This window comes from Rhamphochromis sp. 'chilingali' (genome assembly GCF_963969265.1).
Source record: "Rhamphochromis sp. 'chilingali' genome assembly, chromosome: 14".
NCBI classification, from domain to species: domain Eukaryota; kingdom Metazoa; phylum Chordata; class Actinopteri; order Cichliformes; family Cichlidae; genus Rhamphochromis; species Rhamphochromis sp. 'chilingali'.
Genome location: NC_137941.1, coordinates 15,917,222 through 16,166,421, shown reverse-complemented (window position 1 = coordinate 16,166,421; position 249,200 = coordinate 15,917,222). Strand labels below are relative to the sequence as shown.

Genomic DNA, 249,200 nt, shown 5'->3' with positions numbered 1-249,200 from the left:
AAGGCTAATCTTAAAGTCTTACCAATTGTATTATTATTATTTGTGTATTATAAACTATAATTGTTCAGCTCATGCTAAAATTTCTCACCCATTAGCACATTTTTACTAAGTTTACTCTCTGCAATAAAAACACGCACATGCACACAGTGATAATTGGTGGCCCAGTGTTATGCAACACTATTCATCAGCTGTATGTAAGTATGCAGTGTTGAATCCACGGCAGGAGCATGGGTGCAACTGTTCCAAGAGAGACCTTTCCATGCCTTGTCAGATACTGTTTAGCACTGACTCTGGCACATAATCATTACTCTCTACAGCACACATCAATGGTAGAGTAAATCAGGTTGGTATTGAGCTCTGTGCATGTGCAGCAATGGGAAATGTCTGTGTAGTGCACCACACAGTTTTATTCACAGAGATTATTTAACACAAATGCTAAACAATTTTACCAAGAATTTAGCATCTATTGTTATTAATAGTACCTTTTGTTATTGTATAAATCCAAACAAAGCATATAGAATTGATAGTAATATTGTAATTGCACTTACATGGTAGAAAGTTGAGGTGTTGTACTTAGCAAAGAGCAATAAATACTGCACGTGTTGTTGCACATCCAGAGAATGCATCTAAAAACCTATTAGTGAAAGACGACGGAATATGGACCCCCTGGGATATGCTGCTATAGCATTCTAATGGCTGTATCCATTGTGGTTTGTACAGACCATTATTGATCAAAGCACCATGCCCACTAATACAAGCAGCTCACTTGCTAATGAGCCCTTTATTTCTTTTTCCACAAGTGTTAAGAAAAAAAGTTGCCTGAAATTTGATGATTGCTTTGCACTTATATGCATGCACTCTTTCCACCGCTTGAGTTATAGAACTCTGGCCTACAGATTGTATTTTATGTTCTGTTATGTTTCTTGAGGTAGCAGTCTGATTGAGGGTAGTGGTGACGTCAACACGGTGCTTCCCAGTATATTTTAAAGGCAATAAAATATTTTTAGACCTGAATACGTTTAATGCAATTGTTGTTTGGAGCAACATTGTACAAATGTATATGAAAATGTATATGAAAATGTTTCAACAATACTAAAAAAATAACAGTCTGAGAAATGTTATTGGTATTCTCATTATATAGACATTAACTAGCAGAAGGCGTTGTTTGATCCTTTTACTTTAGATACTATATCATGCGTACTAAAAATATAGGAATTGCTTTTGAAAATATTAACATATATCCCACAAATGTCAAAATTTCAAAATCCTGAAGATCAGTCTAATTTGAGCAGGAAGGCATAGCTCAGTTGTTTTGTGGTTGACATATTGTAGAAAACGAAATAAATTATTGATATTGAAGCCTGCTTTGAGTGGCCATCAAAGGTTAGTGTGGGTGATCTCTGCCTATACAGCTTACTAGGGCTACCTGTTCTAATGGTCATCCAAACACGTCCTTATTGATATACACGACCAGTCAAAAGTTTGGACACCCCTTCTCATTATATCTTTTTTTTTTTTCATTTTTACTACTTTCTCCATTTTAGATACATACTGAAGACATTAAATGAAGCAAGATATATGGAATTATGTAGCAAAGAAAAAATGATAAATAACTCTAAATATGTTTTATATTTGAGATTCCTGAAAATAGCCACCCTTTGCTTGGTTGGCAGTGCTGCAAACCCTTGGCCTTCTGTCAATGAGCTTCATGATGTAGTCATCTGAAATCATTTTCACTTCATGGGTGTGCCTTATCAGGGTTCATTTGTGGACTTTCTTGCCTTCTCAATGGGGCTGGGACAATCAGTTGTGTTGTGCAGAAGTTGGGTTGGTACACAGCTGACAGCCCTATTTGACAATTGTTAGAATTCATATTATGGCAAGAACCAATCAGCTAAGTAAAAAGAAACAACAGTCCATCATTACTTTAAGAACTGAATGTCAGTCACTCTTGAAAATTGCTAAAACTTTGAATGTGTCCCCAAGTGCAGTCACCAAACCATCGAGCGCTATGACGAAACTCACATGAGGACCGCCCCAGAAAAGGAAGACAAAGAGTAAGCTCTGCTGCTGAGGATAAATTTGTCTGAGTCACCAGCCTCAGAAATTGCAAATTAACAGCACCTCAGATTAGAGCCCAGATAAACGCCACACAGAGTTTCAGTAGCAGACACATCTCTACATCAACTATTCAGAGGAGACTGAATCAGGCCTTCATGATCAAATAGCTGCTAAGAAACCACTACTAAGGCAAAGCAACAAGCAGAAGAGATCTGAGAATGGAATCTACAATATGTCATGGAACGTAAGAAAAACCATTAAATGAGAAGGTGTGTCCGAACTTTTGACTGGTAGTGTATATTAAGGTGTCAGAACCTATCATTAAGAATACAGGGGACCTTGTAAAATGTCATCTTTAAGAATCCAGCATAAATATTGCTTTAAAAACCCTTAATATAGACCCAGAATCCAAGTATATTGTAAACACGTGGTCGTAGTTGGCATCTTCACCTGTGTGGGCACTACTGAAGAAGTATGGCATTTACTTAAAGTAGAGCAGGAAGTGTAGTGACAAGACTCCAGAGAAACCCAGAGAGAGAGAGTCCATATGTGGTGAACAGACATTGCGAAAGTGATTCAGCCTGGGTTTGACATCAAGCTTGTTCTTTCTTTGATGAATAAAGAAAATGTGGCAGGATTTTGGACATTATGTTCAAAGAACAAAATTTGTCATTCACCATCTTGTCAGCTATAGTATGAAGCACTGTCTTGTATTACGCTGCTCTGTCTAGGAGCCAGGCCAAAATGTTTGGAAGTATCTTTCGCCTGGCCCAACTTTGGCTGGGAAACTCTTAAGGTTCTTTGTTATTTGAAAACTTTAAGTGGGTGCATAAAAAGTATGTTCTGGCATGCTCTTCTTTAAGTTTTGTTTCAGAAGTAAGAGGGACTTAATAGTGTGTCTAGAGATGCTTCCATGTGTCTAATTGCTTTTAAAATCTGCCAACTCCTGCAAAGGTGAGATGCTTGGTGGACAAACTAAGAGTCTTCCTGTCTTCAGTTGGACTAGTTCCTTGGGTGAGTAATGAACATTTCCTGAAGGTTACTTTTAGACTGCTGAATAGCTTGCACAGGACCAGTTGGAAAGTTCTGAATAAACATTTGGGTTGATCTTTTACTTTTCCATTGACCATAGGATGTAGAGCAAATGGTGCTTTGGTACAATCTCTTAGAGCTGATCATACCTTATAGCAGTAGCGCAAAGATTATGTGAGGTGCCTTTGAGATAAGCGTACAAGTTTTGTGCTTATCTCATGGACTCTCATGGACATTAGTGAGCTGAGGTTCTTAGAAAATGTTGCATTAACCACTGTATTCCAATATTTAATAGTAGCTTGATAACTGTACCAGTAGGCAGCACGGTGGCACGGTGGTTAGCACTGTTGCCGCACAGCAAGAAGGTCCTGAGTTCAATTCCACCATCAGGCCGGGGTCTTTCTGTGTGGACTTTGCATGTTCTCCCCGTGTTTGCGTGGGTTCCCTCCGGGTACTCCGGCTTCCTCCCACCGTCCAAAGACATGCAGTTTGTGGGGATAGGTTAATTGGAAAATCCAAATTGTCACTAGGTGTGAATGTGAGTATGAATGATTGTCTGTCCTTTTGTGTTAGCCCTGTGACAGACTGGCGACCTGTCCAGGGTATACCCCGCCTCTCGCCCTACGACAGCTGGGATTGGCTCCAGCGCACCCCGCGACCCTGAAAAGGAAAAGCGGTAGCGAATGGATGGATGGATAACTGTACCAATTTCTGTGTTTATGTAACCACATACAGGGAGTGCAGAATTATTAGGCAAATGAGTATTTTGTCCACATCATCCTCTTCATGCATGTTGTCTTACTCCAAGCTGTATAGGCTCGAAAGCCTACTACCAATTAAGCATATTAAAGAAGGGCATCAAAAAAGCCAAACACCATTACAAAAAGAAGGTAGAAGAACACTTCTCCAACTCCAACCCCCGACGCATGTGGCAAGGACTCCAGACCATTACAGACTACAGGACCACCAAACCCTCCCCCGCATCCTCTGAGGAGCCTCCGTACTAAGACCACCAGGTACCGGAACAGCTTCTTCCCCACAGCTGTCAGACTCCTGAACTCTGCCTCCTGACATCTGACCCACGTTAAACTCATGGACTGAACATACACACACCCACAATGGACAACTGTACCCTCAAACACACAATAATAACATGGACTGAACCACCACTCACAACCACTAGCACTTTATATAGCCTCTGTAGAAACTATCTACACCCTCACTTATCTTAACTGCACTACTGTATAGCTCTGTGTAAATAATCATTCTGTACATTCGATAATCTTTAATCCTACAACTGTTTACAACTTGCACAGTTCCCATTTCTGTATAGCTGTGTATCTCAGATTCTGTAAAGTTATTTATTTCATATTCTGTATAGTTTTTCATATTTATATCCTGTTCATAGCCTGTACATAGCTTGTACTCACTACAGCCTGTACATACTTATAGTTATAGAATATTCACAACATACTTCATACCGTGTACATTATAACATACCATAATAGACCCATTTCTGTAATATACTCACATATCTATATTATTGCTAATATATATTGTAATATATCTATATCACTAAAGCATTTCTGGATGGATGCAAACTGCATTTCGTTGCCCTGTACCTGTGCTTGTGCAATGACAATAAAGTTGAATTCTATTCTATTCTATTCTATTCTATTCTATTAGGTGATGTGCATCTCTGTAATGAGAAGGGGTGTGGTCTAATGACATCAACACCCTATATCAGGTGTGCATAATTATTAGGCAGCGTCCTTTCCTTTGGCAAAATGGGTCAAAAGAAGGACTTGACAGGCTCAGAAAAGTCATAAATAGTGAGATATCTTGCAGAGGGATGCAGCAGTCTCAAAATTGCAAAGCTTCTGAAGCGTGATCATCGAACAATCAAGCGTTTCATTCAAAATAGTCAACAGGGTCGCAAGAAGCGTGTGGAAAAACCAAGGCGCAAAATAACTGCCCATGAACTGAGAAAAGTCAAGCAGCTGCCAAGATGCCACTTGCCACCAGTTTGGCCATATTTCAGAGCTGCAACATCACTGGAGTGCCCAAAAGCACAAGGTGTGCAATACTCAGAGACATGGCCAAGGTAAGAAAGGCTGAAAGACGACCACCACTGAACAAGACACACAAGCTGAAATGTCAAGACTGGGCCAAGAAACATCTCAAGACTGGTTTTTCTAAGGTTTTATGGACTGATGAAATGAGAGTGAGTCTTGATGGGCCAGATGGATGGGCCCGTGGCTGGATTGGTAAAGGGCAGAGAGCTCCAGTCCGACTCAGACGCCAGCAAGGTGGAGGTGGAGTACTGGTTTGGGCTGGTATCATCAAAGATGAGCTTGTGGGGCCTTTTCGGGTTGAGGATGGAGTCAAGCTCAACTCCCAGTCCTACTGCCAGTTTCTGGACAACACCTTCTTCAAGCAGTGGTACAGGAAGAGGTCTGCATCCTTCAAGAAAAATATGATTTTCATGCAGGACAATGCTCCATCACACGCGTCCAAGTACTCCACAGCGTGGCTGGCAAGAAAGGGTATAAAAGAAGAAAAACTAATGACATGGCCACCTTGTTCACCTGATCTGAACCCCATTGAGAACCTGTGGTCCATCATCAAATGTGAGATTTACAAGGAGAGAAAACAGTACACCTCTCTGAACAGTGTCTGGGAGGCTGTGGTTGCTGCTGCACGCAATGTTGATGGTGAGCAGATCAAAACAGTGACAGAATCCATGGATGGCAGGCTTTTGAGTGTCCTTGCAAAGAAAGGTGGCTATATTGGTCGCTGATTTGTTTTTGAATGTCAGAAATGTATATTTGCGAATGTGGAGATGTTATATTGGTTTCACTGGTAAAAATAAATAATTGAAATGGGTATATATTTGTTTTTTGTTAAGTTGCCTAATAATTATGCACAGTAATAGTCACCTGCACACACAGATATCCCCCTAAAATAGCTAAAACTAAAAACAAACTAAAAACTACTTCCAAAAACATTCAGCTTTGATATTAATGAGTTTTTTGGGTTCATTGAGAACATGGTTGTTGTTCAATAATAAAATTATTCCTCAAAAATACAACTTGCCTAATAATTCTGCACTCCCTGTATACACCTTCAGGTAGAGTGCTGACTGGCGAAACAGGTGATAAATAGAAATGGAGCCTTACATTTATTTTACATGTGTGTGTATATAGGCCTATATTAACCAAACAGTACATTAGGTATATCTGTTCTACTACTAATTAATGTAAATATCTTATAAATATCTTATAAATGTACCAAAATCTCAGAGGGGTGTTGCCATCACCTTGTTGAATCGACACCATAAAGAATTAAGGCTGTTCTAGAGCCAAAAAGAGGTCCAACCCAGTGCTAGCAACATCTTCCCAATAAAGTGTCCAGTGAGTCAACATTTGCAGTAATTTTGTTCTTGTAATAATTAAAAAGGAAATGAAGGAGGAAATGGTGCACACTTTGTCTGTAAACTGTGATAGTTGTTATTCTGAGTTGGGAGTGATTCACTGGAAACAAAGTGTGTGTCTGTGTGTGCATATAGGTGTGTGCGATTTAGAGGTTGAGATAAACAGTGAGTGTCCGTGTGTGGTTGCCTGTCTGTGTGTCGTTCTATTAGTGCAGTGGGAAGGTGGAGGGAGGGGAAGGGGAACTCACCACTATATAATCTAATAGGATTTTCTTCCCATCTATCCACAGAAAATACAATTACAAAGCTGTAATGGGTAGCATTCTCAAATTTCTCTCGCAAATGATTTTTTTTCTTTTACTACTCTCCTCTGTGCATACCAGTGGCGAAATATTAAGCCCAATACATCCTTTCACGTAAAACATGCCCATGTGTTATAGCCCATCTTGTGAGACTCCAGGGGTGGGGCACCAGATCGACTTCCGACCTTCCACCATAATATGGTTTAACAAAGGAGGCTGATGTCATGTTGCTTGGCAACCAGCAAGGAGAATCTGCAGAATCACTCTTGATTTACTGGTCATTAAAACAGGCAAACTGAAGGCCTAACTCCACTTGTTGCTGTGAGTGAAGATGCCAATTTCAACCTTTGGCTACATTTCATATTAAGCTGGCATTTTCTAATAAAATACATTTCATATTAAGTTAAATGTTTGTTTGTTTTTTAAAGAAAAGGAATCTTGACATTTGCCATTTACAGTTAAAAAAATTGTGATGTTCTGAGAGCAACGTTAGGAATAATTTATTTATAAACAGCTATTAAGAACTAAACAATTATTTTGAGTGTAAAAGGAACCAAATCTTTACCATAGTGTAGTTACTGGGTGTGGCCCAAAGTAATAATCACATAATCATTATTAGACAGAATGGCAGGAATAATCAGCACTTTGCCATCAGCCTCTTGTTTACTTCCCACAGGGTTAGGCAGCCACAGTAGGCAAAATCAATGTTGGACTATAATGAATATTTGGACTGTCATTAATAATTAATAAAATGTTCCACACACTTAAGATGCTAATAGTTTCCGGCAGAAGCCACAAAGCACTCTCAAAAAGCAGATTCTAGTTTCTTTCATTGATGTTTTCTGAAACTGCATTTAAATGAAAATATCATCAACTTGTAGTGTACATATTTTAAGTTGTGAAGCTTACTTCTTGGCAACAACGGGCTAAAAAACTTTAAAAAAAAAAGCTTTGCAAGCCACTCGATCGCTCAAGATTGTTTTCTGATATTCATAAATCCACAATTGCTTTCAATATTCCAATAAATACAAAACATTAAGATGTCCAATTTACAGTTAGAGTTCTTATTACATCTTGCATTTGCGAGAGATCATGATAGCTTCACCATTTTACCGGTCCTCAAGTAACATAGATGTTGATCGTGGTTCAGTAATTGTCAGCACTGTTAATGTTCTACAGCCTGTTACTGTAAAAGCTGATGCTTAATGCCTTTGAATCATCATTGCACTTTAGAGCGGTTTTTCAAGATGAAATACTCTCATGCAACTGAAAAGTACTCATCAGCTTCATTCAACTGGCAAGCCTGATGACAGTGACAACAGTAAATAAATACAAATAAAATTAAACCAAAATAGGCAACTGGCTTTCATAAATTTCAACATTAAAGATTTTGTTAACTCAATTTTGATAGGTAAGCACTCACTGTAGGTGTGGTTTGACTTTCTCACTTTGCAACTTTCAGATGTTTACATAAAATATAGCCCAACAATACAAATTTAAAACTTATTTAAACAAGATCTCTTTGAGATATAGTATGATTAATCTGCCTTGTACCACCAGACATGTAAAAAAAAGCCTCTCACAGACAGTATTGTTTTCAGCTAGATTATTTAAGTGCCTCAGTTCACTAGCACAAATGGTTTCCTCTCATAATGAGAGGAAACCATTTGTGTCATGAGATTGGTGAACTGGTTACGTTTGAACGAGACATGTTAATATGCATTAATGTGTCGATCAGTCAACAAGTAAAAGGTTTAATCCATGACCAACCTTGCATGCCCCCCTCCTTATTTGCATATTGAAGGACAAGAAATGAATACAGAAGTACATAAATAAATGCAATCAAAAATGATTCCTCACCCTCAATAAACACGAAGCAATAATTCTGAGTAAAATGCAACAGAAATATACAAAATCGACATTTTATTTATTCAAATAATTAATCATGGAAATTAATAATGAAAGAAAATGTGCCTAAAATAAACTGAATGTATAAACTTAATGTATACCAGTCAATTTATGGAAAATTGACATGCAATTAAATTAGTTAAAGTCAGCGTTTTAAGCTGAACTTTTGTTTTGTTTTGTTTTTTGAGTTGTGGAAACATGCACTATTAAATTACAAAGAAAGAAAATAAAGACAGAAAATAATACAAATGTAAATATAGCTGGATGCAAAAAATAAGAACACAGAAATTTTGGGGGAATAGTGAATAAATAAATAGAGGAATGAACACAAATGGATACAGAACCAAAATAAATGATAAATATCAATTTATATCACATTATATAAAATAATTATTACATACAAATAGTTTTAATATTACTTTTGCTACATAATACAAGGAATTTGATATATTTTTTAAGTCATTTATTTCTTTTTCATTCTGACAGTTTTATTCCCCCATAAAACAAACAAAGTGTATGTTCTCTGCTCATAAGATAAACATGCATCTTGTTGTGGTCATTGCTGTTCTTACTGGTCATTTTATTTAGGAATTGCTATATATGGCTCAGCCATATTGTCCCCCCCCCCTCCAATTTTAGAGTACAACGAAAAAGTCATTCTAGAATCTCAAAAATATAAGGGCTGTAGATGGGTAAACAAAGCATATTACGCATAACAAAAATAAATAAAGATGGAAGTAGTTCTTAACAAACACATTTGAATGGACAAAAGGCAGAAAGTAGTACACTGCTATTCCAGGAAATACTGTGAATGATAAGAAGACAAATGTTATAATCTAATGCAATCAAATCGTCTCACTGAATAGCTTTTCCCATAATCCCCTTCCAGTTCCACCCTCACACTCCACTTAAGCAGTCATGAATTAAATAATGCCGCTCATACTTTACTTTCCGTGATAAAATAAATGAATGTTGTAGGCATACTTGACTTAAATGTAATCTTTATTCCTTTAGCTTTTCAGTGAAATAGGTTATAGCATTGTCTTGCATGCAGGTAATTTATACACTACAAGCATTATGCATATAAATGATGGGAGTTGTTAAAGTCTTTGTAATCAAAACATTCTTGCATTATGCATACAGTATACCTTTATGTTGAACGTTTTAATTACATGCAGAATGTAATTACATGAATGGATTTATACTTTTATAACACAGAACGAGAAAAGTTTATGAAACAGTTTAGGATGGATGTGATTGGATGTGTGAATAACTGAAAAAATGAACACAATATAAAATGTAAACAGAAGTAGGAAATAGCTTAGGACATGTGAGATGTGAAAAGCCATATCCTTGAGGTCATTCAGAATATTGTGAGCCATATTTCACTTGGCTTAGACAAAAAACATAAAAAGATTTAATGGTGCACTCTGAGAAAACTTTTTACATAAAATAAAACAACACCCCACCCCTTTTACAGTTATAATTTACAAAATGTCCATTGAAGATTATGTAAAAACAGCTTAACAGAAGGGACATATAATGACAACAGTATCCATGTGTCTCAGAAATAAGAATTTCCAACCATATTTAAGTTTTTTATAAACAATTGCAATTTTCACCTTATAGCTCCTATTGGATGCATCAAACCCCTGTTGGCCAAATACAACAACATATGGAGAATGATTTGAAAAATGATTTAACAGTGTACAAAGTATTTTTCAAGGGTTACTGATCTGACACTGATAATCAAATATAATCAGCAAACTTCTTTGTGATTTGTTTCGATTGAAGGGTAAGTTTCTGTATTGTAATAAAAAAGCAGCCTTACCAAGGCTTCTTTGCATCTGGTGGACAAATCATGGCGCACACTCTAGCATGTATAATCACTGACAATGTCTCTAGGATTTGAAGTACTATTAGTGACAAGCAAAAATAACCTTAAAGCAGTGCATTTCTGTGTAAAGTCTATACCTGAAGATACAACCCTTTCTGAAGAGTAAAAAAATGTATAAAAAGACAATTAATTAACCAAACTATGATTTTTTTTTTCAGCAATAGCATATAACTCTCCTTTTTTCCTGCTTGAAAAATTAAGTTGAGTAATACACCAATCAGTGATATAACAACAATTCAAGACACTGGGTAGCAGAACTAGCTGCAATACAAGTAAAGCAGTAACTAATATGCCTTTCAGAACACTAAGTAATGTCGTCTCACCTCACAAGCAGACATAATGGATCTTTGCTCTTCAATTCATCCAAGTGAGTCATACAGTCATACTGTCATACTGTAGCCTGAATGGCTCTTTTCTATTTTAGAAACTCTCCTCTAGACTCAAGCAAGCACAGTCAGTTTGGCATAGTAGATATCCATACTATAGAAGAGAATCCACTGGATGTCTTAGTCACTGTGGAAGGTTGTAAACATTTTGCATTCACTACATTGTCCTTGGTGTAGCACAGATTTCCTTTACATATCTTGTTCTTTGACATCTTTGCTCACAACCTCCTTTTCACTTTTGTCTTTTTTATATTTGTTTTTTCCATTTGTTGTCACACTGTTACATGAAGGTTGAGAGGCAGCAGAAGGTGTCAGTTTGCTTTTATTGGCACTAGACGTGTTTTTAAGTTTGTCTGTGTCATGCTTTCCCTTGTTAATGAGCTTTTTATCCTTTTGATTGTTAATATTGGATGTGTCATGGGACCTTCTGTCTTTTCCTGGACACTTCCTTGTATAATGCCTGAATGCTCTCTGGATGACAGCAGCTGAAACCTCCTCCTGTTTGCGACGGAGGGTGGTAGTGATGGGTTCGTAGGACAACTTGGAAGGATTTGAGGCCATGAAACGCTCTTCCATTTGCTCCTTTAGAATGTCCATTTCTCCACCCTCACCTAGAACACGCTTTGTGAATGCAAACAGGATGTCTAGGCAGTGAATGCGGTCACCACTCACCATCGGTAAGTCCATAGAGATCAGGTCAAACTTGTTAGGCTTGGCTATGCGCAATGGTGGTTCCAGATTATCTGCAAATTCTGAAAGCATTTTATACTCAATGAACTGTGTTGCATGAGGATCAAACCTTTCCCAGACCTCATAAAACGTTTCAAAATCATCCTCACTCAGTGGGTCAGCACTCTCTTCAGTAGCTACACCAAAGTTTTCCAGGATGACTGCAATGTACATATTCACCACAATAAGGAAACAGATGATGATATAGCTCACAAAGAAAGTAATTCCCAGTGTAGGATTTCCACAGTTTCCTTTAAAATTACTACCAGGATTCTCCATCTCAGGGTCACAGTCATCTTCATTTTTGTTGAGAATGGGATATAGTAGGGTATCCCATCCACCTGAGGTGGTGATTTGGAACAGACAGATCATGCTGTTTGCAAAAGTCTCAAAATTGAAAAGATCGTCAATACCTCTTTCCTTCTTGACATATGCAAAGTTTGACATGGCAAAGATCGCATAGATGAACATCACCAAGAACAGCAAGAGACCAATGTTGAACAAGGCGGGAAGTGACATCATCAAGGCAAACAAGAGTGTGCGTATTCCTTTGGCACTTTTAATAAGGCGGAGGACGCGGCCAATCCGTGCCAGTCGGATGACTCTGAACAAGGTTGGTGAAAGAAAGTATTTTTCTATTATTTCGGAGAGAAACAAACCTAAAGAAAGAAATGGAAAGATTAAACACTGGATGACAGATTACTGCAATATTAAAAATGTATCAGAGAGAAACTGTAAATGGAGGTGAGTCATACCGATGATTGACAGAATAACAACGATGAAATCAAATATATTCCAGCCATTCATGAAAAAGTAGTGCCGGAGTGAGAGCATCTTTAATATGCACTCTCCAGTGAAGACGACAATGAATATCACATTTACATAGTAGAGGACGTTTTTCTTGTAGTCTGATTGTTCATCAGTTTCCACCATCATAGTGACCATATTAAGCGATATTAGAACCATGATCACAATATCAAATGATTGCTTGGTGGTAAAATCGAAGATGTATCCTTGAATCTTGTTCTAAAACAGACATGCATAGGAAAAATAAACAACAATAAATTTTGGATTAAATAAAAGTGAGGGTTTTAATTCATACTGAATGCAGTCAAGGCTTGAGTTACATACCGATGGTCTAGGGATCGGTTTTTGTGGTTTTTTTGACCCCAGTTTTTTCATGGCATTGTAGTATTTCTTTTGTTCTTCAGTCATAAAGATGTCTTGACCTCCGAAGTAAAGAAAGCATGATAGGCATGTTGAATCACAACAACATGTTGGAAGCCAAAATACCACAAATTTGTTTAAAAAGCAGATTTGATACTTATCTTTTTCTTTTGCTGATTGAAGTTGTCTATAATGACACCAATGAAGAGATTGAGTGTGAAAAATGCTCCAAATATGATGAAAACAACAAAATAACAGTACATATATAGGTTGATCTCATAGTCTGGTTGTTCTTCTGGCTACATAGATGACAGAAAAAACGAGACATTAAAACAGAGTCATCCTTTGAATTTCTGTACTGGTTGAGTTCATGTGTGCCTCATGAGGAGTGGCCCTACTTGTGTGGCATTTAGATTACCGTAAAGCCCGCCCCCCAAAATAATTTTGTTCAAATAAAAAGGACTTCAAAGCCTGATGCAGTTTGTCACCTTCAAACTTTGAACTAACAGCTAACTGGACTATTTTATCTTTACCAAGATTCTGATCTGTAAATACATTTTAAGCATTTTGATCATGATTAAGCAGCAACAGCAGGAAATGTTTGGTATGCATCAGGTGTAGTGTTCCACAGCTTTAACGTGGCCAAACAAAATAGGATAATCTAAAATTAATTTAACAGTGTTATATGTTTTTCGTGAACAACGTGTCATCTCCACAAAAAAGAAGGTGTAATATGATTTAATTAAACATTGATATTTTATAGGAGTTCAAGCATTTCAACACTGAAATACTAAAAAAATCACCACCTTGCTTTGAGAATCAACAGCAGCATACATGATGTCCATCCAACCCTTAAATGTAGCCTGTAGAAAAGAATACAGCAAGTGGCATTAAAAACACATATTGTTGTATTACAAAACTGGCACAAAATGTGACACTAATTATGAAACACAATACTGAGTTACTTACCACTTCCAACAGTGCAAGGTAACCCATGCCAACATTATCAAAGTTGACCTTGACGTTCTTCACCTTAGAATCCGTGAAATTACAGTCTTTCATATGTTTCACTTCTGATGCAGTAAACGGCTCATCTGTGGTTGTGTTGACACAATAGTAGAACTTTCCCGCAAATAAGTTGACTCCCATGATGCTGAAAATGAGCCAGAAGATGAGGCATACCAGCAGCACATTGAAGATAGAGGGAATGGCTCCCAATAGGGCATTGACAACCACCTGCACACACAAATCATGACATATCTGTAAAGCTGACAGGGATCACAGAATCTTAAAGTGATGTACCACACTGTATACTCTGGCAATGGGGAAAAACAAATGTGTGCCAACATGCATATTGACATCACACCTCATCACAGCTATGACTAACGCCAAAGATCCAACACAACTACATGGTAAAGGTGGAAACAGAATCAGGAGAGGAGTCAGCAGATGAGTTTTAAATTTTAGATAAACATTGAAATGAACACCTGGTAGAGAAAGGAGGATGCCGCAAAATTTGATTACTGTAAAAAGAAAAATACATAAAACATAAAGAAAATCATGTTACATACGCAACAAACAATATCAAAACAGTGATACTGGCATGGAAGCTATTATGGCACTACTGACGCACATGAGAATTTGTGCATGCAAATCAGGGAATACTCTGGCTACCACGTGAGGAAAGATGATCACTGTAGCAGTGCTGTAAATCTAGACCACCACAATATGAAGGCAACTAATCAATACCTGCCTTATTGATTTCAGCAGCCAACAAAGCTGTCTCTTCAGTTACATAAGTTATCAACCTGATAAGACCATGCTTGCATAGCACGGCAAAAAACTCTAATGCCGTTAGATATCACAAGAGAAAAGTGATATAAGAATAATTTGATATTTTGGTATTTATTTATTTTTTGTTTCTTAAGAGTTAGAGTAGCACTTTATTTGACTTTATTTATTTCACAGCTGTTGTTTTTATTTATTTAAGTTCTTTGTACCTTCGAGTTACAGGATTTTATTTTTTGTGTTGTATTACTTTTGATTTTGAATTGATTTATTTTCATTATTAGATGTTGTGTATTAGCTCTGTAAAAAACAAACACATTTCTTGAGTCAATGAAAACAAATTTACAATATTAAAAACAGCATTTTTTTTTTACTTATGAAAAGCACTATATAATGGGGTTGTATTCTCAGCAAGAAATTCCCGCAATGTCAAACTATTCCTTTTATCAAAATTCTGCATCACTGGTGTATATTTGAGGAAAAAAGTGATTTTTTTTCAACTTGTAGAACAAAATACTTAAGCTTACCAGGATGACAAATGAAGGCAGGAGAAAGGGAATTGGGAGAAGACAGGAATGGTTGCATGCAACAAATTGTATTTTTTATTGTTGAATCTGTGCTACAATAATTAAGCAATTTCTGATGGCAAAAAGGTGGCCCATCTAGAGCTAACAAGCTGTACCTAATGAAGTGGAAGTGTTCTGCACTAGTATATTGAGCTAGTGCTAGACAGCATGACTCTGAATGGATAAGTACTTTCAACAACTCTTACCCTCATGCCCTCAAAGCGTGACAGGGCTCTCAGTGGCCTCAGAGCTCTTAGAGTTCTCAGAGACTTGATGGCACCAAGTTCATTAGCACCTAATGCGTTGGCTACCAGACTGACCAGTGAGACCTAGAACACATGCAACACATGTCATGAGCAAAGAAGAAATATTACACACATTAATCAAAGACAGTGCAGTTTCATTCTACGTCTCAACACAACAAAGAACAGATTCAGCACTGTGTAAGCAGAGTTTCAACCTACATCAACAATTAGGAAGTCCAACCAGCACCAGGCATTTGTAAAATACTTGGCAAATCCATATGCCACCCACTTCAGTAACATCTCCAGAATAAAGATGTAAGTGAAAATTTTGTCTGCATACTCCAAAACTGTTTTAATAGTCTTCCTTTGCTCAATGTAGATATCCTCAAATGCCTAAATGTGTGGAAAAAGACAACCTTTAGTAATGCCAAACGTGCACATAATGAAATTTCCGTTTGAGAATCTATTGCTTGATGAGAGATCCTAGATAAAATATCTCACATAAATCCACAAAAGAAACCAAATTAGTCATCCAAATGCAACATTTGCTTTCTTCATGTAAATACTTACAAGGGCCCCACTGCTAAGCAGGATCATGAAGATAATAAAGCTCTCAAACCAGTTGTGCTCCACTATCCGATAACAGGTTTTTCGTAGTGTCCACCATGTCTTCCACCAGCCCACATCTACATTTACTTGACAACAACGGAATGTCTGCACACAGGCTGAAAAAAGACAATGGGCAGATGGGGTTTTAGTCATAGAAAATGCAGATTCAAATTACATTTAAGGTTAGGTAGGTGGTGAATTCACCAGCAGGGAAACAAGGATCGGGCTCCATAGTGTCTTCTAATTCAAAGTCTACGGAAATTGCTCCCTCTCCAGCTGGAAGACCATCCACTGTGCTTCCCTCTGAAGAGCTGAACTGTCCATCATCATCATCTTCAACGATCTGTTTATGAGAGAATGTGGATGAAAAAGAAGTGTTGGGTGAACAAATACAACAGAGCTATTGAGCAGCACTATTTTCACACAGAAATAGTTATAACATATGATCGTTAAATTAAAGCAGATATATGATCACACACAAACACATGCAAAACTTTAGCCAAAACAACAAACTATTAGTGCGTTGACTCCAAAGAACAGTTGAGTGGTTCTCAAGAGCAAAGGCACCAAGAAGTCTGCATTTCCTGCTCAGTTCCATATTACTGGAGGAAGAGCACAGACAGACAGACAGACAGACAGACAGACAGATAGACAGATAGATAGATAGATAGATAGATAGATAGATAGATAGATAGATAGATAGATAGATAGATAGATAGATAGATAGATAGATAGATAGATAGATAGATAGATAGATAGATAGATAGATAGTGAGAGAGACTGGTAAATTTAAAGCCTGGCAATGCTTTGCAGTAGCCATAAGTTCACTCCTTTAGCCTGTTGTTGTATAGCTATCTGCAGGGCGTGTCTCCTAATAGCTAGTATGAAAACAGCTTGAATGTCTTCCTGGAGAATGCAGAAGCACTTGGCTGCCCTGGGACCAGCTAATGCAGAACAGGGAATAATGTAAGCATGTTACTCTGATACATTGTATGCCCTACTGTTAATATAATGATGCTTTGTACATCCATTCTACAACTGTAAATCTGAAAAGGGGAGCTTAATGTTACATTTATGGAAAACAAAGAGTCACAAATCAACACAATATGGCTGATTTTAAAATACAAACTATTTTGAATAATCAACAGTATTATAGCAAAGCTAACTCATTGTGTGCTGAAATCCAGAAATAATGGCTAATTACCACTGTGTTTTACTAACCCTGAAAAATCATAGGCACCATATTAACACCTTACAGGATATTTATCATTAAAAATATCCTTTATGTTTAGTGGTACACTGGGCTATAGTCTATCAGTACAGTCACTGTAAAAAGAAAGTACACCTTTTAGGTGATGTGTATCAGGACATAATAACACATTAATTAATACAACCTCAGATGAACTACAAAACGTTATATATTACACACTTCCGGGTGTGAGCACATCTATAAAAGCAGACGTTTTGGCAGTTTGCTGGTCTGAGCACTCAGGTATGTGTTAACACAATGCCAAGGAGGAAAGGCATCAGCAGTGAAGTTAGAGAAGCATTCTTTACTTCCCATACATCTGGGAAGGATTATAAGAGCATTTTGAACAAGTATGAAGTCCATCATTCTACAGTCAGAAAGTTTAACCACAAGTGGAAATCATTTTAAACCATCCACTCCTGGCTGAGCTTGCCAGGAGTGGACATCTCAGCAAATTCACCCCAAAGTCAGGCCATGCAATGCTCAGGGAAACTACAAAAAACTCAAGAGGTTTGACAGTACGAAAGTACAATTAAATAAAGACTAAACAATTATGACGTGTTTGGAAGGATTGCCATGAGAAAGCCTCTGGTCTTTAAAAATAACGTGCCAGCATGGCTTGAAAAACTCGTGAAAAACTGAATTTTAACAAACTACATGTTTGCTCATAATTCACAGTGCCACGTTTGGTGAAAAGCAAACACATCATACCAACTGCCAAAGAGTCATAGAGTCCAACATAAACTACTTTTTATAAGTATTCTGCAGTCAAATGTGAGTGCATCTGTCCAAAAGCTAAAACGTGGCCCAAATAGGAAAATTGTCCCAACCACATCAACAGATCTACAACATAATGGCTATAAAAATGTGTTCATAAATGAAGGCCTTCAAAGCAATGTTGTAAACACGTGGGCTAAAATTTCTCAAGTCATACAGAAAACAGTTACTTCAAGTTATTGCTGCTAAAAGTGGTTCAGTAAGTTACTGAATCATGGGGTGTACATGTCACATGCTAATTCTATATATATATTTTGACTTACTTTTTGTTAAATAAATAATTGTTTAATCATTAACATACACGAGGGAGGGGGAAACATATTAGAAAAAACAAATCAAGTGAGTGAATTAAAGTCATCAAAGAATTATAACCCTTTAATCTCTGTTAAAGGGTTATTTGATTCTTCTCATAAGCAGGGCACTCTTTGATGAGTCTGATGTATTGTAAGGAGTTCTTACAGCATCTGTATCAAGCAACAACAAGTAAGCAGAAACAATACAACCCTTCCTTTAAAATACTGCCAAGAAATATTATTTTTTTCTGTTACCCATCCAAATAATAAATACATTCACGGACAGCAGCAATAACAATGCAACAGTAATATTATAGAGACTCAATATATTCCTTTCCTACAACACAAAACACCGTCCTCTTAGTAGGAGGATTAAGCTCCCTAGCACTCAGACTTAAATGGCTCATAATGTAATGTGCACACTGGTATTTTCCCGTCTATATGGTCTCTTCTTGTTAGAAGGCTATGGTATATGTGCAGTTAGGGAAAGTATCATGATACATGTCATTGCCATGACTGTAGATTGTAGGCTAAGTCCTTCACTTCACTTCACTTCACTTCTTCTATTTGCATACAATACAAGAATGGAAAAACCCCCAAATGACCAGTGTCACTATAATGAGTGCCCTGAAAAACTGACCTTTTTTTATTGAGCCATACTATAAACCTCTGCTGTGCAATAAGGTGCTTGAGCTTTTTTCATGTTCAAAGCTTGTAAAATTCAATTAAACCTGAAAGTTATCTTCCAATTTACACACAGTATGAAAACCTCAGGTAGGGCTTGAGCCATCACTTGAGACAGCATCTTACCAAAAACAAAATAAATGAGTTTAGACAAAAGAGTTTAGAGAAAAGCAATTGTTCATGCTCAGGAGATGGATATACAAAGTGATCACTGCATTTCCAAGTGTCAGGAAGGGAAGAAATTTCATCAAGAAATTCAAAGAGAGCCACACAGTACAGAACAAGCTTGGCAGATGTAGCAAGAGAAGAATTTCAAATACTCTGGAATTTTGAACCTGGTATTTTTAAGTTTTTGTGAAATAATTTTGTTTCTGTGTGCAAAGTAAAATAATGTAAGAATAAAAAAAAAAAACTAGGATGTTTGGAAATGAACACTAGGATGTGTTAAAATTCCTTTCTCTGTTAAACAGGACTTGGAAAAATTTGTGAAAAGTTATAGACGACTAACAATTCTGTCCTTTGCTGTATGGTAATGAATATCTAATTTACCTCACCAACAGTGTTCTTTTAAACCAAAGTCCTATGTGATTGCATTACATGTCATAAACATTTAACTTGCAATGTCATTTAAAAAATGTGCTCTAAAACAGAAATCAGGAATCTAGAGAGAGCAGTTTGACCAACAGGATCCTTACCGCAGGGCATCCTACTGCATCTGATGATGCACTGCTGAAGTCCTCAGTGTTAAGATTTTCAAAGTCAGACTCTCCGATAGCAATAGGAACAGTGACAGTCACACTAGGGTTGTTGATGAACGACATTATGGAATCATCACTCCTGCTGCTGACTATGTATTTGTCCCCAGTTTTGTCCACGCCAATCACCTCTCCATTGCCATGATTGGAGATTCCGTTTGACCCTAAAGGTTTGTGGAGTTCATCCAGAGATTTTTCCTCATCCTTCTTTTGTTTCTTATCTCTGAGGCAGGCGCTGCTGCAGGTGCTTCGAAGCACCGACTTTGTGAAGGCAATGCCTTTGTGTATGCGTGCCATGGCAATTTGCAAATTGTTTGACTCAGGGTCATCTTCTTGCTTTGCCAGGTTGTCAGCACTGAATGAACTCAGCAAAAGAGCCAAGAAGAGGTTCAATACCTATAAGGTAATGATATACAAGATAAGATTTGTAACTGATAATAACAAAAGAGCACATATTACTGTAAAACTGAATAATGAACAGGTTACTAAATTGGGAATTACATTTTTAAACAGATTAATGAATTAATGAATTGACCATAAAATGTAATGTACCACAAGGTTTCCTATAAACATGACCATCATGTAGAGAGTGAGACACTTGGGAATCCCAGCCACTTCCATACAGTCCCACATGGTTTCTATCCACTCTCCACAAAGCACCCGGAAAACAATGAGGAATGAATGGAAGAAGTCATTCATGTGCCAACGAGGAAGTGTGCAGTCCTCAGAAATTTTACACACACAGTCCTTGTATTTTTTTCCAAATAGCTGCATGCCCACCACAGCAAAGATGAAGACGATAATGGCCAAGACCAGTGTCAGGTTGCCCAAAGCCCCCACTGAATTACCAATTATTTTGATCAGTTTATTTAGAGTGGGCCAGGATTTAGCCAACTTGAATACTCTAAGCTGTAAAACAAGAGGAAACAGAAGTTATTTCCTAACTCAAAATACAACACAACATACATGCTATTGCATTTGTTACAAATAGAAGCATATAAATCCTTAGGAACTATGTAGATCCAAGTTTTGTCTTTCCTTTTTTTTTTTTTTAAGTGCTTAACCAGAGATAGTGACAGTAAACCAGCCTCAAATTATAATGCTCCCTCACAGCTAAAATTATTTTTATTATCAAATGTTTTTATAGTGGTATACATTGGGATTTTTACATTGTATGCTGTGCTGCATGTTCTTTCTGTCAGCATGTCAGGGGTGTGAAATCTAATGGCTGAGTCACACTAGAGTAAAAATAGGATGACAACCTCTGGCTGAGAGTGGGAAAAAAAATCTGTGGTTGCCCAGTAATTGCATAGAACTAACCATTTCAAAGGCAATGAGTAAGTTCATTGCACTTATTTGCAATAATTTCCATCATGCCACAGTCTCCGACCACTATTTTCATAGTCTGATTATAGCATTAGGTAACAAAGCCAAAGCTAACCAAATAAACAGCAGGGTGCTGAGTGGATGAGTGGATCTTGTAACATATTGTTTGATTATTTATTTAATTATAGCAGAGTAAACCTGCTCTTCAGGTTTGGTATTTCCTAACCAACTCAGATCTTTTGGTATTATTTGCTAAGTGACTGCAAGTTTGAATATACTGAACACAGGCAAACACTGTAATAAATGTATACAAAGATACAGATAATTCCAAAGGTTTCGCTTGCTTCTTGATGCAAGTTTAAATTATATTTAGACTTACCAATCGGAATGATCTCAAAACAGACATGTTCTTCAAACTTTCCAAACAAAGCTCTATCAAGCTTAAACTGACAATGATCCCATCAAAGATATTCCATCTCTCCTGAAAGTAATAGTATGGATCCAGTGCAATCACCTTGAAGACCATTTCAGCCGTGAAGATGCCGGTGAATATCTATACACACACACACACACACACACACACACACACACACACACACACACACACACACACACACACACACACACACACACACACACACACACAGACGCATACAAAGAAAAACCCCAGTGAAGATTAATAAAATCAATAGATATTTATATTTAAAAAATATTCTCTAAATTGAACTAACCTTATTGCCAACAGCAAGCATGCTTTGGAACCCATCACTCATTGGATAATGTTCCATGGCCATAAACAATGTGTTTAGTGCAATGCAGATGGTGATGAATAGATCCATAAATGGGTCCATCACGATTAGTTTGACAATTTTTTTTAATTTCAGCCATCCTGGACAACACTCCCAGATTAGGAAGGTGTGGGCAAAATCATACCAGCAAGGAGGACACTTCTGCCGTGACTCTTCAAGTTCTGATTGCAAAACATATTTTGTGTGAAAGTACAATTTAACTTTTTTAACACCACAGATATAGTCAGGATTGGCTATTCATGCCATGGTGAAAAACACCTACCCTCCATTGTGGTGGTTATGACACTAGCAATACTATGAGCTCTCTGTCTGGCCTCTGGGCTCTGAAGGTAGTCCATATATCCCTGGTTTATTCCTCCAATGCTCTGTCTATATTCTGTGTCAGTGGTGTCAGCCTAGGGATAGAAACAAATTTTACACATAAAATGTAACCATACAAAAATATGTTGCATTTTACAGTACAAGCATAAATATTTATCATCGCATAACATTTACTAAATAAATGAAAAAAAAAAAAGCAGAGGAAACTGTTCCACTGAAAGCTGCATATCTTTAAACTATCCAAAAAGAATATCTTACAGTAAAGCTCTGGAATAACTGACATAGTATTGGTACATTGATCATATAGTTAGAAGCTACAGCTCTGCCTATCATTGTCCAAAAGCACAAAGCAGCAGTATAAATCAAAAGCACTTGAGCCATTTCAATAACCAAGAGTCCATTATTGTATCATTGATAGACTCAGGAAGAGTTTAAGTTTAAGTTAAAATTCCAAGGTTCATTTGAGTTTAGAAAAGTTGTGACTTATATTTTCTGACATGCTAAGCTGCATAGCTTGCTAAAATAACTGAGAAATAAACAAAACAAAAAACTGACAAGCATAGTTTGTGACATATGTGTGTAATAAATGTGTGTGTATAAGAGCCAGAAAGATGAAAAGGCCAAAATAAACAAACAAAAACAGAGCAATACAGTAAGCAAGTTATTGGGCTGTCTGGGCTACAGAACCCTTTCTTACATTGTCTCCAGTGGAGGCCATATCTAACGTCACTTTAGGTGGAAGGAGCCCCCCGGGTGATGAAGGGAGTGCATTCCTACCCACCAGAGACACAACGCCATTGCAGTCTACAGAGCTGTGCCTGATCTCACGGGGCTGAAATCTGCGATGTGAAAAGAAGCTGCACTGGCTCATACTGCTGCTGCGTCGATCACACCTTTGGGGAAGAAAAAAAGAGCCCCTCCGACTCAGGGTGTCCTCAAAAATGCTGTTCTCATCATCAGCAAATTCATTTTCTGAGCCCACATCCTGGGCTTGACTTTGGAAACTGAAAAGGCTGGTCTTGCTATTCCTTCTGGGTGAGAAGAGGGGTCCATGAAAACTCAGAAAAGACTAGGAGAGAAAGATAGTCTCCGATGGATGTGATATATGACAATCAAAAAGAGGACAGAAGAGAGAGACAACGATCTTCATATGTACAAATGAAGAAAAAAAGGAACGATTTCTTTGGTGAGAAAAACTTCACGATGATGATGATTTCAATAAAAATGCAAAATTAAAACTGTTAATGAGAACAGTAAAGATCATGATAATGATCATGATAGTGGAGAAGGAAAGCATGATGATTATGGGGATGATGACGATGATCATGATGAATTGTTGCAAGAAGGAAATTGCTCATAAAAAATATATCCTGATGATGGCATATGATAGGAACTAAAGAATTTGATGAAGACAGAAGATGATGATGAAAGTGATGAAACCGATGGCAATAAAAGTGTGATGGCAGTAAAGAAAAGGTTGCATTTAGATTAATGACATGAGATAAAAGAAATCAAAACAATTTGTTAGCAGCTCATGAATGTTTAGAAAAGTTAGTAAATCCATATTAAATATCCTAAAAAATTATAATACATACACATACAACCTAAAAAATCAAATGGCTGCAATGTGTAAGTTTAAATTTGGTAGCCACATTGTCAGTCCATTTGCTTCTCCTGCCTTTCAGTCATTTTGAGCCCTGCAAGAGTTTGACAAAAGTCAGTCAATCTTCTCGCTGACAAGGCTTACAAAGAGCTTTCTGAATATATATCTGCCATTCAAATTAAAGAGAGTGATCACAGACTGTCATTTTGAGTCGTCTTTTAATAAATTACTGAAACTGGAGTGAATTTAAAACTGGTACTGTCAGTACTTTTTACATGATTTTGAAATAAAGTTATATTGAAAAATGTCAACAATGAATATTTCACCATATTGAACACTGCATTAAATGCCACTATAATTTGGCAATTTAAATAAATAAAAAAAGATTAATTTAAATTATGAAAAAAATGGATTTGTACAAGCCGAGTTGGAACAAATGTAACTTATAATAGAATACACTAATTTGCAAAGCACATAAACCCAAATTGTATTCACAGTAGAAGATCGAAAACATAACAAAAGTCTGATCTGGAAAAGCGCCATTTAAGAAATATAATGGCTAAATCGGAAATTCAATGCCAGCAATATATCGAAAAACAAGTAGGACAGGTTCAGGTTTAAGTTTTTGTTGCCTCCAGTTTTGAAACATGTTGCTGCCATCAAAATGAGACAGTAATTTTCATTAAATAGTAAAATGCCTCAGTTTAAACAGATGATATGTTTCCTGTGTTCTATTGTGAATAAAATGTGAGATTTGTAAAAATTGCATTCTGTATTTATTTGCATTTTGTATAGGGTCCCAACTGTTTAGGATTGTTTCATTCTAGAGTAATTTACAATAAGTGTAGTAAAGCTACAGTAATAAAGTACCGTATAGTAATAAAATATAATACACCATGAAGATGTGAAAGGAGCTTTAGAACCGAAAAGATAATATCGCTTTCATGGCATAGAAAAATACCTGATGTGCAGATGAGCATTTCATGTCATATTTGAGCAGGTTTGCATCCACAGAGAAGCGACTGCGAGCCCTCTGTATACTGTCCTGTGACTCAGATTTGGGAAGTTTTCCCTCGGTCTCTTTTCCTTCTTCCTCCTTTTTTTTCTTTCGCCTGTTGCGTCTCTCCTTTGCACTTTTGGAGCTCAGCTTAGAGGCATCAGAGGAACTCTCTGTGCCACCAACTTTATCACCGGCCTCTCCACCCACTGCTGCTGCAGCAGCTAGTGCTGCCTAGAAGAGGGAAGATAAGACACTGATGGTAAACAGGCTGATAAATGTCTGATTCTTGATGTGAACCTCCTGGAGAGTTAGGCCCATTCTGCATGTGTGCATTCTGCCAGTCTGCCTGTGCAAGCTTCCTCCAGGTAATCCAATTGCCTCCAAATGTTATTGGTTGAGATTTAAAATGTGCTGTAGGTGTAAATAGTTGTGTTGTTGATAGTGATAGATTTGCAACCCCCATAGACCTCCCAAGAGAGAGGCAAGTCTTAAATAAAACAGGAGCCCAAATCCAGAGACCTTAGCTGAATAAATGATCATGAGAATGTGTGGATGGATTTCTCTACTGGTAAAATATAAACATAGAAAGGAAAAAAAGTGTCCTAAATAAAAAAGGGAAAAGCCCTCGAATGACTATATAGGTAATAAATCACACTTACCACTTAAACGTGTAGATATTATATAAAATTACTACACAACCAGTATACAGTTATATAAAATACAAAATTGCAAAACTGATTGCTACTGCTACATCCTAGATGCAAGAAGGAGCGTTTCCGCAGGTCCTTCGTCCCTGCAGCTGTCAGACTGTACAATCAAAAATGCTCCCAACAATCATAGATGTTTACATCTGCTCTGTAACTGCAATAATTTAATCAACCGATTTGCACTACAACCTGGCTTTGCCTCTTATCTGTAGTTAATTTTATTTTATTTAATAACTGTACAGTACTCTGTTTATAGTAACATTTGTCCTGGATATAAATATGTATGAAAAAAATTGTGTATGTTTCTTTCCCCTTGTGGGACAGTTAAATGATTATTCTATTCTATTCTATTCTATTCTATTCTATTCTATTCTATTCTATTCTGATTGAATTTACAGTACTTCAAAGAAGATGCATTTTGACTTAACTAAAATTATATCTTGAGAGAAATTTAAGGACTCAATCAATGTACCTGAGCTTCCTCTTGTTGTTGTCTCAGCTGCTCAACCATGGCCTTAAACTCCTCTTCCTTCTCCTGAGCTTCCTTTGCAGCGGCCTGGTTCTGCTCCTCATAGGCCATGGCTACAACCGCCAAAATCAGGTTGATCAGGTAGAAGGAACCAAGGAATATGATGAGCAAAAAAAAAATCATGTAGGGCTTCCCAGATACACGCAAAGTCTGCAACGAAAAAACAAACAAGATTTTGCACTTTTTCAAATAAAGTATTTATACTTAACATAAAACACTAGGTTCCCGTATTTCTTTTTTTATTCTAACTTTTTACAATTTTTCACAATATTTTTATATACCTGCCTTTGGCTGACATGACTACACTGTGCTAAAGTGTGGAGACATGCAAAAATCCACCCTAATACAGTGGATATTTTAAAAGTTAGAGGGCCTTCAAATAGAGGTGTATCTAAAGATTGCACATGTTAACTTATATTTCTAGAATTTCTCAACTCAGAAGTAAAGATGATAAAATTGAATTTTCTAGGTATGAAAGAAAATCACAGTAGAGCTTGGTAAAACCTCAAACAAATCACTTTCATTACCGTTTCAAATTTCAAAATCTAAAGTCGATGTCTTTCATTGATCTTCACATTGATTTTCTTTCATTCATCATTGTTATAGAGTAATAGTAACAACAAAACGAAGATTAATAACTTGTCAGCTAATTTACTACAAATCCCGCCTGTCCATTTAACTCCTCTAAACTCCATGTTTTCATATTCAGCGTGTGTAAAAACCTTAAACTTTGAATTCCACATTTTGCATTTATGTTATTTCTTGCTCTAAAACTGAAATAGCCACTCTACCATCTATATAATTATGCTGTAGCAACAAAACATAATTGCTCTTATATTCATTTGCCTGAGACCAAAACTATATCAGCCAAATTATCTGGTAGTACATGTAAAAAAAAAAAAAAAATACAAAAGTTATGACATAAATACACTGCAAAATTAGTTACAGTGACACACTGGACTCTAGTGTTTAGTGTTATAAATCATCCATGATGCTATTGTCACATGTCTCATGGAGAGAAGGGGAATATGACAAAAGTTTAATAGAGTTGCATATTACCTACATTTTTTTTCTTCAGTAATATATATTAAGTACTTTTTTATTTGATGGATTGTCAAATCTGTATGTGTATATGGATAAATGTTAATATGACTTTACATATAACTATCAAACAAAGAAAACCGTTTCTGTTCCATTTCACATTCAAGAAATGCGATCATTTGATGGCTTATTATTAGTCAAAGTTAGTGCAGAGTGCTTAAAAGACCTGCTTATGGGAGTCTTATTGTATTACTGTTTGCTTTTCTTGATAGTACAATGTAGGCAGTAGCCTATTTGCAGTACACCCACATGTTTTTTTGCAGCCATTGAAACTATGTTTGCCTATGTTTGCCTCAGTAGGACTCTTGTTTTCCTTTGACCAAGATGCACCTGCACGGCATTTAGATGTTTGTTTAAACAGAAAGCTCTGAATACTCTCTATAATACTGTGGTAGGAGAATGCTTTTCCCATAAACAGCAGGCACTGCCATTTCATGTCCTCAGAGAAGAAAATATGGAACAATCTGAACCACGTGAGGTTAAAAGTGTTTTTAAAAACAACCAAAGATGTTTTCATAGAAACAAAGTTAACTAAACGCAATTTCTGGAGAAACTGCAGTGGCATTGTTGATTGTAGTTTGCTTCTGGTGCAGCCAAAAAATTGAAAGTAAAGAGGTTGGAATATTTCTGAAATAGTCTAAAATTTCAAAAATCTTAATAGAAGCACCGAGAGCACAATCAAGCTTGTCTTTTGATGTATGAACAGTCTGTCTACAACAAATGCTATCAGACTAGTTGGCCAGTGAAGAAGAACAAGGATCACCGACAACAATAACATTTTTAATGTACCTGCTGGTAAAGGTTTTCCCAATAATCCTGGGTCATCAGTCTGAACAGTGACAGGAAGGCCCAACCAAATGAGTCAAAACTGGTGTAACCATAGTCTGGGTTCTTTCCCGCTTTGTAGCATATGTACCCCTCTGGACAATGCCTGCAAGAAATCGACTCTGTTAAGCTCTAAAGGAACTGGCACCACAACGCATTATATTCAAAATGAGCCAGAATTTTTCTTAAAATGGCACATTTTCTCATTTTAAAGCTGAGATGTGTTTTCTGTTAACCATGTTGATAAAATTTGGTTATATGAGGAAATTGTTACATTCTGTTATTAGTTATATTTTACACATGGTCTCAACTTTTTTGGCATTGGGGTTGTGTTTAATATGGACTTTATTCAGTACTCTGGTAACTGGAGAGGAAGCTTGCTTACCCAGCTCCACTGCTGTTTCCACAAAGCAGTGGATCTTTGCTATTCGAAGGAAGGTAATAATAAAGACCTGTTTGGAACAGAGAGAAAATAGTAGTATTTAATAGCAGTGGTTTGTTGGAGGTCAATCACAAATACTGATGTAAGTATCAACAGTAGAAATGGGATACAGCTCTGCAATGTACAGCAGTGATTGAGTAAATTATCTCGACTAGCTGTGACTTCTGTGTTGCAATATACACTTTTCATTTAAATTTTTAATTGTTATGTGTTAATTTGAGATTTGAGTGTTAATTTTTAAATTTCTTTTTTTTTTCTGGGATCAAATACTTACTTTTATTTTCAAAGTCCACAGTCACATTTGTGTTATTCCAATAGCTTTGTACAAATTCTTCTAGTATGCACTTATTTTTCAGATTGCCCATAAACAGTTGTAAACCTATTAGGGCAAAGACACTCAGGCAGAAAACTGTGAGAATCATCACATCAGCAAGCTTCTTCACTGACTGGAACAATGCAGCAACAATGGTCTTTAGGCCTGTAAACACAAAATCACTTGCAGTCAGTCGAGAGACAGTAAATATACAAAGGGATACCAGTGAGCTTTTCCTTTAGTGGTAATCCACTTAGAACGCATCCATGTTTTTTTTAGTATATTTTTTTGTTTGTTTGTTTGTCTAAACCCAGTGCCACCACTATTTAATCCATCTTGTTGATCTTTTGGAAATAAGTTAGAATAAGAGCAGATTCTCTCTCTCTTTTTTCATTACCATCTACAGAACCACCTATAAGATGACATACATTTTATAGGTTGGGATTGTTAAGAATTGTTCATTTTCATACTGGTGAAACAACTCTGGGAAATAGGTGTGATAATATAAATTTGGCACTGGTGGGTCCATAGCTGCTCAAGGGTGGGCAATTGGATGAGCGTACTGTTAAACTATGAAAGAACAAAACAAATATGGTAACTGCTTACCTGGAATGACAGAAATTGCTTTGAAAGCTCTTAATACTCTGAATGTCCGAAGGACTGAAACATTGCCCAGGGATACAAACTCTGTTACATACCTGCAAGAAAAATTATAATTATTTTAGAATTCAGAGGGGCTGACGGCACGATATGGCAGCCTCGCCCTGTCAGTCTGCCCCAGGGCAGCTGTGGCTACAACTGTAGTTTGCCTCCACCAGTGTGTGAATGTGAGAGTGAATGAATAGTGGAATTGTAAAGCGCTTTGAGGGTCTTGAAAAGCGCTATATAAATGCAATCCATTATTATTATTATTTACAGAGATGACAATAGGTGTAACATAGAGTCATGCAAAACAGCAATAATGAAGCTACAGTCAGTACCAAAAAATTAACGCCAACAAGCAACGTCTCTGTTTATGAAAGCCTGATTATTTTTTTCTTTGGTGAGTCTTTTCCAAATGTGTGACAAAAACTACAAAAATAATGAAAAAGCCCTGTACTTACGCCATGACAATGACAGAGAAATCCAGCCAATTCCAGGGATCTCTTAGAAATGTGAACTTTCCTATACAGAACCCCCGAGCTAAAATTTTAACGAGGGATTCAAAGGTGTAAATCGCTGTAAATGTGTACCTGTTAGAAAAAGGAACACCAGTTACTCTTCACAGTATCTACACTGTGTGTATGTTATGTATGTTTGTAGAACACTTACTCCACGTTCTTTGCCCACTCAGGTGGTTGGTTCAGTGTCATAAATGCACAGTTAGTGAGAATAGTGCACATGATCACCACGTTGAACAATTTACACACAGTTGTCAAGGAAGTAACAGATTTTGTTGTGAAAGTAAAATAATTTTTTCATGTAAATAAAGGAACAAAGTGAACATGTAATCCTGGGCTTAGGTCAGCTCAACATCAACATTATTCATGCATATCAGATTCATATCTTAATGAAAGGATATGAGTGTACCAGAATCTGAATTGATAGCCTTCGTAGAGGGTTGAAGGCACTCAGGAGGTACAAGGCTGGACTGGCATTGAAGCGAAAAATGACCTTTCCTTTGTTTAATACAATGAAAGTCTGGGAGAGAAAAGACAGACAGACATTTATACATCTTTATACTCTTATGTGGATACTCTTTGACTGTCTTGCATTATAGTTTACAAAAGTATACAACATCATACAACACTGTGCAAAAGTCTTGGGCCACTCCTCATTTCTTTATTTTTAAAGCATTTTAAACATAAAGAAATTAAGGGTGGTTCGAGAATTTTGCTAACAACTTTATATACTGCTGACAAATTTCATATGAATCATTTTTATTGACTTCTCATTTAAGATTTAAAACCAACAGTGGAATTTTAATAGCTGCGTGCAATTTCATAAATAATGAATTAATGTAAACTCGAACACTACAGAGAAAAGATCTAAACTTGGAGCTTAGTGTTCAAGTTTAAATTTAAGCAAACCTACCTTCTGATTACTGTAGGTGGGATCCAGGTCCTCCAGTGGTATCGACACCAGTCCTTGAGGAATGTCTCCATATACAAGGGGGAGTGGTTTGCCTGCCTCCAGGTCACGGTTTGGTCTGAGCTTAATTTCATTTTTGCGCTTTTTCTTCTCTCCCTTGGGTTTCTTGGCATTCTCTTCAGTAATCCGTTTTTCGATGGCTTTAAGTGACTCATGGGTAAAGGGACGGAAGCTGTCTGGACCTGGTGGTACAAGCAGCTGTTCCATCTTTTCATGCTGCACCTTCAGAGTGAGCAGCTAGCCTCGAGCAACAGAAAGGCCTCTGGCATTAGAAAGACACAATATAGGGAGCAGTTTAAATAGCAGAGTTATATTTTTCTTACATCCAACATTATTTGGCTAAAAAAATGCAACTTAAAATTCATTTTGTTATGACCTGCCTCTCATTAATAACTTTTAATCGAGAAGAAAGAACAGTGTGTTTGTTTCTGCTCTTAGGTCAGAGGAAAAAGGAAGCTATAATGAGCCTAGAGTTGGCTGTCATACATATAAATTCCTTTCAGCTATGGTAAAATTAGATCTAATTACCTGCTCGTCAGTAGATAAAATTAAGATTTTACATGACAATGATCAATTCCAGGTGAGACTCAACTCCTCTTCCATCCCTCAAAATGGAAAAAGTCTGCTTTTCCCTCACTGAGACAGAGCAGTGAGAGGAAAAGATCCATCTTACTAATAGGCCTGACTAATGTGATGTGTTACAAAGACCTATGCACTATTAAATATGAATGCCTCATAGACTGTGCCATATCTCTCTCTGGGTTCCCTGCCAGAGAGTTTCAGAATGATCCAAATGCAACAGTGTCAAAGACAACTTCGACATGTTGTGCAGTGATCAAACACATGCAAGAAATCAATCCCTAAATCAGTGGTCAATCAGCTGTTCCTATCATCGAGTTATACATGTGTGATGTAATTATAATAATCAAGAGAGAACTTTTTACTTTTACTCCCTACATTTTAAATGTCTCTTGTCTCTACTTCGTAAAATAATCAAATGAGAAATTTGAGGAACATTATTATTTCCCTTCACTGCACACTTTCAAACATTAAACTGATTTGAACCTAAATGGAGGAAAAAGTAAAATATACATGAAAACCCTATTAGTATATCCATTCCTGGTGCTTATTGCACATAAAGAAAAAGGTTAAAAAATTAATGTATCACAATTGCAGTATGTTCAGGGTTAAAGTTGGCTGGAATGATCCAGAACAGTGTTTTGGGGCCAATGCCAATAAGTTGCAGTCATGTTACTTAAGCATCTCTCTAGTGTCACAGTAGAAGATAAAACCGAGTAATGTTTCTTTAAGTGGCAGGAAATTTCAAATGAAACATTCAAACAGCGCAGCAAACATCAACAAACACACAAGCTGTTTCTGTGCAGCATGTCATAGAGTGTGTCTGCTAGCTAAAGATACACTGCTTTATTTCTCAGGAAATCTTTGTGAAACAAGCAAAAGACTCCTGCTTCATTACTGGAAGGAGACACAGGAAAGTTGGTGTAAAAATCTTCTAAATCAAACATACAAGCAAACCCCTTGTGAACAAGGGGCAGTAGCTTGTCTGATATAATGAAGTTGTAAAAATGACTAGACCAGGAGAGGAAGAAATGTGATTATTTTTAAAGGTAAGGACTGCTCAGTGACATTTGATGAATTGGAAATGTAAAGCTTGTAATTTCCTCAATCATTTTAAATACTCGATCTGTACACAGTGTGTTGCTGAAGTTTCAGTATGTTTTCTCCACATTGGGAAACTTCCTGCAAAGGAAACTAAAGTACACTCAACAAAAATATAAACGCAACACCTTTGTTACTGCTCCCATTCCCCATGGGATGGACGTAGAGACCTAAAATTCATTCCAGATACACAATATAACCATCCCTCCCAAACAGTGGTCACAAATCAGTCCAAATGTGTGGTAGTGGGCACATCTGCCATATTGAGATAATCCATCCCACCTCACAGGTGTGCCACATCAGGATGCTGATCTGACATCATGAGTAGTGCACAGGTGTACCTCAGACTGCCCACAACAAAAGGCCACCCTGGAATGTGCAGTTTTTTGCGCTATTGGGGGTCTGGGGACCCAGAACCGGTCAGTATCTGGTGTGACCACCATTTGCCTCATGCAGTGCAACACATCGTCGCATGGAGTCTATCAGATTGTCAATTGTGGCCTGTGGAATGTTGGTCCGCTCCACTTCAATGGCTGTGCGAGGTTGTTGGATATTCGTGGGAACTGGTACACGCTGTCGTATACGCCGGTCAAGCACATCCCGAACATGCTCAATGGGTGACATGTCCGGTGAGTATGCTGGCCATGCAAGAACTGGGACATTCTCAGCTGCCATCTGCCCTGAACAATGTGAACCATGATTCATCCGTGAAGCGCACACCTCTCCAATGTGCCAGACGCCATCGAATGTGAGCATTTGCCCACACAAATCTGTTACGGCGACGAGCTGGAGTCAGGTCAAGACCCCGATGAGGACGACGGGCATGCAGTTGAGCGTCCCTGAGACGGTTTCTGACAGTTTTTGCAGAAATTGTTTGGTTGTGCAAACCAATTGTTCCAGCAGCTGTCTGGGTGGCTGGTCTCAGACGATCTTGGAGGTGAACCTGCTGGATGTGGAGGTCCTGGGCTGGTGTGGTTACACGAGGTCTGCGGTTGTGAGGCCGGTTGGATGTGCTGCCATATTCTCTGAAACGCCTGTGGAGACGGCTTATGGTTGAGAAATGAACATTCAATGCACGGGCGACAGATCTGGTTGACATTCCTGCTGTCAGCATGCCAGTTGCACGCTCCCTCATTGCTTGTGGCATCTGTGGCATTTTGCTGTGAGACAAAACTGCACATTCCAGGGTGGCCTTTTGTTGTGGGCAGTCTGAGGTACACCTGTGCACTACTCATGATGTCAGATCAGCATCCTGATGTGGCACACCTGTGAGGTGGGATGGATTATCTCAATATGGCAGATGTGCCCACTACCACACATTTGGACTGATTTGTGACCACTGTTTGGGAGGGATGGTTATATTGTGTATCTGGAATGAATTTTAGGTCTCTACGTCCATCCCATGGGGAATGGGAGCAAAAACAAAAGTGTTGCGTTTATATTTTTGTTGAGTGTATATTAACTTTCTGTTATTCAAAGGTTGAATAAAATATACTATGGGATTTAATGCAGGCTATGCTGGTTAGTTTGCATCTCTGTTGTTAATTTTACAGTAATGCATTATGTTGAACTGGTGTAGAGCAGCTGTAGTGTTCATGGTCAGTGTTAGGTCACATCAAGGGTACCAGACATCAAATTAAATTTAAGATGATGCTAATCAGATTCACTCACTGAATTCCACCTTGGCTTTATACTTTCAAGGAAATCAGCTAGACAGGTCATAGAGTAGAAGATAACTCATGTAACATCTGCCTATATGTGGGCAAGAGTAGATACAACATTTTAAATGTGTTTTTCTCTACTCTTGTACTAAATAACAGATGTTCATCAGAATTAGAATTCAGGTTGAACTAAAGTTCATCTGTGGTTTTCATCTGTCAGCTCAAAATCCAAATTCAACATAAAAGAAATTTAGGCCAGAGTTTCCAAAATAAAACCATCAGGCCAGTGGCAACTCTCTGCTACTGTCTTTTATATGGTGAAGATAAGTTCCTTCTTGAAGAGGAAATGTTTAGCACAAAACAAGACCCAAAGAGCACTTCTCTTATGTTCTGGCCATCACACTAAGCTAAACCTTCCTAATATTTATAAATACTGTATAGGTGATGCTGAAATCTAACAACAACCTCACTATTCCTTAAATAACTACAGTCATTAGACACTCATTTGATTTTGGCATAAACAACACAAAATCATTGATCCATCCTGCTTCGTATTAACGTTTATGGCTGCAGATGGTGATGCAATGGTATTTCTTAATATTGGGCCAAATGTGCATGGTTTTATAGGCTACGGGCTACCTGACCATTGATGATGACCCATGTCCATCCATTTGTGACCACAGTAGACCCATCTTCTGTTGCCTACTTTCAGCAGGGTAATGCAGTGTCAGAAAGCTCAAATAACCTCAAACTAGTCACTTGAACAAGACAATCAGTTCACTGCACTCAAATGACCTCCACAGTCACCACCTCTCAATCCAACAGAGAACCTTTAGGATGTGGCGAAATGGGAGATTTGCATCCTGGATGAGCAGCTGACAAATCTGCAACAACTGTGTGACACTATGATGTCAAAACTATGGAAGCCCATTTCCGCCACTAAAAAACAACAGAAAAAAAGTTTCCATCTTTCTTTCGTGAATGACATAATTTCCTTGTTACCCAGAAGCTGAAGCCCACAGCTACAAATGCTACAGCTAAGCTACCGGTATTACAGCCACTCATGAATGCACAAATTGCTGATTATTTTCAGCGTGGCTTCACGAATGATGAAATCCTTGTGGTATTAGCTGAATCACATGGCGTTACTATCAGCAAACGTACTCTCAAAAGCACCAATTTGTGATCTGGTTTTGAGTGTGCATTCCACGTAGATTACGGATTGGCAGAGCTAAATCGAAATTTCGAGTTACTTCTCTCAAAATTTCGAGTTAATAAATCAAAATTTCAAGTTAATAAGCCGAAATTTAAAAAAACTAAGTCAAATTTCGAGAAAGATAACTCATAATTTTACATGGCATATATATATATATATATATATATATATATATATATATATATATATATATATATATATATATATATATATGCCATGTAAAATTAAGGCAGTTCTGAATGCAAAGTGGATTTCAAACCTGTACTAGTAAGATACATAAGAAAGGGATGAAAATAAAGATATTTTTTTGTTTATTGTATCCATGTAGCCCTACCATATTCTAGCTCCCTAAGTTATTATTAAGCTATTAAGCCTTTGACAGCTCATAGACTATAGCATTGAGACATGTTCTTTCACAATATAAAAGTAAATCACTCAGTACCAGTACCATACATTTTTTAGTTATTTGACACAAACTAAAAAACAGCTGCAACAGTAAGACAAACTTTCCAAAAGTCTCATGATTATCTGCAAACACAAAATAAACCTTGATTTCCTGTACCTCAGCCTGCAGTGAGTAACCTCTAAAGAGGCATGCATCATTGTGTCAGTCTGTTCCCAACTCATTATACATAACTTGAGATATGAGCCACTACCACTTCAAAGCTTCAGTGTGCCCACTTAAGTTTATCAGTAACCAGTCTGCATTACAGGCGTTTGCGTACTGACCTAAGACAGAGAAATTTGTTCCCCTAACAGAACAGAATGCCAAAAAAATGTATTTGGAGTTGATTAGTCGCCAAACATTAGACTGACTCGTGGTAATAAGTTTCAATAGATGACTGACCTAGCCTATTAAACACAGTGTCAAACAGAAGCTTTAATATTTTATGTACATTACTGCAACTTAATTTGTATGACCTCAAAGTGCATCTTAGTACTTAGATGAGATAAGAGGTGGTTTGTGACACACTCACATTTCTAGCTCACAACTAATGGCTGCTGCTGTCTCCAACGGGGTACGGAGTCAAGATTCAGTCTGGCATATCCAGGGCGTTGGCAGAATAGCTGTTAACAACCTCTGAAATAAAGGCTTTTATGAACAACCTGTCAGACTACCATACGGTGCGGATAGGACTGAACAGAACACTCTCATCTCTAATTGACAACAATCTAATAAAGATGTTTACAGTAGGGGAAACAGGAAGTCATCTAAAATGGAGTGTGGGTTAATAATTGCTGCCATGGCCATTAACGTTTGTAATATATTGTAAACCGCAATCTGTTGTCTTGTCTTGTCTTGTCTTGAGAGCTCAATCATGTTTTTCCTACACAGGGCTTCCATAAAAACTGATATCAGTAACATTTATGTAGCTACAAAGACTATGCCATACTTCCAAGGTTGAAAAATATTGTGCAGATATATGGATAACCTTCAATTTAGATAAAGGCAACAAGATAGATAGATAGATAGATAGATAGATAGATAGATAGATAGATAGATAGATAGATAGATAGATAGATAGATAGATAGATAGATAGATAGATAGATAGATAGATAGATAGATAGATAGATAGATAGTCTCTTAAATGTAACACTGTAAGACTTCTCAATCACCACCATCTCTATATGATTAACCAAAATAAAATAACTTTTAAAACAATTCTCATAATTAGGACCACTTAAAGAAAAACAATAACAAAAACAAAAAAAAAACACTTTTTCTTCTTCTTCTTCTTCTTTTTTTTTTTTTAGGAAATTTAGGATAAAAAGTTGCTGTGTTTACCACTCACCATTAGCTTTCCATCCTTGCCAGGTGGAGATTTCTCTGGAGAATATTTTGAAAAAATGAAACTTTTTAGAATGATTTAAAATACGGCTGTCAATCCGATTATGGTGTTTGACGCTTCTCCCGACGCAGACCTGGTCATTTCCACGATTCCGGTAGGAAAACCCTGAGAGAGAGAGAGAGAGAGAGAGAGAGAGAGAGAGGGAGAGAGAGAGAGAGAGAGAGCGAGACCGTGTCCGCCCCTCCGCGCAGGAGGGAGTACTGTAGTAAAGCGATTCCGGGGAGCTTCCATAATACCGAGTAAGGGCAGACCACCAGATATTATTATGGTGAAAATCACTGCGTGTAATTGTCCAGAATAAGATTCTGGAGTTCAGTCAGAAAGTAACAACTTAAGCCACAGTAATAGATCTGATTGTGTTCTACAACTCTCTTTGTGCCCAAGAGGCGTGATGTCATTGGTGGCAGGTTTGTTCTGTCCGAAATGCTGTAATCGCTGAAAAAACACACAAAAAAGCTGTTTTTATCGCTTCATGGTAGCACAGCAGGAGACTATATATGCACCATCGTCGTTTTCCTTGTAAGAATCTATTGTATAAAGTTGGGTGGATGAGTGAGTCAGGATAAGAGTCAGTATGTCAGTCTGATACCCTCTGCTGGATACATATAGTGGTATAGTATGGGGTGTTTCTAATGGCTGAATTGTGGTTAAAACGTGGACCTACACAAAACAAAGGAGAAATAAATGTTTAAATACAAAAAATTGTTACTCGAAATTTGACACCTGCTTTTTTCATCAGACTTTCAACAATATTAAACTCGTTATTCCTGTTTAATCTTGGAAATAAGTAATTAAATAAATAAATAAATACGGGTACCAGTTATCGTTACTAGCACATTTTCCTTTACGTCTGATTCTGCTGTGGTAGCCTCAGTATCGTTTGGGGGGGGTAGTTTAGCATATAAGAGAAATAAAGCGCCTGATCTCATATTTACAACCCACAACGTGAGACAAACACGTACTGTACAGTATATCTTTTTTTTCTCAACAACGGGAGCTTTAACAGAGCCTTTAATCCTTTAATAAATCCTTTAATTCGCAATTTCCTTGCATGCGTCCAAACATATTTCGGCACAAGTGTCAAAGTGCAAACTACTCCTCCCCTAAGAACTGAGTTACCGTAGGTTTGGCTCATTGACAAAATTAATATAACTGAATCCCCCCCCTATTCTGCATCACTGCATTTACGCTTAATTTGCAGCGTATTCCAACGACCGACCCAGGGCGCTGTTGAGTTATTTTCGTTTTTGCTTTGAATCGAGTAACTGAAACAGAGGGGCGTTTTTACAAACTTCACCCACAAATATGTGAGAGTTAACATCTAAACAGACAGAAGCGAGAATGAGACGACTGACAACAACAGGTGTTCAAAAATGGCTCAGCAGGTATGTCTAAAATGATGCTTGCAGGATTTTAATAGCAGACTAAAGTCTTTCTTATTAACTGATTTTCTCTTCTTCTTCTTTTTCTTCATTTAAAAATTCATTTCAGTTAAACTCTGAAGAAGGGACCACATTAATTCCTCTACAAAAAGATGCCAGAAAGTCGCGAAGTTCAATGATATCTGCATCTTTTAATTTTATCAATTCTATTATAGGATCTGGAATAATAGGTAAATATTTAATTGGGTTGCCTTTAGCTTTTATCACACTAACTAAATTATATGCAAACAGTTACTTGGATGATAACCTTTGAAAGACTTCAAACTGTTATTTCTGTAAAAATATTGTTGAATAATCAGTTAGTTTTGCTCATTTCAGTGTAACAAGGAGAAGCTTTCATACTGTTCAAGCCCCACAGCTGTATCATATGACAAGCGCCTGTTGCCCTCTTTCATAAATTTAACTCTTTGTTATGCTTACCCCATTAAAATAAGTAATAAAAAGACTGAAATGTGTTTGTTAAGAACTAGTGCAGATGTTGTGCTGCTTCTGTACTCTGCAGTTTTTGCTTTCTGGAGATTGTAAATTTAAATTATACACATTATCAGCTGCAGCAGTACATTTTCCTATTTATTTATTTATTTAACCAGGTTTACCATACGCATTGAACCAGGCAGGGCTTCCCTTTGGCCTTCTTCTTTTGATAGTTGTTGGATTCATCACAGGTAAGCCTACTAAAGATGTATTTTATTTTTTATCTTTATGGGGGAAAAACACACGAAACATGAGTCAAAACAAAAGCAACCAATACAAATAACATATTTTTTTACTTTGTCTTTCATGGAAGATTACTCAATCATTCTACTTATAAAAGGAGGAAACCTGTCAGGGACAAACAGTTATCAGTCACTTGTACACAGCACATTTGGTTTCCCTGGATTTGTAATTTTATCTGGACTGCAGTTTCTTTATCCTTTCATTGGTAAGTTCAGTATTAAATCAAGCCTTTTAGCATGTTCTGGCTAATGCTCTGAAAGTATTTGTTTAGTGCAGTATTCCTGTTACTGTTCATCTATTGACTTTTGGTTAACAAAAATGAATTGCAATAATAAAATGAACTTTTCTCCTTCAGCGATGATCAGCTACAACATCACAATCGGTGACACACTGACCAAAGTCTTTCAAAGAATTCCTGGAGGTGTAGTGAAACGTGAAATCTCTGCCTATAAATAAGAAAACGTGCAATAAATAAACACTGACATTTATTGTATTCACATTTATTATGTTACAGTTGGCCCAGATCACATACTCGCGGAGCGTCACTTTGTGATCATATTATCAACTGTTGTTTTCACGTTCCCCCTCTCGCTTTATCGAAACATAGAGCGACTTGGGAAGGTAAGTCTGGTTTTTCTATAGCATCCAGCGCATTGTGGTGATGTTAAAGCAGCTTATAAAATATTCACATGTGTTACCAGGTGTCCTTCCTGTCAATGGTGCTGACAGTTATCATCCTCATCATTGTAATCATCAGAGCAGCTACCTTTGGACCCCAAATGTATGAATGAATACTCTAGTTTGCTAATCCACGTAGATTTTTGCTTTATTGCACTTGTGTGTGAAACATGGGGTTCTTTTTAAAATCACCTATTTATCAATTTTACAGACAAACTGATGTATGTTTGTGTTCTTTGATGACTGAATATATAAATGTACCCTCTAGCCTCCCCACAGATGATGCATGGGCATTTGCAAAGTGGAATGCGATTCAGGCAGTAGGTGTAATGTCTTTTGGTGAGTTTGTGTGCATTGAGCTTCTACTGATATTGTACATCTCTAGAACACTTTTAGTAGTACTGTATGTTACCACAAGACAAGAAAAGAAAATAGTACAATAAAAGCACAGCATGCACACCAGCCTTATGACATCAGGAATTTCATGAAAGAGTGTGTCATTTGCTTAACACCAACATGAGTTTGATTGGTGGTTGAGACTTTTTTCAGGAAGTGTTAGAGACCAAACAAGTTAAGGCTTATAGATAATGGACTAATTATGAAACCGGAAACATGATGGCTTATTGCTGACTATCTTCTTGCAACATTTTTTTTTCCTTTTGTAAAATTGTTGGTCATTAGACCATTACATTACATGGCAATAACACTAAGTGAGCCTCATGTATGTCCATGTTTTCCTGATCAAAAGGGACCAAAATGTATTAACTAAGCCATTACTGCTTATTCATCAGTATCCAAGTGCTAAGGCTCAGAATTTCAAAATCCATCATAGCTCTGACCTGCAACCCAGCTTTACTGTAAGAAGATCAAGCCTATTATTTTGAGACACTCAGCCACAAAAGAAAAAAAAAATGCTGTTACTGGAAAGCTGCATTCTTGTCAGCCTCTTTTGATGTTTTTTTTTTAATATGCTGGAAAGCTAGGACAAGTAAAAGTGTAACATAAATAATATGCTCAGTTTACCATTAATACCACATGTGTGAAACACCTCAAACTGTTCTTCAGCGTGGTTTTTTGTCAGCTGAACTTCAATATTCTGCTCTGTTTTTGTCCTTAGCCTTCATATGCCACCACAACAGCTTTCTTATCTATGGCTCACTGGAGCAGCCCACTCTTGCTAACTGGTCTCAAGTCACTCACATCTCCGTAGGCTCAGCACTAATAATCAGTGCTGGATTTGCCGTTGCTGGCTACACAACTTTCACTGGCTACACACAAGGTACCATGTAGTACATAATGTATAGCAGGTGTCTGTGCAATTTAAATGCCACAAAAACATGTTTAATTATATCAGAATTTATGCTTTTTAGGAGACATATTTGAGAACTACTGTAGAAATGATAACCTGGCAACATTTGGTCGCTTCTGTTTTGGCATCAGTATAATAACAACATTCCCACTGGAGTGCTTTGTGACACGAGAAGTAAGTAATACTATTTGACAGGCCAATCAGAAAAAAATAACTGTTAAATGATTACATATGTGGGGGAGTGATATTCTAACGGTTTTAGACTTTGCACTCAAATGCTCCAGCAAAACTTCTCAAATAAAAAGACTACAGCAACGTCTTTTAAATACTTCAGCAGCTTCCTGAGTGTAATTTTGTTTTAGTTTTTAAAAATCTTTTAACAGCTGTAGAAAATGCATATATATTTAAATATATTCATTTTCTCACAAATGTCTTTTTCAGGTAGTATCTAATGTCATTTGCAGCCGAGATCTTTCAAAAACTAAACATGCAGCCATAACCATGCTCATAGTTGCAGTCTGCACATCAGTATCTTTGGCCTATGACTGTCTAGGAGTTGTTTTGGAACTGAATGTAAGTCTGCACTGACATAAAATTATTTATTTAGGTATGCTAATTCATTCTTCTCTTTATCTTACTGATATTATCTTCTTCCATCCAGGGTGCTCTGAGTGCCACACCTCTGATCTTCATCATCCCATCTGCCTGCTTCCTTAAGCTTTCCTCTGGCCGCTGGTTCGATGGTGAAAACGTGATACCCGCGGTGTTAATAATAATCGGCTTGTTCATCATGATCACTGGTTTGATCATGACTGGCATCTACCCACAAGGCTGTTCACATGGAGTGGAGATGTTCTACTGTGCAGATGCCAATGCCTCTAGCACTGTACCACCTGTATGAAAATAATGTGTCAAATATTTAGATGTCTTAAAAAAACCCAACTTTTTTGTTTTCCTAATGTATACGGACACACTTTCCTCACTTCTGTTATATGTTTATTGGCTGCTAGGTTATTGGTGCTTTGCCTTATATTTCAGACTGTAGGGTGGAAGAGGAAGGGCCCTCCATTAACATGAATTTACATTTTAGTGAAAAATCAGGTTATATAGTTTTTTCAAACTTTTGTCATAAAAAGAAAAAAAAACTTTAAGGGAGAATTTTTAATGGTGGCCACAACCTAGGTGGCCGACTGTTGTTCTTGGGAATACTCATCATGGATGAGTGTGATATTAAGGTATTCAAATCCTTTTAGTTTTACTTTATTCTAATAAATTAATTTAAGTTATCATTATTATTGTGATTCTTTTAGACTACAGACTTTTCTTGGTACTTGTGTTTATTATATACATGGAAGGGAAATTGTTGGCTTCCGCATATTCCCGCATGATGTCGCTGTAGACAAATAAAGCGTTTATTCAAAGGAAGTAAAAAAAAACAACAACAAGGCTTCTTGTGTCTTTTGGCGGACTGCGCTTTATTTCACTAAATGGACACAGTCGCTTGTGGATTTTATTTATAAGTGGTTGAGCTAAGTTGTTACTTTACGTGGTAATGTCAAGTTGTCAGTTTACTCGAATACGCTAGCGTTATATTCTGAAAGCCACATTAGTACTAGGGAGCAAATGAGAGAAACGCCCCGTTTTTGCGCTTCAGTGTTGCGATGCAGCGTCAGAGATGTACGCAGAAAAGTTGGCGGAGTTGTGCACTGTATCAATAGACACACATATATGACTGCATGTAGTTCATAGGGAGGGAGGGGGGAGGATAAACTACTCTAGGATGGACTGCAAAACGGAGTTATGGATCATTTATCGAGACAGTAGGACTCCACAACCAAGGTTAACTTTTTTTTTTTAATACTGATGGAAGTTTGAAGCTGCTTAGAAAACCAGCAAGGCGTGATCAGTAAAACGTTTAATTACAGTGCATCTCTTTGTTGCTGTTTTTGCAAATGGTGCATGGATTAAGTTTGTTGATTTGATATTCTGTAATACAAATGTTTTTTTTTTCTGTCCAAATTGCAGTTAAAGATGCTGTTAAGACATTATAGGACAAAATTTCATATCAGCTTTTGGTTTATAGCCTTGGAGATGGCGTCAGCTGCTTGTAATCCAGTGGTTGGAATCATAAAAATTAGCTTTTTATAGTTGGTCTTTATATTCTTGGCATTCAGAGGCCATCTCATGAGATTTTCAGATTGAAATTCGAAGTGAGATGGAGAATTTGAGTATATGACAGTTTCCAATTCAGTCTTCCACAATAGCTGTACAAAGTTTCAAGTCCTGACTTCAAGTCCCGCTGTGATTTCTCCATTTGTTAAAATAGCATTCAGGCACATTATAATTCTCAAAAAAAAACAAAAAAACAAAAAAACAAACAAGACAAAATACACCAAAACAAAACACAGCTCTCTCAGTCTGAATTTTATTCATATTCCATAAGTATTGTGTCATCTGAGATCACAGCCACACTCCTTGACAATAGAGAGTAGCAGACTACCTATATCTTTCTGTGGTTTGAGTATTATTTGGAAAAATAAATTAAATTACTTTATAACCTGCTGGGGTGTGGATGAAGATGTGTTTCTTTTTTCTGGCTTTTTATATTTGGGGAGACTTAAGCGACTGCCTCTCACTTTTTCAAACTCAGTCATATGTGAAGATTTATGTAACCCTGAGAACTGTGTTATTTGTTATCGAAATCCTAACTATGCCAGAATGATCAGGCTGACTGTTTTCAAGCACAGTTGTTGCTAACACATACACGTATACTATTTAACGATAGGCATAATTTTTTTCTTGCTTCAGTCTTCTATAAGCAATTAAATAACGCATTTAAGAAAAAAAAGTATTTCTAACTGTAACCATCACTATTCTGTCATTGAATGATACTGCTAACTGTCCAGAAATGTCATGCTGCTATCAGAAATCCCACACAGATTCTCTGTGCTCAAAAGGCAAAATTTTGGGTATTATTTAACAATATCCACCAAGCAGATGCAATACAGGATAAGAAAAATGAGCATTAAGGCCTAGCAAGCTGTTACTGATAGTGAGCTATGGTGTGTTTTAATACTGGGCTGTATGTTTTGAGACTGAAGAAGCTAAACTAGAGAAAATGGTCTTCAATTCAACTAAATTCAGTTTTATTCATGTAAAGCACTTTCATTAAGAAAATTTTGAGAAAGCATGGTTGTGTGGTGATTAGCACTGTTGCCTCACAGCAAGAAGGTTGATCCCACCACTCAGCTATATCAAATTTGTGGTTGATCCCACCACCTAGCCTAGCCCCCACAACCCTGACAAGGATGGACTTTCATAAAGGCATCTAGTTTACTGAAATGTATCCCCCCACTGCTGTAATCCATTATTGTAAATGTAAATGTTATTAAGACATGATCAGATGGTTTTTAGGGAACACTATTAAATGTTCAGTTTCTGTACTATATAACAGAAGAAGATCCAGAGTGTGATTAAAGTTTAGGTGGAGTTTTTTTTTTTAGAAAAGTTAATTGAGTCCAATAATAGATTAAATGCTGCTATGAGGATGTTACTTTCAGCATCTATATGGGTTAAAATCATCTTCAATTATTATTTTATCTGAAATCAGAAATCAGATGGATTTTGAGTTTTCCAATTAGGGTGGACAAGACTAAGAGTTAGTCTTTCAAATCAATTAAAACTCTGTTTGAGTCTATGGTTGATTAATTGTTGAGGTTGTGGGTCTTCATCCTCATCATTGAAAGAGTGTCCACGTTACATCCAAGATGAACAGAATCAATTTTTTGGGATTTCCTTACCTGGATGATTGAGCGTGCATCAAGACCTTTGAGCTCAGAGGTTGTAGTAATTGCTCAATTTTTTTTCTGGAGTATCAGTTTTTCCTTGTCTTCCCTCCACTATCTCCACCATTTCTGTCTCCTGTCATGTCCCAATATCGGTCTGGTGTCTGTGTGTCCTGTTGGTGTTGCTGTTAGTGTCGCTATCTGGTTTCCCTGTTATTTGTGTCAAATTTATATCTATTAGTTACTTTCTGTTTTATTTTAATAGTCCCTTATCTCGTGTGCGTTACTCCTCCGCCTGTGCTTCAAGGATTCTGGTAATTTGCATGACTTGGGGGTGTTGACTTATTGATTTATTCTATGAAGAATAAATTGATTTATTCTATTTATTCTAATAATTGATTTATTCTATGAAGCAGAATAAATCATTTAACCGAATAATAAATAATGGATTAACAGGGACTTAGAGGAGAGAGACCTCATTTTTAATAATACACATTTAGTTATTTTATTCTTTGGGAAACCTGAGGATGCTATATTGTATATTTACATTGTGTTTTTGTGATTTGTATTTTCTTGAATATTTTTTGATATGTTTAAATTGTTTTTTTGCTTATTTTTGGTTTGTTTTTTTGGTGGTCTGGGAGCAGAGGGATAACAGGAAGAGAAAAGCTGAAGAGAGGCATCCCTGGTTCATCCAGGAAACAGAAGAATGACTTGTCTTTGTTACCAGACTGATTCCAATGCAATAACTGTATGTACCAGTGAAACCTTTCAGTAAATATTCATGTATGTTTTTTTTTTGTCCTTAAACACCTCATGATCGTCTATTTATACAACACTGAAGTTCAAACTAGCCTGTTTAACTTTTACAGTAGTGTGTAGATCCTGCCTGTATATTGGCTATCCTGTCGTTAAGTCTGACGTCACTAGCCGTGTCTGGGCCTAAACTACGCTGCAGGTCCATATATCAAACAATCACTATTGCATTACTGAGAGTTGAAAAACTGTCTAAAGTCTTTCATCTTTAATAAAATGATCAGTGTTCTGCTCTACCAGGTGTAACAATTGAGTTTAACATCCAGGCATCCATGAAAACGGAGTTTATGACATTTAACGGAGTTAGAAGTTAGCAGGAAGTTAGCTCGCTAGCTTCTATCTAAATACAATATAGCATGTCCTGACTGCGGGGTTTTGGAAACAATATTAAAACGTACAGCTCTGTTATCACTTCCAACATAAATGAAGACAGAAAACTAAACAGCAGTGACGTTTGTAGGGTTACTGAAGTTTGGCTAGCTGGTATATAATGATGTGCTACGTGAGCGACACAGCTATGTTAGCATAATATAAACAAGCTAACTTTTTTTCCACTCGATAAAAGTTAACGTGAGTGTTCTCGGTAGTCAGGAACAAATGTAATTACATGGCAGGATGCTGTAAAAGGACCAAACTTCAGCCAGGAGAACAACTGAGATAATCCATCCACAATACGAGGTTAGTCATTGCATGGGCTGGGCTGTAGTTACATCCTAAGGTTTTAAAAACTGAGCTTAAATAAATGATTAGCGGTAATAAAAGCCGAGGGAGGTCAACAGTGATCACTGACTGTTTTAGGAGCTTTTTGAGATTAAATAGAAGAAAATACATAACATTAAACATGTTAACAACACAAAAGCCATATTAAACGCAGACTACTTTAGGCCCGGAAGTAGTATTCGTCACGTCATCACCTAACTACCGGATAGCGCTTCTTTGTGTCTGTTATACTACAGTTAGACCACTCCCACTCTCAGCCTGTGTAACATTAAAAATGAACTTGTATGAATTAGGCCTTTGTGCATTCTTAATAGAAACTTTTACAAGTTTTCCATCAACATTCAGACATTTTATGTAACAGAAAAATGGACTGCCTTGATTTATGTTTCCTGCATTATCAGTCTTGTTTTATGAGATACAGAAAATCCCAACAAATCCCAACAAGCATGAGTTTAGTTTAATAAGCTGCTTACACAGTTATTTGCCAGTGACAGACTTAAACTGGTACTAGGACAACAAAAAGCAGGTATAAAATGGGAAAGTTGCATACCTTGTCAAATTACTCTAGAGTGCACTATTACTATGCATATGTTTGTCATGTACCCATGCGTACTCCTATTGAAGCACCGGTTCCTGTGTTTCATTTTGTCTAATGTCAGATTGCTAGAGTGAACTAATATTGTAGTAAAGCTTATCATCTTCTAACATACATTGTACCAACTTACTGAACCACAACATGACACAAACAAGCATGTAAACAGTTTCAGTGAGGGCATTCACACTGGCCAGAATGTTGACATTTTATGTGGTTCTTCCAGCTGCAGTGAATGCTTTTGTAAAAACTGCAGTTAAACACATTTACTTCATATTGTATGGAACCTTTAATGGTAAAATGTATACATGTTTAGCAATAGTCTAAATTTTAGATAGCTGGAACACAGGAATGTCAACAATTTAAAAAATGATCTAACAATTTGCAAAGTATTTTTCTAGGGTTTCTGCTCTGACACTGATAATCAAAGATAATCAACAAATTCGGCTTGGATTTGTTTTTTTACTACAAGGAAAGTTTCTGTAACGTGTAAAAAAAACAGCCTCCTCATGACATTTTTGCACCTGATGGACTGGGACAAATCATGGCACGCACTCTGCCATGCATAATCATACTGTGCCATTAGTTTTCTTTTAAAGTAGTGATTTTTGGTGGAAAGCCTATACCTGAAGATAGAACCATTTTGAAAGAGTAAAAAAAAGAAAAATAAATATAGAAAGAAAATTAACCAAATCATGATTTTTATTTAGTGATAACATACAACCTTTTTTCCCTGCTTGAGTAATATAACAGTCAGTGGTATAACAACAATTGGAGAAAATTATTTAGAATTTCAGGAGCAGAGTCACACCTGAAATACGCCCTTTCTGGTTCTTTGGCTATATATGACCCTCCTGTACTACAAGCTGTTTATTCTCATTTTTGTTTGATATGTGGAGCACCTTCACATCCTGCTTTACCTTATATCATCCCAGTCCAAAATAGCTCACAGCTCATAAGCTGCACATCTGGTCACACCTTAGCTCCTTAGCTCCAGCCGCTCCTCCAAAAATTCAAACCCACACAATCTCTTGCGAGCATTCATTTGCCACCTGGCATAGATAGTAAGGGTAGACTCGTCATTCAACTAGGAGACTGCACAGTTTGCAATTATTTCAATAACTTCACAAGTTCTATGTCTGTGCCGCTACCTGGACTCCTGCTCATTCTACAGACACCGTCATTCCTGCCCAGCATGCCCACACAACCCCACTGACCCTCAACATCGTCTGGTTCCAGGTTTCTCTGGCCATGGGAAAACCCAGTGGCATTAATTTCCTCCTTGAGTGGTTTGAGCATTTTCTTGCTCCTCTTGTAAACAAATAGCTACCCCCCCCCCCCCTTTTTTTTAGGACACCAATATCTGCTAGCCATATCAATTGGCATCATTTTCTTATATGATTATCAGCTTTCCCACTTGACGACATTTAGCTCTACCCCTTCTCCTACTTCTCTGGGTTATCATAGATGTTATCATGGGGTTGTCATGGAAGGTGGTTCTCCAGTAATTGTTCTTCCAAATTCAACCAGTGTTTACAAAACTGCTTATTGTCACCTTGATTATTTTACGAAATCTACACAGTAGTCATCAGTGCCTAATGCAAAATGAAGTAAACTACCCAGCCAGGTAATCCCGATTTCATATTCTATTTCAAGATAGACTCACCCCTAAGGATTTACTAGCCTTTGATCCATTACTTTCAACTTTAAGTTCTCTCATCATCGGGATTACTTCGGATCTCTTCTCCAGTTATTCTTTCTGCATTTCTGCCATTAGATCCACTTCAGTCAGTGAAATCACAAATCACCAGTTTGAGGTCATGAGGTCAATCTACCAATCATATATTTGCAACCATCTTTGACATTTGCAACACACATTTTCATCACTGCTTCCTGGAAATTCCTTCTTTGGGGATCTGCCTAGCCCAGGAGCTGCAGCCAGTCTCTTCTGGGGCCTTCCCCAAGCAGCAGCCTCAATTGATTTCCACTAGAAATGCTGTCATATCTAAATGAGGATGCAGTCCCAGCTAGTGAATTGGAGATAATTTATCTGCATTTTGAAGTGGGGACAAACACTCCCCTTCTAGTTCTCTGTATACGACTATATATGCCCTGCACTACAAGCTGTTTGTAGTGCATCATCATCATCATTCGTCTCTCATTATTACATTGGGAAATGCCTGGCTGGAAAGCCACCATTCTTCTCTGAAGCCTTCCCCAAACCTTAGCCTTAACTGTTGCTCTGCCATCTGCAATTATCTATTGGGAATGCTGTCAGACCTAAGTCAGGATCCATTTAGGTTAGTCAGGTCACAGCTAGTGAATTAAAGACACCAGGTAGCAAAATTAGCTTCAATACAAGTTAAAGGATTAACTTATATGCGTTTCATAACACTTTAAGTAATGATGCCCATCTTTAGCAGACGTAAGGGGTCCTTGCTCCTTAATCCTTCCAAGTGAGTCATACTATAGCCTAAATGACACTTGTCTATTCTCTAAGATAAAAAAAAATTACAGTCAGTTTGAAATAGCAGATATCCATATTAAAAAAGAGACTCCAGTGGATATCATGATCACTGTGAAAGGTTGTAAACATTTTGCATTCACTACAGTGTCTTTGGTGTAGCACAGATTTCCTTTTATATATCTTGTTCTTTGACATCTTTGTTCACAAATTCTTTTTCACTTTTGTCTTTTTCCTATTTGTTTTTTCTATTTGTTATTTCTATTTTCTATTTTTATTTCTACATGAATGCTGAGAGGCCGCAGAAAGTGTCAGTTTGCTTGTATCGGCACTGGAAGTTTTTCTTAAAGTTTGTCTGTGTCATCCTTTTCCATGTTAATGAGCTTTTCATCCTTTTGATTGTTATTACTTGATGTCTCATGGAGTCTTGTGTCTTTTCTTAGACTTTCCCGTACATACTTCCGAAATGCTCTCTGGATCACAACAACTGAAACAGCCTCCTGTTTGCGCCGGATGGTGGTACTGATGGGTTCGTAGGACACCTTTGAAAGATTCGAAGCCATGAAACGCTCTTCCATTTGCTCCTTTAGAATGTCCATTTCTCCACCCTCACCTAGAACACGCTTTGTGAATGCAAACAGGATGTCTAGGCAGTGAATGCGGTCACCACTCACCATCGGTAAGTCCATAGAGATCAGGTCAAACTTGTTAGGCTTGGCTATGCGCAATGGTGGTTCCAGATTATCTGCAAATTCTGAAAGCATTTTATACTCAATGAACTGTGTTGCATGAGGATCAAACCTTTCCCAGACCTCATAAAACATTTCAAAATCATCCTCACTCAGTGGGTCAGCGCTCTCTTCAGTAGCTACACCAAAGTTTTCCAGGATGACTGCAATGTACATATTCACCACAATAAGGAAAGAGATGATGATATAGCTCACAAAGAAAGTAATTCCCACTGTAGGATTTCCACAGTTTCCTTTAAAAGTACTACCAGGATTCTCCATCTCAGGGTCACAGTCATCTCCATTTTTGTTGAGAATGGGATATAGTAGGGTATCCCATCCAGCTGAGGTGGTGATTTGGAACAGACAGATCATGCTGTTTGCAAAAGTCTCAAAATTGAAAAGATCATCAATACCTCTTTCCTTCTTGACATATGCAAAGTTTGACATGCCAATGATGGCATAGATGAACATCACCAAGAACAGCAAGAGACCAATGTTGAACAAGGCAGGAAGTGACATCATCAAGGCAAACAAGAGTGTGCGGATTCTTTTGGCTTTTTTAACAAGGCGGAGGATGCGGCCAATCCGTGCCAGTCGGATGACTCTGAACAAGGTTGGTGAAAGAAAGTATTTTTCTATTATCTCAGTAAGAAACAAACCTAAAGAAAGAAATGAAATGATTAAACACTGGATGACAGATTACTGCAATATTAAAAACTTGTCAGAGAGAAACTGTAAATGAAGGTGAGTCATACCGATGATTGACAGAATAACAACGATGAAATCAAATATATTCCAGCCATTCATGAAAAAGTAGTGCCGGAGCGAGACCATCTTCAATAAGCACTCTCCAGTGAAGACGACAATGAATACCACATTTATATAGTAGAGAACCTTTTTCTTGTAGTCTGATTGTTCAGCAGTTTCCATCATCATAGCAATCATATTAAGTGATATTAGAACCATAATCACAATGTCAAAAGATTTCTTGGTTGTAAAATCAAAAATATATCCTAGAATCTTGTTCTGAAACAGATAGACATGGGTAAAATAAACAAGAATATATTTTAGAAGAAAAACAATAAAATTTTAAATTCATATTGAATCCAGTCAAAGTTTGACTCGCATACTGATGGTCTAGGGATCGGTTTTTGTGGTTTCTTTGATGCCAGTTTCTTCATGGCATTGTAGTATTTCTTTTGTTCTTCAGTCATAAAGATGTCTTGACCTCCTAAGTAAAGAAAACATGATAGGCACATTAAATCACTTAAATCAAAAAAGAGAAAATACCAATTCTTCTTTTTACAAAGAGGTTTGATACTTATCTTTTTCCTTTGCTGATTGAAGTTGTCAATAACAACACCAGTGAAAAGATTGAGTGTGAAAAATGCTCCAAATATGATGAAAACAACAAAATAACAGTACATATATAGGTTGATCTCATAGTCTGGTTGTTCTTCTGGCTACAATGATAACAAAAAAACAAGACATTAAAAAAGAGACATCCTTTAGATTACTGTTCTGGCCAAGCGGATGTGTGCCTTAAGTGATTTAATTTTACAGAAAACTCTGCCTTGGTGGTATTTGTTTACTTAGCACTGTGTGTACAGTGCATAAAATATTCTGTCTTCCTAGTCCCTGTCAGTATCTGTCAAAAACTTGAGCTGCAGCATTTTGAATCAACTAAAGGCTTTTCAGGGAGTTTTTAGAACATCCTAATGATAATAAATTACAGTGGTACATCCTAGAGGTAATGACTGCATAAACTGGTTTTGGATGTTTCTAATTTTTAGAGATATTGCGCAAATGAAAGAAAGCAGTCCTACATATTTGTTTAATATGTGCATTACCTGGCCAAAAATGACTTCAAGATTCCTCACAATGTTATTGGAGGCCACCGTAATGCCATCCAGAGTTAACATTTGGTTAGACACCATATTTCTAAGATTATTAGGGCCGTAGAATAACCTGTTTTATCTGAATTTAGAAGTAGGAAATTACAGTAGAGGTCATCCAGATCTTTAAGATAAAGCTAACTCTTGCTCATGTTAGACCAACCCTTCACTTCAAAAAATATATTTTACATTGTTACAAATTTTTCATCAGAAATGTGTCACTGCCTCAGCAAAAGAAAGTGTAATATGATTTTAATAAAACATTGACATTTTACAGGGGTTAAAGCATTTATATGGTGAGATATAAAAATAACCACCTTGGTTTGAGAATCAACAGCGGCATACATGATGTCCATCCAACCCTTAAATGTAGCCTATAGAAAAAAATACAGCAAGTGACAACGGTAGAAAAACATGTTCTTCTATTACAAAATTTGCAACAAAATACTTACTACTTGCAACAGTGCAAGGTAACCCATGCCAACATTATCAAAGTTGACCTTAAGATTCATCACTCGAGCGCTTCCATTTTCCATTTGCCGACAGTCTGTCATATTTTTCACTTCTGATACCAGGAAATTTTTATTTGTGGTTGTGTTGACACAATAGTAGAACTTTCCCGCAAATAAGTTGACTCCAATGATACTGAAGATCAGCCAGAAGATGAGGCATACCAGCAGCACATTGAAGATGGAGGGAATGGCTGCCATTAGGGAATTGACAACCACCTGCACATCAATACACAAATCACATAACATATCTGTACAGCAGACAGAGATCACAGAAATCTAAACTGATGCATGATATTGTACACTGTGGTAATGGTTAAAAATAAATTAATAAATAAAAAAGGAAGAAAAAACACATTTTTAAGTGCCATTGCGTTGGGTTGCAACTAAAGTTTATTTTGGTAGTTGACAAATCTGCCAATTTTTCTTAGATTGGTCGAATAGTTAACGATTACTTTAATAACTCCTGTCTCCACTTTCTGTGAGCTAACCTCTTGTTGTAGGCTCCAGTACCTCACCTGCTCACGTCTGACAACCTGTGAATATTACCCTGCTGTCTTGTCCATTTATGTGGTATTGGTATATGACAAGTCAACAATAAAATTCCATGTAGATGAATTTTATTGTCGACATCATTGATGACGTGGGGCTGCACGGCATCAATGGGTTAGTGCGGTTAGCTAGTTAATGCATTGATGCCGTGCAGTCCCATGCACGGGGCAATCCGCGGTAACTCGATAAGGGAGATTTGTGATTACTCATCTTCATATGATAAGAACCACAAAGTGCTTCACAATAATATAAAACACATGTACATAAAACAACACAATCGAGTCTGCAGCACAACTCTAGTAGAAAGCCAGTCTGAGGTTTTGAGCTTTTAGCTGCTGTTTGAAAGAATAAATAAAATCAAGGCAACTTTAAGATGGAGGCAAAGCAATCCACAACCTGGGGGCTGCTGTTCTAAAAGATCAATCTCCTCTGGTCTTAAAACTACTAACAGCCTTTGATGATCTCAGGCTGCAAGGGAGAGCATGGGGTTCTATAAGATCCAAGATGTAGGCAGGATTGACTGAGAGCTTTAAAAGTCAGTACTAAAATTTTGAGGTGAATTCTAAAATATATTGGAAGCCAGTGTAATGGGAATAAAACCGGTGTAATGTGCTCTCTATTTTTGTGTCTTTGTTAAGAGCTTTGCAGCGGAATTCTGGACTGATTGGAGACGGTTAGGATTCTTTTTGCTCAAACAAAGACAAAAGGCTGTTACAATAATCTAAGTGAGATGAAATAAAAGCATGAATCAGTATTTCCAATTCAGATTTAGACATCAATGTAGTCCTTGTAATCCTTAGTTGAAAAAGGCAGTTACTAATTAGCTGCTTGAGAGTGTTGCTCTAGCAACATCGCAGAATCAAAAATAACATCGAGGTACCTGAGGCTTGGCTGAACAGAGGAGCCAAGAGAACCAAGATGCTGCTTGATTACAGATATTTGGCTGTCGGGAGCAATAATTACCGTTTCTGACTTCTCTGAGTGCAGCCGCAAGTAGTTGTCACAAAGCCATTGTTCAATGGAAGCTAAACATTTTATTAAAGAGAACAACTTTTGGACTTCCATTGGCTTAAAAGAGCAGCAGAGCTGAATGTCATCAGTCTAGAAGTGATAAGACACATCAGGGAACTGCCTAATTATAAGTCCTAGAGGTAACATGCACAGGAGCAAAAGAATAGGTCCCAGAACTGAACCCTGCGGTACTCCACACGTCAGATGTGACATAAACTGATTTGCACAAAAGTTAAAAGATCTATTGGAGAGGTATGACTGAAACCACTCCAGAGCCACAATTTTAGCTTAGAGATAAGCCTGTAATTCTTAAGCTGTGTTAGATTTGAACTGCTGTTTTTTAATATTGGCTCAACAACAGCATACTTACAGAACCTAGGCACCACACCTGTTAAAAGAGAGGTGTTGCATATCTCTACAACAGAGGGGCCAATGGCAGAGAGAACATTTTGAAAACAGTCCAGCAGGTAGAATGTCATATGGACAAGTGGTGATTTTCATTTTATCCAGCAGAAGTGAAAGATCATGTATGGTCATTGGGTTAAACACCAACAGTGAATGAGGGGGAGGTGGACCAGAGACACAAACAGATGGTATTGAAGGACAAACGCTCATTTGGACATTATTAACTTTATCCACAAACAAATTTAGAAAGTCATTACTGTCAGATACAGAAGACATGGCTACTGGGGGGACCATGGGGGAAACAACAGAGTTTATGGTTTCGAACAGTATCTTGGGATTTCTCTTGTTTGATGAGATTAGCTGAGAAAAAAATTCAGAAATTGATGACCTTACAGCCATTGCTAGGATTCATAAGAGAAAAAATAGAGATAATGTTTTGAAAAAGAGAAAATATCCAGTGAGCCGAAGTTCTCTGGATAATGATGCCTTTTTGATGCTAAAGGTCAGAGACTGCTTAGTTTACAGGTTAGCAATAGTAACTCAAATGACCAGTTTTTGTAAACAAGGTGAACAGAAGAGCATATTTTAACACACAACACATCCAACCTTGAAGCAGATGGGCTATAGAAGCTGAAGATTATATCAGATGCCACTACTTCAGTTAAACAAAGAAAACTGAGCAAGAATTCAAATTGGTTTACCAAAATTGGACTAAAGAAGACTGGATAAAGCTGCTGCGATTAGTCTTGATTTTTGTTGTGACATTTGGATGATAGGACAAGAAGTTGAAAGCCTAGATTCATTCTTCCTTATACCAGTAGTTCAGTCTGGTGGTCGTAGTGCAAGGGTGTGGTGCATAGATCATTCCGCTCTCGTCTATTTCCCGTCACCTCTGGTGTACCCCAAGGCTCAGTTTTAGGCCCTCTTCTCTTTATAATATATATCCTCCCTCTAGGTACCATCTTCCGCAAATTTGATCTTCAGTTTCACTGTTTTGCTGATGACACCCAGTTATATCTCTCTTGCAAACCTGATTCCTCCTTCCCACCTTCTTCCCTTACAGAATGTCTATCCGAGTTAAAATCCTGGTTTACCTCTAATTTTCTAAAGCTCAATGAGGATAAAACTGAGATCCTCCTTATTGGCACCAAATCCAACCTTTTGAAGGCAAACCATTTCTCACTCACCATCGATAACTCCACAGTTCTCCCTTCTCCTCAGGTTAAGAGCCTTGGTGTCATCCTAGACAGCACACTTTCTTATAAATCACACATCAATAACCTCACCCGTTCTGCCTACTTCCATCTACGTAACATTAACAGATTGCTTCCTTCTCTTTCCACCCAGTCTACGTCCATTCTTGTACATAGTCTTGTTACCTCCCGTATTGACTACTGCAATTCTCTTCTGCATGGTCTCCCCCAAAAATCCCTCCATAAGCTTCAACTGGTTCAGAATTCTGCTGCTCGCATTATCACCAGAACCCCCTCCTACCAGCACATCACCCCTGTTCTTCAGGAACTTCACTGGCTCCCTGTGAAATTCCGGATAATTTTCAAACTTCTTCTGCTCACCTTCAAGGCCCTTCATAACCTCGCTCCTTCTTACCTTTCTGACCTGTTAACCACCACTTGTTCTGCCCGTTCACTTCGTTCTTCTTCTTCTGTCCAGCTTACTGTACCTTCCTTCCGCCTCACCACCATGGGAAGCAGAGCTTTCAGCTGCTCTGCTCCCAGGCTGTGGAATTCTCTGCCCCCTGAAATAAGAAATATTGGTTCTCTCCCCCAGTTTAAATCCCAACTCAAAACTCATCTGTTCAAATCTGCATATTCACTGTGAATACACTGTTTGTTCATTTTATCTTGTGCTTTATTTTATTGTTCTTATTCTGCCATTGTTTTACTAATTGTTTTATCCTATTGTAAAGTGTCCTTGGGTGACTTGAAAGGCGCTCATAAATAAATTTATTATTATTATTATTATATTTTCTCGACAGACTTTAGGCTTCTCAGTACTGATTAATCGATCCATCCAATTAAGTATTGCCTAAATGCCGCAGCACACTTGAGTATTATAAGCAACCATGACCATTCCTTTATGTCCACACTGTATTCATCTTCTTGTGGCTGCTTCCAACAAGATAATGTCCCACAAACCTCAAATAATCTCAGACTGATCTACACAGTCACCATATCTAAATCCAACAGAGCAAGTTTTGGATGTGTTTGAACCATAGATTTGTATTCTGGATACGCAGCTAATAAATCTGCAGCAACCGTGTGATTTTATCGTATCAGTATGGACCCAAAGTCTCAGCACCTTGTTTAATCTATGACAAAGTGAATAAAGGCAGTTCTGAAGGCTAAAGAAGGCCCACCCAGAACTAACAAAGTGTACCTAAGAGATTTAGGTTGTAGTCTAGTGTACTGGATTAGTGGTAGATAGTTCAACGTGACTCTGAATGGATAGGTGGTTCCAACAGCTCTTACCCTTATGCCCTCAAAGCGTGACAGGGCTCTTAGTGGCCTTAGAGCTCGTAGGGTTCTCAAAGACTTCATGGGACCGAAATTATTAGCATCTAATGTGTTGGCTACTAGATCGGCAAGTGAGATCTGGAAAAAATACAATTACAAATACGTTATAAGCGGCAAAGATATATTAAACTGTGTGTTTCTGTCTAAGCAGCATTTCGATGTACATTAGCAATTAGGAAGTCCAACCAGCACCAGGCATTTGAGAAATATTTAGCAAATCCATATGCCATCCACTTCACTAACATCTCCAGAATAAAAATGCAAGTGAAAATTTTGTCTGCAAACTCCAAAACTGTTTTAATAGTCTTCCTCTGCTCATTGTAGATATCTTCAAATGCCTAAATGTGAGGAAAAAGACAGGTAAGTGTAAATACAAATGGAAAGTGTATTAATGCCAAACATGCACATAATGAAATTTCCATTAAAAATATCAATAGTACTTTGCAGACAATATCTTAGGATTTGCTCCAAAACAGACGTGAGAACAGATCACCGAAAGAGACTGATTTAGTAATATTAAATGAAAAACGTTTTAAAAATGAACAGTTAAGAACTGCCTGATCCTGATTAGATGCCAGATGTTTTTATGTAAATACTTACAAGGGCCCCACTGCTAAGCAGGATCATGAAGATGATAAAGCTCTCAAACCAGTTGTGCTCCACTATCTGATAACAGGTTTTTCGTAGTGCCCACCATATTTTACCCCAGCCCACATCTACATTTACTTGACAGCAATGGAACGCCTGCACACAGACTGAAAAGAGACAATGGTTAGGATGGTTAGAAATGGTTAGAATGGTGTTTTAGACATGGAAAATGCAGATTCAAATTAAAACTAAAGTTATAGCAGGTGTTAGTTTCACCAGCAGAGAAACAAGCATTAGGATCTATATCATCTTCTAATTCAAAGTCTGCAGAATTTCCTCTCTTTCCAGCTGGTACATCATCCACTGTGCTTGCATCTGAGCAGCTGAACTGTCCATCATCAATGATAATCTGTGGATGAAATCAATAGTGTAGATGAAAATCTTGGATGAGCTGATATAACAAAGCCATTGAGTAAGACTAGTTTCACAAAATGACAGATTGTTCTGTCATTTTAGTAGTAATTTTAAATAGTTGTACAAAAAACACCTGAGGCACTGGCTGCATTTTTAGGTAATTATTTGTATATGACTTTGCTATTTTCACAATTTGTGAATAAGTGTTTAAAATTTACAATTTATATTTGCATTTCAAATTATGAAAGTGGTTTGATAAACATGTTAGTGGTTTTTACAGTAAAAATTTTTTTTTTCCTAATTGGATTTTATGTTTTTTGGTTGATTTTGAATCAAGTGTGTATGATACATGTCATTGCCATGACTAGATTTTAGGCTGATCCCTTCACCTTTACTAATGAAATACCTAACTTACGCCAACAACAGTGTTCTCTTACACTATGTGGTTGCATTGCGTGTCATAAATAACTTTTGTAAGGCTTGGTTTAAAACAAAAATCAGGCATCTGTAGAGATTTTTGAGACCAAGAACATCCTTACCGCAGGACATCCTGCTACATCTGATGAAGCACTGTTGAAGTCCTCAGTATCGGGTTCTTTCATAATCATAGAGATGGTGACAGTCACACTAGGGTTGTTGATGAAAGATGTTAGGGAATCATTGCTTTTGGTGCTGACCATGTATTTGTCCCCAGTTTTTTCTACGCCGATCACCTCCCCATTGCCATGGTTTAGGATACTGTTCGGCCCTAAAGGTTTGTGGAGTTCATCCAGAGATTTTTCCTCATCCTTCTTTTGTTTCTTCTCTCTAAGGCAGGCGCTGCTGCAGCTAGTGCTGAAGGAAATGCTTTCGTATATACGTGTAATGGCAATTTGCAAATTGTTTGTTTCTTTGTCATCCATTGCCCATGCTAGATTGTCAGTACTGAATGAACTCAGCAGCAGGGCCAAGAAGAGGTTCAGGACCTGCCAGGTAATGACATGGACAGGTAAAATTTATATTGAAACTATTATAAACTGATTACAACAAAACACATATTACTGTAAAACTGCACTATGTACAATTACTTAAATAAGAATTACATTTTTAATCAGTTTAATGAGTTTAAATTAATGAATTGACCATTGAAAGTTTTACCACAAGGTTTCCTATAATCAGGATCATCATGTAGAAAGTGATGCACATGTGTTCATTAACCACTGTCATACAGTCCCACATGGTTTCTATCCACTCTCCACAAAGCACCCGGAAAACAATGAGGAATGAATGGAAGAAGTCATTCATGTGCCAACGAGGAAGAGTGCAGTCCTCAGAAATTTTACACACACAGTCCTTGTATTTTTTTCCAAATAGCTGCATGCCCACCACAGCAAAGATGAAGACGATAATGGCCAAGACCAGTGTCAAGTTGCCCAAAGCCCCCACTGAATTACCAATTATTTTGATCAATTTATTTAGAGTGGGCCAGGATTTCGCCAACTTGAATACTCTAAGCTGTAAACAAAAACAAAAAAAGTCATTACCTAACTCACAAAACACCAGAACATACAGACCATGATGTATAGTGGCAAGAAGAAGCAGGTGAGTCCTTTGGAACTATGTTTAAAAAGTTGGGAAACAACCTTTACCCCAACAATTGCAGTTTCATGGTCCCTCTGTCCTTACGTTTTCATCTGTCTCTCCCTCTTATGCTTTCTACCTCTCCTCTATCCCTGTTTGTGTGTGTATTGGTGTCTTGGTTTTTGTGTAGTGGAGGGACTCAGCTCAGGTTCCTGCCTTCTGGACATCCGCTGGTAAGCTGTCTTTGATGAACTCGATGGAGTCACTACTTAAGGGAGTGGCTCAGTGGCAGAATCAGAGAGACTGTATTCATCCCACAGCGAAATTGAGTTGTGATAAACAATTAACATAGCTTGGCTCCTACCTTTGTGATTGTGCTACTTGCCTTTATATAGAAAAGCTTTTCTATCATTTCTGCAGAATCTGTGTGCAGATTCTGTTACAGAGAAGCTTGCTGGAAATAGGTGACCTGTTTAGTGTTCTTGAGAAGCTTTGTATCTGTGTGGATTCCTGGGGTCATATTATTTTTTAAACTTTACCAGTGCATTCAACACCATCAGGCCACTCTTTCTGGGTGGACTCTCTAAAGGTGGTGTCACTGAGGTAAATGTTGTCCAAGATAAAGGAAATACTGGATAATGCCTCCCGCCCTCTCCATGTCCTGCTTGCCACTCACAGGAGCACATTCAGTAATGCTGGGCATACACTGTGTGATTTTTGGCCCATTTTGAGCCAATTTTTCAGTCGTGCGACTGTTTTGGTGATCGGCCTGAGTTTCGGCTTCATCGTGTGTCGTGCATCATGTAGTATACATGGTGTAACGAGAAGCGATTAACACCTCACGACCAGATCCCGATCATCAATCGTTTGGTCGTAAGAAAATCAAACCTGTTTGAAATCCTATCAGCTGTCTTGAGGTGGTCAACGCATCCTCTCACACTGCACACGCGCAAACACAGAAATGAAAGTGAAAAGACGGAGCAGCACGGCAGTGCAGCGTGTGATCTGGACACAAGCAATGAAAGCACAACTTGTAGAACTTTGGCAAGCTCATCTAAGCCGTTTTGATTTGGCCTGACAAAATTAGTTGGATGAGTGAAAGACAGTTAGGGAGAGAGAGAGAGCGAGTGACAGATTTTGTGTTATAACCTTCATGTTAGGGACGCACAGTGTGAGCACTCAGGTCGCATCAGAGCATTGGCCCGTATAGTGTGAGACCCTGCATCGTGACCTACGAACTTTTAACCCCTGCGAGTCAATCGTACAGTTTGAGCAGGAGCTGAATAACGTGACTGAAAAAAATCGTACAGTGTATGCCTAGCTTGAGAGATTTAGCTTGCCCAAATGCACCACAGAATGCCATAGCCACAGGCAGAAATAATTTTAATCAAGTACACACTGCAATAGGTGAACACCCTCAATATCACATCCTCAACAAAGAAAAATTACAAAGTCAATATGATTAGAAGGGAACCTCAATCTCAACTATATATATTTAATTTTAGGCAATATACTGGGATATTTATAATTAGAGGTATTTGTATTAAAATCTATTTTGTTATATTTTGCAACTTTGTAATACATTGTATTATTTAATTTTGTTTGGTTACTTCTCTTAGTGTCTTGGATCAGTTGTGACCACATAATTTTCTTTGGGATTAGTAGAGTATTCTCGTTCTGAATTTGATCGCCATGAGATTACAAATTCATTACACCCAGTTGCAATAATTTTGTTCATGTCTCCAACGACTATTTTCCGTAGTCTAACTGTAGCATTAGGTAACATGACCAAAGCCAACTACATAATTGACATGTTGCTGAGTGGATGAAAACCAATCAAAAACTGTCACAGGATCCAGGGAGGCTGGCCAGGTGCTCCCAGTTGTGCTGATTTATGAAAAATTTATACATAGATGCTAACAATTCCAAAGGTTTCACTTACTACTGCTTGTTATCGTAGATGTGCATTTATAGACTTACCAATCGGAATGATCTCAAGATAGTCATATTCTTCATTTTTTCCAAACAAAGCTCTATCAAGCTTAAACTAACAATGATCGCATCAAAGATATTACATTTCTTCTGAAAGTAATAGAATGGGTCCAGTGCAATAACCTTGAAGACCATTTCAGCTGTGAAGATGCCGGTGAATATCTTTATGCACACACACACACACACACACACACACACACACACACACACACACACACACACACACACACACACAAATAATGAACACTGATAAAATTTATATTTGATTTATATTTGATTAAAAATAATCAGCTCTTAATTTGACTTACCTTATTACCGATATTAAGCATGCTTTGGAACCCATCACTCATTGGATAATGCTCCATGGCCATAAACAATGTGTTGAGTGCAATGCAAATAGTAATGAATAGGTCCATAAATGGGTCCATCACAATTAGATGAATGATTTTCTTGAATTTCAGCCACCCTGGGCACCACTCCCAGATGAGGAAAGTGTAGGCAAAATCGTACCACCAAGTAGGACATTTCTGCCTTGACTCTTCAAGTTCTGATGGCAAAGTGATGAAAATTTTTTGTGTGAAGCTACAATGACATTGTAGATGTAGTCAAGACAAGAATGGCAATTCATGCAATTGTAAAAAAACACCTACCCTCTATTGTGTCCGTAATTACACTAGTGAGACTTTGAGGTCTCTGTCTGGCCTCTCGGCTCTTAAGAAAGTCCATATATTCCTGGCTTATTCCTCCATTACTTTGCCTGTAGTCTGTGTCAGTAGTGTCAGCCTGGGGATAGATTGTTATATATGAAATGTAACCATACAAAAAATGTGTTGTATTTTGCCATTGATAAACAACAGCACTAACATAAATCACTGTCAGTGTCCCACTCATTCAAGTGACTACTTCAGTCTCAGCTGACTGCAGGTTTCCCCAACCGTATAAACAGTACATTTGCACAATAAATGAAAATAGCCCACTCTCATCGGCCTGCCTCCCTGTCTCACCACTGGAACCTTTCTGGAGTGGATCATTCACATACTCACCAAGACTTTTATGACCTTGCCTCCCCCTCTCACAGACCTCCATCTGCAGACAATGTAAGCCATGAAATATCCTCAAATGGATCTACCTCTTCAGTCTTTTCCTTACTCTTTTCTAACTCACCTCTCCTGTTGTTGCAGTGACTGATCACTGGTCCTCCCACTCACATTCCTGACCCTATATTCCCTTTGACATCTCATCTAACTCTAGGACCCCGCTGACTTGCTCATGTCCACCCCAGTTACTCACAGTATTTATCTTGCATCTCGGTTATCAGTGTCTAGTTCCTGTTCTTGTAGATAGCATCGTTTCTGTATATGGCATAGTTGTAGTATTTTTGCCCATGTCATAGCTCTGGCTCTAGCTCATGTTCCTGTGTATAGTCTTCATAGTTATAGCATTTTATGATCGTCACAGCTCAGGGTTTGTCACTGTTCTTAGTAGTATTTTGCTCTTGCCCCTGTATATAGTACCTGCCCCTGCACTAGTGTTGACCTACATATTTAATACCATAATAGTGTCACTTAACCTTGTATATAGTCGCTGTTTATGTTCACAAGCACTGCCGCTGTTCAAGTCTTGTGAGTAAAAGTCATGTCACGTATCTTGAGCATCTCTGTTGAATCTGTCTTTTGGGTCCAATCTATGTCTGATGGCTCGCGCTGTGGCAAGAAGTCACTTTCATTTCTCCCACTGAAAATGCTACGTCCAGATGAACAGAATCAACCTTTTGGGACTAATGAATGAAATTCTGCTTATCATGCATATAAAAAAAGAACATTCTACAACTACACCTTTGGCTCACATAACTGATGACTTAATAAGTGATATTGAAGGAATTAATTATGATGAAGGAAATGACCTCCTAGCCCATTGTTCCTTCAGTGGGCTGGTTTCAGTCATTATGCAAATGTACTGTTTATAAGATTGGGGAAACCTGCAGTCAGCTGAGACTGAAGAGGTCACTTGGCTGAGTGACAAAATGTTTCTCCCACTGAAAACACTACGTCCAGATGAACAGAATCGACTTTTTGGAGAAGCGATATTGAAGATAAAACGATTGTTGGAACAGTGTTGCTAGATCTGAGCGCAGCGTTTGATGCAGTTGATCATGAAATCTTATTGGATAAATTAAATTGTTTTGGTTTTGAAAGGTCTGCTGTTCAGTGGATTAAGAGTTATTTAACCAATAGGCAATTTGCTGTAACATTTAGTAGGGGTAACTCTGTGTTACATCCTGTGAGGCTATGGGAGTGTGGGGGTTGGGTGTTTGCCCGCTCTCTCCACCTCCTCCTCTCTTGCCACTCCTACCCCCTCTGTCTCTCTCACTCTCCTCTCTCCCCAGGACACAGCTGCTTTTGATTAGCCTCGTTTGCCACTTGGGCCCAGTCAGCAATCACCTCTGAGGCTATATAAGCAGGGGATGAACTGTGAGTGAGGTGGTTTTTCCCCTCTGTGGCTCTACACTTTTTTCTGCTAGGTTTTGTACAGACAGCCTCCTTCGACTAGTGAGTAGACAGGCTTGTGGGCCCTGAGAGTGTCTCCCCGCGGCGAGGAGTAAAGTAGGAAGTGTGGAAAGTGCGTCCCTTATTTGTTAGGTAGTTTTTTCTTTTGTTGCTGTGATTGTTTCCTTTGTTTCTTTGGCATTATTGGTAGAATGGCGTTGCTGGCTCTTTAAGTTAAGGTTATTTGTAATAAAACTATATTATTTGTAATAAAACTATATTATTATAGAGCAACTCTGTCTGTTTTCCTTTTTATTCTATTTCCGGACCCATTTGTTACTGGTCCCCACACTCACATCCCTAGACCTCTTTGTGGGGATGTAACAATGTGGGGGCTTGTCTGGGAAATGAATGGAAGGAACAGCGACTAAGTTTTGGTGTGTTGTTTGCCGGTCACTTGTTTAGTTGTATCATATCTACTACGTTCTCTCTCCAGTTAGCACAGGGGAGTGTCTAGCTGAGTGTAACCTACTCCTTCAGGCACTCATTTTTTTATTTTGCCTTTTTTATTTTTGGAGTAATCCCGGGTGGGGATTAGTTCCCTGTCGGGGGTAGGCTTGTCAGTGCTTTGTGCGCCTGGTGCACTCCAGAAGCTAAGTAGGCTAAGATTTTAGTAGGCAGGTCTGGGGAGAGGGTCGGTGGTATTTTTATTTATTGGTTAACCCTGTGGCCACACACATTTTGCACCCGTCTTTGATTTGTGTGTTGGAGGTGGTTCTCATTTGTTATTATTGTTAGCCTGGGGTAGTTTTTTTGTTGTTGTGGTTTTTAACCCTTTAGAACCGGTAGGAGCGGACACGCTTCATTTTGCGTAACTATTTTTAAATCCCGGTAGCACTGCAACCACGTGAGCTAGCGCTATAATTTTTTTTGCATATGAAACCGGAGTAATTGTACTTACATCTTATGCCATCAGCTTGTCCTCGGTCACAGTTTCCTTCCACATATAGCTTTGCAAAAACTGCATAAAAAGCGCTTGTAGCAACAAAAACATAATATTCCAGAAACACGCTTTGCCGATCCGATCAGCTGTTTGTAACACTTCCTACGTCCATCAGCGCGAACTATCACATGACCGCCATGACCTGCCCGAAACCGGAAGTGACGTCATTTTGCGGAAATGTAGTTTTTTTTTTTACCATCGTGGCCTCATGAGCTTATACTTGTGTTTTTAAAAGTTATGTTTGACTTCATGACTTTCTGTGTCGTTTCTGGGATGCTTAGGACTCATATTTCACTGCTGGAAATAGTTTATTTTGATGCATATGCTGTTATTTTGCAAATTTGCACTATAATATATTTTTTCGTTTTTCCTGTAGTATATGAAAATTGGTGTATCTCAAAAATAAAACTATGAAAACACTCAAAATAAATTTCCTTTGGTGGGAAACTAGTTTGTGCAACTTTTTTGTATTTACAGTTTTGAGGGATAAACCTCTTAAATTTCTCTAACTAGAAATATATGTTAAAAAAGCAAAAATGATTTTCAATTTTTTTGTAGTTTATTGCACTTTTTTGCAATTTATGTAATTACTATGCACTTAATGCATACATATTATAAGAATTTGGACTATAATGATTGTATTGATGTATAGCAACTTGAAATGCTCCCAAAAATTGCACTACAGCATGTAAAATATAATATAAGCTCTGGCGGAGTTCGTCCTATGGTAGGTCTTAAAGGGTTAAGAAAGAGTGTTTTAAAATATTAGATGGAATCACCCAGGTTGCTGTAATGAAAAATATTTAGATATTTAAAGAAAATTATTTATTCATTATTTATAATAATTTATTTATTTATTATTAACTTATAATTAGAGTACCATCAGGCAACTCAAGAATTATATTCTACTTCAATTAGACTGACTACTTATTTTTCTCGTACAACTTGTATTTGCTCAGTCCACTATGAAAGTTGATTGAAAATATCATTTTCTTCATTTTGGTGACTAGCCCCTCCGACTCAGTTTGTCCTCAAAACTGCTGCTATTATTAGCCCACATCCTAGGCTTCACCATGGAAATTATTAATATGCTGCAGGTGGTGATGATGATCATTGTGATGAATTATTGGATGAACATGCTGATGATGGCATATACAATTATAAAAAACTTAAAAATTTTCATAAACAAAGAAGATGATAAGGGCAATGAGAAAAAAATTTAAAAGTTATCTCAAATGGCTACACATAATTCAGAACTGGATAGTCAGATTATCAATCCAATTGCTTTTCCTGCCTGTCAGGAGCCCAGCAAGAGGTGACAAAAGCCAGAGAATCTTCTTGTTGACAAGGGTTATAAAGGCTTTCTGATTAAAAACTCATCACAGAGTAAGGGAATTTGTGTTTGGTAATTTACTTTTTTGTTGTAACAATGCTTCCAGACAATAAACCTGACAGTAGATGAAACAGGAAATTCCTAATTTTCAACATTAAAGTGTCAAAGTCATTGTAAAATATCTCTGTTTAACCATCTGGTATGTTTTCTGTTTTCTTTTGTGACTAAAAATATTGGTTCATGAGATTTACATTCATTGAATTCTATTTTTATTTACATTTTAAATGGTGTCCAAACTTTTTGGTATTAGGTCATATTGTAATTTACAATGCATGTAGTGAAGATGCAGTAATGAATACCAGTAACAAAGTGCAATAAAGTAACCAATGAAGAAGTGAAAGGGACTTTAGAACTGAAAAGATCACTTATATAACACTTTCATATCACATCATACCACATAGGAAATTACCTGATGTGTAGATGACCTCCTGCAAGCCGTCTGTATATTGTCTTTTGACTCAGATTTAGGAGGCTTACTCTCAGCCACTTTCTCTTCTTCCTTTCTTTGTTTTCGCCTGCTGCGTCTCTCCTTTGCCCTTTTGGAGCTCATCTTGAAGGTCTTAGAGAAACTCTCTTTGCCACCAACTTTATCACTGGTCTCGGTAGCTCCTTCTTCAGCAGCAGCTATTGCTGCCTAGAAGTGGGAAGATAAGACAATGATAGTACACGGGGGGGGGGGGGTGCGCAACGATACTCGTATCGATATTGAACCGTTCGATACAGTGCTTTCGATTCGGTACGCATATGTATCGAACAATACAAAATTTTTAATTTATTTTATCTTTCTTTAAACTTTCCTTCTGACGATGCTGTCTGTGTTGAGCGCTCAGTGGATCTGCGTTCGACAGTGCAGCCTAGGCGGAGTAGTCGAACGCAGATTCACTGAGCGCAGGGCAAGCTAGCGAGACAGAAGTTAAGCTCTCCTTGCAACATGGCAAATTGAACCTCCCCCACCCTCATTCAGATGTGGCGTTTGGAACTATTTTGGTGTTCATGTGACATATGACCCTGAAGGTAAGCGTGTCATGGACTAAAGTAAAACAGTATGTTGGATGTGCCACACAACGCTCAGTTACATGGGTGGGAACTAGTGTGTTAGCGCAGTTAGCTCATTAACGTGTTGACGCCGTCCAGCCCCATGCACGGGGCGATCCGCGGTAGCTCGTTAACGGAGATTTGCAGTGTTGTGGCTTTAACGTCATTTCAACGAGATTAACGCTGACAGCAATAGTGGGAACACAACGAATATGACTGCACATTTACTCCGACAGCATCCTAGTGCAAAGACAAGTGGAAGCAGACAAAAACAACAAGCACGCATGCTACAAACTTTACCCGAGTCATTTAGACAGCCGTTAGCACATGATTCTCCTTATGGGGACCTGATATGTTTAATATGCTGCTGAGAATATAACCCAGAAGAAGCTTATAGTATAGCTTTTATTTTGGAAAGAGACATTTCTCTGTAATAAACTCTTTTCCAAAGATGAGTGATTTCTCGATCAGATAGATTTATTTTTTTTATTACTTTGTTGTTTCAGCAACATTAAATGTAAAAACTGTACGTTTGAGTTAAAATATATATTTATAATTTTAATAAATGACAAATTAAAAAGGCATGAACATTTTTTTGTATCGAAAAAATATAGAACCGTGACACCAAAGTATCGAACCGAACCGTGAATTTTGTGTATCGTTGCACCCCTAATATATATATATACATATAACATATATATTACATAATATATAAATATTCAGCACTTGTAGGTTGCTTTGCTTTCACTCTTGTGTCTAGTTCTTCCCAAACCAGCTCGATGGGTTTCAAGGCTGGAGACTGTGGTGGCCACTGCATGTTTTCAAGCTTATCGTTTTGTTCGGTATTTCTGGCATAACTTGGATTTGCATAATTGTATAATTCACACTTAGGCGCATATCAGAGGGTATTGAATGGCGCTGCAGAGTGCTGTGGTAGCCGTTTTGGTTCAGGGTGCCTCTCACTCTGTACAAGTCACTGGCCCTGGATTCAGGAAAACAGCCCAGACCTTCGCAGTTATTCCTCCATTTTTGACAGTTGATGCCACATACTGTGGAATCATCCTTTCGCCTACTCGATGGCATACAATGATTCTGTGTGATGAATCTGAGATTTCAAATTGTGATTCCTCAGTCCATAATACCTTTTTCCATCCTTCAGTAGTCCAATGTCATGGCCCAGGCAAGCCTCTTTGTCTTATTCTGATGTCTTAGCAATGGCTTTCTTGCTGCCACACGTCCTGTCAAACATACAGCTCGAAGTGGTCTGCTCTGAGAGCCGCTAGTCACTAAGCGTCACAGTTGCAGACAAGAAAGATTCTTTAGTATGAAGAATTGGATAGCACCAGGCCCTGACATGATTCACACCTACTGGCTGAAGAATCTGACTGCACACCATGAACATCTTCCAACACAAATGAACCAGCTACTAGTCACAGGCAGACACCCAGAATGGATAACTGAAGGCTGGACAGTTCTGACCCCCATGGACCCCCAGATGGGAACAGTCCCATCAACTACCAGCCAGTAACCTGCCTTAGTACTGTATGGAAGCTCCTGTCAGGCTCCTGTTCATCATAGTGGCTAAGATGAACAGGCACATGGCTCAAAACATGAGCAAGGCACAGAAAGGTATTTGCTATCTACCAGTAGCTAGTTTTAAACTGCTTTGGTATCTCAGTGCCTCAGTTACCCCCCTTAATCGTGGCAGCCACCTGCCCTCCTCCTCCTTCTCCACCTCCACCCATGCGTGAGCACACCTTACCTGTGCCTGAAAAATTTTCAGGGGATTTAGATAAGTGCAGAGGCTTCTTAACCCAGTGCGACTTGAGTTTTCGCCAACAGACTCAAGCCTATGCTACCGACGGTGCCAAAATTGCTCTTATGGTACAACTCATGACTGGGAGAGCACTGAAGTGGGCTCAGGCAGTGCTGTGTTCCAACCCCAATGTTTCTTATCCTGACTTTCGGACCAAATTCCGCTGTGTTTTTGATAAAGGTTCTAATCCGGATGCAGCTGCTCACCGTTTGTTTTCATTAAAACAGGGCAAAAAGAGTGTGGCGGATTTCTCTGTGGATTTTTGGATCTTGGCTGTGGAGACTGGCTGGGAAGAAAAAGCACTTCGGGGGCATTTCTCAATAGCCTCAATGAAGGACTCAGACTTGAGTTGGCCACCAAAGAATTACCCAAATCTTTGGATGCTTTGATTAATATGTGTGTCAGCCTTGATGACCACATGCGAGAATACGGAGGGCGGTCTGAGGAAGCCCGCAGGGCAATAGGAAGCCCAGGTGGTTGGCTGAGCGCTTCTTCCGATGGGGGAGGAGAAGGGTAGCATGAGCTTGAGGAGACGGAGGAGGAGCCAATGCAGCTAGGGCGAGCTAGATTCAGCAAGCCGGGGTGGAGGAAGAAACGCCAGATGGGTGAGTGCTTTGCATGCGGAAAGAAGGGGCACTTTGCAGACTCTTGCCCATCCCGGCTGAAAGATTCGGCCCGTCAGTAGCGGCGGGGTTACTAATGGGTGCGACCGGAGATGTGTTACCCCACCTCAGCTGCCCCACCAAACTTATCTTTCGGTCCATAACTCATTCCTGTAATGCACTAGTGGATTTAGGGGCGGAACAAAGCTTTATGAATGAAACTTTAGCCAGGAAATTGGGGGTCCCGCTTGTTTCCCTGCATGTTCCTTTACATGTGTCTGCCCTCAATGGGGAAGTGCTGGCCAAAGTCATGCATCGCACTCATGAAATCACGCTGGTTCTTTCTGGTAATCTTGTTGAAAAGATAAGTTTGTTTCTGTTTAAGGCGCCTGATACTCCATTGGTGTTAGGTTACCCGTGACTTCAACGTCATAACCCTCAGATAGATTGGGCACAGGGTAGTGTGGGGGGATGAAGTGAGTGGTGTCTCAAGCAGTGCTTACGGTCAGCTGTTCCCAATCTGACGCCGACAACGGCGAAGGACTCTGTCTGTGCTCCTCATCTCTCTGTTGTTCTGGCTGAGTATCATGGTCTAGCTAAAGTGTTCAGCAAGAGTTTGGCCTTGTCGCTTCCGCCTCACCGACCTTATGATTGTGGCATTGATTTGCTTCCAGGAGCTACACTGCCCACCAGCTGCCGGTACAGCCTGTCCAAGCCTTAGCGCCACTCCATGGAGCGCTATATTACGGACTCACTCTCGGCAGGCATAATTCGACCGTCCACTTCCCCGCTTGGGGCAGGATTCTTTTTCGTCGAAAAGAAAGACAAATCCCTTTGCCCCTGCATTGACTTCCGTGGTCTCAACAAAATAACCATCAAGAACAAATATCCTCTCCCTCTGCTAGCATCCGCATTCGAGTTGCTCCAGGGAGGCACCATTTTTACTAAGCTGGACCTTCGCAATGCCTATTATTTGGTTCGTATTCGAGAAGGGGACGAGTGGAAGACCGCATTCAACACGCACTTGGGCCATTTCGAATATTTGGTCATGCTTTTTGGTCTAATCAATGCTCCAGCAGTGTTTCAGGCTATGGTGAATGACGTGCTTTGGGATTTCATTAACCACTTTGCTTTTGTGTACTTGGATTATATTCTCATTTTTTCCAAGACTTGTAAGGAGCATGTTGAACACGTCCGACTGCTTCTTCAACGGCTTTTGGAGAATCACCTGTTCGTCAAAGGTGAGAAATGTGAATTTCAAGTCCCAACAGTGTCTTTTCTGGGGTTTGTGATTGACCGGGGACAGTTGAGAGCAGATCCTGCTAAGGTCAAGGCAGTGGTGGAGTGGCTGGAGCCTAAGACCCGGAAGGCACTCCAGAAATTCTTGGGCTTTGCTAACTTCTACCGTAAGTTCATTTGTAACTTGAGTACTGTGGTGTTGCCGTTGACTACTCTCACGTCTCCTAAACAGCAATTTGTGTGGTCACCCCAGGCCCAACAGACTTTTGTGCAACTGAAACTGTTATTCTCGTTAACCCCCATTCTCATTCAAGCAGATTTATCTTGACCCTTCACTGTGGAAGTGGACGCGTCGGATTCTGTTGTGGGAGCAGTCCTTTCCCAACGAGCAGAAGGTAAACTTCATCCCTGTGCCTTCTTCTCCCGTCGTCTTTCCCAGGCAGAGCGTAATTATGATGTCGGGGATAGGGAGCTGCTGGCGATCAAGTTGGCCTTGGAAGAATGGCACCACTGGCTGGAGGGGAGTGTGCATCTGGTGCTGGTCTGGATGGACGACAAGAATCTGTCGTACCTGCAGACAGCCAAACGCCTCAATGCCCGGCAAGCCAGGTGGGCCTTGTTTTTTACTCACTTTGATCTTGTCATCACTTACAAGCCAGGGTCACGTAACACAAAGCCAGATGCCCTCTCGCGCCAGTTTGCTCCCAGTGGGGAGGAGGAGGAGAGGACTATCATCCCGGCCAGCTGTGTGGTGGGTGCGGTGACGTGGGAGATTGAGAAGTTGATCAGGGAGGCTCTGCAACTGGAACCTGATCCCGGTTCACCCCAGTGGGCTGACAGTATGTTCCCACGGCTGTCCGTGGCAAGGTCATTCATTGGGCACACACAGCTAAGTTCTCCTGCCACCCGGGTAAGAAACGTACCATCAAGTTCTTAAGACTCTTGTTCTGGTGGTCTGCTCTGGCGAAAGACGTCCAGGAGTATGTCGCTGCATGTACCATCTGTGCTCAGAACAAAGTTCCTAGCTCTCCACCCTTGGAGGATGGCGGAACGGAACAAGAGCTTGGCAGACCGTCGCCGCACCCCGGCACCCGCTTACCAGGTTGGCCAGAAGGTATGGCTCTCAACCAGGTACATTCCCCTTCGGACTGAGTCCAAAAAGCTGGGTCCCCGCTTCATTGGGCCTTTCCCCGTTCATTCGGTCCTCAATCTTGTGACGTTGAAGTTGTCTCTGCCCCACAATATGCGGATTCATAATGTGTTTCATGTTTCTCAGGTGAAACCAGTCCAGACCAGCCCGTTGTGCCCACCTGCTGGTTCCCCACCACCTGCCCGGATTATGGACGCTAGGCGGCGCGGTAGGGGCTTCCAATATTTGATGGACTGGGAGGGGTATGGTCTGGAACAGCGTTGCTGGGTGCCGCAATCCGCTATTCTCGATGACGATATGAATTCCGCAGGCAGCACCCGGACAAGTTTGGTCAGTCGCCGGGAGGCTCCCGTTAAAGGAGGGGTACTGTCATGATCCGACAGCCCTCGCCAGGCTGCCTCCATGTGTGTTATTGTGTGTGCGTGTGTGTATTGCTCCCTCCCCCTCTCTCCCTCTCTGTCTCTCTCGTAACGGGATTGTTTACCTCCGAGCGATCTATGCTTTTATTAAACATTTGAACATAATACAACACAAACTCTCGTAGAGGATATAAAGTCAGAGAGATACATTTTTTGAAACGACCAGGACCAGGCTAGTACATGTGGAGTGGCTGTAAGAAAACGACATGCAAGCAGAGCGTAGCAGCCAGCACAACAAATTTGGATCCTTTGCTCTTAGTTAGCGGTGAGTGCAGCGCATGTTGCATCCAAACGAAAGGGCCTTTATGCTGTGCAGCGTGAGCAATGGTCCTGGGTCAGCCCGGGCTTTGTGTTAAACGGTGTTGGGAAGGTTACTTTTATTCCACTACAGATTACAGAATACATGCCCCAAAATGAATTTTGTAACGTATTCCGTTATGTTTCTAAATGAGAGTAGCATATTCTGAATACTTTCGATTACTTAATATACTTTCATGCTTTCTACAACTACATGAATGTACTATTGCTGTATGATTTATTACTATTACTGAAGGCTACTTGCCAAATTATATCTTGGGAAAAATAAAGGAGTTAGTCAGTGTACCTGAGCTTCCTTATATTGCTCTCTCAGCTGTTCAAGCATGGCCTGAAACTCCTCCTCCTTCTCCTGAGCTTCCTTTTTGACAATCTGGTTCTCCTCGTCATAGGCCATAGCTACAACACCCAGGATCAGGTTGATCAAGTAGAAGGAACCAAGTAATATTACAAGCATAAAAAAGATCACATATGGCTTCCCAGATGTCCGCAAAGTCTGGAAAAACAAACAAGAATTTGGTGTTTTTACAGTTACTTAAAATACAGTATTGATACTTGGCATATGTGGCTATAAAATTCTACCCTTTCACAGTGAATACTTTCTATTTTAGAAGCTCTCAAATTTGAGGTGCCTGTAAATTTGTCACTTTCATTTTTTATAAAGTAATCATCAAGTCTCAGATGTGTGGCAGGCAGGAATTAGACCCAAAATGCAAGACTCTGAAAACAATGTGTAAACCTCGAACAGCTTCGTTGCCAAAGTCTTATTACAATAAGAACTTAAATTCAGAGCACATAATCTGACCAGCAGAAACTGAAATGGAAGAGGGATGCACACAGTTTGGTTATTGTTACACTGTCCCTCAAAGGGGAGTCTGCACACAGCAGGTAATCAGAGAGATGGGAAATAACAAGGAACTAGGCTGAACAGAATCTAACTGACGAGACAGAGGGGAAGCGAAATTGAACATAATATACTTGAAGAAGGACACTAAATAAATCAGGAAATGAATGAATGAATGCAAATAGAATGAGACCAAATAGAACACAGAGAGACCAGACAGACACAGGAACATAGCAAAGGATAACAAAAACATGGAGACTAGACAGACTACAAAAGGAGACGCTGATGACAAGACAGAGGCAAGACCAGAAAAAGCTAGCTAGCTAGCTCAGTGCTTTCAGCAGGTGACCATATGGCTGAGAGCGGCTTGGGCCAGCTTGGGTTCGAATCTGACCCGCAGGTCTTTGCCACATGTCTTCATCTCTCTCCCTCTGCTCTCCTGTCATTTCTTCACTGTATCTGTCAATAAAGCCCGAAAAGGCCAAAAATCTAATTATACAAAAGAAGATGACACAAATTTTTGAGCTCCCAAAAAAGTTACTCTGATTCTTCAAATCTCAGCAAACACCTCGCATGCTGCCATGGGAATGTGGGATGACCGCTGCGGCACCGGGCAAACTTCCACCGGCCCCACCTCAGGTAAACAGGTGAAAATAAATTTCAGAATGACAGGACTTTGTGCTGTGGAATCTTTGATTTCATTTATTTTTTGCTGTGCTTTACTTGCATCTATTTGAAAGAGTGAGTATAAACACAAAGAATTAATGTATTTTATATTCTGGAATATGCACAAAATAGGTTTAAATGTTAAAGAAATTTCTTCAAGTCAAAGACTGTTGCATATAATTTAACTTTTGCTTGATGCAATGTGCATAAAATTAAAAGATTAAAACTAATTAAACAACTTTTAAAAAAATACTTTTTTTTTTTCAATTTTATATGATGGATTATGCAGAAAAAATTGAATTGGCCTGAAAGGTCTATTGCATTAATACGTGATCAGGTTGTGTATCATGTTTTTTTTAAGTAACTAAGTATTAAAGTAAGTAATTACTTTTGAAAATAAGTAATCAGTAAAGTAACAACATTACTTTCTTGGATAAGTAATTAGTAACTAATTACTGTTGTCAAGTAACTTGACCAAAACTGATGATGACTGGTGAAACGTTTCTCCCACTAAAAACACTACATCCTGATGAACAGAAGCAACACTTTTGGGATCTCCTTACCTGACTTATTGGGCATGGATCAAGATAATGTTTGAGCTTAATTTCCTAGAACAAATAACAATGAATAAAAAACCCAGTTGAGCTTGGTTCCAAGCCTTCTTTGGCTGGAGTAGAAGGAGTAGTGTTCTAGACATCTCATCTTAAGTCTATATTTTAAGCCTACATTTTAGAGATTTTAGCATTTTAGAGACATAAATGAGGACCTTTTAACAAATGTGTTCCCATGTGATGATGTAATCTTGTTTTTTAATTCAAATATGCTTTTATAATTAAATACTGCCCCCCCCCCCCTTTTTTGTGTATATTTATAGTATCCTTCTTATGCATTTCATGCATGTGTTACTTTCAGACAGGTGGGGGTTTTGTCACTTCCCCCCCTCCTCATCATTAATGATCTAGTCCAGTATTTACTTGGGTGCGAATTAACCAAATAACCAATACGTCAGCTGATCTATCTATGAAGTTTTGACTGGTTAATTTGAAATTTTTTCTGTTTTTGTTTTACTATGACCCTGATGAAGGCCACAAGCTGAAACGCGTTGGTCAATTATTAAAGTTGTTCATCTTCCCTCAAGTGTTGCTGGTGTTCCTGCATTGTGAATTCTTTCATCCTCTCCATGCACCTTGGAAGTAGGTGAAGTTGTGCCAGAAATTTTTGCTGCGATTTACCAAAATTATATTAACCATATTAACCTGAAGTATATTCAAGAGTAACAAACCTACAAGAAATTTAGCAAAATATAAAACTTATTAAATAAATACAGTTAGTTATAGTGACAATTACAATTATTTACAGTGACACACTAGGCCATTCTCATAAAATCCATCCACCATGCTAGTATAAAGCTTTTGTGTCAACCTATGTTTCATATCATGACTGAGAAATACTGTCATTAGAGAGCTTGTTAATAGTCTCAATTTTGCTACTTAATTGTAAGAAGTTCTAAAAGTGAGAGTGTCATACAGAAACCTCTAAATATTATCTTTAAAGAAAATATGGTGGTGGATGAATGCTTTTCCTGCAAACACAGCAAGCCCCGCCTCTTTATATGGCGAGAGAAGGAGTAATCTGAACCTACAGGTTAAATGTCTTATCAAAACCAACCAAACATGTTCTCACGGGGTAAGTGATCAGCAAAAGAAATAAAATAAATTGAATGTTAAATGTAAAATTTTATATTACAACAAGGGATTTTATTAGAAAACTGACCAATAGCCTGAATAATGCAAAAGTTAAACACACTGAAAATTTACCAAAATGAGCATTACTAAAATTGTACACAATCATTTTACATTTTTATTGTCTTTTAGTTTCCCTTTTTAGCCTACCTGCTGATACAGCTTTTCCCAACAATCCTGTGTCATCAGTCTGAAAAGAGAAAGGAAGGCCCAGCCAAATGTGTCAAAGCTGGTATAACCATTGTCTGGGTTATTTCCCTCATTTTTGCACATATACCCCTCTGGACACTTCCTGCAAGAAAAGATCAGTTAAGATCTGAAAGAATTGTCAATGCAATACTATGAAAGAATGCATGAAACAACACTAATTCCATAAAAGTTGGGTGCTGAACAGACCAGTTGCTGGATTTCTGGGAAAGGAAAGTTGTCCCATTTTTGGCTGATTTAGCATTCTAGCAATCCTACATCTTTGTTGTTGTATTTTTCATTTGGTGATGTCCCGAATGAGATTTATTTCCCTCCTGCTACCTAGTAGATAGCAGAAGTTACAACAAATACAAAACATAACAATAAATAGACAATAATAAAATAAAAATAAATAAATAATTTTAAAAAATGTGCAAAATGTAAATAAAAACAAAACACAATGATTTAATTACATTCATTGTACTGCATTCATTGCCTGGCCAGAAAAATGTTCCTCTACTTAAAATTGACTTGAAAGACTTTGAATATCTTATCATCCACATTACGTAACCCTCAAAAGATTCAGACAATCTAAAGTGTTTAAGGTATAAAACAACGTAAATTAGAACTCATGATCTTCAGGCATTGCAAAAAAAAAAAAAAAAAAGCATTCATGATTCTGCCATGGAAATCACTGCAAACACTCCCAGACATCATTGTCATCCACAAATAAAAAAAAGAAGAAGCTGTCTGTGAACATGATCCAGAAAATGTTTTACGATTTGAAAATGAGCAGTGTATGCCCCCATCCACATGGCATGATGTTCAGGGAAGGCCTTGCATATTTCAGCTGAAACAGCCTACTTGCAGTCTAGACCTTTCACCTATTGAAAACATTCTGTGCATCCTAAAATGAAAAAACAAACAAACAAAACAAAACAAAAAAAGACTATAAACAATATTCCTCTCCAGAATTTCAGCAGCTGGCCTTCTCAGTTTCCAGACATTTATTGATTATTGTTAGAGATGAGGGGATGTTACACAGTGATACTTTTTCTATTTTGTGTTGTAGATAAAATATATTTTTATTACATTAGAAATTTACTGCAGTCTGTTTTTTACACATACACAATACTGACATTTTTGTAAAACTGGGGCTGTACCAGGATTGTGTTCATTTTGTATTTTATTCAGTTCTCTTATAACTGGAGAGCCAACTTGCTTACCCAGCTCCAATGCTGCTGCCACAAAGTAATGGATGATTTTTGTTGTCAGGCAGGTAATAGTAAAGACCTGATGGGGAAAGAAGGAAAATAGCAGTTATTTATTATTGTATGCAATTCATGGGGAGACTATGACAAGAATGGTTTGTTAGAAGTCCAAAACAATACATAAAACAGCAGAAGTAGAATTAGGTTACAATTATGCAATGTAGAAGACAACAAGAGTGCATCATTCTTGTATTGCAAATGTTTTATTGAATCAGAGAAGAGTGAAATACATATTAAGAGCTTAACATACACAGCCCAACAACAAGCTATTGGGACGTTTTGGCTTCTTTGTCATGGTAAGCTGTGTGGCAAGCAGGATGAACGTCCCAAATGCAGGACTCGTACATGGAAAAGTAAACTCAAAATGGCACCTTTATTTACTGGGAAAAATAATCCATGAAATAAACTCACAAAAAACAAACCAATACTTGAACACGGAAACTAAGAACTAAACACTGGGAGGCTATAAAACTAGGAAGCTGGAAACTGGAGAAGAAGGATGAAAAAACCAGGAGCACGAAGAAAACACACAGCAAAGAGGGTATGACACGACAACAGACTGAGGAAAACACTGGGCTTAAATACATACGGGAGTAACAAGGGAATCTAACACAGGAGGAGAGCACAGCTGGGAATCACACATAAAGACACAGGAAGGAAGCAAAACTGAACACACTGCACACAGGACAAGGAACTATCAAAATAAAACAGGAAACATGAGACATTCATAAAGACCCAGACTTGACACTGGGACATAGAGACATGACTGATGAGGGGAACAGAGGGAACATGAAACACGGAGATGAGAGTAACTAAATGTGGCACAAAGGGAAACTAAAGGCTACAGAAAAGTATATAACACATGGAGACAAATAAGGAAAACATGAATAACACTAAATCAAAGAATATTCATTCAGAGCCTGAACACAAATACCGGGTTGCAGACCCAGGACCTTGACATTCTTACTCTATGGCCCACGATTTATTTGAATTAAGAAGACATCTATCACTATTACTATCAAACTATTTTGGTACAGTGACCACCAAGCTAGGTGAGTGGCTCCAGCAGATCCCAGGAACAACATCCAAGGTCTCTGCTGGGAAGAGTGCAGTCCTAGAAGCAGCAAAGATACTGATCAGGACCCTCAAGCTTTCTTCTTCCTGATTTTGCTCTCACTCGGTATAGCTACATTTATCACTACAGCTATCTTCCTCTGCTTGCCCACCACTACTACACTACCACTCAAAAGTTTTAGAACACCCCAATTTTTTTATTGAAAAATATGCAGATTATTGTTTCTTTCCACTCTGAAATGAAAGCATACTACAAATAAGCACAACTCTGAGGCTTGACTCAGATGAATTTTCTCTCAGCAGCAGAGGTAGCTCTTGGTCTTTCTTTCCTGGAGCGGTCCTTATGTAAGCCAGTTTTGTCGTAGCGCTTGATCAGCTACAAATACCCCCACATATGGTGGAATGGTCTCTTACATAAACAGGCAGGGGGGAGCATGCCACCTTCTCCTGTTAAAACTGACTCTCTCTCTCTGTCTTATATATATATATATATATATATATATATATATATATATATATATATATATACAGGAACATCTGTGCCGAGTATAACCTGGAAGTCCCGAGGTCAAAATGGGAGATGCCCCCAAGGGTGGTGGAGAATGACCGAGCTAAGATCCTGTGGGACTTCCAGATACAGACAGACAAAATGGTGGTGGCTAACCAACCGGACATAGTGGTGGTAGACAAACAGAAGAAGACGGCCGTAGTGATTGATGTAGCGGTTCCGAATGACAGCAATATCAGGAAGAAGGAACACGAGAAGCTGGAGAAATACCAAGGGCTCAGAGAAGAGCTCGAGAGGATGTGGAGGGTGAAGGTAACGGTGGTCCCCGTGGTAATCGGAGCACTAGGCGCGGTGACTCCCAAGCTAGGCGAGTGGCTCCAGCAGATCCCGGGAACAACATCGGAGATCTCTGTCCAGAAGAGCGCAGTCCTGGGAACAGCTAAGATACTGCGCAGGACCCTCAAGCTCCCAGGCCTCTGGTAGAGGACCCGAGCTTGAAGGATGAACCGCCCGCAGGGGCGTGCTGGGTGTTTTTATATATATATATATATATATATATATATATATATATATATTAGGGGTGCAACGATATTCGTATCGATATTGAACCGTTCGATACAGTGCTTTCGGTTCGGTACGCATATGTATCGAACAATACAACATTTGTAATTTATTTTATCAACTTTCCTTCTGACGATGCTGTCTGTGTTGAGCGCTCAGTGAATCTGTGTTCGACTACTCCGCCTAGGCTGCACTGTCGAGTGCAGATCCACTGAGCGCTCAACACAGACAGCATAGTCAGGAGGAAGAGCGCAGGGCAAGCTAGCGAGACAGAAGTTAAGCTCTCCTTGCAAGATGGACCTCCCCCACTCTCATTCAGATCTGGCGTTTGGAATTATTTTGGTTTTCATGTGACGTATGACCCTGAAGGTAAGCGAGTCATGGACTAAAGTAAAACAGTATGTTGGATGTGCCATGCAATGCTTAATTACATTGGTGTGAACTAGTGTGTTAGCGCAGTTAGCTCGTTAACGTGTTGGCCGTCTAGCCCCATGCACGGGGCGATCGGCGGTAGCTCGTTAACGGAGATTTGCCGTGTTGTGGCGTTAAGGTCATTTCAACGAGATTAACCTGAAAGCACTAGTGGGAACACAACGAATATGACTGCACATTTACGCCGACATCATCCTAGTGCAAAGACAAAAACAACAAGCATGCTACTAACTTTAGCCGAGTCATTTAGACAGCTGTTAGCACGTGATTCTCCTTATGCTGCTGAGAATATAGCCCAGAAGAAGCGGATAGTATAGCTTTTATTTTGGAAAGAGACATTTCTCTGTAATAAACTCTCTTTTCCAAAGATGAGTGATTCCTCAATCAGATACAGGGCTTGCAAAATCGCTAGCCTGACGTCCTGGAGCTAGCGATCTTTCCAGTCGGGCTACAAAAATCTATCTCTTCCCTGCCCGTCGGGCTATTGTAGGAAAAATATATGTCAATGCTTTTGCATTCTTTCAGAAATGTAGCTGGGTAATTATGTCATTGGCATCGGTGAGCCACTGTCAATATGTGACATATTGAAATCGCTTGTTTTTTTGCTTTCACTTTGCAATCGTGCGAACTGTGTATAGAGAGCGACAGCACTGATCTGTGAGTGATGATAATTTGTGCACCAATTCCTCTGACATCGTCTTATTAATCGTTAGCTTACTATGCAAACATGACAAGTGAAATCTCCCGCAGCAAGCTTAAACATGTGAGAGGTTGATCGCGCAGAGAATCGCTGAGCTTATGTGAGTCCGTGTGTAAAAGTAGCAGTATATATATTTTAGTTCTGCTGAGCCAAATAAGACAGGTCGGGGTGAAGAAGTGACAGCCAAAGAAAAGCTTACCACAAAACGGAGAAGTTATGACAAATGAGACTATAAGGCAAAAAGAAAGTGCAGCTTTATGGTTTCATGGACAAAAGAATTTCTGTGGCTGCAATATGACGAGCTAAATAACCAGGGCTGCACATAAGTGGTCCGCAGGTGCGCATTCGCTGTCAAAATAAAAAACGCGCACAAGGGTTAGGGTTAAATTTAAAAACTGTACTTTTGAGTTAAAATATATATTTATAATTTTAATAAATGACAAATTAAAGAGGCATGAACATTTTTTTGTATCAAAAAAATATCGAACCGTGACACCAAAGTATCGAACCGAACCGAACCGTGAATTTTGTGTATCGTTGCACCCCTAATATATATATTTGTGTGTGTGTACTGTGACAGTGTTAAAAAAGCATTAAAGAGGAAAATCAAATACTCACTCATGTTTTCAAAGTCCACAGTCGCATTTGTGTTATTCCAATAACCTTTTGAAAAATCTTCTCGTATGCACTTATTTTTCAGATTGCCCATAAACAGTTGTAACCCTATTAGGGCAAAGACGCTCAAGCAGAAAACGGTGAGACTCATCACATCAGTGAGTTTCTTCACAGACTGGAACAATGCACTAATGATGGCTTTTATGCCTGTCAAACACAAAATTGATTACAGTCAGTTAAGAAACAGTAAATATTATTAGCATGTATAAGCAAACAATACAAAGTGATGCCAGTGGATTTTATCTTTAGAAACACTTACTGTCAACAATGGCGTCTTTATTCAATATATTCTTTTTCCTTGTTCAATGGTGCCGCCATTATTCAATCCATTTTTGGAAATTTTAGAAGGCTTTGTAGCTGTATTTATAGCATATTTCATTTGAGCTATAGGTCTGTGAAGGTTCTCAGTCATCCAGGTCATCGTAGTCAAAGGAGCTTGCAAAGAAAAGCGTCTGGACTTCTTTAAGTTGCTTGAAGACGTTTCACCTCTCATCCGAGAAGCTTCTTCAGTTCTAAGGTCAAATGGTGGAGAGTCCCAGATATAAACCTAGTGGGAGTAACCCCCCACAGAGGGACAAAAGGACCCCCTGATGATCCTCTAATCGCCTGAGCCAAGGTGTGAAACTGGGCGTGGGTCCCAATCAGCCAGAGTTTCGGGTGAGCTCATTGTGAAACCTGGCCCCAACTTATCATGCGAATTCCTGAGGTCAGATGGCCCAGGATGTGAGTGGGCGTTAAGGCGTCTGGGAAGGGATCTCAAAACTGGATTATAGATGGCAGAGAGTTGGTGTCGTAAACCCCCGCCTCTATTCAAAGATGGTCGCTCACAGTGGACATAGATGGCTTCTTTCACTCCTCTTTCAAACCATCTGTCCTCTCTGTCCAAAATGTGAACATTGGCATCCTCGAAAGAGTGTCCTTTATCCTTAAGATGCAGATGGACTGCTGAGTCTTGTCCTGTGGAGGTGGCTCTTCTGTGTTGTGCCATGCGCTTGTGAAGTGGCTGTTTGGTCTCTCCAATGTAGAGGTCTGGGCATTCCTCGCTGCACTGTACAGCATACACCACATTGTTAAGACACCAACTCTCTGCCATCTATAATCCAGTTTTGAGATCCCTTCCCAGATGCCTTAATGCCCACTGGGACATCTGACCTCAGGAATTCACATGATAAGGTGGGGCCAGGTTTCACAATGAGCTCACCCGAAACTCTGGCTGATTGGGACCCACACCCAGTTTCACACCTTGGCTCAGGCGATTAGAGGATCATCAGGGGGTCCTTTTGTCCCTCTGTGGGGGGAAACTCCCACTAGGTTTATATCTGGGACTCTCCACCATTTGACCTTAGAACTGAAGAAGCTTCTCGGATGAGAGGTGAAACGTCTTCAAGCAACTTAAAGAAGTCCAGACGCTTTTCTTTGCAAGCTCCTTTGATTTCATTTGAGCATTCATGGACTTAGAATGAGAGCACTCTTTGTCTTTTTTATTGCCATCTATAGAACCAGTCATAAGATGACATGCATCCTAAGTCATGTAAGCCAACTTATCATTTATTAACATGTATTTTCTAACTCGAGATTGATTTATCTAAGAAATCTGAATGTGTCTATAAGCCAGAAAACAGTAAAATGGAAGACATGCCTTCACCAATAAGACACTAATAAGACCACCCTTTATGGAATAGTATGGCTTCTTTAACCATATGAAAAGTGGGTGGAGGCTAAATTATACTATAAACTAGTTAGAGATCCAAGTGGTAGAGCAGTACATGGTTTTGCATTTTGCTCCATGGACAAACAAAATTGCACAGTTCACAGAATAACTGTGCAAACAAAATTAGCTCTTCTTGTGTAGCTCACAGAAAGGTCCACAGTTAAGCGAGAGGAAAATATCCACGCACCAAAAGGGATCCAATTAATTATTATATATAATTATTAAAACATAAAAGAACAAAACAAAAATGGTAACTGCTTACCTGGAATGACAGAAACTGCTTTGAAAGCTCTTAGTACTCTGAATGTCCGAAGGACTGAAACATTGCCCAGGGGTACATACCTGCAAGAACAATTATAATTATTTTAGAAAATTTACAGAGATGACAGTAGGTGTAACATAGAACCATGCAAAAACAGTAATAATGAAGCTACAGTCAGTACCAAAAAATAACACCAACAAGCAATGTCTCTGTTTATAAAAGCCTGATTATTTTTTTCTTTGGCGAGTCAATTCCAGATGTGTGACAAAAACTACAAAAATAATGAAAAAGCCCTGTACTTACGCCATGACAACGACAGAGAAATCCAGCCAATTCCAGGGATCTCTTAGAAATGTGAACTTTCCTATACAGAACCCCCGAGCTAAAATTTTAACGAGGGATTCAAAGGTGTAAATCGCTGTAAATGTGTACCTGTTAGAAAAAGGAACACCAGTTACTCTTCACAGTATCTACACTGTGTGTATGTTATGTATGTTTGTAGAACACTTACTCCACGTTCTTTGCCCACTCAGGGGGATCGCTCAGTGTCATAAATGCACAGTTAGTGAGAATAGTGCACATGATCACCACGCTGAACAATTTACAGGCTGTTGTCAAGGAAGTAACAGATTTTGTTGTGAAAGTATTTTTTTTCCCGTATAAATAAAGTAACAACGTGAACATGTAACCCTGGGCTTATCTCCAAAAGTTGATTCTGTTCATCTGGACGTAGCGTTTTGTGGGAGAAACATTTCGTCACTCATCCAAGCTGACTACAGTTTTCCCCAATCTTATAAACAGCACATTTGCATAATGACTGAAGGAACAATGGGCTTGGAGGTCAGTAATCTTAATTATGCAAATTCTCATGACCATTGATCATCAACCGCTGACCAAAACCCACTGATCAAAGACCACTGATCAATGGCCATGAATCAACTTTTGGAGATTTACTTTCCTGGATGATTGAGAATGCATCAAAACCCTGGGCTTACATCAGCAGACAGCTCAGCATCAACATTATTCATGCGTATCAGATTCATATCCCAATAAAAGGATATGAGTGTACTAGAATCTGAATTGATAGCCTTCGTAGAGGGTTGAAGGCACTCAGGAGGTACAAGGCTGGACTGGCATTGAAGCGAAAAATGACCTTTCCTTTGTTTAATACAATGAAAGTCTGGGAGAGAAAAGACAGACATTTATACATCTTTATACTCTTATACATATGGATACTCTTTCGCTGTCTTGCATTGTATCATTATAATTTACATCTATATAACATATAATACTTGCAAAAGTGTTGAGCCACTTTTTATATTTAAAATTTTTAAATATTGAGAGATTTATTGAGACATCTGCAAACATATATAGAAATACAATATATAAGGCAAAAACAGAGTTTGTGCAGAGTTTGTCAATATTTGGTATGACCACCTTTATTTTACAGCTTGAAATGTCTTAGGCAAGCTTTCATTGGAATTGCTTTAAGTAGTCTTCAGACATAGTTCTTGAGGGAGCTTCCAATGCTCTTCTTTGGATGTTGGCTGCTTTTTTTCCTGTTCTGTCAAGATGATCCCAAACTGCTTCAGTAATCTTAAGCTTTGGACTCCTAGGAGACCTGATAGTATTTCACTGTGTGTTTTCCAATCTGGGTATGCTTTTACTTCATTGTTAGTGTGTTTGGGATCATTGTCATGCAGAAAAATGTGAATGATTACTAGTCATGCGCTTTCCAGATGGTATAGGAAGGTATAAGAAAATCTGTCAGCACATTTCTGTGTTCATAATTACATTAAATTTGACAAGATCTCCACCACCACTGGCTGAAATGTAGCTCTGACAGAGACTTCACCATGTTTTACAGATGGCTGTTTATGAAGTCAACAACCAGATGCTTTGCTCAGGTCCTGTGTCAGGATTTATTCTGGCTGGATTTTTTCCTATTTGTTAAGGGCAGATGTGACGTGACAAACGGAGATGAAGGGTGATGATGAAAAGAAAGCAATCTGAGCCACGGTCTGAGTAACTCTCCATCACTCAAGGCACCTACACATGGACTTTATACTCAAACCTTGTCACTATTTCCAAGGCATTTTGAAGACACCCCTGCATATATTCCTCTAGTTTGTATATTTTCCTCTTGATTGTGTGTATCTCTCCTGTTTGTTATTTATTCCTCACCTTACTATTTATATTGAATTTTTGCACAGTTTGCTTGGAACACCCATAAATTCATTGTACATGTACAATGACAATAAAGAGCTATTCTGTTTTATTCTTTTTCTATTCTTATGGTGGAGTCATAAACACTGACCTTAAGTGGGGAAAATAAGACTTGCGGTTCTTTGGATGTATTCTGGGGTCTTTTGTGACCTCTTTCATGAATGATCGATGCGCTCTTGGGGTAATTTTGTCATCAGTTATTAAGTTTAGGGGGCAATCTGTTTTTCATACATGGCCATATAGGTTTGGATTTTTTTGAAAATGAGTGTAAAACCAGCCAATGACCAAAGAAAATTTTTCAGGAAGCCTTGAGAACTATTGCTCAACACCACTTGCAAGAATTACAAGTGACAAGAAAGTCTGATTCCTTGAAAGCAAAAAGTCCAAACCTCCACTAAGGCAGCTCTGTGCAGTTATTTACTATTAAGGAAACCGCATTATGTTTGTACATCTTCATTTTATTTTCTTTCTTCTTTTTAAATGTATTTTAAGATGTTTTTAGTGTGGTAAAAGCAAGTACATAGTGCAGCCATTTGTTATTTGCCCTGTTGAAACACATTTTAATATACTTGGCATAATGTAAAGCATACTTATTTTCTATTCTTTTTTAATCTATGTAGACTAATTTTCTTTCGCTGACAATACTTTCTTTATAAATATAATACATTCTATATCACATGATGTAAAATGATGAAAACATAAAAGTGAGATCAGAGGTCACATAAAGTATGGAGTAATGTGAAATTTAGAATCCCCATATACTAGTGTCCTTTCCTAAATTTTGCTAATACAAACATTTTATGAAAGTTCAAACATCTGACCTCTAATTAGAGGTCAAATAAGGTCAAAGTAATGTGATATTACCATGTATCTGTCATGCGGCGGCTATGTGAAGGCAAGAGAGGACCCAAATGCACGGCTCAAGACACGCGGGATAAACTCAAAAGGCAGGTCTTTATTAATAGGAACATAAGAAGTGATACAAAACTATACTGGGAGAAACTAAAGCTGAGGCGCTGGGAAGTCACAGGGGAACGCACACAACCTAGAGCATAGGTGTCAAACTCTGTCCCTAATTACATTTGGCCCGCGAAGCCATACCAAATTACTATTAGAGCTGGCCTACTGGTATTATACAGTTAATATATATATATTGTTTAGTATTAAGCTTTGCTTGTTCCATATTCAGTTTTTCAGCAAAACGTGTTTGAGTCCATAAGAAAAGATTCATTCTTATATCTAGAGGAAGATTTTTTTTTTTCCAATAAATATTAATGTTAGCCCGCGACTTTGTTCCAGTTTTGAATTTTGGCCCACTGTGTATTTGAGTTTGACACCCCTGACCTAGAGGGACAACGCAACACGGAACAAAGGGATACTCTGACATAAATACACAGAAGGTAATGAGGGAAGTGGGAACACACGGGGAACACAGCTGAGGACAATTACTCATGACCGAGCGGGGAGGACACGAAACTGAAAATACTGACACCAAGATGTGGACCTTAAACACAACACAGTACACAGAGAAAGAGGCCGAGAGAGAGAGAGGCAGAGAACAAGGATGAATACACAAGGGGATGAGGAGAACACAGAACACAAAGGACGGGAACACGGTACCATAACAAACACCACAATAAAAGCATGGACACAGGGGGAATCCAAATACCAAACCAAACAATCCAATGAACATAAGGAACAAAATACAATACCACAGGAAAACTAAGAACACTGGGTCAAAATGACCCAGGACCATGACAGTATCATTCCCTGTATACCTATATTTTGTCAATACAATCAGTGCCAGCAAGAAATGTAGTTTTGAATTTTAAATAGCTCTTTAAAGCAGTATTTTTATTTTAACCTTCAGATCAATATTAAAACAGAGTCAGATCAAAAGTGTTTACAGACAGAATGACACATGCACATATCAAAAACATTACCTCCTTTGCAGTGGTAATCAAGTGTGGTTCAAGACTTTTGCACACTACTGCCAGCTGACTAAGATATAAGAGTAGTTATATCTTGCTTACTAAATGTCAGCAATAATTAATAAGCACCTTTATATATTGATGACAAATGTCATTAAAATCATTTTTACATTTTAAAGCCAAAAGTACCATAATAATACCTGCATGCAGTGTCACAAATGATGACTTAATCTAAATGGAAAAATGTTTTCTTTGTCACAATAGCCTTCTTCCTTATGAGGCACAATCCAATCCTGATTCTCTTGTGTTCAGAGCAGTGATCTAAACTTTGAGCTTAGTGCTCAAGGTTAAATTCAAACAAACCTACCTTCTGATTATTGTAGTAGGGATCCAGGTCCTCCAGTGGTATCGACACCAGGCCATCTGGAATGTCCCCATATACAAGGGGGAGTGATTTGCCTTCCTTTAGGTCACGGCTGGGTGTAAGCTTAATTTTATTTTTGCATTCTTCCTTCTTTTGTTTGGGTTTCTTGGCATTCTCTTCAGCAATCCGTTTTTCGATGGCTTTAAGGGACTCGCGACTAAAGGGACGGAAGCTGTCTGGACTTGGTGGCATAAACAACTGTGCCACATTTTGCATCTTGCTACACCTTCAGAATGAACAGCTAGCTTCCAACAAGAAAAAAGTCTGTAGGGTTAGAAAATATATGATAAACAGAACAGCATAAACAGCAGAGTTATATTGTCTTTACATCCATTATTTGGCTAAAAGATGCAAATGAAAACTTGTTATGTTATGGCTTGCCTCTCACTAATCACTTGCAATTCAACAGATTTTTACTGACCAATTGTTTTAATGTAGAATAGAGGAAGGTAGGTTTGTTTCTCTTCTTTGATTGGAGGAAAACTGGGGGTATTATGAGCTGTCATGCACCTGTCAAGTTCCTTTCAGCTGTGGTAAAATTAGATCTACTAATAGGTCTGACTGGTACGATGTGTTAGAAATACCTATGCACTATTAAATATGAATGCTGGGGTTGTGATTTGGTGCTATATAAATAAAATGTAATTGAACTGAAGTTGAGGTTCAATTGAGCTGAACTAAAAAGCCCCACAGATTGCTTACTATCTGTCTGGGTTCCTCTCTCTGGCTTTAGCATGATACAAATGCAATCGCAATTGTCACAAACTCAATGGTCTATCAATTGTCCTCGTTACTCAGTTTTACCTTTGTGGTTTAATGTGTGTGTGAAACGAAAGGCAACAAAAAAAAAGCTTCGAGTTTGAATGTACTCTCTTTCTCCAAGAGCAGAAATGGGTAATAATGAAATACAAATACTTTGTTACTTTGTACTTTAGGTTTAAGACATTTGCTGGGAGTAATTGCGCTTCACTGGACACTTTCAAGCATCACACTAATTTGAACCTAAATGGAGGAAGCCACAACGTATAAAAGACAGCCTCTAGTGTATCCATCACCAGTTGTTATCTCAATGAAGAAAAGAAAAAGGGAAAAAAACCAACAAACAACCCCCCCCCCACACACACACACATAATTTATGCATCATTTATAGAAGTACATTCAGGGGTTAAAGTGGGCTGGAATGATCCAGAACAGCGTTTTAGTACTGATCTGAGTAGCTTGTGGTCATTGCACTTACGCATCTCTCTAGGGTCACACAAGAGGATAAAAGGGAGTAATGTTTTTTTAAGTGGCAATTAAACACGGAAGCAAATTTCAAACAGCTCAACAAATATCAAAAAACGCACACACTGTTTCTGTTCAGTGTGTTGCACAATCTGTCTGTAAGCTAAAGGTACAGCTGCTTTATTTCCTTGGGAGAAAGTCAGATAGTAGCTCTATTGTGTAGCAGTTTACATCTGGTGTAAAAATCTAACACATCATATATAGGGGATGACCCCCTATTAATAAGGGGGCAGCTAAAAGTTACTTTTTTAGAAAATGTGCTATAACTTCACCAGAGATTAAGAAACATATAATACAGAACAGGCAAGGATGGGTGGCTGTAGCTCAGGTGGCAGAGCAGGTCAGCCACTAATCAGAAGGTCGGTGGTTCGATCCCAGGCTGCCTCCTGGCTGCATGCCAAATATCCTTGGGCAAGATACTAACCCCATGTTTGCCTACTGGTGGTGGTCAGAGGGCCCGGTGGCGCCAGTGTCCGGCAGCCTCCCCTCTGTCAGTGTGCCCCAGGGCAGCTGTGGCTACAATGTAGCTTGCCATCGCCAGTGTGTGAATGAATGGGTGAATGACTGAATGTAGTGTGAAGCGCTTTGGGGTCCTTAGGGACTAGAAAAGCGCTATACAAATGCAGGCCATTTACCAAGGAAGAAAAGTGATTGTTTTTAAAGGTAAGGACTGCTCAGTCAGATTTGATGAACTGGAAGCTTTTATGTGATGCCCTCCTTCATTCTACAGGGTTTTTTTTTGTTGTTGTTGTTGATGTTGTAAAAGTAGTCAGAATCAGAAAGACTTTATTTATCCCCAAGGAGCAATTACGATACAACAGAGCAGCATGATGTTGAAGATAAGGACAGGGCATAAACAGGTAGTGTTTGACCACACCGTAATCCAATACGCTCACGAACAGTATTTGAATAAATAATATTGTACTGTAGAAAGTGGTGTTTTGTTGTCAGAGGGCAGAAATAACGAAGTAGAAACACTTTTTTTTTATCTGTACATTACTGGAGTATTTATTTTTCTGATAACTCTTTAATTTTACTCCCTACCTTTATAAACAAATATCTGTACTTTCTACTACATTTTCAAAATGGACTTGTTACTTTAGGTTCAAGAGCATCATTTATAGCGTTTAAGAAAGTGCAGGTGACTGTAAGTTGTGTTTACACTACTTCAGCATCTAGCTAACTCTACAGAAGAGGTGGAAGCATGAAGTGAGTGATGTTTCTTTTTAACTGGCAGGTAATTCAGCATTTCTATCAGCTTAACAAACATCAGTAAGTAGACAAACTGTTTGGTTGCATTTTGTCGCATGGTGAGTTGCTAGCTAAAGATCCAGCTGCTGTATTATATAAATAAACCAATACTGTATAAAGGGAATTAAAAAGCAGAAACATGATTTTCTGCAAACATAAAATAAACTTTGATTTCCTGTAGCTCAGCCTGCAGTGAGTAACCTCTAAACAGGAATGCATCATTCTGTCAGCGTACAGCTCATTATGCACAGCTTAAGATATGAGCCACTTCAAAGCTTCAGTATCACTTCTTTAGTTTATCAGTAACCAATCTTTAATATTTAATTTTGTATGACCTCAAAGTGTGTTTTTGTACTTAGATGAGATAAGAGGTGGTTTGTGATAGATTTCAACTGCATGCAACATATGTCAAAAAACAACAATAAAAGCAAAAACTAAACCCTTTGATTGAATGTACATCCCATCCCATATCACATTTTTTAAAGAAAACAGAAAAGGCAAAAATCTATAAATAATATCAAGTACAGTCAAAGGTCAAAGTCAAATAAAATAATCTAAACTAAGGCATAAACAATTGACCTTTTCTCTGTTGTCTCTTAATAGGAGGCAATTTTTTTTGTGTTGCTGAAAACAGACATTATGATGTTTTACACATTAATTAATATTAATGATAATTCAGTGTCCAGCCTAATAAACCTCTTTTTTATATTTTAAAATATTAATGCCATTTAATAAAATTTCATACATTAAAAAATATATTATATATTTCACTTTCAATCTGAAAAATGTTAAGAAAGCTTTGAAATTAATATGCCTTTAGACTCCCCCCTGTTTGTTCATCTGCATATTTTAATACGACATCTTGAGGCTTACTGGAGATTTTTCGCTGTGTAAAAAACAAAGGGCAGTGGATGGAGCATCAACAAAATTTGCTTTTCTTCGTCTCAGCGTTTCTTGATGAGGTGCTTTGATGAATAACTCCCGCTAACATTTTCCCAGTAAAGGTTTTAGTGGTGATTACAGGAACAGCGCAGCTGTTATGGATCATGTTTTCATTCACTCTGAGCTCAGCTCACCATGTCGGTAACGGCTCCACGTCTTTGCTCTTCTATGGAATCAGAACGATGCCAACTTGAAACGAAACCGAAAAAAATATTGAAACTGAAAAAAAAATATTGTAACTGAAATAAATGTACTGAAAAATGTTGTATTGAAACCGGAAAAAAAAATTGATAGTGAAAAACAATTAATTGAAACTGTAATTTTTTTTGTTTTCACTTACAATTTTTTTTTTCAGTTTCAATCCATTTTTCGGTTTCAAACCATTTTTCAGTTTCACTCTGCTGGCACTGTTTTGGCGTCCGGGGGCGCGCTGGGAGGGCGGGGATTCCGACCCGCATGTATTTGCATATATTATAATGCTGACCAATGACTGGAGAAAACACTGACGACGCGGCTGCGGTCACGGACAAACTTGCACGTGTCTGTTCGGGAATGGCAGATGCTGAGAGGTCCAGCGTTTACATTACCGACTATTTCAAAGTGACAGCCTGAGGTGTTCTTCAGTAAATTGGACTACCGGACAGGAGGACCTGAGGCCCCACCGCAATATTTTTGGTAAATTAAATGTGTTTTTTAAGATAATCCATAATTTAGGTCCTTAGCTAGCTAAAATGAGCACTCGGCTTTCGGAGAAACTTGTTTTGTAAAGTTTGTTTAGCTAACCCCTGCAGGTGAATGAATTTACCATGACTAAAGAAATCAAGAGAAACGCACCGGGCTGCTTAGTGACTAACCACGGTTACTGTACTTTTATTATGAGTATTATACTGTAAGAGCAACAGGCTGGACTCTGCTTCTGCTCCTGTGCAGAGCTGATTATTAAATATGTGCAAACAGCAGCATGTTTTCTGTCGCTTTCCACATGTGGAAGGACATTAACGCCAACTTTTAAAAACCTTCAGTAACCCCTCATTAGTCAATAGCTATGGATTAAATAGCAAAGCCCGATACTTATGTACTGAAACCAACTACTTCCGCTTGTCAGCTTAAGTTAAAATGTTACATTTTTCATCTGATTGTGGTGTATTCATAATTGTCTCTGGTACATTTGTTGTATGGGCAGTATGTGTTCATTGTTTGATTGTGTAATTACGTGTTACGCACTGGCAATGCATGCCGGGGGAATGGTAATACAGGAAGTAAAAGAGATGGTCTTACCGCACACAGTGGTCCCGCGTACTTATTCAGATTCAGAGTAAGAATCACACATGGTGTCAGAAGTGCTGTGTGACTTGTAAGACTCCATACATCTGCTGAGTGTGAGGAGAAGGGGAAGGTGGAAACAAAATGCCGAATGACGACGTAGACGATCGTCCGAGGGCAGGAGTTAGCACCGCGGCTAGCACTCCCAATGCTACGTTTAGCATCCAACCACCGGAGCCCTTTGATTTTTCCAAACCACACGAATGGACAAGATGGGTCCGTCGCTTCGAGAGATTCCGTCAGGCAAGTAATCTGTCTGCGAGCTCGGAGGAAAACCAAGTGAACACTCTCATATATTGTATGGGAGACGAAGCGGATGACGTCCTGAGAGGACTAAAGTTAAGTGATGTAGACCAACGGGACTATGCTAAAGTGAGAGATAGCTTCCACAACTTTTTCATTGTCAGGAAAAATGTTGTTTATGAGCGCGCATGTTTTAATATGCGCAAACAAGAGCCGAATGAGACTGTTGATGCATTCGTGACTGCTTTGCATGCATTAGCAGAGCACTGTAACTACGGACCGCTCCATGATGAACTGATAAGAGACAGAATAGTAGTGGGCTTGGCCGACACGAGGCTGTCTGAGCGCATGCAGATGGAAAAAGACTTGGACTTGGATAAAGCTATAAAAATGGCCAGGCAGTCAGAAGAAATCAAAAAGCAACCGTCAGCTTTGAGAAGTGAAACAAATGTAATGCATGTAAATGCAAAAACAGTTGACAGAGTGATACAAAAGCACGACAAAACAAAGTTCAACATGTTCAAAAATAAAACTGTCAAAACACAACAGCAATATAGCAAGAGACAAAGTAATAAATGCTACAAGTGCGGAGGCTCTCCACATCCGAAACCTGAGTGCCCAGCAAATGATGCAAAATGTCATTTATGTGGAAAAAAAGGTCACTACCAGCGACTCTGCAGACAAAGCAAGACAGTGCAAAGTATTGAGGAGGAAGAGGAGCAAGGTTTCTTCCTAGGCTCAGTTTCAAGTGACGGCCAGGCGTGGACAGCCATCATACAAGTGAAAGATGCAAAAATCACTTTCAAATTGGATACTGGAGCAGATGTGACTGTAATTGCTGACTCGGACTTATCAAAGATTTTTGCTAACGAACACAGACCAGTTCTCCAGCAGCCAGAAAAACCTTTGTTAGGCCCTGGAAAAACACCACTGGACGTTGCAGGTTTTACAAAGCTACAGCTCAACTACGGAGCGAAACAGACAACAGAGAAGGTCTATGTTGTAAGAAACCTGAGCACTCCACTGCTAGGCCTGCCCGCCATTACAGCTCTTGGCCTGCTGGTGTGAGTTGACGCGGTTTCAATGCACACCCTGAAGACTACTTACCCTAAACTTTGCAATGGTCTAGGGAAAGTGCAGCGGGCCTATCACATTAAACTCAAACCGAATGCTGTGCCGTACTCACTCAAAACTCCGCGAAGGATTCCTCTGCCTCTAATGGGAAGGGTAAAGGAGGAACTCCAATGAATGGAAGAGCTTGGTGTCATTACCCGAGTTGAGGAACCAACGGATTGGTGTGCCGGCATGGTTGTTGTTCCAAAGAAAAACAGCCCTAGGCTAAGACTTTGCGTAGACTTTACCGGACTAAATGAGTATGTGTGCAGTGAAAAATATGTGCTGCCATCGGTTGAACAAAGTCTCGGAATGCTCGCAGGAGCCAAAGTGTTTAGCAAACTGGATGCCAACATGGGCTTCTGGCAGATTCCCCTGTCCGATGAGTCTGCCAAACTCACCACCTTCATCACACCCTTTGGGCGGTTCCACTTTAACCGCCTACCGTTTGGGATCAACTCAGCGCCCGAACACTTTCAGCGCATGATGGCGGAGGTCATCGAGGGTCTCGAAGGAGTGGTGTGTCACATTAACGATGTGTTGGTGTGGGGACGTAACCATCAGGAGCATGATTCCCGTCGCCATGCTACACTGCAAAGACTGGAAAAAGCAGGCATAACGCTGAATGTTGAAAAATGCGAGCTCTCCCAGAGCAAGGTTGCTTTCTTGGGTCACATCATAGCGGATACAGGTATCAGTCCTGACCCGAAGAAAACGGAGGCAATTACAGAAATGACAGAGCCAACTAATGTGTCAGAGTTGCACAGTTTTCTGGGCATGGTGAATCAAGTGGGCAAGTTCATCCCCCATTTAGCTGAAAAAGACAAAGCCCTGCGAGATCTTCTTTCCAAAAAGAACGCATGGTATTGGGGAACTGACCAAGCGAGAGCTTTCAAAACATTACGAGATGCCCTGACCTCACCCCCAGTGCTCGCAATGTATGACCCCAACAGAGACAATAAAGTATCAGCAGATGCTTCATCCTATGGTCTCGGAGGTGTTCTTTTGCAGCTGTGGGAAGAAGGATGGCGACCAGTAGCGTATGCATCGAGGTCCCTTTCTCCTACTGAACCACGATACGCACAAGTGGAAAAAGAGGCACTGGCATCAACATGGGCGTGTGAGTGTTTTCGTGATTTCCTGATTGGTAAACATTTTTGTCTTGAAACGGACCACAAACCTCTCGTTTCCTTACTGGGAGGACAAGCTCTGGATCTCTTGCCACCCAGGATCCAGCGATTCAGAATGAGACTCATGCGTTACTCGTACACTGTGCAGTACGCCCCAGGGAAATCGCTCTGGACAGGAGATACTTTGTCCCGCTCACCTCAGAAAAAAACCAATGAACCTGTCAGACAAAGAGCTAATGGAAAGCACAGACATATATGTGGACAGTATTGTAGCAAACATGCCTGTCAGTTCATCATATATGCAAACACTGAAGGAACAACTGAAAAGCGACAGTGTGTGTGCTCGCGTCATGGACATCTGCACCGAAGGCTGGCCAGAACATGCAAAACAAGAGCCTTTACTGCGAAATTACTGGCCTGACCGAGCCACGCTCACTGTTGAAGACGGCCTTTTGTTAAAAGACACACGGCTTATCATTCCTTCAGCAATGAGAAACGAGGTGCTGGAAAAACTACACGAAGGACACCAAGGTGTTGTAAAATGTAAAGCTCGTGCACGCCAAACAGTGTGGTGGCCCGGGCTGAGTCAACAAATCTCTGAGATTGTGCTCAAGGGCAAAACGTGTATTCAAGAAAGACACAATAACAGTGAGCCACTCATGCCAACAGAATACCCTGCCCGCCCATGGCAGAGAGTGGGCACAGATCTTTTCGAGCTGGGAGGGAAAACTTACCTTATCGCGGTTGACTATCACTCTAGATTTGTTGAGATTGCTTTGTTAAACAGGACAAAATCAAACGACGTCATTACTCACCTGAAATCTTTCTTTGCCCGTCATGGCATCCCAGAGGTCCTCATGTCTGATAATGGGCCACAGTATTCAGGTCAAATCTTTACAGACTTTGCAGCAGCATACGGCTTTAAACACATCACAAGCAGTCCCAAGTTTCCGCAAAGTAATGGAGAAGCAGAACGTGCTGTGCAGACTGTAAAAAATCTTCTGAAAAAAGCAGCTGATCCTTATCTAGCTCTTCTTGCCTATAGAGCTACACCACTGCAGTCCGGATACAGCCCTGCAGAGCTTTTAATGGGCAGACGTCTGCGAACCACACTGCCGATGCTTCCATCGCAGCTGGAGCCTACACTGCCGGACAACACACTGCTCACTCAAAAGGAAAGGGAGAAGAGGATGATGGAGATGGCAAACTTCAACAGGCGCCACCGCGCAAAACCTTTATGCAGCCTGTCCCCAGGAGAGCAAGTTTGGGCGACGGATGTCAAAACTACAGGCACTCTTATCCAAAATCACTCTACACCCCGATCATAAACAGTGGAGTTACCACAAGGGACTGTGAGGCGTAATCGTGTGTATTTGATTCCTTTAAGTTCACCTGTGCATGAACCTGCTAATGTGCCTGTGTTGCAGAAGCCTCAAACACCCAGTGTGATCCCTGCTACACCTGTTAACACTGATGTGGTCAGAACCAAGTCAGGGAGGCCAATAGTCAAACCTAAAAAGTTAGATCTGTAAGAGAAAAAAAAAAAAAGGTTGTTGTTATATAACTGTGTTATAATGGTTTTGTAGAGCACAGTAAAATAAATCTAAAGAGAGTTGTCAAAAAAAGAAAAGAAAAAGAAAAGGTTAAAAATGTAATGCAGATTGTTTGCCAGATGTTCTTGTATGGCTTTGAAAAAGAGAAAAAAAAAAAAAGAATCAAGAGGTAGTCTGGTTGGAAGTTCTGTCCTGAGAAAAGTAATATTCTGTTTTTGTTTAAAAGGGGAGATGTGGTGTATTCATAATTGTCTCTGGTACATTTGTTGTATGGGCAGTATGTGTTCATTGTTTGATTGTGTAATTACATGTTACGCACTGGCAATGCATGCCGGGGGAATGGTAATACAGGAAGTAAAAGAGATGGTCTTACTGCACGCAGTGGTCCCGCGTACTTATTCAGATTCAGAGTAAGAATCACACACTGATTTTTTTTTTTTATAGCATTTTTTTTTACTGAGTTTGATACAAATATTCAGGTTAAAAAACTGTCCGAATTATTTTTAATGAGTTATGTTCACAAAGTCACATGTGCAGTACTCTGTACAGCTTGCATCCTTTAGGACAGCGGTCCCCAACCCCCGGGCCTCGGACCGGTACCGGTCCGTGAGCCGTTTGGTACCGGGCCGCGAGAGTTGAGGCTCAGGTGTGAAATGTATGGTTTTCAGGGTTTTTATGGGTTTTCAGCGTTATTTTGTTATCGTTTTTATCGTTAACTTGGTTTTCCTGGGTCTTTTGTGTGTTATGAATAAATCTTCTTTTTTTCGGTACCGGTATTGGTTTTATTTTGTTGTATTTATCCGCGACACCTTAAAAGGTCGGTCCGTGAAAATATTGTCGGGCATAAACTGGTCCGTGGCGCAAAAAAGGTTGGAGACCGCTGCTTTAGGACAAATAACTTGAAACATTAATATTTCTTGTTCAATACTGAGCTGATAACACCTCCGTATGTTGTGACCAGGATGCAGCAGCAGACTGAACCTCGACTGAAACCTGCTCCATCATCTCATCTTTGCAGATGTCCATTTATAAAGCATCAACAACTCAAAGGTAAACATGATATTAGAAAATGTGTTAGTATATAAGGCCTTTAAAACAAATAAAAAATAAACAGCTGTCGGCAGAACGGTAGGACTGAATAACTTCAGATCCCGAGTGTGTGAGGACAGAGAAGGATCAGCTCTATTTCAGATTTGAGATAAACTTTATATTTCAGTGTTACACCCCGGCCTAGGCAACCGGCGTGCAACTTCCACAAAAATAATCCCAAGACGAGATTTAAAGCAAGATACGACATTTATTTACATCACCAAACACAAGGCGCCAAACTATTTACAACCGGGGGGGGGATCGCGACCATGACATACAGAAACACAGGGCTTAAATACATAGAAGGAGCAATTAGGGAATGGACCACAGGAGGGATACACGGCTGGGGCAAATAAGACCTGACGAGACAAGGAAACGTAAACTGAACACTAAGATAACACAGAATTTCAAAGTAAAACAGGAAACACATAACAGTCACGCCAAAACAAAAAGCCTAAAACAATACACTGCCAACGCCGAACCGTAACATTCAGTTTGTGATGATTCTGTTCTGTTTGTGATTACAGGAGCCATCCTCAGTTCAGACCTCAGCACCACCCAGTGACAGCAGACAGATCATCCTATGTCTTCAATCTTTGTAGTAACTCCAAAATTAACTGAAGAAAACAGTACAAAGGTTAAAGTACCACATGTGCTGTCAGTGAAAGCTGCAGCTGTTTTATTGATAAATTTAAAGACAAAAAGTCAAAAGGATTAATCACCCCTGTAACTGTGTCACTATACATCAGCATTAACAGTACCTCAGTTTGGTGTTTCAGAAAACTGCTGATCTCAGACCTGCACAACTTCTGTTTTAAACACTGAATGTACTCAGCTACATGAAGAGCACATGATGTTTTCTCTGACATAATTAAATAAAACCTGATTAAAGTCAAAGGTTATTACTTGTATTTGAACTAAAAACTTGATCTGGAATTTTTTCCCTGTTTTTTGACAATAGTGTGTTATTTATCATAAAGTAATTCAGAGTCATTCATACCAGAGTAACCAGAGAGCACAACATATATTTAACTTTCTACAGGACTTAAAGATATGATATTATGTCAAAGTCCAGACCCTCTGAGGATTATCGGAGTACTTCTAACATTACACAAAGCAAAGGTCTCCATCAGTGTTCATGAAATGCTGGGTTTATCCTTCTTGTGAGGGAGCTGCTGGTGAAGATCACGAGCCCTGCTTGATCCCGGCGACGAGTTTCAGTCTTCCTGGTGTTTCTGAAATGATTCCTCTCACTGTGGGTCAACAGAACATCTGGCACAGGACAGCTGTAATGAAAGAAATTGAAGAAGTTTTGGGAAAAAAAATAAATAAATCTTGGAAATGCCCTATATGCCGTATATGTGAGAAGCAGATTTTGTATTTACTTTTCTTTTGCCAATCAAGATAACTAGAAGTATAATTTTCACCATACAATTACTAACCTTGTCATCTCCTGCACTGTCTGTTTTGGGCTCTGGGCTTGTCCTTCCCAGCACTCATGAGACTGCTTTGGTGCACTGTGGTATGAGGTGCTAACCTGTTGACAGTGTTGGGAAGGTTAATTTTAAAATGTATTCTACCAAAGATTATAGAAGTAATGTATTCTGAATACTTTACAACTACATGAATGTACTATTGCTGTGTGATTTATTACTATTACTGAAGGCTACTCGCCATACCAATACCAACTAGATGTTAAAATCTTAATATAAATGAGTAACAGTAGGGTGGACATTAGGTAAGGCTGCACTTTTTGCAGCGATCTCGTGTAGAAAACTATTCAGCGCATATATAAAACAGGTCCGCGGCTCCGAACCGTAGTAAAGGGACCTCTGGCTAATATGTCGGGTCCGTGTCGGGCTCCTAGCTGAAAACTAGCTTTACTTTGTTGTCTGGGTCAAGTTTGCTAGCGAGAGACAGAGAGAGGCGTTGAAAGGCTGCTTATTGTTTCGGACCAAAACACGAACACGATGTACAGTCGAGTCTTAACAGCTTGCTTACAGCTGGGCTCGTCAGACACTCTTTTTGGCTGCAGTGGCTATTATTATATTTACATGCTTACCGCTCCCGTTTCTGCTCCGTAACAGCTCGTACTTTTCCTTTTTCTCCCTCCCTCGCTCACAGACACATAACGGGTATGGCAGTCCATTCTCCTTGCAGCACGGACTACACTGCCCATGAGGCTACATTGTTTAGGGCGATGCCTGTAACACTCTGCTATTGCCTTCATATTAAATCATTGTGTATAATAATTTTTAGAGGCTCTTTTGCGAGTTTTGTTTGGGTTTCCACCAGCGTGGAATTACCAAAAATAGAGAGACCATAGCCTAACATATGAAACAGGAAAATACCGCCATGTAATCCATTTATTTCAACAAACTAACTGTATTCTCAATATCACCTATTGAACAGTAACTGTAACGGATACATTTACTCATATTTTGTATTTTAAATACGTGCATCCAACACTGCCTGTTGATGAGATCTTGGGCCATTCAACACCTAAATTTAGCAAATATTAGCTTCAGGGTAGCTTGCTACGATGAATAGGCTAATACCAGCATTTTACCACAACTTCACCATACCTAGCTAAAAAAAACTAAACTAATGTCCAGTCCAGTGGGACAGCAAGGAAAGATGACAAAAAAATTATTACTTACTTGCGGTTTGGAGGGTCAAGCTGAAATTGAAGCAGGCATTGAAAGACGGGAAGAGAGAAAGATGGCAGCTTGGTCAGCACTAGTGGCCTCTATAATGTATGCAAATACATGCGGGCCGGAATCCCCCCCAGCGCGCACCCGGACGCCAAAACAGTGCCAGCAGAGTGACACTGAAAAATGGATTGAAACCGAAAAAAAAAAAATTGTAAGCGAAAACAGTTTCAATTAATTGTTTTTCACTATCAATTTTTTTTGGTTTCGATACAAGATTTTTCAATACATTTATTTCAGTTACAATATTTTTTTTCAGTTTCGTTTCAAGGTTTCCATGATTCCATAGGCTATGGGCTGTAAATAAAATAGACGTGACAGTTCAGATATTCCATCCATTCACTTCCGCTTATCCTTTTCACGGTCGCGGGGGATGCTGGAGCCTATCCCAGCTGTCATAGGGCGAGAGGCAGGGTACACTCTGGACAGGTCGCCAGTCTGTCGCAGGGCCAACACACAGGGACATACAACCATTCACACCTATGGGCAATTTGGATTAACCAATTAACCCAGAGGTTCCCAAACTTTTTTTGCTAGGCCCCCCTTTGTTTTACAAGAAAAATGATCGAGCCCACCCCCCGCGCGCACGCACGCACACACACACACACACACACATCCTCCAACCACACACATCCATATTTTTCTCCATTTCACACCTCAAACATTTAGTAAACAATTAAGCTAATACAAGTAATCTGCAATAAATGACAGGTAGTAAGAAAATAAACGACTAACTCTTTTACACTACGTCCACACCTACACGGGTATTTTTGAAAACGCAGCTGTTTCGTCCACACCTAAATGGCGTTTCGAATCACCGAAAACGGAGATTTTTTCAAAACTCCTTTTTTGCATTTATGTGTGTGTGTGTGTCAGGCAATGTCAAAGGTATGTGCCTTTCACGTCAAGCTGTGCGCCACGTTATTGTTTACATGAGATGAATTTGTAGTGAAGTAGATTCTGGGGTAGGATCTCACCTGATGTCCAGGAATGCACCACTAACATCCACACCTTCCCAGTTGACAATTGGCGGGCTTATAAGAAACAGCTGCGCTTCACTACCAGAAGGAGGCATCTAAGGTGGCTGAGAGCATTAGGAAGCTAAGCACTGTAGATCTCTTCAGGAAAGCTTCTCAGTTTAGCCCTTTAGAGAGTGGTAAGTAGGACTCTTGCGTTTATCATAATGTGGCATATAGTAGGGTGGACCTTGACAACTGTTTCCTAGTGATGGGTAGATGAGGCCTCGTGAAGCGTTTCAGCACATTCCCCAAACTGTGTCGACACAGTTTTGCTCCATACTGACACCTGCTGGACCTTAAATATCATTGCAGGCAACTTACTTGAGACTCACAACAGACACTGATTCAATGACCTAGTCATACTTATATACACTGTATACACTGTAAGGTATTGTACTTTTCATGGAATCATTTTATATCTTCTATATTACAAATATTGTAGACATCTTTAAAATATATTATGAATGACATTAAGTGAAAATTAAAATGAAAGTATTGTGAATGTAATATTACCCATTTGACTCAGAGTTTATTATAAATTTCTATTCAGAAAAATAGGTTTATCCAATGTTTTTGCATTCAGTCTATTGTCAGGAAAATGTCAGGAGTAGTTAGTCATTACAACAAGTGTTTGTGAACTAAAAATCAAGAATGTGGGATACTCTTTGTCCATGATTTCAACAGCCCGGTACGTGCAACTGACACAGGGAAACCCAATTATGCAGGGGAGACCTAACTTGACTCAGCACCTTCTTGCTGTGCGGCAACAGTGCTAACCACCGTGCTGCCCCAGTTAAGATATTGATTCGGGTTTTTTTCATAGTGCATGTTTGAAGAATATCTACTCTTTTTCTTAAAATTTTTATTTAGTTGGGCTACATACTAAACTTGTAGGATAAAGTATTAGTCCTATATTGCTAATATCGATTTGTTATCAGTGATTTGGTTTAAAATTGGGGGCTGTGTGGGTTAAACTTTTCAAACCATCGGCGTAACTTTGTGCTGAACATTTGGGGGGGCAGGGGGTCAAAATCTCTGTCTAAATAAATCTGGGTAAATTCCCAGATGCTTAAACATGCAACTATTTTGCTGGTAATAACTGAAATGAGTAAAGAAAATTAACAGCCTATTTATACAAGATAATTCATAATTTTATTGGGGAGATCATAACCTCCCTGGAAATTACGCCCCTGATTCAGACACTTCCCCTAAAGATGTTTGTATTGCAGATCTGTTGGCTCACGTTTACATCGTTTAACACATTTGCTAAACAATGCATCAAAGCAAAGAAATAAAATATGCAAATATTTGTGCAACAGGGCAGTGGTTTGGGGGATGAGAGTTCACACTGTACAAACTGTCACACAGAATGAGAATTTAACTTCTAAATATTTAGTTTTGGTCAACCCTCACCTATTATACTGCACACCTGGAGATGACTACAATGAGGTTAGTGATTCATATAATTTCATTACATTCAAATAATATATTCTTCCAGCTTAAATGTTAAATGCTTTCACGAAAAAACTGCCAGACTGCAATACAGTGTGGATAAGACCAAATAGGACACTCCCATCTCTAACTGACAACAATCTAATAATGGCATGAACAGTGAGGCAAACAGGAAGTCATCTAAGATGAAATGAGTAAATGCTGCCATGCCCATTTGCTTTTGTAATATATTGTGAACCACAATCTGCACTCTAGTTGTTGCCCATCGTGTTTTTCTATACAGAGCTTCCGATGCGTTTACTGTCATAAAAACTGATATCGATAATGTGTATGTAGCTATGAAGACTGCTGCACTGCCAAGGTTGAAAAATCATGTGCACATATGAACAATAAATTTAGATTAAAATACCAAGAAAGGGTCTCTTAAATGTAACACTGACTTCTCAGCATCTCCCCTCCATCCCCCAGGCCTTCCAAAGCTGTTACTGTCATAAAAGCTGATATAAGGAATGTTTACTGTACAGACAGATTATGTAATCTTTTGGTTTAAACTACAGAAGGAGAAAGACTTTTAGGAAGACAGCAAAAGGAGAGAGAGCAAAAAGAAACTTACTTCATTTCTAACAAAAATAATGTGTTTGTTTTATTTTAGCCATGATGTAATTGGTGCAAGCAGACCCTTTGTACAGCTGTAAAATAAATCACTTGACCTGCTGTCAGGCCAAACAGACTGGCTCAGGCTTAGCTGTCCCACTCTCATCTCCCCATGCACTCCTGACACTGAGCCAGCCCCACTAATATCTGAAGAAGCAGGTGAGTTCTTCTATGAGTCTAACTACAGGAGACCGCTTGGAAAGTTGTTTTTTTTTTTGTTTTTTTTTTGGACAAAAAGTCACTGTGATTTCAACTCACCATTAGTTTTCCATCCTCAACAGGTGCAGACTTCACTTCGAAAATTACTTGAAAAAGCAGAACTTTTTTCTTTTTCTTTTAAAAATGATTTAAAATAAGCCTTTCTGTCCGATTATGATGCTTCACGCTTCTTCTGGCACAGATTCCTGTTGGAAAATCCTGAGAGAGAGAAAGAGACTGTGTCTGCCCCAGCGTGCCGGAGGGAGTACTGTACTGAAGTGGTTATGGGAATCTTCTCAAGTAGCTAATAAGGACAGAGATGCTAGAAATTATCATGGTGGGAATTACTGTGGGTATCAAGTAGGTCGATCAGTAAGACATAAATAATTAATGCGTGGTATATCTTTTTCTATTTTGTTATTTCTCTTGTTGCTTTCATTCCTAACAACATGGGCTTTTTTAGTGCTGTTGTTTGTTATTCGTGTGTTTAATGGATGCAGTGCCCTGTGATCTCTTTTCTAAGTGTATATCAAGAATCCTGGATTCTTGATTCTTGATGGACATTTGCATTATGTGTAATGTTTTTTGTTGAGTTTGTGTGCATGGAGCTTCTACTGATGAAGCTCCAGATGAAGCTCCATGCTTCATCAGTCAGAAAAAAATAATATTTAAATGATTACATATGCTGGGGAGTGATATTCTAAAGGTTTTAGACACTTTGCACCCAAATGCTCCAGGAAGACTGGAGAAAGGAAGACAAGCAACGTCTATGAAATATTGTTTTGTTTTGTTTGTTTGTTTTTAGGAGCCCTGGAAAATGCATAGATTTAAATACAATACTCTCATTTATTTTTCAGGTGTGATTTAATGTTATTTGCAGTCAAGATCTTTCAGAAACTGAACACGCCATATATTTTCCAAGATACGCTTTACAGTGTTTATGTATTTATTTATTTTTAAGACTTAACAGACTGGAACTTTTAACTTTATTATATGCATGGATGGGGGATTGTTGGCTTCCACATTTACCCTCATGATGTCGCTGCAGACAAATAAAGCGTTTATTAAAAGGAAGTAAAAAAACAACTAGGCTTCTTGAGTCTTTTGACGGGCTACGCTTGTGGATTTTATTACGGGATGGTCGTGCTGGGTTGTTTTTTCACGTGTTCATGCCAAGTTGTAAGTTGAATGCGCTGCCGTTATATTCTGAAAGCCACATTAGTACTAGGGAGCAAATGAGAGAAACGCCCCGTTTTTGCGCTTCAGTGTTGCGATGCAGCGTCTTGTACACAGAAAAGTTGGCAGAGTTGTGCAGCGTGTCAATAGACACACATATATGACTGCATGTGGTTCATAGGGAGGGACGGAGGAGGATAAACTACTCTAGGATGGTCCGCAGAAAAATGAACGACCGCACTGCAAAACGGGGTCATGGATCTCTTATCGAGACAGTAGGACTCCACAACTAAGGTTAACTTTTTTTTTTTTTTTTTTTTTTTTTTTTTGGAACACCGATGGAAGTTGGAAGCTGCTTAGAAAACCAGCTGCATTCATGGTAAGGCGTGATTAGTAATCAGTTTAAATCATAATGCCATTTTCTGTATACAAAGAAAGGAGGAAAACGACTGGATGCGAATGATAATTTGATGACCTCATGTGGGATTCGCCCATATTTCAGTATTTGCCCGATTGCATCACTTGAAAGCAGCAGGTTTGACAAACTGGTACAACGTTTAGTATGCTTGCTCCCACTAAAAATGAATTGTGCTTTTTGTTTGTGTTTGACTAGTCCGGGAGAGTTTGTCAAACCAATGAATTTAGTAATGGATGATCATGGATCCCAGTCTCATCCACGGAGCTCTGATTTGAGGTATGTAGAGCAGTCATTTGGATTGCCAGCTGTAATAACTTTTATCTGTCAGCCAACACAGAAATCATTAGGATCTAACGTGTTCCAGCAGAAGTGTTATGCCCATTAATCATGTTTTATTGTTTTTTTGTTTTTTTTTAACTGAACAATCTCCGTGGTGCTGATCTGCAAAAAAACTAATAATAATAATAATAATAATAATACAAATAATGAATAAAGAAAACAGAAGTAGGAAAGACTGAAATAATGACATGGAATTGTGTATCAGTTTTCCCATTGTGGAGAAATATAATATCACAGTGATACCCTTCCACCTAACGCTAGCAAATGGGGTTCTGACAACAACTGGCTGCTCATGGCCAGCTGTTTTTTAACAACCAGTAAATTAATGCATCTGCATAAGAAACTTTCAGCTAACATTCCTATCACTCAGTACATCTTAGCAGAGTCAGTTGTTGTAGATGTTTCAACCTTTGAACTCTCTTCATTTCCTGCTCTCTGAGTTTTACTGAGAAATTGCCTTGACCATATGCAGAGGTCATGGGAACTATTTTGCAGGCAAAACATTCTGCCCCCTGTCTCTGTGATGAGCCTGGTGGCATTTTTTTTTGTGGGGTTTTTTTTTTTCCTGTGTGTGTGTGTGTGTGTGTGTGTTGGGGTTGAAACTGATATTCTGTAATGCAAACACTGATTTGTTACGTTTGAATTGCAGTTAAAAAATGCTGTGCATATATGACAGGATGGAATTTCCCATCAGCTTTTGGTTCATAGCCTTGGAGATGATGTCAGCTGCTTGTATTCCAGTGGTTGGAATCATTAAAAGGGTAGAGTGAGTTTCCAGAGCTTTTTTTATAGCCGCTCCTCACTCTTTTGGCATTCAGAGGCGATCTGCCGAGATTTTCAGATTGAAATTAGAGGTGAGATGGAGAATTTGAGCATATGACAGTTTCCAATTCAGTCTTCCACGATAGCTATACAAAGTTTCCAGTCCTGCCCTGCATACTGTGATTTCCTCATTTGTTAAAATAGCATTCCGGCACATTATAGTTCACTGAAAAAAAGCAAAAAAAAACACAGCTCTTTCAGTCTGACTTTTATTCATATTTCATAAGTATTGTGTCATCTGAGAGCACAGCCACACTCCCTGGCAACGGGGAGTAGCAGACTACCTAAATCTCTCTGTGGTTTGAGTATTATTTGGAAAAGTAAACCACACTCCTCCATAAGCTGCTGGGGTGTAGATGAAGACATGTGTTCCCTGTCTTATTTCTGGCTTATTAGAATTGGGGTGACTTAACCCACTGCTTCTTGCTTTTTGAAACGCAGTCATACATGAAGATTTATGTGTGACTGCACTGACCTCAAAACCTATGTGTCATTTGTTTTCAAGCAGAGATGTTGCTAGCACATACACATATGTTATTTTGACAATAGGTAGTGTTTCTTTCCTCCTTCAGTTCTTAGTGTCTTCTTTTAGCATTTCAGTAACACAGTTTTGAAAACCATTTCTAACTGTAATCATCACTATTATGTCCAGTAAGAAGGCTTTTTAATTCCTACCTACTCCAGCAGTGGACTGCTTGGAGCTGGCCCCACTAATTGGACACACCTTAAACCATGATCTCACATGGCTGGCTTCCCTCGGGGGTAAAATGTGGAATTAGTTAAGGTATTGGGAATCGCCACAGCTGTTTCCCTGACGTGCAGGCAGTCATAGGGCACAGCTGCTCACACGAGTTACAGATGAAAACTATGACAAGACTGACAGATCAAACTGAGACCCTTGAAGAATGCAGGCATGTGGAATTTGAAACACAGTGACCAAAGTAAAGGTACAGAAAACACAGGGCCTCAAATAGGCTAGAGTCTTTCCCCTTTCTTTGTTGAAATTATACCTAGACACAACAAGTCTGTCGTCTTTTAGAAAAATCTATAATTTGGCCTACAGCATGGTGCCATCAGAAGTCCCACTCAGATTCTGTGTGCTCAAACGGCAAGGCAAAGGGTGTGATTTAAAGATGTCCACCCACTAGATGCAATGAAGCAAGAGGAAAATGAGAAAACGACAAGCTGTTACGGGTAATGAGTTAGTGTGTGTTTGAATACTGGGTGTTTTATCTCATGGATGCTTTCAGACTGAAGAGGCTAAACCAGTCAAAATGGCTATCATCCAGAAAATGGGGAAGAATGGCTCGTCTTTGTTACCAGACTGAATCCAACGCACTGACCGTAAATACCAGCAAAACTTCTTAATAAACAGACAAGAATATTAGTTCAAATTTTTTCTTCTTCTCTTTAAAAAAAAAAAAAAACCCAAATATTTTTCTAGTTTTAAAACGCTGAGGTTCACACCAACCTGTTTAAGTGAGTTTAGTGCACAGATCTTGCCTGCATGTAGCCCCTCTTTGTTTCTGTTATGCACTTTTCCAGGGCATAACAGTTGGATGCCTCCCACTCTCAGCCTGTGTAACATTCAGGGTGACCTCGCATGAATCAGGCCTTTGTGTGGCCTCAATAGAAACTTTTACATATCTCCAACAACATTCAGACATTTTATGTCACAAAGAACAATTTCCCTTCATTTGCATGACCTTCATTATCAGTGTTTGTGTTGTTTAGATGAGATATAGAAAAAGGCCAGCAAATCACAACAGGCGTGAGTTAAGTTTACTGCAGATCTGTTTAACAAGACATTCTCCCAGTGACAAGCTTAAACTGGCATCAGGACAATAAAAGGCAGGTGTAATATGAAGTTGTACACCATGATATATTTCTCTAGAGGGCACTATCACTGTGCATACAGTATGTTTGTCATGCATATGCGCGTTGAAGCACTACACAGTTCCTATGTTGAATTTTACTAGTTGTCAGACTGCTAATGAATTGATATTCTTGTGAGCCTTATCATCTGCTAACATACAGTGTAGCAACTTAATGAACCGCAGGGTGACACAAACAGGCACGTAAGCAGTTTCAGCGAGGGCATTCACACTGAAACTGAGCAGGAAGTTGAAATACTTTGGAGTGTGGATCAGGCAGTGTGGCTGTTCCAGCTGTGGTGCTTTTTGTGGCATGGTTTTGTAAAAACTGCAGTTAGACATAGTGTATTACTCCATGCTGTAAAGAGTCTCAGTTCATGTGATCAGCAAAAAATCAAATGCATGCCGTGCTTTTGAAAGATCCCCCCACTGAAAACAACGCTGCATTGTTTCAGAAAAGAGGACACAGTGTGCTAGCTGAAATTATGACTCGAGGGGGATGTTTGCTCTCTCGCTAAGTAACTTTATTTAAAGTGTCCCTTTAAAAAACAAAAATAATAAATCTGTGTTTAGTGAAATCTACAGAGACTGAAGTAATAATTACTGGGCCTTATCTTTTCTGTGCAGTTTCCAGAGTGGGGCTATTATGTGTATCTTGAAAAGAATTCCTGGCAGCCCAGTCGACTTCTTTCATGTTCACCTTTCTGACAGATTTATTAAATTGAAATATATTCATTTAAACACAGACAGCCTGAAAAAAAAGCTCTGCGTTCTTTCTTTTATGGTTGGCACACATATTTTTCTTTACATAGCCGTGGCTTTGTTATGGTGCAATGTTTGGTGTGAAAATATTTGAGCTGCTTAGTGATAAAGTGAGGGTAATGTACCATAGCAGGTCCAGTTCACCGCTGGAATTATGTCGAGAAATCGCACTGAATGGACCCAGATGTCATTATCTAACTGACCCGCAAGCTTACTCTGGCTCTGCAGTAGCATTAGGCACAGGGTGAACATGCAAACTGCCTAAGGCAGATTGTGACAAGCGGATATTATACACTACAGCAAAATGCTAATAATGTCACAAGATCGGTCTTTAGATATTTTTAGAAGTTTGCAAATTTATGTTAATGACACTGGAGAATTTGAGTTAGATCAGGTGATATAAAAAAGCGCTGTGGGAACAAGTTTTTGTTTTGCTTGCAGTAATAAACGATACACATAGGAGGTGGCGAGTTCTCATAGGGTCCATGTGCTCTTTTTCCTCCTAATTTCTTTCCATCCCACGTTGCTTGGGAAGTAATGGCCTTTCCAGACCCTCCTTAAAAAGCTTGTGTTTACAGTGAGTGACCTCTTACCAAATTACCAGCTGCGGCTCTGGCCCTGTGTTTTGTCTTTCTTCGGGAACCGCCGTCTCTCCAGCTATGCGCCTCTATAACTTTTTTTGCGATTAAAAAATTGTTATACAAGTGATAAAAATATATTTTGAGCAAGGAGGTAAGTGTAGGTGTGGTCTTTTGAATGGGTGAATGCAGTTGTCATGATTTCTCTGTGAAGGGGGAATAGGGGAGATGAAGCGGATGAAGATAAGGGATTCTGTTTAATGTGGGCTGAAAAATGGGGTGGTGCAGGAAGGTGAAGCTCAAAGTCACAAATTGCAGGTAACAGATGGGGGTTGGCTATATTAGGATTGCAGTGCGCAGGAATAAATCAGACCGTCTTTAACAAATTGGCTGAAAATCCAGCATGGGGGAGCTGCCACCCCACTAAGGAGGGATTTTTCCTTCACGGCGAGGACACTGAATGTGGTGGCTAGGTCACCTAGCCGCCATCTGCAGAGGTGGCCCACTGTGTTTGCCTTCTCTAGTAATGAAATATTTTAGTGGCAGTCAACAGACAGCTTGACTGTGGGGGAGCCCCAACATCTATTAGGCTGTCCTTGAGTGACTGGGAGACAAAACATAGAGTAAAGAAGGCAGAAATGAGGGTGGGAAATCTTGAAAATGGGACAAGTTTGTCATAATAGGTTAGGGTTTAAAGAGAATCACTTGTGTGACTGTATATGGGTTATGTAAGTGTAGGAGTATTGATGGATTGATGATGTAATTAGATTGAGATTCTCAGATGCAGCAACTAATCTTTTTGCTAACTCCCTAACTCTGTCCTTCCAGTCTGCTACATACCAACATCTCCATTCATCTTTTATCCTCCTTATCATTCGATGGTATTTGGTGGTGGTGTTTGTAGAGTGGATTGCACATTCTAAAGTGAAAGTGTAGACCTGCTGATAAAGCACTGGCAATAAGCACTCATTTCACAATAGAAAATCAAATGTATTCCGTACCAGACAGTGTACAGTTTCCTAAATAAAGCAAAAAAAAATTAAAAATAAAGAGTTTCAAGTCGGTCACAGTGTTTGGAGCAAATTAACACAGGAAATCTCTATTTATTTTAGAATATTGTTAGTTCTAGTGTTGTATACTTAGTGTGTGTTCAGAGTTTTCTTCTTGAAGTGAGGAAAATTAGGTGAAACTTCAGAACTTAATGCTTCAACGCAATCCAAATCCCGGGCTTCTCGGTTTTATGAAGAGGAACTACATGCTGTTACAAAGTACATGTTATTTTCATACCTTTGATTATCAAGTAGCACTATCATTATTGTTTTGCGTAACTGTCAACTCGTCTAACATGGTTTGGGAGTGAGTCAGTTCTGCAGAAGTAAGGTGTGGTTTTGAAGAGTTGGCAATGTCTTAATGAAAAGTAAACACAGCAGCACCACCTGAGGAAGTTAGTGAGCAGGAAAATTTCCAGGATGGGTTTAAGCCCCAGTGAGAAGATAAAATAAATTAGCATGCAATCCCTTTGACTTCTCTCGTTTGTTTACTGCCATAATTGCATCATTGCCATCATGAGTAGATCATTCATGATTAAAACACATGACAATTCAGCATATTTACCAAGTGCACTGTGAGCACACATGCTGCAGCGTGTGCCAGTAGACTGTCCATTGGCTCCGCCCACGGATTCTGCCCAGGGAGGCAAAGCTGCTTACCTTTCTGCTCATGGCCACTGGGAGAGTGCTAAAACTCTCAGAGGCACAGCAAGAGGGCTGATAGGATTTGGGTACAGGAGGCAGATTTCTGATGTCACAGCTTTGGGCGTGGCTTTAAGGTGGGCCCTTTAAAGCTATACTGTTAGATTTTAGTCTGTCTGACTACTCATGGGAGACACACAGCAGAATGGAAGTTATTTGAGCGGGAACAACTTTAGGTGAAGAGGTAAGAGCCTGGAATGAACTGCTGGCACACTGAGAGGAAAAGCAGGTCTCTCACCTGCTCTTCTAATTTCTGCTTCTCATTGCTCCGTCTGTGTGATTATCTGTACACCGTAACACTGCTGCTACTTAAGTGTTCTTAGGGCGTTGGAGAGGACCCTGAAAGGCTTTTGTGTACTCACTGTTTTTGCATTCAGACTATTAGCAGTATGTGTGTTCTGACTTGAAGTTGAGGGTGTGTGGGACTTCCTGCATTGTGGCATGTTTGAGCCTGTACTTTTGACTGCTAGTAAGCTACTGCTGGTTGAGATCTGGGGTGTTTTGGTCATTGGAGCATTGAATTGTTGCTCTTGCTTCTTAAAATAATCAGGGTGTTGTCTGATAGTGTGACCAAAGGGCTTCTATGAAAAAGAAGAAAAAAAAAAAAAAAAGAGAAACTGTTTGCTTCCTCGTGCATGAACCCATCATTCCCTAAGGGGCCATCCAGCTACCCAGCAGCTGCTAGTACAGCACAGTAGTCTTTTATTATTATTTTCATTATCATTATATGTTTTTGTGTTTGTGTTCTAGATTATTCTTGGTTTAGTTTCTTCAGAGTTAGTCCTATTTGATCCTTCTTCCATTTAACTGACTTTAGTAGAAAACAAATATACATATGCAATTACATTTTTTTTTTTCCTGGTAAAAGTGTGGCCTAGCATGTATGTTATGTGGAGAATCTGGGTATCCTTTGGTTTGCTCCTGCTGATGGTCAGATTATGTTTTTCATGTTTGGCTGTTTATTGTAAAGCACAGCTAAGTGTCTATATACACGATCTTTCTTATCTGATGTCTGTCTTTTAAAAAATATTTTCCATATATGACATGCAGAACAATTTGTAGAAGCACTTGCATGACAGATTTAATTAAGATTTTATTCTATGCCTACATCTCTCTTTATTGTTTTCCCAAATCTGATCAAGGAGATATAAATTTATGCATCTTTCCTGTGATCTAGCACCAGATATCTTGTGTGAAACATGGCGAAAAGACCTCTAACCGTAACTTTTTATGTCTGTTATTGACATATAGAACTGGAAACCTTTGAGGGGTTTTGATGACTTTATCATGCTTGAAGACTGTATTGTACTGTAAGTCAGTAAAAAAGGAGTTTTGAGTGATTACCTTTTTGTATTATAATTGAAAGACTGCCAAATGGGAGTGATTTCTTCTAAGATGAGTGCGTGTCCATCCCTCGGGCAGGCACTGAATAATTTGATGAGTATGAATGAGTGAATCATGTGCTATGACTCTCCAAATCCCCAGATAAAAACCTAGTTGAACAATAGGGAGATTTTCAACTTCTTCTTCACCAACACCGTCATCACAACACCAAATGACAGAATATCCTGTCAGTGGAGATCAAGAAACTCAGAGTCAAAGCCAAGGAAGAATTAGTTTGTGTTATTAGTGGCAGATGGTGGCCTACACCTCATTAAGATAGTTTGTGTTGTTATTTATTTTAATTTGCCACGTGTCTGTCTTTATCTGTTTTAATGTTGCACACATTCCAGTTTGCAAATTTGTTGCCATTATATCGAGAAAGAAGGCAAGGCATCATAGTGAATGTTCCAGTTCATTTGCTTTTGCTGTTAAAGTTTACAAGACTATCTTATGATAAAGTAGAAGACATGGCACAGCAGCAACAGGTTTCTATTATTTCCTGGTAGTCTGTGATCATGTCCATTAGGCTTGTTCTCAGATGCTAAATGGGCTTGTTTTTGAGTGCTGGACCTCCCAGAGAAACCTGTAAATGAAACAGCACAGTCAAGCTTCAACATGTCTCCGTCTCATTCAGCCACTCATCAACACAGGCTGGGATGGCACAAACCAACCAGCTTGTGTGTCTTGGGTTTGTCACCTACCTAATATGTGATGATAAAGATCACTGATGACACAGCTGTATAAACCGAGCTGACTCTGGAACCGATGCAAAGCTGTTGTGTATTTTTCCATAGGGGTTTATTAATTGCTTCTGTTTGGCGCATTCAGTCAAATATCACATGATGCATTTTTTCCACTGAACAAAGCATATGAGTAAAACTAGTTATCTTGCTATTGGGTTCATTTACAGGGTATCTAAAAAAGGTTTAGATTATCCTCCAAATGTTTTGCCAAATGAGTAACCCCAACTAATGGAATCAGCACTTTGTACACAGAGCCGAGAACAGCGTGAATGTCTGTCTAGAATTTCTATTGTCATTTGTAGGGATTTCCTGAGTTATACGTGGTGATCCGGGACCATCTTTGTAGCCTGCTTATTATTTTTCATCTAACACTGTTCATTACTGCTCTTCGTCCTGCAAAACCCAAAGTAAAGATGGCAATATTCATGCAAAAGGAGTGTGACAAATGCTTTTGCTCCAGGTGCTGCAGAAGCGACAGCTTGCCTCCACTGCGACGCATGTACCTGTCAGTTTAGAAACATGCAGAGGAACTGGTGTGCGTGGCAAATTTGTACAATTATCGGAGATTTACTCACAACAAAATCACAATTCTAATGTGACCAAACACACAAAGATGGGGAGGATAAGCGTGTTTAGAAAAATGGTGTCAACACAAAGCTTTGAAATCAGCAGACTACACCTCTGAACTTTGAACTGTATTGATTTGTCTGGTTAAAATCCAAACAGTCAGTGATTAAAACATTTGAAGACATTGTAGCTTTTAATTGACTCATTCTAATATAAGACTGATGCATTGTTGTTTTCTAATAGGAATTTTGGTCAAAGGTCAAACACTTAATTTAGTAAACCCTTCTTTTTCTTTTCTCAAAGTAGAAGAGGTCTAAAAGTGTAAAAAAGTAAATCTAATTTGGTTCTTACTTAAGATTTCTTTCTGTGCTCTGGTCTATGGATTTTAAAAGGCTGCATAGTCACTGGAACAGGTTTTTCCAGATTTTATTTGGTGAACATTATGACATCAATGTAATTCAGTGCAGTTAAATGTGTGTTGTGGAAATACAGGCAAAGTCAGGACAGCAAGAGAACTTCATGTCACAACATCGCCAAACTCTTTCACTGTGTTGTTAAAAAGGCCCTTCGCCTACTTAGATGTTAACATTTTCAGATGTGTATTGTGAAAGCAAGTTAGACGATGGTATTCAAGTCTGGTTGAAGTGCAGATCACATGTTTATTTCAAGACTCTAAAACACTGGTGGGCAACTCCAGTCCTCGAGGGCCGGTGTCCTGCAGGTTTTAGATATCACGCTTGGTCAGCACACCTGAATCACATGATTAGTTCATTACCAGTCCTCTGAAGAACTTCAGGAAATGTTGAGGAGGTCATTTAGCCATTTAAATCAGCTGTGTTGGTTCAAGGACACATCTAAAACCTGTAGTACACCGGCCCTCGAGGCCTGGAGTTGCCCACCCCTGCTCTAAAACTATATTTGAGAGGATTTACTGTTATGTTATTCTCTTAAGTACAAGTTTGGCCTTAATGTAAAGTCTATATGTGCACAACTTTCTAATGGACAAAGTTTTAATGAGTCTGATATAGGTACAAACTGTTACAGTAACTGAATCAGCTGAAGATTTAAGAGGCAAAGCGGTGGTGGAGATATCTAACAGGACATAAAATAGCTGTTTAGTGATGATGCACAAGGGAGCTTTTTTTTTTTTTCCCCTCATAATACACGCTGTACATTGACAGCAATGCTAAGACTAAATAACGACTTTGATTGGCATTATCTCAAGGTTATATTTTAATAATGTATTTGATGTAAATTACAAGTTTGAAACTGGTTAGCAATTCCAAGAGGTCAGAAAAGGACTTTGCACACAAACTAATGGATTACATTATGGATGTTGGTTTGAGTGAGGTTTGCAGTTGACCTTCTTGTTTTGTTCACTCAGAATTTATTTGTTCCTTTCAGTTTTAAAGGTAATACATCCTGTCAAGTGTATGCTTTTGGAACTATTAAACAATAATGCTGTAAATGCTGCGCAGTATTCACTAGTAAAGCATGCAATGTGTTGTCAGTTTTCAAAAGCACTCACTGTGATGGTAGGGTTTTTGCACATGGGAGAAGTTTGCCTTGAAGGCTTTCATGCCAGGCAGGCTCTCTGGGGGGTGATAAACATTGTTTAAAGGGTGTGTTTCAACCCAAATCATGATCTTTTCCTAAACCTAACACAACTGCAGCTGAAAACCAAGAATAATATAAAAGAAAAGGAATCTTCCTGCCTGGAAGGCTTGAAGGCAAGCAAATCCTATCAGCCATGTTGTCAGTAACCATCACTTTCTGATTTCTTTTTACAGTGCATTGTGGCAATTTTGATAACTGGAGAATTTGAGCAACACTACATAGCAGGCATACGCAGGATTCTGTAAACTTTGAATATTTTCAGTCATCAGTCCTGGAGGTCTTGGTATCTACTATATTAAAAATTAGTTTTCTTAGCCCCTGGCTGCAGATGCATTTTTCCAGCTTCCCAGTCTTAGAACAGTAGGCTCATAATCATAGTCATGTAGCATATGTTTGCAGCGCTGTTTACTAGCATGTTTCATTTTCAATGTATTCTTTTTAAAATTTCATTCTAAAGATTCTGCACTTCATAATATACAACTTAGTATAAGTAAAGTCCTATATGTTACTTTATGATTTATAGTGTCTGAAGAGTATCATTACTCTTGTATTTTTTTTTGTTTTTTTTTTGTTTTTTTTAAATAAATGTGTGTGTTTGTGGTGTATATAAATGTCATAGTGTTTAAGGACATCCACCCCCAGAGCGATACTAATAGTCCTTTGGTAGACTCGGCTGAGTGGAGCAAGTGACCTTGCATTGCTTGGATTCCTTTGTTTGAATAAGACGTGCCCCCACGTAAGACTTTGCAGGCTGTAATTCACAGCGCTTGGTCTGCAGAACTTTGTGTTAATCTACGCTTACGCCAACTGAATAAAAAAAATGACACCTGGAAGTTTCTAAAGTTAGCGAATCTTGACTGACTCACTGATTAGATGTGCCGTTTATTCGACTTTCTTATGACAGCATCCGCTGTTTGTTTTTTTTTGTTTTTCTCTTCAGACAAAAGGCAATACAAAACAAAATGTGTAACAGTTAATCTTTAAACCTTATAATGACAAATCAAAACATTTTAATTTATAGTCAAAAGCTTTGTGGAAACGGTGTCATTATTTGAAATTCTACTTGTCACAGATGTTTTAAATATGTCTAACAGATGGCCAGCTGACAGAAAGTCTTTGAATAAAAGGTGTGTGTGGGTGTGTGCATGTGTGGCAGCCAGATCAGCCTGTAAAGCTCAGATAACTGCTACTGCTCTCTACCACACTTTATTTACATAGTTTTCAGGAATGTTGAGCCTTGACAAACACTCAAATTGTGTTTGTCATATTTGCACACATTGGAGAGAAATTTTCTAACTGTACCAAGTGCTGTACACTAATGCACAGTCTTGTACACACGGAACAGCACTTCACTATAAAACTACATTTTCCCTTGCACGGTTTCTGTGACTGAAATTGAGTTCTGTAGCTTGGATCTTTTTATCAGTCTCTCACATGTCTGTCCATTCAGAGCCATTTCTTCAGGCTCAATGAGTAAATCTGTTCACTTGGTTGTCTTGTGACTTGTTTGCAAAGTGAACTTGATCTCTTTCATGTATTACCCTCATTGCTTAGTGAAAACCTGAGGAAGAAAGATTTCTTTCATTCTGTCTAGTGCATTTTGATTTTCAATCAGAATATTGTCTGAAGTCCCAGAAACCATTTAATGACATTTCTTATAATGCACACACAAGTAGGGAAAGCAACCCCAGTAAACTCTAAAATGTTCATTTGTCTGGCTTTGTCAGAGCAGAAGCCAGACTTTTTATGAATAATGAAGCCATCCTGAAAATAATTTACTGTTTCTTGTCCAACTTCAGGGTGTCGACCAAAAGCAAAGCACCATCCCCGCCTGGATTAAAGAGGCTGGAGTCCCCAGGTTTCTCCCAGCGGTACCCAGGAAACCCTTATTTAAAGATGGACCAGAAGGAGAACCTTATTGATAAAGAACTCTCTCTGACCGTGGTTCTGCCTGGTGGAGTGGAAACAACGGCCATAGTTCATGGAAGGTACAGATCACTTTATCTATATCTGTATATACTTAGTGTGCGTATAAAGGATGATTTTTGTTATTTGCTTCCACGTGGTGTGTGTTAATACTCAAAACATTAAGCACTAAATCGTGACACTGATGTAAACTAAGTCAGTGCATGAAGTCTATGAGTCAAACAGGTGGGATAGCTGCAGGTTGTGGTTTTAGACGGCATGTTTGTGTCTCTTTATTTTTATTCAGACATCAGTCTGGATTAACTCAATATACTGGAGTGTTGTTTTTTTGCATACTGCGTGGTTTACTAATGCCTGTAGGCAATTATGTGAGAAATTCGTAAAAAAGATTCAATTAAAATTGCGAAATGATGTGCCGTATGCGTGCTGAGCTAATAAAATGAGATGAGATTTTGTGCAGATACATGGAACAAGATGACATCATCTAATTAGAAACAAACGGCAGCATTGCAAGCTGTAACTTGCAAATTTCTAGAACCCAATAAAAAACTGACTCAATAGGTATTGCCTTGAGATCCAAACCCATGAAGTCAAAAGAGTGCAAATGCCTACCAAATAGAAATCAAAGGAATACATATTACAGAGAGTGAAATGCACTCTCTGGTGAGGCTGTAGCTCAGGAAGTATGTGAGGTTTTCTAAACTGAAGGCTGGTGGTTTGATCCCAGGCACCTTCAGTTTATAAAGTGTCCTTGTGCAAGAGACTGACCCTTAAATAGCTCAGTGTGTGTGTGTGTGTGTGTGTGATGGTTAAATGTGACATAAAATATTACACTGTACAATGTGGTTTTTTTGTATGTTTTGAATCGGTTAATAGAAGTACTACATTACAAAAGTACTCAGTCAGAGTAGAAAAGCAATATACAAATCCACTTACCAAAAAAAGGCTATTTTGTAAAATTATTAAATGATGATATTTTTAAGGTTTTTACATCCTTCAGTGAGTGTTAACCCTTTCCTAAAAATTGGAAATTCAAATCGTCATTGACTATTTTAAAAAGTGAGCTCTGTGACTGAAAGTTTGGTTGCGAGAAAGAAACACAATCTTCATGTAAATATAAAGGATCCGGTTTTGTCCAGTTAAATTAAGATGCAGTGTTTCCTCATTAATTTTTTGCTTTAATGTAATATTTTTTCCCTCAAAAGCGTAGTTTTGTGGTCCTGGATGAGTTGGTATTGAATAGCACCATGCAGCATTTAAATACACCTAAATTCAGACTCTTAAGTCTGACTTGCATGATTGTAATCACATGTGTGTCAAACTTTTAGTCAAGCGTTTACTTAAGCTATCACTATCTTTCTCACAATGCACACAGTTTATAAATATTCTTTCAGAGTTATCTTTTGCACTTCGCACTGTGTGTTGAGAAATGACCGAAACTAATCCAGTGTGATCAGATTAAATTGACCTTTTTTTCCTGTGTCTAAGCCTCTTTAGAGTTGCTACACAACAGAGGTTATTTTCAAGGTACATTGTTACATTGTGACAATATTGACAGTGTCAGTAAAGCTACAATGTTGCATGGCTGTTGCTGACTTAAATCCCTGTATTTCTCCATTGCACTGTTTCTTGCAGCTTTTTAATCAGTTCTGTCACTGCGTGACATAAGTTTTGTTGTTTGTTTGTTTATTTTTTTACATGGATGATTTGAATCTGCCGTGGTAAACAGATTATTAGATGATCATCTTCAAATTTTAGTAACCTTTTCAATAAGGGATTTAAATGTTTTTTCTGATATTTTTTTTTAAAGCAATTTAAAGGACTTACAGTGAAAAAAAATTGATTTAAAAATAGTTTTCATTACTTTTTTTTGAGACTTTATGTCACATTTTTTCAAATGAACTTTCATTTGCTTCTTTATGATATGTCTCCTTTTCCTTATGTTGAACTAATCATACATATTTATTTCTGTGTATCTTTCAGCGAACCCCTAATGGATCTTCTGGTGACACTCTGTGCAAAGTATCGCTTGAACCCCTCAAGTCACACTTTAGAGCTGATTACTTCCAACAAGAACAACATCAAGCTCAAACCCAGTGCTCTCATAGGAACTTTAGATGCAGAGAAGATCATACTTAAACCTAAAGGGGAGGATAAAAATAAGAAGACAGGTCCTCAGATGCCCGAGGTACATGAATACATTGAACGTTATAGTCTCACACACAGTAAACACCACAACAGATTATCAACCTGTCTCCTTCTGTGTTCTCCAGGCAACTGTTCGGATGGTGATAAACTACAAAAAGACCCAGAAAACTATATTGCGAGTAAATCCTCGAGTCCCCCTTGCTGAACTATTACCAGCAATCTGTGAGAAATGCGAATTTGACGTAGAGACAACAATCCTGTTGAAAGATGTCCAATCAAGGACCCCTTTAAACTTGTCCAATTCTCTTAATGATTATGCAATACGGGAGGTTTATGCAAGAGACACACAAGGTGAGTGCTACTATAGTAAAAGGCCAAACTCACTGGTTTTGCATATTGGCTATCCCATGTGTTTCTTGCTCTACCTCTCCAGCTTGCTTGTTGTGTGTCATTGTTGTGTGTTTCACGTTCTGCACTAAACCTCATGCTTTTTGACTCGACAGCACAACCTGCTACGCCTGTGTGTCCAGACTCACCGAGTTATGCAGGTATTTCAGTTTCACCACACGATCGCCACCAACAGAGTTATCACATGTCTCTCTGTTTTTATAACAGCATGTTTTTTGGGGGTTGTTCTTTGTTTCTCAGGAACAGTCACACCGGGCAAAGATAAAACTCAAAAAGAAAAGGAAAATAAAGGCCTCTTTGGCGTGTTCAGAAAAAGCAAGAAAAAATCTGACCAGGTAAATGTGACTTAGAAAAAGTATCTTAATTTTACTAATTGGGATGTTGCTGTATCACAAAGTACATTGAAATCTTTAGAGGGAGGTTTGTTTACTTTGGTTTGCTATTAGTTAATGTTCACTGTGTTGTTTGGAAACAGGTTTCTTATCATGTTCTGATTGGATGTTTGTTCTTTAAAGCCAACGACAGCCAGTGCCCCAGCTTCTCCTGTTCTCGTGAGCAAGCCTCGACCACTCAGTATGGCTTTGCCCAGCTCCAACTCGTCTCCGCTCGGCTCTCCGACAATCTCGACTGATGCGCCAAAGAAGAGGCGTGCACCCCAGCCTCCGATCCTCGTATCTCAGAGCTGCACCTCTGACCCTAGGACTCGCCAGAGGCTCTACTCTGAACCGAATGTTCGACTGCACGGCGATCAGGTGAGGCCACTGTTAACATGGTGTGTCTGATATCTGAGCAAACCTCTGACAAAATTCGAAACTGACAAGATAAAAGGCGACGTCTTTTATTTTTGAGCGCTGATTAAAATAAAAATGTTTTTTATGTAGGTGTGTGGCCTGAGTCGTGGGTCGTCAGCAGAGTCTTCACTGAAGAGAACCAAACGCAAGGCGCCGCCTCCTCCTGCATCTCCAAGTGCAGTTGCTCAAGAACCTGTTTTTCCAGATGAAAATGTGCAAGGTTTGGTCTTTTATTTACATTACATTGAGTGATAATGAAAAATAAATAAAAGTGACTTTGTAGTGTAGATTTGGATTAAATGTGTGACATTTTGGCATGTGTGCGAAGGGCTCAACAGTGAATTTTGCTAAAGCTTGTTTTTTGTTCATTTGGTTTGTGTGCCTCCTAGTGGTGTTAATTGCAAAGTGCTTCATTATACATCCCGAGAACCTCTGTATACACTGCTCAGAGCATGCACAATTACACACTAAAAGTGGCTCTTTTGGCATGTCTTATTTTTCATTTGTGAACAAGAGTTTGTGCCAGTATGGTGTTGCTTGCACAATCTCTGCCCTTCTACTGTGGTTTAGTGTTTTTGCTCTTGAGCTTATTCTCCCTGTTTTCCTGACTATATTTAGTATTTTGTCCTCAAACACCTGTAAATTCCTTTTTGAAAATATCAAAGCATGTATATTTTGAAAATACACAAGGAAGCTTTTTTCTTATTTTCCAAATCTCTGCAGGTTTTGAATTCTTTAACATTTTTTCTCTTGGTTGAGAAATACTTTCCTGCGATTGTGTAGACACAGTGAACCTTTGCTGTATTTGTCCTGTGAGGGGAAACTCCGCCCGTCCTGTATATAGATCAATTTAAAGCAAAACCTAAAAATATTGTTATTTGACGTTGAGGGAAAAAAAGGTTGGCTTATATTCTTCAGTTAAAGACAGAACGAAGATCACAGCTTGTTTTCTAGCTTCCATATTTTGGTGATATCTAGTGGTGTGCTTTTATTAAAGTAAGTTTTGTGATTCTTTTTGTTTTCTTTACTTTTACTTTGACGTTAAAAAGTCTCAGAACTCCTTTTTTTATTATTATCCAAAATCCCTTCACTCGTCACTTATCCCCCAGTTATAATTCACAGCTACAGGATGCACAGTCACTGCTTTCTCCTTCTAAACATTTTATCATTTCATCCACTGGCTGCTCTTGATCTTTCCCAGCGCTAACTTCACAGAGAGAGGTCGTCTGCTCCGTAGCTTAGTGTGGCTCAGTGGCTGCTGAGATCAGAGGGTGAGAACAGTAAGCTTTGTTTAAATGGCCTTGAAATTCCTTTAGCTCAGCGCCCCTGTGCGAGTGCTTCCCGTAGCGCTAAATTAAGAACTGGAGAAGGGAGAATGAAGTGTAAAGGATCGTTCAGTGGAGTTTATTTATCAGAACCATTTAAATTAGAAACTTGGCACCTTCCTTGTGGCAGATTTAGTTTATAATAGCATTAGTTGTATTAAAAATTGTGTGTAATTTACAGCCAACACATCCCTTTGGCCAAATATTGTTTTATAAATATATGATGTTGGATACGCTACTATAGTCCTTTCTGTATTAGAATAGGCCTTTGACTGACCTTGCTTTTTATTTCATCATGCTTTCCAGCAGGTGATGCTACTCACAGACTGGAAGAAATAAGGGAGCAAGAGGAGATGACTGCATCTGTAATGTCTGCAACTGCTAGTAAAATGCAAGGAGTAGACGACAGCCTCAACACGTCATCTGATGTTTCGCCACATTCCCCGTCCCCAGATGTTGAGATACAGAGCATGATGTCAGTGGAAGATCAGTCCCCTGATCTGTCTTCAGATGGCAAGTACGAAATGAACTCTAGTAATGAAACTCAAGTCTGACATGTTTGCATTAGCAATACCTTTAATTCTTTGTTTTATTTTCCCAGTCAACAGCAGAGCACAGTGAATGATTCTGTAACTCAGACTGTGAGGAAAACTGATGGCGCAGACTCATCTGAACTGGCAGATGCTAGTGGGTTTGCACTGCAATATTGTTTTCTACTTTTTTTTTCTTCTACATTTTGCCTTAATTAAGCAAGTCTGCTCTTAAAGAAGGTCAAAATGCCTGTTTCACATGAAAAATTCTCCCTTTTCTACAGATTGTGTCCCACTTCAAGTTGAAAATTCCATCTGTCAGGAGTCTGCAACTCACAGTGTTGAAACCGAATGCAGTACTACAACTAGCAGCCTCCCACCGCCTGTAATGCTGAATGCGGAGACACAGGCCTCTGTTCAAGCAAACGCTGAAAGCCTCAGGGAGAATTCGGTGGCCACCAGCACATCATGCTCCACTGCTCAAGTGCAATCAAATTTCACACAGCTCCCCGTGCCCCTGCCGGAACACGCGGACGAAGATTCCTCACCAGCAATTGCCCCCGTCTGTGAATCACCCGGGAAAAAAGATATGGCCACTTTGACGGAGGATCTGGGACCTCCTGAGCTTGAGCAAGCATTACCCCCCACCTCGGAGACCTCATTACGCCAAGATTCAACACCAAGTGCCCCTGTCACAGCAAAAGTGCCACCTATGTATGCCACAGACTCTGAGCCAAAGCCTAAGCCTTCCAACGAACTTACAAGGGACTACATCCCCAAGGTGGGGATGACGACGTATACTATTGTGCCTCCGAAATCTCAGGAGAAACTGAGATATTTTGAAGTTGCATTGACACTGGAGACGCCTACTGAAGCCTCACAACAGGTACTCAATACTGGTTCTGCTCATTCAGATGAGAGCACAAGACAGATGGAACAGGAAGTCTCAAAGGAAAAAAGTGAGCTGCATTCTACTTTACACAGGGAAGATGGACTGCCTAACACTGCTACTAATCAACACACTGTTAATGGAGGTATACCTGAATCTACTCAGTTGTCATCACCGACAAGTTTATGTAACACAGACAAGGTGTCATCCTCAGTTGGGGCATCTCCAGCTGGGTCCCCAGCAGAGGTCAAGGAAATGAAAATTCCACCTGCAACGAAACCTAAGCCTGCCTCTTTCCGCTTGTCACAGCACAAAAAAACACCTGGGTATTATGTAACTTCAGCAGCAGAGAAGAGTCTTGGCGCCAACTCTAGCTCTGGCCTGAGGGAAGTTCAAGGAAGTGCAGAAAGAGCAAACTTACCACCCCCTCCTCTTCCTCCTCCTGCGCAGTGTGACGAGGAGACAACAGGGGCCGCTAATATTCAGCTGACCCCTAAACAGGTCAACAGGAATGTGCCCCTCATGAGAATGACAAGGCAAAGTAGTCTGCCAGCTAGAGAGCCAAGCACTGGGCTAAGCTTGGAAAAATTTCGAAGCTTTGCAGCACCCAGGCCTTATTCTCCTGCCACCCCGTCCCGCTTTGCTCAGGCAGTGTCCTCGGCTGTGAAAAGGAGTCATTCTGTTACCTATCGGCCAAAGCCACCTCTCTCACCCGTGTTACCACCTGTCTCTCCAACTCCAAGTCTCTCATCTGTCACAGAGTCAAAGCAGTTATCTAAACTCAAGGTTAGTGTTCATAGTGCTTCACACTGACATTAAAATATGTAAGTAAAAAGTTAAAGTAAAATAAATTTATCATCTACTTATGTGACTACAGTTATTATTTGTAGCTTGTTTATACTACATATAGCCTCCTTTATGATGGTTAACACATCCACTTGGTTTTCCATTAAGAGGTTTACAGATGTAGACAAGAGTGTCAAGACATTCGTCTTATAACAATATTGTTTTCCAAATGCTGTTGAGCTTTTTGGTTTGGTATTGTGCAAGGCTGTTACGCTTTGGCCCGTGGGGAGTCTCAGAAATATTATAACCTCTGATGAATAATGGAATACTGTTATATAGTTCATGTGACCCATTTTTAAAACTCAATTTTGGTTTTAATATAGATTACCTGCTATATTCCCAAAGCCTTTAAAGGCAAAGCATAGGGATTTGCGTGTTTTTACCTGACTGAATGTTTATCTTGTCCTGTTGAAATTAAAGATCAGTAAGGTTGTGGTGTAGCATTTTGTATGTTAATAGTTAATTTCAGGAAATGATAAGAGAAGCTGTGAGCGAGACGAGGATGAGTGAGTGGCGCAATCCACTGGCAATGAATAACTAAACAATTCAAGCCACTTTACGGTTTCTTAATTATTTGTGCGGGATGTTGTGGACATGATGAGACTGCATGTTTCATAACCGCATGCTGTCTGAGTTTTGATCAGTGTGATTTGTAACTGTGGCCTAAGACAACAATTTTCTAATAACTGAGCAACAAATATAGAATTTGGTTTGTTTGTCACTCCCAGTACATTAAAAGCACACATAATCAGTTAATACTAACCAGTATGTAACTAACAAATTTATTTTTCTGCCTTTCATAAAAATAGGAAAACATCCTAGAAATCTGTCAAAAACTTTCAAGTTTAGTTTAAAATTGGAAAAAAAAAAAAAGATTTATTAGGCAAATAACAAAGTAAATAAATTTAATACATTTATTTGTTTTTTTGCATGCCACATGATAGAAATGTTTGGATATATTGCTGGTAATTCACAAATCAGATTATGCATCCTGAACAGAGTTAAGTTGTGAATTCCTTTTTAATCTTTAACTTTTCTCAATAGGCAGTAAATAAAAAGGACTATTGTGCGTAGATGAAAAATCAAGGTTAATTCTAATTAACTCAGTGAAGCATGTAACAATTTCAAACCCTCAGGAAATAGTCCACATTTTAATGGTGCAGTGTTGTGTGCTTTCTTTCTTCAACGATGTATATAGCTATACTTAAAAGACATAATGGCTGGTATGACTTTTTTTGTATTATACTGTGTAGGGATGATCCTTTTCCCCTCTCTACAACAAATCCCACTTGTAGCCCACATCTTAAGGAAATACCTTAAAAGATATTGCAGTCTTTTACCTCTTTTATATTGTCTGAAATAGCAGTGAAATCCAGTGATTGCAGTTTGTTTCTTTTCTGTGCATTACAGGACTGTGAACATAGCGAGGTGGATAGCAATGGCTCTACTTTACAGAGCGAAGAGGGTGAACCGCCATCTAATAGTGACAATGTTCAAACGGGAGAGTCTGGTCCATAGCAGTGCCTTAATTCTTCTGACTGCATATCATTTACAGTAAGCAGAAACCAACACTTGACAATAGAAGTTCTTGAATGTTTCCACAACACTTGAATGAAACATATTTTTCTCTTTCAGGAGAAACTTGTCCTGCCTGCTTTGACTTCTCTGGAGCCCTTTATCCCAGGACAAAGAAGAAGAAAGCCCCCCCCCCCCCCCCTTTTTTTTTTTTTTTTCTTTAGTAGTTTCCAACAGCATACATAAAATTATATATTTTGTTAATTAACAATTGCTAAATTTTGGTTTATTTTCTCACATCATTAAGCGATATAACCCCGGCTGCACATTTTAATGATTCTATTTTTATTTTGTTTTCACTCGAGTGCTCAGAGATGATAAATAAGAACAATTCGATAAATTATTAGTGATTTCCTGAGTTGTAATATTATTGGGTGTATTAAGAAAATGTATTATCTAAATAATACTGGATGTTTAGACCAGACCTGTCTATATTTAAGTATTACAGAGTTTTGTTTAATCTATATGCAGAAAGACACTGATGTGTACAGTACACTTATTGTCATTGGCAAGCAGTGTTATGAATAAAGCTTTTATCAAGCCGGTTGCCTTTATTATTATAATCATTGCTTTGATTTCTGCACACATGATGCAGAGCGAAATTGGATCCGACTGAAAACAGTCACTCGCTCACAACAGGTAAAACCGGATCCCACTTCATGACTTAAAGCAGCTTGTACTTTACCTGTAGCTTCTCTTACATGTGAGTCCAGTGAGTTTCATTCCTTGCTGGGATACTGGGACCTGCTTGAATGCTTGCATTATCAGCCCCATTTAAGGAGGTATAAAGGTAACCCTTCTAAACTTATGTCTCTTCATACTAGTGTACAGGGCGCAGGAAAAGCAGAAAGAATCACCCTGCTCCATAAGTTTGAAGTGTTGCTTTGTGGACAAAGCAATTATACTTATTTACTTAAAAGAAGAAGATCTTCAGAATTAACAAATACGATTTCTTTAGAAATTAAACCTTGGACTATGTGGCTAATGATTTTCTCCAGCGCTATCAGAGCAAATATTTAAGAAAAAAGCATTTTACTACTAGAATCCATGTGAACATATGCCTAACGGCCACTTTGTTAGGCACACCTGTTCAGCGTAATACAAATATCTCAATGACTTCCAAAGTGTGGGCTGGGGCCCCCTGGTGGGCAGCAGTAATAGCAGAAACTCCGTTTGAAATTACTCCTAAGTATGTACAGTTAAGTGTTTATTGAAACATGTTTATTAATATAAAAAGCAAATTAAAACTTGTAATAGGGGTGGATTTTTTTTTTTGTGGTATTGCTCACCACTTTGAGCTAAATTCACTGCTATTGTATTGATTTTTTTTGTGTCCCAGTGGTAGGTGGGTCACATGTTGGTTTTAACTCTTTACATATGACTTGGTAGCATTAGCAATTTATAGCTAACGGACTGTGTCATTTGTTTTTTAAATTATATTATTAAGGAAAAAATATTTTAATCATAGTAAAAATTAAAATTAGGATTTTCTGTATTTTAAGTAGGCTGCAGCACTCTCAAATGTAGGAGTGGCTGAAGAATCAGCCTATCATATGGCAACAGCTTCCAAGATTTGGGTGTATAGACATGGTTAAGATGACCTGGTGCAGTTCAAACTGAGCAAACTTCAAACTGGGGTTGCTGCTACTAGGCGTTTAGTGATAGCTAGAAGAAGAAAAAATATCCAGTGAGCAGCATTTTCTGGGAGAAAACACCCTGTTGATACGAGATGACAGAGGAGAATGGCCAGACTGCATTGAGCTGATAGGAAGGCAACAGTAACTCAAAGAGCCACTGGCTGCAACCACAGTATGCAGAAGAGAATCTCTGAATGTGCACAACACATGAACTGTGAAGCCGATGGGCTACAGCACCTGGACAAGACCACAAATTCAGTTGGTGCCACTCCTTTCAGCTAAAGGGAATGGCACCAACTTTAATTCACACAAGCTCACCAACAGAAGAAGAATCTGTTGGGCATCACTTTATGACCACAGTGAGGCCGGGGTGGGGGGCGGGTTCATATAAAGTTCATTTATGTTATATGTTTTCATAAAGTTGCCACTTGTAATAAATTGGTATACAAACATTCAGATAAGTGCAGTCGATTAATGGGTATCTACAGGACACCATGGTGATAGCCTACTGGCATAATATAAAAAACAAGCATGTATAGTGGGTTATTGTAACGGATGCTGAGGTAGATCGTAAGATTGGAGCCAGACAGGTAAAACAATCAGTCTAGTAAAAACTTTCCCCTTGGTCCCTTATCATTTTGAGGTGGAGCATTATACTATATTCTACATTTTCTGTATTTCTTCCTTTAAAAAAACAAAACTAGGTTCTGACATTATTAAGTAAGCCTTGGGTGGTGAGTTATTGCTTTCCCCATGCTGCCTGTTAGTAAGTTCCTTCAGTAGCCTGTCCTCCCTTGGTCAAACTCTGTTACACATTACCTTTGAGAATGATGTTATCATCCCCACCATCCCCCACACAGAGCCAGTCTCTGAATGACACTTCCAACCACACAGCCATTCTGTTGGGCTGGCTACTCTTTACAACCACAGGCATTCTGCAGTGTACTATGTTATGCAATCTTTGTGCAAAGTCCATAACAAAAGAGCAGTTCATTTTATAGTAGTCATAACTAGAGATGGACCGATCCGATATCACGTATCGGTATCGGTCTGATACTGACCTAAATTACTGGATCAGATATTGGAGATAAATAAAAAATGTAATCCGATCCATTAAATATCACGAAAGCACCTCACAAAACTTGCGACATGGCGTAACTCAGCACGTTGGAGCAGTATGCGTCGCGTGATAGAGCGGCCGTGGCGTGCGAGACTTGTCTGAACTTATACAAAATGCAGCAAGATATTAAAAAAACAGTTTTATTGATTAAAAACACACTATATCGGATTCATATCAGTATCGGCAGATATCCAAATATATGATATCGGTATCGGACATAAAAAAGTGGTATCGTGCCATCTCTAGTCATAACCCACCTGTACTCAATACCAACCTCTTTTTGTGAGAGTCTGCTTTGTGTGGTAATTTATTGCTTTCCAGTGTGCATATAAACATTATCAAAGGCAAGCAATACAAAGAAAAAAACAAAAAACAGGTGGCAGAGCAAATTTTAATGATTGATAATACTTGACTGCATCAGAGCGAGGATGATTGTTTCGGGAGTCATTGTGTTAAAAATATCTTTATGTGGTGGATCATGTTTGGGTAGGAGGGATCGTTTTGCCCCACTGGGCCAGCCCTGTGGGCAGCAGATGAGACTTGTGTGTATGTATGTGTGTGCTCTGCTGAGCTGTGAGCAGATGAGCCCCGCCAGGCAGCTTGCTCCAACTGTGGTCTGCACATACTCCAGTCTAAAAGCTTGTCTCTTCTATTTGCTCCAGATGATGCCTTGGATTTAGCTGGCCCACATGAGTGATATGAATAAGGCACTGGACGAGATACACACTTCTCAAAGCCTCGGACAGAAAGCAGAGATTTTTCAGAGTGACAAGGGTAATGTGAGTGAGTTTCCCAGCGCAGAACTCTTCCCGTTGCAAGAGCCTTTAATAACACCAAATAAACAGAAGATCAGCATTAAACTCTGCAGGGGGAACAGGTAGGTCTCATTTTCCTTTATGCTTGACAAGAAGTTTGTTTATAAAATTTAATCAGGCTGGTTTAATTTGCACTAAACCACAAGAAGTGTATTCTACTCTACACTTTACAGTGTAAGCTGCCTTGCACAAGAATAGCACAGTCTTATTTGCAGAAGAGGTAGATCTCTGTTTAAAAGCTGCAATGTGTAGTGCAGTGCAACATTTAATATTAACTTTAAGAGAGATAAGATGATAACATAATAATTGTTAACTATTTTGTACTAAAGAAATGTATGTTAAAATACACCTCATACCATGCAACCATACTGAAATCTAATTTATTCTTACTTTATCATAGCATTTAGTCATTAAAAAAGAACTCTTTGTATGCATGTCTTGTCACATCCTTTAATCTGAACTACTTCAAACAGGTGGGGTGGAGTTATATGTCCTAAGGGTGGTCTCTTTATGGGGGTTTCTTCCTCTTGTGGGGGATATTTCACTCCTTTATGACCTCAAAATGATGTCAACAGTACACATAAGTAGGGCTGGGCCATATTATACCGTTCACGGTAATACCGGTATAATGTTAGGCAACGATAGGAAAATGAAATATCGCGATAGAATGGGAGTAAAACGCGCATGCGCAGTGCCTTTGTTTTCATACGCACATGGCCGATTGTTGAGTGAAACAGATGAACCAGAATTGGTTTGTAAAAATGGTGCAACTTCCGTGATGTGGAACTGGTTTGGTGTTTGTCCGTCAGATACACAACAAAGCACATTTTTTTGCAGAACATGCAAGCAGCCGTTGTTATTGTCATATTTGTCGGACTAAGATGCTCTTAAATCTGGGAGTAATCTGGGTCCTAAACTCCGTATGCTTCAGGTCAAACAACACTGCAGCATCACTTAGAGTTAAAAACTGTCTAAATTCTTTCATCTTTAATAAAACGATCAGCATTGCTGCTTTACCAGGTGTAACTATAAAGTTTAACTTCCAGGCATCCATGAAAACAAAAGTTATTACATTTAACGGAGTTAGAAGTTAGCAGGAAGCTAGCGGAAGTTAGCTCGCTAGTTTCGCTAGTTACCTAAGCATGATATTGCATGTTCTGACCGAGAGATTTCTGAAAAAAATCAAACGTACAGCTCTGCTATCACTTCCAACATAAATGAAGACAGGAAACTAAACAGCAGTGACGTTTGTAGGGTTACTGAAGTTGGGCTAGCTGGTATATAATGATGTGCTACGTGATCGCTAGCGATACAGCTATGTTAGCATAACATAAACAGTGAAGCTGGAGGACGAACACTAACACTTTTCCACTTATAAAAGTTAACGTGAAGGTTCTTCATGGTTAGAGACAAATGCAATCGCATGGCAGGATGCTGTAAACGGACCAAACTTCAGTCAGGAGAACAACTGAGATAATCCATCCACAATACGAGGTTAGTCATTAATATACTGCAACAACATGGGAATAGAGCAGCTGCCAGAGAATTCAACATTAATGAATCAATGGTACAGAAGTGGAGGAAGCAAGAAGAATGAGTTTAATAAAGTTTGATTTATCTGACTGCTTTGTTTCGCTTAATGTGCCTTATAATCCCGTGCACCTTATGGTCCGAAAAATGTGTACTGCACACTGCAGTTTAATGTTGCAAAGCACCTATTTTTAACTTCAGTGGATATTATATATGGTTATGATCAGGATATGTCAGCCCATTTCTACTGGAAATGCCTTTTGGTTAAACTTTCAGCAAGGAATTTGCATTTGCACTGTTACATTTTTATAAAGCTTTAATGTACATAAAAACCAGCTTCTTGTTTAAGTGAAAATAAATGGAAGGTTGTCTTTTTGCGCTAGTAATGTTGTGGAGTTGTATTTTGTCTCGCATCAATTATATCGTCGGTTATATCGTTATCGCAAATTTTCAAATATATATCGTGATAAATATTTTTGGCCATATCGCCCTGCTCTACACATAAGGCTTAGAAATAAACCTTTGAATGTGAGTTTTGGTGATGTGGTGAAAGCAGGCACCCGGTAGTAAAAAATGTGAATTACGTTTGTTAGAGGAGAATGGAGCCATGCCTTTTGTTTTGGTCAGATCTCCCTATGCCTTCACCCAAGAAATGACTCATTACAATGTTGAAGCATCTGTTATATGACAGATAACATGTGCTTCATACAACTCTTCTGTGAAGCTGTTTTATATTATGGCTGAGTCATCAAAATATGCTTGTTGCCTGAAAATTTACACAGTTTTGCTTCATTGAAGTTTGTTTCTGTCTCTTGTTTCTTTGTTTTTGTCCTTCAGGAGCACTAAAGAGAGCGAGGCATCATTCTCTTCCCCTCTTCCTGAGCTTCTCACCTCAACCCTGAACCCTCTTGTTTCTGAATGTTTATTACCATGGACCAAAAGCTGTACATCTCAGGTTAGTGTCATATTGACAGTTTTTGGTCCATGATTATCATGATACAAGACCTGTGTCATGTCCACTTAGATGTTTTATTTCACGTACTCACTTAATGCTGATTTTTAAGTGGATCAAATGTCAGAAAACAAAATTGCACAACATTTTGTTAAAGTTGAATAATTGAAAAAATGCAATATTTAGCTTGCTGAAGTCATCTGACCTTAGCACCATATGAATGGTCCAACCGGTTATGTGAGTAAGGAAATTAGTTGCTGTCAGGAGTTAAAAATGCTGTGTCAGCATGCTTAGATAAGCCACAAAGTCTGTGATTTTATGTTTTCAATCTCAGGTTTTTATACCGTAGTATTTGAAAGCAGCAGCCACCACAAAATGGACAATGGGTGTTTTACATCACCTTTAGATTTTTCAGAAGAACTTTTATGGTTTACAATTATCAGGTCTGGAGCCTAACAGCGCTATTGTTTGTTTTAGCACAGGGTGTGTGATTACTTTGCACTGAAAATCAGGAAGTACCTACTGATGCTGAAAAACTCAGTAGTTAAAACTTGTGTGTTGGTAGCATAGAATTCTTGACTAGTTTGAAAATGTTGTTAGTCTTATGCAAAGAACCATGGCCTAAAATAATGTAATGTGAAGTGCTGCATTATAATATAGTGCATTAAGTTGTGGATTTAAGTTGTTTTATATAGTGAGCAAGATAGATGTACATAGTTTATTTGCAGCTTATTGTAGGACAGCAGAATTATGCTGGCAGGACTTTTTTTCTGTCAGTAAAAATCCTTAAAGTATTTTTCTGCAATTTTAACGTTTATTCCTCTCAGATTTTCCCCCACTTTAGTCTCACAGGCTATTTGGATGACTACTGAGACTACGTATAGACAATGACCATTTTTTCCCCATAATTAAAGTATTTTTGCCTTGTTAACACTACAAACAAGCTACAACAAATTGTACAGATGCAAGGAATTGATAGCTTATGAAGACTTTCTTTTCTCCTCTTTTTTAGTCAGTTCATACAACTCAGCAGAAAACTTTTTTTTATCAAGCAAAGCAAAAATTGATTTGTTGTTGACTATGCATTTTTAAAACTCACTGGCACATTCAGAAACAAGAGCACATTCATTGCTTTGGGAAGCTAGCAATCATTGGTCTGCCTCAAATGTGAAGTGAGTTTGCCTATATATTTTCCAGGGCTGTTAAATTAGTTTGGTTTGCCAACCAAAAGCCCCTATACTCTAAGCTGGAGTTGACTGTTTCTCATTATCATTGTGGTGTGTGTGTGTGTGTGTGTGTGTGTGTGTGTGTGTGTGTGTGTGTGTGTGTGTGTGTGTGTGTGTGTGTGTGTGTAGCAGCGGGGGTCGCCTCACAGCAATGACTCATCGGAAAACATAAAAATTATAGCACTGTGCACTCACCAGCAGCTATCAGCAGCATAGCTGCTGGTAAGTGTGAGCCCTTTATCTATGTGTTTATGTGTCTGTTGCCGTTGATGAAATATATGCACAGAAATGCATGGTTTAGTCTTTTAAGCTAAGTGTCTAGAGTTAATATTGGGACAATGGTGCTGCAAGTGAATTGTTTAAAAAAAACTGTGAATATATGATTGAAGTGCAGGCATTGCACTGCATTAAGCACTTAATGCCTAGAGTATTGTAAATGATGCATGAGTTTTTGAGACTACGTCATCAGCATATTAAATGTGATACAAATTCAAGCTCATATATTCAAATTACTAATTTATTTATTTATTACAAAATTGTCCGAAGGTCAAATAAACACTTGTTTCTGGGAATTATTTCATAGTTCAGGCTTTACTGGGTCAACTGTTTCAGTCCATTTTTTTCTACATAGTTCCCTATTTTCAGATTAATTGGGCAACTGACTTAAGCAGTTTCATGGACAGGTGAAACCTGTTTCCTCATTATTATGTGACACATTAAACAGATAAAAGATCAGGAGTTGACTCAAAAATAAGGAATTTAAATTTGATAGCTGTTCACTGGTGTTCTCAATATGAGTTTCAAAGACATGTTAATGAAAGTGAAGGATGCCATTATTAGACTGAAAATAAAATTATTTTATCAGAGCGAGAGAGAGAAACAGTTCGCTCTCTGCAAATCAAGTTAAAGGGAACCTGTTGTAGTCATTTTCAAGACCATATTTTCATTCTTTTATTTTTCCATCAAAGCTATAAGGACATCCTCGCATTGGCATTAAATAGATTCAAGAGTAGAGAGAAATTGTTGGAAACCAAATGTTTAAAGAAGTGTCTTAGTTCTTAGGTTTTGCTTACACTGGCCTCATTATTTAAAACTTGGCCAATAGTGTAACACCAGCAGTATATCCATGTGCTTATTCTTAGTCTCACCAGGATCCTTGGGAAGATAAAGACAGTATGTTAGGCTGAACAGCTGTTTTTATGTCACTGTCCTAATGGCACAGCATGGTGACCTCCTTTTAGAGGCACTCAAAAAGCCAATGACATCATTGTTCCAACTGTGCTGCACTTGTCCCCTCATCCACCATTCACCCGCAAAATTGTCCATTTGGCTTCCCAGTGAGCCTTTCTGGGTAGTAATTTTTATCATCAATCATAATTATCTAAAGATAATAATATTCCTCTAGAGATGGCATTCGATTATAAAACAGGCAGCCAAGGAAACTGATACTGAGTCTCGCCATTGTGGTACTTCTCTAACTTACCACATTTTCTCTTAATTGAATGGTTTTGCAGAATTGTGGCAAGACCCAATGCTTGACATCGCTTTGTTTAGCACTGCTGTTGTGCTTTCATTGTATTTTAAAAAACAAGCAAAAAATTGATTATGACTCCACAAGAAAGAAATAGAGTTGTAAATGAATGAATTACAGAGGTAATGTCACGGCGGGGTGCGCCGGTGTGAAGAATGAGGTAGACCCAAGAGCAGACACGGTGGAGACAGAACTAGGTTTCCAAAATAAGGCAAGCCTTTATTGTGGCTGAAGGCATGACAAAAACTCTAGGGAACACTGAAACTGGGAAAACTAAGAAGACAGAGAACACTGTGTAAACTAAAAAGGCTAAGACACTCTGTGAAGGAACTATGGAAAAAAACTATAAACACAGAGTAACTAAGCAGGCTATGAAACACAGTGTCACAATAAGGGAAACTACGAAAATACAAGGTGAGGATAACAGACGATCTGACACTGACACAAAGACACACTGGGCTTAAATACACTGAGGAAGTCATCAAGGAATTAGAGACAGAAGGGGAACACAGCTGGGAGGAATAAGACCTAATGAGACAGGGGGAACAAAGCTAGAAACACTGACATAAGACGGGAACATGAACCTTCAGAGTAAAACAGGAAACAAGACACCACTAAACAAACACGCAGACACGACAGAGAGACAGACTAGACACTGAACTAAACCTGCAATAAACATGAGAACACAAAAACCTACGAACTAATCCCTAAACAAGAATAACCGAAACATAGAGTCATAATCATCATTATCATCATAATAAGAAAAGAATCCAAAATGCAAAAACACACCAAAAACATAACAACTCAAAATACTGGGTCAAACTGACCCAGAACCGTGACAGGTAATACGAAAATATTGTTTACCTTGTGATTTCTTGGACTAATGTTTTTTAATGGTGAACAAATTTCCTATGCTGCCTCAGCAGTTTCTGACATATAGTTCATAGCATGAATGTGTGATAGATTTGCAGCATGTTGAGGGTGTTGCCTGTCCCTCGCCCTGATAGCTGCAATGTGCTCCAGCCCCACCAGAACTCTGAACTGGATAAACAGGAGGTAATGAATGGATGGATGGATCCAAAAAATAAAATAAAATGTAAAAAAGCAGAAGCTGTTCCTTTTTCCTTGCAACCTAACAAGTAACAAAGTAACATAGCGATGAAACATGGACAGCGGGGTCCTTGCTTTGCACTAAAAATCTCCCTTCCCAGAGGTTAGCATGCACTATATACCTTCATATATGCACCACTGGCCTGCTGCATCGCTGGCTGTTGTCTTACTCTGACAGAGCCTGCAAGGGGTCTTGTCTGAAACAGCTATGGTCAAGGACAATGTGTCTGGCGCTAGCTTTGTTATGGGAGTTGTGGCGACTCTGTTATCATTCTGGGTCCATTAATTCCAATTCATTTTAGCAGCGTGATAACTAGCAGCGTCTGCTTGTCTGTGCTCTCACAAGTCAATGTACTGTGTTTCCAGATAAACATGAAGTCTGTTGTTGCCGGTTCTTCTTTTCCTGTGTGTTCTCGTGAGAGCGTGAGAGTACAGTAACTTTAGCCAAACCGCCATGTTTCATGCTATGAGGGTAAATGTGATGAAATATAGCGATGAGAAGAGATACAAGAAATTTATTGTAGATGCAGAAAATTAAATTCTTTTTCAAGGATTTAAGAAGTCACAGCTTTATCTCAGTGTAGGAGAAGCTCCCAGGTTGTGTCACGCAGAGAACTATACCTAAAACTACCATTTTAAAAAAGTATTTTATCAGTTTTACCCCTTAGCTGTAAAAGGCTGATGGCATAATGTCATCGCCCCTCCAGGTAGGCAGGCAGGGTCTCAAGGTCAGAGGTTTTTTTTAATGAAACATAAACTGTATTTAATCATGAATCCACACATTACCTTGAAGTTGACCAGATATCCAACAATAACACATCAGTATGTGTGTGACTTTTATCAGATAATGAATTCCAGCATCCTGGAAGTTTGCAACTGTTTCCTCCTTTCAGATGAATGCACAAATCATAGTGGGTGTAATTTGTGAAATGAAAAGTCTAATAGAGTCTAGTTATGTACTCACTGGCCACTTTTTTTTAGGCACACCTTGCTTGTAGTGGGTTGGAGGCTTTGGCCTTCAAAACTGCCTGAATTACTCATGGCACAGATGCCAGAAACATTCCTCAAAATGTAATATTTTGACTTAATAGCATTAGAAAGCTGCAGATTAGTCGACTTCACATCTAGCCTTTTAGATTGAGATCTTGTCACATTTGAGTACAGTGAATTTATCACGTTCAAGAATTGTGATCACTGTGGTCATAAAGGGATGGACACGGTCAGCAAAATACTCAGTTGGGTTTGATGAAATGAGTTTCAATGATCCTTATCTTGCCCAAAGTTAAGAAATGTATCCCATGCCATTACAGCAGTCTGAACTACTGACACTTTGCCATTTGATGTGCTCTTCTGCTGCTGGCGCCCCTCTGCCTTATGGTTTAACATTGTTGTGCATTCAGAGATGCTGTTCTGCATACTTGTTTTATAACCAGTGATTCTTTGCTTTCCTGTCTGCTTGAAGCAGTCTGCCACTCTCCTCTAATCTTTGATATCATCAAGGCACTTTCTCCTGGAGAACTTCTGCCCACTGGCTATTTTCGTATCGGACCACTCTCTCTAAACTTTAGCTGTGGTTTTTTTGTAAAAGCCCAGTAGATCAGCAGTTTCTTAACTACTTATAGCAGCCAGTCTCACACCAATAACAATGTGACATTCAGAGTCATTTAAAGTCACCAGGCAGGTTATAAATGTTATTCACAGATTTTAACAGTTTTCAACATTTTAAAATGAGAAAACAACTAATTTGAGATCTGATGTACTTTTATGGATCTACATTAACCTAGTTTTTATGAGCTTGTTTTTGTAGTTTTGTGGTTTTGATAGCTACTCATTTCCAAATTCCTTGTCTCAGAAGGAAACTGAACATTGATAATTAGCAAGAATATATTCATGCTTGTGAATGTTCTCTATAAAAAAAAAAGTGGATCAGAGACTAAAAATAGCAGTGTAGTGTCTGGCTACAAAGTAAGAATGAAAAAATATGATACATGTGCTTTCTGGGAAATTCTTCAGCTTCTTGTTTTGGTTTTACATTATCGCTAGGCTAAAATTGCTCTTTTTAAAAATAAATATTTAACGTTTCTTTGGCCTTGGGCTGTATATTTTAACTGTGTTCACCATGAGAAACATTTTACTTTGAGAAACTCCCTTTCTAAAAGGAAAGAAAAGGAAAGAGATTTTACATCCCCAAGGACAGAGGAGGAGTTTGTGCTGTGGTGAGGAAACAACATTTGGTTTCTAACACTTGCAATTTGATGAATCACACTGTTAGCACTGGAACGGCTCAGAAAAGAAATATATATAAACTATTTTTAATACTATCATATTATATATGATAATTTATACATTAGCCTTACTTTCAATTACTATGCATGGATATTTCTTTTCATAGTTAATTGTGCAGGTAAGGCAGAAGCATGAATTTCCATGCAAGAAGAGTCACGTTGCCTGCCATCACACCTCTTTGTCTGCAGAAGCGGGTAGGAATCTTATATGGATTTGTTTTTGTATTGTCTCCCTCCCTGTTAGCGAAGGGCTGCTTTTTGTTTCTGTTTAGTGTTCTAAATTTAAGCTGTTTTTCCAGATGGTGCTGGATTAGATCTGGTCTCCCGTGACCACTATGTAAAGGCTTACAATGTTTAAAACTTCTCAAAGATTTAATCTTCATAAATGTTCTGCTCACATATGGTGTTCACAGTGCTTCGGCTGTGCTATTGTTACTTATTTAAATTGAGATATTTGCAGTACTTTGTTAAAAAAAATAATTGTACCATAAAACACATTCTTGCTATTAATTATACATCAATACTACAGTAGCCTTTTGAAGATGTTAAGATGTATTAAAAGCAGAAAGTAGCCTGCACTTTCATATCACAAATGGAATCTGGTGAAGTGTCACTTTTCTTTAATATGGAATATCAGTGCTGAACAAGGGAAAGCAGGGATGTTCATACTTTAATTTAGACATCAGTACAAAGTGTTTCAGTATCTTATAGGATGTATCTAATTAAAATGTAGACTGTTCACAAGCAAAACCACAATTACATATTTTTAAGTTTAATGTGAAATACCTGAGCCCAGTCCTCTAGCAGCCACTGTAATTTACAAAGTAGCAACTACAGCTTCCCAGCAGGCTTATCAGTGTTGGCTGATAACATTTGGCTAGTGTTCTAATTCATCTCCTTATTGTTGCACACTGACTCCACCGGTCTAAAAAATACTTTCCAAATGATCTAATTCCTTCTAGGTCTCGGGACAATAGTAACGTTTTGGATATGTAATCTTATAAGTGATGATCCAGTTGTAAACAGGTTTACCTACCAGAAAGGAGGTTTTATAATAATTTAAAACTCTTTATTTTCAAGTTTTATTTTAGTGGATAGCTAAGAGAACTATTCTCTGTCGTTTTCTTATATAGACGAGGCTGGAGGCCAACTTTTTACCACCACTCAGTGATATAGCTGCAGCTGTGGGAGTGCACTTCAAGGTTTAACCAGAGAAGGCTAATTGGTAAAATGGATCACTCTGTCCTGTCCTTGAGATAAGAAGGTCTAATAGAGAAGTTTATGTTCAATAAGACTATATTTAGTGCTGCATACCCAGTATCTGGACTTAGTCTTCCTGTTCCAGACTCTTTTTTTTTCTTTTTTACTTTTCATCACAGACCTTTATGACACAGCACGATGTGTTCTCACCCTTGTGATACAACTCTTGAAATCAACAGCCTTGTTGCCATCATAGTTTGATAAATGCAGCTTATATTGGGAAATTGTGCCAGTGTATCCTCAACAGTAATTTGGTGGATCAGTAGTGGCTCACCACCTATTCATATGTGTAAGTAAGTATACATATACGTGTATAAATAGTAAGGTTGCCTTAATTTGGACTTACTATGCAGATTTTTTAAGTGAATTGAAAATTTTACTATTCCAACTTGAAAAGAAAATAGCTGTCTCAGTGCACCACATGCACTGATCAGACAGACTACTGGCAGTTGAAGTTAGTAGCAATGACCATTATTACCGTTATTCACATTTATGTGGATTTAACTTTTATAAATCAGAACTATATATAGGGAAACCATGATAGCAGTTTTTGTGTGGCAGCATCAGTTTTTTTTTAGCTTTAATTCATTCAGATAAATATAAGATCAAACTCAAAGTCTTCACACATGTAAATGCACTTCTGAAAATATTTTGATTGCTGCACTTTTCATAGCATCACTTTAACTGGCATCTCCTCTCCTTATAACTGTACCCATAACTTTTGCTATACTGAGTAAATTGATACTTTTAGTTAGGCAGTCGTGGCACTTTCTTATTTTCCATAGGAGAAAAATATTCTCCAGGTAATTTTCTCTGTTTTTGCACACTGTAACACATAAGTTGTACTTGATTGGCATGACAGACATGAAGGAAAACATAAATGTTTTCCAGATGAAAACATGTGGGCTTTTGCATCAAGGTTACCTGCTCATGGCTGCAACTCTGTGTTTACTGATAAAGGCATCAATGGCTCCTGCAGCAGGGTGTGTGGCCTTGTCTTTTATTGGAAACACTTTACTAATGATTAACGGTACTGGCAAATCATGCAACATAATTAGTTTATAGTAGTCAAACTAAATGCACGAGTTATTATTTAATGAATTATTTTCTGTTTTAAATTAAAAAAAACCCACTGTTTTTTGTGTCTCATGGTTCAGATAAAATTACCCTTTTGAAGGGTATATTTACTCATTGTATATACTGCATCTTGTCGTCCAACCTAAACTGTTCATGAAAGCAACTTTCTGCTGAGTAATGCAAACATAAAGCACATCTGCAATGCTAATGGCCCACAAAGACTCCTTCGCCTCTGACAGACCCTACCCTGTTCTCGGTGAAATCTGATACCCAGATGATTTGATTTGGCCAATTTTCAGAAAGCCACATCCTTGAAGCAACTCAGCTAAAGCCCCTGATACAGTCACCTCCAGCAGTGCAGTAAATGCACATCTTATTAAAATCAGTGAACTATATATATATATGAACTACAATGAACAAATCAATTTGTTGCGTATGATTTTGCACTTTATTATCAATTCTTCTCTTTTCCTTTTATTCAGGTAAAAACCATTTTAGAAAACAAACCTGTAGTGCTAATATGCAGCAATGACTACATTAAACAATGAGTGATGAAATAAACCATTCTTAAAAGATAGTTCTCTTATACTCACTTCGTGACCTGATTGATTACAAAGTGGTTTACACTAAGAGGTGATGTCATAGGTGGAGGGCCCATTTGCTGAACCTCACTCAGCCCTGTTGAAAAGCTCTGACCTATCTCTACAGAAAAGGTGTCAGGCTTTTCCTGTCCAGGTTTAAGCTACCAATTGACCTCACTCAGAGAAAAGAGACAGCCATTTGGTCTTTGCTCCTACACTTTCCATACCTGCCTCTGACAGCTTTAGACTGACTTGAACCAGCACCTTTGTAATTGCTCTTGGGCTCACACAGGGCATTATGTAGGAGATCTGCTTGCCTTGGGTGTGTGCATGTCAATTCTAAGGGGGTTGGAGCCATGTGACTCTCTCTCTCCACCCTCTAGTAAATAAGCAGATTGATCTCTGGCTTCCTGACTCTTAGTGGTGAGAAAAGGAGGCAGGTGATTTGGTATCGAGCACCAGTGATACACATATGTGGATTCAGAAAAGAAATCTGCTGAGAGGGAGTTTTATCTAATTGCCTAATTTCAGCTTCACTGTGGCACAGAGCAAGATAAGGAGAGAGCGAGAGAAAGGCTGCTTGTGACAGCTGACACTTGCTGCGCTGTCTGATGAGAGTGTTTATATTTCTCACAAAAGCTCTCATTTGCGATGCTTTGTACTCAGCCATGTTTTGGCTACAGAACTAGCCCAAACTCAATACTATGCTTGGCTCCAAACAAGCGGGTAAGTTCCTGTTTAATGTGTCTTGTGTTCTTTGTGTTTCTCTGCAGGCTTGAGTCTTTATATTCTGTTTTCTGCCTTGTAGGACATTTGTGTTGTGTCTTTTTTTTCTTACCTATTATGTTGTTCAAATAGGCAAATGAGCCACCTGTTTACTATACGAAGGTGAAACTGATTGGGTTGTATGGTACTTATAACACAATCCTTTACAGTATGTCCAATCTGAAAACATAACTTATGTATCTTTAAAAGTCACTAACGTCTCTCACTGCTTGCCTGAAATGGTTGTTAATTTAATGTTTCTGCTTCAGGTAATTAAAGTTTATAGTGAAGATAATACCAGCAAAGCTGTAGAAGTTCCTTCTGATGTAACTGCCCAGGATGTATGTCAGCTGTTTGTCTTGAAGAATCACTGCATTGATGATCACGCCTGGACACTTTTTGAACACCTCTCCCATCTAGGAATAGGTAAGATGATGCTGTAACAGCTACCCAGTTATTTACATCATACTAAATTTAAAAACAATGATGGCAAAAAATTATTTGCAGCATTTTCAGTCAAGTTTACCCATAAGTCTTGCAATAATCCTATCAAAATGATTCTTTTTCTTTTTAACACTCCGTTTCAAGGTTTTGAAAAAATCAGTTGTGCTTTTCAATGCAGTTAAAACTCACAAATATCAGCTTGATCTCAGCACTTTAGTTCTAACAATGAAGGATGAAAAAATACACCAATAAGCCGTACCACTAAAACCACTAACATTGGAACCTGTTGATATGTTTTGTTGTAAGTGGACCTTTTTATAAAGGCTAAATTGCCATGTCTAGGTAACTAGACCCGGACATATCCAAAGCAGGAGGTCTTTGTTTTTACACTTTGCAGTGTGCAATAACTACCCAGAGTGGTCTAAGGAAGGACAAGTGGGAAACTGGTGACTGGGGAATGAGGCCAAGGTTAAATGATGCTTATGATGTCAAAAAGAAGAGCTACAACAAACAAACAACAACAAATTCCTGAATGTCTCAACACTAGTTATGATAAGCTGTCAGAAAGAAGGACACAGAATAAATAATGTTATGTAACCATGGACTATGACTGTAACTGTAATTATTTATATAACACGGTACTTTATTATTTACTGTTAGATACTGTATTTGTATACAATATACAATTATCCATCTATGTGTGCGTGTACATGTGAATTTGCCAGGGATACACCTAATTTGCTGTAGATGAGAACACATATTTAGCCATTTTTAGACAAACTAGTTTCATCATTTGTTTCATCATTTGGTAATCTGTTCTGTAGATGTTGTCAGTGAGTGTGGGTTTTGTTTATTAAGCATTTTTTTTAACCTGAATTAAATCAAGATTGTTGTCAGTAACAAGTATATTCATCTGATAACCTTCTTGCACTGATATTTATTCAACTTACACTGCTGGCTGAATGCAATATGTCTTCCAGTTATTCAACAATCAGTTAAAATTCTAGGAAATAATTAAGTTCTAGGAAATAACTGTTTATGTTGTACCTCTTGTACCTCTTGCCATGCCCATAGCTGGAGGTTACACATTAATGTAAGGTTAATAATCAAACTCTTTTCCTCAATGCAACTTTTGCTGGGGAATCATTTTCAGAGATTACTCTATTTTTCAAGAACATTTAATTCCATGTCCTCAACCTTGCTTTGACCTGATTCTAGATAGTATATTTTAATAAGAGGGAAAACAAAGAACAGGAAAAACAGCAACAGCAAAACAGGTTAACATGTCATTTCTTTGTTCTTGCTCTCACTAGAAAGAGCTCTGGAAGACCATGAGTACGTTATGGAAGTACTTTCAAGCTGGGCGATGGACACAGACAGCCGGTTGTATTTTAGGAAGAATTATGCTAAATATGAATTCTTTAGGAAACCACTGGTGAGTTAGTAATTATACAATTCTATGTATATATATCTATAGTCATACACAGCAAGTCTCTTTGTACTAGCCCAAAATTATGTGGGTGGAAGAAGTTAATAACTGATGTCTCTTTCATATTCATAGGACTTTTTCCCAGATCACATGGTTTCCATATCGAGTGAAACCAATGGGATGGTGGATCACTGTGACCTTATACAGGTATCAGGTTCTTAGGTTCTTTATGTTTGCACTGCACTCTCTCTGCCCTGTAGTGGAGATTGTTACTGTGATTATTTAATGCACACACCCAACTAAGAACAAATATTCCTCTACCCAACGCAGACCTTTCTGAATTCCAGCACTTGTCCTGAGATCCATGGATACCTTCACGCCAAAGAGCAAAGCAGGAAGTCTTGGAAGAAGTCTTATTTTGTTTTGCGGCGGTCAGGGCTTTATTTCTCCAATAAGGGGACTTCCAAGGTTTGTAGAACAAAATAACTTGTCCACAGAATGTATTATGAATTATGGGAAAATCACAGGTTGTTTAAAAAAACATATTATTAAGTGGGCTATTCCATACAACCAATCTTATTGCATTACACCAGTTCATTTTCTAAAAATCCACATCTGTACATTGGACGAGGGGTACTTTACAGAAGAAAGATATAGGATGAAAAATGCATTGTTCCAAATGGAAAACTATACTGTTGTTTAAATTTCTAGGGATTGATACACGACCTCTGTTTGTGCATTTTGGGCCACCTCTTCATGTTCTGGCTACATCTCACTCATGTTGCGAGAGGAGAGTGAAACAGGTTGAGCTGGATTTTCATTAGGTCAGCTGGCACAGCAGCCATGCAGAAACTGTACTCACAATGCTGCTGACAATTGAAGCTTATACCTAGCCACCAGGCACGCCAACACATCCACTTTTCAACTCCTTTCATTTTCTACAACAGTAGACCTTTTGTTGTTAAGTGCAGGTTGACCTTGGCAAGGCGCCCACTTTTAGTCTATCGTGTTTACTCTTCTTCTTTGGTTTTGGTCAGATGTTTGCTAGTCAGTTACCACAGACACTAATGACTGTGGCGTAACATTAAAAAAAGACATAGGAATAGTGAGTCACATGAAAGCAGGACAATGAAAGTCTGTGAGGGTTTTTTTTTTTTTGTAAAGTTATCCTTGAAACAAAATAGCTATTGATACCATCTCAATACAGCCGCTATCAACATATCTAAATTTATCCTTATCTTTTGGTTACATTAAGAGAGTAACCACACCCAGAATGGTTGATAATGTGTTATTATTAGATGAAAATGTACTGTTTACCCATCATATACAATCATCCAAAGCATGCTTTGACATAAATGTAGATATCATTTATCGTTTACTCTTGTAAAACAAATATGTTATGGTCTTTTAATTACATTGCAATCCAAAGATAACATGAATTGCTTAAATCCTGTCTTTGGAAAATAGCTCATTTTGAAATCAACCCTAGCAACACGACAGTTCACCACAACAATATTGCAGAGAAGCTTTATATTGTAAATTAAAGACCCTACAATGTTGTAGGAGAACTCCTCAAAATCCACTATGACCAAGCACTTGGCAACAGTGAAGAGGAAGAACTCTGTTTTACTGTTTAACTGGAAAAAAATCTACAACTAAGCAGGCTCAGGGATGGGTAACCATGTAACTCAACTGCAAAGAAGATCATAGATACAACATACAATTCAAACTACTGGAGAACAATGTAATAAGTTAATATCTGTTTGGTAAATGAGAAGAAGTGTTCCCAGCATGTGGATTCTATGACAGCATAGTAATAGGTCATTCAGGGTCACCTGATTCAGGAGTGGAGTCTGATAACTAAAGGCCCTACCTCCCAAAGAACGTTTACTCTTGGAAACTCTAGGAATAAAAAACAAAAATGACCCCATGGGTTGTTTTTCTTCAAAATCTTTAAAATGCAAAGTTGTAATATATTCATATTCCAGGTATTCCTCATAAAATATGTTTGTAACATGAGGCCATTTGCATTTTTATTTATTTTTTCATTAATTAAAAAAAAAATGCAGTTTTTGTATCACTACCCCACTCTTCCACAAGTGGGGTCAAAAATGACCCCAAGCAGTTCCTATGGAATCTTTTATGAAACTTTCATTCTTAGCAACTCCAACCGTCCCACTTACATGGATGGATCAAGAATTAATTTTTACACAGTAACATACATGATTTATAGTCAGGGCTGCACATAAGTGGTCCGCAGGTGCGCATTCGCTGTCAAAATAAAAGTATTCCCGGAAATTCAGAGAATATGTGCCTCTTTTGTGGTGGAGATAGTAATTGCTTACGAGCTTGCTTCTTCGACATCTTTAAGAGTTCTGAACAAATGTCCGTCCTCCTCCAGAACATCTAATGTACGCAAACGAGTGTTCCAACTTCTTATCTGGTACGCGTCTTTTATTTTGACAGCAAATGCGCACCTGAGGACCATTTATGTGCAGCTCTGTTTATAGTTTCCTGTGCATTTCAAACATTGTCCTTTCTGATGTTTTTTTTATTTTTTATATTTAAAGTAACATGGCTGCTATGAGGCCAGCTAGGATCCCTGTGGACCTTGCCCTACAAATGATCCAGGACAGATGGGATGAAGAGCCCATCTGTGGCATTGACTCAGAATCTGACATCTCAGATATAGAGGACCCAGACTATTGTCCCCCCCTCTGAACAAGGCCAGTCAGATACAGAGGAGTCCTCTGATGAGTCCTCTGAAGAGGAAATGGATATTGAGTCTAACAGTATGAGCCCCTCTTACTGCTCTAGCCACAATATTCTGAATTAGTAGGCCAGGGCTTGCATCTGGGTCTAGTACTGTCTCCCCAATAGATGCGTGGAAGATGTTCATGTCTGATAATATAATAGAAGAGGTGCTGACATGCACAAACACGGAGGCACGAAGAGTAGCAACCGACAGGGGAAAAGAGTGGAAAAATGTAATCAAACAAAAGCTCCTGGCCTTCATTTGATTGACCATTCTTGCAGGAAGTGAGAAGAACTGGGATGTACCAGTCGGTGTGGTTTTGGGAGTCCTCTGCATAACCCATTGTACAAGGCCACTATGTCAATTCAAAGATTTAAAGATATTCGCCGTTTCTTGCACTTTGATGACAAGAGGACCAGAGCCTACTGACTGAAAACAAATCACAACCGAGTTTATAGCAAAATGCATTGTTTCTATTTGGGGTCATTTTTGACCCCACTCGTGGAAGAGTGTAGGTATTGGTAGGTTGTGTATCCAAGGGTTAAGTAAGAGTGGACCATGAAGCATCCAGAGGCTAGACTGGCCTTCTTGCAATCCAGACTTGCCACCCACTAAAAGCATTTGGTGCATTATGATACTGAAAATATGGCACAGATGCAAGCTTTTGAGTAGCTGACTTTCTGTATTAAGACAGAGTGGAAAAAACATTTTGCTTTTCAAATATGATCTCAGTTTCCAAACTCGTGTTGCTGACATGGAATTTAAAATGTGAATATTTTTAAATATATACAAGTTTTTCCTTTTTAAGACTTTTAATTGTTTTGTAATTTTCAATTATCTTAGTATTTCATTTTTTTTGCATTTGTGATCACATCAAAAAAACCACAGAAATGTTCAAATACAGATACACTCAGCACTCACCTGAGATGTTCCTGTGTTCCAGGTATAGACATGAAGGCTTAAGATTGTTTCATGTGCTGTTTTATACTTCACACCTCCAGTCCATACCTGTTCTGTACCTTTGTCTTATTATGACCTCTCTGTGTTTAACAGGAACCAAGACATCTCCAGTTCTTTGCTGACTTCAGTGACAGTGATGTCTACACTGTTTTGGCAGCCAAAAAACTACACGGGGTACCTACAGAATTTGGCTTCTGTGTGAAGGTAAGAGCAGTACTGTAACTGATGTTGTTACTATAAAACAGAGACATGCCAAAACTGTATAGAAGGAGCAGATGCACGCTGATTCACAGGGCTGTTTTGTTTTCTTCCAACTTCTCACCTCAGTCCACAAAATGCAGTTCTGCCCGGGACTTGAAGCTGCTTTGTGCAGATGACGAGCAGACCAGGACCTGCTGGATTACAGCCATGCGCTTGTTAAAGGTTGGCTTGCTGATAAATAACTCTGGGTGATATCTAAGAGTAGGAATGCTGAGTCAGTGTTTGAATCAGATTTAGCTTTGGGAGGAGGTCAAGGGAAGCTTTTGAGTGATGCTGGAAGATCACTCCCACTCTTGATAGAAGCAGCATGTGTTCATTGTCTGGATATAATCTGGATACAATTTAGAGCATTACTCACCCCTGCTAGTCCACAAATTATATACACAGTGCATTGCAACATATTTACTTGTACCTGCCATTTGTAATCACTACACCATTGGTCTGGAAGGATTATGGGTTAACACACAACAAATGTTTGGATTAAATTGCACAATTTTAATCACTTCTTTTTTCCTGTGTTTTAGTTTGGGATGCAACTTTACCAAAATTTCATTCAGCCACACCAGAAGCAAAAAGCCTCACCAATGGTTAGTTAATGTTTTTCTTGTTTTAGTAATTATACTAGCTTTATATTTTATTATTTTGTCTCATATGTGGCAAGTTACCTGTTTTTAAAGCTACTTTAAACACAATTTTGGTTAGCAACAACTTGAATGATTGTGTGAACCAGTGGGTTAGTGTGGCAACCCTACATGGACCTTTTCACTGCAGACGTTTTGACTTGTCACAGTAAGCAAACAGCGGGTGAAATAATAATGGTTCACTTCAATTTTGTGTCCCAGTAACCCTTGACAGTAAAACGCCATCCACAAAAGCAAGACTTAAGTAGAATCTAGCCATCACCTATACACCTTTTGCTTTTCTTAGTGTGACTCCTATGAAGTATTTCTATAACTGACAAACTTTCAGTTTTCTTCAATAATAAGGAACCTTTTAAAAAGCTTTATTTGCCCAAGTTAAGCTCATGCTTTTGTTGCTCTAGCCCACAATCCTGATAGCGCAGAATCTACAGCCTACAAAATTCAAACAAACAGATAACATTAGCAAACAGTTAGGAAGTACAGTATTATATTTAGCAGGTAAAAAGTTATCAGATTCTACGAAAGCTAAAAAATAAAGTGCACTGGACATACATTCATTTGGTGAAATATAAAACTCCAAAATGATGCCCCTCTGTCTGGTGTAGCTTGAAAGAAACAAAAGTAACATGAGCCAGCAAATAGTGGTGTAGCAATATAATTGTATGGAGCAAATGAGGAATCTGCGGTGTCCCAGAATAGCCTTAGACTGTGCTGAGAGTATTTTTGCAACAGCAGACACAGTCTATTTATGGGTAATGAACATGTTCATGAACTACTCGCTTTCTAAAAATACATAGTGATCAGCTGTCCACAGATTTAACAACTTGTCACCTCTTCTCTAGTGTTGGAGTGTCATGTGTTGCCAATAACTTTACTGAGAGGATTTGCTAGAAAGACAGGAGAATAAATGAATATCTTAAATGCAATGTCAGGCTATTTAGACAAACTAGAATACTAGATTACTGCTTCATTGCACTGAGTTAAAAACAAAGCCCTGCTCTTATGCTGATTAGCACATTTATAAGTAATAGGATTTATCTTTATATCATTTCAAGTGCAGCACTGTTAATAGGAGGGGCTTTAAAAGTAATAATTTTGTTTTAGCTACTTGCTTAAATTGCAAACTTACTGGCCAGCATGGGAATGAATCTAGTATTTCTTTGTAATCCTGAAGAAGAATTTTCTTAGGTGTGTTTGCAGTTTTATTTAGAGACACTCACTATATTGCAGCTTAATGTCTAACTTGTGCCCAAGTGTAATTCCTTTCAAAACCTCTCTAATCCCTTTTCAGTTGAGTTTTGTGTGTGTGTGTGTGTGTGTGTGTGTGTGTGTGTGTGTGTGTGTGTGTGTGTGTGTGTGTGTGTGTGTGTGTGTGTGTGTGTGTGGAATCATCTAGAAAACATGAAGATGGAGTCATGTTACTCAAACACTAGATGGCAATGCAATACCACAAGGCAGCAGAAGTAAATCTACTCCCTTTTCATAGTACAAAATAGAGAGTGAACCAAAATAATAGCAAGAATTTGGGGTATTTTGAATTACACATCACGTGACTTGAATTTAGTTTTATGTGACCACATATACAGGTGTGTGAAAAGTCCTGAAAAAATGTATTAATATTTTTAAAATACACATCAGTGCAAACTGTGCCATTTCAGAGAAGCATATCAGAGAACTCTCTGGTGGCTATGGACTTTTCTGGCCAAAAGAGTCGGGTGATCGAGAACCCATCCGAGGTGCTCTCAGTAGCTGTAGAGGAAGGCTTGTCGTGGAGGGTAAGTCTTAATGTCTCTTAATCTGGTTCTATTAACAGAAAGAAAGCATAAAATTTAGGCTAATAACTAATAATGCTTCACTTTAGTTTAAACATCTTTCTGTTGTTTTATTCATTGAATATATTCAAATAATATGTTAAATTTAATAATATTTCCCAAAAGTAAATGCGACTGTCAAGCGTGAGAAAATCTTAATGCCTCAAGCAACTTGCAAATGAGCTAGAATGTTATGCAAAATGAAACATCATAAATTAACTATGTATTAACATTATTTTCACTCATTAGTTGTAATTCTCTTCGCCCACAGAGGAAAAGCTGCCACCGCTTGAGTGGTCATGGGAGCCCTTCCACAGCCCAGAGCTCTGTGCTAAACATAGGTGTGTGAAACATCAATTTCACTTTTTTAATGTACAACTGAAAGATATTTTCTGACGTAGCATCTCTGCTTCAGCTATCCACGTGGCTCAGCCGTGGTTTCATGGCAAACTGTCTCGTGAAGAGTCTCACCGTCTAATTGCTCAACAGGGTCTTATTGATGGGTAAACAGTTATACACTTCTATTTGTGCTTTGGCTCATTTAAGACATTAAACTTGATTTGCAGATATATATATATATATATATATATATATATATATATATATATATACATATATATATATATATATATATATATATATATATATATATATATATATATATATATATATATATATATATATAATTTTTTCATCAACATGAGCATGTTTGCACTAAAGCAAAGCAACACAATATTCTCTAATGTGATGTAATTTACCATATGAGGCAGTTCACTCCGTCCGTTTAATGTTGGTAAGTCTTTATAATGACTGCTATACTTTTTATTCTCTTTGTTTCAGAGTGTTTCTTCTGAGGGACAGCCAGAGCAACCCTAAGACATTTGTACTTTCACTGTGCTATATGCAAAAAATTAAACATTTTCAAATATTACCAGTGAGTATAATTAACCATTTGAAAATTACTGTGCAAAGGTTTTAGGTTCAAAAATAAAGTGGTTCTTGATTACCAAAAAAGAACCCCTAAAATATTTTTCCCTTTATTCATTCATGACCTTCATACAACAGAAAGGAGATAACTGTATTGAATATATTTGCATTCGAAACGCAGTGTACCTTGGTAAACTTACAGCCGTTTCAAAGTACTCGGCACGTGGGTTATTTTAAGCATCCTCAAAAACTTGCCACAGTTCTTCTGATGAGTCAGGCTGTCTCGGTGTTTTCCTGGACATTAACAACTAGCATCCTCTGTAGAATAGCACAGCAGAATAAATTTTGGACTAATCAGATAAGATACCTGATTATACCTGGAACAACTGAATTACCTATAACTTTTGCATAGTACATAGTATTTTTGCATGTTTTTCATTAATCTCTGAAAAATTATCTGAAATATTTAAACTCATTTGCACCAAGTCACCTGTTTTTTGTGTGTCATTCATTTCTACATGGATTTGTATATGTCTGTGTGTATGCTTCATTGTAGGTGGACGATGAAGGAGAGTTGTTTTACAGTCTTGATGATGGTCAAACACGGTTCACTGACTTGATCCAGTTGGTGGATTTTTACCAGCTAAACCGTGGGGTGCTTCCATGCAAGCTCAGACATCACTGTGCTCGGATAACCCTGTGAACAAGGGACCCAAAAGACAGCTGAGGTCCCACATGCACCTTAATTCCTGGTTCTTCTGGAGAAACACAATGGTGTTTTTGTGCCTTGGAAAAAAAAAAGATAAATAGTTGTTTTCATAATGTGGTACATGACTCAACCTTATTTTTTCTTATTCAGAAAAAGGTGAATTTCACAATAAAATAAATAACTACTGGTGCTGAAGATCATGTGGATTACGTTTTGGCCCGTTAATGTATTGGTGTAAGTATGTGGTGGTAGTAGTTGAGATACAGCAGCAGGAATTTGAGTGTTCATTGAAAATAATCCAGCAGAACGTGTGCTGCAGTATGTATAGAGCAAAAGTGCTGTAAATATGTGACATTTACGGTCTGTTAAAAGTAAATGATGACTGAATCCCTACAAGGACATGCTTGTGGAAACCTGTAGTATGGCTCTACACTGTCAAGTCTGGGAACAACTAAGCTATTATTATACTAAGCTATTTTTTTTGCTAGGTATTCGTATTTTTTAAGAAAGTTACTCATTTTTTTTGTTTGTTTCTTTTTTTAATTTGAAGTGATAAAATTACCTCTGAGCAAGTTTCACTGCGCATGCCTTACAAGGGATTGGCAAAGAGCTGTAATGCCCCGGTGAAGAGGTTCCAACCTCACTGACTTTGCATTGTGCACTGCATAAACTATATAGATACAGTTATGATTAAGTGAACCGTTTGTATCCATGGAATCAGTGAAAAAGTTCCCCTGAAGTAAGAGCAATGAAATAAATGCTAAAGATTTTTTTTCTTTACATGTAATCAGAAATGACTGATATTTGAATTCACTGTAAATTGAAATTTAGGTTTTGTAATTTCCCGAGATTCAGGCAGACAATTTGCAACACCTGGGCTGATTGTATTTTTTGACGTTATAGCCACATCTGTGGATATACGGTGTCAGATACTTTTTTTTTTTTTAAATGATGTTAGTCCTTCTAACATTGACATTCAGCTTCATACAATCTTTTTTTTTTTGTAACAGCAACAATGTAAGAACAAGGTATTTTAAATCACAGTGGCTGGACAACAGTGCATTGAAATGCAGTTTTGTAAATAAACTCATATAAACCTGTCTGTTGTAAGGTGTGATTTTTGTATGATTGTTTTGGTTGTTTTAACAACAGGCTGCAAGGCAAACACATGGCTTGTTAAACCACCATAAAGTAGGTCGAATTGATGCTTAGAAATTCACTTAATGTTTATACATGGTCTGTACATAATTTTTATTGCTGGCTATGCATATACCTGTAAAGATAAGATCTGGTATTGTGTGCAGGAACCACTATGCTAACAAACTCACCCTTTCTTTAAATAGCAGTAACATATGACAGTACACTGGAACAATATATTATTGTCTTTTTGAGTAATATAGGGCATACAGGGTTATCATATAAATGCAGTTAAACTTGAGCAAAGTATAAGATTCCTCCTGAGCCGACTCATCAGCACACAGAGGGGTGCTGCTCTGGTCAGAAAGATTTTTATTGTGCCAACGTACATCGTGATTTTCTAATGGAATCCAGCTCAGAGTTAAATTTAGCCACACTATATAGTCTGCATATGGCTCTCATCAGGCTAATACTGTCTGGAATTAATTATTGAACTTTTGGGGCAATATATATATATATATATATGTAATTTATTTTCTCTCAACAGCACTGGCTGATTTTTACAACCACTAGATGGTACTAGAAGCATTTTACTTTTGCTTGTGGAAGTTTATGTTTGAAATAATAGGTCAGGTGCAATCCTAGTTACATAATACATATACAGTTTGTGATAAAGATGCTATTTGGGGTTGTGTAAAATTAAAGTTGCTTAAGACATAGAAGTAAGACACTTTAATTATTGAATATCATTAACTGTTATTGCATTAATCTGCTAATAATGCTAAAATGCATGAAGAAATATCGAAATGTTGATATATATTGCAATAATTCAATGAATTTTACACTGACTGGATGCCACTGACTGCCTTTATACACCAGTGGTTAGTGAATTAATATCAGTTTCAAGTAATGTATTTGAGGTAATTATGTCACCTACAATTGACTTTAAAGGATTAATAGAATTAGAAAAATTTAGCAAAGGATAAGGGATCGCGACGGCTGTGCAGTAAATGAAACAGAACAAAATTGTCTCGAAGCATCTGTGTTAAACAATCTTCTCTGTTGTGATACAAACACATTGCCCCCATACCTCCCCTGTTCTACTTCAGTAGCACATTTTGAAACAGTGCGCACATCCAAGGGAGATGAGTGCACACAGAGAAGTCTTAAATGCACCCCTGCTTCCGAGGTCTTGTGCTAAATGTTGTTTTGGATGTATTCCTGCCATTGATCGGAGTCTGGCTGGAGGGGGAGAGATGGCAGCTGGGAGAGACTGCGCTTCCTTTAATGAATTCATCCTCCTCTATCCTGCCCAAACGGCCTGTGGATACACCATCTCTCCCAGTAAAGAAAACCTCTCTGCCATGTCTTGGCCCTCATGGACAACCACCAGTGTTCCTAACACTTCATGCTACTGCACTGAATTTACTCCTGCGTGCACTTTTACTCTTATGACTTCAGGTTTTGTACTTGAGAACTGTCAACTTTGCTCTGTTCTTAAATGACCCTCATGTTGCATTCCCCAAGTCTGGATTCAAATATCTGATTTCAGCCAGTTACTGATTATCTCCAATGAAATGAAGACCTTGCTGTTTGCTTTGCTCTTGATCAACAAAAGGGCATTATCTCAGCTTGGTTTTGAGTCCAGGCAGAGTCTATAACGAAATGAAAATAGTTTTGTTTCAGGGATGCGTAACAGTTAGAGGCTTTAACTGTTCTTTTGCAAAAGGAATTCCCATCATAAATATCTAAAGCTAGAAGCAAATCCAGAAGCACTATGGTGGCTACAGTGGACTTAAGCAGCAATAATTATGGGTCAGTTTGAAAGAAAAACTATGAAATATATGGCATTATTACAGATACAGGGTAAAATACATATTAAAATATGTTGGACTCCTTGTTTTACTTATATTGAATAATTTACAATATTTAGACTGAGTGTTATTTGGTCTCTAGTGTTTTTGCTCTTTCTGTATGTTAATGTTGTGAAGAGGAAAATTATTCTTAGTAAAAATAAATAAAATAATTGTCATTTTAAATAAAATCAGAAGCTGTTGGGGTCATGCAAAAAGATAGGACTGGTAACTATAAAGCTATATATGTTTATTAGAGAGTATGCAGACTGGCTCATGTAGATGGTTTTAAATAGTAACCAGCTTTAGATTAAATTCTATTAACTTATTATTAGTTGTTAAGATGGTATTTGTTCTTTGTATGTCTGAAAGGTCATTCAGCATTTTGTTTATTTCTTGTTTAGAATTATGATTTCACAAAACAAACATTGGACTCAAACATTGGATAATTAATTAAAAAACAAACAAGCAAGTAATTAAGACTAATAAGACTTATAAGTTATAATTTGTGGGTTGTTAAATGTATACATTAACACAGCAACAACAATGGGAATAAATTTGTTGTTAATCAGTAGCTGCTATACCAGTTTGCATCTTCTATACTTACAGACTGTGAGATTTGACAGCGTGGTTTGTGCCGTGGTGTGAGGCGCAATTTCTTGGTGTATTGAGCATCTTTGGTAATGTATTATGTCTCAGATAATTGCTCAGACAGTGCTTGCTCTATAAGTAGCCTTTCTAACCTCTGATATATTTTTCTGGGGGTCTTGGAACTGGCAAACGGTAAGTGCCAAGCTTTGTTAATTACAAGGATAACAAATGCACTTGTCAAATAATGGATGTGGTTGGCAATTTCAAGTTTTAATAATCAATTACTGGCAGTAATTCTCTGTGGAGTCACAGGATAGTCATTAAATCTCAAAAGGCGGGACACATACTATGTAGCTTTTTCCTAAGCCCTATTTTTAAATACATAAGGGAACACAGTGTGCTTTAATGTGTTGAATTTTGTTGCCTTATTACAATGTAAAGTAGCCCAGTTATACATAGACAGTGTATTGCTCTGTTCCTGAAAAATAACAGTGTGGTAAATTATCATATTAATGCTTCTTCATAACGGAACAGAGATGTTGCGGCACAGTAAAGTTACCACTTTTATTATGTCAAAGCCAGAAGTTTCATTTAGCACCAAGTCCTATATGAACTCGCATTCAGCAGACAAATCTTTTTTTTCTTTCTTTTTAGGCCTGAAACGCCTCTGAATGTGGCCTTTTTGATCTTTAAAAACAAGAACATAGTGGTATTGAATCATTTTTTGTTGTTGTTGTTTTCCTATACAGCAGGGTTCCTGTTATTGTATATGCAGTCCACCTTCAAAGCTGAAACATTGCAGAGGTTCTTCTTGACCTTGAGAAATTAACATGGGAGGACTGGCTTTGCTCTGAGGGAGTCCTATAGAGGCCACATCCCCTCCTAATCCCCAGTTGAAAGGCATACCTCTACTGCTCAGAGAAAACAGAAACAATGCAGCAAGTCAAGTATTTACATGAAAAGTATTTCTTATCCAAGTACACCAAATGTGAAACATTTACTTAGATGAAAATGTTTCGTGTCTCTACACATCCCATCATATATCACGACATGAAACATTTCATTCTGGCTGTTTTATCCAGATCTCATTAATCTACATTAATCTCTTTGTGATTAACGTACAACGGGACAGAACAAAGTGCTCGTGAACAGGGAGTGAGGTGGAGAGCAGGAGGGAGAGCGGGACTGAGTTTGGCCCTGCACAGTTGAACAAACAGAGAATCTGAAGTGCAGCGCCCTGTGTGGCTTCCCACCAACTGAACAACATTAAGGCAGTCCTCCATGTAAAACCTGCTCACTTTTCCCACAAACTCTTGAGTTTGGCAAACGGGCAGCTGCTCAGCAGGGAGGAGCTCTCACTGGAAGGCAGACAGCAAGCTTTGGACAGCAGGGAGACATAAACCACAGCTTCTGGTGGTGATGGGCTGATGTTTTAGGTGATCAAAAGGATGGGTAAGAAAAGGAAAACGACAGGGGTAAAACCAGGAGGGGGTCTTGGAGAGGAAAACATTTTGGACTAAAGCTAGAAAGACATGAAAAGCAAAGTACAGCTGATATGCTTGACCGTGCAGCACTTGGGGTGAATATTTTTGTACACTGAAAAAGTACACCGAAACTCTCAGGTTCCCTTTCTTATTTTAGCTATCATTCCATTCATTCCATTCATGTGATATATATCACGGGACAATTTACTCCAAGGGCACAAATTAGGATGATATATTGTACTAGTATTTTTTTTTCTGCAAAATAGGCCAAAATGTTCACCGTGCTACACACAGATACACATTTACACGTTCACCAGCGCATTTGCACACGTACTGGATCAATTTAAATTCCTTCCTACATTTTCTCATTTACATGGTGTGTGAGAGACTCCTGAACAGAGTAGGAAGCCTTGTGGAAGAATTAGGAAATCGTCCATTTCTGAGAACACAGTGGAATAGAGGCAGAGCAGCATATGTTGGGATTTGAATGGTCAATCGATGAATAACCCAGAGCGGTGTTTTTCTGTGCAGACTGGCAGCTGTTGTGTAGCGGTATCCGTGTGTATGTGCGTGAGTGTGTGAGTGTGTAAGAGAGAGGGAGAGATGGGGGCATGGAGGAGTGGGGATTCATCCTTCCCCAAAGTATTACGCAGTGGTCAAAAATATTTGCAATGCCAGGAGGTATTTTGAAAAATTCAATACCGTGCTGACCTTTTGCTGGGCATTTGTGAGCAGATTCACTCTCTGTTTAATCTGGCTCAGAGTCAGGGAAGATTGGTGTTACTATATCATGTTGTTGATTTTAAATTATGGTAATCTATTCTGCTCATACTTTTTCTTTGATGTCTTTATTAAAATCTTTTGTTTTACAGTCAGGGTTGTGTACCACAAATTTGACAAAACAAGAACCTAAAAATTAAACTGACACTAAATGGACAACAGTGCATGTGCTATAAAACAGAGAGCTGCCTATAGGATTTATAAATGGATTTTATGTAATGCATCAGTATTTATTCCCCTTTTACAAATATAAACTCCATGATAAAAAATTATTCAATTCTTTATATTTTTCATACATCTAATATATATATATATACATTCATACTCGTGTGTAGAAATACTGCTAGTTATTTAATTTTTAGTAGCTCAGATCTTCTAACTGATGAAGATTTGAGTCCTTTTTCTACAAAATACCACCACAAGAGGGCAGAAAGTGTCCAAGTACATAATCTAATAAATTTCAAATTTATTAGATAAACTCCCAAATAATTTATTCTATACATTTACTTATTTTCCAGAGAGTACAATAGTAGTACTGTGAAGAAAATGTTATTAATCAGTACAGGCAGACACTTATGATAATGCCATCAATGTTTACTATCATAATAATGAGATGCAAGTACACTCATTTAGTGTCTGTATTAATTTCAAATAATATTTATTAAAGAACAGGCAAATAAAGCAGACAAAAATAAAAATATTTTCACAAGATCAAAGTCTAACTGGAAACAAAATGAAAACAATCTGTAAAATGTCAGTGGCATTAAAATGATACATGTAAATATAAATGTGACTTCTGATTAAAATTAGCAACAGTGGCCAGATGGTATTGGAGAATTGATTCAGTAGATATATCATATTTAATTCTTGGAATTCAAGCTAAAATATGGGAAAAAGCTGTACAGGGACAAACAAATAAAATGAAGATGTAACTGACTATAGATTAAATAAATTCCAATAAAACCTTAAATAGGAGTCATGCTATTTAAATTGGTGATGCCATTCCTTTAGTCTGCAGCGCTGAGACTTTGCTGAGTAATCACCACTTTAAAGCTGATCAATACTTCCTGGGGTAGGTGCTCTCCCATAAGCTCTACAGCAATTTGGGACAATTAAAGTAGCACTGATATATGTAACACAGACCCACTGATTAGCTATGACCTACACTGCATACCTGCACTACCTGACTGACAGCTTTATTGTTAAAGCTAAAGTCATGGAGGTATAGTGTTTGAATCTATTTTACACACTTAGTGGCTGCCTTTTACTTTTTACTACCCTTTTAGTAGTGAAAGCAATGCTGTCATAATATTATTGACTGAAATTTCACTGGAATTACTGTTCAAGTGATGCTTTGTTAAAAGTTTTCATTATGCTGTGTGCAAAGTGTTTCCTCTTAGCAGTGGTGTTAAGATCAAAATATTCTCTGACATATGTGCAGTGAAGTGAAACATAAAAACTTCAAGACAGGATTTGACACTGTCAGTCATTTAGCAAGGGTTGCAACTAAGTAGTCGGGGTCTTAGCACGACCCTCGGAAAGCCCGGAACTAAAAGCTTGTTTTCATCTGCAACTATGAAAATTGTTATTTGATGTAATTAGTTGGATAAGTAAGCATTTACTGTTGCCTGAGTAAATTACACTATTTATTGTAACAAAAATGATCAACAATACAGTAAATCAGCAGCAATTCACTGGGTTATATTCTATGACAGGCCATCATAATTTCTCACTATACCTCACCAGATTTTGATTTTAAAAGCAAATAATAAGCCATAAGAGAAGACAACAGGGGCAATGTTTTTTCCCCATAAAGAAATATATTCAAAATAAGATACTGTTGAAATTACCAGTTGTCCCCTCGACTGCCCCCTCTACCTCTCTATCATCGCCTAGAGGCTTTCTCTTCCCTCAGATAGCGGCCAGTACTCTTATGAGATACTGTTCGTCCTTCAACTCAAAGATTTACAGCACAGCTCGCAGACTTATTCAATTCATCAACAAACCACAATGCATACACATTCCAGCTCTGATCTTGCAGACAGCAACGGTACCTTATAATCCTGTGCAAACATCATTTCATGTTTCCAAAAAATCTTTGGGTTTTTTTGGGCAATTTGATACACAGAAAATGTTTTGATTGCATGCTAGTTGTTTACTTAGCGCTTCCTTTCACGCTGAGGTTGAATGAAGGCGAACGTCAATCATACCTCTGGACCTTAGTTGTGTACTGCTAACTCCCAGTCTTTGCCCCTTATTATAACACAAGTTAATTGAATCTCAGTCCAGTATTGCCTTCCAGATGCTTCTGTGTGTATGAAGGTACAAAAGTGATGTAGCAGGTGTAGCAATATTTGCACTTAGAGTATTTCTTCTGACTATCAGTTCGCTCTGGTCAGACATTTAAGAGAATAGTTCCCGCTTTGTAAACCCCTTTCATTTAGTGCTGGGCAGTTTTCCTATCTTCCTGTTTTTCAAAAGATTCCTCTTTGACCCATATATACCAAGAACAGAGAAAGGCTTCAATCTGAGCTACAGCACATGGTTTGCTTTGCTTGCTAAAGATACACCAAGAAATGGGATATGGACAAAATGGCCATGACCTCAGACATGTCTGCACACTAGAAGGAAAGGAATGCATCTCTGTCCATAACAGGCTGTTGAACACAGGGATCACAACACATTTATGTGTAATGGATTGCAGAGGTGGTCAATTCACATGGTGGTGGAGTAATTGCTCTCATATTTCTGCAACGGCTGAAATATGGCAATAAAAATTTACTGGCTATAATCTTTGCCAATACATGTTTGTGTGTCCCTCAGTGTAACTGACGGAGGTCTAGTCTATAATAGTTTGTTTTTAGTTTCTCAAAGTACTATTTACCTGAAAGTTAAATGGACCCAAAGGCTGCAGGTTTGAGCAAATAATATGATGAGAAATACAACGTATTGTGAATGTTAACTATGACAATAAATGGGAATGACTTTCTGCTTTTGAAATTTTTGGCTACTGTGTGTTATTTAAAACATGGAAATAGAGATGTTCATGTCAATTAATGTACAACGTACTGTGTTCTTGGTGCTGCTATATCAAGAGTTATGTATGGCTACAAAGCTGTTTCATGTATAGGGCGCTGTTCCCTTCCAGCTCTGTATTGTACACACCAAAAATAACTTGATACAGAACTTTGAAAATTGTACGCCTGGTCAGCATTTTTATGGCAGATGACAAATTCATGACTTTATGCTGTTAAATTTACCTTCTGAGATGTGCAGATTATGAGATTGTAACAAACAAAATGTGGGTTTTTCTATCCAATCAAGTATCTATGGGTACTCTTTACCTTTTCTATAGGTGTTGGAGAGCCACAAAATTAATAATTTAATGCTTTTTGTTTGTGTTTTTTTCCACAGCAGGTTGTTTCTCATGCTCACATCTGCTGTATGAAGCAGTTGTTGAGTTGAAATAAGCAAGCTGAGGTTAGGATAGCGCCGTTTTAGCACTGCCAAAGGAATTAGTCCTCAAATTTAAAGTGTTTAATGTAGATTTCTGGCACTCCTGAATATTTTAATAATTGTCAAAGTTAAATACCACTCATTGGAAACTGGATAGTGCAGGGACTTCTAAATGATCCCTTAAATTATAATGGTATGTGAACATATTCGTGTTTTACCCATTGCTGATATTTTGTTATGTTTGAGTCAGAACAAATCAGAATAAATGCATGTATTGCACATCTGCACGCCTACGTATTACAAAGATAATGATTCATTTATTACATTTAACGTACAGCTTAAAACCCCAAATGCTTCTCGTGAGAACTCAGAATGATAGTTAATGCAGGTCTGTTTTTGGCTGCACAGGGGCCTTTTTGACAAAGATAAAGTGTAAGCACTACTTACATGTAAATTGCAAATTGTGCCAAATGTCAAATTTCAGTTAGTATCAGTCATACTTTGCAAATGCAGATCTTCTTGTATGCTTGTTCTCTGAGGTTACAAACACAACTTTTTTTTTTCATTTGTTCAAAAGGTGACGATGTATGTTTCAAATGAAGTAAAACAACCAAACTTCCAAATAATTTTGCACCTGTCTGAGCAGAATTTATTAATTAATATTTAGAAGATTTAATGAGATTTACCCTGAAAGTGTGAAAAACTGGCTCAAGGGGTCATCTTACAGAGTCACAAAATGATTTGGGCTATTTAGTAAAGCTAAAGTACCTACAGCATATCCGAGTATATTCCAGAATTTTGTTAGCACAAAGTCTATAATCCATTTCTAATATTGTCCATTTGACACCGTGAAGTGTCTTACAAAGAAGTTCCACCGATGATATAATTTTTTTTCCTTTTATATTAAAAAATACTTTATTTGTAAGAAAAAAATCTTTTCAGTTCTTCTAATGTGCATCACTTCACAGTTAAAATTAATGTGACCTTGCTACTTACAAAGGATGGAGAACCTGGAAAACATTAAAAAAAAAGAAGATAAAAATGCATACTCAAGAAAAAGAGAAACATTTAACAAACACCTGACCTATAAGTATTTACCTCATTCAAATTTATAAGGCCATTTGGACTAGATGTTCTCCACACAGTGTCCCGATGGTAACTATGGTGAGCTGTAAAGTAATAAAGAGACATGTAGAGAGCCAGACGAGTAATGATGTTTAAAGGTGATGCAGTAGGTTGTGTTGAACAGCTGCACTTGGAGTTTCTAAAGGTTTCAGCTTTTGGATTGTTATGTTAAGCACATAACACTTCTCATACAGAAAATGTTTTCAAAAATTACTTTTGTGTAAGCTACTGTTATAATACATGTGTGACTAAATAGTGTTTTAAGAGATTATATAGCTTTTAAAAATACTTTTCCTAAATTTTTCTTACAGCACCAAATGCTAGTTTCATTAATCATATAGATTGTGCATTCTACAATTTACCACTATGTGCTAAAAGTGTGAAAGGGAAAGCATGCAACAAGTAAAGGAGTGTGAATGCTTCCACTTCAAATACTGTGACAAACAAAATTGAATTCAAACAAAAGCATGTTAAAGAGAAATTTCTGGATTACATGGGTAGAATAAAAGACAGAAAAGAAAACCCTGTGCAGTGCACTGATCTCACTAATGCCTTTCCCATACAGAGCATCCCGGGTGTCCCTCTCTCAGCTCTCAGTGTCCCACGATGTGTGGCGAAAATGGAAATGCATACTATCAAGATTCAACAGATGAAGGGACGATAATATAAATTCAGAACCACAGAGGTGACTGAATAATAACATTAATGACATTTTTACAATGACTAAAAATCAGAGATCTGCTTCATTAATTTTGAATTTGGTCTTTAGAACTGTGAAAGAATGGACTAAATTTGTCCTCTTCGTTGTGTGTTTGCCTTAAAGCTGGTTTTGTCCACATGGGTTAGTTTCAATAAATTACATAGATGACAAACCAGGGATAATGTTAACTTTGTGTGAATGAATACACATCATCAGGTAGATAAACGTTCCGAAGTGCAATCAGTGCCTTTGAAATAAAAACAGGAATGCCTCAGGAAAACCCAGAGTAATGATTATCTCCTAAAACTGCCGCTGGCAGTAAAGCTAACAGTTGTGTCACTAATCTTTTTACATCTGAAGGCCATGTATTTCACTTAATCATACAGTCAGACAAAGAAAAACCTTATCTTCTGTTGCTAAATGGAAGATGTAAGTTTTCATTTTGATGCTTGGATAAAGATAGACCTGATCCGCCTTATAAGAAAGAGAGAAATGACTACACATAATTTGCCTCTTGCCTGAACATACTGTACATGTAATTGAATTTATATTATGCAGTATACACCCCAAATCCATATAATCTAACTACATTACTTCAGCAGATTTAAGCAAATCTGGAAATGCTGTGTGTGATGCTGCAAGTGAATCATTCAGATCTACTTTTCTTTTCTTAAGAAGCAAACATCTTTATTTCTATAAGGGACACAGGGTTTCCATCCATACCTGAAATCTTCTTATTTGACCATGAATAGTGCTACCCTCTGGAGCCCTGGATTGTTATTGTACCGGATGGCCTTATTCTTGCTAAAGGCCTGGAGCCCAAGCTGGGACATCTCCCCTTTAAATCAGCTTTGGGATCTCATAGACTGCACTGATTTCCTTGTAGGCCTTTGTGCTCTTAAGAAGTGATCACCCTCCTTCAATGCCCCATGGATTAAGCAGGGCAGGCTGGTTCACTCCTCTCTCACTCAGCTTCACAACGACTCTACCTTTGTAGCCAATAAAAGACTAACTAGAAAAGAATGAAGCAATGGGAGAATCAATCTACAGTAAGCCTCCCCACAGTTTTCTCATCATTTCTCGTGTCGTATGTCATCTTGGATTGTAACACAAAAAGCAAAACTCGGTATGAGGGACGGTTTCTCGGCTATTCAATGTTCACTGAAGCCAGAGCGTGAAAGGGTTTCAGATGAAGTGTGAGATAAGTTGTATTTAGGAGTTAAGTGGCATGTGTTGCTGTTTGTGAATCAGGGAAGATAACTGTATCTCTATTCAGCCTACTGCTGTCGACTTCTATGTATAGCTCTTTTGTACTGTGATGCACTGCGTGTCCATGTTATCACACAGCCAGTTATGACAAAAATGACTAAATGTATATTAGTACAGAAGACAGTTATGATACAAATGTTGTTGTAAACATGATAGTATGCACTATGCAGTAAGAGCTCATATTCTTACAATTTTTTTACATAGTTTTTTAATAATAATCTATTTGGCATTAAATATTTTTCTTTATTTTTTATTTGACTGCTACTGTAAAGCAATACTGTATTTCTTTGGTCTGCTAGGCTCTACTCCGTGACTACTCCATATCAGGGGATAAAGCTGTCTGTTCAGGTGATTGACACAAGCCCACATTAAGAGATGGTTTTGGAAATTAGTCCATGGAGACCCTTTGGAGCTGAGCTGGAGAAGGAGGGCTGTCTCTGAGAGGAGCCGTGCCTTTTTAACCCCACTCATTTGTATGCTGATGCGCAAGTGGCAAGCTGCTCTCTAAATGGCTGAGGCATCCTGGCTGGTACCCCCTCGACACGTTCCTGCACAGATAGACCCCATGGAGAGCTGCCAACAATATGCAGTCCAGAATCCTCAAATTACAATGGGTCCAATTAATAATCACATAGTTAGTTCATATTTTATATCTTATAGAGAGCTCAGTAGAACAAAGAAATTTAAAACCTGTTTTTTCCTAACCACGACCAAGCTTTACCTTAACACTGTGAACTTTGTGTTTTTCTTTCCTCTGAATGCTAGATTTTGAAGGTTTTTTTTAATGATGTGGTGGCTTGACCATTCTTTCACCCTCCTTTTAATTCACCATTATGGGCAGATGTGTAAAAAATACATAATAATGGGACCACTAAGGAATGGTCATGAAATCTGAATGAGTGTTGGAGGAATACGTCATGAAATAAAACATATAGCTAAATAATTAAAGCATTGCTTTAGAGCCATCTTTGGAGCAGTTAAGTCCTTTCCACATGATTTGTAGTTTCCAATAGTTAATAGTTCAGTTACAGTTTTAAATTTGTAGTTTATAAACAACTGCACAAGAAAGCAATATTATCCTTCTATTCATACTTCATTTTGCTTACTTGCTTTCATGCAGTGTTCAAAATTTCAACATCCACAATACTCTTGTCTGATTTTCTTTTCTTTTTCTTTTTTTTCAAATATACACTCTACTAGAAAAATATAAAATTAATATAATGCTAGGAGTTCTAGTTTTCATTTACACTAATTCCATACAGCCTATAATCACAGTTTGTGTTCATTCTTATGTTCCATTATTTTGTACAAAAACTGTGCAGTCTTCTGTCAGTGATGAACATTTTTTTTCTTTAGATTTTGACATGTTAATTTAAAGTTGTTAATCAGATGTAAATATGCAAAGCAGCTTCCCAGGGGCTCCCTTTGAAATGCAAATACAGGGTGCAAACAAAGGTAGGGAGGATATATGTTCTGATTCAGCAAAATCATAGAGGTGTATTACTGACTGTTCACATCTCATTAAAATATTTAAAAAATATCATTTATGTTACCCCGGTCTTTTTTTATGGAGTTGATGTGATTTAAGGGTTTTGTCATTTGACTTTTTTTGGTTGTTTGTTTAAATCAACCTTTATAAAGAGGAGAACATTTTGTGTGTCACATTAAAAAGATGTTTCCATCTTCCTTTCTTGCTTTGTTTATCTGAGGTTACAGCTAACTGTATTTTGGCGGTTCTTATAAACAGGCTGCTCTGAAGCATTTTAAGTTGGATGGGAGGTTGGTGGGAGACCTGATGTATTAGCATAATGGGTGGTTATGAAAATCTGTTACGACTAGAATTTTTATTTATGTTTTTGTTTTTTGTTTTTTTACAGTTGACAACATGTGGATAAGTCACATTAAGGTAAATAAACAACCACCCCTTGATTCCGTTTAAGTCTTGCAATCCTGTATGGCTCACTGGAGTGAGGATTATCTTCTGCGCTATGTTTGGTTTGCTGTCTGCTTTGATGGTGGTTCAATTGTTGCTATAGCCTTTTGCTTTTTGAAAAGATCTTCTAGTCTTGAACTCACGTGTCAAACACTTACCACCATGAGGCGCTTGAAGTAATTCCTTTTTACTTCTTTCTCAAATGGCTTTGCTCTGTAAAAATCTAAAAATGCCAAATATCCTTTAAAAATACAATCATTGTGAAGTTTAATGCAGTTTTTCAGAGAAACTCCAACATAAGTCAAAGGAAATAAGGTGTATTAAACAACAACACCCATTTGACAAATATATTCATGTTGAATACTCTGAATATTATTGGATGTTGTGTAAATGATTTAAGTCAAAGTTTGGCTTTAAAAAAAATTAGCTAGAAGTTTAGCAGACCTTTGTAGCTGGACCTCATTTCTACTGTAAAACACTTCAACGCAGTGTATAAAAGCATTATGGCTCCATCAGTAACTACTAGGAATACACAACTGTGATGCATCTCACCTCAAACTGTTGGTGGTCCAGCGGCAGAGTTTTGATAAAATGGAACAATATGAGGAATAAAAAATGACTCCACTTCTCCTACATTAATTAAATATAAAATCCACCCCGAGTCCACAAATGTTATGGGAGTGCAATGCTAAATCTGTGGAGTACACTCTGAAACAAGCAAAACTTCACTGATATTTTATACCGATTGGGGAAAATTACTTTGCGTAGCATTACTTGTCCCATACCGATAGATAGATGGAACTGAGGATAGTTGAATCCAGCACTGCACCCTTCCACTGGTCAACCAAAACTTTGTTGATGATTTGCACCTCACTCTCATGTCTACACATTTCCAATTTCAGGAGGAAAATTAGGATTCCTAAGTGTCTGAAGTACCATTTTCTGACTTTATGGAGTGGAAAATAGGATTCAATTCCTGTTCAACACCTCTTCATTAACTAACCACCAAATGCCAACCACAAAAAGTGCTTGTATCAAAGAACTTTGATAACTTCATTTCCATGCTTCTTAAAAACATTTCGGGGAATATTTCACAGATGTTTTAATGCTTTGGGAAAAAAGTGCACTGAAACACTAGAAAAGTCAAGTTTGGTGTAATTATTCATTGTGCCTTTGCAGAGACTGGTGGATGCAATTTTGTTTAAACAGAGTAACCCTGACCAATCCCTCTAGAGAGGTGTTTCAGCTCCCGGTGTGTACAGCCACTTAACCAGACTCACAGACATTAGCCACCCATGACTTTACTGCCAATCCAGATTCGACACCCACTGTACTCCCCATTAAAATTTTACAGGTCAAAAATTTAAAAGGCAGTTAAAAAAATGTTCTTTTTCATTACATGTGACAAAAAATGAGAAGGTCAGCCTGTGGCATAATGGCACGGTAATTAGAGACTCAAGGTTTGATATAGTGTGACTGTAAATCAATGTAAGACTAATTAATCAATATTTTAATTATTAGACCTTTTAATGGGGATTTTTGTTGAATTCCCCTGGATCTTGTTGGCATCCTGGCCTCCTCTGTCATCATTAGCAGGAACACTGATGCTTCACTGTGTTGAATGTGCCACCACCTTGCAATGAAGAGTGACATCAAAGAGCTTAAATTCTTGGCATTCATATTGTTAATGCTCATGAAAGCCAAGAATTAAAGCTCTGTATAGATGTCTTGGCCTCCTTAATCTTATTTCTGACTCAGTCATCTGTATCAATATGACTTTCACAAATCAGTACCTACTAATTACATTCTTTTGTCATTGTTCAGACAAGTCATTTAACTAGACACCTCAAAGAGGAGAACTTCTTTTATAAGACAACAGTTACATGTTAACATGTTCGTTACGGAAACTTTCAATCGTGCTGATGAGGTTTAGCACTCAGTCTGAATTAATATAAACTAGATTTACACTCACAGTGAGTAAAAAAAAATCCCAAAAGACATAGAGTTCACAAAATATATGTGTTATGAAAATGCAATCACAGGCTTTAAATTTCCATTTTATCCTTTTTGACACTGAAATAAATGTTAGCTTGTTGGAATTTATTAGGTGTTCACTGTTCGAGGTCAATATTATTCTTGTATACACCACATATTCAATCTAATGAACCATTGAAGTTATATTACATTAAATTGCACTAAAACCAAGCATTCATCCATCCATTTTCTCCACCACTTGTCTTACAAACATCTGATGCAATATATACATGCCTTAATGGGTGACAGAAAAAACTAAAAACAAACAAACAATTAAATCTTCTGCACACTTACCAACAGAAAATGAAGCAATGTGTGGGAGTCAACGGCTCATGGAAAAGAACATATGACATGGAAATCAAATGGTTAACGCTAAAGCTGCGATATCAAATTAGTGTTCAGCTCTACAGCAAATATGTAAAATAACTGACTGTGTCAGCCAGCTGTGTGAAGAAAATAGTATTGTTAATGTTTCTTCAAAGTGGGTTTTTTTTTGTGAGATGAGACTATAAATTCTTGCAAGTATGCGAAGTAAGCGATCAGTATTTTAGCACCTTTTAAGCTGGTGTGCTGAAATAGTTTGCAAATAGTTGCTTTTTTGCAGATAAAAGTCATATTTCTGTCCACTTGATGAATCTCAGCCCTTTACTGTGTTCACTTGTTGCTTATTGTGTACGTCTACAGTGGATGATGCGCCCACTGCACACCTTTTTGAAATTTTTTACTGATTGCACCTGTCGGTCAAAAACAGCAGTTATGCATATAGGTTCAACACTATAGTTATTACTGTGGTATTTATTTATACTTCAATGCCTAAAGCAAAAATTTAATTTAAAAAAACCCATGAAACACAAGTGTACTTTGGCAATTATTAAGAGTCCCCTTTTAAAAAGGCTCCGCAGTAATATTTTCTTCTAAATTGAAACTTAAACGTTCCTCAGGGAAACCCCAAAGTGAGAAAAGCTCCTTTAATAACACAAATGTTCCTCGAGGCTTTCCTATTTCTAAAAGAATGACAGGGAGCTCTTTAAGTGTTATTTTATACAATGTTTGAATGATGAACTGTAAGTGCGAAGTAATGCATGTGAATACAAATGATGTAGATTTAAAACTATTTTCTAAACAAAACCAGTAAGCTAGAGCTAAACTTATCCTTACTGGGCAGTTGAATGCGAAGGTGGTCTGTCTAGCACTTGGACAGATCACTGAGCATTTCTTCAATTCATTTCATTAGAAGTAAGACACTACAGCAATATGTATTGTACAACTTGAAATGTACAAGTGGGGCTAACTATTTTATTAATGTGACCACTCATCAAGAACGATGGCTCATTCCATAGATGTGTTGTAACACATTCTCTAGTTTGTGGCTTGGACCAAAGTAATTGTAGGCGTTTAAAGGTTTCTGATTGTGTTTTATGTTAAAATCACAACTTATTAAACTTATTAAAAATACAAAAATACACTGGCAACTAGAGGAATTGTAAATGTAGTACAAGACAAAATTGGCCTTGGCTAAACAGGGCTAATATAATGTTTTCCCACTGCTACAATAATTATATTTAATTTGAGTGCCAGTAAGGTATTTTGCCTGTTTTACTTTCTCTGTTTGACTGAAATTGCAGGTAGCTGAAGCTGACACTAAAGTGAGGACAGGAAGATTCCAGGATGTCATGAAAAATAATTGTATTACTAATAATTAGGATTTATAGCAATCATCACCAATGTTTTTTGCCAAATTAATTGTGTATAAAAAATGTTTTTGTTATTCTGCTTTCAGTCACACTCAGGTAATGGAAATAATTTAAAGCTACAAGGTCTAACAAGGTTTAATTGTGTCATGAGTATGTCACATTTTCTATTCCAGGTGTCTGATCTTTCAACAGCATGTATGTAAATCTAACAAACCAAATGTAAAAATGAAAGACATGCTAATGAATTCAAAAGGTGAAAGGGCTATATCTTATTACACAATAAGAAATTTTCTAAATGTAAAAAGCTGAAAGAGGTTAATTGTAATGACAGCTCCCAGGTCTAGGTTATGCAGTTGCCATGCTACCCAACACATGAGCAATGACGTTTTACACCTACTTAGAGTTTCCTTTACAATCACTTGGCTTGGCAATTACACAGAACTGTTTAACTGCCTATAGGTGTCATTATACTCTTTGTCTGCTCACCCTAGTTGGACATTTTGCTCATGCAAAATAAAACAAACAAAAAGACATAAAAATTAGAAAAACAGACAAGCAAAAAACAGACATTTTGTTATTGGGGAAATTAGAAAATGATAATGATAGTCACAGTTCACTCGAATGGTCGCGAACTTTTGATCAATGCGGCAAGTTACCAAGGTCAAATGTAATTATTTGTCATATATCAAAATATATTCTGAGGTAAACTGATAGATGTAGGGCCATAAACCTCTGCTTAAAATTATTTGTTACTTTCGTTCTATTTTTAGAAAGATTGATTATCAAATGAGACCGGTAAAATAATAAAGTCAATCCACATGGTAAGTGATAAAATGATAAATGACAAAAGGCTGCACTGTCATCAACATGTGCTCAGCTCTCTTCAAATAAGACATTTTGTTATCATGTAGTTGAAAAGCTTCAAAAAGGTTTCAAAAATGCAAATGTCTTCTAATCGATATTTGTGTATTTCTATTTTGGTAATCTAGTTCTGCTAGCTAATTTTAACACTCCAAACACTTTTACACTTAACATTGCTAATAGCTGTGGTTTTCATCCTTTAACACGTGAAAACGTCTGCAGTTGTATTGAAAAATACTATGTAAAGATACCTCTTCAAATGGATGCAATCTGCCATAATGTCAGTAATTGAAATGCCAAAATACAGTTCACGCAGCACATGCAGTCTTATGATTCAAGTTTTAGCTAAACAAATCTATGTAAACACATTCCCAGAAATGGTCCTGTGTAATTACACTTCAGGATGAAATCAAACTAAAACAAAACATAGAAAGAAGTTGCTTCAAAATACTGCAAAACTACCCCCTTTCCTTTGGTTATTCAAAGGGTTTGAGGGTCTTCTAAGAGTTAGGGGGTGGGAGAGGGGGGTCATATTAGCTGGGCTATGAAGTGGAAGAACAAGCAAGGTTAATGAGCAAGAGTAGACAGAGCTTGGCTGACACTGAAAGACGAAGGCAAAGAGGGGTGAAGAGGAAAGCCTTTGTTTTTTGTTTTTTGTTTTGGTTGGAGAAGAAATGAATGGTAAAAAAAAAGCTAACTTATTTCATATATACCTCAAATGTAATATTAACATTTAATGTACTCAGGTGTGTTGACAAATACTAATATTAGGATTTGTTTTCTTTTTTTTGCATGTGGGACGTTCTTCCTTAAGTGGGATTACACAACTCATCTGATTGTGCCCTGTGAGTGTCAAGCTACATCTTAACCACAACTGGCAAAACTGTGTGGAGCTCATCTCCGTTGAGGCAGAACTAAAATCTGGAAATAATCAGCTAGTGGGGAACATGAGAAATTCTCCAGAAAACACTTTAACGCCACTGGAGCCCACTGCTCCTCAAGATTGGATTCAGGTACCTAATCCCAGGCGGCAGCTGCCCACCCTCCCCCTCGCTTTTCTTTCATATGGTGGAACACAGCAGCCATGGGGTGTCAAAGGGGGCAGAGAGACTGCTGTGGCTGACACCTGCTGGGCGCTATAAATATAAAAAAACTGGAGCTGCCATTGTTAGTTTGTACTGTAGTTCTCTCTCCCGGGCCAGTAGGCTGATGTCTACTTTAATGCAAGCTGAAGGCTTCTGCCATCACCAAACCATTAGATAAGCAAGGCATCCAAATGATTCAACTGATTCTACCCAACAGCAAAGATCTCGACCTAGATCACAGACGAAAGCTGTCACTGTAGCTGGTGGTCCACAAGACACAGGGAATCAAACCACAGAATAGATTTGCTAGAAACAAAGGATTTCCTCTATTGAAAACTTTTTTAAATTGTTTTTAAAGTAAATATTTAATGGAAATTGTTGGAAACTGTCATTGTTGTTCGTTAAATATTTTTATAAATCCGTGAATGAAAATTATTTTTTTTTAATTTTTAAAATTTTACACTTTTGTTTTCAACAAGTCTAACATGCAGTGTGTTTTACTGATGTGAGGTATGAATAAGCAACACTTTTGACCCTGTTATCAAGCCAACAAGCTGTATAACATACTGTAAGAGAAAAGTGAAGCCTCAGAAATCCCAAGGTACTGGTCAGTGATTGAATGAACTCATAACGAGCATTCCTGCTAAGAAGCCAATATGTTCCTTCCAAAGAAAAGAATTACTTTAATACGTGTAGTCAATCTTTGCATCTGACCTGGTCAAATTGCTTTAAGTAATGCAATTTGCTCCACATGTTCTATTTGCTCCAATAAATACTTGAGGATCCTGGCAAAACTATAGACTCCAGCGAACGTAAGAAATGTCTTTGTCAAGATCAGCAAGATGTGAACCGCACATTCTTGATGAGCGCAAGAATGGCTGGTCTTGACACAATGTCACTTATGTGCAAAATTATTTTTCTATTCTGCAAGAATGAGCGGAATGCTTTTATTTGTTTTATAACAGCCTGCTTGCTTTGCTGTGCCTTTTTCTCATCTTCCCTCTCTGATATGGCTGTATCCTACACCACTGGTAGACATGTTCTTTACAGATGATCTCCTCTGGATTTCCAATTTGCAGCGCTCTGACTGTTACAGGCAGCTGCAGTACTTTAGCAGGGCCGTCAAAGCTGAACTGCCCCCTCCACTGTCTGCAAGTGTGACACCTCCATTCCATGCTCTTGTCAGTCTATAGAAGAAAAAGTGGATTAATGTCAGTTCCAAGGAGCCTCACAAAGCAAAGTGTAGCTTTAAACATGAGAGTGATTCTTGTTGAGATGGTCATCTGCAGCATCTGTAAGAGGGAAGGGAAAAACAGAGGAAGACAATACAACACATCAGCCGCATAATAACCAAACTAGCATGTTAAGAGAAGGGGTTTAATTAAATGTAAGCGGCATCAGACAACCGACACCTCAATGTGCTTTGGAGATGTAATGCCTGTGTGTATGTTTTCTCCCTCCCCCATGGCCTTCTCCTCCCCTTGATTTTCCCAAGAGACACCCTGCTGAGGAAAGGACAGGGCAGCTAAAACGTACAAAACAGGCTCTCTGCTGGCTTACGCCACCTTTCTTTGCTCAAAGAGAATCAAACCACGGGAATAAAAAAGGATGGGCAACCCCCTGTCATTTATCTATCTATCTATCTATCTATCTATCTATCTATCTATCTATCTATCTATCTATCTATCTATCTATCTATCTATCTATCTATCTATCTATCTATCTATCTATCGATGGACATAAAACATTACAAAGCAATGTATTTTATACTGTAATCAAATGTCTTCATTATATAATTTAGTAATCACACAACAGTAATTTATTAAGGCATTTTGCCATCTGTATTATATATTGACATCATTCAGTTAAGATAAAAAAAAAACATCAAGCATGCATTTCAAAGCAGGATTGGGCAACAGTTACCTGACCTCATTTGGTATATATTACAATAACATTAAAGTAGCTGAAAAGTGGAAAAACCACCACCATAGGAGTCAAACCCTGTTCTCCTGGGTGAAAATCCTATGAATTATGTCACTGCTGCTAATATCAGCTTTGTTGGTTTCTAATTGTAAAATTCTTATATTTGTGAGAAAATATGTTCCCCCTGTAATGTAATAGAGAGTGTGCTGTTGCTTCGGACAATTGCTTTACTGTTAAGTGGTTTTTGAGTATTTTCATTGGGAATAAAACGGACAGTGCATGTGTTAAACACAAATCTCATTAGGTAAATGAATAAATACTTAGATAATTGAGAAAACCCAATTATCAACAAACAAGGCCCTTATACATATACACATATACATAAGATCAAGAGAGGCTTACGTTTCAATATTAACAAACAACATATGAAAAAAGGCTTTTTAAAGTCTGTATTGATTTAACTGTATAACTGTCAATTGGGTTATGATAAAATGATTGAGCCTTTCAGCACATGTGAAGGCATTAGAAGTAGCTGAGCCTTGTGTTCAGCAAGAGTAAAGGTGAAATGTGCCAATAAATATGTATTACTCTTCTGCTCTCTAATAGGCCATTCATATGTGCACTTGTGTTTAGGCCCTCTCCTCGACAGTGTGCCACATGGCCAGGCTATTTATATCCTCACACTGAGATCTAACATCAGTGACAGCTGTGTAAAGATAACTATCAATCTGTGACTGAAAAAAATAAATAAATGAATGAGCATTCAAGTTTCTGTGTAGAGGGATTTGTTTCAGGTCTTTTCTTTATGTTCAGTGTTCATTCTTTACTTCCTTGTGCTTTAAGTAGGAAACATTATCCACTCTGTATGTTTGCAATTTTTCGATACATTTTTTTTACAACTATCATTTATTACATAATTATTTTTTAAAACCACTGCAAAGAGGTACAGTACGAGTTCTGTTCGGATATTACCATACAGTGTATGAAACCATTAGAAGTGGTCGATTTAAAGTTGTGACAGTTCAAGGGAACCGAAAGCCATAACATATTCAGAATGGTCTGGAGCAAGGTCAGTGCTTTAGTACCTCTCCATGTCTATGCGCTGAAGCAGACAAGGATGCAGCACATTTCATCTGGGACCGCCAGGGAAGACAATGTAGAGCCATGACTTGTCTAGACGCCTGGTACTCGTCCTTAGCTCGATGGCTCAGTAACAGCCCTGTGGTGAAATAAATCTGTGACCCAGTCTGCCTATATGCATCAAAGAACTAGCAGATTCGTTGCACTCCAACTAAGCAATGCACTTATCCGCTTTGTAATGCATGCACTTTACATTGCAATATGTATCATTGGCTCAGACTTGCCTGATTGACCTGCATTCCAGAGCCAGCCAGCTCTCTCCTCACCACACCTGGGGCCCAGGGCCGGCGTGTGGCTGTCACCGGCCATCGCTACGCTATGCGATTGATGACAGCTATTCACTGATGAAGCTGTATTCATCATTCCTGTCCAGGGCTGCACTGACCAGATGGACCCTGACCATCCATCCACTGTCAGGGACACATCTGTTCCCGTTGTTGCTTAGAGTACTAACAAGTCACCTGCTCCCTGAAAGGCTGGTGAAGCCACAGAGGGATGAATGCTGTTACATGTGGCCTGTTAAAGACAGAAAGATTCCCAACACAAAACTTGCAGGTGTCTTTACTCAGCATGATGGTAAATTAAAAATGTGTGCAACAAAGGAATGCTGTTTTAAATTTCTTAAATCATTGCATAGACTTTGTTTCTGCGCCGAGAAGTGGAAAAGCATTTTTCCTTCCCAGAAAGAAAAAAAGTGAAAAGCAAACCTATAATACTTGAGATTCCAGTGACGCATAATCATTTAATATCTTTCCAGAGGGAAAAATGTAACAATTTCCCCCCCTAACCCTTATTGTTTTTGTTTGTTTGTTTGTTTTATTTTTTACCTTATTTTAAATTGTCCACTGCCTGGATACATTCCATTTCAGGTCAAAACAAGTGAACGCACAGCAGCCATGGGCTTGAATAGAAAAAGAAATCCCAATACTCTGTTTGTCTACTTATTACTTTAGCAAATAGAAAAACAATAGTAGTTGCTTTAACCGTTCTACAAATGTGCAATTTCAGTCATTCTGTCTATTTTATTTTTTTTATTTCTGTTTCTTAGTATTTCAAATGTTGTCAGCACATTATGTTTCAATACACACTGGTGCTATTTCTCTTTTTTAATCATGAAAGGATGCAGTTTAGCTGCTTCTTCTCTTTGTGCGTGCTCAGTGTGTGTGTGCAATGCATATCCTCAAAGGAGAGCTTGTGAATTTGGAAGTAGTGCTGCTGGGCCAGTATCTCAGGATCTTTGAAGTGGTTTGAAGACCTCTTTAGCAGGTCTGAGTTCATTAGAATCCCTGCAAGGAGTCAAAGTGTGCCTAAGGAAGCCCCATAAAGTTCTTCATTGTCTTAAGACTCAGTTGTAATCATCTCACTCAGTGTGACTGACAGAAGAGGTCTCTGGCTTGATTGAAAGTATTGATGTTTTGCAGCTCTAGACAACTGTGAGATGCACAATCACAGCTCTCGCTTTCAAAAAAAAATATCTCTTCATCTGCCTTAATCATCTGATCAATAATTAGCGTTAGGACAGTAGGAGCTTTAGCCACGTGTTAGGTTAGAGCGCTTTGAGCTGTCTGCTGCCTCTCCTCTGTTTCCCACAGGAAAAGAATCTGCTGAGTAAAGCTGATCTGGTGGACTGGGGCAGTCAGGGCAGAGTGGAAGCCCAAACAGTAATGACTTTCAAATTCATAAGCTCCACCCAGCCAGCTCTGTCCATCCCCCTTCAGAGTCGTGCAAGATCGGCAAGATTTCTGTCACCTTCAGCGATGGCAAACAGCCAAGTTCTCTTGGAACCAAAATCCATTCCCACAGCATTCTGTTGTAGCAGCATGAACTTGTTAATCTTCTGATAATTGCAGCTTTAAAGGAATATCACAACTCAGGTGGTGGGAAAACTATCGGTGTACTTGATCACAGTGTGTCACGTTGACAAACATCTCCCCATGTCTAATAACCAAAAGTTTTATATTATATATTTAGTAAGTGATATTTTATGGAATGTAGACAATTATATGTTGGCTGCAGTACTGCAGTTTGGCTTGGTTACAGTAGCTCAGTTAATAGTTTCTACAGCTGTACATCCTTGTTAAATCCATTTAAAATCCATTTTCAATGGTTAAACATAAATGAGTATCTCGCTCTCTCACCAGAACCAGAACAGTGTGTGTTTGGTGCCCTTCAAGTAGGAGTAAGGTACTATGTGGTGACACTACGTGCCAGATTCCAGAGCCCCAAAGAGGAAATCTGGAAACCATGACCACTCTCCTTCTGCTGCCAAAGGCTTGATTTGAATAATCAATTCTATCACTGTACAAAATGGTAAATGCTGAATTAGTCAATAATGAGTACAGCCTGTTCTTGAACCAGTCCTTCACATTTTGATGGCTCTGGGCCAGGAAAACTATTTCGAGAGCGGCACAAACACTTTGTTGGTCTAGAACCAAGAACCACTTATGTCAGGGACTGGGAGCGGGATTGTCTTGTTTAAATATCACCAGTCGGTGTTTATGCAAATGGAAGGCACCCTTTGCAACAGCGTTTATAAATGCCAACTGGTGATATTAAAACATTTAACAGAAGGGAAAATAAAATAAACTAAAGTGGGCTTCAATAACCTAACGAGCTTTCAAATACACATATAGGGTGAAATAATGATGTGCTTTCATGGTGGCTCTCTAGTAAATGGAGAATGAGCCGGTTCAACTCCAAACTGGTACTAGTATCACTCCAGAGCACGTGTTTCTTATTCGTAGTATGTTTTTGTCAGGGATCAGTGTGTTGGCCTCAGGACATAGCAAACTACCAACAAGAAAATTTATGATGAAACTCTACAAATCGAACACAACAATAAATTACAACTACCGTACAAGAAAGTAAAATTGTCTGTAAAATGGTTTTTAGTATTATTATTTACTATACAATGGAGTGGTCTGGGAAGAAATATCTCCCAGTTGCCACTTCAGCCTTTTGTTGATCTGGATGCTGAGACGACTGGGCGTTCACATCAAGAAGCTGTGTAGATAAAGGGGACGAGCAGGTTCTATTTCCTAAAGAGATCATTCAGTGTGTGCAGCAAAATGTTGATTTTCCATCACTCAGTTGTGGCGAGCGGCGTGTGCTGGGGTCTGTTGGGGGAGTAGCATCTGACCTGGTGACACCAACAGACTGAATAAACTAATGAGTGAGGCAGCTCTTTGATTGCAAACTGGACACTTTTGAAGCTGTGGTGGAGAGAAAGTCGCTGAAAATATTGTTATTTATCCTAGATAAAGTGACCATCCTCTGCACAACTGACTGGACAGGCAGCGGAGCACCCTTTCACTCATTCAGCTGTGCTGCCACGAGAAGTGATACAGGGAATCATGTAGGGTCTTTACCTTACATTATAAAGCACCTTGAGACGATGTTGTTGTGATTTGGTGGTTTATAAATAAAAACTGGATGAAATTGAGTTATAAAACTGATGTTCTTTTTTTCTTTCTTTCTTTTTTTTTTTAAAGTTTGGTTGTGTGTCATTTCACAACTATTTACCTGAAAGTAAATGCACGATTCCTTATGTCGAGATTTTAAACATGAGGCCAGAGATGTAAAACATTTTGAAGTATTTTCGCTACAAGAATCTTGATGGTAATGGATATCAGTGTGTATGATTATGAGTTGAAGCATTCTTGATCATACACACATTTGGAGTGGCAAATAATTACAGGGACATGTAGGGTTAATTCTGATTATTCTGCTTGTATTTTTTCTATCCGCCATTTTGGTCAGCATTTGTTATGTACCTCCCTTTCATCAAAAACCATTTGATTATTGTTTTGTAATTAATAAAGTATAGTGAGGTACGAGCCATTGAATGCCAAGCTCATCTCTCTTCTGACCAACCTCCTTGCGTTTGTGTTGATTACAACTCGGTGATGCTGACCCACTGTACAGACAAACTCATCAGCTAATTGCTAAGGGTATATAGAAAGGTCACTGAACAATTAAGGGAAATTGAACCTGCAGGGAACTGTGACTACACACAGCTGATAAGGGAAAAAAGTCAAAAGACAAAGGCTGACTCGTCTTAAGCGAGAAAAATAAAAACTGCAGTATCTTAAGAATTAAATGAAATCAAAAAAGAGACAACTACAGTGACACAAATCACAAATAATTTTTAAAGCAATCACATTGGTTTTACCCCATGTGTCTTTTGACATTTAAAGCTACAGTTTCCTTAAGCTAATTCTTGGACAATGAGTATATAATGACAAAAAAGAGAGCTGGCTTCCTTAAAATCTGCGGTCACACCTGTCCTCTCAAAATAGATTTGTAAGGTGTGTTTGGATCTATTGACTCTATTAATCACTTGTTAATCATTATCTGTTCTGCATTATGTAAACATGTCATTCTGATGCATATACCCAGATCGTTGATCGCTTTACTAAAGGGCTTTTTTCATCACCAAGTATAAAGAAGAATGCAAATGAAAAAAAAAATCTCTCTTTTAACCCTTGTGTGGTGTTCGTATTTTTGTTACTCAGCCAGTGTTCATGGGTCTGGTGGACCCGCTAGAGTTTTGGCTTTCCAAATTAACACTATCAAACAATTTTATGTTAAATTACTCAATAGATGTTTACTTCATCCCAATTACAAGACATATGAACAGCAAACATGGTTAATTTTTTCCCTTTACCTTTGTTAGATCACATTTATGAATTAATGTGCTTCTCGTTTTTCTTTTATATAAAATGTTATAAATAAATCAGTTATAATCAAGTGGAGTGAGTGGAAAGACACAACACATTTACACGTGAAAAAATAATTAATTGTTTAATTTTTCTTTTGAAAAAAACTGAACACGGGTCTCACAGACCCGAACACCATACAAGGGTTAAACCAACCTTGAGACTTTTCCACATACAGGATTTGTCTCCAACAATCAACTGCAATGAATTTTGCCCAAAATGTGTTCTTCTGTTCGTTAGCATGCTGTGTTGTTAATGAAAGGAAAACGAAAGACCCCCAAAATAAAGGAAACATATTTTTTTAAATTATTTTTTCGTTGTGCTTATATTATTTACGTGATCAGCAAGGTCTGCCATTGAAACATGTGGTGCATCCTATTCTTACTCTTTGTTGTTGTTGCAGTAATAATGTTATTGTAATAGTTAACCTTTGGACCTTACAAGTAGCAAGAATTAAAGGCAAAGAAACCTGTATTTTCTCTCACCTCAAGGACTAAAGAAAAAATGTCTTTTTTTTTGTGATTTTCAACTAGGAAGCATTTAGCAAGGTATGTCTGTGTTTGCATAAATGTAAAGTTACTGTTGTACTAGATTTTGCTGGAGATATTCTAGTGGCATTCCACTTGTTGAGTCTATAATTGTTCTACCTAAAAAGCAGCCAAGAGCAGGAATAGGAGAACAGATAATGGTTTTCAAAAATTGTCATGGTCTTGGGTCCAGTGCTTAAGGTTTTGTATTGGCCCTTTAATTATTATCATCATTATTATTATTTCAGTCTTTAGATTTGGTTAATTTTGTACTTTTTATGCGCTTAGATTTTCTATTCAGTTTTTAAAGTACTGATGAAATAAAGAGTCTTGTAGTAAATGTGCACAGGAAATCATAGGAATGTGTTGAGTTAGATACTACAGAAAATCTTTTCAGAGTGAGGGGTGGGGCAGAACAAACAAAAGCCATTTGATAAGGGCTTGGTTACAGAATGATGGTGCTTTTGTTTAAATAAGGGTGATAATGTAATCTCATGTTGTTTGACTCATATAGCTATTAATGACGACCGCAGTCTTTCCTTCCACCAGAGGAAAAAAAGGCTGCCCCTCCAAGAAAACGACAGCATCAGTAATTTCATTCTGTGCTCAGGATAACATATTGTTACGGTCGAGTTCAGCTAGTGCAGTGAAGAGGAATTATGATGGAGAAAATCTTATGATGTTAAACTAAACCTAATCTAAACAAATATAAATCTAAATAATCTCCCATCTCATGCATGTGTTTGATGCGTTGCATCAAAATGTTGTGGAAATTGAATTAAATGCTGCAGTTGAATATAAATGTAATGTGAATTTGTGAAGGGTCTTTGCATCCCTGTATCAGTGTCTGTGTGTGAGTGTGCGTACATGTGTGAAGAGCAATTCAGAGCATGAGCTTGAATATATGTTTGTATGTGTATATGTGTTTTCGTGCACGGAAGTGCTTGTTGATGTCTATTCTGTGCTCTTCTGCTCATGCACAGGCACTCAAGAGATGCCTGCACTAATGGAGGCTGAAGCTGTCGTAGCTGTATTGATTGCTCAGACCTGCAGATTATTGCTCCGAAGAGTGACCAACAACAACCCACTGAGGTAAAAACTTCTCTAACCAACAGGAGTCGGGCTGCTCTACCCTGAGAAGCAACATGTTTAATTGTTTGTGGTGTTCTCCGGCCCCTACTGCTCAGGGCCCTGAGGGAGGAAGGCAAGTCCAGGGCCTGACCTTTCCCTTCCATAGCCAGCCTCATTCACACATAGACTGGGAAATGTATCAGTGCTCCTCGCTTCAACATTGCTCCAATTACCAGACACAAACAAAATTGGAGCCCTTATCAACTGGAATAGGAACACTGAATCCTTTGGAGAATATGAAGCAGCTAATGCACTGATTTCCACAAAAGTCAGTCAAATATATCACAAAACAAGTTACGAAAAAAAGAAAAACTGATCTTTTTCTGATAATCTCATGTCATCTTTCTGAACTGCAGTGTACTGCAAGAGAATGGTATGATAACTGTATTAATTTCTACTTCCCACAAGGGTGTCATGAGCTTACGGGGGGGGAAAAAGTCATATTATGTTACAGACACCTACACTGAATGCCGTACAAATGCAATGAGTGAAAAAGCAGGACCGTGTTGGCAACTGAGCAGACTCCATCAGCATTCAGCTCAGTAGTTTGCAATTATAATGAATATTAATGACTGTTTTCTCATACATAATATTCTCATAATGACTCCACAAAGTAAATGCAGCCCTCCTAAAACAACCATTTATCATAACTATGTACCACAGCAATAACACTGTCAATGACTGCGAAGATAAAGCCATCAGTTCTAATCGCTCTAAACTCTAACATGCAAGTATATGCAAGTATATATATATATATATATATATATATATATAACATGCAAGTATATGCAAGTATATGCAAGTATATATATATATATATATATATATATATATATATATATATATATATATATATATATATATATATATATATATATATATATAGTTACTCAGTGTGAACAATAATGCTATATTATAATAAGCTCACTCACTATCATAGACATTCCCTACTGTCCCATGAACAAAAGCATTTCAGCAACTAAAACAAAATGAAATTCAACGGAGTGTATGTGCTTAAAAGAACTTCTTTACTTCCGTCAAATACCTTTCCCCGTGGGCCATTAAAACAACAGAGGAGCCAGGCTCAATCCTCACAGACATTATCTGTGAGCGACCGAACCCTATTTGGGAATTGGTAAAGCGTACAGAGAAATGGACCTGGGATAGAACACCCTGGCAAATTCCATTTCACATCTGAAGTGGTCTACTTGTGAAAGATCATTTGGTTTGGAGTGAGTAAACAGAGGGGACTCCATCGCTCTCAATGACTTATGTGTGAAAGCTGGGGATTACAGCTGATCAGGAAGTCTTGGAGCTGTTTGGAAAAGCATTGCCTTGCAAAATGAATCCAACTCTGGTCACTGTGTTTCACTAATATGTGCTTCTCTTACATTTGTCTTCACTATAGTAGGCAGCTGTGAATATGGTCTGGCAGGCAGATAGATAGATAGATAGATAGATAGATAGATAGATAGATAGATAGATAGATAGATAGATAGATAGATAGATAGATAGATAGATAGATAGATAGATAGATAGATAGATAGATAGATAGATAGATAGATAGATAGATAGATCCAATTAAATTTTGTCTGCATAATGACAAATCACACTTATTGTCACATTACTTGTTGTGCATATGTGGGTTGCAGTTTTTGACAGTTTTAAACTCTTGACCTTTGAGCTAGTATTAAACTACTCATTCTCAAACACCAAGTATGTCTGAAATATTTGACTGATTACTTTTCACAAAGAGTATAATCCTCATTATCACGTGCTTCAGCCTTATCTTCATTTTCAGAGTTAACAGAGGCATCCAAAAATGGGAAAAAAAGTGCAACTCTGCAGTGAACCTGGCATATTATTCTTGTGACAATGTGCTGTTAAAGAAATTGTCTTTATTCATTGTGTCAGGGTCACAGAAAGTGCTTTTAAAAATAAATAAATAAATTGGAATATTGTGAGCTTTTTCAAAAATGGCATAATCATTTGTAGTGCATGGAGTATGATCTAATGTATGAGTGTAAGGTTTTAAAAACTACTACTCCTTACACATTTGTCTAACTACTTGTATATAACTACTAGATAAAAAAGACCATCCTCAAAATATTATCTGGGTTTCCATTCCATATTTAACTAATGCTTATTTGCTTATGTGACCTTTAGCTTGCAAATTAGTTATGTCATATGTTTCTAGCATAATCTGCAAAGTGGATGACAAACATCTACAAAAGCTATTGTCAGCATACAGGGTTGAACATGTGGACTGAGAAATTATTGTCATATTTTTAATATCATCTATGATTTTCTAAAATATATATATATATATATGAAATAAGATATTAAAAAAACATGGCATTGTATCTCATTTTTGTGTATCTCCTGATTCAAATGTTTTCATGGCAAATACAAATGATAGCTGTGAAAATAACACCCAGTTTGTACAAAAGGAGAAAAATAGCATAATTTCAATTCAGATATCTTAATTATTTCACTCCATTTCCATCAGCCAGAATAAAGAAAAATTGCACTGTATGATCATTCTACTTGGACACAAAAGCACTTAAGTGTGATGGGCAAAGTGGCACTCAGTTACTCTGAAGCTGATAAAAAGGGAGAGACATTAATTGAATGACCTTGGCATTACTGGTTTATTAAGCAAATGCACTTCAATGGAAAAAGAATAAAACTGGAGAAAGTTCTGCCTCATTGGCTATCTTATCACTGAGGTCTTTGACAGAGTCTTGAATGTTGTTTATTGTCGGTGAAAGCTTTGTTTAATTGTTGTGTTATTGGAAAAATTATAGAAATGCTAGTGTAGATTTCAGTAATTTATGTCACGAGAGCGTCTTAATGTTCAGATGAAACTGGGTTAAAACTGAGTGAACACCAGTTTTAATGGACTGCTAATAAGATCGCTAACAGGATGTCTTAATAATAATATAATCAGAGATGCCACGCTGTCCTCCAAACACATCATGATATGTGCAAAAAAATAAATTAAAAAAATGCTGAATACTGAATAAGAGCCTATCATACTATAGTAACATGTTATTGGTGGTGAATACCTGAACTCCAGCTGAGGGCAGACACCGGCTGCTATGACAGATCCATCAAAGCAGCAGAGGCTGTCTCTCCTGATGTGGACTTCAGCGTGGGTTCTGCCTGCTGCTGAGAGCTGAGGCCGGCTCTGCATTGTCCACTGGCACCCAGCCAGACTGGCCCTGCTCCTATTGTCCTTCACCCTCCAAGCTCTGAAGCCTGCTATTCAATTAAGATACAGTAACTTTGTAATGCATGCTTCAAGAGAGCCTTTAAGCGCAGTTCCAATATTAGGACTGTACATTTGAATGAATGAGCCAGTCACTAAAGTTAATCAGGATCAGTAGACAGTAGAGAGTCTTCATGAAACTGTTTTTGTCATGCTTTCTTGCAGACCATATGACACCATGCTGTACAGTATGCCTTGGACCAGACTTCCAAACAGTCCCTGCATCATCTGGTGTATCTGTCACATCCACAATTACATTATTGCTGTTTCACTCACACGAGCCACTGTGTCAGAGCTCTGAAAACCAAACAGATGGAGCTAGTTGGCAACAGAAGGCATGCAAATCATGGATCATTTGATTGGAGTTCTTATTTAATTATTCAACCAAGTGGCCGTTTTGGCTAAGACTCAATACATGCTGTCTACTGTACAATATGTGTAAGCAACTGTTACAATCTTCAACTAATAATGAGTTACTTACAACTAATTGTGTTTTATGCACTGGTTTTTTTTTGGGGGGGGGGGGGGGGGGGGGGGGAGTATACATTAAAAAAGCAAACATAAAATGCTGGAAATGTGCTCTCGCTTCATTTTTTTAACTCCCAATTTTAGCGCTAATGATTGCTGGTTTAACCATTTGGCATTTTGTCTTCACTTTTACTTAGCAAAACATAATTCAGCAGTGAGTAGGAGGGAGCTACAGCATTTTCTATGTGTGCATTGATTTTGTGAAAGCAGCATTGCATCGCATATAACATACTAAGATTTCGTGAACACACAAGAGTAGATCATGAAATATGACTACAGCCACATACAGGTGTGATGTTCTTTTCATGTAAGCCTTGAATTGGAGGGGAAAAAAATAGTGAGAACTGGAGAGGCAGCAGTGACAATGAACCCAAATTACAATCATGTGAAACTAGACCACAGATTTCAAGTAGTGAAGTAAATTAAATGAAAATTTAGTGTTGGCTGAAATAGTTTGCAGGAAAAACAAAATGAGCTGTATTTAACATTCAGGCACAATGTTGAAAAGTGACAATTGCTTATCTCCATGGAGATCAATAATGGCTGCAGGATCATTGTGTAAAGTGTCTGCAGGTTTAATGCAGATAGGATGTCATTATTATTTTCTTTCTCCTAATGACCATCATTATGCACGGACACTGATTGAATTCCATTTGTTACCTACGTTTGAGCCTGAGTGGAATAATTACCATTTAAGTATCTCCATTAAAATTCATGCACGGATGTTCATACTCAGACCTTCTTTTAAAAATAACTAAAGTATTCATTGAATACAAAATGCATCAGATATAACACAGCCTTGCTTTCACACTTCAAAAATAATTACATGGATGCTATTAGAATGCATTCTTTTTTAGTTTGTATGTTTTTTATTTTTTTTAAGTGATGACAAAAGAAAAGCGAGAAACAGTTGCTGCTCAGTTGCTATCAATGCCTCACACTCTCTTAATATTTAATTAAAATGGATCTGCTGGTAAGTGTGATCAATATCCAGCACCCTGTCTAAATTGCTTTTTCAACCTCTCGAGTCACATACAAAATAAATATATTTCAGTCTTTGCATACATGTTCCACTTCTGTTTTTATAACACAGGGTAAACCGTGGTTGTGATGCACTGAGATATAATTTGAACTTTTTCTGCTGTTACAAGCATGAATGACAGCTTCAGACTCTATTGCTTCCCAAAGGAACTGAGTCATAGGTCTATAAGCCTATTTCTTTATCTATTGGTGCATAAATTTAGCAACAACAACACATGTCACTCTTTGTTTCTTCTTTAACTTGTAGGCATCTTGAGTGTATGGTCCCCCAAGTGGAAGTAACTCTGTTTATGCTGCAGGTAAATAAGGCAGTCTCTTCCTTAATATTGCCATCTTTCTGTAAATACACTGCAGTAGCTGAACAGTTAGTCAACAGAGGAGAACGGAAAGGGGATTTGGCCACACCTAATCAATCACTGACAGATTACTGCTAAAGCCACTTCCATACACATTAAAGAAGGACAAATGCAGAATTGCAACTGAACAAGTTCTAGTTTTAAGCCAACAGTGGGACTTCCTGGTGATTTATCAAAGTCACTGCTGCTGAGCAGCATGCCTGTGTGATTGTAGTTCACAGCAGACAGAACTGAGGCGCAGCATTGAAAAGAGTGTTTATGCCCTCAGCTTTGGCACTGTCAGCCTTGCGGAATTTACTGTAAATCACATTGCTTTTATTGCAAGATTTAGTAGCTTATCCTCTTGTGGGCTCTATTCACTTCAAGCTTGTCGCTATTAGGATTTTAGCCTAAGTCTATAAAGGGGCTTGGATACACATCTTGAAATATTGTGGGAAATCAAGTCTGTAATTTTTCACTATTTACACATCTTTCTCGCTATAATAGCCAAATGTTTCAATGCCGCAGCATCTTAAGTGTGTGTAAAATCTCTATTGAAGATGAGAATCACTGACTCTGATAGCCCAGAGATATTGTACAGTAGCTCTGCAAATTATGTTGTTTACACTATGAAGAGCCCCAAATCAAATTTGGTTAATTTGTGTAATGATAGAGAACATAAACACAGTGTGAAGCAAGGAAAATATTTTGGTGGAAGAACTCAATATATTGTTACATTTGTTAGAAGATGTGACACTACCTGTTCTATGGTTATTGTGAAACAACAATCGCAGTAAAGCTCAGTCAATAACTCTCCAAACCACTGATCTGGGGAATTTAAACTGTTACATCAAGTTGTATGCCCCGGTGCATGCAGCTGGTTTCTCCAGAGTCAGTGTTTCATGGCAGAGAAAAATAAATGCCCAGCAACATTGCTGAAGTGATCACACATGACATAAGAGTCTGTAGGCAGAAGGTTAAAAAACAGCCAGTCACATGCCATGTAAACCCCTAACCTCATTCCTGGGGAAATGAACAATTTCAGCTTGCGTGTGTGTGTGTGTGTGTGTGTGTGTGTGTGTGTGTGTGTGTGTGTGTGTGTGTGCACGCGTGCGTGCGTGCGTGCGTGCGTGCGTGCGTGCGTGTGCGCACTTATGTGTGTGTGTGCATTTTGTGTGTCTGTGTGAGCATGTTAAATTTATAAACTTTTTATACTTCAAAAGTGTTCAAGCATGAGCATTATAATTTTTAAACTGATGTTATTCTGTGAGATAAATGAATATACTGAATATATCCTTTTTAGAAACTCAAATACATAAATTTTATAGATAGATAGATAGATAGATAGATAGATAGATAGATAGATAGATAGATAGATAGATAGATAGATAGATAGATAGATAGATAGATAGATAGATAGATAGATAGATAGATAGAATCATATCTGGCTAACCTTATTTTTTCTGAGGGTTTGATATGTGTCAAGGATTCAAGTGTGTGATGGACATGAACTGTGCTCCATGTAGCTGTATGTGCAGGTGTCTGCATGATGTGTGTATTGACGTGCTGTAGCAAGAGTTCAGGGAGGCAGCTGAGCAAAATAATTTAGAATGTCCTGCCTGCTGACACAAGGACAAAGGCACATACTGAACATGCCCATATGAGGAAGGAGACACCGGACAAAGCTACACATGGATATGCACTGCTGTTGTTTTCACCGTGACCTCCACAACACAGAGAGATTTTCACTGGCCGCTCCTACAAGCATGGACACTCAGTTTTGGTAATCTGAGACATTGTTCTCCTATTATTAGAAAATTATCTGAGCCCCCTCTGTCAATAATCAGCAGCAGAATGTATTTGAATTGACTTCTGTCATCAAGGCATTTTTCTTCATATCATCTCTAACAGAATAGACTTCCATGCAGCAGTAGCAAACGATTCTGGAGTGTATGAGCTTAAACTGCCATTTCCCAGAGAGTTTCAGTGGCTGCTCCATGTCCTGCCTTATGGGTAGGATTTCTCCAAAGAGTTTATGCAGTTGGAATTAGCATGGTGCAGTCAAGGGAGTACTGAAGGCTAAATCAATGCATCACTCCCAGGGCCTTGAGTATGGAGATGAGAGGGCATAATGCGACTTCTGGTGCCAAACCTCATATCATGTGTCTAACCAGGGTCTTTCTGCAGCACTACCCCAATGGAAAGAGATCACCTTCTTTTTTCAAGGCCACAGATAATACAGATCATAGTGAATAGTTTGAGAGTAACCTGCTAAAATATACATCATGACAATGAAAGGAAGATAACAGTTTACGCCACACAAAAACATGCCTTGGTAGTTGCCAGTTTGATACAAATTACAATAAGATGGCTTTTAGTTCATTTTAGGAAACAATGGGAAACAACTATGTTAGTTCTGTTTGAAATTAAAAAGATTTACCAGCACCAGCACTGATAGCTCATTGATTTGTATCGATCTATATATCTATATACAATATATAGATCTATATATATACCTAATAGTGTAAATGAATTTCAGTTTTATGGGGGGTTATGTGAAGGGTAAAGATGTGATTTCTTCTAGGCTTGATGCACTGGTTTCCAGTCTTCTTTTCAGTGTGAGGTTGCAAGGCACTTTGCATAGACTACAGTGTCTAACTACCTGCTGCTCGCTGTAAATTCGTACTCCCAGCAAACATGCATATGTCTACGTATTGCTTAATATTTTCTTACCCTAAACCAGTGCACTGTTGATGCACTGCATGTGGTTATTCACATTATTCATGCCATCATTTGGATCAACAATGGCAGAAAAAGCAGCTGATACGCTTGGTGTATGACCTGGAAAACAACAGATGCTTTTCATTCTCATTGTTGACTCTGTATATGTAAAATGTATGCAAAGCCAAACGAATTACGCATCATACCTACAGTTGAATAAATGTGCAAATACACATGTGGCTCAGAAGAGTGTTTACAGCAGCACACATACACAGTGCCAACGAGTTCTCAGCAGCGCTTGCAGAAGTATAATTAGATAGTTAATACGTCAAATTGCCCCAGAGCAAAATTTTTGCCATGATAGGCTACAAGTGAACTGCTGCTCATTAAGGCTCATTCTCTTTGAATTTGGCTCTCGCCGGACAGAACATGCGCAGTGTGCAGCGTACTGCCTTCAGTTAGTGGAGCAGCTGTCCAGGGTTTGGAATTCCAACATGGCAGAGGCTGTGGTCAGTCTTCACCTCACTAACTTGGAATGGTTTCAAATCGTGAGCAGCCACGCTTAACCCCAGCGAGCCATTCATCTGCACACTCACTGGATCGATGGTACTATAAACCCTGACGCTGCCCTGTCACCTACACAGGTAAGTCCTGTTATGTCTCTCAGTGATGCGAACAATTAAAAAGAGAAACGGAGCAGCTCTGCACGCACAAATGCTCGCAGCGAGAGAGACGGTGTCGCGCGTCACAGAGCTGCAGCGCAGTCTGTGGCCAATCATTCTGCGTTCTTCGAATCAAAATTACCGGCCGCTGCTTTAGAAAATACCAAAAGAAGATTATGAAGTTGGAAAGGGACTTTACAATTAACGTGCAACACTCCGTTGTGTGAAGCGAAGGTTACACGCACGGCTGAATCCAGTCTCCAAAATAACTTCCCTGCAACGAGAAGTTTTTGCATGTCAGCCTGAATAAAACTTGCCGCGATAACCGCAGGCGGGTGGTTAATAGATGGGTTGTCATTGCGCGCTTAGTGGGACAACTGCTGGCAAGTAATCTATTTTAAAAGTAAAGGGAGGGGGCATCACGCTGGTTTAGCCTCTTCCTCTAATGGGCGGCATGAAGAATGTGTGTTTTGTGTCATCCACAGTCTCTCACATGCTTCCTATTCTCTTGTTTCAACTCGCGCAAGAAGTGACAGCCTCCAGCCGCGCCTGTGTGGCTTTTGCGTCTCCTTCCAGGGCTTTTTCTTTTTTTCTTTTCTTTTTTTTTTGCTTCGAAAAATATGAGTCGCACGATGCGTTCTTCTTCGTTTTTATTATTCTTAATTATACGCTCTAAATGAATACCTACAGGAAGAAAAGGGGACCGTGCGTTTTGAAAGTTGTGAAATCCGATAGCTGAGCAAAAAGTGGCTGTAATGAGAAGCAACCTTTGGAATTCCTCCTCGTGAAAATTCCGTTTCTGCTGTTTTCCCTCTCCTCTTGTTTTTAGGCTTGAAGACATGATCACTAGCACCAGTATATATGGTATGTTCAATTTGTAATTATCTTTAATATTATTATTTTTAATTGTCATATTTGAAAAAAGGCTTCCATTGCAGTAAATGTGTGTGTGTGTGTGTGTGTTTTTCTTTGTGCATGCCTGGTTCATCTACAGAAGTTTACTTGATTTAGGTTAAATAATTTAATGATTGTAGCTCATAGACGAGGGTACATCGTGATATTAATTTTGTACAAGTGGCATTATCAATTAAGTTCAAAGTGCCTTGTGTAGGTTAAGAAATTTGCCCCCATTTTAATTGGTTTGGTTTCTGTAATTGACATACTTGATGTCCAGTTTTCATTTTTCTTTGTCCTTTCCCTGCTTTCATTTCCTTGCATGCATAACTCTAACAATATGACTTCTTTTGTTAGGGTTACAAATTAGTATTAAGAGCTCTCATTTCAAACCTACCAGCAATTCTTATATGGAGTCTGATTTTATAGTATAGTTTAACCATAAATAGAAATATTTGCCCATCTAGAAAATTGCATTTTTTAAACATAGTTTATTTTCAGATTTATGACATGGCTTTGAATTAATGGGTGTCTTCAGAGTTGTTAGAACATAAATATATTGTCATGGTTCTACAGTAATCAGGTTGCATCACAAATATACTATAGTTATGAAGCATGATCTAAAATAATTTATACAACAAAACTACTGGTAATACAAGCTTGCTGTCTTGTTTCAACATTACAAAATACCTGATGAGATAACCCAAGTAACCCAAGTTTAAGGAAAACACACACTGCTTTTATCTTTAGCTGTCACAATCCAGAAAGACCTACAGGTGAAACAATATCGTATTTCCTCACAAATTAGTTCACAAGCAACGTATAAAAAAATGCTGTCATTTATGATAAAGTGGAAATGATTCGTGAAAAGCCAGTAAATGAACGCAAAGTCAGTGAAGTAACAAGTTGTGTGCTTTCTCTCTTTTGCAAACACTTTGTCCTAAGTGAACCTTTTCCACCTCCATAGAACAATTTACTTAATTGTGTTCGCACATTTCATTTGCATGTTTTGCTTTGAGAGGAAATTAACATCATCAGCAGTGAGCTGAAGTATGTTTTCATTCCTCTTCAAAAATAACAGCATTCCAGCATCTGTCACTCAGTGGAAAAAATGTACATTACCGCCACGTTCATTATGTTTGAGTGTTTGGTTGTAATGTGTTTTTTTTTAAGTGGGTATTAATTTTGTCGGTTTGATTTTAAAAAAAAATGTTTTTCATATTTATACCCCATGTGTGGTAGGTATTTTTATTGCAGACTTTTGGTCTGAGCTTCTCTGACATGCACACTGGCTGACACTTAGTTTTAAACATTAAAAAATATATTTTATTTAATCTGTAGCCAGAGCTTGTAATCTAAATGTCATGTACAGTGTATACGATCTTTAAATGTATGATTTCAAATGATAGACTTGTGTAATTTAACTGACAATTTAAATATATATATATATATATATCGCAACGCATGCATTTTCCTGGAGGTTTACACCTACAGTATAATTTTTGTGGCTATTATGACTTCAGAGGTGGGTTTATGGTTTTATCTTGATAAATTTACAGTATTTGTACACACTAAATAGCCTTCTTACTCACCCTGAGCATACTTATCAGGATTCAAACCCTGGAAGGGTTCCATGTATGAGCTCCTGCAGCGTGTTAGCCGATTCTTGCAGATCCTTACTTAACCCCCGACACCTCTGTTGTGCATGGAAAAGAAGCTGACAGCTCTGTTTATTTCTGATAGGATAGCACTTATGATAACAACCTAAGCTGCTATTTGACACAAGTCTCAGTTTTGACTCCTGTTTTCATCACCTACTTTGCCTTATGTCACACATGTTCACACTTTTAAGAGTGAGTGCAAAGAATAACAAGAAGTTGCATGAAGTAAACTAAAAAAAACTGCATGTACTTTATGGCAGAAGGATATAGAAATATTGACAAAGGGATTCCTTGCTAATGGTGGTCAAAGAAATCCATTTCTTTTCCACACTGCAGTGCAATGTAATAAAATGTTTGGGTTTTTTAATCATACTTTAAAAACAATTTGGATATTTCACTTTTTTTTCTTGCTTATTTTACTGCTGCTTCTTTATATGTGCTAATAGCGTCACATAAATCTAAACAGGTTTCCTGAAACACAGTGTAAACAAATTAAAACAACAGGTGATTTCTTGATTTCTTGTTGAGTACATCTATAATTAAGTAATATAAGTACACAAACATGAAGCAAAAAATAATTATGACTGTGCATCTTGTGAATGCATCTTGTCCTTGTGAATCAATTTAGCTTCTCTAAATCTCTAAATGTTCTGTCTATAATCTAAAGTGTGTAACATTACTAGTGATCACTAAAATTGACAGCACGGTTTAAACTATTACCTTAGGGAAGTGGTGTGTGGTGGAACTGACACTTTATATATGTACTAATCACAACAATTAAAGCCAGCCCCTGAATACCTTGAGCTGACTCTCTGTAAACACCCCGTGGGATGTTTGCAGGGCTTTTGTAAATAGATGAAATGCTCATCTTTACAGACTGATCTATTTGTCGGTAACTAGATGAAATCCCATTCAGCCCCTTGACTACAGTGTGTTGTACCAGATCAGTGCAGGATTGTCATCTTTCAGAAAATATGTTAAGTGGTGTCTTTCCTGTTTTTCATATAAAAAGCAAGGGAGTCCCCCAACGGAGTAAGACTCAAGCCAAAGGGACAGAAAAAAAACCCCTCCAATCTTTAACATGTTCCCCCTCCTCTCTCTTTGTTTCTTTCTCTGTTCGTCTCCTCACTTGTATCCACATCTCTGTCGTTTCCCTTATGGCAGCTTGCTATGTTATCTGTGTGTGTTTCACTCTGCACTGACAATTCTTGCAGTGATTTAAGTTGGACTGCATTAGAAGGTGGAGGCAGCTGTCTGTTGCTATACTGAGGGACGTGTTTGCTCTACTGCAAAGATGAAGGACCGTGAATCCTTGACATCCTCCCTCTCTCTTCCCTCCTCCTCCTCCTACCATCTCATTTAGACACAGTGACTGTCTGCTCAGACTTGTTTTTTTTCCCTGTGAGTGACAGCATATGGCATAGACATTTTCTAAAATGCATGTGCCTACTATTGGCTGCTTGTACTTACCCTTCATATGTCTCTTAGCTGCGGGCCTGTCACATTTTTTTCTAATTCTAACAAAATACTCTGACATTAATTTAGTTTAACAGGTAGTAATTGATAAAACAATGCTGGCTTTATATTAAAGAAGCGAACAGATATTCAGAGTCTGCTTTACTACTGTCTGTAATTTAAACGGCCCTTTAGAGTTCCTTTGTTTATTGCAGTTTGTTTTATTTTTTCAGTCAAAAAAAAATGTGCAGTGGCGCTTTTGTGTGTCTGTGTGCTTGCAGGTCAGCCAGCCTGTTTTTCTTTGTGTATGTTGAGGACCAGTTTGAGGATGGACACGGTGCCCTGTTCTATCTTTAAAGACACTGGTCCTTGCATAAACATGCTATAATATCATTACGATCCATACCATAAAGCATAATATGATTACAGAGCTTAGGATTCAGCAAATGGCTAATTATAATGGCAACACTTTCATAGGGTACGTTGCAGGGGCAGGTTTGTCTAGGCCCTCATTGCCAGGCATCTTATTTACACAGTATAGCATTTGTTGCCTTAAAGTCCTTGTTCTTCTCATTTCCAGCACACTGAAACAAGGGCTTTGTTTCATCTCCTTCACATGAGGTGTCTCTACACTCATAAGAAGAGAAGGCAGTTCAGCGCCTGTTGGGGATTGGCTAGAATAGACAATTCCCAGGTGTACTAAACTAGGTTTAGCACTAAGGCTTTTAATCTGGACTTGTAGGAGATTCATGTGCATTCATAGATTTGCCTCTGTAATTATCATACCCCCAGTGGCAGCCACAGAGACGTTTGCCTAAATCACTGATGTCCTCATTACACTGTTTACATTTTAATTAGTCATGCAAAATTCTTTATTTCTAACCGACCAAAAAGATTTGGTTTCTGCCCAGACTGTTTTGTGGCTCTTTCTGAATAGTGTCTGCGTCTTGCAAAGAGAACTGTTGCTTTCCCGTGTTTTTCATCTGTTAATGTAGCTTTCTTTACATCTCTCAAGCATTTTATAATTACATTTATAATACAAAATAGGGCTGAACGATTATGGAAAATAATCTAATTGCGATTTTTTGCCCCAATATTGCGATGCGATATGCGATTATTTTTTAAGGTCTTTGTCTTCTGTATTATTAAACAAAGACAAGCAATACATCATATAGTATGGCCAATACTATATTACATTAATTTTAAACTGTTCTTTCCTGGAAGACAGACCTCTGTTATGATGACATGAGGTGATGCATGAATTGATGACTGACATTTTTATTTAACTTCTTCAATCACAACAGTATATTTGAACATACACAATAGTTTATTTTTAGCTTACAAACATCTGAGCATAAAGTGCTGACAAGGAACCCTGGTGTAAACATTAAAATGAAAGTCAGTACAATGTGCAGATTGCAGAAATATACATAAAAAAAATCAGTGGCTTTACCACACTCAGTTTTTCGACATCTGTGAACTACTAGACAGTCATTCAATTAAAAAATAATATTAAATAAATAAAACTAATAAATAAAAAATACACACATCTTACTGATCTCTGCAGTCAGTAACATTACACATAAAGTGCAAACATAATAGCAATTGTATAAACACACACACAAACACGCCTTTAAAATTTAAAGGCGTGAAATTGGACGGTCTAGTTCTGATTAGCGTCACCGCTGTCTCGGCGGAGTTTAATAAACTCGGCCGTCTGCTCCTTGCTATCTAAAATATAACCAGACACTGGTGTAAATTCTCGACTGTCTCATACTTCTGTTTAATAAGTTTTCTGTTTGACGTTTAGTCAGCTGTGTGAAAACCAAGGAGGAACCCACCCGGGGGATTAATAAAGTTTTATTTTATCTAATCTAATAACTTTAATCTCAGCCAAACCGATTTACTCACGAACAAACAAAACACTGAAAAAAGCCCAACAATAACATTTTTAGGTTGTCTAAGTGACTTATATATTACGTTTAACCCGAGCAGCGAAACTCCGCGGTGATCTGAAAATGATGTGCCGGGAGTTGTGCCGTTCTCGGCCGCATCAGTAACCCTCGAGCTCCCGGCTAGCTGTCGAGCTGGTGGGTAGCAGACGCCTCTGAAAACGTCGAAGCACTTTTGCAAATATGGGATATCTTGATAAACCGAGCAGATATTTGATGTTTACACAACTACTTTCTCGCCTGAAAATATGTTAAAAGTTTATTTTGTGACCCTGAAAGATTAGTATGAGTAATTTTAAAACTTAGTAGCGGCCGCCATTGCTGGAAACTGGAGTTTGGCTGGGCCGCGCTATGAATTCTGGGATATGGTAGTAATTTGGACAGCCTTCGGCGCGTCGCTGTGACGTAATCGGTCTACAAATGCGGCCTCAGGAGGATGCAGCCCATGAATTTGGACATGTCCAGAGTATAATCGCAGCCTTTGCGGTTAGAAAATTGCACTTGATCATGTCGCGATATTATCGCAAATGCGATATATCGTTCAGCCCTAATACAAAATATAATTGATTGACTGAGAATGTCATTCAGGTGCTTTATGAGCAAGGTCTGAATGAAGAGGCAGCAGACAACTCTAGATGACAGTTCGAGGATGTTATTCCTCTCTGAGAAATAACAACATTATGTCCTTATGACTGAATCTGCTTCCATAACTTTAATTTATTTCTTTAGCCAGATAATTTACTGCTACTCAGAGGCAGTGAATACCCAACACTTAAGGAGTATGATTAACAAAATCTACAATTCTATGACTTTTGAAAATAGCTGGCACTCTGAGCTGTCATTGTATGCCTGAGTACTGTTGCTTATCACTGAATAACCTTGGTGAAGAGTGGTGTTTGTTCCTGTCCTTCTTCCAAGGTGTTTTCTTTTTTGTGCTTGCTGTTGGGGAGGTTTTTTTATTGTGAAAGAGGAGCAAGCCTTTCACTAGAGGATAAGAAAAAAACTCAATATTTTTGCTGTATTGAAATTCCACTTGTGTTCTCACAAACCAGTGTCTGATTAAACTGGTAATCGAGGCCATCATTCTACTGATTTCACTGAAAGCCCATGCAACTAGACAACCTTAAATACTATTTCATTTCACCACGTTTGTCAGACTCATTATAGGTTATTCCTAGTGGTAAATACCCTACTTCTTTTATGTAAATTGTCACATTTGTCTTGGTGTTGGCTTGTCCTAATCAATATTTAATTGTGATAACAGCTGACTGGCTTTGATCCTGCTACTGTGATTCTAAATGTAGCTTGCTCTAAATTTAATTTGGATTTCTTTTTTTTTTAAGTCATTTTAAATAAATTTCTCTCACAGACTAACAATGTGTCAAAACCATTTTACTTTGCAATCGTCATAATGACAATATAATAGTGTTATAATTCATAGACTGGAACACATCCTTGTATAAACTTCAAAAATTATATTCAAGAGCATGCACACATTAGCTCTGAATATAAGAGTTCATCTTTTTTACTGGTTTTTTTTTTCATCCCCTTTTCATCACACCTGAGGCTAATTGTCTCAGATATCAATTTGAGGCATTTAGCTAAAACGATGATCAGATGAGATGTGAGCTATCAGTGGTTTCCTTAAAGTTCTTAGCGACTCATTCATCCTCCGTGGAGTCCGGTGACTGCCGGGCTGGCATTGTGCCAGGAGCTAGCAGAGGGAGCCTTGAGTGCCAGGGTCGAGAGCGTGCGTTGAAGTTTGCCTGATGATGTGGAGAGGAGGGAGATGAGGATGAGTGGAGGGAAGGGGAAGGGGGGATAGAAGGTTGAGTATATGCTGCCATGAAGGTTTAAGGTGTCAGGCTGCGGCAAAGGCAGCAGGTGTCTGCAGTGACACTGTAGTGTGACCACAGCAGTCTGCGCAGAAGTAAATCGGGAAGACTGGATACGTGGGGAAAGAAAGAAAAAAAAATACTCGTTGTGTGACTATTGTTTAATAATAAATGTAGATAAGTTAAATTCATAAAGCTGTTTCTAACTCTTAAGTGAATAGTCCCGGAAAGCCTTGTTGTCATGCATATGGCCTATTTGACAGTCCCTCTTAGAGTCCGCCTGGTATTAGATTAATTTAAATCAGGAGACGAAGGAGCGCAAGAAATGAACGTTCGAGAGTTCAGCATCATCACTGAGCTTTATGAGGGCTGACACCTCTTTTGTGTTCATTATCAGGAAATCACCTCAGGGAGTCGTGTTGACTTTGCATGCTCTAAAATAGCTGTTATAGTGGACTGCCCCACACTCGCTTGCTCACATCCACCGCAAGTATCTGGGGAGGCAAGGTGGAAATGGCAAACGAAGGTTTCGCTGAGAATAGCTAAACATAGTTGAAACTCCCACTTTCGCAACGGAAATCAAGCCATTTGTCCATTTGTCTGTCTAGGATGTTGCTGTCAGTAAAGAAAACCTTGTGTTCTGTTTGTGATACCTGCTTGTAGTATAGTCTTGTAACTGTAGACAGCAGAATGGTTTCATACTTTTAGACGACGTTTGCTGCACTGTATCCAAGTCACAGATTATCTTTTTACTTGGTTGAAATATAAGTTTGAAGTGTTTTTATTAATATATATTTACTCTAATGTTGTCCTTTGGAAGGAAAATATATTATTATATCATTGTTGGCTTTATTCGACCTGCACGCAGCATTTCTATATGGTACGGAACAATAGTAAATTCATTTACTTGGAGCGTGATGTTTCTGCAGCACAAGCCCCTGACTGCATCGCCTCTCCCACATCTTTAAATGGATCCCATGAGTCTTCAGCTCTGTTGTTTCCATTATTCATTTCAAAACTTCCATGTAGCATGGAGAGGCTAGAGGGGTGAAAAAATAATTTTATGTCTGAAAAAATTGATGTAAAGCAAAGTCACTGCTTCATGCAAAGTGTGCCATGCCTTGGGAGCATGCGAGCTGGTGTACTGTAGGAGGAGGGAGTGTTTTGGGCAAGGGATGGACTGTGTGTGTGTGTATGCGTGTGTGTGTGTGCATGTGTGTGTGTATGTGTGCGCACGCGCCTGTCAGTCTGTCAGTTAGGTCTAATGTGGCTCCCTAGAGGTACCTGGGGGAGACCCATCTAGCACCCAGTCAGCCTCTGCTGGCGGCCAAGTGGTGACAACGGGTTCCCACAGAGAGAGGAAGTGTCATAGTATGTATGTAAACTAGTGACAGATGACTGGAGACATGTGGCCTGTAGACACTGAGCCTGAAAGTAAAGCAGTTTTGCTTTGGCTTCCTTTCTTTCTTCCCACTTGAGACCTCAGAGAGTGAGCATCAGGCTCCACAACAGCGCGGAATACAGTGACAACAGTTCAAAGATGTGAATAAAAAGGATGCAAATCATTTGGCATGAAAAGACACATGCTATGTGCAAAGGTTTTGTTTGCCTTTGAAAAGCTGTAGCAAAGGAGTGAGGAGTTTTTAGTGTGCAGAGCTTCAGGCAGCTTTTCTAGGCCACAGGTCATATGGGTCAGTGTTACACTCCCTGCAGCCTCACTTCAACCCTCGGTCTTGAAATAGAACATGCAACGTCACCCAGCCAGGAGGGAGGTAGATTCCAGACCTCAGTGGCCACAGGCTGCACATGTGGAATCTGCTCGTGTAGTTGACCCCAAGTGTTTGAAAGTTAGAATGCTCCCAGTAGAGTATTGTTATTTCATGCATACCCAAATGAGCACGGCTGTACAATCTGCCTTCTACAAAGTGGACCGGTATACTTTACTGTATGTTCACTCTGTGCACCATTCATCATGGGAGCTCATACTAGCCAGAGGCAGATTTATTTAACTATCCACACATAAACCTGGAAAAAAGGAAAAAAAATAAAACAAAAATAAAACAAATAAACAGAGGAGTAAATGTTTTTTTATTGCACATTTCTGCCAGAAGGACTTGTGCCTACTTTCCTCTTTCAAACATTCATTGTAATAGAACAAGCAGCACATGGGCGATGGGCAAAAGCAGAGAACATTTAACAATCAAAGCTGTTTTTTTGGTGTTTGCTTGTTTGTTCAGGGTTTTTTTTGGCTGTATCAACATAAATCAGATTAATTAAAATTTAGGGCACAATAGTTGTTAAGAAAAACTTAAGAACAGAAGACGTAATAATAATGGATTGCATTTTATATAGCACTTTTCGGGGCCCTCAAAGCGCTGTACAATTCCACTATTCATTCACTCACTGGTGGAGGCAAACTACAGTTGTAGCCACAGCTGCCCTGGGGCAGACTGACAGAAGCGAGGCTGCCATATCGCGCCATCGGCTCCTCTGGCCATCACCAGTAGGCGGTAGGTGAAGTGTCTTACCCAAGGACACAACGACCGAGACTGTCCGAGCCAGGGCTCGAACCGGCAACCTTCCGGTTACAAGACGAACCGGGAACTCTTTGAGCCACGATCGCCCCATGTAAGACACAACATCACGCAGATTATTGAATATATCCTCAGTATTTTTTGAAAAGCCTTTTAGTCACCCATCTTTACTAAATTCAGACACATTATAACAATATGTGTAAATTAATTAACATTAATTAACATTAATTCAATGAATTAATTCATTTCTTTCTTTTTAAATTTAATACGCTTTGTGTAGTTTGGCACATTGCAGGAAGAATCTTAGCACATGTTTACAATCGCAGAGGGACGAACAGTTGTCTTTCAATATTTGATGATGAATAACATAAAGCACAGTGCTGCTGTGTTATGTATATAGTAAGACACGACCATTTGTTAGCTTGGATATCAAACTCCTCACCAATTTTCTTACAGTGACCATTGAAGAGAAAGCTATATTTCCAAGCGACGGTCCTGCTTTCTGTCAAGGGAAGTAAAATCCATCAGCACTGATGAGTTCGTGCTCCATCGAATATATCCATGCCAAACTGTTTATTGTGAGGTCTAATAGTGCTATTGTGCTATTCTCTAGTCCATGTGGTCCAAGACCCAATTCACATTTGGGCAATGGGTGACCCTAGGTTGTGTATATTGATGAGTGGGATTTGTTTCTTAATAGAATTGTGTCTAATTAATTAGCTTTAAATTGCTTGAACTCTGAACATGCGAATACAGCACAATGCGGAACAATCATTATTTTAAACGGTATAAAGAACCGCGTATTAAGTCGACATAATGAAATGCTGGAGATCTTTGTGCCTGTTTATCCTGTTTGTGATACTTAACGCATTGTAGTGTATAATTCACATCTCTGAACTTTCTCAAGGAATGGATTTATAACCCTTGAAAAGTGTTAGTCGAACAAAGAAAATGTAGAAATAGTTTTAATGCGCACCTCTCAATTTCTATTAATTACCTCATTTATTTTTCACAGTTGCTTTGTGACACAGATTGACCTTTTTTCTTTCCTTCATTTCATAATCTATTAAGGAATGCTCTGGAATAATTCTCATTTCACATCCCTTTCTGCATTCATGTCTCATTTATGTCAAAACACTCTGAAGGCTCCCCATCTCCCACTTTCCTCACACTGGTTTACAATTGCACTATACTGCCTCACTCATTTCTGCTTTTGGAAAAATTAAAGTATTAGAATTACACTAAAGTACACTACACTATTACCCTTCTTAAGCATGGATATAGTTGCAACAGTCATCTATACAGAAGATAAGCATTTATTCCAACCACAGATATCTGGAATTTAAACCCTATTACAAACGTCTAAGCCCTATAAAATAATTTCATGATTTTGAGTTTTACAGGGCTGAACTTCATTTGATGTCATGAAATTTCCGTAGAACCATTGTAATGGGAATTTTAAATGATGATATGTACTGTACAGAGATACAAAATGAATGCTAATATGGACTTTTTCAATAATCTATAATGCGTTTTCCATAACGTTACCTTATGTTGAAAGGTCATATTATCCTGCTATTGTCACATGCAAAATTTATATCAAAATGTTTTTTTTCTAAATTGATTTTTATAATAAAGCAAGAAGATTTAAAATTGTGATTTGACAAAATATGATCCTGCTTTATGGAGAAACCCTAACACATAAGAAACAATCCAGAGATCTGGCAGCAAAAGGATTTTAGGTGTTTTCTAAATTATTATCAGATTTTTAAAAAATAACTATTTTTTTTCACTTGCTTTTTTAAAAAAGTTCTTCCTTTTTCATTTGTTTCACATTGGATTACTTAAAGAGGTCGTGTCAAGGCCAGCTTGAAAAATTACAAAACTCTGGTTATGAACAAGCCATAGAATTTTATTCTGGAAGTATGTTGGAGAACACTGTGCATCAAAGGGCAGGTTGAAAATCACGTTCACTCAGTGTCTCTGCATTTTACTCAACAGGTGTTTGTGTATATAATCTAAACTGAATATGCTTGAAGATAAAAATAGTTGTGCTGTCTTTTATTTTTCACAATTCAAGTTCTGAACTCTATAAGGAGGAATGGGTACTTCATAAAGTTGTCAGTGTCTTTATGTTTTACTTGTTCCAATATTTGTTTGCTGTTAAGTGAAAGATGTTGGTATCCTCCCTCACATCACTGTAAATATTACTAATATTTAAATATAACAGTCATATTAAAGTTATTTGTATAAAACACTGAACAAAACGTCTCCTATACTGTCATTGGATTTGTTTTTACGGTCCAGCTGCAATAAGAACTGATCTAAGCAGGTATTCTTGGTTTGTCACTTTAAAACCACTACAGTGGAATATTAAAAGATTTACACCCTTTTTTTTCCCAGAGCATTGCTTTCATCACTTGCATAAAACTTCCAAATTACATTTGAATTTAAACACACTTTTAAAAACAAATGTCCTATTGCATTTCCAGGGTATTGTGCTCACCATGCCACCTCTTACAGTAGAAGCCATTGTTTGCCAGTGGGCGAACCAATCTCCTGGACAGCTCTTTCCTTGTAAAAGTTCCCCTTCACTACTTCACTTCAGTAACTTTATTACAGTATAGCTGAGAGATTTCTATTTCATATTGACCTAAGATTGCTTCAGTTGTCTCATTTCACCTTTTGTCTGGCCTGTGTTGGAGAAGTGACCTTCTTTGAGACTTGCAGTCGATATCACAGAATGCTTCAGAATGCTTCAGCGAAAGGCTGACAGCAGTTACAGGCAAACATCCTTTTTCTGTTCACTTGGCTATTTTCAATTAGAGTTCAATTTGAACTTTTAATCACTTGAATGTGTAAGAAATAGTAAATAGAACAACAGATGGCCTTGGATTTCTAGTGTATGCAAAAATAACGGCCATTTCCTTTTCCATAAGTGCTTTTAGACTGAATTCTGTAGGGAATGACTTGGGGCAAATTTAAATACGTTTTGTCGCTCCTTTTTTGATTTGTTTTAGGGTTTTGATTTTTAGTTTGTTTTTTGGGTTTTTTTGACCAGTAATATATAACAATGGATGGCTCCCCATTGGCAGTCTAGCGATTTAAAACAGCGGCCATCCAATGAATGGTTCAAATACCCCAACTGATTGTGTCATTTGGAATTTGATCAAAAGGAAAATAAAAAACAATTCTGATTTGTGCCTCAGCATTGGGAACAATTACCTTTTTTTAATAATGTCATTGCATTGATGTCTTAACCAGGTTAATATGGCTAAAAGCCTAATATTTGGAAGTGGAAAGCAATCACAGTTGTGACTGGACCAGTGAACAAGATAATCTGTTAATTTCCAAAGGGGCTTAGCTTGTTGTTTTCTAATTCAAGTAGCAGGTTTTCGGCGAGACCAGTTCAATACCTTACATTAAAGTACAAGTGATAAAAATCACAGAAACAAGAAAACAAGCTAATAAATAAATAACCCAAATTTACACCTTACTGTTTGCTTTTTTCCATACTCTTGTTCCTCTTGGACTGGGGAGTTCCTTGGGGTAACAGGACGTTTGGGAATGAAAATGTTACTGAATAGCTTTTGGTCAATGAGCCTTCGTGTATCAAGGTCACAATCTGCCTCTCTTCTCTTTTGAAGTGTGTAAGTGATCCCTTGAGGAGTGGAGTAGCAAAGTTCATATAGGCTTGCAAGATCACTGCTTCTACTGTATGTGTGCTCTATGGTTAAACAAGCTTCACCCAGTGCTTGAGTTCAATGACTGTGTTCTTTTGACTAACAAGCCATTTGAGTATTCATCAGTATTATGCACTACAGAACACTATGAAGGCTCTCTCCTGTAATTGTCTTAGTTATATTCACTGTACAAGTTTTACTTGTGCATGGAGGGCTGTTAGTTTAGCATATGTGTGGATTTAGCTATACTTAGGGTAGTAATGGAAGATGTAGCCTCAGGGGCTTCTTGGCCTGAAGACTTATGGTTTAATGAGCATCATTTAGACGAAAAAATGATAGCTCAGAGATTTTCTCAACCTATGATTTACTGAATTGCAAAGAAATATGTGGAATACATGTTACCCTAGAGCGAATATTTGGAGTACATAGTAAAAATGCATTACGCTTTTAGATTTGAATTTCAAAATTATAGAGATTTACACTGAATAAAGATAAACATGTGACGATTATGTCATCATGCCATGTAAGCAGGGAATACAGATCAGATGACATTATTGACCTTTTCTATGGTTACGTTAATAAACATGTATTCAAAAGGAGCTTCGAATTCTGGTTCAAAGCAGAAAAAAACCAACAGTCTACTTTAATCGTTTTGTTGATCCATCCATTTACTCAGATCTCATCAAGTACAAACTCCTGCTCCTTTTAATAGTTGCTTTGTCTGATGCTGTTAAAGTGATACATATGCACTTATATAAAATGGTTCTGTAATTTGAAATCCTGGTTTTGCTGGGATTTTCAATATTTCATGGAAGTAAAGATGGTACAAGGTGTTCTTCCATTTGTTCTTCTACATGCCTTAGTAATGCAGAAATCAAGTGACCACTGATTGTTTGAAATGTAGCTGTAAAGACAAAATATTTGACAATCCTGACTGGCTTCATGTTAAAAGCCCTCACAAGACCACTAGTTACATGATTAAGAAACCACTGTTCCATGTTATGATCCCAAATGAGTAATGGAATGGACAAATTTGAAGGTCTAGACTTAGCTCGGTTCAGTTCAGTTCAGTTTTATTTATATAGTGCCAAATCACAACACCGGTGATTTTGTTGTAAGCAGTGTTGGTCAAGTTACTTGAAAAAAGTAATCAGTAACTAATTACTGATTACTTCCGCAAAAAAGTAATCCCGTTACTTTACTGATTACTTATTTTCAGAAGTAATTAATTACTTAGTTACTTAGTTAGTTAGTTACTTTTTAAAAACACGATTTACAACCTGAAGAGGTGATAAAGCGATAGATCTTTCAGCCCAATTCTACTTTTTCTACATAATCCATCATACAAAATGTAATCAAATGGAAAAGTCTCTTTTTTTAACTTGTTTTATCAGTTTTAATCTTTTAACTTTATGCATCAAGAAAAATTTTTATTATATGCAACATTCTCTGACTTGAATAAATTAGTTTAACATTTAAACCTATTTTCTACACATTCCAGCACATAAAAGAAAATATTTTTTGTGTTTACACTCACTCTTTCAAATAGATGCAAGTAAAACACAGCAGGAAATAAATAAAGTCAAAGACTCAGCGGTCCTGTTGCTCTATTTTCACCTGTAAAGCAGGACTAGGGTAGGCGGAGGTTTACCCTGGTGCAGGTGTGCCGCGGTCAGTTGAAGAATCCGCGAGTTTCTCTGTGAATTTCCCATTATGTTGTTGCGCACTCGGTGCTTGCTTGGAAGTTTAGCGTTTTTTTTTTCGCTGTAAAAAGAATTTTTTTCCCACGCACGATGGACGCTAATGTTTTTGTCACTTTTTATGGAATGAAACTCAAAGTAAGGTCAGTACTTCCACGCTTTAAACGCTGCACGCTCATACTCTCTCCCACAATCGATATGTGATCCATTGTTGATCTGCACACAGCTGTTGTCACCAACACAGCTGTCGTGAGACATTCTCGCAAAAAATCACGGTTTTAGTAACGCAGTAACGCAGCATTCCTACGGGAAAGTAACTGTAATCTAATTACCGTTTTTGCAATAGTACTTTACTTACTTACCTTACTTTACTCATTACTTGAAAAAAGTAATCAGATTACCCATCTCTGGTTGTAAGCGATAAATTTACTGTCAATTATAACAGCAATAGAGAAAGATGTAGTTTTTAAATGTCTGCTTTAGTGTTAGTAACATACAATGAGTGCTACCTCAGTAATGGTGATTGCAACTACTAGGGCCACTTTGGTTAAGCTATTACTGTAGTGATGACTATTAATAGGTGGTCTACTAGTATTGTAATGGTAATTTTATGCCTGGCATTAATACCGTTTTTTAAATAAAATATTATGTATGACTTTAAAGACAAGTAGTTTGCCTCACATTTGTTCAGCTAGTTTATATCTCTGCAAAATAGACCACACCAGTTTTTGAGATAATTTAGCTAACATGCCTGGCTCATAATGGTAATCCTATAATCTTATGTAAAAACCTAATAAGCAACCAGTGCATTAGATTAGGGGTGCAAAACATGCAGACTTGGACCTAGCAATAGTCCGAAAGAGGGTTTGCTTTGGTGCACCACATGACTTTGCAATTTAGAAATTGTCAGACATAAAATAGTTTTGATAAGTTACAAAAATTCTAGATTTGAAAGTTTTATTAATTCAAATCTACTGGTAATGACAGTCTTAATTCCAAGTAATCTTAGCAGACAGCCATCTCTACACTAGCTAATACAAGTGAGTTGGTGTGTAGATGTGTGGCTGTCTGTCTCTCTATGTTAGGCCTCTAATGGACCGATGACCTGTCTAGGGTGTACCCCGCCTGTGACAGCAAGGACAGGCTCCAGGCTTCCCACAAACCTAAGCTGTATAAGCGATCAAGAAAATGGATGGATTTTATTGTTTTGGGTGAATTCCTATTCAAGGCCACATGTTATTTTGCCCACCACAGACAATGTCACTCGGTGGGGGGAATAGTACATGCAGTTTGGTTATGTGTTTTCACGATAGGCAGTGATTACATGTGGGACACCAGTGAGGGATGATGATGATGATGCGCAACAAACTCTTTGTGGTAGGTGAGGATGCCTGAACAGAGTGGACTGAGATCTTACGGAGTAAAATGAATTTTGTGTGTGTGTTAAGCCTTTGGTGAAGTGCCCTTTTTGCCGGTGCAAAGAAAAAGATGACTTTGTAGTTATGTGTGAAGGAGGTAAGCTGTCTGTTTGCTGCCCTTCCCAGGAGGAACTAGCAGTGACAAGGTCAATAGAAAACTAAATTATGAAGAAAAAAAAAGCCTAGAGAAGTCTTTGTGCAATTTCGAAACTAAGAAAATGTTAACTAATCTTGTACCTCTAAATTTGATATTAGATGTCTATGGACACATACGAGAAAGAATTGTAGAATTGTAACTTGTTGTCCCATAAGTTATAACAATGGCATAATTAATTTATATATGAAATGTATTCTTGATGCCATATTTATATATTACTTCACCAACTGGATCCTGATTAGTGGGATTATATTAAAGTTTTAATTTCTTTGAGTTCTCATTGCCGGCCTTTATAAAGTATTTCAAGTTAAATGTCCTGGATGCATTAAATGTTTTTCTCTAAGCAAACTGAAGTGTTTTATATCTTTGTACTTAATTTATCTGAATAATACGTGACTGAAATTAAATCACACAAGTTTAAATTTCTTAAATGCTACTACTCCTATTTAAAGAAACTTGCAATTATGGCAACTTGTTTTGTGTGTGTGTGTGTGTGTGTGTGTGTGTGTGTGTGTGTGTGTGTGTGTGTGTGTGTGTGTGTGTGTGTGTGTGTGTGTGTGTGTGTTAGGGTAGCTGTTTGAATTACTGACAACTAGCCCTAGTAATTTCAATTACAACATTTTTTAATAAATATCAAATTAATTTCAGTACTTAATAATAAACTTAATTTGCAAAACTTTTTGTGTGGAAGATGTTTCTACATTTTTATTGCCTTTTAAAATTTGATTCTTAACACGATTCAGTACATTTTCTTTAAATTTTCGGTGTCAATGTCTTTTTTTGATATTCCAGAAACAACCCAGTTAAGTACAATAATAAATGGATAAAAAGTAGTATAATAAATAATAAAATGTGAATTTTAAAAATCCTCCTTTAAACCTGTTTTTTTCCATTATTTATTTTATTTTGACAGGAGATATAATATGTAATATTGTAATATACATAAATTATCTCATTCATTGTTAATCTATCAAATCAGCGGGTTCATTGATAAATTACATTGTTTCTAGTTATCTGAACTGTGCAAATGGCTCAGCATTGGGTAGTTTTAGATAGATAATGTTAATACATGTGCTCAGGCTAAAGTCAGACACGTTTTCCTGTTTGCTACTTTGAAATGGTGCTTCCTCTGTTCCAATGGGTTTCAAGCTCATATCTTCCTGTATTATTGGCATTATAAAAACACTTTCAAAAGATGCCATAAACATACTATAAGCACATTGTACAGTCATTTCCTCCTTTTAAGTTTGGAGTAGAATAGAATCATATGGCATCATTTGACTTTGATAGTCTGGAGACCTGTAGTAATTTGCTACTATGGATAGACAGACTGAAATGTATAGGCAGTAGCTGCGGAAAAGACCGTAACTGAGGAAGGCATATCGTTTCTAAATGAGGGGTTAAATGGCACTCTGCCATCCAAAGATTGGAGCTACTGCTACATGGAGCTCTAAATTGAGTTTAAATAGTCTTAACTTGATATGTGAGATGAATGACTGTAGCTATACCGATTACCATTTCACATTGTATTAGAATGTTTTGCCCCACCCCTACTTAGAATATCTCCAGTGAATTTGAATATGAATATCAGCTTTTTTTTATTTATAAACATAATTACTGTCTGTCTGCAATATTTTCACGCTTGTCAAGTAGAGAGCTCTGTGTGCAGAATAAAAGCAAAAGCTCCCATAATTATGTTTACGTCCAGCGATGAAAACCCCAGGGTTGTAATGATCAGTAATTATAAATACTTTTCAGCATGTCTACTGCCTCAGCTGGGACTATTGTGTGGTGTGAAGTGCAGAGTTTGTGCAGCTTAATTATGACATTGTACATGACTAAATGTACCAGTCTGCTTTAGCTCTGCAAAACACTTCCAGTGCATAATCACACTCAAGTTTGACTTTAAAGAGCTCATTACAGTTAGTTTTCTAAAGAGCGGCTTATTAAACACAGTTACCTAATAAGCATCTTTGGTGGTGCAAATTGGTAAAAATGGTAATGAGTCTGATTAGGCTGCGTTTCAATTACGACAGCTTTCACCCCCCACCTCCCCAACCCCCTGATTTCCCCTCCCCCAAAACCAAAAAGAGGAAGGAAAGTCCAGCTCTTTATGCTTGGGAACCCTCCTGGAAGGCATTTTGCTTTCTCTCTCTCGCTCACACTCACACACATAGACAGAAAAAGGAAAAGAAAACCACTCTGCCACCTCTGTGCTTCCTTTCAGCAGCACAGTAATGAATAGAGAATTGTGCAAGCGGTGGTCCAATTTACGCACTAGGAAATTGGATGGACAGAGTGGAGGCCCACTCTTGTTTGCTTAAAAACGGCCTAGGCTACCAGATTAATAGTTCCCAAAAAGGTCAGCATCTCTGTTTCATCGATGATGATCACTCAACTTGAAATTAAACACCATAACACAGCATGGCATAACATGCCGAATGTATTTTCTGATCTTCTCTGATGATATTTTATTTATAATGTATAACTGAAATTGTTCTATATTATTCTGTGCAGGACAATTATGTGTTTTATCAGATAATTCTTGCCTTTATCATGGGGTCAGTCAGATGTCTTATGAACTAAATAACTCCAGAATTGGACACATTTTCAATACAAATGTTTACTTACAATGATCATCTTAAATATGCCATAGAGGATTATTGAGACCAATGAATTAACAAACAGAGAAAAGTCTAACAAAGGCCTTATTTGTGAGTCGCTGATGAGTGGAATTTGAGCTCAAGCCCTGAGGCTATCTGAAAACATTCCTCTAATAGAGTTCTCTGTAATTATACCATTTCAAAGAAGGACAAAGGATCTTGTGGATGTTGTATTTGAATTTCTATGAGGGTACAATAAAGAACAACGTTGTCATGTAAAACCAAAGTAGGTGCTTATTATATTAATTTGCTATGTGTGTGTACACATGAATTTATGCCTCTTGATGGATTAGTGTCTATATGTGTAATTATTTGCCTTTTATTTATGTATAGTATTTATTCATATGCTTTCTTTTGGTATGCATTGATCATCCATTCTATAAAATTTGTTCTTTATCAAGCCATTCTCTGATTTTCGTTAAAATACTACTGTTTATAAATGTTTCAGTATAATTAAACTGGTTGATGCATTCAAACAATTTCAACACCCAGTGATACCAATTAAGACTGGAATGTGTCGTGTTATTGCTGGTGTATGTAATACCCATTTATTTAGGCCAGGTTTAGGTGTAAGTTTTTCTTTTTCTTTTTCTTTTTTGTAAGTGCAAATGTACTTTATTTTAGCAGTGCGTTGAATTTTGATCATCTTGAATGGTCTCCTTTTTATAAAATACTTGATGTTCAGTGATCTCAAGTATGCTTCGCTAGAAGCACTTCTTTGCTTGTCCAAAGTGGCACATTGTTCAGAGAGGATTAGCTGTAATAGAAAAAGCTTACTCAATAAGCTGCGTGCAATTTTGTTATTGACAAAATGTGCCTTGAGTGTTAAAGAAGTCTATTGAATGATTTTACAGAGATTTTACAGATATATATATATATATATACAGTAGAAAACACATTAGCAGAGAGGAATAAAGAAAGGGGGTGTCAGACTGTAATGGAAAAATATTTTTTCCTCTGCAGACTCTTTAATTTGCATTTGACCCACCTACATACCTAGTAAAACAGTTGATCTGGAATATAATGAGTGACTAACACAGTAATGTTAGTCAGTAACTACTTTTGGAATTCTCAAGCGTGTAGACGCTTCATTTTAAGTTCATTAATATTAGAAATATTAGATTAAATACACTTTTTGCAAGATTTTGTGGTATGACATGTATGACTTTTTTTATTTTATTGTTTCAGATTTTAAAGTTTATCACTGTTCTCCATAGTAACAGGATTTGTTTTTACATGTCATTTTCTACATATTGGTAAACATTTCTATTCAACTACAGTATAGCTATGCTATTTTTATGTATTGGCTTTTTGCCTCAGGTTTTCTTTCCTTTATGATTAGCTTGGATGGTTGACAACCATGTGAGCTATAGCATGGATCTCTTTGACTAAAACCTTGTAAATTAACACAATTAGTGCAGCATCATCCCGCTAATTAGCTGCTGGTGTCTAGAGTTGCTGGTGGGCAAATAGCTGGGAGGGAGTCAGAAGGGAATCGACAGCATTTGTAATCTGGACATTAGCTGATTGTTGCTGTGGTATGGACTTAACCTACTGAAATATACAGTATAACACTACACTGCCTCTTTAACAAAGACAGACATTCTAATGGGCAGAAACAGTTGAGTTGAATGCATCCTCTCTCATATCTTCTTGTGGCATTTGGTCAGATTAGTGTTCATGAGAGATGTGAGACTGTGTACACAATCAGATTGCCTTGAGCTGTAATCTCTAGTAATCTAAATTCTTTGGGGATATAGTACACCCTCTGATAATCTCAGAGTAATAGATGACAGCGTGAGTAAAAAGTTTTATTTGCAGATTTATTTTAGTATTTAACTTGATTATTTCTGTCATTCAAACCTTTAAAGCTACATAGAGAGGCTGGGGAGAAAAAGACAAGTGAAGCATGGGGGGTTTTTTTTGTTTTTTTTCCCTCATCCTCACTCTGCCGATGAGGGAGCAGTAGGCAGACTCGATGTGGATGTAATTCATGCTGGGCTGAGGGGTTTGTGTGATGAAAGCAACAGAGCGCTGCCAAGGAAGATTGCTTTGCTGCTGTCCTCCAAGCAGATTTGAAACTGTCTCAGAATGCCTCAGATGAGAGTTGGATTATAGACTGACCTGCAATGTCTGTGTCACTCTGCTCTGTGTTGGGTGGATTATACCACCGTTACCAAGTGATGGGTCCCACATCCTCATCGTGTCTGTGATGTGTATTCAGATAGTGTTTTCTGTCATAAGAGACATGTAGAGATTATGAAGCAAATAGTATTAAACATTATATTTCTGATATTGTATAAAATGTACTTAGTACATAGGTTAAACAAATATATCTTCTTCTTTTTTTAACTTTGTATGTTTTTTTTTACTCCTCTTACAAAACGGTCATAAAAACACCTATGGACTTCAGTGTGTTTGAATTTTTATAATTTGACTGTAGAATATTATTGCATTTAAATGATGGTAAACCACAATTCAATGCTTACATTGATATATTTCTTCCCTATGTGAAATATCCAGGTCTAAAGATGCAGTGGACCCCAGAGCACACACAATGGGCAGAGCAACACTTTGACATCTCATCCACTACTCGCTCACCAGCACACAAAGTAGAGGCCTACCGGGGGCACTTACAGCGAACATACCAGTATGCGTGGGCAAATGATGACATCTCTGCGCTGACTGCCTCCAATCTGCTTAAGAAATATGCAGAGAAGTACTCTGGGATCCTAGAAGGCCCAAATGAAAGAACCCTGCTGTGCTCCTACTCTGATAGCACTACTGGACTCATGAATGGACGAAAGTCAGAGAATGAGTCCTGGCAGGAGGGGATTTACCCAATGAACTGTGCTCCAGATGTTATATCTGTGAGCAAAGCTGGAATGACAGCTGCCCTACCCCCTACAGATGTGTCAGCTAGCATAGGCAGCTCCCCAGGGGTGGCCAGCAGTTTGTCTGAGCCTAGCTATTCCAGTAGTAACTGTGGAAGTCACACAGCCACTACTCTCCACTCGGGCCTCCCCTCTCAGGAATATACTGCCAGCTACAACGGTTCCTACCTGCATTCTAGCTACAGCGGCCAGAGTACCCCCGCCCTCCCATCCCCACATCCTTCTCCTTTGCACAGCGCTGGGCTATTACAACCCCCTCCCCCGCCTCCTCCTAGTTTAGTGCCGAGCTACAACACTGGGTCTCCAAACCTTCCCAACTACAATTATCCTCCAACAGGGTATGCTTCGCAGGCTGCAGTTGGCCCTGGTTATAGCCCTGGGGGAGCACCCCCTCCTTCTGCTTATCTGCCGTCTGGTATTGCAGCTCCTACACCAATCCCTCCCTCCACATTGCCTGGCTACACCTACCAGTCCAATAATCATACCCCAATTGCACCAACACCTTTGAATGGCAGCACATCCAACTCATTAAAACGAAAAGCTTTCTACATGAGTGGACATGGAGATATGGACTCAAGCTATGGTAATTTCAGCTACAACCAACAGCGCTCTGCACAGAGCCCCATGTACAGAATAGTAGATGGCAGCATCTCAGACTCAAACAGGGGCAGTGGCTTTGAAAGAAATGCTGAAGCGACATCTTTAGCTTTTAAACCAACGAAGCAGCCAATATCTTCTGATCAGCAAAGAAAATTTAACTTGCACTCTGGCAGAGCACTAACTCCTCCATCATACGGCTCAACAAAAAGCTCTGCAGGTGATCTTAGAACTACTGAGCCCTACAGCAAGTTTGAATCTCCCATGATGAGCGAGCAAACCGAAGAGCACAGACAGCACCTCTCTCACTCCCTAACGGGGTCTGATATAGGTACAGCTACCTCCTCCATCCATGCTGCAGAGGAACAGCTGAAGAATAGTGATTCCAACCTTGTAGAGCTGGTAACCACAGAAATCCTTCAGCAAGGCTCCCCAGTGGACTGGAGTGACATTGCAGGTCTGGATATGGCCAAAGCAGCCATAAAAGAGGAGATACTATGGCCCATTTTAAGGCCAGATATGTTCAGCGGACTGGCCACGTTACCTCGGAGCCTCCTTTTATTTGGACCTCAGGGAACTGGTAGGACACTTCTGGCACGCTGCATGGCCAACCAACTGGGGGCTGCCTTCTTGCGATTAAGCAGTTCAGCACTGGTGACCAAGTGGTTGGGAGAAGGGGACAAGATCATCCAGGCTTCTTTCCTCATGGCACGTTGTCGCCAACCAGCAGTAGTCTTCATCAGTGAGGTGGACCTACTGCTGTCAGCCCAGCTCAGTGAGGAGAGTCCTGTGAATCACCTGAAGGCTGAGCTTCTCATACAGCTTGACAGTATTTTGACCTCTACTGAGGACCATGTTCTTGTGGTCTGCTCCACAAGTAAGCCTGAAGAGATCCCAGAGTCCCTGCGGAGGTACTTTACCAAGAGATTGTTAATTCCCTTGCCTGATGGGACTGCACGCCATCAGATAATCAGTCAGTTGCTCTCACAGCATAACTACTGTCTTAGTGACAAAGAGATGTCATTACTTGTTCAGAGGACAGAAGGCTTTTCAGGACTGGATGTGGTCCAACTCTGTCAAGAGGCTGTCGTAGGTCCGCTCCATGGCATGCCTGGTACTGACCTGTCAAACATCCACCCCAGTCAGATGAGGCCAATCTCTTACCAAGACTTTGACAATGTGTTTTGCAAATTCCAGCCCAGCATATCACAAAAAGAACTTGATGTGTACACTGAGTGGAATAAAATGTTTGGTTGTAGTCAATGAAATGGGACCTATCAAACACAGTTTCTTTAAAACCAGTTGTTAAGTACAAATAAGTGTTTAGCCTTCAGTGAGGAAGAAAAAAAAACAAACAGTGATGACATGAACATGCTATATAGAGTAAAGGAAATTTCCTTTTTTGGCTTCTGACAGAAGTTATCAGTCTGGACGTCAGACTTTGGTTAAAATCAGAAAAGAAACTTTATATGGCTAAATCCATGTGTTAACTACAACTCAAACAGCTTGGAGAAGATGCCCCACATTTTTGTATATACATATATATATATTTAAATATATATATACTATTCTGCTGATCTTGAGATTTAGTTGCTATCAAGTGCCTGAGGTGGTGCTGTTTAAGTTTTTTGTTGTATTTTTTTGCCTCACAATCTTCATTGGTGAAATGTGCTAATACAAAAAAAAAAGCTTTACAATGTGACAAAACCTTGCTTTCTCTTTATTATTGAACAGTGTTCTTCAGCTGTGTCTGTTTTGTGCTCTCTGTGAACACCCGTGGTTAATTTGAGCTGAATTAAATTTACTGGCATAATTTTAGTTGGGGTTCATTACCTTACACAGATTTTATGCATGTGTAAGTCATTTACTTACCATAACTTTGGTATATCCATTATTTTTAGGTGGAGAATATGAAAATATGTTTGTTTGTTTTTCACTCAACTTAAATTTGGTTGATGTGCTATAAATAAAAGTGACAGTTACATTTTTTGAAAAAAAGCTGACACAGTGAATTCAATTTCAACATTAAATTACTATGTAATTCTTGTTAAAATATCAGAATAGTCACAATGTAAAATTCTACCATTTTTTCTTTTGATGTTCTCTATTTGACAACTCAGGAAAGTGATGATGATGTTGATGATATGTCTAGTACCTCATGAGCTTGTATCAAAGCACTACACAATACACAAGCATCTGACTTGCATTTAAAATCGCATCATCTAACCATGAAAGGCTATTTAATACCTCAAAATGAGAAGTTTCCTGCAATGAATGTTTGAGAGTAATTCTCATTTATTTGTCTAGGATTCTTTAACTTTGAAATTAGTTTGAAATGGAAACTTGTTCTATGATCAGACAATTGCCTTTAAAAATAATGGAATCATTGTGTATCTTGACTTATAGCCTTAAAGAAATTTCTGTTTGGAGCATTTTTTCCCCTTTTGGCTGTCAAAAGAAAAAAAAATCTTCATTTACATCAAATAAAATGATCCTGTTGTTTAGTTCCCAGTTTGCAGACATAAATTCCTAGCTTGTGGTTATGCAGAACTGAAAGAAATACAAAGGGTGTAGACAAACATCTTGGGGTTGAGAATGACGACTGCCCCAAGCGATTTCATTCCATCTTGCTGCTGTTTTATCATTAATGAAACCTAAGGATTATGTATAGCCCAAGTTTCTTTCTACCTCAGTTTCTTTGTTATCTCTGAAAGACAAATTCATAGGGACAGCAAAATGTCAGCATCTCTTCTGCTTGTTCGATTAGAAAATCCTTTGAAAACGAACAAAACAATTTCTGGAAAAAAAAATCTATTAGCTTTACATTTTGATAACTGCCAAGAACCTTGTTACTCACCATATGATATACGTAAAGGGGAATGCCACTGAATGTCAGGTTTGTGATACACTATGCCTTTGCCTTAAGGATAATTTGCTCTGTGTTAGCCAAGATTCACCAGTGATCTTGTTGCTGTACCTTGCTAGACCCCTGAATCTTTGTCTAACATAGACGTGTGTAAGCCTGCACATGTTTTGTCTTAAAAATGATTCCATTATGTTGAAGTTTACTTTTCCTTCTTAGGCTATAAGTGTAACATCCATGAATTGAGTGGCATTCCCTTTTAGGGACATTTCCAAAGGCTAGTCTTGCACTGTCTGGTAAATTGTTTTTATTTTATTATAATTTTCACACTTAAACTCGTACAATGTTTTCAATCACTATTTGCTGCCATTTATCAGTACATGCCCATGCAACATTTCCAACAATAAAAGAGCCAATCTGATAGCTGAATTGGCAAGTAAAAGTATTGAATGTATTATGTACTCATAGTAGTAAGGAAAGCAAAGCACTCGCACATTGAAAAATGCCACTGAAGTAGATGCAGATGTAGATGGGTAGAGGCACTTAAGGACCGTATTTTTTTTGTTGTTGTCTATTGCACATATTTTATCTTTTATCTTTTATTAGACAACATTCACAATGATCACTGCTACCTGGTATGATATCATTAATTTTCGAAGATCCACATCAGGATGTTTTCAAAGCATTTAGAACAATTACAGAGCAAGAAATCTACCAGCTGCACCAAAAGTCTGTTTCTAGTTTCATATAATCTATGTAACACTTTACAGAAGAGTAATCTAAGCAGTTTAATTAAATCCATACAAGTAATTGTAACTGGTAAAACGGTAACTAAACCCGACACATTTTGATCAGCTTAGGGACAGAATCATTGTATTTGTTAAGTTTGAAAATTGTAGACCTACACATATTTGGAGAAACAGTAATGAAGAATATTCATGCCCTCTTCACTTATTTATTATATTCAGTAGTTTGTTTGTAACGCACGACTACAGTCAGGATCGATCATGTTCTGTACATGTAATACCAATGGTAATTTCCAACACCAGTTCTTTGAAGGGACTGGAATTACCGGGAAGTTATAAAAAAAATAAACATACATTCATTGTAAGTTCATTAGTAGTAATAATTGTCGCATTATGTCAATTGTAACAGTCATACTCACCAGTCACATGCAATTTTTCTCAAATGAAATTATCCTAAAACATTGTAACATTGTTACATGAAATTTGGCCACTGCTCAGGGCAAACACATGAAATTGGAAAAAGTTGATGCTACTTGTAAAAGCCCTTACACATCAAGTATTTACTGCCTTTTATGCGTCTGTTTGTTTTGGGTTTTTTTTTTTTAATTTTCTCTCCTATATAAGATGAAAACAGTTTTAAGGAAGCTGCGAATTTACCTTTATTGCCGGATGTATTTATGTATAATTGGAAAATCTCTTGCCATCTCACTGGGCATTGTTAAGTTACAGAATCAAAGTATGTTAAATGTTTAAGAGATACATGAGCTTGTGAAATAATAAGTTTCAAGTCTCACCCCATCAAAGTGAATGGACATAGCATATCTGCATGGAAGACAAATACACATATGGTTAACTTGTTTATTACAGAGTTTGGTAGAAAATGACACACTGGAATATGAGACTGAATATAGAAGTTTTTTTCTTCTTGTTGTTGTTGTTTTTGTGTTTTTTTAACAAGTAGGTACTAAGAAGCCTTGAGCACGATTTACAAGCACAGATTTCACAAGTACAAAAGATCAACTGTTCACAAGCAGCAGAGATGTACATTGAAAGGGGGAATAGTCCACTCAAATTAAGTTGTATGTAAGTAATCTTTCGTGCATTTTAGAGAAAGCTGTCTCCCAAACAATGTGTAATAGAGCACAATGTAACACAAGGCACATAAAATGTTACATTTCTATGATTTTATTTGTCATGACAGCTAAACGGTAAACATTTTTTTGACAAATATCTGATATGAGGAAAACTTAGACACATTTATCAAAATACATTGTAAAGTTCAGATGTTGTAGATGTTATTATAAATCATTCAGTATTGAAGGTGATGTGGGTATACAGTCACAACATGTCAGCAGAACCTTTGATAAGCACATTGACTCTCAGTCACTTGTATCATCTTTTTCAATATCTTTCAGTTTTTCTGTGATTTGATTTTGCCGAACTGCTTAAAATGGTGTTTCCATCATGAGTTTTTTCAGTCTGGCATTCTTTATAACCTTTTCTACCTCATTGCTACATATTTTACATGTAGTACTCATGTCCTGTCATTTTGAATGTCATGCATTTGTGGATAAAAATTTAAAACAAACAAAAAAATGCATAAAATAAAAGCTTGCCCTTGAATTTGAGCAGTCTACCTCACAGAGACTGTCTTTACGCTGTCAAGAACTAGTCACAGAAAAAAAAAAGGCACCTTGAAAACAAAGATGACGTTAACCTGCACATACAGTACTGACGTTCAGTATATTCACAATATCATGTTTCCATTAACCTTGTCTCTTGCAAGGTCCCCAATGCAAATTCTTTTCCTAAAAAATAACGACTTGCTTTAATCTTTTGTGAATTGTTGTAGTGCGCATGTTATTGTGTATATCTGTGCACTTGCAATTCTACATGCAAGTGTGAGGGATAACATTAAAATATGAAAGTTCTGAATTTTTACTTTTCATATACCTGTACAGAAAACAAACTTGCACATAGCTGTATGTATTGTACATTTGCTAATGATATACAGCGTACATACGGAAGTGCACCACATACATGTTTATATGTGTGTATGTATTGCCATACTTACAGTACAGTCGATTTAAATGTATTTTAATTTCAAGGTACATAAAGGTTATTGAATACTGAATAAAGGTGTTTTCTTTTTTTCCTGAACTCTGAATGCATTTTGTACTTAAACTTACTTGATTAAATTTGCAACGGTGTGATAGACTGTGCTATTTCTTTTTCGAGTTATTCATTTTGAAAGACAATGTTAAATCAATTACAGCGTGATAATTTTTTTTTTTAAGTTAACTGGTGTTTTAGAGTAAAATAAATCAGTTAGCAGCAGTTCGAAACATACTTTTTTATTACGCACCGCCCATCAATGACACCTTTCGTGATCCATGAACATTTATAAATTCATAATTGATGTTTTTTTAGTACACGCTGGAGAGATTATATCTCTCGGCTGGCCTGGGAACGTCTTGGTATTCCCCCGGATAAGCTGGAGGAGGTGGCTGGGGAGAGGGAGGTCTGGGCCTCTTTGCTTAGGCTGCTGCCCCCGCGACCCGGCCCCGGAAAAAGCGGATGAGGATGGATGGATGGATGGATGGATGGATGGATGTTTTTTTAGTAGAAAGCAAACAGGTATGCTAAAGTTCCACTTTATGGTGTCATTAAGATGTAGGTGGTACATGCGTGGGAAGGTTCTGTGCAATTAACATGAATGAGGAAAGACACTTTATTAGTACTGGTTATTTTCTCTTTTTTTAAATTGTGTATGCATGTTAATATTATTTGTGTGTGAGTTTATCATGAAATCTAACATGTGTCTTTCTCATTACTATAAACATAAAGATAGTGACACTGGTTTGACAGGATGAAAAACATTCTGCTTGTATTATGTCCTTCATTCCTTATTATTTGGAGAAACATACATTTTGTAAATTTCCATATAGCTGTTCTAAATGAAGATTTGAGATTTGCATTATTTAAATTAGTAAAATTACCCAACAAAAAGATGGGTTTTTTTTTTTTTTAAATTGAATTTCGTATTATCAGTGCCTGTCACTATCTGACTTCATAAGGACTGATAAGCTTGTCAAGGCAAGAATACTAACACTTAAAACACTGCAGTCTCCCATGGAGAACTGTCCTTGGAGGACGGAATTGTTTTCAGGCATTATTTAGCATGGGTCTTATGCTTTAGCACATTACCTGGAAATAATTCTTTAGTAATTTAGTCAAGATAATTTTATCTAATTTATGGCTGAATGACAAAAATACTCTTCAGATTTATTTCCTTTGCCTCATTTATTGTGCCCTCTTTGTTTAATTGGATGGATGGATGGATGGATGGATGGATGGATAGATAGATAGATAGATAGATAGATAGATAGATAGATAGATAGATAGATAGATAGATAGATAGATAGATAGATAGATAGATAGATAGATAGAGTGTTGTGAGCTCTGAAATTCTAGCACCAAACATGCCCTTTGTTTCTTCCCTCTGAATTTTTAAACAAGAGGCATTTGACCAGGAAAAAAAAAGCAGGACAGATAAGAGAAAAATAAAGTTGAGTCAAACAAATTACACTCAAGTTATTAGTGGCTATTTTGTAAATATCAAAGATTCACTTGTCCCAGTGTTCTGTGCTTCATTTGCATTCTGATGAAACTGGAGTGGATGTGTGTGAACTCGGAGGTTATCTGTGGAGCTGCAGCGCTGAGCAGCCGAATCAGACAGCTTCACAACCGCATGGCTCAAGAGGATGAGCCACAGACCTCTCTCAAATCACTTCCTTCATAACAATTAAAATATGCAAAGTGATAATTTTCCTTAAGTAGCCTTAAATGTGCAATCTATTTAAATGTGAGGGAAATTGCCTAAAGCTTGCAGTGTGTGTATGTGTGGTAGGTGGGGTGGGGGATAAATTATGCAAATAACAGAAAGGACTCTTGAAAGCCTAATTTTTCTGTAATAAGCATACTGTTTCATTTAATTTTTTTCCTCTTATTAAAAGTGACAGTTCTTTTGCTCTGTCTGATGGCTATATCTGACACAAGCCCATGAAACTGACTGCTAGAGTAAATGGTAAAGCATTTTTGTAGCTTTTAGATGATGGTTACATTCACAAAGTAATTATGCACTAGAAAGTCCAGAAATAAGGTTTAATTACACAGTAATCGCTTCTGATGGACACGAGGAAGTGTGAACACTGCCAGACTGCAATCCATCAATGACAAACCTCTGGCCAGTTTTAATTCCTCCTCATTTGCATCATAACCTCGGCACCAAGTTGCACAAATGCTGTTAAATGTTAATAGGACCTGTCTCTCCACTCAAAATGAATGCTTAAGCCATTTCAATTCTCCCTTTCTCTCTATCTCGTTCTTTCACTCCCTCTCTCTCACCCTGTTTCCTTCATAACACGCACACACACACACACACACACCCTCTATCTCACACAGTCCATATCTCCTCTCTCTCGCCTCAATTCTCACATTCTCATGAGTCTTCACATAAATAGACCCTCTTCAGAAGGGAAGCTGAGCACAGGAGACAGTGCACGGTCACTGCTGTGCTAATTGGGAGCAACATGTAAAGTTTTATCTCTTGAGTGCTAACAAACCATACAGACAAGTATAAATTCTTGCTTTGTGTGTACGCGCATGTGTGTGTCTTTGAGTACAATTGGACTGTGTATGTGTCTCGCACACACCAACAGAGCTACAGAGCGCAAAGGTTTGTTCACACCACATAGAAGGCCCTCAAGTTATCCCCGTCCTGGAGGACTGAACAAAATTATGTTTTCATTAATTGAAAACTGGGTGTGAAAACTGTTGGTGTGGCAGATGCAGCTCTGTTCCTCTTCAGACTTTTATAAGGTTGATTAGAGCCAGGATGTCTCATTATAAGCCTGTCTCCCTCATATATTGTAAGTATACTCCTTATTATACGCTGGCATCCCAGTGTACTGCAGTGTATTTTAAATATAGATGACAGCTTGCCAAAGGTAGACATAAGGCCCAGCGGACCACTTGTGCATACATTGTCGACTTTTTGTATTTATTGTAATAGCGCATCACATTTTCTACTTCACTGATCCCACTGCTGCATCACACCCACCATACACTCTTAGATACTTATACTATGACCCTTTTAATCCCCAGGCATTCAAAGCATCTCTGTCTCGATTTGAAAAAAAAATAATAGCAATAATAATTGGGCATATGGAAACCCAGAAAATAAGTTGGTCTGCAATGCACAAATATAATTAGCATGTGTATGTCTTCCATGTGATTTCTTCTTTTCTTTTTTTTCCAAACATTTTGAACTCCTAATATTTACTTTAGAAGCTTTTCAGACTGTCAGTTCTAATTATCAAGAAATGACTTTTAACTGTTTTGCTTTGGTTTATCAGTTCTCTCATGTTTTGCATTTGAAAAAAAAACTGATTGCAAAGGACAGTCGTGACTTTAGTGGAACCGAGGAAGCAATATAAATAAAGAAAAAAATAAGAATAAATAAACGCTGTAACATCATCCCATTGGATGATTTTGAAGGCTCTGCATTTGCCAGTTGGTCAAACATTTGTGATTTTCATGAATTTACTTGTTGATGATGGTTATGATTATTAACGGTGGTAATAGAATTTGAGCCTTTGCTAAAGCGCATTAATCGATGCCGACAATAAATTATTAGATAGCAGCTGAAGCGATCATAACATTTTCTTTTTCAGCAGAGAGAGAGCGAGACTGACTCCACAGTTGAGGTCAGAGTTTTTCAGATTCGGTGGCCTGAAATGGGCAAAGTGAGGAAAAACTCAGCTGGAATTACCTATAGTTTATATCAACTTAAATTAGTGTTGCAACAGTGGGAGAGATGTCCCTCTGTTTTACCATACACTGGGCTCGATAACAAGCAGACCCCCTCCACAGGTGTCATCAAGTTTACATGTCCTCAGGTCAGCATCATCAGCTCTCTGCTTCCAGTTTCCAAAACAAATTCTAGGTTGCATACTGTTGTATACCTCTGTATGTGGATAATTTCTTTACACATTTTCATAAAGTAGCCAAACTGGTATTGCCATTAGAGGAGTTCTTTTGAAAAATATAATGATGGGCTCACAAATTACTCCTGGAATACCAGGCTAGCTATAAAGCTGTCTAAAATCAGTGGGATAACAGTGAGCAGAAGGGAGAGACCCTTTTTATTTTTCTCTTCTCTTTTAACCATTAAACAGTAATACCTTTAAACTGGCCTTAGCTCCTGAGATCTTTTCTTTTTCAGTGCTCACTAGTCAGTGTATTAAGTTACATCCATAGTATATAATGCTGAAAGCTGTCTAAATTCTGATTTTAAAGAATTATTTGTGATATTTGTTGAGCGACAATCAGCACTGTAACATTAATAAGGTTGACAGTTTTTTACCATTCCTTTGGATAAAAGTTCATGTTGTTGAAATACCATCACTGACACACAGAGCCTTTGACTGGTCAGATTGGTGGATCTCTTTAGTCTGTCTTAACCCCTGACTGGGAACAAGTGGACCTAATGGGGAGCAAAGACAGAAGAGTACATGTCCAATAGCCACACATCCCCCTGTCAAGGCAATCATGGGAAACACAGAGCGTCACTCTTTCAATTTCATCCTCTTCACAGTGCAAGCCGCCCTCTATAACGTCATTATCTCCAGCAGATCTGCAGGGTCCTCTGACAGGGCCATGTTATCCAGGCACTGGGGAAATGCAAATTGATTTCATATCAGCCATGGCATTTTTAAAGCCTCCACATGTTACACAGACTGTCATTTCAAGCAAAGATATGAAAAGCAGAGAGAAATGTCAAACTGTGGATTGACTATATTATACGGAGCGTGTTGTTTACTCTGATCACCGGCTCATGGAACAAGATACATCTTAATGCCGCATGGTGAGTTTACAATTTAAGAGGTCTCTATTATGTTTTGAGTCTGTGCAAGTAGAGGAAATCTCCGACATTGGAATAAACTGACTGACTTGATTAACAGGAATATAGACGAGTAAGGTAAAGGGCTCTTACATATATATAATCATACTAAAGCAGCCATAATAATTTGCGCGAGCCAGCAATCAACTGACCTGCAATTCCACTCAACCCTACAGGGATTTTTAGGGTATTAAAGCTTATTTTTTTAGATTTTAACCCACAACTTTAGCCTTGCCGCTTTTATAGTTCATATTTCATTACTGGAGGTAACAAGCAGCTACCTGGAATTGGCTACAATTTAACTTGTTGCCCACAGACGATGCTGAAGATTAAGCAAACCGCATTTTTCAGCTGTTTGGTGCATAAGACAATTTCCCAAAACCAAATTTTCTCCATATCAATGCTTTCTGTATATCTGTAAAACAGTAACCTAGGATTTGATTTTGGTTTAATTGGATTTGATGAGTTCACCCATTTTTATGCTCAACTATAATTTATTTTGATCACAAAACGACTGCAAGGGTGTTGTGTTGATCCCGAGCTTCAAATCAAGTCTAATTCAACTGTGCTTAAAGGTTGAGCACATGGATCAGTTGTCAGTTGTTGTGTTAGCTTTTCTCTGTTGCGCCTGCACCAGTCATTGCAAGTCTAAGATAAATAACAACGAATTGTTGCTTTCAAAAATGGCTTGTTTTCAACCATTTCCCATTTCAAGTATAGTTGCTTTCAGGTGAAATAGACTATGGAGGTCAGGGGGAGATAAGGAGGAAGAGGAGAAAGCAGATGGCTACAGACGAAGGCCAAAAGCAATTGAGAAGTTTGTCAAAATTTGATGACATAAGCAATCTGTAAGCAGTTATTGCACCCACGCTTGAGGTGCAGAGAAACATATTGAAATTACAAAAAAACACTGCAGCTGCCAGCACACTGCCAGGAATGATTGCCCCGAGTGTTTTTTTCTTGCCTTGCTTTTCTCTTTCTGTCCCTTAAACCCCCCTCTCCCTCCATCCTTTCTTCACATGCATGGCTGCCTGCCAGATGTGAAGAGAGGCATATCTGGATTTAATGATATTACAAATGCTTTTCTTTATGCTCAATAATAACTCCATTTTGATTGGTACAGGGCTGCCAGGGCCTTATCTAGATACAAATAGAGTTGTCTGTCATCGAGCCTTGAGTCATCAATTTAGCTGGTGATGAGGCTCGTTTGCCATACCTAATCATCTGTCACGTTGGCAACCTTCTGAGGCTGATCAGATAGCACTTGTAAATACTTCACGGCAACAACCATCACAACACGAGCTTTCAGGGAAAATTGAGTGGGTCCCATTACAGCTTGCACTCTTAGCAATGTCCGCGGTTTCTTTGTACATAAAGCAAAGCCTGGAATAAATCATAGAGTACACCCACATTTCTATTGATTAAAACTATTCACATGCCTGCATCTGGTGAATTGTCCACAGAATAAAGAGCAGCTTTATATTTTGTCCTGTCAAAATGTTAGGTCATTCTATCAAGGCCAGTCAGTTCTATACAATAGCACAGTAAGTCTGTTGAAAAACACCAAGAGCCAAAGAATGAATTTTTTGTATTTTCAGCAATACGAACCAGCTAGGAAATAAGAGTTGTTTTATTTTGACAACTAGATATTATAGCTTTATTGTGAGTAAATCATAAAAGTCTGCTATATTTTAGATCAGGTCATTTCTCGGCCAAATGTGCATAAAGGACAAAATTAGGAAGACTGTTGTGTTGTGCATGATCAGATATCCAGTTAAACTGCATTTTAATTTATAGTTAATGTGCATAGCTTCAAAAGTTATGTGACACAATGTGAGTTTATGTGCGACTGGTGCGGTGACATGTTTTGGCTGTTTATAACCACTAGTTATTTTAAACCAGTAATCTATTACAATATACTGTGTGTTGTCGCTGGTTACTTTCTAATGTGTCAGTATTATCACACATAAGACAAGTGCTCCCTGTCTCCTCAAAAGCATTGGTTTGCATATTACTGCATCCTATACAATTACCCTGATGAGAATTTAAAAGACCTTTGTTAATGTGAGAGTGTGAGAAGGCCCGTAGCCTCTAGACCCTGCTTTCATTCATCTCACTAACATCAGGGAGCTCAAGCTTGGCGTCACTCAAAGCCTTTTTCCTTTGAAATTCCCCAGGCAGACCCACAAATTAAGCTCACTTCTGTTTGACCAAAGATGAGACCAGCCCTGAAGTAAGGCAGCTTTCCCTCCCTTTTTTCACAAGAGTTTGCGATCTATCCCTCAGAACTCCACAGACCTATAAATCTCTTGAAAATCTCTCTATTCATTGTCAGCCTGCTATAAAGAAGCATATAAAAAATTCTTTCAATCCAAATATCAGTCATGATCTGACAGCAAAGGACAAACACTGTTTGCTTGTGAATGTCAGGAGTGCAGTTGCAAAAAAAAAAAAGAGTTTTATTTGTAAAGGATTTTTTTTTTCTATTGAACAAACTGTAACTGTAAACATTCTGTATTTCAATGGTAAATGCAGCAGAAACGCAGGGAAGAAATGGCGCAAGTAATTTCTGAAGAGCAAACTTTTCTTGCCATTAAACAGACAAGCCTAGTTGTTTGTGTACAGTATTGAAAATGTGGCATTTTTAATCCACAATTGTAAATAGATAGCTACCTCATTTGTAATGATAATATAGTGTTTGGTTGAGGCTTGATTTCCAGGGAGGAAAAAAACAGCCAGACTTTTTCTATGAGCTGGTGGGTAGAATGTATTGATTGAGGATTGTGCAGCTTGCAAGTAAATATTCATTATAAAGTATGATTTTGAAATCGAAAACTTAGCACAGATATATTGTATTTCTGTGATTTAAAAGAAGCACAAAGTTAAGGTTATATCTTCAGAGAGCAGGGTGTATCTGTGGCCAAACCTCCCCAACTTAAGAGAACATCTCATGACAAGCAATCACTCTTAATAGGATTCTTCTCCTCGAGAAAGATTCAAAAGGAAAGATTATCTGAATCTATTCTGAGCACATTCAAAGGCAAGGGACCATGCACTCCCCTTGCGAGTTCATTATCATTCTCAGGTTATCCCAGGCCCAGTGAATCTGGAACGCAAATGAATTAGTGAGAATTAAGAAGTCTCTGTGGTCTGAAACCTCTCCAAATCTCCTCCAAGATGAAAGGTACATAGCCATGGCTTATGCACCGTCGCTCTTCTCACCTGAGCCCCCACAGTAGTCCTATATCTACAGACCTACCCCACAACACCAGACGCCCCCGCTACATACCCCCGCCCTGTCTCAGAAAATGGAAATGGTACAGGCAGTTAATGTTGCCTAACATCTCCTGACCGCAGGTTTTGTCGTGAGGGAAAAGTTGAGCGATGCTGCAAGACTGAGACTACCATTGCTGGCGATTAATTACAGCACTGTGGTGCTGGCACTTAGGCAGAGCTGATCCCTCTACAGGCAGGGCTTCCTCTCATCTCCCCTCTGTAGCTTTCAAAGGACTCTCTACTGCCTGCAAGACTGAACCTAGGCCAGGTAAGAAAGATGCCATGGTTCCTCAGTGACTGTACTTCACATATTTCAATGGGACTTCAGTTGTAGATTGTGTTAGTATCACTCCCCCCTGCCCAGTGAGTTATCATGAGCCATAACAAAGCTGATAATTGGTAAAGTTTTACAAAGGCTAATAGATAAAACAGTTGTGAAACATACAGAGTTAGAAATGTTTCTTAATTGATTTTGTGAAATCATTTTTTGTAATGTTTATCTATGTTTTCCTCACACCAAATTCTCACAAGTTCTCTGTGACCATTTTCTCTGACAAAATGGATGAAATGTAGTAATGGTCTGTCTGTGCACAGTATTTTTTCCCTCCTTCCCAACCTATCAGACCGGCCTTTGTAACAGACTGCAGAGGCTGCGTCTCTCTCTCTCAGCTCATTCAGCATCACACTCTGCCCTTGTGCTGGACATCAAATGACCAGCTCACCCCCTGAGGAGCTCTCAAGTTTCTTCATTTCAGCAGCCGCCTGGCTCTCCCCTGGTCAGCAGCCGGCCACGCGGGGAGAGGGGACATCTGCCTGTCTGAGGATAAGGGACAGGCTGGCTCACTATCCGTCTGTCAGCCCCTCAGACTGGACCCCTCACGTCACTGCTCCACTCCCTCCTTGTTATTCTGGAGAGAACGCAGGGATCTGATATGCGGCATTGTTTGTGGCAGTCTGGTCAGAAAGACAGAGGGGGCTAAGGCTAATGCACTGTAGGCAGTATCTGCAACAGGAAACATCAGTGTTTGATACAAGTTGCTCACAACACACACAGTATATAACTGAAGAGGAAATTTGTTGTATGTTTAATCTGTGTTCAAATGTGCTCAAACGGGTAATAATTGTCAAGAGTGTTCAAACTTTTGGGAATCTATATGAAACACAGCTACCTTTATATGCCGATGTAAACATGGCACATTAATGTTTATTCCATAATGATTGTCTCGATCCAACTACAAACAGTCTCTCCATCCCTTTCTGTCAAAGATAGGCAGAGAGATCAATAGACATATTTGCATAAAAATCTATTTCACCTAACTGTTAGTGTCAAGTCCGTGCTCTCTGGATAAAGATGCCTTTGGCCTTCGCTCCATTCTAACCTGCAAAGTAATTTATTTGCTTTCTAAACTTAATATTTGTTTTCTTCCATGGCTGATTTATAAATGAGGTTAGAGTGCATTAGCATGTGGCTAAACTGAGGAGTCTCAATGAAAACACGGACCAGTATTAATTATCTCGCAACCTTCTCCGCAACTCTGTGGCTATTTGGATTGTATGGAAACACATGCTCGTAAATTTTCTGTAATTTGTGAATCTCTACCTTGCTGTACATACTGTTCCTTTCTGCATTGCAATTACCAAGAACTGAGGCGTAAGATGTGACACTCCACTGCTCAGAGAGAAGTGTACTGTAAATGATCCTGTATGTTTAACTGTTGGCCAGCAGCCACATCTATGAGGTGAGGAGGACCGCTCCAAAGAGCCCACACCTCGTGGACTGAGCCGGAGGTGAAGGAGAGAGTATCACACTCTCCTTGTCAGCTGCAAGGGTAATTACTGCTGGCTGAAATTACTCAACATTTGTTTATTAGCTCCCCAGAGCACACTGTAAATAGATTGTCTGTTATAGTCCGATCACATTAAAACCCTGTGCTGTCTGAGAACACCCCCCCACACACACACCCTCCCCCTGCCTACTGTTTGCTGTGAGCCAGCCTGCTGCTCACTTATTGAACAGCTAGAACCAAGGAGCCATGTTAAATGTGATTGTTTTCCATTAGCTACATCCTGTCTAATACCTCACTTGTGCTTCGCAATTACTGAATTCTGCCATGCAACATAACCTTCATTAGCTGACTGTAGAGTCCTGCTGTTCCAATAGCCACTTACCATTATTCATTTTTTTATTCATGAGTGGGGAGTGTTTTAATTCAATATTGATTTCTACATAGACAATTTGTGCCTGTGCTTTGTGTAGTACATGGTTGCCATGCTGTAAGTGTATGCAGTGATCGAGAAAGAAAAAAAAACTCAGCAGGCCGTGTCTTCCCTTGTATTCATTGTGCTGGTTGGTTCCTGTCAAAAATGACATTCTGAAACATTTGACCCGCTAAAAATGAATTCTTGGCCAGAGCCCAGTGACAGTGGAGAGCAATTCGTTCCCCGAAAATGTAAAGAGATAAAAAGCAGAGGCATGCAATTGGCCTGTCAAAAGAAGGAGAAAGAGAGGGAGAGAGAGGTGGAGAAAAGAGAGAAAGTGAGTATATTAATGCGAATGAAAAATGTGAATGAAATTTTTATTCACAGCTGTCGGCACCGAAATCCTTTCGCACAGTTTGAAACATTACACCAAATAACTCATTTCTGCAACGCTGGACCACTTTGGTGATAATAGCCCAAATGTTGTTCCACAGACAGAAACATTTGTAACAGAGATATTTAGCTGTAAAAATGAACTAAAACAGCATGCTTTGTGTGCCTCTGACAGGTAGAGCATGGCTCCCTGGGAACCAGAGTAATAAAACGCTATCTTTCTGTGGCATTCTCCCTTTTCCTCTAATGTTACCCTAATAAAAGCAACCGCTGAGGTGACCGCGCGCAAATAAGGGCCTAAAGCTGCTGGACATCTATCCCAGCCCCCTGGAGCCACATTACACACACCTAATAGCCACTCGAAGCTTCATTAGGATATTAATTCTCCACGTTTCTGAAGTGAATCCATCCGTAATGTGACTGTATCTGGCTGCTACCAAGACAACTTGTTGTTATTGTTGTCCCACTCCCTCCGTTCTACCCATTTTATCCTCCACCCCTTCCTCCTCTAAGCATATTGTTATTCTTATAGTGCCACTGTCTCAGTTTTTCTAGGAAAGAGAAATCTGATAATACTTGGTGTCCTTTGAGATGGAGGCCAATGGAATAGCTCTGAGTACTGCCAAAAATCATAGCTCCATCTGACCAGGGGAGCAGATGGTCAGGTCCACTCTGGGTCTGGGAAACAAGCACTAATGCTAAATATTAGATGTCATTTTGCTTTTTTAAATACATATCACCTCCTCCCACCTGCAGGAAGGAAGAGTCCAACATTCACAGCCAACAGTCATGTGGAGTCCATGTGGCAATAATGGATTTGTTTCTAAAAGGCAACAAAGTAAAGCAAGGACAGCAAAGTCAAAGCACCATTAAAGTCTTTTGAGTAACATTTTATTTTAACACCTCCTGCTAGTGTTCAGTTGAAGTATCCAGTATAAATAAAGCAGAAAATAAATTCTAAATCCTAAAAAGTTAATAAAATAACAAAGATTTTTTTAAAAAGAACTCAAGCTTACCTATTTGTAGTTAAGTACACATAATAAAGCTGTGGAAATTATGTACACAAGAATATGATATGATGTAGATGAAGGTTTTTATAAAGCATTTATTGAATGTAAAACCTCTTGCACAAATAAAACAAAGGCAATTTTTTTTGCCTCTAATAGGAATTCAAATGATTATAAGATTTAAGATCTATTTAATGCTTTTAGTTAAATTTACTTAACGTTGCTATTTTGATTGACATATCGATTTTTTTTACTTGTGGAGTGTTAAATACCATTGATTCTGGCTTTGATGGATGCTTTTAAATGAATGTATTCTGCATTTGTTTTCAGTCTCCAATACTCTGTTGTATGGGCTAGTAATTCGTTTATATTTTCCTTACTGTTACAAAGTAAACTTGACTTGAGTAGCTTTTCGTTTGATTATTTTTCATGCTGTAATCATATCTTACTGCAGTATTTTAATACTCAATGGTTCTGGATTAAAAATAAGTCAGCAACCTCCTTGCAACTAGAAATAACCGACTGTAAGTAGTAGAGCAACCGGTTGCTCAGAAGTTAAGCGTGTAACACCCTCAAACTCTGCGTTCCAACTCTCAATTACAAAGTGATCACACACGTCACCTGGTGGGAAACCTATCCCCAAACAATCGCTCTCAGATAGACTGGCAAAGATCTGCAAATAACTGTCATCATACTAATAAACAAAAACAGATTGGCAACACATTGCAATCAGTCTGAGTCAGTCTGCACTGATGAGCTCAACCCATCTGTCTCTTTGCAATAAGAGACTCATGTCAGCTGGTTGGCATCTGGTTTTATTCTGGTTCTATTCCCATATAAAAGCAGGATTGCCAAGTGCATGGTTTTGCTCTTAAATATCCTGCAGCAACTATTTGTGGGACTATTCATGGAAAAACTTCATAATTTCTGATTGTAAGCAGTGTGTCTGTCTAATATGAATTTCTGTATACGTAGATGGCAATAGAGTTACAATTTTTAGCATAAAATGTAAAAAAAATGTAAAATGAGCTTTGTGTTCTTATTGGTGAGCAGCAGTTTTTGCCCTGGAACTCCTCCATAAATGTCATTTTCAGTCTCTTTCTTATTGTTAAATCATGAGCGTTAAACATCTGAAAAGGTCATGGTGTGTTGTTCGAACCTGTCTTCAGTATTTTTCACAGCTTTTTCTGACTCTTTTTCATCTAAAGATTTGATCAATTAACAAAAGAAATCTGCAGGTTAATCATTAATTGCAGCCCAAGTTGTTTCCGTTCATATTCAGCCTTGCACTCGTGCAGAGCCGGGCTAATTCAAAGCTAAAATATAGTCAACATTACAAGAAATTCATTCCATCACTGCTTTCACACCAATTAAACCTTAAACCTAAAGCCTCTCCGCCACTGTGATCCTATCACTGCTTTGCTCACATCCTCTATCTTGAAATAGCGCAGCGGTTTCTTGGAGAATATCAAAGTAGAGGGAAATGAATTGGGAATATTTAAAATGCAAAGAAATTCTCTTGTTTCAAAGACTGCAATATCAGACGGTTCAGGGATGGTGGGAGAGGGCTACTCATCTGTGTCGGTGAAGAATTCCATTCATCCCAACAAGGCTCCTTAAGATACAACTGAAGTATAGTATTTTGACATTTCTGAAGTGAAATAATTATTGCCTTTAAAGACCAAGGAGAGGAAAGAGAGAGGAGATGAAAGATAAAAGGTTGGAACTAAAGAGAACATTAGGGCGGTGAGAGGGAAGGCAAAGCACAGAGACCAGCCACATAAATAGTCATGAAATGAGAACTTTTTGCTTTGTATTGAAGTTAAGGAAGAAACATTCAGCGAGAGGCCAACAGGGCAGACTAAATAATCCTTGACTGAGCCTCCCATTTTGAATCCCATATTAGCAGACCAGATTTTAATGTAAATATGCCATTACACTGTCATTACAGTGATCAGACAGCATGGCTTACAGGTCAGCCCAGCCACTGTTAATTTTGCAGGCAAAAGCTTTTTTTCTGTCTTTTGAAATGTTAATAACTTTCTATTAGTTAATGTAGCGTGACTAAAATTCAAATTAGACATAATTTATTTTAATATCTGTGACTAGCTTGTCTGACCATTTAGCAATGGTCTCCCGCTGAATATAACACTCTAAATTGCGGTAATTTGCATTGGATGGTTGAGGCACGCCTTGTCTCGCTGTTGTGCTGTTGCGAAGTCAAGGATCATTCATTTTTGCTCCTCGAGGTACAAACATCTAGAATTAAATAATGCCATTCGGCACGTTTAACACATTTGCTTTTGCAGGGGGTGTAATTCCTACAGTTGAAATAAATAAAAGACTTGTAGATTCATTTTGAGTTTCAGAGACACTGACAAACTGTAATAGGCAAGCTTGTGTGTTTTTTGTTTTGTTTTGGGGTTGTTGTTTTTTTTTTTAATAACTAGAATACCCTGTTAAAGCCCGTAGGGGGAAACCTGCTTCTCACATCCTAAATCCCCTCACTTGGTCCACTCTGAAGCACACTGGACAGAGCGCACTATATATCTGAGCTACTGACTTACTTTACATTTTAAACTTTACCTATGCCAAATAATGGTCTGGGGTTTATATTAAAATACGTTTTTTTTATGTAACTTTGGTTTGGCATGAGTTAGACTAAATGCAATGCCTTTAAAGGTAATGCAATACAGTGCAACTAAAATTAAGACCAGTCAAATTTTGACATAAAAAAATGGGCTTTTAATTACAAAAATTCTTCTTCTTCTTTTTAATCCTAAAAGTTTCCCAATTTGTGCCTAATCAAAGATTTACTTTGTGTCTTTTCTTCTCAGTGCTCATTATTTTTTATTACTTTTGGACACAAAGGACCTTACAGTTCTCTAAACACTTTACAATCCAACACTCATTTGCCTATATAGCTACAATTTGTCTCTTCCAGTTTATTGTGAAAACTGGTTAACACCAAAGTCCTCTACATCTGTCCTGGTTCCTTTTATCCTGCTATTATAATTTATAAGTACATGTGCTATTTTTGTCTGACATGGAGACAAGGTGACAAAGCAGAATATGTCAGTTTTCCTACTTAACTGCGAAGTTGTAAACTAACAGATTTTCTGTTATCATATTTTATGTTTTAGATACTACAAGCTGTAAAAACATGTGGCTTTTTTTTTACTGTGCAGCCATACATACTGCAGCACAACAGTTATATTAATTAAGCCAATTAATTATCAGCCCTTCTGAAAATAGCCTTGAAGGATGTAACATATTTTGTCTTACCATTTATTAAAATGGACAGAAAACAAATATAGTTCAGTTAAATAATAGGGTTAAGAAGAGTTAAAGCAATATAAGGCACCTGTCAGTGAGTTATTACATTCCCATCACTGTTATTGGTTAAAAATCTTACACTGAAACATTACAGTGAAAACTTGCTCATAAAACTCTTTGTATTAACTGTGGCTTTTGATTCTTTTAAAGGAGTGGAATGTGCCAAGAGATCAGGTGATGAGTTGGGGGGGGAAATGTAAATTATTATTTGAAATGTCACCAGAGCTTTCAATTAATCTGATTTTCTCATTCACACACTTTCATAAAATGTTTCCAGTGGTAGAGGGTGACACTCCACACTCAGTACAGAAAGTGGTGGAGGAGTATTGGAGAAGTCCAGCTGATTGGAAACATCTGGGTGATTGTAGGGAGCACTCCCACATCATCCAGCGTTGGCTGAGATTTGACAGTGCCCTCTGAAGTGACAGCTTTGACCTCGGCCAGTGTGCATGCGTGCAGCTGCCAGAGACCGGTCTGGCTGAAAAAGAGGACAGAGCCAGACGCTCTAGGCGCTGGATGGTACTGCTGCTTTTGATGGGAGCTCTGTTGACAGCCAACGTTGCAGCAGGAGTAAAATACAACCAGCCTGTTGGTACCAAAAAAGTGACCATGCAACAGCTTTTCAAAATATTTGGGACACATTCTTCAGATGTATGCCACAGTTTGTTGTTTTCTTTATGATTAACTGCACAGAGTCTTTCTTGTTCTCTCCAGAGGAAAAGCTAAAGATATATAACGCAGTCACTGTGTGTCGATATCAACGTGTGGCTCCATGTTGCTGAAATATATGATATACTTTTTTATTCGCCCTCTAGAAATGTCATGATATATTTTCACAGAATATTTAATGGAGGTTTTTTTGGTTTGGTCCTTTTTTTTTTTTTTGCTCCCGTGTACAACCAAAATGCAGCATTTTAAAATCTGTTAAGTTCTAGCAGATGTACATTGTTATTCTAAACAGCTATGCCTGTGAGAAGCAAAAACACTGAAGGTGGAGAATATATTGTAGATCTTACCTGCCTGACAAACAACACATTGTAGCATCTTTTTAAAGACGAGTAAAACATGTTTGCGTTCACAAAAAGACATCATTGTCATAAATACTGAAGAAGCAATTACATTTATTTGAATTTCTTTCTATTTTTGCAAACACTGGCATATTGAAACATGTCATTAGATATTTTAGCTCAGCATCACCACATAATGGCATTAATATTAATGTTTATGGTAATGCGCTTTTTTTTTTTTTTTTTGAAGAGCAACACTTATTCATGTTTGATTCATTAATATAATGAATGCAAGGAGTGATCAGATAATATGTTCTTGCGTCCTTGATATGCAACAAGGAGTATTTGACTGCCTTAAATTCGAGATAGGTATGCCTAAGCCGTATTAATCTGTACTAGAATATGGAAGCTATAAACTCAGTGAGAAAAGACTGCAGAAAACCTACAACATTATAGATTAAACAAAACAGAGTGAAATGGAGTTCATTTGCTTCACCCTCCTCTTTTCAGAGGAGCTAAACTGCTTACCATTATTCAAAGATATCTTTTAAATAAGGCCCAAATATGCGGGTGAAACCAATTTAACGAGTGGCCACCAAAGACGTTTGTCAAAATGATCTATATTGAGATTTTGACTGTGTAAGCCTCTTATCATAACCACTATAAAACACACATCATTCTGTTTCAGGACTGAATTTCAGAGATATGGAAATACAATAAATGTGACATTTTAAAGCTTGGCTTACTTGTTAATTACGAAGCCATTTAAAATTGAACTTTAGGAACTTAGTATGTGCATTTGTGTTGAGGAATGAGATTCACTCTGAAAAGGAAAGAATCCCAGCTAATGTGCTCCACCAGAGATCAACTAAAGGTCTGGTACTGCAGGTCATTTGACTTAACTGCAAGTTAAGTTGCATTCCAGGTGCTTTGCTCATTTAAGCGACTCGGAACCCCTGTTCTTTTTATTTTTTAGGCAAAATACAAAATCGTTTGTGTTGTCTGCATTCCCTCATTATTTAATGTTGGCTGCATGAAAGACGTTACAGTAAATGCAACAAAAGATTGAAAGGAAAGCACATTTGCATGAAGCTGGAGACAATAAAGACAATACCACTCAAGTGGAAGAGCTTAATTACCTCAAAGAAAAACAAATTAATGCTTCCGCTTTAATTGTCTGCTGATCATCGGCACAGAAGAAAGGAATCGCTGCACACCTTGTTCAACAGCTGCATGCACCATGATACATCATGTGTAGGTGTCTTCTACTTAAACATTAAGCTGGGGCACAGTGTTGCATCTTTATCGGGCATTCTGACACTTACAAATTCTGACAACAGATGCAGGTGCAGCTATGTTTTGTGCCTTAATTACAAATTTAACATTAGCAGTTATTCTCGTGTCAAATGTAACAAAAACAGTCTCTTATCTATCAATAAACCCTTTCGATGAGTCTAATATAACTGGTCAAATATCTGCTAATGAGCTGCTACGAACCTGATAGCCACTGTGGATGTCTCTGTATCATTTTTTTTAAAGGATCGCAATGCAAATTCGGCTGCTGGCACTAATAAATAAATCTAATTTCTTGAAATTGTCATGTGGAACAAATGAGTACTCTAAGCCAATGCCAAAAATCTGATACTTTGTGCTGCGTTCTTTACTTTAGGTCTTTACACTTACTGTGTGGCTTATTAGGGTCTCTGTCTAGTTCAGTAAACACTGCACACTCCACACACAACATGGTAAAGATGGATGAGCAACACTCCTCGGTTACTACAGCCACATTTATTTAGAAACAGTGGGGAGAGTTTTGGAGGTGAGGAATAATTCTAGCCAGCGGTTGGTGCCCAGTTTGAGAAAGAGGAGGAGGACCACCATGGGGCACCTGACAGTGATGAAGAGCATGGGCACATGCTGGCAGATTCATCTTGAGCCACAGTGAGAGAGGGAGAGAGGGTTAGAGAGAGGTGGTGTGTGTGTTTGAGAGAAAGAGAGGGACTGAGAGAGAGGGAGGAGGAGGAGAGCTGAAGCTCAGGAAGGGGGAGGAGGGGAGTAGACAATGGCTGAACACAGGTTTAACAAAAAAAGCAGCATAGAGTGTTGTCTTTGAGGTTTGTTCTTCAGCAGCAGGTGCTGTAACTCTCTGCAACCTGCAGGAAAGAGTGAGGTGGAGTGAGAGGAAGAGAGAGAGAGCGCGAACACAACAGAGAGAGCTCGAGATTTGATATGCCTTCCAAATTGACACGGGGCTTTCAAAATATTACCTGCTACTTGGACGGTGTTGGTCAATTACCTGACATTTCTCAATTCTTTTATTCTCCACTTCCTCCACTGTGTCCCCAGTGTGGTATTGTGATAGGGCTGATGCTGATCAGAGTCCCTGGCTCTCTGCGGACCAGCCAGCTGTCAGACAGGAGCTGATCTGTGTGCTGGGAAACCAGCGATGTAAAAGAGAGCATGCCTTTGATAACTGGGAGATGCGCCCTTCTAGTTTGTATTTATGTATTCAAGCTGCCCTCTGCTGTTCGCATTACCAATGACAGCAGATGGAACAAAGGGATATCACAAAGTTTTGCATGAAATCACAACTATTATGTCCAAAGTCTGACATGTGAAATATTTAGCAGTCTTCAGCTTTCTTTCCTGTTCCTTAGCTTGATTCACGATTTTTAAAAAATATTGCATTGAGCTATGTTAAGCTCCTATTACTGTGTGTCACAGTTACTTGAATGTAGAGCAATCAAAAGGCACGTGACACTTTACACCTGTTTTTCTTCATGTGATTGGCAACACTGAGGTTGAAGAGGTGGGTAATATAAGCATAAAGTGGAAACTACACAGCTGGTAAAGCTTTCCTGCTATTTTCAAGCATCAGAAGATCTGATATTAGTGTTGTATACATATAGAGCTTCCCAGTGTTAAACAGTCACATTTTTAATGCATTTCAGAAAAGCTATGTCCTTTATAACAGAAATGAAACATGTAAAATAATATTCCACCAAGCAAAAATTCTTTGAGTTTGATTAACAAAGACTTTTTTTTTCTACCAATTTATCTTTGCCCCTAGTCCATTAAATATTTTTTTCTATGACAACTAGATTATTACTGTTATTTCACAAATGTGCAGGCTGAATGATAATATGTTCCTGAAATGCAAGTGGCCCATATGCTAACGAGGGCAAAATATTTCCCCTTCACATTAACATATAATCTGAATTCGGTTACCTGACACAATTGCAGAGATCAACACTGTTGATGTGTCAGCTACATGTATGTGTTGGTACGTAAAATAGGCTGCACTGAAAGTCAAGTGGATGTTAATGCCCCACAGACCCGTCAGTCTGATTTCCCTCATAACGCAGGAGAGCATTTGTGCAATAGCTCTCCTTACATCTTTTAAAAGAAAATTGTGGAGTTTAACCTCCCAATATTATCTCTCCTTTTTTCTTTGTGCAGGGAACAGGCGTATATCCACAAGGAATTTGGCACAGTCCACATAGTCAAGACGCTGATAATCCTAAGTCTTTGACTGCTGATAAGACAGCCAATTTAACATAATTATAAACCAGTAGTATGAATAGTAACGATTCATTAATTTAGAGGAAGAAAATTCATATCTAGCATTTACTCACAATTATCACCCATGATAATGATTTCATTAAATCCTGCTTAGTTTTTGGCATTATAACATACTTGTAATTGCAATAAAAAAAAGGGTTTAATATAATAAAATGCTAGATTGCAAATTAAAGGATGTCTGTACTGCATTAGAGAGGTGAGGCTGACAAATCCCTCTTTCAAAACAAATGCTGTTGACCAATACTATTATTACCTCCACACTTAATTACTTTTTTTGCTTTTTGATTTAATTGCTTCAATAAAAATAATCTATAACGCTTTTTAAATTACACTTTCCGAGTGACCTATGTAAAGAGAATTTTATTATGTGAGCTCGGTAATTACCCTGTCACAGTCCAGTTAGGGGCTATTGTCTAGCTATCCTTTGCGTAGCTCTTACTGGCATGACCAGCATGCTTAACTACCTATTTAGTGAGCTCATAACTTTTTCAATAGTTGCACAATATTCAAAGCACAGGCGCATTTGCTATTATGTAGACATTATGTAGAGAAAGAACGAAAGATAAAGGCAAAAAAAAAAGCCCTGCCCAAACACCTTTTAATACTGTGTGTGTGCAATACCCAATGAAGGGTTTGGAAAGGAAATGACAGAAGTGAAACAACATCTGAAACATGCTGCGTGTCGTGTCAGGTGCAAGGTTTTTCTATTTATAAATTCAACAGTGTAAATGCTGCAATAATTTTAACTGACTGGTGTTGTGTTGCTAATGAGCTGCTAGAGCATACACAATAATTTCTTAAGCATAACAAAGTGCTTAAGTGTTTATCACTGTGTTTGTGTATTTTGTGTCACTGTTAGCATATGACTCGATATTTTTAATCTGCACCTATAAAATATATATATATATATATATATGTATATATATTTCACCAATCTCTTTTTAGAGTACTGTCCAGTACTTCCTGAATACAGAAAATGATTAAATAATTATAACCTCTAAACTGTTAACAGAAGTTATTAGAAACATAATTTTCTAATATTCTGATGCTATTAAATAAAGACAATAGTTTCACACCCATTGAGACTGATAAAGAACCACAGTCATAAATGAACCACTCAGTGGGTATCAAAGTAATTTTCTGTTTACTGTGTTCTGTACACGTTCATTTTCCAGCCCATCCCCCCACCGACTGACTACACGCTGCCCCTTTCTTTGTCTGGGTGGCCTTGTCATCCAGTTTCCAGCAGCCATGGCCTCTACTATTCCTCCAGTAGGTTAACAGCCGCTTCTCTTGAAAACGTGTTTTCCAAGATACAATACAAAGAGATATATTAATTAAACATTTTTTTCCTTATAGAGTATGGATATGTGGTTTAATTATATGAGCTTCTCAAGGCTTTAGCGCTCCACTTACATAAAGCACAAATTTATATGCAATATTCAAAGACTGATGAAAAAAAGAAATACATAACTATACCACGAGACAACTTCTACTGATTTCTCAATTATTAGGGTTCTGCTTTTTCTGCTGGTAGTGTTCCACAATATATTTGTGCTTCTTATTAAAAAATAAGTTGGGTAAACAAGTATCAATTTACAAAATTAATAATCAATTAAGTACCAGGTTTAGTGTTCCTCTTAGCTACAATATATATATGTTTATATGGGGCTATATAGTAATACTAGCACTGGTCATGTTGAAAGCAGACTTTCAAAGACATTTTAAATTGCCAGCTGTACTATAAGACAGCCACAGAAACGTAAAGCCTCAAAGCAGACGCTATATCGTCCACAGAATCTCTGAGTGAGGGTTGAGTGGGGAGCAGTGGAACAGCCTTGGGACTGGGGGCCTTCTTCATGCTGGCTTGCCGGAGAGCTGCCCAAAGCATGGACAATTAGAGGGGTCCCTGGTGCCTCTTTGCTCTCTGTGCGCCTGGTGGGCTGCTCCGTAAGGCACCGGGGGGCTCAAGGAACTGACTGGGTTGGCTTGGCTGGCTGGGCCAGAGGCATAGAGCTGGGGGAAGCCTGATCTCAATAATCCCTTTGCCCCAAGAGGCTGTCACACCACTCACACTGCTGGAAGCAAAAATGGAAATGGACCGAGGGCTTTCTGAAGCTTTTACCTGCTTGAAGAGCTCATCATTGAGAGACAGAGACATACTGAGAACTCAATGTGCTTCAAACACAGAGACAAGTTGTTTTTATAAAACTGAACCAGCGCCATTGGCTTGACACTCAGCACTGTAAAACATTCATCTCTCTTTTTATTAAGGTGCAGAAATTTAATTTTATATACTTTAAATTGACCTTCTGCTGAAGTAGTTTGAAGCAATTTTCATTTTTTCATCTACACAAATAGAAAACTAATGTTTTGTACCACAGACATCTTCACCTCTCGTGAGATCTGAGACTCGTCTACTAAAAGGATGTTGAGGAAAAGAGCAATAACTCTGTCACAATGCTTCTCCACAGCCATTCTCTGCTTTCATTAATGTTCAATTTCTTCTTAAAATTCCCAAGACTATGGCATAATCTATTGGCCTGGTGGAGTATATATGATGTAGAATCACCTTGTTGTACAACTTAAAGTGAGCTGTCCCATATGAATATGGCCACAGTCAAAACCATTGGCCTAATTAGACCGACATGCCTCCGAATGTGAGGGAAAACTTAGTGCAAATGGATAAAGGTCTTTCAGCACTGTGCCGCTGGCTGTCTCAGTCCCTTAATGTATTACCACCTGCACCCACAATCAGCACAGGAACATTTAAATGACTGCGATTCAGAGGAGACCAAGCTCCAAACTGGTGGGTAACACATGAGAGGTGATTTAAGATATTGGCTGTAATGAAGCTGACCGTTGGCAGGTCTGTTCTGAATGTGATGGGGAAAATTAGGGGCGGGAACAGGTCAAAGGCATACATATACTGAGGGCAAGGCAGCAAATGAAATGCAGAGTAGAAGTCTACAGTCCAATATGCTGTTCACTTCGTGTCACGTAAACATCAACCACTGTGAGCTTCGGGTGTCTGTAAAGATGATAAAATCAATGTTTTGTGTTTGTTTTCTAACAGCTGGAGTATATTGTGGTGTTCCCGTCTTATCACCTCTGACTGCTCTCTTCCCCAACATCAGCCCTCCCTTTTATAGACTCCAACACAAATACAGAAACAAACAGCCTCCCATGAGGTCGAAAATAACACATTGTCTGCAGCCGTTTTAGGAGCAGGTATATCTTTCATTCTATATTTCTAAATAATAAATAACCCAACGCAAACACATAATAAAATGATCAAAAGTGTCAGACCACATTAGTTTATGATCTGTAAAGGCAGAAAACTCAAACTGCAAATAATGGAAAATGGATAGTATGTGGAGGTAGAGCATGAGGAGATGGAAGACAGGCAACATCTGGGTACGGCTTCTCAGAATGATGGCTGCTAACTGATCCTTGTGATTGTGATTGACAGACACTGACCACCACTCTACTGGCCCTGGCTTCTCCACACTGCTGAGCACAGCAGGTAGTGTGAAGGCTCGCTGAGATTCCCAATAAAATGGACATTACAGGGATAAACAACAGCCGGCCTCACAGAGGTGAATGTTGGGCACGTAGCACTCCTCCATCACACAATGTACCAGGGTTCACTGACTCTGCACTGTTTCGGGATTGCAGAATAGAGAGCCACACTCAGGCAAACATCTTATTGAGAAAGCTGAAATGACCAGTGGTTCTGTGAAGATATGCTCTTCGCTCAGACAAGAGTTCACCCAAACAGAAGAGTGAAAATCAGATACTGTAGCAGTAGTGTTGTTGTACCGTTAAAGATAAGTATGCGTAATATAATCTACATGGAACTGGGTTTTGTTTTGTTTTTAATGGTAAAAGAAAAAAAATAACTGCCAGCTTCATTTTTTTTGTCAGGTGCGGCTGTTAAAAGAATGCTTTAAATAAGTGTTTGCTGCTTGTCCTTGAAAATGGTTCAGCAGTATTCATATGGTTTCCAAAAATGAAAGTATATGTATAATGTGGGTTATATAACTGTCGTCTTTACCTGGTAAATATTCCCACGCGCAATGAGAATAAAGGCTCAAAGCCATTTACATTCCTAATTTTCACATCCATTAAATAGATGGATGCTTTGATACCATTGCAGTGTTTATCTACAGCCCCTAGGGATTCATTAAAGTGAACACTCCTTTCAAAATATAATCTATTGCTTAATTAAACTTCCCAAATATGAAATTTGAACCCACATATCTGGAGAGAAGTTACTGCTTTGTTGTTCCCTCATTTGCACAATATTTTAATGAACAAGTTGCTAAGATATATTGCCATTTGCATGTAAATAAAGCTTTTCCTCAAGCACTTAACAGCTTTGATTTGGATTATATGCATTGTTTTTTGCACTGCTTCTTTTTTTTTAAATACTTTGTGTGAATGTGTGTGTACATGTGTAAATTTTGTGCGCTGAATGAACCTCCCAAGAATAGGAACGCGAGCCCACTGACTGCTTTGTAAATTTCACAGCTTCTAGCTCTGAAGCACATCATTACAATGTGTGAAATTTTAATCAGAGATGTTGTGAAGAAACAGAGATCAGCCGACGAACATAATTAATGTCCTCTGTCATAGAGATTATGATGGCAAATTTGAATGTGCAAGTGTTTTAAAGAGCAAGGGGAAATGCATTAACTAAATTACATAGCATGACATGAATAAGCCATCATGCTTTTCTGTCAGTTTGTGTATGCTCAGATATCCTTTATTATATAGGATGCCATTACTTCCCTTTTAATTGAACAGTGTTTTGTTTGGCACAGGCCTACTGAACTTTGCATCAGTCATGCATAAATTTTATGCATGGCTTCCTCATACGTGTCCCAATCAAAGCAGATTTACAAAGAGCAAGACGCAACACGTGACTGGGTGTAGGTTGAGCATATGATGAGCCAAAACAGAAATCAAAAAGAAAAAAGCTTTTGCGCACTCAAATTAATTTTAAATAAACTCTAAAAGCACTTTAAAATAGAATTATGATGATAACTTATCTATAAATGGGTTAATAAAATATTTCATTGCTATACTAAGCCACAGCTTTATTGTAAGAGTTGCTGTTGCCAGGACAATTTGTTTTATAATGCTTACTTGCTCATTAAAATGCAAATTGTGCATATGCTTTCATTTTCCAGTACAATAATCCAGACTCAGACTGTTTATCCAATCATCAACTTCACTATAAAGACAAGCTGGGGTTTACAGGGTGCTGCCGCTAAGACCAGGCATATGCACGGACAAATGCACCCACTTGCCCTCGCGCACACATATTCACACACTCATACACATACAAAAATTTATATAGTTTGAAGTTTAGTGCAAAAGTACTCAAAGTACTTCAGAACTATACTTGACTGAAGCATAATTCAGTACTCACTGTGAAGGACCAAGTTTTATGCAATTCTGGAAATATTTGTGCATTTCATGAGTCCTGCAAAATAGTTTTTTCTCTTAAAATAGAGGTTGTTCATTTGAAGAGTCCTAGCAATCGCATTTTGTGCCGGTGAGAGAAAATAAGCAAAAGCTGGCCCAATGCATAATGACATGCAGAGAGATAATGCCACTAAGTTATCCCAATGGTCACATTGTGGGTGTCGTTAATGTGCTGTTAATGTGTGTATGAGAGACAGAGCGAGTAAGAGACTTGCTGCAAGGAAAGACTGCACACCTGGCATTCTGCCCAACAGTTGCCAAGGCCATACTCTTGTTTCTGTCACCACCGTTTGTTTCACAAGCCTCCTAATCAATTGGAATGCAGCCCCTGAAATAGAACTTGGCACCAGACTCAACTCCTCTATTGTGCCTGCTGGTCAATGCTCAGAGAATACCACCCGTCACTCATGTCACTTTCCAATTTCCCCCTTTAACATGGAAAGCGGGGAAGACATTAAACAAATTTTACATTATTGGCCTGCCAGCTTGTAAGAGGATTCCTACTGTACAACAATTTACTCTGGAATTGTTTGCAGTGAGTGTTCTGCCAGGTGTGTGTCCTTTTTTTGCGTATGGTTGACAAGCAACATTAATGAAATCAGAGCTGATGGCATCAAGAATAAAGCGGACCGCTTAGGCTGGCTAGTGAACACTCCCCACGGGCCCAACTGCAGAAACCTGAATTCATTCTAATTTGCTTAAGACAGCAATGAGTGGGATACACACTCAAGTACACTGCCATTATTTCATTTGATACAATATCAGGCACTGCGATTAAATTTGCCGATTTCTCTCGGAATTAATAAACAGTGGATAAACAATCCCCAGCAGGAAACTTGAAAACTGATAGGTCATTGCCTTCATGACACGCCACTGCATCAGCCTCTGCATGTTGACATGTGTTCCCCAGCTAATCAAGGGCAGTCTGCTTCTCGCCATCTCCTTCTTGGCCTGCCAACAGATTCATCTCTGGCTGGGTTAAACAGGAATAAAAACACATTAGTGTCATGTTAAACTGATAGAGCAAAGTGTCTGGATTGGCACTGCACAATGGTAAAAGTCTGAATGTGTATTGATTTGTGCTACGTAAATCTTGTTTTCTGTCTGAGTTAGTGAATCAGTTGTGACCCCTAGGGTTAACAAACATTGTTGAGGCTTTCAGCTGGCGTGTGAGCCAACAACGCCCATGCATTGCAATAGCCATGCCCCATCTTGTCATTTCTCAGCCTGCCTGGCTTTACTAATTGCTGGCAATCAACAGACAATATGATGGGGCTGAAAGAGGTGGTGGGTTTCTTGTGGTTTTTGGCTCTAACAAGGAGGTTTGAGGCTCCTGCAGCCAAAAACTATCAACAATGGATGTGAATTGGTCAGCAGGAGTCTGTGAGTTACAACCTGCATTAATTGGCATAAGGGCATCCAACATGGTTAGTGCCAGATCACATTAAGCTGGTGAGATTTGACTCAGTAAACTTCCACAAAGGCAAATCCCTTGTTACAGTGACTGGATGATACTATAGCATGTAAATTTAACTACCTATCTAATGCTCAGTGAAAGACAAAAAAGAAAGAAAACTTTGTGTAAAACTATATCAGCAGCTGAGTAATATACATCCACTGGGAAAACTAGGACACAACAGCTATGTCTTTATAAAAGACGACCGTTAGCTTTAGAGGAACTGAAAGCAACAAGGTAAACAATATGTAGGTTGAGCAATATGAAGGCTGCTGTATTCGAAAGGTCCCCTGCTGTTTGGACCTTTTTTCATTGTAGTTGTTGTTTTAATAAATCACCGAGACAACAGGTGTTAAATTGCTTAATCTTTCAGTAGTATATGAAACCCATTTGTTTGTGGGCTAGGAAGATTACCATTGAAAAAGTAATTACATTATTTCAGGTGCTATTATCATCATTTATCTTTCTGACATTTAAAGACGTACTAAATGCCAAACTGCTCCTCAGAGACAAGCGCTTGATCCTACATGATGTTCAAACACTTTTAATTACAGGGTCTTTAAATTCTAATAGTGGCAATCTGCAAACTTGAAGCATAACAGGAATATACGGAGAAAACATGTGAATAACTTTATGTATATGACACTTGAATAACCTCAGTGGTTTCATTCCCCCCTTCAGTCTGTGTGTGTGTGTGTGTGTGTGTGTGTGTGTGTGTGTGTGTGTGTGTGTGTGTGTGTGTGTGTGTGTGTGTGCTGGTGGGTAGGGGAAAAAAATGGAGTAAGTTAAAGAGAGAGAGGATAACAGAATTAAACAGCGAGATATAGGAAAGGGGGGATGGTGTGTCTCTAGAGGCCTCCACACCAGTGCTCACCCTGCTGCCAGGCACGCTACACACACCAGAGACCTTATTTACCCATCAGCCCCGAAGAGGCCTGGGCCCCGGATCTTATTTACTCAAAGCCTGGGCAACCATCAGGTGCTGAGGGGATCTGGCCAGCAGCAAAAGCAAATACCCCAGATCAAAACCAACCATGGAGGAAGAAAGGGGAGCCCAGCCAAAGCCTTGGTCAAGTGCTAATGTTTACTCTTTGGTTTGAAGGGCTGTGGATGGACTCCATTTGAAAAACTCCAAATTGCCTCCCCCACCCTGACTCTCCACCCCACCGCACCTTGCAACCCCCACCCAACACCCTCCATGAAATAAAAGAGGAAAAAAAAGTATAAACTCAGATGGCTACTACTGTCTCATATCCATATGTCTAGAGCACCTGCGGTAATGTGGACTTCTCTTGTCTTTTAAACCAGCACTGCCACCGGTCTTCAGGATCAGACATGGTGTCGGGGGAAAGAGAGATGAAGACGGAAAAAAGCCCAGCTAATGACTAGCTCTTATGCATCAGTGCACTTACTAATGAGCTTCCAGGGAGAGGCTGGCAAAGCCAGAGCGAAGGCTGAGCCGGGATGTGAGAGGCCTGGGCCATCACTTCCCCGCTGTGATCCCTGCCTTCCCACTCACAAGGAGCCCCGGCTTCCAGCCACTAATGAGTGTTAGAGGGAGAGTCCAAGCTCGCGTCCACCTGCCAGCCTTCAGAGCCCAGTCTGCTGCAAGACAGTAGGGGTCAGACGCATTCCTGAGCTCTTAATAATTTACATCATATTGATTTCCTCACTGTTAGACACTCTCACCTGCATGGACTCTAACTCCCACTTTCTCTCTCAGCCTCTCTCTCTCTCCCCCTGAAATAAGCACATTCCTCCAGAAAGAGGAGTTTGAATGGTACAAAAGCATGTAGCTTTGCCCTGGCTCCAAACCAGTTAAATACAACATTCAATTTAATAAACTGTGGACAATGTCTGTGTCAGTGGGGACGGCAGCTAGTCTATGTACATCAACTGCTACTGGGCCTTGAAAAGACTCATTAACAAGCAGGTCCTGCACATTAAATATTATGCACAATGAAAGTTGAAATTCATCTTTAACTTTGACACGCTAAACACAAATAGCACCAATTATCCCTCATTAGCATTCCGCACCTTTCCACATTTTCAGTTTTGAAAGGGCCGGACTTTGGCACAAAGAAGTTATCAAACCCAAGAAGAGCCAAATCAAAAGGCAGAAAAATGCAAGAATGAAAATGAATTATGCAGTCTGCATTCTGCTTAACCTCTAATCAGACTCAGAGAAGAGGACATTAGTATTCTTCCTTTGTCAATATGATGATGTGTATACTCAATCCTTTAAATATTCATCATTTAAGAACATAGAGTTCTTCCTGCTCTGATTCATAATTCAAATGATATGAATGTTACATAGGTATGGCACCATTTCCCCCCTCACAAGAACAACTTTCTATCATCAGTGCCACACTTAAGAATGACTTTTAACACCTTCCATCT

General features: G+C 38.3%; 5 protein-coding genes, 2 long non-coding RNA genes and 1 pseudogene across 17 annotated transcripts; 6 read left to right on the top strand and 2 right to left on the bottom strand.

Annotated features, from left to right (window-relative positions):
• Positions 1–8,702: 8,702 nt before the first annotated feature.
• LOC308410407 (sodium channel protein type 2 subunit alpha-like) lies at positions 8,703–37,483 on the bottom strand. Of its 4 annotated transcripts, XM_080903722.1 has the most exons (28): positions 37,339–37,483; positions 36,522–36,625; positions 30,931–31,249; positions 30,419–30,537; positions 30,169–30,258; positions 29,961–30,089; positions 29,464–29,555; positions 28,819–29,022; positions 28,488–28,554; positions 28,067–28,208; positions 26,120–26,326; positions 24,902–25,171; positions 23,035–23,406; positions 22,279–22,411; positions 21,939–22,177; positions 21,587–21,760; positions 20,434–20,790; positions 19,822–20,277; positions 16,328–16,466; positions 16,085–16,239; positions 15,734–15,907; positions 15,476–15,598; positions 13,885–14,151; positions 13,722–13,778; positions 13,077–13,214; positions 12,880–12,984; positions 12,504–12,774; positions 8,703–12,407 (listed from the first exon to the last, which is right to left on the bottom strand). In XM_080903722.1, exons 3-28 carry the CDS (start codon positions 31,192–31,194, stop codon positions 11,209–11,211), a joined length of 5,943 nt encoding a protein of 1,980 aa, XP_080759848.1. In that variant the 5' UTR covers positions 31,195–31,249; positions 36,522–36,625; positions 37,339–37,483; the 3' UTR covers positions 8,703–11,208. The 4 variants fall into 4 exon arrangements, with proteins under 4 accessions (XP_080759848.1, XP_080759847.1, XP_080759849.1 ...); XM_080903721.1 differs by lacking the exon at positions 36,522–36,625; XM_080903723.1 differs by lacking the exon at positions 36,522–36,625 and having other exon boundaries at positions 23,119–23,406.
• Positions 37,484–38,702: 1,219 nt separating this feature from the next.
• On the top strand, positions 38,703–43,000 carry slc38a11 (solute carrier family 38 member 11). The gene is made up of 12 exons (XM_080902838.1): positions 38,703–38,780; positions 38,887–39,007; positions 39,428–39,502; positions 39,625–39,759; positions 39,910–39,975; positions 40,069–40,175; positions 40,256–40,335; positions 40,501–40,571; positions 41,350–41,511; positions 41,603–41,715; positions 41,983–42,114; positions 42,203–43,000. Exons 1-12 carry the CDS (start codon positions 38,769–38,771, stop codon positions 42,440–42,442), a joined length of 1,314 nt encoding a protein of 437 aa, XP_080758964.1. The 5' UTR covers positions 38,703–38,768; the 3' UTR covers positions 42,443–43,000.
• Positions 43,001–48,811: 5,811 nt separating this feature from the next.
• LOC308410408 (sodium channel protein type 2 subunit alpha-like) lies at positions 48,812–84,781 on the bottom strand (annotated as a pseudogene). The gene is made up of 23 exons (XR_013974692.1): positions 84,711–84,781; positions 84,503–84,631; positions 84,200–84,279; positions 82,170–82,373; positions 78,232–78,298; positions 76,970–77,111; positions 73,857–74,063; positions 67,401–67,625; positions 62,760–62,892; positions 62,418–62,656; positions 62,098–62,271; positions 59,695–60,051; positions 59,097–59,522; positions 58,420–58,552; positions 58,156–58,310; positions 57,720–57,893; positions 57,511–57,633; positions 52,997–53,272; positions 52,862–52,918; positions 51,971–52,112; positions 51,780–51,880; positions 51,405–51,675; positions 48,812–51,308 (listed from the first exon to the last, which is right to left on the bottom strand). The product of XR_013974692.1 is annotated as a sodium channel protein type 2 subunit alpha-like (transcript).
• Positions 84,782–85,128: 347 nt separating this feature from the next.
• Positions 85,129–86,477, top strand: LOC308410409. Its single transcript, XR_013974180.1, has 2 exons — positions 85,129–85,316; positions 86,067–86,477. It is a non-coding gene; the product is annotated as an uncharacterized lncRNA (long non-coding RNA).
• A 6,324-nt stretch (positions 86,478–92,801) lies between these two features.
• LOC308410343 lies at positions 92,802–99,368 on the top strand. Its single transcript, XR_013974163.1, has 3 exons — positions 92,802–92,932; positions 98,581–98,669; positions 99,236–99,368. It is a non-coding gene; the product is annotated as an uncharacterized lncRNA (long non-coding RNA).
• A 6,492-nt stretch (positions 99,369–105,860) lies between these two features.
• Positions 105,861–127,753, top strand: cobll1b (cordon-bleu WH2 repeat protein-like 1b). Of its 4 annotated transcripts, none has more exons than XM_080902342.1 (14): positions 105,861–106,297; positions 106,532–106,612; positions 118,572–118,760; positions 120,682–120,886; positions 120,972–121,197; positions 121,350–121,394; positions 121,495–121,589; positions 121,770–122,006; positions 122,136–122,265; positions 123,680–123,887; positions 123,972–124,057; positions 124,185–125,575; positions 127,046–127,189; positions 127,271–127,753. In XM_080902342.1, exons 1-13 carry the CDS (start codon positions 106,257–106,259, stop codon positions 127,151–127,153), a joined length of 3,042 nt encoding a protein of 1,013 aa, XP_080758468.1. In that variant the 5' UTR covers positions 105,861–106,256; the 3' UTR covers positions 127,154–127,189; positions 127,271–127,753. The 4 variants fall into 4 exon arrangements, with proteins under 4 accessions (XP_080758468.1, XP_080758467.1, XP_080758469.1 ...); XM_080902341.1 differs by having other exon boundaries at positions 123,677–123,887; XM_080902343.1 differs by lacking the exon at positions 106,532–106,612 and having other exon boundaries at positions 123,677–123,887.
• A 126-nt stretch (positions 127,754–127,879) lies between these two features.
• Positions 127,880–154,121, top strand: grb14 (growth factor receptor-bound protein 14). Of its 3 annotated transcripts, XM_080903413.1 has the most exons (15): positions 127,880–128,000; positions 130,630–130,844; positions 133,150–133,267; positions 143,369–143,525; positions 144,857–144,978; positions 145,105–145,179; positions 145,303–145,440; positions 148,781–148,891; positions 149,015–149,110; positions 149,473–149,535; positions 151,248–151,364; positions 151,672–151,741; positions 151,816–151,903; positions 152,241–152,334; positions 152,884–154,118. In XM_080903413.1, exons 2-15 carry the CDS (start codon positions 130,657–130,659, stop codon positions 153,028–153,030), a joined length of 1,584 nt encoding a protein of 527 aa, XP_080759539.1. In that variant the 5' UTR covers positions 127,880–128,000; positions 130,630–130,656; the 3' UTR covers positions 153,031–154,118. The 3 variants fall into 3 exon arrangements, 2 of the variants coding, with proteins under 2 accessions (XP_080759539.1, XP_080759540.1); XR_013974142.1 differs by lacking the exon at positions 151,816–151,903 and having other exon boundaries at positions 152,884–153,021; XM_080903414.1 differs by lacking the exons at positions 127,880–128,000; positions 130,630–130,844; positions 133,150–133,267 and adding an exon at positions 142,169–143,060 and having other exon boundaries at positions 152,884–154,121.
• Positions 154,122–190,846: 36,725 nt separating this feature from the next.
• fign (fidgetin) lies at positions 190,847–220,311 on the top strand. 2 transcript variants are annotated; one of them, XM_080902479.1, is made up of 3 exons: positions 190,847–191,017; positions 191,865–191,899; positions 213,511–220,311. In XM_080902479.1, the coding sequence occupies exons 2-3, from the start codon at positions 191,875–191,877 to the stop codon at positions 215,742–215,744; spliced, it is 2,259 nt and encodes a 752-aa protein (XP_080758605.1). In that variant the 5' UTR covers positions 190,847–191,017; positions 191,865–191,874; the 3' UTR covers positions 215,745–220,311. The 2 variants fall into 2 exon arrangements, with proteins under 2 accessions (XP_080758605.1, XP_080758606.1); XM_080902480.1 differs by lacking the exon at positions 191,865–191,899.
• Positions 220,312–249,200: the final 28,889 nt, after the last annotated feature.

Coding starts and splice junctions, on each gene's coding strand:
- slc38a11 (XM_080902838.1), top strand. Junction 39,760..39,909: donor GTTTCTTTATCCTTTCATTG/GTAAGTTCAGTA, acceptor TTTCTCCTTCAG/CGATGATCAGCTACAACATC. Junction 39,976..40,068: donor CTTTCAAAGAATTCCTGGAG/GTGTAGTGAAAC, acceptor ATTATGTTACAG/TTGGCCCAGATCACATACTC.
- LOC308410407 (XM_080903722.1), bottom strand. CDS start 31,194: ATGGAACAGCTGCTTGTACCACCAGGTCCAGACAGCTTCCGTCCCTTT. Junction 29,556..29,960: donor TTCTCTGTCATTGTCATGGC/GTAAGTACAGGG, acceptor TTTTTCTTGCAG/GTATGTAACAGAGTTTGTAT. Junction 16,467..19,821: donor ATGCAGTAGGATGCCCTGCG/GTAAGGATCCTG, acceptor TCTCATAAACAG/ATCGTTGAAGATGATGATGA.
- grb14 (XM_080903413.1), top strand. CDS start 130,657: ATGAGTGATATGAATAAGGCACTGGACGAGATACACACTTCTCAAAGC. Junction 149,111..149,472: donor CAGCCATGCGCTTGTTAAAG/GTTGGCTTGCTG, acceptor CCTGTGTTTTAG/TTTGGGATGCAACTTTACCA. Junction 151,742..151,815: donor GAGCTCTGTGCTAAACATAG/GTGTGTGAAACA, acceptor TCTCTGCTTCAG/CTATCCACGTGGCTCAGCCG.
- fign (XM_080902479.1), top strand. CDS start 191,875: ATGATCACTAGCACCAGTATATATG. Junction 191,900..213,510: donor CACTAGCACCAGTATATATG/GTATGTTCAATT, acceptor TGAAATATCCAG/GTCTAAAGATGCAGTGGACC.
- cobll1b (XM_080902341.1), top strand. CDS start 106,257: ATGGAAGTTGGAAGCTGCTTAGAAAACCAGCTGCATTCATG. Junction 106,298..106,531: donor GAAAACCAGCTGCATTCATG/GTAAGGCGTGAT, acceptor GTGTTTGACTAG/TCCGGGAGAGTTTGTCAAAC. Junction 120,887..120,971: donor CAGGTCCTCAGATGCCCGAG/GTACATGAATAC, acceptor TGTGTTCTCCAG/GCAACTGTTCGGATGGTGAT.